The sequence below is a fragment of the Hyla sarda genome, chromosome 8 (assembly GCF_029499605.1).
Source record: "Hyla sarda isolate aHylSar1 chromosome 8, aHylSar1.hap1, whole genome shotgun sequence".
In the NCBI taxonomy this organism is placed as follows: domain Eukaryota; kingdom Metazoa; phylum Chordata; class Amphibia; order Anura; family Hylidae; genus Hyla; species Hyla sarda.
The window spans coordinates 99,842,199-100,054,599 of record NC_079196.1 but is presented as its reverse complement, the minus strand read 5'-3'; the positions used below and the strand labels follow the sequence as shown (position 1 = coordinate 100,054,599).

General features: G+C 43.9%; 1 protein-coding gene, 1 long non-coding RNA gene and 1 other non-coding gene across 6 annotated transcripts; 1 reads left to right on the top strand and 2 right to left on the bottom strand.

The window, feature by feature from the left end:
* Nucleotides 1–28,803: 28,803 nt before the first annotated feature.
* On the bottom strand, nucleotides 28,804–165,135 carry ALS2 (alsin Rho guanine nucleotide exchange factor ALS2). 3 transcript variants are annotated; one of them, XM_056536993.1, is made up of 34 exons: nucleotides 164,982–165,135; nucleotides 147,099–147,178; nucleotides 135,175–135,329; nucleotides 133,491–134,395; nucleotides 118,057–118,423; nucleotides 108,025–108,193; nucleotides 107,811–107,907; nucleotides 107,169–107,246; nucleotides 100,097–100,273; nucleotides 92,993–93,164; nucleotides 90,839–91,019; nucleotides 90,166–90,231; nucleotides 75,814–75,976; nucleotides 74,770–74,901; nucleotides 72,396–72,524; nucleotides 72,066–72,136; nucleotides 68,520–68,586; nucleotides 65,091–65,290; nucleotides 63,996–64,061; nucleotides 63,667–63,765; nucleotides 63,400–63,564; nucleotides 62,546–62,657; nucleotides 61,312–61,389; nucleotides 61,092–61,225; nucleotides 59,732–59,896; nucleotides 59,330–59,447; nucleotides 53,437–53,594; nucleotides 44,407–44,535; nucleotides 43,052–43,228; nucleotides 34,951–34,996; nucleotides 32,215–32,276; nucleotides 31,916–32,065; nucleotides 30,585–30,681; nucleotides 28,804–30,035 (listed from the first exon to the last, which is right to left on the bottom strand). In XM_056536993.1, exons 2-34 carry the CDS (start codon nucleotides 147,116–147,118, stop codon nucleotides 29,997–29,999), a joined length of 4,944 nt encoding a protein of 1,647 aa, XP_056392968.1. In that variant the 5' UTR covers nucleotides 147,119–147,178; nucleotides 164,982–165,135; the 3' UTR covers nucleotides 28,804–29,996. The 3 variants fall into 3 exon arrangements, with proteins under 3 accessions (XP_056392968.1, XP_056392967.1, XP_056392966.1); XM_056536992.1 differs by having other exon boundaries at nucleotides 165,055–165,130; XM_056536991.1 differs by having other exon boundaries at nucleotides 164,915–165,127.
* On the bottom strand, nucleotides 116,923–117,118 carry LOC130290076 (U2 spliceosomal RNA). Its single transcript, XR_008847502.1, has one exon. It is a non-coding gene; the product is annotated as a U2 spliceosomal RNA (small nuclear RNA).
* Nucleotides 165,136–165,256: 121 nt separating the features above from the next.
* LOC130285511 (uncharacterized) lies at nucleotides 165,257–211,981 on the top strand. Of its 2 annotated transcripts, none has more exons than XR_008847358.1 (5): nucleotides 165,257–165,493; nucleotides 184,512–184,660; nucleotides 190,661–190,759; nucleotides 201,148–201,323; nucleotides 211,814–211,981. It is a non-coding gene; the product is annotated as an uncharacterized LOC130285511 (long non-coding RNA). The 2 variants fall into 2 exon arrangements; XR_008847360.1 differs by lacking the exon at nucleotides 165,257–165,493 and adding an exon at nucleotides 181,060–181,139.
* The last annotated feature ends 420 nt before the right edge of the window (nucleotides 211,982–212,401 follow it).

Here is a 212,401-nt window from a genome sequence, read left to right as displayed (position 1 = left end):
GAGTAGATTAACATCCCAGGTAGAATGATACCTGGGTAAAGGAGGGCGTCTGAATTTAATACCCTTCATTAATCTACAAACTAAGGGATGTCTGCCCACAGAAATAGAATTGATAGGAGAATGATAGAACGAAATGGCAGATCTGTATACGTTAATGGTACGATACGCTTTTCCTAGATCAAAAGATGAAGACAAAAAATTTATAATGTGTTCTAGAGATGCATGAACGGGATCCAGATCCCGTTGCATGCACCAATAAGACCAAATTTTCCAGGCTGATCTGTAAGCAGATCTGGTACCTGGGGCCCAAGCGTCCGAGAGTATCTCTCTAGATTTATTAGACAGTCCGAAATCCGAGTTTGTTGACCCGAAACAAACCAAGCTATCAATTGAAGACTGTTGGAGGTTATGAGAGGATGAGGATTCCCTAAGGAATCCTGAAGTAGAAGCGGATGAGATGGTAGTAGACGAGGGAAGTCTATAATCATTTCCAAAATTTGGGGGAACCACAATTGGGTTGGCCACCAAGGGGTTATCAGAACCACAGTTGACTTCAGAGATTTGATGAGTAGGAGAACTCTCGGAATCAGAATAAAAGGAGGAAACGCGTAAAGATTGTCCGGGGGCCAATGCTGGAGAAGGGCGTCTATACCCTCCGCTTCTGGGTCCGGACGCCAGCTGTAAAAGCGATGGACCTGGCGATTCAGCCGGGATGCGAAGAGATCCAGATGTAAATGACCCCAAAGAGAGTTGATGCGGTTGAATATTTTGGGATTCAACTGCCAATCGCTGGAATCTTTGAGGAAACGAGAGTTCCAGTCCGCGATGGTGTTGGAAAGTCCAGGTAAGTATTCTGCTTTGATGGTAATGTCTCTGTGAAGACAATAATGCTAAAAATCTTTTGCGATATTGGCTAGGGGTAGAGACTTGGTACCTCCCAGTTTGTTGATATATTGAACTGCGGAGATATTGTCCATCCGTAAGAGGATGCAACAATTTGACCTGGTCTTCGCAAAACTCTTCAGGGCGAAGAAACCAGCTAATAACTCGAGACAGTTGATGTGTAACATAGTCTCCTCTGGAGACCACTTTCCTCCTGTTGACGAGGAGCCGCAGCGAGCTCCCCAACCTGTAAGACTGGCATATGATTCTATGATCAGATCCGGGACTGAATTGAAAATAGCTTTCCCATTCCAATCCTGAAGATGTTTTAGCCACCAAAGAAGTTCTTCTTTGGTATCTGGGGTTAATGCTATCTCGTCTGCATATCCAAGACCTTGTCGAAGATGTTGAGCCTTCAGACGTTGAAGGGCTCGATAGTGTAATGGAGCTGGGAAGATTGCCTGAATGGATGCAGAAAGAAGGCCCACCACTCGGGCAATTGAACAAAGGGAAACTATCTCCTTGTTCAGAATGGAATAAATCTCCCTCCGAATGGTTTTCAATCTTTTTGAGGGAAGACTGAGAAGAGCCGATTGGGTATTTATAAGAAATCCCAGGAATTCTAATTCCTTTGAGGGAGAGAGGATTGATTTCTCCATGTTGATAATGAAGCCTAGATTGGAAAATAGAGATAAGGTCCATTGAATGTGTAATTGTATCAGGGATAGAGATTGAGCCATGAGAAGGATGTCGTCCAAGTAAATAATGAGACGGACACCACGGGCTCTTAGAAGTGCTACAATCGGCCTGAGAAGTTTGGTGAAACACCAAGGGGCGGAAGAGAGGCCGAAGGGCAGGCTGGTGAACTGCCACTTCTGATCCTTCCATAAAAATTGGAGGTATGGTTGAGAAAGATGATGCATGGGTACCGTCAGGTAAGCATCTTTCAAATCTACCTTTGCTAACCAATCGTCTGGTAAGAGTAGATCTCTCAATAGATTTATGCCCTCCATCTTGAAGTGATGATAACAAACATAGTTGTTGAGGGTTTTCAAATTTATTACAGGCCTGTGACCGCCATCTTTCTTTTTTACTAAAAACAGGTTGCTCAGAAAACCCGGAGTATGAGGAGGTATTTGTGTAATTGCATTCTTGGAACTTAGTTCCTTGATTTCCATGTCTATAAGATTTTTGTTGTCTTCTGACAAATAAATTGGTTGAGGAATCAGGGTCTGATGTGGAGGACACAAGAATTCTATTTGATAACCTAGAATAGTGTTCAGGACCCAAGAATCTGTGGTTATCATCGCCCAAACATGGGAAAAATATGTAATCCTTCCTCCTAATGGAAGTGGGAAAGAAGGTATCAATTGTAGACTTACCTGCATTGGGTCTGGATCTAGGGTAGCCACGGTGTCCTCTGGCTCTCCAGGGTCTTCCTCTTGTAGGGAAGAAGGGGCTGGGTTGGTAGGAAGTGGTAGGGTTTGTAAATCTGTCTGGTTTTGGAGGGGCACGAGTATATCGTCTGTCTTGGACATGTTGGCTGGGAAAATTGCCCCTTCTTTTCCCAGCCTTGGGAAAAACACGGGGCTGGAAGACTTTTTTGAGTGAAGTCTGTGCCTTGTCCAGAGACGAAAATAGGGAGACATACTTATTTATCTCCTTAATGAAGGTGTCTCCGAAAAGTAAGCCCTCCGTAGGGGAGTCAGGCTCAGATGAGGCTAGGTTAATGAGTTGGGGGTCTAATTTTAAAAGAATAGATCTTTTGCGTTCCGTACAAATAGTGGAATTTATTCCCCCATATATGCAAAGGGCTCTTTGAGCCCACCCTTTAAGGGTGTCCAAATTCACAGGGTTGCCTGATGAACTTGCTTCTTCAGTTAGATCTAAGATCTCAGTTAATGGGCCCAATAGATCTAAAAAACGATCTTGGATAGTACGGAATGATCGATCCACCCCTTTCTTGGGATTCTTCCCAGATTTATTGAGAAATTTTACTAGGGTGGGATCGATGTCAGGAGTGACATATAATTTGTGTGGAATAATGGGTCTCGGACATTCAGCCCGTAACCTATTGCGAGTGGCCTTATCTAAAGGTTTTCTCAACCATAGGCTCAAAAATTGGGAAACATTAGAGTGAGGGGACCATTCCCCAGAACGTGGGTGCTTGAGGAGACTCGGGTCAAAATAAGGTATGCCCGAGCTGTCAGTAATGACCGTTTTAGGCTCTTCAGAGGTTAATGTAGTATCCTCATTATCAGAAACGTCCTCATAGTCAGAGTCTGACTCAGCCTCCGAAATCTCTCCCTCCTCAGAGGAGGATTGGTCAGGAGAAGTATTGTAAGAGTCTGGTTTGTTCCTATGAGAGACTCTGTGAGCCTGAATATTATCTATCTCCTCTCGGGTAGAGGGTATGGGATGCACCTTTTTGGCATCAGTATGCTTGCTTTTTGTAAAAGCTGTATGAGAGACCTGGTCCTTGGCCATCTTAGGCTTTTTATATGTTTTCTGAGGACCGGTAGGTAATTTAGGCCGTTTATGGGAGGCCTTCCCAGACTTTCTCCAGCCTTTTGCTAATTGAGAAGTAGAGTCCTCCGCGGACCAAAATTGATCCGACGGGGTAGAGGGTCCGGCTTTGGGAGACTTATGAGGACCTTGATGAGACATGACTAGGGCCATAGACTGAGCCACAATATCTGGAATAGAAGCCATGGCTTTACGGACGGATAGGTCCACCATGGACTGAATGGCATTACTCTCAGGCATGTTAAAATTAGTGGTCTCAGGAACCCTAGAGGTATCCTCATTTGCCATAATACTACACAAAAATAGGCAAATTATATGGATGGAAATATATATATATATAATACCTCAGACAAATATATAACACTAACTCTAGCCAGTTATATCTATATTCAATAGGGGACAATGGAGAAAAGACAGTACAGGAAGAAGACCAGTAGATGGTGCTGTTATACCAGTAATGTCTGAGGCTGAGGGAAGTTTCAAAACGCTCATATTGAAACAAAAGTATCAATTATCTGCCGACTGAGGTGCGGAGAGAAGGAGTGTGACTGCTGACTGACAGGATGCTGACTGACTTTACAAACGGCGGGCGGGATCAGCTGAGAGCGCGAACTGACAACCAGCTCGCGCAGTTATCGCGAGAACTCCGGCAATGCCAGAGATAGCGATAACCAGCCGAGGGGACAAAAAACACACGGCGGAGCCGCAATGAATAACAGGGAAGGTACGGGAAAAAGATTGGAAAAGGAAATATATATATATATATATATATATATATATATATATATATATATATATATACCGTATATACTCGAGTATAAGCCGACCCGAGTATAAGCCGAGACCCCTAATTTCAACCCAAAATCCCAGGAAAAGTTATTGACTCGAGTATAAGCCTAGGGTGGGAAATACCTCATCCCCCCCTGTCATCATCCAGACCCGTCATTAACATCCTCATCATCATCCCCTTGTCATCATCCCACACATCCCCCCTTCATCATCCCCTTATCATCCCACACATCCCCCCTTCATCATCCCCTTATCATCCCACACATCCCCCCTTCATCATCCCCTTGTCATCATCCCACACATCCCCCCTTCATCATCCCCTTATCATCCCGCACATCCCCCCTTCATCATCCCCTTATCATCCCACACCCCCCCCCTTCATCATCCCCACCCCCCTTCATCATCCCCACACCCCCCCTTCATCATCCTCTTCTCATCATTCGCCCTCAGTGGTCTTCAACCTGCGGACCTCCAGAGGTTTCAAAACTACAACTCCCAGCAAGCCCGGGCAGCCATCGGCTGTCCGGGCTTGCTGGGAGTTGTAGTTTTGAAACCTCCGGAGGTCCGCAGGTTGAAGACCACTGCGGCCTTCAACATCATCCAGCCCCCCTCTCACCCCCTTTAGTTCTGAGTACTCACCTCCGCTCGGCGCTGGTCCGGTCCTGCAGGGCTGTCCGGTGAGGAGGTGGTCCGGGCTGCTATCTTCACCGGGGGCGCCTCTTCTCCGCGCTTCCGGCCCGGAATAGAGGCGTTGCCTTGACAATGACGCAGAAGTACGTTGGCAATGAACGCACCTCTGCGTCGTTGTCACGGCAACGTGACTATTCTGAGGCCGGGCCCGAAGCGCTTAGAAGAGGCCTCCCCGGTGAAGATAGCAGCCCGGAACCACTATCCCACCGGACCACCTCCTCACCGGACAGTCCTGCAGGACCGGACCAGCGCCGAGCGGAGGTGAGTACTCAGAACTAAAGGGGGTGAGAGGGGGCTGGATGATGTTGAAGGCCGCAGTGGTCTTCAACCTGCGGACCTCCGGAGGTTTCAAAACTACAACTCCCAGCAAGCCCGGACAGCCGATGGCTGCCCGGGCTTGCTGGGAGTTGTAGTTTTGAAACCTCTGGAGGTCCGCAGGTTGAAGACCACTGCGGGTGGGGGAGTTCACTCGAGTATAAGCCGAGGGGGGTGTTTTCAGCACGAAAAATCGTGCTGAAAAACTCGGCCTATACTCGAGTATATACGGTGTATATATATATATATATATATATATATATATATATATATATATATATATATATACTAAGAAGAATGGTGAAAGACCAGGGGAATGAACGGTGTGGTATGAAAATAAAAGTGAGGTAAAAATATATGCGCACGGAGCAATATGAGGGAGGAGAAGGTGCTGTACTAAGCAGAAGGGAGATATGATATAATACACGGCAAAAAATATGAATATATACAATATTAGAACAAGAAAAATTATGCAAATTGAATGTGAGGAGAAAAATGTAATGGTAAACTTATCTGCAGCATGGAGCAGCAAAGAAGAGGAAGTAATGCTCCTGGTTATACCTTATATCACCTGTGCTGGCCTCTGATTGGCTACCTGTTACCTACCTATTTGCATATTTAACGTTTTTTTCTGTATTCCTTATGTTATTCATTGCTGCTATATCTTCTGAGTAGTAAAGAAGAGATGCAAAATGGAGCCTCCAGTCTTGTAATAAAATATTAGATTTTGCTAGGAGTTAAGGTATTTAGGAATTGATTGAATTTGTATGTCTATCTATATGTAGGTTGTTTGATTTAAAGTTGGCCCAGGGATCCCTAGGGGACCAATTTTGTGGTATATACACTGTATATGGCTGGAGGCTGTATGTCTGTGGGGGAACATACTGCACCTAATGTGGGGAACTATACTGCACCTAATGTGGGGGAACATACTGCACCTAATGTGGGGAAACTGTACTGCCCCTAATGTGGGGGAACTGTACTGCACATAATGTGGGGGAACTGTACTGCGTACCTAATGTGGGAGAACAGTACTGCACCTAATGTGGGCAGCTATACTGCACCTAATGTGGAGAACTAAACTGCACCTAATGTGGGGAACTATACTGCAGCTAATGTGGGGAACTAGACTGCCAACCTAATGTGGAGAGCTATACTGCACCTAATGTGGGGAACTATACTACACCTAATGTGGAGAACTAAACTGCACCTAATGTGGGGAACTATACTGCACCTAATGTGGGGAACTATACTACACCTAATGTGGAGAACTAAACTGCACCTAATGTGGGGAACTATACTGTACCTAATGTGGGGAACTATACTGCCAACCTAATGTGGAGAGCTATACTGCACCTAATGTGGAGAACTATACTGCACCTAATGTGGGGAACTATACTGCACCTAATGTGGAGAGCTATACTGCACCTAATGTGGGGAACTATACTACACCTAATGTGGAGAACTGTACTGCACCTAATGTGGGGAGCTATACTGCACCTAATGTGGAGAACTAAACTGCACCTAATGTGGGGAACTATACTGCAGCTAATGTGGGGAACTATACTGCCAACCTAATGTGGAGAGCTATACTGCACCTAATGTGGGGAACTATACTACACCTAATGTGGAGAACTAAACTGCACCTAATGTTGGGAACTATACTACACCTAATGTGGAGAACTAAACTGCACCTAATGTGGGGAACTATACTGCACCTAATGTGGGGAACTATACTGCCAACCTAATGTGGAGAGCTATACTGCACCTAATGTGGGGAACTATACTGCCAACCTAATGTGGAGAGCTATACTGCACCTAATGTGGAGAACTATACTGCATCTAATGTGGGGGAACTATTCTGCACCTAATGTGGGGGAACTATATGGCACCTAATGTGGGGGAACTATACACCTAATGTGGGGAACTATACTGCACCTAATGTGGGGGAACTATACTGCACCTAATGTGGGGGAACTATACTGCACCTAATGTGGGGAGCTATACTGCACCTAATGTGGGGGAACTATACTGCACCTAATGTGGGGAGCTATACTGCACCTAATGTGGGGGAACTATACTGCACCTAATGTGGGGGAGCTATACTGCATCTAATGTGGGAGAACTATACTGCACCTAATGTGGGGGAACTATACTGCACCTAATGTGGGGGAACTATACTGCACCTAATGTGGGGAGCTATACTGCACCTAATGTGGGGGAACTATACTGCACCTAATGTGGGGGAACTATACTGCATCTAATGTGGGAGAACTATACTGCACCTAATGTGGGGAGCTATACTGCACCTAATGTGGGGGAACTATTCTGCACCTAATGTGGGGGAACTATACTGCACCTAATGTGGGAGAACTATACTGCACCTAATGTGGGGGGGAACTATACTGCATCTGATTAAGGGGGCAGGGGACTGGTGAAGGGGGACATGGGACTGATTAAGGGGGCAGGGGACTGATTAAATATTTAAAAAAAATATTTGTTACAAAGATTTTTTTCCTCTTTGTGTATGTTTATGGGGTAATAGGGGGGGGGGGGCACAAGGTTAGCTCGCACAGGGCGCCTGAACACCTAAGGCCGGCACCTAATGTGGGGAACTATACTGCACCTAATGTGGAGAGCTATACTGCACCTAATGTGGGGAACTATACTACACCTAATGTGGAGAACTGTACTGCACCTAATGTGGGGAGCTATACTGCACCTAATGTGGAGAACTAAACTGCACCTAATGTGGGGAACTATACTGCAGCTAATGTGGGGAACTATACTGCCAACCTAATGTGGAGAGCTATACTGCACCTAATGTGGGGAACTATACTACACCTAATGTGGAGAACTAAACTGCACCTAATGTTGGGAACTATACTACACCTAATGTGGAGAACTAAACTGCACCTAATGTGGGGAACTATACTGCACCTAATGTGGGGAACTATACTGCCAACCTAATGTGGAGAGCTATACTGCACCTAATGTGGGGAACTATACTGCCAACCTAATGTGGAGAGCTATACTGCACCTAATGTGGAGAACTATACTGCATCTAATGTGGGGGAACTATTCTGCACCTAATGTGGGGGAACTATATGGCACCTAATGTGGGGGAACTATACACCTAATGTGGGGAACTATACTGCACCTAATGTGGGGGAACTATACTGCACCTAATGTGGGGGAACTATACTGCACCTAATGTGGGGAGCTATACTGCACCTAATGTGGGGGAACTATACTGCACCTAATGTGGGGGAACTATACTGCACCTAATGTGGGGAGCTATACTGCACCTAATGTGGGGGAACTATACTGCACCTAATGTGGGGGAACTATACTGCATCTAATGTGGGAGAACTATACTGCACCTAATGTGGGGAGCTATACTGCACCTAATGTGGGGGAACTATTCTGCACCTAATGTGGGGGAACTATATGGCACCTAATGTGGGGGAACTATACTGCACCTAATGTGGGGGAACTATATGGCACCTAATGTCGGGGAACTATACACCTAATGTGGGGAACTATACTGCACCTAATGTGGGGGAACTATACTGCACCTAATGTGGGGGAACTATACTGCACCTAATGTGGGGAGCTATACTGCACCTAATGTGGGGGAACTATACTGCACCTAATGTGGGGGAACTATACTGCACCTAATGTGGGGAGCTATACTGCACCTAATGTGGGGGAACTATACTGCACCTAATGTGGGGGAACTATACTGCATCTAATGTGGGAGAACTATACTGCACCTAATGTGGGGAGCTATACTGCACCTAATGTGGGGGAACTATTCTGCACCTAATGTGGGGGAACTATACTGCACCTAATGTGGGAGAACTATACTGCACCTAATGTGGGGGGGAACTATACTGCATCTGATTAAGGGGGCAGGGGACTGGTGAAGGGGGACATGGGACTGATTAAGGGGGCAGGGGACTGATTAAATATTTAAAAAAAATATTTGTTACAAAGATTTTTTTCCTCTTTGTGTATGTTTATGGGGTAATAGTGGGGGGGGCACAAGGTTAGCTCGCACAGGGCGCCTGAACACCTAAGGCCGGCCCTGTTGGCACCTAAATAACAATGCTTTATTATATGTCTATATGCACAGTATTGGGATATATCAAATTCTTTGAGATTATGTCACAAAAGTCAACTTGATATAGACTATAATATGTTGTTAGTGGTCATGGTACTCAGGACTTGGGAACATGTGCTATGGAAATAGTGTGTTATACGTGATTACCCGTTGCTAGGGGTTACGACACATAGGAACAAAGGGTGCTTTCTTCTACTATATTCACATTTGCATAATATCTTGATTGATCTACTATGGTTGCTAGAGGTTATGACACTTAAGATTAAGAAGGTACCTGACTATACATAGATTTGAGCGAATGTATTAATTCTGCACTATGATACGTTGCTAGGGGTTTTGGCACCTAAATAATAATGCTTTATTATACATCTATATGTACAGTATTGGGAATATGTCACAAAAGTCAACTTATTAGGGTTTACGGCATATAGGAATTAAGTGTGCTCTCCTTTACTATGTATCTGTATGCATATTACTTTGATATATCTAGTATGGTTGCTAGGGGTTACGACACCTAGGATTTGATGGGTTAAAAATACTTGTTATAGAAACATTTTGTAATGTATAACTACACGTTGCTAGGTGTTACGGCATATAGGAATTAAGTGTGCTTTCCTTTACTATTTATTTGTATGCATATTCTTTGATATATCTAATATGGTTGCTAAGGGTTACGACACAGGATTTGATGGGTCGAAAATACTTGTTATAGAAACCGTGTGTGATGTATAACTACACATTGCTAGGGGTTAATTAAGTGTGCTCTCCTTTACTTTGTATTTTTATGCATATCTCTGATACATCTAGTATGGTTGCAAAGGGTTACGACACCTAGGATTTGATGGGTTAAAAATACTTGTTATAGAAACATTCTGTGATGTATAACTACACGTTGCTAGGGGTTACGACATATAGGAATTAATGGTGTTCTCCTTTCCTATGTATTTGTATGCATACTACTTTGATATATCTAGTATGGTTGCTAAGGGTTATGACACCTAGGATTTGATGCAATGTTGGACAATCAGTATGTGCCTATACTGCACATGTTAAGAGCACTTAGAGACAGGAAGTGATGCAGATGACCCGGAAACACAAGAGACAGGAAGTGATGCAGATAACCCGGAAACACAAGAGACAGGAAGTGATGCAGATAACCCGGAAACACAAGCGAGTGATCGCCGCCATCATGGTGTGGAGTGTGCATGTGGTATGAGATATAACAGGTACCGTCCATCAACTAATTAGGATAACTGGATATATAATGAATGTGGTTATTCCTTTTCCATAACACCCCTGAGGAAATCACCAGTAGGTGACGGAACGTGTGGGGTTCAGGAGGACACCTGTACAGGGATTTTTTTTTACTGCACTACCTCTGGTTCTTGCATTTCCCAACTTCCTGTCATATCTGTGGATCAGGTTGTATACTATATATTTGTACTTGACAGTTTTTGTGATAATACATGCAGACTGTATAGATATACATATATATTTGTGTTATTTGGATATATATTCAGAGGTGGTGTTAGAACTTTACTATTCATACAGGTGTCCTGGGAGGAGTCCAAGGGGCTCCCCCCTGTTGTGGGAGGGCATGTTTATGCCTTTTTAAATGTTTTTATGGGGGGTTTGTTTGTTGTCTGATTAGACATATTGTAAGTGTATTGTGTATTTTCTAATAAAGATTTTCTTGTACATGTATTCGAGTGTGCGCTTTATGTTGTACTGCTCTGTTCTTTGATCTCTAACTTAAGCTCACCTTTTTGAAGGAAGCTCGGGTAAAAAAAACTTAGTTTAATTTAGTGACTTTGCTAGGACTAGCAACAGGTACCTAGAGGTCTGGTACCCTTGCACTTTCTCACGTGTCTCTGCTGAACTGATAGGGTGAGAATGTGACACATGCCCTACTATGAAAGGGAAGTTGTCAGCAGCTTTGACCCCACCAAATCACTATCACAGATATATATGGGAAAGGAAGCCCATTATGTATAAATCTATGTATCAAAACATAAGAGAAAAAGCAGTCAGCTCACCATGTGAAGTAATCAAGCATTCACATCTTGGCCTGGACGATCATTCATAGGAAGCACGGAAGAAAATGGGTAAGTGTGTAACAGGAAAAGGGGATGATCCAGCTTCCTTAACTTCAAAACTTTAATTAGTCCATTAAATATCCAAAGAAAAGGTGCAAAATGAAATGCTGACGTGTTTTGGTTTACATGTAAACCTTAATCATAGCGGTATTTCACAGGAGAAAACAAAGTAAAAGGACACACTTCTCATATATGATGTGTGTTCCGGTAGTTAGTAGAATTATTCAAGCAGCTAAATATGTAAATGCAGACATATACGCTAAATGGCAAATTGATATGCGGGAAACCAAGAAAATAGAGGAACAAAATAAAAAAGTATGTTAAATTCAGTACTGGTACATTGTTGTATAGGGGGACACATCAATAGATATACGACAAACCGTTTCTGTAGTTCAATCCCCCCACGGGTACCTGGTGTCCAGACGGAGGATCCAAAACGCCTCCCATCTGATCACCAGCTTACTCCAGTTACCACCCCGGCCGGGGGGCTTAACTCTTTCAATACCCTGAACGCTCAAACTGGTCAAATTACCCATATGTTTCTCAGCAAAGTGTCTCGTAAGTCCATACATAGACATTACAAGGTGATCAGCAATTCTTCTTTTAAATTTTGTAGTCGTACAACAAATGTACTGTAAACTGCAGAGATTGCACGTAGCAAGGTAGATCACGTGTGTAGTGCGGCAGTATATAAAATGTTTTTATATCATATGCAGTACCAGTGGATGTAGATTTGAAGTGGCTTGATATGTGAATATATTTGCATAGGTTGCACCATGTATGGCCACATTTATAGCACCCTGTACAACTGAGCCAGTTCTGTTTGTCATTGGTTTTGGCTTGGAAGTCACTAGGAGAGAGTTGGTTGTATAAAGATTTACCCCTCCGGTGGACCACTCGGACCCCTGCATTCAGTAATTTAGACAGTCTCATTGTGGTTGAGAACAGTTAAGTGTTGTAAGACAATTTGTTTCACTTGTTCAAATTTCGTACTGTATGCTGTACTAAATGTGAGGGGATCAGTAGGAGAGAAGGTTCGGTTGCTCTGGGGTCTATTTTTCAGGCAGTATCCCTTTAGGTTTGGAATTGACAATTTATAGCATGTTGTATGCATTTGTACGCATATCCTCTGTTAAGCGAGTAGTTATATCTAGACTGTTTTTTTTTATAGTCCCGTGTTTCTGAGCATGTCCTCCTTGCTCTGACATATTTTCCTATTGAAAGGTTCTTGATGACGTGTCGTGGGTGACAGCTCTTGGCATGTAATAAGCTATTGCCTGCAGTTTCTTTGTAGTATAGCTTTGTTACAATCTTGTTTGTTTGTGGTACCCCCTAGGTGACATCCAAAACGTTTGTGCTCAGATTGTCCCATTTAGTTGTAAACTGTAAATTGTACTGATTATGGTTTAGAAATTCACTAAATTCGTTAGCTTGTTACTAGTTGTTAGGGTACCAAGCCACACTAGGAGGAGGTCGTCCAGGTATCTGCCATACCATCCAATAAGGTTGAAAAATGGATTGGTATGTCATATAGGATGACCTCCTCCCAGTGGACCATTTATAGATTAGCCAGAAAGGGGGAGAATTTGGCTCCAATGGGATATCCAGTTATCTGCAAATAATATTGTTTATTAAAACAAAAAAGTTGTGTTATCAGAAGAAATGTCTAAAATGTATTGTTTGAGTTCTGTGCTGTATTTGTCAAGATGATATGCTACAGCTTGGACTGCATGAGTATGTGGGATACATGTAGAGTGCCCCTATATCGGAAGATAGCCACATTGTAACACTCACGTTTCAGAAGACAGGAACCCCGGTGGATGTGTACCAGCTGGACCTGTGTGGCAGATGACTCGGACCGTACCAGGGAGTGGAGTCTAAGGTGCTGCTGGTTTTCACCAGAGCTCGCCGCAAAGCGGGATGGACTTGCTGCGACAGACATTTCTCAGGTCGCTACCCCTGGCATGTCTCGACAACACAGGCGGCTGAGGAGATACGAGGCAAAGGAGGGATAAGGCAGCTCATAGTCAGGATAGCAGAAGGGCAGGCGGCACAGTAGCGTAGTCGGGACGTAGCAGGAGGTCAGTAGGCAGGTGGCAGAGGAGCAAGGTCAGGTCACAGAGCAAAGGATCAGATGCAAGGCAATAACAGGGATTCTTTCTTTCAGGCTCAAGGCAACAAAGATCCGGCAGGGAAGTGAGGAGGGTGGAGGAATTTATCAATGAGCCACAGGTGAATTACAGAAATGAGCGCACTGGCCCTTTAAATTTTAAAGCGCCGGCACACGTGCCCTAGGGGATGGGAGACACGCGCCGGAACAGAGAGGTGGGGGCAGGAGAAGCACCAGGAGAGTGCCGGACTGGGGCTCGCATGCGGGCGCGTCCCGCGATGCAAGTCCCAGCAGCAGCAGGTAACGGGACCATGCGCTTACTGCCAGCGTGTGCGGACGGAGTGCATAACGTAACATACGTAGTATCTTTTGGCCATGCAATATTCTGTGTGGCTTGTAAAAGTGACTTGGTGTCTTGAATATATCCTGGGGTGCGGGTAGCAAGTGGTTGTAGGAGATCATCCAACCATACACACAGTCCTTGCTCTTGGGTACGGGTTTCTGATGTTTTCTGTGTGCCCTATGTTGTCTGCGTTTCCGCCTCGATGATCTAGGGCTTTGTTCACATGAGGCGTTGCTGCGTTTTTTGTCTGGTTAGTGTGACTTGCGGTCGGATATTGGTGAGCTGACTCCATTTGGATTTCAAGTTTAGATTCAGAGCTATCACCCACGACACGACATCAAGAACCTTGCAATAGGGGAATTTGTGAGAGCAAGGACGACATGCTCAGAAACACGGGATATAACTAGTCGCTTAACAGAGGATATGCATACAATGTGCTATAAATATTGTCAATTCCAAACCTAAGGGATACTACCTGAAAAATAGACCCCAGAGCAACCAAGCTCTCTCCTACTGATCCCCTCACATTTAGTACAGCATACAGTACGGAATTTGAACAAGTGAAACAAATTGTCTTACAACACTTAACTGTTGCCCACTACAATGAGACTGTCTAAATTACTAAATGCAGGTTCAGAGTGGTCCCCCGGAGGGGTAAATCTTTATACAACCAACTCTCTCCCAGTGACTTCCAAGCCAAAACCAATGACAAACAGAACTGGCTCAGTTGTACTAGATACTACAAATGTGGCCATACACGGTGCAACCTATGCAAATATAGTCACATATCAAAGATAGACAAAGAACGGCACGGCACTGCGGTCTCTAGAAACTGGCACGATGTGGTATAACTGGATGCGACTGTGTACGTGGTGGTGCTCTGGTAATAATAGAAAACTTCTAAACCGGCAGACTCACCACTTCTCTTTTTCTTTATTGCATTATCAATGCAGTAGCATACTCACATATAGGGTGTAGGGATACAGTGGGTCCTTTTCGCACGGGTCACCGTGCTTCCTCCGGCCATGAGGTAAACCGTGCGAAACGGAATCTGTTGCCTTTTTTGTCCCCCCCCACTGTATCCCTACACCCTGTATGTGAGTATGCTACTGCATTGATAATGCAATAAAGAAAAAGAGAAGTGGTGAGTCTGCCGGTTTATTCTACACTCTACTGTACATGTATAGTCACATATAAAGCCACTTCAAATCTACATCCACTGGTACTGCATATGATATAAAAACGTTTATAAACTGCCACACTACAAACATGATCTACCTTGCAATGTGCGATATCTGTAGTTTACAGTACATTGGTTGTACAACTAGAAAATTTAAAAGAAGAATTGCTGAACACCTTGTAATGCCGAACCACCTTACAACTCTTCTCAAGATCCATGTCTGGACTGACGAGACACTTTGCTGAGAAACATATGGGTGATTTAACCGGTTTGAGCGTTCAGGGTATTGAAAAGAGTTAAGCCCCCCCCCGGCCGGAGTGGTGACTGGAGTAAGCTGGTATTCAGACGGGAGGCGTTTTGGATCCTCAGTCTGGACACCAGGTACCCGTGGGGATTGAACTGGGGATTTATCCGATATCTATTGATGTGTCCCCCTATACAACAATGTACCAGTACTTTATTATGTTCCTCTATTTTATTGGTTTCCCGCAGATCCATTTTCCATTTAGCGTACATGCCTGCATTTACATATTCAGCTGCTTGAATAATTCTACTAACTACCGGAACACACATCATATGAAAGGGGTGTCCTTTACCTGTTCATTACTTCTCTAGTAGGTGTATATGCTGGTGTTACGTTACGCGCTCCGGCCGCACACACTGGCCGTAAGCGCATGGGCCGTAACCTGCTGCGGCCGGCAGGGCTGGGACTCGCATCGCGGGACGCGCCCGCATGCAAGCTCCAGTCCGTCACTCACCTGGTGCTTCTCCTGCCCCCGCCTCTCTGCTCTGGAGCTTTAAGATTTAAAGGGCTAGTGCACTCATTAGTGTAATTCACCTGTGGCTCATTGATAAATTCCTCCACACTTCCCTGCCGGATCATTGTTGCCTTTTGCCTGAGAGAAAGCTTTCCTGAGTTTTGTCTTGCCGTGTATCTGATCCTTTATTGTGACTTGACCTTGCTCCTCTGCCGCCTGCCTACTGACCTCCTGCTACGTCCTGACTATGCTACTGTGGCGCCTGCCTTGACCTTCTGCCATCCTGACTACGAGCTGCCTTATCCCTCCTGTGCCTCGCATCTCCTCAGCCGCCTGTCTGGTCGAGCCGTGCCAGGGGTAGCGACCTGGGTGCCGCCTGCTGCAGCAAGTCAATCCCGCTTTGTGGCGGGCTCTGGTGAAAACCAGCCGTACCTTAGACTCCGCTCCCTGGTACGGTCCGAGCCATCTGCCACACAGGTCCAGTGGATCCACAGCCACCAGAGTTCCTGTCTTCTGAAACATTAGTGTTATAGCTGATGTTTTCTCTTGTGAAATACCGCTATGATTAAGGTTTACATGTAAACTGAAACGCGTTAAATTTTCATTTTGCTTTTATCTTGCACCTTTTCTTTGGATTTTTAATGGACTAATTTAAAGTTTTAAAGGAAGCTGGATCACCCCTTTCCTGCTATATAAATCTATGTATGCCATTAGCAATACAAAATACTTTAGAAAAAAAACACTGAACAACAATTCCACCCCATGCAAATGAATCCCCAATATGGGTGTTTCTGCAGTTGGTGAGAATCCTGCAATCTTGGTGGAAACCCCTGACATCTAGGCAATGACTGACATCTTTGCAGGGACCAATACATGTTGCAGGAGGCGATTTCCCCCTGGTTGTACTGCAGGCACCCAGTGCTTGTGTATACACTAAAGGAACCCTCGGCCGTTCTTACAATATTACTTTGTGACTGTAGCATGTACACAGAGTGTTTAATAGCAGCACTTAGAGAATGCATGCTAGAGAAGTATTAGCTATTAAAAGGAGTACTCCCGTGGAATTTTTTTTCTTTTTAATCAACTGGTGTCAAAATTAAACAGATGTGTAAATTACTTCTATTTCAAAAGCTTAATCCTTCCACTACTTATCAGATGCTGTATGCTCCATAAATACGTATTTCTTTCTGGAGTTCTTTTCAGTCTGACCACAGTGCTCTCTGCTGACACCTTTGTCCGTATCAGGAACTTTCCAGAGCAGGAGAGGTTTGCTATGGGGATTTGCTTGCAGTCTGGACAGTTCCTGATATGGACAGGTGTCAGCAGAGAGCCCTGTAGTCAGATTGGAAAGAATTCTAGAAAGAAATTCAACTTCCTCTGTAGTATACAGCAGCTGATAAGTACTGGAAGGATTAAGATATTTGAATAGAAGTAATTTACAAATCTGCAACTTTCCGGCACTAGTTGATTTTACAAAAAGGAGAATTTTTTTTTTAACACTTACCGTAAAATCTCTTTCTCGAAGGATCCATTGGGGGACACAGACCGTGGGTGTATGCTGCTGTCTCTATGAGGAATGACACTATGGCAACAAAGAAGTTGGCTCCTCCCAGCAGGATATACCCGCCTCCATGCCCTGGAGGTAATCAGTTTTAGTACCAGAGCAATAGGAGAGGACCGACAGGTCAAGGAAAAAACACGAACTGTCCGAGAATCAGACGAAAATATATAACTGAACACAAAAGGGCGTGAGCTGTGTCCCCCAATGGATCCTTAGAAGATTTTTTAACACTTACCGTAAAATCTCTCTCGATCGGCTCCATTGGGGGACACAGACCGTGGAACGTACCAAAGCCATCCCTTGGGTGGGCAGATAATCAGTCAGGCAGACGGCAGTTCCACTGCCGCCTGCAGCAGTCTACGGCCCAGACTAGCATCAGCCGATGCGAAGGTATGAACCCGGTAGAACCTCGAGAAAGTGTGCAAAGACGACCAAGTAGCCGCCTTTCAAATCTGCGAGGCCGAGACTTTGTTCTGGAGAACCTAGGATGCCCCAACAGAAACGGGTAGAATGAGCCACAACCCTGAAGGGAGGAATCTTCCCCCTACAGCGATAGGCTTCCGAAATGGCAGACCGGATCCACCGAGAAGTGGTAGCCTTGGAAGCAGGTTGTTCCTTACTACGACCTTCCGTAAGGACGAAAAAGGAATTGAACTGACGAAACGAAGAAGAGATAGAGAGGTAATACCTAACAGCTCAAACCACATCCAGTTTGTGGAGTAAATGCTCCCTAGAATGAGCGGGATAAAAGGACGAAAGAACAACGTCCTCATTGAGATGAAAGGCAGAAACAACCTTAGGCAAAAAGGAAGGATCTAGCCGGAAAACAACCTTGTCCTGGTGAAGCACCAGAAATGGAGAATGTCAGGAGAGAGCTGCCAATTCAGACACTCTCCGAATGGAGGAGATAACAAGAAAACGCCACTTTCCAAGAAAGGAGGCGCAGGGACACCTCCCCAAGGGGTTCAAAAGGTTCACCTTGGAGTACCCCCAGAACCAGATTCAAGTCCCAAGGGGGAGAAGGTGACCGATAAGGAGGGGCAGCATGCGCCACTCCTTGAAGGAAGGTTCGGACATGAGAATTAGAAGCCAGAGGACGCTGGAAAAAGGGCCGAAACCTGACCCTTAAGGGAACTGAGAGACAACCCCCAGTTCCAATCTCGACTACAAGAGAGAGAAGACGGGAAACCGAAAAAGGTAACAGGACACAAGACCAGAGCTACACACCAACTAAAATAAGACCGCCAGGTACGGCGGTAAATGTTTGCCGAGGAGGACTTGTGAGCCTTGAGCATGATGTGAATTATTTGGGAAGAGAAACCGCGGTTCTCAAAACCGCGGTCTCGACCGCCACGCCGTCAAAGCAGAGACGGTAATAGGGGTGGCACAGGAGACCTGAGATAGGAGGTCTGGACGATAAGGAAGGCGCAATGTTAAGTCGTCCAGGAGCCTGACCATGACTGTACCACGCCCGCCGGGCCCAGGCTGGGCGACTAGAATCTCGGAAACGTCCCACTGAGAGTTTCCTCAAGACCCTGAAAAGAGAAGAAAGGGAGGAAACAAATAAGGTAGTGCAAAGCCCGACCACCAAATAGACAAGGTAGGGCAAGGCTCGACCAAGGGAGAGGAATGCTTCGGTTGTGGCGGGACAAGCCTAGAGCGCCCCAGGGGTTGCAGATCACAGCAAACACCCCTGGATGTAGGGACCAGTGCCTTGGACCGGCCAAGAAGATCACATCCCAGGGATGGCCAGACTGAAGGTAACTGAGATGGCCGGAAACCTGAGTTCCGCCCAGGAGGGAAATTCCCAAGAAGCAAGCGAAAAAAGAATTGCCCTAGGCCCCAAAATATTGAAGGGGAAAACGTTTCTCGGGGGGCCAAGACCCCAGACCGGGCGGTCCCTGAAAACACTTCCACAGTCTGACAGACTGGCAGGGAAGGACAGAAAGGAACACCCCCGAAAAAAAAATGAGGGGGAAAACGAAGCCACCATAGAAGGGACCAACAAGACTGACGAGAGAGGACGATCTTGCGGCCGAGAGACAATGGAGACCTGTCACACCGGAAGAAAATCATCAGTTGAAGAGGTCGGTTATGAAACTGGGCAAGTAGCACGGCCTCCACGGCCGCTGCCAATCGACCCAGGACATCCATGCAAAAGCAAAAGGAAACAGGAGCAGGGAGCCAAAAGGCATCAGACTCTTGAAAAGAGTCGGCGGAGTCGAAAGCGGGTAGAGGCCTCATCGAACTGGAGCCCCTGGAGAGCGGTTGGGCTTGTCCCAAATGACCATCCAACCGAAGTGAGACAAGGTCTGGAGGGTGAGACTAAGACTCTCCAGGATCTGGGTCCTGGCTGGAGCTCAGATGAGGTGGTAGTCCAAATAAGGAATCATGGAAACAACTGTTGTCCATAAAAAGGCTATCACAGGCGCCAGGACTTTGGTAAAGGTCCGCGGAGAAGTGGCCAGACCAAAATGGAACCACAATAGAAAATTACCATCCGGAACTGTAGAGCAGAGGAACCGCTGATGACCGAGAAACAATGAAAAGTGGAGGCAGGCATCCTTGATGTCCACAGAGGAACGAAATCTCCCCTTGAACCATGGACGCCAGCACCGTCCGGAGAAACTCCATTCGGGATGGGAACACAAGACGCTGGCTGAGATACTCGAGAACCAAGACTGGGCGAACAGAAACGCCTTTCTTGGAGACCACAGAGAGGTTGGAATAAACCTCGAAAACGTTCCCCTGAAGATGCATGTCCAGGCATCCTGGAGGGTAAAAGGCGACCAACCACCCAAGAGAGGTCGGTGGGTGGGGGTGACCCTTCAGGCTGAGGAAGGCCTACAGGTGCCTGATGAGGCCGCCAAATGGCCGGAACGGATAGCCGAACTCTGGGAGGAATGAGATCGGAAAGAGGAGCCCTCTTCCCATGAAGGCGCCTGGCTGGACCCTTTGTTGGTACCCTTTGATGGTACCAAAGGTCCGCAGAACTGGAAGGAGAGCTTACGACGGAAAGCGGTTCTGTGAGTCTTACCAGAGGTAATAAAGAACTCTTTTTCCGCCAGTCGCCTCACTTCCTGAAGGTGGCGTCCGCATTCCAGGCTTAAAGCCACATGAAGGGACGGTGGCTACCAGGTAGCTTGTGGTAAAGGCAGCACAGTGGCTGCACATGGAAGCAGAACACAGAAAAATCTCCGGCTGCAGAGCATCAGAGAGCTAGATTAAATAAATCCTCCGGAGGGATCTTGAAGACTACCCTGGCGGAGTTGGAAGACCATACTAAAAGGGCCTTTGACACGCAGGCAGAAGCAAAAGCAGGAAAAGGGCAGAGATTGCCAAAATATCCACCTTCATGTCCGCTGGATTCTTGAAGGCAGCCGCATCAGCCAACGGCCGGGTAGGCACCTTAGAGAGGCGTGAGACCGGCGGATCAACAGTTGGAGAGGAGGTCCACCGAGCAATGAGGTCCTTGGCGAAGGAATACCGCGCTTGAACCTTCTTCGTTTCCTGAAACTTCTTGTCAGGGTGACTTCAGGCGGATACCCGCAGGACGTAAAATTCAGCGTGAGAGCTAAAAGTCTTGAGTGCCGGTCGGGCACAGAGAAGGAGACTTCTGGAGCCACGTCCGAAGTTCCTGGGTCCTTTTAGATGGAAGGTGTCTCTTATGGCCGCAACCACTGAGTACACCACATCAGGCACATCGGTGCGGTCCTGAGTCGGAGGCCGAATCAGAAACCTCATCCACAAGTTCTCCAGGTGAATGGGAACAAGGTGAGAGACAGCCCTGGAAGAGGTCAGGCACGATGAAAGGAAACTTCTGGATCACGTCTGAAGTTCCTGGGTCCTTTAGCTGGAAGGTGTCTCTTATGGCCGCAACCAATGAGTACACCACATTAGGCACATCTGTACGGTCGTCGGAGGCCAAATCAGAAACTTCTTCCACAAGTTCTCCAGGTGAATGGGAACGTGTGAGGCGGCCCTGGAAGAAAGAGACTGACCTGGTACGCGTGGTCTGGAGAGCCAGTGCGGCGACCCTGGGAGCATTCTCTAGAGGAGCAACACTTGCTACAGGTCGGAGTAACGGGGCGATGCCTGCGAGGGGAGCGCCCGTGCCTGCCAGAAGACTCTGGGAATGAGTCAGATGACACACCCCAATGATGCTGCGAGAGCGTCAGAATAGGGGGAGAGCGGGAACCTCCGGAGGGCCAGTGTAGGGAGGGCCTCTCCAAGGCAGTCACCACATAACGGGAGACCTGAGCCAAGTCGGATATAGACTGGCAGAGGGAGGGAACCCTGGCTGGAGGGGCGGCTGAACCCACCGGGTGGGGAAGAACAACCGGGGTAGAGTAGCAAGGGGGGTCTGGGGGAGCAGGCAGAACAAGTGGTTCAGCAGAACCAGACAGTTTAGAGTTACAGTATTGACAGAGTAAAGGAGTGGCTAACACTCCAGTTAACTGTTTAGAGGGAGGCCGTTCTGGGCCTCTCTCACCCAAGACTGTGTTCCATTTCCCTGTGTTGCTGATACAGTCTGCTTAGCTTACTGTTTCACATGCCTTGATTTCCCCATAGACCACAATGGGCCTATTTAAAAAATTAAACCACAACACTGTAACACTCTGTCCCACCCCGGGACTCGAACCGGTGGTGGCCTGCAGGTTGTCAAGGAGAAATGCCGGCCAATAGCAAGTGAGGGGCGTGTTAGGAGCAGGGGGCACCGCTGATTGGCCGCTGCCACCAATCGTGCGCACAGCGCTGATTGGTGTACAGTTCGAGCCCAGAGAAGCATTAACAAGAAGTCTGTAATGGCGCCCGCTCCTTGCTCCGAGCGCACATGCACATGCATGTTCGCTCACGGGGAACTGAGCGGACTAGACGCCGCCGGCAGCAGCCGCTGCCGAAAGTGAAAGTAAACCAGCGCTCAGAGCGCCCGCATCACACACAGTATATATGAATAAAGTGTAGAGGGTTGTGCCCCATCCAAACTGCCACTGCTCCCCCCAGTAATAAAGGACCCCCTGTCCAGGCCAGCCTCATTAGACCCATGAGAAAAGTGGGCCAAAAACAGAGGGTCTCCAGCTGTTGTAAATCTGCACCTAAGGAGAAAGGGAAATATACTCACCTCAGTCAGAAGAACTTACCTCATGAAGTCTTCCTATGAAATCTTCAGCCAGCTTTTATCACCTGCATCATGCCGGGCTACCATGTGCGAGCGAGGCGAGCAAGGAGATAGGGTGACCCGGACCCATGAGGTACAACCCCAGGTGCTGACCGTTGGCGAGAGGGGGTTAACAGCGCATATACGCAATGTCTGTGCCCCCTTACTCGCAATGGGGAAACAGTGAGCCGCAGTTCCTGAGTCCCCACCTGAAAACATGAAAGAAAATGGAATAAAAAACTAACATATTCCCTAACTAGGAAAATAATAAAACATAAGACCTGGTCTGGAGAAATCCAGACCATGTCCACCTCCTTCAGACACTAAGCTTAAACTGATTACCTCAGGGCCTGGAGGCGGGTATATCCTGCTCGGAGGAGCCGACTTCTTTGTTACCATAGTGTCATACCTCCTAGAGACAGCAGCATACACCCACGGTCTGTGTCCCCCCCAATGGAGCCGATAGAGAAAATTAGTTTTTCACCAGAGTATCCCTTTAAAGATTACTGTGCTGTGCTGAGAATAGATATGGTTCATTACTATGAGGATAGCTATATAGTGTTGCTTATGTGAATACATAGCAACAAAAGCTGATAAGGAGTGGCAACAAGATCAATTAAGTGTAACAGTGGAGCAACAAAATCCCAATTCCACAGTCAGTGATATAGGTGCGTTTTAGTATAATACATTTAGATTTAGGGTGTATTCCCACCTGGCGTATACGCAGCGTATTTCCCGCTGCGCCAAATTTATGGCAACAGCGGGAAATACGTTGCATATTCCTTGCTCACTATACACACAGGGCTTTCCGGAGGCAGCCCTATGTGTGCAGTGAGTTTTTGAGGTGGAGCCACGCGTCAGTCTCAAGGCCCCGCCTCCAAAGCTCACTGCACACATAGGGCTGCCGCCGGAAAGCCCTTTGTGTATAGTGAGCAAGGAATACTCAGCGTATTTCCCGCTGCTGCGGTAAATTTTGCGCAGCGAGAAATACGCTGCGTATACGCCAGGTGGGAACGCACCCTTAGTCCAATGTAATGAACACGTAATATCGAGTGTTTTAAAGATAGGGCTTGGGAGAATCAAAATGGGCTTTGTAACCCTTTTGGCAATGGTTTTCCTATTTTGTCAATGTGTTTGAAACAAAACAAACCCAAAAAATGTATCAAATCTCAAGACACTGGTCTGCCCCCTACAAGATTTAAAGTCCATCATTTAATTTAAGGCTTAATTCAGACCATCTTTTTGTTTATTTGAGCTTTGAAATCTCCTATTGTAAACAGCAAATGCATCCGTATTGCCTAAAGAGGCAAAAGAAATGTATTTTTGGCCTCCACTTCCATATCAGTTTGTTTTTTTTGCTGTAAGGAATAGTGGAGGCTGCTGTGCTATTCCTGTGGTATACAGCCAAAAAAGAAAAAACAGTGTAACATGGAGTCTACATTTTTACATCTGACAAATGCCATTACACTATACACTGGAGTTATACGCCAAGGAATGGCCCCGGGGTATACTTCTGACAGACACTAAGAAATACTTTGTAGTATAGACTGCAGGTAGTCTACACTAAGTTGCACCAACACTCAAGGTGAGACCTGTAGACTTTTATTTGTATTTATTCAGCGCACGATCACTGATTTTTTTTTTCTGTTATTTATAGCAGATATAACATGAAATAAACACCAGTACTCAGTAGATCAACCCTTTAAGTCCTTTGTTGGATTGCACAGTCGAATTAGGTAAAAAAAAAAAAAGCAACTTTATACAAGATGAACAATAAAATATTTTGAACACTTTATAAAATCAGTTACAATCTGGTTACAATTCATTTTAGTCCTTCACATCATTATATACATTTATTTTACAAAATGTTAATGTGTTTAGTTAAATGTCTCAATCTTTCTCCAGTTCCCAGTCTTTTAAAGCAAAGAAACGACAAAACACGACTCGACACAAACCGTAGTAGTAACTATTTATACAGTAAAGAATAGAACATCTGTTACAGCAGAGCAAAACGTCTGAAGATGGGTGCTTCACCACTTTAGAGGAGACTTGGTTTGGCTAGTATGAAATAGTTGTTTTCTTACTTCTGAAGGACAGCTAAATCGGCATGTTTTTCCTATGAAGCACTGCTTAAAGGGGTTACCAAGATTAGCCAAACAGAGATGATTTCTTCCAAAAACAGCACAACATCTGTCCCTATTCTGTATGTGGTATTGCAGATCACATTCAACCCGAGGACAGGTGTGGCACTGTTTTTGAAAAGAATTATATATATATATATATATATATATATATATATATATATATATATATTTTTTTTTTTTTTTAATTCCTGAATAACCCTTATAAAGGAGTACTGCAGAGGAAATAAAAAAAAATAAAAAATAAACTTTCAAATCAACTGTTGCCAGAAATGCAAGCAGATTTTTAAATCACTTCTATTAAAAAAATCTTAATCCTTCCAGTACTTATCAGCTACTGTATGCTCCAGATGAAGTTGTGTAGTTTTTTTCTGTCTGACCACAGTGCTCTCTGCTACCACCTCTGTATGTGCCAGGAACTGTTCAGAGCAGTAGATATTTGCTATGGGGATTTGTATGTGCTCTGTACAGTTCCCGACATGGACAGAAATTTCAGAGCACTGTGGTCAGACTGGAAAGAACTACACAACTTCCTCTGTAGTATACAGCAGCTGATAAGTACTGAAAGGCTGAAGATTTCTGGCACTAGGCGATTTGAAATTTTTTTCTCCTCTGGAGTCCCTTTTTAAAAGAGGAGCTCCATACTCCAACTGGGTCTCTTCACTGAGATTTGTTTGAACAGTAAATTGAATAAATGAAAAAAACATAATTTCCAATATAGCACAGGAAAGGTTATAAAAGTCCATTTATTAAGAGTGGACCCCACAGTCATGGTAAGGTAACCCGCCATGAAAGATACTTTGGACATCCACCCACATCCATTTATTGCTGTCCAATTCTTGTGACATTTATTATACAGTAAGGTATTGCAAACCAACATTATTGCTCAACTGGGGCAAAATCAGATTAAAAAAAAAATGTATATCTCAAAATGTTAAAGAAATTATTTTAGGAATCCCTTACTCCAGAGTTTCCCAACCAGGGCGGCTTCAGCTGTTGCAAAACTACAACTCCCAGCATCCTCGGAAAGCCTTTGGCTGTCCGGGCATGCTGGAAGCTGTAGTTTTGCAACAGCTGGAGACACCCTGGTTGGAAGACACTGCCCTTCTCCATACCCCACTTTGACAACAGGCACATTTGAGTTTACAGCATACTGCAGCTTGGATCGTGCTAGCTGAATATAGGAGGATAGAATATGTATCTGGTAGCCCGTGTTTGGAGGAAAGGGCGTCTGAACTGGATCTATTTTTACAGCGCCATTTCAGAAATAGCCTATTTTTTACAATAGAAAATGTACTGTTCACATTGCTATAATATATTAAGGAGTCTACGGCTCTCTTTATACTGTGTACATTGTATGTCGGGAAATACATTAGTTTGCATCTACTTTGGCATATAAAAAACAAAAGTATACCACCGTGTGGTATAAACTGTTTTATGGGATTCCTCAATATTGCATAGTCTAGTCAATTAAATCATTTAATATATCCATATAAATAAAATAAATCACATGTTTAGTGCAAGTGTCAGAAGCTTTGCTGATGTACTCTGCAAGAGCAGTGTGAATAGAGCTTACTGGTAACCCACAATTTACAGAGGAGGTACACCTTAAAGAAATGACAAGAAACAAGAAAAGAAGGCAACATAAAATGTGCATATAAATATTAGTTAAATACAGGACTGAAGCCACATAACCTCATCATGTATTATTCTTTGAGTGGATTTTCACCCAACTGTGTTAATAAACATCTATAAATTATATGTTACATGTCCAGTGCTTACATCTTCAAGAAATAAGCATATTGTACACACAGTTTTTACATACACAGTGCTCAAAACATGCCAGAAACAGTAAGGTAACAAAACAAAAAAAAAAAAAAACACTGGTATAAACATTTAAATTCAAAATTTTCTAGGTGTATTTCGTATGTTTGCAATGTGTAAGATTTCACTATCTGCCAAAACACATCTTATAAGTGGTTTTACAATGTAAATAATAAAAAAATAATACAGCTGGCTATAGGTGCAAACTTACAAAATTCACTTATACTCTCCTTACTTTCTCCAGTCCATGCCACTGTCTCTGTTAAATGGGCACTGTCAGATCCAAAAACATTTTATATGGTGTTACTGATGAAAATAAATTAAAGATCTTTTGTAATATGGTTGTTTAAAATTTTTTGAATATTTAATGAAGAAAACGGCTCCTGAAAATCCCACCACTAGGTGTCCCCATACCTACTGGGACACAAATAAGTCCTGCAGCAGCATCAGTTTGTCCATGGGTCATGGACAAGAGATGACTCCTGGACAAGGCTGCATGAGTAGACACACCAATCACCTCTCACCACCACAAGGAGGGACACGCCTCTTCTCCGGAGAGGATTTCTAACACTGTGAGCTAATGAAAAGAGGGATTTTTATAATAAATATAGGTGATAGAGGCATAAAGATTATATGTACATAGTCAGGATTAGGTACTGAGTAGAGATGAGCGAACTTACAGTAAATTCGATTCATCACGAACTTCTCCGCTCGGCAGTTGATGACTTTTCCTGCATAAATGAGTTCAGCTTTCAGGTGTTCCGGTGGGCTGGAAAAGGTGGATACAGTCCTAGGAAAGAGTCTCCTAGGACTGTATCCACCTTTTCCAGCCCACGGGAGCACCTGAAAGCTGAACTCATTTATGCAGGAAAAGTCATCAACTGCCGAGAAGTTCGTGACGAATCGAATTTACTGTAAGTTCACTCATCTCTAGTACTGAGTAAAATATACACTTTTTTTTCTGTGGGATCTGACAGGTATGCTTTAATCTTTACCGATAACACATCCCAACTCTCCTAATGAGGTTCCAAACCCACTGCAGAGTCAGCGATTTAGGCACCAGGGCGGACTGAAGCCCCAGTGCTCCCCCCCCCGACAAGGAGAGTATAGTATATTATATTTTACACCTCTAGCAGGCTGTATGTAGTATTTCCTTATTATGTAAATCAGAGAACTCCTTTAAATTAATACTTTTTTGCAATACTGATATAACAATTATCCATTCAATGTAACAACTGTAAATCAATGGGGTCTGTCTAATGCTGTTTGGGCCATCAAATACCACATTGTGACTTCCTTTTAAAAGGCAGCCAAGACATAACCTATAGTAGAAGTAGTCGGCACTCGTCCCGTGATGTGGTGCTCGTGGACCAGTCAGCATATGGTAGGTAGAAGAAATCCCGGCACACACGAGTAGATGCAAATCACCTGGAGTGTTTATTTACAGCATGGCATAGCATAGCATGACAATGTAGCGACACGCAGGACGCGTTTCGGCCAGCTCGTGGCCTTCATCATCTGATCTACCTGGGTATGGGTGTAAACAGGTATATATGGTGGAGAGGAAGCCCGCCCCTTCCGGGTGACAGGTGGAAACATAACCTGTCACCAGCCGGAAAGTCTCTTGCTACAACAAACAGGTGAACAAATCCCAAAACATAATAAATACATGTAAATAAAGAAATCTTATACATAATACGGTACAACCTGGTCTGAGGCTATAAAGTGATTCTAGAGGAACCATTCTGACCGTGCTCTATACTTGCAAAGATATCAGCGGTGTGTCTATAAGGAAAAACAAGAGAAAAGGACTATAAATATGCAGGAAAAAACATCATAAAATCTGGATGAGTTCATAGTCTCGATTGAGACCTCTGGATGATGTTTTTTCCTGCATATTTATAATCCTTTTCTCTTGTTTTTCCTTATAGACACACCGCTGATATCTTTGCAAGTATAGAGCATGGTCAGAATGGTTCCTCTAGAATCACTTTATAGCCTCAGACCAGGTTGTACCGTATTATGTATAAGATTTCTTTATTTACATGTATTTATTATGTTTTGGGATTTGTTCACTCCCCGTTTGTTGTGGCAAGACACTTTCCGGCTGGTGACAGGTTATGTTTTCACCTGTCACCCGGAAGGGGCGGGCTTCCTGTCTCCCATACATACCTGTTTACACCCATACCCAGGTAGATCAGTTGATGAAGGCCACGAGCTGTCCGAAAAGCATCCTGCGTGTTGCTACATTGTCATGCTATGCTATGCCATGCTGTAAATAAACACTCCAGGTGATTTGCATCTACTCGTGTGTGCTGGGATTTCTTCTACCTACCAAGACATAACCTATGACTGACTGGAGATCTCCAGATTAGTCCAGTAGTAAAGGCTTAACATCTTCACTCCTGTCCAACTGGATGGCCTTCATGTAGAAATATTCAAACAGTACATGGCACCCTTGCTGGCAGCTGTCTGTATTATAGGAGGTATAATTGGTAATTTTCTTTTTTTTTCTTATTGGATGGAAGCATATTTCATGCATTTGTGCTGCTAACAAAATCTCAGATGGCAGCACATGGTAAGTACCTGCTATATTGAAGATGAAAGCTATAGCTGTATGTATGTCCAGCTCAAAGTAATTCCTATTATTACTCTGTATGAACAAGGTAAGCTACAGCTGATCTTCATGTTCCATCATAGCAAGTCAACTTTGGATAAGTTACTCCATATTATAAATTTAATTTAACAGCCAATACTAAATGATGTCATAGAACTTTAGTGATGCAACTTATTTCATATATGCTGTCAATGGGTCTCAGACTACTTATGACTCGTTAGTCATGATTATGATCAATGGAACAGGTCTGATTTTAATGTAACTTGGATACATTCCTAAATTTCATGACATCTGTGTGGAAAAAAGGTGACAATCTGAAATATAGTCCAAAACAAGAACTAAAAGATTAAAAAAAATGAAAGAAAAAAGGCAAGCTAGAACTTATTTTTTCTGTAATATGCAGTGCTTTAACACTGTAGATGTATAAGAGGTTAATTCTGCAGCTGGGCAAGGTTGTACTATATTGTACAATATTATTTTCATTTTTTTCTTCACTATCTGTGCTGCAACCTTAATACCTGTTCCGCATCAGACATTGGCTCAAAAGAAGCAGCATTAGGAACAAGCTATATACTATCCAGTATATATCACTCCAGGTTCCAGACAGATTTCCACCAATTACTGTACTCTGTTAGCACCAATAGCCATCACTGTTTCAGAGCCCAGCAGCCATATATGTCAATCCTTTGTATTCAAATTATTAAATACCATCAGAAAACATGACCACTTCAGTAACAAATGAACTCCAAACATTTGTCCAGAACTATCTGCGCCTGCCATAGAACACCATTCTTGGCATCAGACCGCAGGTTACAGCACTGCAGATAACACTGTACTCTGTTCCATGTTTTCTTTCACTATTACTGGTTTCTTTCAACATCTAGTGAAGTTTCTCACGCTGGATTTGGTAATAGCATGCCTTAAAAAAAATAAACAAAATGGTTATATTCATGATTTAATGAACAAAAATGCAAAAACAAGCTGTCAAGGAACATTCTGCATCTAGTTTTTTTTTTTTCAGAGGTGCAGCTTATCACTACCCTGGCAAATGATTTTGCTACCCTAACCTCCTGATGGCTATACACCTCTTGTGAACATGCCGCTGCAGAGAATATGTAGTACTGTATACCTGCCATTCAAATGATTGAACATGGATGGTTCGGTGGTGGACAGGGCAAATGACGCACCCCAAAAGCCTGATGTAATGTTAGGCTGGGGACCCCTTTCAGGTCTGTCATTTATGTGATCTACATCCCAGGATCTTCCTACTGTGGTGATTTGATCACAAGGCATTAAAAAAACACTCACAGATCAAAAATATGGCTCTAAGCCACAGATTGTACAAATGTAAACACAATTCTTAGTATAATCTTAATAGAATTACTTCTCATAAGTAACGGATAATAAGATAATCGAAATCTAAGGTTTATGGACAGTGACTAAATATTTAAAAAATTTCAAAACTAACCTTTAGTGTCGTAAACATAATTCCTTGTTCCCCATGCTGTAGATATGGATCCATAAGATCTTCTATTAAATGCACTTCTGAACCCAGATTTCGTATCCTGTACAGCAATGAGAAGTAAAATGCTTGCCAACTATCTAAGCTTAGGAGACAATAACAAAGATCTGGCTTTAAAGAGTTAGTCATTTAAAGTTTTTTTTTTCTTGACATGTCGTCTAGACATGCTCAAAGTTTACAGCGCAATTGTCATGACATTTTACCTCCTTATCTTAATATCAGTATGTCAAAGGTGTTTACAATAGTAACTCAGTCCTACCTATGGCCACTTTATAGCACTTTTGATAATGCTAAAAATTGCTATTATGTTGAGTCAGGAACCTGATGGCCTGCGGTGAGTTCTCTGAGAGAGCACTTGCTCCAGATGCCTCTCGGCTCAACATGCCTGCATAATGTTTGGGCGCGCTGGTCCGGCAGGTATTCGGAGCAAGCACTCACAGAGGGAGTGAGCAGTTGCTCAAAAAACTTGCTGCGGGCATGTAGGACAAAGCGAGTGAGGGCACATGCTCTGAGGAACATCAATAGTAGTCCCAGCACTGATGTAAAGGAGATAGCTGTGGCAGCCCTGAGGTATTGCCAACCCCTGGCCACATCTATCTGACTGTACCTGACTCCATATGAAAGCAATTTTTAGCATGATCAAAAATGCTATAAAGCAGCCATTGGTATGGCTGATGTACTATTGTAACACCTGTGACATACTACTATAAAGGATAAGAGGGTTAAATGTCATGACAAATGCGCTTTAAAGGGGTTATCCAGGAATAGAAAAACAGAGCTTATTTCATTCAAAAACCATTCCTCATCTGTCTCCAGGTTGGGTGTGGTTTTGCAGCTCAGTTCCTTTGAAGGGGAGTGGAGCAAAGTTGTAAAACCACACACAACCTTGGGACAGATATGGAGCTGTTTTAGAAAGAAAATAGATGTGGATTTCTATTCCTGTTTAAACCGCACCAGGTCTTAGCCTTGAGACCTGCTGTGATCTAGAGTTATATGTCTGAAGCATGTGGCAGCACTATTTACTTCCTGGGTGGCCACATCATCCGACTCTTTCACTCTATAGACTAATGCAGTGAAAAAGTTGGGTTTGATTGACAGATGGGGAATGAAGCCTGAGCTACCGTGCATTTCACTGGCTTAAAAACTCGCAATCGCAGCTGGTTTTAGGATTGAGACCTGGTGCAATTTAAAATTCGGCATGTCTGGACGATATGTCAATAGTTTTTCTTTAAATGACTAACATTTTATGGTGCTTAAAAAATTCACATTAGACAGACCTTGCCCTCAGCACGACATATAGGAAAACAGGGAACAACTCATCCATGGACCAAAGGAAACCTTCCTTGTGTGCCTCTTGTGCTTCCTGTGTGATCTCCTCAAAAGTTTGTTGGATGACCTTAAGTTTGTCTGCTGGAGTGAATGTAGTGCTGAAAACAATAGAAAAGACAAATGTTTTAAGAATATCTTCTATGTGAGCCGAGTAAAAACATGGAACTAACTTGCTTGGCCCACTGCAAACAATATTGGTAATGAAGTTGTAATGTAATACCCCCTCTTTACTATGTGACAGACATACCTAATCTGCTGCAAGCACTCCACCGCTGATGCAAAACAGGAATCTTTTGTGCTTGGTAAAACCTGCAGAGAAACAAATTCTACAATAGTAATGAATGTTCATCAAAAACTTATGCAATAAAAAAGGTTCTGCGTGGTGGGTGGGGCCATAATTCTTTCCTTAGGGCAAAACTTTGACCATGCCTTTTTTTGTGTAGTTAGTTTTGTACATCAGGTATTAGTATTAGATAGTGCACAGGGCTGCCATCAGAAATTTTGGGGCCCCTTACACAGCTCAAGGCCTGGGCAACCCCCCCCCCCGTGGCACGCCCCCACCCCCTAGGGTCCATGCCAACTCCATCTCCTAGGAACCACCCCCAATTTAAGTTTTTTTTTTTTTTTTAAAGAACTACAAGGAAAGTAAATAAATTGTCAGACAGTCATCAATAATTTCAGTGAGGAATTATTTGTCAACCAAAGAATATGAAGCCTGCCACCACAACTAGGTAGACTCTTTTTAGGCAGGACTCTACACTAACACTAACTACATAACCTTTTCTAATCTGCCCTATCTATCTTACCCTAGCACACTTAACAAAAAAATTTATAAACGTAAAAGCACAAGGCACTGTTAACGCACGCATTTAGACACAACTTTGATCACGGCATCTAAAGGGTTAATGCCACACATCAGCCCTTTGGGGATGCCCGGCATTAACCATGGGTCCTGGCTGCTGATAGCAGTCGGGACCCACTGGGTATGAAGTGTGCTCAGCTCGTGAGCACGCTTCAAACTGGGGGAGTGGGACCAGGGAGTACAGGTACGCCCTTAGTCCATAAAGGGGTACTCCACTGGAAAACATTTTTGTTTAAATCAACTGGTGCCAGAAAGTTAAACAGATTTGTAAATGACTTCTATTAAAAAAATCTTAATCCTCCCAGTACTTTTCAGCAGCTGTATGATCCACACAAAGTTGTTTTCTTTTTGAATTTCCTTTCTGCCTGACCACAGTCCTCTCTACTGACACCTCTGTCCATTTTAGGAACTTTCCAGAGTAGGAGCAAATCCCCATAGAATATATATGCTGCTCTGGACAGTTCCTGACATGGACAGAGATGTCAGCAGAGAGCACTGTGGTCAGGCAAAAAGGAAATTTAAAAAGAAAAGAACTTACCGTGGATCATACAGCAATTGATAAGTACTGGAAGGATTAAAGGACAACTGCAGCGGTATGACACTTATCCCCTATCCACAGGATAGGGGATAAGTGTTTGATTGCGGGGGGTCCGACCGCTGGGACCCCCTGTGATCTCCTGTACAGGGCGCCGCCATTAGCGCTCATGGTGAGCGCTAAGGCGCGTAGCGTCGACCTAGAGGTCGACGGTGACGCCCCGTCTCCTCCCCGTCCCCCATACAGTTCTATGGGGGAGGCACGAACGCTGCCTCCCCACCTCTCCCATAGAGATGTATGGAGGAGGCGTGCCGGCTGCAACGTCATGCTGCGGCCGGCATGCCCCCTGCACGGGACAGCCGCGGCCCCGTACAGGAGATCACAGGGGGTCCCAGCGGTCGGACCCCCCGCGATCAAACACTTATTCCCTATCCTGTGGATAGAGGATATGTGTTAATCACGCTACAGATGTCATTTAAGTAATTTACAAATCTGTTTAACTTTCGGGCACCAGTTGATAAAAAAAAATGTTTTCCAATGGAGTACCACTTTAACAAGTTATACAATATAAGCTATATTTTAGTTGGTCGGTGTTGTTTCATATTGTTTGGGTAGGCCCCTCTGTTAATAGTTTTCCCCATTATGGAGGCAACTTTTAACAGAGGGGCCTACCCAAACTTTATGGCGACAGCTATTAGAAGAGGGGCCTACCCAAACTTTATGGGGGCCCCATATAGTTTGGGTAGGCCCCCCATGTTTAAGTTGCCCCCATATAGTTGTTGTAGGACCCTCTCAAAGGGGCCTACAACTATATGATGGGCAACTATTAGCTAAAAAGGCCTACAAAAACTAAATGGGGGCAACTTGTGCCCATATAGTTGTTGTAGACCCCTCTCTGATGCTAACTGTTCCCCCCCATATAGTTGTAGGCCTCAGTCCTTACCCCCCCAGACTGCAGGTCCCACCACATAGTTCTGCCCCAGCTCCTTACATAATTTTTTTTATATTTACCTCTGCTCTGTGCCGGCCCACCGGCCTCCTCAGGGCAGGCTCGTCCTTTGCGCTGCTCAGCTCTGTAGCCTGCAGTCAGACTGCTGCTCCACACCGCTGGCTTCCTCTTCCCGACTCTGCCACAACGCTACTGCGGTCACGTGACATCGGATCCAGCGTCAGTGTGCATAGCACAGCAGACGTACCTCCCGGTGACCACTGCTGCTGTTTTAAAGAGACAGCGGGTGCCGGCCCGGAGGTACTTGCTGTGCAGCAACAGCAGCGCTGCCTTGTGTGATCTGTGACTGATTGACTGACTGACTGTACAGAGTACAGTCATTCAATCAGTCAGCGAACAATGGGTCGGCCCCAGCAGTCAGTGAGTTGCAATCACTCACTGACATTGAAAAATATATATAAATTGCCGGAACCGGAGGGGCCCTCTTGGGGTCCAGGCCCCTTACAGTGGTATCGGTTGTACCCCCCTGATGGTGGCCCTGCATGTCAAGAGTTTATAAATCATGTCATAGTATTAGAGAATACAGATACAGGGATAGCATTAATACCGGGAATTGCTTTCTTGGTTTCTTACATACCTTTGTATTTACACCCAAGAAATTAATACTGGTTGGCCAGAATTTTCTGCAAGACAAAATGAAAAAATACAAAACAACATTTCAATGGTGTGTACAGGAAGTTAAAAGCAAAAGTTTACAGCCATATTTGGGGAGGTCAGAGAAAAAAAATATGTTTAAACACAGGCCACCACAATTGCACAGGACTGATTTATTTAGACAACGAGTTTCAGCATTCACTCGCACCTTCCTCAGGTTCAATAACGACCACACAGCACATGGAAGATAGCTCAGGACGCCAGATACTGTTTTGTTATTGGACCTCAGGAAGGCATGAGAGAGTGCTGAAACGCGTTGTTCATTTCTGTAACCTTCTGAATAAATCAGTCCTGTGCAATTGTGGTAGTCTGGAATACCTGTGTGAATTTGGCAGAAGCGCTCAGTCTAGACACATTTTTTCCTGACCTTCCTTATTGTAGTATCTGCACCCCTGGGTACATTAAGGGTCCTCAAGCTGCACACAATTACTACATGCTCTCCAGAGAGTTGTGCCTATTTCTTAGCACAACTCACTTAAGTTAGCACAGCACCATAGGTGTGGTGACGGGTTCCAATTTCCCCTAAAAATACTACACCAGGGAGTGCCCCAGTGCTCTCCCTGGTATAGTATTTTTCTCCTTCATACAGTCATAATTGTGATGTGTTGATTTCCCAGGTCCATATTAGGTCTGAGCAGTCTCTTCAGCATGCGGAAATGTGCAAGGACAACACTAAAATAGATAAACATATAGTATAATATTCAACAAGGAATTAACTGAAGAAAAGAATTATAAAAAAAAAGTAACTTTATATATTCTCAGACATGGTTCACTTGTCCCACCTTTGACCTTTCTCTATTTAGTAAAAAAAAACTACAGAAAAAGGAGATTTTTCATGCTCACTGTAAAATCTCTTTCTCAGAGGATCCATTGGGGGACACAGACCATGGGTCTGTCACTAGGAGGCTTGACACTATGGTAACAAGAAAAGTTGGCCCAGCAGGGTATACCCACCTTCAGGCACCTGAGCTAATAAGTTTTAGTCCCAGAGCAGTAGGAGAGGACCGGGAAAAAAAAAAAACTGTCCAAGAAAACCACAGAATAAAAATCAACTGAACACACACTTGGACAGGTAACCAAACCAGGAACACCAGAGAAAATAAGGGCGGGTGCTGTGTCTCCCCCAATGGATGCTCTGAGAAAGAGATTTTATGGTAAGCATAAAAAATCTCCTTTTCTCTATCGGCTCCATTGGGGGACACAGACCATGGGATGTACCAAAGCAGTCCCTAGGGTGGGCAAAGGAAAACCAAGGCAGGCTGGACCACTGCCACCTGCAATACCTTACGGCCCAGACTAGCATCAGCGGATGCAAAGGTATGAACATGGTAGAATTTCGACCTTGTGGCCGCTTTACAAACCTGGGAGGCCGAAGCCTTGTTGCGGAGAGCCCAGGTTGTCCTTTACGGTGACCTTCCGTAAGAACAAAAAAGGAGTCACACTGTCGAAAAGAAGAAGTGACAGAGGTAGGTCTGAACAGCCCTCACCACATCCAGTTTGTGGAGCAAACGTTCTTTGGGATGAGATGGAGCCAGACAAAAGGACAGGATGAAAAACAGAAACAACTTTGTCCTGGTGGATGACTAGGAAGGGAGAATGGCAGGAGAGAGCTGCCAGCTCTGAAACTCTACTAATAGAGATAATTGCAATAAGGAACAACACTTTCCAGGAAAGGAGACAAAGAGGAATGTCCCTGAGCAGTTTGAAGGGAGTACCCTGCAGGGCACCAAGAACTAAGTTCAATCCCAAGGTGGTGTAGGACACCTGTAAGGAGGGCCCGTGTGGGCCACTCCCTGAAGAAACGTCCGGATATGGGGGATCAGACGCTAGAGGACATTGAAAAAGCATAGAAAGAATTGAGAGCAAACTGTTGTCAAGGGAGAGAGAATGTAACTGGAGAAAAAGAGTGAGATTCACACCAGCGAAAATAGGACCTCCAAGTACGGTAGTAAATCTTCGCAGAAGAGGGCTTGCGCGCCCTGATCATAGTGCGAATCACTTGGGGAGAGAAACCTTGAGCCCTCAGAACCGCGGTCTCAACCGCCACGCAGTCAAATGCAGCGACAGTAAATTGGGGGTGGCAAAGGGGACCTTGAGAGAGAAGATCTGGCCGAAGAGGGAGGCGCAGTGGTACGTCGTCCAGTAGTCGGACCATGTCGGCATACCACACCCTCCTGGGCCAGTCCGGAGCCACGAGAACAGCGGGAACGCCCTTTGCCTTGAACTTCCTCAGGACCCTGGGAAGGAGAGGAAGAGGAGGGAAAAGATAGAGTAGGGCAAAGTTCGACCAAGGTATCATTAGGGCATCCACGGCCAGAGCCAAGGGATCCCGGGATTTCGCCACAAAGTGAGGAACCTTCTGGTTGTGACAGGCGTCTGGAGTGCCCCAGAGGTTGCAGATCTCTGCAAACACCTCCGGATGAAGAGAGCATTCATCAGGGTCAGCTGAGGATCAGCTTAGAAAGTCCGCTTCCCAGTTGTGCACTCCCAGAATGTGAATTGCTGAGATGGCCGTCACTCTGAGTTCCGCCCAGAGAATAATCCTGGACACCTCGGCCATCGTCGCCGAGCTGTGAGTGCCACCCTGGCTATTGATATACGCCACAGCAGTGGAGTTGTCTACTGGACACGAACAGGACGGTCCCGAAGAAGGATCTCCCAATGGCACAGGCAAAGATAGATTGCCCTCAGTTCTAAATTGTTGATGGGGAGAAAGGCTTCTAGGGGCGACCAAGGGTCTTGGACTGTCCGGTCCCTGAAAACACCTCCCCAACCCAAAAGACTGGCGTTCGTCGTGGCAACTTGCCAACGGAGGGGCAGAAAGGAGCACCCCTGTAAAAGCAGGGGGGAATGAAGCCACCATAGAAGGGACTGGCGAGAACTCTGGGGAAGAATGATCCTGCAATCGAGGGACAACGGAGATCTGTCCCACCGGGATAGAAGCGCAAGTTGAAGAGGATGGCAATGAAACTGGGCAAATGGAATGGTCTCCATGGCCGCCACCATCACACCCAGAAACTCCATGCAGAAGAGAAACTGGAACGCAGTTCTGGAGCATCAGCATCAAAAGAGTCAGACGCTTGTCCGGCGGAAGTCGAATCCGGGCGGACGCCGTTTCGAACTGATGTCCCAGGAAAATTAGAGACTGGGTGGGAGTTATGTTGGACTTGTCCAGTTTCGGCTGGTTGGTCAATCAGGACAAGGCCTGAAGGGTGAGACGGAGACTTTCCAGATTCTGGGTCCTGGTTGGAACCTTGATCAGGAAGTCGTCCAGGGACGGAATCACTGAGACACCCCTTGTCCGTAAGAGGGCGATAACAGGCGCCAGGACCTTAGTGGAGACCCTCGGAGCAGTGGCCAGACCGAGGGGAAGGGCCACAAACTGAAAATGGCCTTCCGGAACTGCAAAGCAGGGATACTGCTGATGTCCTGGAAAGATTGGAATGTGGAGGTAGGCATCCCGGAGGTCCACCGAGGAAAGAAACTCTCCTTGATCCATGGACGCTACGACCGAACGGAGAGACTCCATGCGGAATGGCGGAGGAGAAGAGGTTGGTTGAGGCGCTTCAGATCCAGGATCGGGCGAACGGAACCCCCTTTCTTGGGGACCACGAAGAAATTGGAATAAAAACCCCAAAAATTCTCCTTGGGAGGAACAGGGACAATTACTCCCTGAATGAGAATGGACTGGAGCGCGCCCCGAAAGGGCCTTGGCCAGAAAGGGGGACCGGGGGGCCCGGGAAAGAAAAAAGCGATCCCTTGGAAGGGAGGCAAACTCGATCCGGTATCCGTTGGATACCATGTCCCTGACCCAGGAGTCCTGCACATGCGCAGACTAAACATCCCGGAAGAGTAACAGACGACCTCCCACCCGAGAAAAATCAGCTTCAGGCAGAGGTAGGCTTGCGGGTGCCCGCTTTGGCCGCAAAATGACCAGAACAGTTATCCGATTTCCAGGAGGGATGGGTCTGGAAAGAAGGAGCCGCCTTGTCACGTGAGAGCGCCTGTCTGGACGCTCTACTGGAACCAAACGCCCGAAAGGACCAAAAGGAGGTCAACTTTCGACAGGAAGTAGTACTGCGAGCCCTATTTTGAGGTAACAAGGAACTTTCACCACCGGTCGCCTCTGAGATCTCATGCAGGCGCTTACCAAACAGTCGAGAACCGGTAAAAAGAAGCTCCGTCAGAGATTTCTTAGAAGCGGCATCCACGTTCCAGGCCTTGAGCCACATAGAACAACGAAGAGCCACCAGGTTGCCTGTGGCAAAAGCCGCACAATGGGCCGATTGCATGGAAGCAGAACACAGTCTCCAGCCTTAGAGATTTGGAGAGCTAAAATCAGCCAATTCTTCCACGGGGGATCAGGAAAGAATCCTCGGGCAGAGTTGAGAATCCAAGACAGAAAGGGCTTTTGACACCCAGTCAGAAGCAAACGAAGGAAGAATGGAAGAGCCTGCTGCTACAAAGGCAAATTTTGCCAGAGTCTCTACCCTCTTGTCCGCCGGATCTTTGAAGGAAGCTGTATCTGCCAATGGCAGAGTAGTTGCTTTTGATAGGCGGGAGACCGGTGGGTCCACTGTTGGAGGAGAGGTCCACCGAGCAATAAGGACTTTGGCGAAGCAAAACTGCGCTTGAACCTTCTTAGTTTCTTGAAACCACTTGTCAGGATGCTTCCAGGCAGACTCCAGCAAGGCTTCAAATTCTGCATGAGGGCTGAAAACTTTGGGTGCAGGTCGGGAACGGTAAAGGGAAACTTGAAAGGTGTCCCTTATGGCCGAGATCAAGGTGTCCAACAGGCTGGCCGTATCTGTTCGGTCCTGAGGCAGAACCAGAAGCCTCATCTTCTAGTTCTCCAGGAGAGTGGGAACGGGTGGAGGCAGCCTTGGATGAGGGTGAAACTGACCTGGTGCGCGGATCTGGAGAGCCAGAGCGGCGACCACGGGAGCGTCACTTAGAAGAGGGGCGCTTACGGGATGCTGGAGCCGAGGGGCGATACCTATGAGGGGAGCACCTATGTTTGCTATCAGATTCCGGAGAGGAGTCAGAGGAACTACCCCTTGTGAGAGCGCTTAGCATAGGGAGAGCGGGACTCTCTAGAGGGTGGGCAAAAGGAAGACCTCTCCAAGGCAGTCACCACAGAATGGGAGACCTGAGCCAAGTCGGAAATAGACAGAGAGGGAAGACACCCAATCCGGAGGGATAGCAGAGCCCACAGGGTCTGGAGGGGATCCTGAGTAGAAATACCAGTAGGGTCGGGGAGTGCAGTGGTGCAGGTGGAACAAGTGGGTTCAGAAGAACCAGACATTTTAGAATTGCAGCCCTTGCAAGTATAATAGGTGACCAGGGCCCCAGTTAGCTGTCTAGAGGGAGGGACAGTTCTGGGCTCGGACATAGCAAAAGTGAAACAGTCTCACCCAGCTTCTGTGTCCCCAGAAAAGGCAGCGACTGTGAGGAGAACTCCGGGAGGAATGCAGGACCGATGAGAAGAGAGGGGCCGGACTAGACTATGGTGCCTCTTATCGGCCCTGAGAACACCTCTGCACGCGCACAGCGCTAATTGGCAGAGAAAAAACGCCTGGATCGCGCGCCCGCACTTCCTAGGGCACGATCCCCGCCGGCCGCAAGTAGGCGGGGCTAATACCCGGCAAGAGTCCGCAGCCAAAAGATGATAACTGTCCGAGTTATAATGGCGTCTGCGAACGCATGAGGGAAGGGAGCGTGGAGAAGTGCCGCCGGCAGCACGCAGTTGCCGACAGGATGAAGTAGGAACTGTGCTCCAGATGCATCGAACAAGCGATGCTGCCGGAGTGAAGTGCCGGCGATTGCCTGTAAGTGCAGGAAAGGAGCTGTCGGCAACGCGCGGCTGCCGAATAATGAAAGTAAGCTCTGCGTTCCTGAGGTGCCAGCGCCTGTACAGGCGCCGAGGGAGGAGGGGGAAAAAAGGAAGGGCACAGTCCTACACCACTGACAATAGGAAAAGCGTTCCCCACATCCCCAGGGGTTTGGTAGGGTTTGCCTAGTAACAATGAAGAGGAGTGGGCTCAAAGTAGGGGGTCTCCAGAGGATGAAAGTCCCTAAAACCTGAAAGAAAAGGGGGGAAAACACTCCCCTTAGTCAGAAGAACTTACCTAATAAAGTCTTCAGTCAGCTTTAGTCACCTGCATCATGCCGGGCTGTAACAGCGAGATGAGCAGGGAGATAGGGGGACCCGTGAGGCACAACCCCAAGCGCTGACCATTGGCGAGAAGGGGTTGACAGTACATCCACGATGTCTGTGCCCCTTCATCGCAAATGGGGAAACAGTGAACGATATGTTCCTGAGTCCCCACCTGAAAACAAGAAAAGGGAGGAAAAAAAATCTAAACGTCCCTAATCTTGAAAATAAAAAATGTTTGACCAGGTCTGGGGAACCCCAGACCAGCATCTGCCTCCTACAGACACTAAGCTAAAACTGATTAGCTCAGATGCCTGTGGGTGGGTATACCCTGCTGGGAGGGGCAGACTTTTCTTGTTACCATAGTGTCAAGCCTCCTAGTGACAGCAGCATATACCCATGGTCTGTGTCCCCCAATGGAGCCGATAGAGAAATAACACTTCTGTACAGTGGTCCCTCAACATACAATATTAATTGATTTTGGGGGGCCACTGTATGTTGTGGGCCACTGTATGGTAAGTCCATAACTCTATTGAAGTTTAGCGTGGAGAGACGTTGTACATGATGGATGGTACCAGCAGCAGCTGTAACAATCAACACTGCTGGGTAGCTGTTCATGGCACTGACATGTCATCGCAAGTTAATACTATATTCAACTTACGATGGGCTCTGAGAGCCCATTGTAAGTTGAAATAATCTAATGTCGAGGATCACTGTAGTGTTACATTTTACCCACATTTTTCTTATTAAAAAGGAAAGACTATCCTTAAAGGGGTACTCCACTGGAAAAAAAAATTAACAGAAAAGAAAATCAACTGGTGCCAGAAAGTTAAACAGCTTTGTAAATTACTTCTATTAAAATTCAATCCTTCCAGCACTTATCAGCTGTTGTTATGATACACAAGAAGTTCTTTTCTTTTTGAATTTCCTTTCTGTCTGACCACAGTGCTCTCTGCTGACACCTCTGTCCATGTCAGAAACTGTCCAGAGCAGGATAGGTTTTCTATGAGGATTTGCTCCTACCCTGGACAGTTCCTAAAATGGACAGAGGTGTTAGCAGAGAGCACTGTGGTCAGACAGAAAAGAAATTCAAAAAGAAAAGAACTTCCTGTGGATCATAAAAGCAGCTGATAAGTACTGGAAGGATTAAGATTTTTTTAGTAGAAGTAATTTACAAACCTGTTTAACTTTCTGCCACCAGTTGATTAAAAAAATGTTTTCCAGTGGAGTACCCCTTTAAACAAATCATAAAAGACATGTATTCTAGAGCCCTGAAGGGCTTATTGAACTGTAGTCCAAGAAAGATAAAAGAAGAGTCGGGTCACTAACCGGTCTGATGCTGTGAACTTTATTGAAGACTTAATACAGCGGCTACATACGGGACGATTTTAATGGCAGGGCAGGAGGTGTTAAAGAGCCCTGTCCGGAGTGACGGCGCCGTTTCACGCCCACAGGGCGTTTCTTCAGGCCCGGAATTGACCAGGTCAATTCTGGGCCTGAAGAAACGCCCTGTGGGCGTGAAACGGTGCCGTCACTTCGGACGGGGCTCTGTAACACCTCCTGCCCTGCCATTGACATCGACCTGTATATAGCCGCTGTATTAAGTCTTCAATAAAGTTCACAGCATCAGACCAGTGAGTGATCCGACTCTTCTTGTATCTTTCTTGGACTTTGGTTTCTACATTATCTACATTAGCGTGAGCACCGCCGACTAACAGCTGTTTCTTACAAGCGCTCAGCCCTCTGACAGCAGTATAACATTGTGCTCCTAATCCCAAGGCAGTGCCAGGTGTCTTGCTTGATTTCTGGCTTATTGAACTACGGTAGTGGCTGACTTTACGTTTTTTTTGCAGGCTCTAATGCTACTTACTCTTGTACTCCCAAAAAGGCAAGCAGTGCTGTATCTGGTTGTTTGTTCAGTCTTAAAACACATTCCCAATAGGCATCATCTTCCTTCTCATGTTCCAAGGCATACAGCATAAACAAGGGAGGGTACAGTCTGGGCAATAGCACAGGTAGAAGTAGTCCTGAACTAGTCACCACATACCTAAAAAAGAAAGTTGTTTTAATAAAACATGAAAAATCAATTACCATTTCCAATACCTCACTGACCACTTAATAAAATATACATGCAGTAGTGCTGGAGTAAAAAGAGTCTGCACTTCACTGAAATAATGAACAGTACTTCTTCTTCAGATCAAAACCTCATCTGAGGCCAGAACCAAATAGTCCAGCATAGTTATTTTAGTTCTGAGCAGATCCAGGATCACATTAATTCAATTGATCATTTTTTTCAAAAATGTTTTAAACCTAAAACCATGAGTGGGAAACATCAAAAAACCTTTGATAAATAGTAGAATATTCTATATATAATATATATTTACAAAAAAAATATAAAAAGATGCTCAAAGCATACATCAAAAAGGAGGTGAAATTTTAAACATTTTTTAGTGTGCTTTTCTCCCAGTCTCTCTGCTTACTGCAGGATACGGGCTTCATGGACTTTCTATAGAATATTTTCCTATAGTGAGGAGAGAGACAGAAGGAAAAGTGCTTAACCGAGTGCTTCTCCCCATTAGTTCTAGCATATTGATGTGGGGCATCTCAGTACCCAGATCTCGACCAGTTCAGGTATGTCTTTATGACAAGTGAATTATTATAATTTTTTTAAATAACAGTGACACTTAAAAGGGGATCTGTCAGCTATATTTTCCACCAAAAGCTGTAGACACCACTGGATAGCTGTTAGCTATAAAAGCTTACTGTATCTGGAGCTGATAGTGGTTGTCAAATGTATAAAATTGCCTTTTTATTTCTCAGCCAAGTGTCAAGGAAGCGGGGCCAAGCTGCTCAAGTGCCACCGCCTGGCACACCACCTTGCTTGCTCTTACTTCCCAGTTCCAATATAATAGACATACAGGGCTTAGTACATGAGAGCTGGAGATGCTGGGAGGTGAAAGTGAATGAGGAGGTGTTCCAGGCTCTGGCACTTGAGCAGCTCGATTCCGCATCCTTGGCTGAAAAATAAAAAGGCGATTTTAGAAGTTTGGCAACCACCATCAGCTTCAGGAAAGGTGCAGTTTCCCACAGCTATCCAACAGTGTCTGCAGCTCTTAGCAGCAAATACAGATGTCAGATTCACTAAGAGTTAACTAGAAAACAAAATTACCATTGATAACATAAGTATTATCTAAAGTAAAAATTGTTAGTTTCAGATATGTTTACCCAGGTTCAGGAGATTCAGCCTCTGAGCTTGTTCGCCCATTGCAGATATGTGGCTTGTCTGGGGATTCTTTGAGGGTGGTTGATGGCTGAATTGTGCCACCTTCTTCAGGGAGGTCAGGAAACAAAAATCTGAAAAACAGAAAAACACCTGTTTTATACAGGTACTAAAATGCAGCCATTCCTTAACCCTTTAGTGACACAGCCCATTTTGGCTTTAATGACATGGCCAACTTTCATTTTTGCATTTTGTTTGTTTCCTCATCACATTTTAACATCCAAAAGCCTTTCAATTTTCCACCTACATGTCCATTTAAGGCATTGTTTCCCAGCCAGGATGCCCCCAACTGTTGCAAAACTACAACTTCCAGCAGGTATTTTTAATATTGCACGTTATATATTTTCCTTCTATTTTAATCTGTATACACTAATTAAAGCTATCTTTGAACTGGGGGCTATAAGGAGAATTTTGTGTGCCCTTTGGGCATTTGTGAATCTGGTATTACAACATATATGGGATAAAATAAAAAAATAAAAAAGAGGGTACTCAGTCCTCAGCAAACTAACCCAAAAATTAGGTAATATGATGGTTGTCAAAAATTGGAAAAAAGCTGTTTCCAAATCTATATGGAATTTATTAAAATCAATACAACAAATATATGAATAATATATATAAATCAGCTGCAGGGCCCTATGGCTGTAAGTATTATAAAAAATATATATAAACCTGGAGATAAATAAATAATAATAATAATACAGACAATTTGTAATAATGACTTGGAGGCATGGAATTGATTAGGACCGGTCCTGTAGAAGGGAAAAAAATGAATAAATAAAGAAAAAAAAGGAGAAATAAAAAAAAAATGAATAAAAAATTTAAAAAATTGTAGAACAAGTCCTAAAAACACAAAGTAACAGTTCGCCGTTGTTTCATGAAGTTGTTGCCAAGCCAGTAAAATGGCTAGTCTAACAAAAATCCTGATAATCTGTAACAAAAGTCCTAAAAGAAATAATGGGAATATATCTTGTACAGTGGTCCCTCAACATACTATGGTAATCGGTTCCAAACGGACCATCGTTTGTTGAAACCATCGTATGTTGAGAGATCCATGCAATGTAAAGTATAGGACAGTGCTCTACAACCTGCGGACCTCCAGATGTTGCAAAACTACAACACCCAGCATGCCCGGACAGCCGTTGGCTCTCCGGGCATGCTGGGAGTTGTAGTTTTGCAACATCTGGAGATCCGCAGGTTGAAGAGCATAGGAAGTTGTACTCCCCTGTCTCCGCCGCTCCGGACCGTCACCGCTGCCCTGGATGTTGCCTTCCATCGCTGTCGCTGCTTCCCCGGCATCCTCGCTCTCCGTCGCCGCCATCACGTTGTTACGCACGCCGCTCCTATTGGATGACCGGACGGCGTGCGCAGCGACGTGATGATGACGATGGAGAGCGCCGACGATGCAGGGGATCCCGAAGAGGACGCGCCGGAGCCCCGAGGACAGGTAAGTGATCGTCAGCGGACCACACGGGGCAATGTAAACGGCTATCCGGTGGCAGCTGAAGCAGTCTGCGCTGCCGGATAGCAGTTTATGGGATGGCCCCGACATACAAAAGCATCGTATGTTGATGCTGCCTTCAACATGCGATGGCCCTCGCATGTTGAAATTATCGTATGTCGGGGCCATCGTAGATCGGGGGGGGTCACTGTATAAGTGAAATAAATGGCAGCAAGCCTCATTCCATATAAACAACACCAGAGATAGAATTAACACTTTAGGAGTCTGGCAGTCTGGCTGTTGGCATCTGCCGGTGAACTTTTCCTGAAAATGAAAGTCACAGGCACCAAGTGCCACTCACCCACTCCACGTAAGTCCTGAGGGTCCCGGGGGATGTTAGCTTCTTGCTCCAGCTGGGAGCAGCGAATGCACCGGCAAGTGCGATCGCTCGCTACTGCGAGCTCCTGACGTGTGACGTGGGTGGTCACGTGACACAAATTTCAGTCGGCTGATCAGATGGATTTCTTTTAGTTTTACTTGCACAGGGTCTGAAGAGTGTCTTTGGATTGAAAATGTGTACACGCCCTGTTGTCTTCACAGGATCGGTCCTAATCAATTCCATACATCCAAGTCATTATTACAAATTGTATTATTATTTATTTCTCTCCAGGTTTATATATATTTTTTATAATACTTACAGCAGTAGGGCCCTGCGGCTGATTTATATATATTATTCATATATTTGTTGTATTGATTTTAATAAATTCCATATAGATTTGGAAATAGCTTTTTTCCAATTTTTTAACCATGCATCCATCATATTACCTAATTTTTGGGTTAGTTTGCTGAGGACTGAGTACTCTCTTTTTTTATTTTACTCCATTTTGTTCTCTTGGGTGAGAGAATTCTCAGTTAACCTCGCAAGCATGAATCAAATGGTTTTGGATGCATATTTCATGTGTTGAATAATTTCTTAATATATCCACATAATGGTCTAAACCTTGCTTTTCTGATACAGAGCCCCAAATCCCCTGCATGGACAATATAAATTATAATAATAAAAAATATAATAATTATTATTATTATTATTATATCTATCTGCAGCCATCCCTGGAGAGCTGTTATGAACTAACTGCATACTGGTATTTATTGAAGTCAACAACAGTGGTTTTTAAGAGTGGATATTTACGGTAAACAAAAGGTACATATTATTAGCATTTCATCAACCTCACTATACAACTTCTCATAGGACCCGTTAACAGTGTACTCTGTGTGATAAAGCTTCTCTATTACAGAGCTCCAAAGCTGCTTTCAGTTTCCAATAATACAGAGCCAAAATTATTGCTCAGCTTATTATTACTTCATTTAAGTCATAGACAGTGACAGATGTCTGTAAAGGTAATGTTGATCGGAACTACATACTGTAACATGTTTTCTTATAATTTGTAATTTTATTTATTTATCATTTCATATTATTCAGCATGCAGCCATATTCCCTGAGCATTTTGCACAACAGTCCAGGGGTTCACCCTACTGACTTCAATGGGAGAGTTTTTTTTTTTTAAACATGGTCTGTGCATATGTTATTGTGGAGGCGGGGAGCTGTGACCATCACCTATTGTGAATGGTCTGATCCAGGATTATTTATATACTGTGCTATACACTTTTCACTGATGATATGGAGGATATTAAAAAGTGATCTGTTTAGAACAGGAAGAATCAGTTTGCTTTGTGGTCAGAATGAAAATTGCAAGCCTTCTAGATTCATTTATAATGCAGATCATAAACAATTAGAAAAACATTGCACAATATCCTTTAAAAATAGATAGCATTCCTTAAACATCAGTTTTTCACTTCAATTAAACAGTTTTAGAAACTGATTGAGACTAGATGCCAAGTCAGAGATCTCCCCAGAAGGAAAGAATACCCATCTGCAGACAGCACTGTTTTGCTGTACAGCTAAATAGAGAGTACTATGCACTGCCCACATACACAATGGGCTATACTGATATTAAATCAGCTAGGTGAAAGTGAAGAATAATGAGTTTTATGGTGGTGCTGCACAACAGATGCTTCAGCTGAATACAGTCTTATGCCACAAAAAAAAAAAAAAAATGAAAAGATTGGAGCACTCACCATAGAACTCTTAACTGTAATCTTTATTCCAGATGGATAAACATATGTTCAACATATTTGTGCAGAGTAGATACAGCAGGAGCATGCACCTGAGCGACAGCCACTGTTTCACGCCAGTTGGTGTTTCGTCAGGCCCCTGATCAACGGCAAACTGCCACTGGCGAAAAACAGCGGCTGTTGCTGAGGTGCACGTTCCTGCTGTATGTGCTCTGCACTCTGTACGAAGGTGTTGAACGTATGTTTATCCATCTGGTATAAGGATCACCGTCAAGAGTTTTATGGCGAGTGCTCCAATCTTTTCATTCTTTTTGTCAGGCTATTTGGTACCGATATAACCAGATGTTATAATATGAAAAAGATAAAACATGGCAAAGTGTCCGCCATGTTGTATGAATTCTCAGAAGCCCCCAAGTAAGTAGGCCTAAGTGGAGTTCATTGAAAGATCACAGTATATCTAAAAATGTGTATTCCTCTGAAAGTTTGCAAAGGTATTCTCTCTCTAAGGCTGGGTCCACACTACGTTTTCTCCCATACGGGAGCGCATACGGCAGGGGGGAGCTAAAACCTTGCGCTCCCGTATGTGACCGTATGCGCTCCCGTATGCCATTCACTTCAATGAGCCGACCGGAGTGAAACGTTCGGTCCGGTCGGCTCATTTTTGCGCCGTATGCGCTTTTACAACCGGACCTAAAACCGTGGTTGACCACAGTTTTAGGTCCGGTTGTAAAAGCGCATACGGCGCAAAAATGAGCCGACCGGACCGAACGTTTCACTCCGGTCGGCTCATTGAAGTGAATGGCATACGGGAGCGCATACGGTGACATACGGGAGCGCGAGCTTTTAGCTCCCTCCTGCCGTATGCGCTCCCGTATGGGACAAAACGTAGTGTGGACCCAGCCTAAGAGACATGTATACAGAAACCAAGGGGTCTGGCAAACAAGTCAGACAATGGTCTGTTGACAATTTTACAAAAACAATGACAAAAGTCTTGAGAGAAGCAAATACTTGAGATCTTAAAATCTTAACTGTGTTAGTTGAGATGTAAACACAATAGGTTTCATATGTACTAACCTAATGATACCGGGGACTGTAAACAAAAGACCTGTCCCTAAGAGTCAGTCAACAAGGTGCAGATTCAGCCAGCAAACGGTGAAATACAGGTAAATGTCTTTTTATAAAACATTCCTATATATGATCTTATAATATGATCTCTGTAGCATTAATATGTATACAGTATTGATATATATATATATTATATATATATATATATATATATATATATATATATATAGATAGTGGCATTATAATGATTATTATTATTATGTATATAGCTATGTAGCTAAATGCTGTGTTCAATTGTCTAAATAATGTGTGGGATGTCCATTCATGTAATTTGAGTTGCCTGATAAGTTAATTCAGGAATAATATATCATAAAATGATAAATATAGTAGCCATGATACATGAAATAGATATATCTGTCACTTATGGTGAATGTAATCACACATAGAATATACAGTTATAATTAATGATTAGCTGTGATGTCATGTGACTAGACATGTGACTAGCCCGGATCTCCATACACACATATTTGTTTGGGTGGATCTTTAAGACAGAAAACAAGCTAAGAGCACTTCAAAAAGATAGCAAGAGGAAGCAACACAGATCCCAATTACTGAAGTTCCTAGAGGCTATCGGAAGGGGCAGAGCAATGAAGAGTCAGGGGAAGAGTATGTTCCATAGCCCACTCTTCTCTGCTAACCGGTTATGACTACAGGCATTCCCATGGACCCTGGGCAGCCATCTTTCTTTTAACCAGAAGAAATATGCCTGCACTCGGTAAAATACACAGGTTTCTTATTTGATTAACCCCTTAAGGACGCAGCCCTTTTTCACCTTAAGGACTGAGCCCTTTTTCGCAATTCTGACCACCGTCGCTTAACGCATTAATAACTCTAAAATGCTTTTACTGAATATTCTGATTCTGAGATTGTTTTTTCGTGACATATTCTACTTTATTTTGGTGGTAAATTTTCATCGTTACTTACATCCTTTTTTGGCAAAAAATCCCAAAATTTCATGAAAATTTAGAAAATTTAGCATTTTTCTAACGTTGAAGCTCTCTGCTTGTAAGGAAAATGGACGTTCCAAAATTATTATTTTTTTATTCACAAATACAATATGTTCACTTTATGTTGGCATCATAAAATGGACATATTTTTACTTTTTGAAAAAATTAGAGGGCTTCAAAGTAGAGCAGGTCTTTTTGAATGGATGCAGCTCATTTATGTTTCATTGGGTGGGGTGGCTGAAGTGTGTGCGGGAGGAAAATCGAATTGTGGGATTTGTAGTAAAAAACTAAAAGTCAAACAGGAAATACCAGTTCACAAAAAGCTATCCAAAGTGTTATGGTAATCACACAACATAGCCATTTAGCCCCAAGACAAGTGCAGATCCTTCCTAAGCATGTCCATTACTGTCTGCCAGGTACGTACTAAAATCACCTTATGGTGGAAAACACCTTTAAGGACTCAGGGCGTATGGGTACGAAAATTAGGGGGATCGGGGGATGTCCAAGACACCCCTGGTCCCCCTGAAGGGCTAGGAGTTAGGTGGAAGGGGTGCCACCCCTCCTGTCCCTGCTATTGGTCATTCAGAAGTGATAGACCAATAGCAGATCGGGGGCGGGGGGGGGATTAAAGTTCGGTTCCCCCGTTCTGCCCACCCACAGTAGTCCGGGCAGAACGGGGGAACCGATGGTGACCGGCGTCGGAGGTCCACTTACCATCGGCGACAATCGGCGGCGGTGATTGGCGGGCGGCAGTGACGTGTGGCTGGCTCTCTGCTGCGGTGTGCTGCAGACTACGGAAGCCGGTGATTTGACTAGCAACATCTGGAGGGCTACAGTTTGGAGACCACTATACAGTGGTCTCTAAACTGTAGCCCTCCAGATGTTGCAAAACTACAACTCCCGGCATGCCCAGACAGCTGTTTGGGCATGCTGGGATTTGTAGTTTTGCAACAGCTGGAGTGCTACAGTTTGGAGATCACTGTGCAAACTGCTGTCTCGTCATGCTGGGAGTTGTAGTTGCGTACCTCCAACTGTTGTATAACTACATCTCCCAGCATGCCCTTTGGCGATTTGAAACAGCTGGAGGCACACTGGTTGGAAAATACTGAGTTAGGTAACAGAACCTAACTGAAGGTTTTCCAACCAGTATGCCTCCAGCTGTTGCAAAAGTACAACTCCTATCATGCACGGTCTCTCAGTGCGTGCTGGGAGTTGTAGTTTTGCAACAGCTGGAGGTTTGCCCCCCATGTGAATGTACAGGGTACATTCACACGGGTGGGTTTACAGTGAGTTTCCTGCTTCAAGTTTGAGTTGCGGCAAATTGTTTACAAAGCCCCCATGGTGTCAGAACAATGGATCCCCCCCACATGTGATCCCATTTTGGAAACTACACCCCTCACGGAATGTAATATGGGGTGCAGTGAGCATTTACGCCCCACAGGTGTCTGACAGATTTTTGGAACAGTGGTCCGTGAAAATGAAAAATTTAATTTTTAATTTGCACAGCCCACTTTTCCAAAGATCTGTCAAACGCCAGTGGGGTGTAAATGCTCACTGCACCCCTTATGAAATTCTGTGAGGGGTGTAGTTTCCAAAATGGGGTCACATGTGGGCGGGGGGTGTCCACTGTTCTGGCACCACTGGGGGCTTTGTAAGTGCTCATGGCCCCCGACTTCCATTCCAAGCTAATTCTCGCTCCAAAAGCCCAATGGCGCTCCTTCTCTTCTGAGCATTGTAGTGCGCCAGCAGAGCACTTGACGTCCACACATGAGGTATTTCCATACTCAGAAGAAATGCGGTTACAAATTTTGAGTGGCATTTTCTCCTATTACCCCTTGTAAAAATGTAAAATTTTGGGGGGCAAAATAGCAAAAAAATGTTTTTTCTCATTTACACATTTTACTTTTTTTTTCTGTTCTGGCACCATAGGGGCTTCCTAAATGTAACATGCCCCCCAAAAAACATTTCAGCAAAATTCATTCTCCAAAATCCCATTGTCGCTCCTTCCCTTCTGAGCCCTCTAGTGCACCCACGGAGCACTTTACATCCACGTATGAGGTATTTTCTTATTCTAGAGAACTGGGGGTTACAAATTTTGGGGGAATTTCTCTCCTTTTACCCCTTGTAAAATTTCAAAAAATGGTTCTGCAAGAACATGCAAGTGTAAAAAATTAAGATTTAGAATTTTCTGCTTCACTTTGCTGCTATTCCTGTGAAACACGTAAAGGTTTAACAAACTTTCTGAATGTCATTTTGAATACTTTGAGGGGTGCAGTTTTTATAATGGGGTAATTTATGGGGTATTTCTAACATGAAGCCCCTCAAATCCACTGAAAAACTGAACTGGTCCCTGAAAAATTCAGATTTTAAAATTTTCGTGAAAAATTGGAAAATTGTTGCTTAATTTTGAAGCCCTCTTATGTCTTCCGAAAGTAAAAATATGTCAACTTTATGATGCCAACATAAAGTAGACATATTGTATACGTGAATCAATATATAATTTATTTGGAATATCCATTTTCCTTTCAAGCAGAGAGTTTCAAAGATAGAAAAATGCAAAATTTTCTTGAAATTTTGGGATTTTTCACCAAGAAAGGATGCAAGTAATGACGAAAATTTACCACTATGTTAAAGTAGAATATGTCACGAAAAAACACAATCTTGGAATCAGAATAATCGGTAAAAGCATCCAAGAGTTATTAATGCATCAAGTGACAGTGGTCAGAATTGCAAAAAAGGGCTCAGTCCTTAAGGGGTTAAATTAATTTAATAAAAGAAATGGCTGAAAATGCCCCCTCAGTCAGTCACTGGGTCACAGAATCCATGTTGTGATGGATTTCACCCTTTAAGCCCTTACAAGCAGGAGGCAAGGCAAAGCTGTGTGCTGATGCACTGGATTCTCATAACAGGCAAAGAAAAGAAAAGTGGCAGTATGGCTCATATACTTTATTACTGGATTTCTAATCCTTTGCATAGGGAACAAATTATATATTTTGCAGCATTCTATGCATGAAGGAACATACAAACAATGAGGGCAGGCCTTGCTGAGGAGGGGTCTGATAGCTGCCAGTAGGGATTTCATAGATGATTATAAAATACTGTAATTCACAGGAAGTAACCAACACAAGGAGAGACTGACATCTTGTCTACACTAATCAGCATGTGACGGATTGGTAATCAGTTTAAAATTATTTAACGCAGCTACCAGAAAGGGTACTAAATGTATGCACGAAACTGAACTGGGATAAAAGAGAATAAACAACAGGAATATTGCTGATGGGTAGCAGTATGTTTACAAAAGAAACAAATGATGAATTAAACTGATGCCTTACCTTACCAGCTGGAAGATCCGCTTGAGGTAAGACTTAATCTCTCTTACTGCTTCTTTTAAAAGTCTTCGGTTGGCACCTACTCCTACATAAGTCATTCTGTACACTGCCACCAAAGTTTCCAAAAGCCGTCCTAGCTGATGCATTGGGGTTTCACAAGCCTACAAGAAATAATAAAATAAGTTGTTAGCAATAAACCCTCTAATTCTAAATCAGAGCAATTTCCTAATATACTAATGAGAACAGCAATATACCGTATTTATCGGCGTATAACACGCACTTTTTAGGCTAAAATTTTTAGCCTAAAGTCTATGTGCGTGTTATACGCCGATACACCCCCAGGAAAGGCAGGGGGAGAGAGGCCGTCGCTGCCCGCTTCTCTCCCCCTGCCTTTCCTGGGGTCTAGAGCCCTGCTGCCGGCCCTTCTCTCCCCCTGGCTATCGGCGCCGCTGCCCGTTCTGTCCCCCTGACTATCGGTGCCGGCGCCCCATTGCGTCCCCTGCGTCGTTGCTATGCGCTGCACGGCGCATGACGTCAGTGCGCCGCGCCGTGCATAGCAACGACGCAGGGGACGCACGCCGGAGGCCTGCAGCAGCGTGGACCCGACCCCGGCAACAGGTAATTATGCCACCGGGGATGGGGGGAGGCAACGGGGCAGCGGCGCCGGCAATGGGTGCTGCTGCCCCTTCTCTCCCCCTGGCTGTCGGTGCCGCTTCTCTCCCCCTGGCTATCGGCGCCGGCAATGGGGCGCCGGCACCGATAGTCAGGGGGACAGAACGGGCAGCAGCGCCGTTAGCCAGGGGGAGAGAAGGGCCGGCAGCAGGGCTCTAGACCCCAGGAAAGGCAGGGGGAGAGAAGCGGTCAGCGACGGCCTCTCTCCCCCTGCCTTTCCTGGGGGTATATCGGGGTATACACGCGCACACACGCACCCTCATTTTACCATGGATATTTGGGTAAAAAACTTTTCTTACCCAAATATCCTTGGTAAAATGAGGGTGCGTGTTATAGGCCGGTGCGTGGTATACCCCGATAAATACGGTACGTTGTTATTTTACTATGTATCTAAATCAATAATAGTAACCTAATGACAATAACACTTTGATCCTCACACATGTGCTTCTTCACATCTATGCTTTCTCTTGCATTCCGAGCCCTTTGCTCAAGCTATGGAGAGTTTACTTTTAACTGCTACCTTAATTTAAAGTGTACATGTCACTTACAAAAACGTTTGATATGTCACAGGGACAAGCCAAAAGTTTTGATCATTTACTCCTCGGCTCCTAGCAATTTGTGTCTCGCTGCCCCATAAACTAATAATGGAGCAGCGAGACTTAGATTGCTACTAGCAGGGGATTGAACAGCTATGCAGCGCACTTTTCCTGGTGAAGGTCTCAGCACTAAGACCCTTAACGATCAAAACCTTTGACATGTCCTAATGACAGTACCCATTTAATCTCTTGATGCAGGAGGAGTATGCCACAAGATTATGGTAAAGCGATGTCATAGCAACTTAAGGCCTCTGTGCGTACAGTAACAGCTCTGCTTGTACAGCATGTGTACAGAAAAATTAATAGATGTACTGCAATGGGATTGAATTGAATAGGCAAACGAAAGATTGCTTATTGGGGTGACTTAGAAGGTGTACAACAAAAAGTTAAAAAAAAAATATTTAAAAAATCCCCTCCCCCCTGCATAATAAAAATTCAGTACACCCCCCTCCCCATTAAAACATATCTATCTATCTATCTACACAGTCATGGTCGTAAATGAAGGCACCCCTGAAATTTTTCAAGAAAATTAAGTATTTCTCACAGAAAAGGATTGCAGTACCACATGTTTTGCTATACACATGTTTATTCCCTTTGTGTGTATTGGAACTAAACCAAAAAAGGGAGGAAAAAAAGCAAATTTGACATAATGTCACACCAAACTCCAAAAATGGGCTGGACAAAATGATTGCCACCCTTTCAAAATAGTGGAAAAATAAGATTGTTTCAAGCATGTGATGCTCCTTTAAACTCACCCAAGTAACAGGTGTGGGCAATATAAAAATCACACCTGAAAGCAGATAAAAAGGAGAGAAGTTCACTTAGTCTTTGCATTGTGTGTCTGTGTGTGCCACACTAAGCATGGACAACAGAAAGAGGAAGCCTTGACAGAGGAATGGATGTGGATATAGTGTTTCTGGATTTTGCTAAAGCGTTTGATACTGTCCCTCATAGACGTCTGACAGGTAAGTTAAGGTCTTTGGGTTTGGAAACTTTCGTTTGTAACTGGATTGAACACTGGCTCATGGATCGTACCCAGAGAGTGGTGGTCAATGATTTGTACTCTGATTGGTCCCCGGTTATTAGTGATGTAACCCAAGGTTCAGTACTGGGCCCGCTTTTGTTGTAACTGGATTGAACACTGGCTCATGGATCGTACCCAGAGAGTGGTGGTCAATGATTCGTACTCTGATTGGTCCCCGGTTATTAGTGGTGTAACCCAAGGTTCAGTACTGGGCCCGCTGTTGTTTAATTTATTTATCAATGATATAGAGGATGGCATTAACAGCTCTGTTTCTATCTTTGTAGATGACATTAAGCTTTGTAGCACAGTACAGTCTATAGAGGATGTGTATAAGTTACAAGATGACTTGGATAGACTAAGTGTCTGGGCATCCACTTGGCAAATGAGGTTCAATGTGGATAAATGTAAAGTTATGCATCTGGGTACTAATAACCTGCATGCATCGTATGTCTTAGGGGGGATAAAACTGGCAGAGTCACTGGTAGAGAAGGATCTAGGTGTACTTGTAGATCACAGACTACAGAATAGCATGCAATGTCAGGCTGCTGCTTACAAGGCCGGCAGGATATTGTCATGTATAAAAAGAGGCATGGACTAGAGGGACAGGGACATAATACTCCCCCTTTATAAAGCATTGGTACGGCCTCACCTGAAATATGCTGTTCAAACTGTGAATTTATGGAACAGTCTACCTCAGGAACTGGTCACAGCAGGAACAATTAATAGCTTTAAAACAGGGTTAGATACATTCCTGGAACAAAATAACATTAACGCTTATGAAGAAATATAAAATCCCATCCCTTCACCTATATCGCGCCACACCCCTACCCTTCAATTCCCTGGTTGAACTTGATGGACGTATGTCTTTTTTTCAACCGTACTAAGAGAACTGTCTGAGGACTTGAGAACCAAAATTGTGAAAAAATATCAACATTCTCAAGGTTACAAGTCCATCTCCAGAGATCTAGATTTGCCTTTGTCCACAGTGCACAACAATATCAAGAAGTTTGCAACCCATGGCACTGTAGCTAACCTCCCTGGGCGTGGATGGAAGAGAAAAATTGATGAGAGGTGTCAATGCAGGATAGTCTGGATGGTGGATAAGCAGCCCCAAACACGTTCCAAAAGATATTCAAGCTGTCCTGCAGGCTCAGGGAGCATCAGTCAGCGCAAACTATCCGTTGACATTTAAATGAAATGAAACGCTATGGCAGGAGATCCAGGAGGACCCCACTGCTGAGACTACATTTTGCCAAAATGAACTTGAGTAAGCCAAAATCCTTCTGGGAAAACGTCTTGTGGACAGATGAGACCAAGATAGAGCTTTTTGGTAAAGCACATCATTCTACTGTTTACTGAAAACGGAATGAGGCCTACAAAAAAAAAGAACACAGTACCTACAGTGAAATATGATGGAGGTTCAATGATGTTTTGGGGTTGTTTTGCTGCCTCTGGCACTGGGTACCTTGAATGTGTGCAAGGCATCATTAAATCTCAGGATTAAAACGGATTTTGGGTTGTACTGTACAGCTCAGTGTCAGAAAGCTGGGTTTGCGTCCGAGATCTTGGGTCTTCCAGCAGGACAATGACCCCAAACATATGTCAAAAAGCACCTAGAAATGGATGGTAACAAAGTGCTGGAGAGTTTTGAAGTGGCCAGCAATGAGTCCAGATCTAAATCCCATTGAACACCTGTGGAGAGATCTTAAAATAGCTGTTGGGAAAAAGCGCCCTTCCAATAATAGACACCTGGAGCAGTGTGCAAAGGAAGAGTGGTCCACCATTCCGGCTAAGAGGTGTAAGAAGCTTATTGATGGTTATAGGAGGCAACCGATTTCAGTTATTGTTCAAAAAGGTGTGCAACCAAATATTAAGTTAAGAGTGCCAATAATTTTGTCCAGCCCATTTTTAGAGTTTGGTGTCCAATTTGCTTTTTTTCCTCCTTTTTTGGTTTAGTTCCAATACACACAAAGGGAATACACGTGTATTGCAAAACATGTGTTACTACAATCCTTTTCTGTGAGAAATACTTAATTTTCTTGAAAAATTTCAAGGGTGCCAATATATTTAGTATGAAATTGTCTAAGCTATTAAAATAAAAAGCAGACAAAATTTACTACAGTACAGATTAAAACCCTTTTAACAAAGCCATATACAGTGCCTTGCAAAAGTATTCACCCCCCTTGACTATTTTCATATTTTGGTACATTGTTTAGAAATAGAAAACAGAAAATTGGCATGTGTGTATGTATTCAATCCCTTTGTTAGGAAGCCCATAAAAAGCTTTGGTGCAACCAATTAACTTCAGAAGTCACACAATTTGTGAAATGATGTCCACCTGTGTGTAATCTAAGTGTCACATGATCTGTCATTACATACACACACCTTTTTTGAAAGGCCCCAGAGGCTGCAACACCTAAGCAGGAGGCATCAGTAACCAAATACTGCCATGAAGACCAATGAACTCTCCAAACAAGTAAGGGACAATGTTGATGAGAAATAAAAGTCAGGGTTAGGTTATAAAAAAAATATCCAAATATTTGATGTTCCCCAGGAGCCCTATCAAATCTATCATAACCAAATGGAAAGAACACGGCACAACAGCAAACGTGCCAAGAGACGGCCACCCACCAAAAAAGACCGGGCAAGGAGGACGTTAATCACAGAGGCAGCACAGAGACCTAAGGTAACCATGGAGGAGCTGCAGAGTTCCACAGCAGAGACTGGAGTATCTGTACATAGGACGACAATAAGCCGTATGCTCCATAAAGTTGGGCTTTATGGCAGAGTGGCCAGAAGAAAGCCATTGCTTTCAGCTAAAAACAAAAAGACTCCCAAAATGTATGGGGGAAGGTGCTCTGGTCGGATAAGACTAAAATTGAACTTTTCTGCCATCAAAGAAAAAGCTATGTCTGTCGCAAACCCATCACATCACCCAAAGAACGCCATCCCCACAGTAAAACATGGTGGTGACAGGATCATGCTGTGGGGACTGGGAAACTGGTCAGAGTTGAGGGAAAGATGGATGGTGCTAAATACAGGGATATTCTTGAGCAAAACCTGCACTAGTCTATGCATTATTTGATGCTAGGACGGAGGTTCACCTTTCAGCAAGACAATGATCCCAAACATTTGAGTGGTTTAAGGGGAAACCTGTAAATGTATTGCAATGGCCCAGATCTCAATCCAATCGAAAATCTGTAGTCAGACTTAAAAGTTGCTGTTTACAAGCGCAAACCATCCAACTTGAAGGAGCTGGAGTAGTTTTGCAAGAAGGAATGGGAAAAAATCCCAGTGGTAAGATGTGGCAAGCTCATAGAGACTTATCCAAAATGACTTGGAGCTGTGATTGCCGCAAAAGGTGGCTCTACAAAGTATTGTCTTTAGGGGGGTGAATAGTTATGCACATTTTTTGCTTCACAATAAAAAAAATTAAAAAAAAACATCTTCAAAGTTGTGGGTATGTTCTGTAGATTAAATGATCAAAATCCTCAAACAATCCATGTTAATTCCAGGTTGCGAGGCACCAAAATACGGAAAAAAAGTCAGGGGGGTGAATACTTTTGCAAGGCACTGTAACACAAAATACAAAACAGTATTTTACATTTATTAAATATGACTTGATCTTCTCATATTTCTCCATGGTGAAGGTACCACTGTGTTGCGGAATTCGCTCCAAACTCTCCAGCATTTGTGTATGTGATCGGCTTAATGGTTCTGGACTGTAACAGACAGATTGTATTAAATTAAAATAACAGCATCATAGACCACACATATACATAATACTTTTCTATAATAGAAAAATGGCCCAGTAGAAGCAGGAATTGGGTCAGGAAGCATTTAGTCTTATACATTCCTTTCCACATTTGCTCTGATACAGTGTTTAGAGGGATTGCTGACAATGTCAAAGTGTGTATGGAAACTATTTATAAGCAAATGGAAGGTCCAAATTAGATAAGAACAGCACAATACAGAATGAAAAAAGAAAAAAAAAAAAGGCACAGACCTGTCTTGTTGTTGGCGCCTCTTTGTTGTAATTGCCACAGCAATGTTATCCCAGGCCTTCAGCGGATCGCCATTCCCTGGGGCCTCACAACCCAGTTGTCTCCAGCACTCTTCAAAGATGGCCTTCCACTTTTCATCAGCTGGAACGGAAAGACAGCCCAGCTTGCTGCATACACATAATGGGAAAGTAGTATAAGTCATTTTTTACACTATGCTCAAAATGATGGAGCTTAACCCCTTAACGACGCAGGACGTAAATGTACGTCCTGGTGATGTGGTACTTAACACACCAGGACGTACATTTACGTCCTGAGCATAACCGCGGGCATCGGAGTGATGCCGGCATCATGCGTGGCAGGTCCCGGCTGTGGATCGCAGCCAGGGACCCGCCGATAATGGCGGACACCCACGATCCCGCGGATGTCCGCCATTAACCCCTCAGATGCCATGATCAATACAGATCACGGAATCTGCAGCATCGCGGTCACTTAACAGGATGATCGGATCGCCCGCTGCGCTGCCGCGGCGATCCGATCTTCCTGCACGGCAGACGGAGGTCCCCTCACCTGGCTCCGCTGCCTTCCGGGAGTCTTCTGCTCTGATCTTAATCCTTCCAGTACTTAATAGCTGCTGAATACTACAGAAGAAATTCTTTTATTTTTGGAACACAGAGCTCTCTGCTGAATCACGAGCACAGTGCTCTCTGCTGACATCTCTGTCCATTTTAAGAACTGACCAGAGCAGCATATGTTTGCTATGGGGATTTTCTCCAACTCTGGACAGTTCTTAATGGACAGAGATGTCAGCAGAGAGCTCTGTGTTCCAAAAAAAATAATTTCCTCTGTAGTATTCAGCAGCTAATAAGTACTGGAAGGATTAAGATTTTTTTATAGAAGTAATTTACAAATCTGTTTAACTTTCTAGCATCAGTTGATTTTGTAAAAAAAAAAGTTTTTCACCAGAGTACCCCATTAAATTTTAATATTGCTCGATGAAAAGTAACCCTTCAGATTTCACCCTTAGAAGACTGTATACTGTAGTTCTACATTAGTTATCTGGTGAAATGTGACAACCCAAGTCTGAAGTGAACCTAAAGCTGATCTTTTGGGGAAAAAAAATATCATGTTCCTGTTTTACCCACCCATAACTCACCTGAGGATAGGATAAAAGAAGAGAGATCGATTATGAATAAAACATTTTTTTTTATAGAAGAGGCTATGGATACTAAATTGGAAATACTATCACAGTAATAAAAAGTGCCCACTATACATTCTATACACCACACAAAGTATATTATGCTACAACAAGAAAGTAAAATAAAAAAAACAACTATGTTACACAAATCTCTTAATGGGACTTACAGTGGTTTAGTTTCCTCCTTCTCCCCTTCATACAAGCTTGGTTTTATGTAGGTGCCACTGACTTTGATACCAGATCCCCATTCACCACTGAAAACTCCCTCAATACAATCACCATTGGACAATCTGAGGACTCCCTTAAAAATCAAGCAGAAACAAAAAGTAACCAGTAGTAAATTCGGCATTTATCCATACACTAGCTACATAAAAAAATAAACCTTACTTTCCCATTCAGCGTCCAGTCATCTGAAAATTCTCCTTCATAGACCGTGTCATCTTCAGAAAGAAGAACACCAGTTCCCTAAAGCAGACATGAAGAAAGACACTGAATGTATACAATTACACAACGTTAGACAACATCTGACTACAACTGTGGAAATTAAATCATTTTCCTATTCGCAGGATAGAGGATACGTTTCTGATCGCTGATCTCCTGTACAGGGGTTGGCTATTCTCTGAGCGTGGGGGCCAGGACAGGTGAGTAGCCATTAAAGGGGTACTCCGCTGCTCAGCGTTAGGAACAAACTGTTCTGAACGCTGGAGCCGGCGCCAGGAGCTCGCTGTCACGCCATCTCCCATAGACTTGCATTGAGGGGGCGGGGCGTGACATCATGAGGGGGGCGTGACTATGACATCATGAGCTTTCGGTGCTGGCTCCAGCATTGAAACAGTTTGTTCCAAACGCTGAGCAGCGGAGTACCCCTTTAAGTGCTCACAGACACCATGAAGGAAACTGGCGCACTTCTTTATCTTTTTTTAAATCAGAAAGTTTTAATAAGTTTATTGTTTTGTGTACAACATACAAAACAGAAAAAACACACATTAACAACAACTACTCATTTCTCCTCCCCCCCCCCCCCCCCCCATGAACGACACCACTCCCAGGTCCCTATGAAAATTTGCCTCATCACTGAACAAAATCTTCTGCGTAAACTGAGGGTCCTGTTCCAATTTTTGTTTTGCCCATTCTGCAGCACCTGGATACTGGAAGCCTGTGCTAGCATTTCTCCTGCGGTGTTGCTATCAGTGTGTGAGGAGTGGGAGAAGAGGGTTGCATTGACAACACAATGGGCAGCACATTGAACACATTTTATAAGTGGTCAGAAACTTGTAAATAACTCATGAAAGAATAAAGTTATGTTAAAACCAAGAACATGATTGTTTTTCTTGTGAAATTCCCAATAATTCTGATGTGTCACATGACCCTCTTCCTATTGAAAAAACAAAAGTTGGATTCAAAATGGCCAAATTCAAAATGGCCGCCATGGTCACCACCCATCTTGAAAAGTTTCCCCCCTCACATATACTGATGTGCCACAAACAGGAAGTTAATATCACCAACCATTCCCATTTTATTAAGGTGTATCCATATAAATGGCCCACCCTGTACTTTTCTGCTCCTATGACAAGACAGAAAACTCAGAGCACAGACGTGAACACAGTCTAAGTTATCTCACCATCATTTTATTGAGGCTAAAGGCTCCTTCATGATATAAACCAAACTGAGTCACCACAAGCCCGTTGCCTTGCCGTAGATCATCTTGCCACATACCCATATATTTTTCTCCTCTGCAGGGGAAAAAAGCCATTATTATTATTATCATTAAAGTATACATGCACAGAGGCTACTATTACATTGTTCCACTCTTCCCTTTTGTGTACCCTACTGCTAGTGGCAACACTAGGCAATTAAATTTGGGGCACGTCTTTTGCATTTATTGTGAAAGTAGTGAAATGTCCATTAATTGCATGCATTATGGATCTTGTGCTCCCATTGGCATCAATGGAATCACAAAAATGCTCCTAATACTCGTGAAATGTCAACTGTCGATGTAAAAAAAAGTGCTGAAAGATTATTAGCATTAAAAAATGCATACAAATAAAAAAGCCACTAAACTATATGCATAAGCGCTGCAGAATCTGTAGGCGCTATATAAATAAAATTATTATAATTATAAGAGTTTTTACCCTGGAATACGCCTATAACTTTCTGCCATATTATGTTGTGTGAATCCAATCTGTCTGAAAACAAATGATACATTTCACAACAAAAGTTGTTACGCAGCCCAGAACTACCCAAATATTATGTTCATGTCTATATCCCTTCTTATACAAAATTTGCAAAGCTATAAAGTAATCCTCTTGCATAAAAAAGGGGGAAGCCAGATGAACATAAGTAAAAAAAATAACTAAAAAAAACACAGCCCTAAAGCATGCAGATGTATAGCTATTTAACAGACATGGTTAATCGAATGTGTGAATCCAGATTTTCAAAAATAGTCTGAAATAAATTAAGAATACGGTAAATTACCTAGTGATATCATCAAAGACTCCATAACCAGTCTTCTTATCCATCACCCACTGTCCAATAAACATACTAGGAGAAGAGGAAGTCAATTTGCCACTACGAAGAAGCCCATGCCCATGCCGGGTATTGTCCTGAAAGCATCCCTCATATACTTCTCCATTTGCATACCTGTGACACAAGGAATTGCTTTGTAAAATAACTGAAACCACAAAATCATTGTGATCATTGGGGTGGTAGAAACATTATTTAGTTAACTGTATGGGATCTTACCAGAAGGTGCCTTCACCACACATTTTGCCATCTTTCCAATTGCCAAGATAGCGGTCATTCTTTTTCAAGGCTTTGTTGGGGATTATATACTCTCCATAGCTGTATAATCAAAAGATATATTATGGTCAATAATCATTGCCTTGCAACTTGTAAATAGTAAACTTCCAATCAGGTCTAATCTTAGTAATGGAAAATGTACTTTCTTAGGAAACTACCAATTGTTACCTTTATTGTAAACCAGGGAGCAATGTTTGTCCACATTTAACAGCAACTGTCCGAAGTAAATAATCAGTAATGTTTTTCTTGTTTCTAATAACAGGATCACTTACCCATCCTCCAAGCCATTCCGAAAATCACCAGTGTATATTCTTCCATCTGGCCAGCTTAATACCCCCCTAGAAAAACCAACAGTGGTTATCAGTAACATAAGACAATATTTGATCATATGTCTGAATTCTGATTCTATTCTACAAACAAAAATCTAGAACACTGAAGCCAAATATAAAATCTGAACATAAAATCTGAAGTATATACAGGGTGTCTCTACTTTAAAGAAATTTAAAACATTAAAACAAATTTTAGCTATTGCACTCCTCATGGTAAATAAAACATCTTTCCAATATACTTTGTTTTATAAAAAAATAAAAATAAAGTTTTCTATGTTTTATTTGTGTTTAAAAAAAACTGCCACTAGGTGTCTCCCTACTTGTCCAGGGCACATTTCCCCCCCATCTCTTGCACAGACTGGCAGAAGTCCAAAAACAGGAAATGCAGTCTGGAGTGCTGAGAAGGGTGTGTGTGCAGTCTTATCCAATCATAGCTCATCTCATACACTGAACTGCTCTGGGCTGTGTGTAGCAGAGTGAGGGAAGACGTTCTCCCCTGTATGGCTTCAGATGATGTCACACCTGCTAGGTAATGCCCCTTCCCAGTCTGTGAATGTGACAGACTGAGCAGAAAATACAGAACAATATCAAGGTAGAAAACTAAAAAAAAAATAAAAAAAAAATAAAGGAAGGGGGTGGTTTATCATGATGGGGGCAGCGAACTGGGAAGATTATAAAATTGAATAAGATCATGAGAGGTACTCTTTAAGGGCACCCTGTATTTATTACAGTGTAGCCCCTGCCCAGATTGACCATCTGCTGACTAGTGGGGGTGTTACTCTGCTGGTTCGCCAAGAATTTTGCTGCAGGTAAACAGAAGAGGTGGAAATCACTAATGAAACATTAAATTACTGAAATAAGCAGCAGTGGGCAAGTAAATGCAGATGTCTATGGCTATTTTCACCCAGTGGCACTCACAATGTAATTTTCACACATTGGTGCCAGTTTCATAGGAGGCCAATAAATTTGGTAACTTTTGGTGTGTGGGAGCAAACCAATGGAAAACATATACATTTCTGATCAGAGCCACAGACATACCTGCCATGTGGCTTTCCACTTATCCAGCGGCCCTCATAGGTGGCATCTTTAAGTCGTGCATCCTTGTAGAAAGTGTATTTAGCGCTGCGTGATAGAGGAGGATCTTGTCTTACAATGCTTCCACTAGTGGTGGGTGAAGGCTCATGTACTCCCCGCAGAGCTTGATCCACTGCCTGGCTAATCGCCCTGAGCCATTTAGTCTGCATAAAAAATAAATCATAAATACAAAAGAAAAGAAGTTCACTGTTTTCCAGCATCAAACTTTTAGGCAGGTAATGGGCAAGGTGCTGGAGGGGGTGTACATCTCATAAAGGCTGCTAGGCTGGATAAGATGGTAAACGCCTAAAAAGCAGAGTTTTACAGCTATTCTTCAGAAGCACTGGGTTGGGCCTGGATTTTTATGGAATGGCAGGTGGCATTGGTAGTGGGACCTGTCATTCCCTCCGGACTCCAATGGGTTTTGACATCAGGTTTTTCCAAAATGAGGGAAAATGGGGCCATTTTACAGCGATTTGCCACAACTTGGTTTTACTGTGATTTGCATATTGGTGTAAAATAGTGGTGACATTTTTACTGTGACTTTTGAAAAATTGTGTAGTTGTATCCATCAGCATTATTATCAAAGGCATACATGCAGCCTCTAACAATACACGGTTTTGGGTTTTTGAAAAATCACAGCAGCCTGCTGTACACTGCCTGAAATGTTGTATTAGGTCATTTATTTAGAACAGTGTTTCCCAACCAGGGTGCCTACAGCTGTTGCAAAACTTCAACTCCCAGCATGCCCGGAAAGGCTTACTGGGAGTTGTAATTTTGCAACAGCTGTAGGCACCCTGGTTGGGAAACACTGATTTACAGTTTGGAGAATATCATGTACAATGAATTTGAAAAGTTTTCAGACCCTTTCACATTTTGTCATGAATTACCTGTAGCAGTTTTTTATATCCCAGATATTCATTCTGGTGTCACATTTCGTTGAATATACATAAGATGTTTTTTTTGGATACAAATGCTTTTTTTCCGCCATTGGTGGGGCAGGGGTATTGCAGGATTTTTTTTACAGGGGCAGGGGTATTGCAGGATTTTTTTTTTACTTTTAAGCTATGTGCCTGTAATGCAAAGTTATGTATGGTGTCAACTAGTATTACCTGTCTGCAGGGGGGGGGGGGGGGGGATCATACAATTTTTTGTACTTTCATTCCGCTGGGGGTTTTGTAGTCTTCTGCACTAGGGATTATGGTTATCTTGGGCCTTTCTCGGCTTGCTATGCGGCTCAAAACAAAACTTTGGCTGCTTCTCATCTTCCCTGACAAGCCAGTCCCCTAATGATGTGTGCGGCCTATCTGTATGTCCTGCCGTGCCAGCATTGAATGTGTCCCACGCCGTAAAGTGATCTCAGCATAGTCTGCAGATAGAGGGGGTGCATTCAGCGTTGACACAGTGGCATGTACAGATAGGCCACACATGTCGTCAGGGAGTTTGCTTGTTAGAAAAGGGAAGAAGCCAAGCCCCCTGGGATCAGCTGACTTGCGACGAGTTGTCTCGAGCTGCACATTAAGCTGGAAAAGGCTTTAGACACCAGTAATTCCTAGTGAAAAAGAATGCAGAACCTCTATGGGCATTAAAAACAAAAAACTTGGCAAGATCCACCCCCAGACAGGTAATACAAGTAAATTTAAAACCTACATAACTTGGCATCAGGGGTAAATCGCTAAAAAGTTCACAAAATCCTATAATACCCCTTTAACCCTGATAAGTTACACTCTCTTTTACACATACTTTCATGATATTCCTAATAACCCTGCGGACCGAGACCAGAAACCAAGACAAATTGGATTATTATTAAGAAGTTTAAATTATAAAGAAGTTTAAATTTATATTTATGATTATGTGTTGATTATATTTTGAGGTTTGTCTAAATTCTATTTTTGCTTTAGTATATCGTGGTGTATCAGTCCTTTATATGGAGTTGAAATCTGTGGTTAATCACCAGGGGTGACATGACGTGAACTAAGTGACCAGTCTAGCGTCCCATTTGTTTATTTTCAATTTCTAGTCTTGTGTGTTTGTGTCCGTGTTTTGACTATTTGCATATTCTAGCAATCACTGTGAAGGCGGAGACAGTCTTCAGGTTAAAGTCACTCTTATCAGGACCAGAGCTCCAAATACCTGTAGGTTTAAGAAAGGGGAAAAAAAAACAAAAAACGATGGAGGCGCCTCGTGTATTACCACTTAGACGCTTTAGGGAATAAGAAAAGATTCGGAGCACAATTGGCCCTTAGGTAGTGGCTGCTCACCTTGAGCAAATAGACAATTCACATACTAGCCCACCACTGTGGGTAACTGGCAAATTGGAGGAATAGCTGCTAAGCCCGGGGTCCCAGGAGAAGGTGCAGTCCAATCCTGATGCAAGCATTAGTAGAAAAAATGACCCTTGAAATGGCGCTGCTGTTTCCAGTATAAGTAAAAGCCAAACCAGAGAAATTTGTGGTGCAAAACACTGGAGCGGTTTATTAAAAATGCAAAACAATTGTGGGTCCTCCCTTGTGTTTCTGTCCTAGTCGTGTCGACCTCCCGGATAACCCGGGACTTGTTTGTCTTTACACATTCAGATCATACCAAGTTGCTCATGAGCCTTTTTGTTTTTCATTGAGGGTTACAATAAGGCTAGGTTCAGACTACGGAATCTCCAGGCAGAAAATTTCCGCCCGGAGAGTCCGAGTGTGGCTAGCACCGACTGAATCAGTTGGCGCTAGGACCACGCAGACACTGCAGCCTCCAATAGACTGCAATGTGTTCTGAGAGTATTTCTCATTCTTGCTCATTCTTCAGGCGGAAATTTCCAAGCGGATTTTCTGTTCACAAATTCCAAAGTGTAAATTTGTGAACGGAAACCCATTCACTACACTATACTTCTTAGCAAACGGAATTTCTGCCTGCAATTTCAAAGCGGAATTGCAGGCGAAAATTCCGTAGTGTGAACCTAGCCTAAGAGGGGTCCTCCATGAGATTCTGATGGTCATGGTCCTGAATGGACAGCTAGAAGTGACCCTTAGCAGCTCCCACACTGTGAAGACTCACTTGGATCTTCTGGATCTAATTGCTTCTTGTTACTATAGAGGTCTAGTCCTTACTGATTAGGCTTTTCTATACTTGATTTATGTTGGCCATCACGCCCCCTCCCATAGACTTGCATTGAGGGGGCGTGGTGTGACATGATGAGGGGGCGTGGCCGACCCCCGCCACACACACAGTGTTCGGAACTAAATGTTCCGAACACTGGCCACTGGAGTACCCCTTTAATGATTAAATAAAAGCTAAGTTTTTGCTAGGGGCACAATGTAACTTTTCATTTATTATGCATCCACAAATACAATTATCATTTGCTAATCACAAAAATATGTCATTGTCTGTAACAAATATAAATACCTTTTCTTGTGGTGACAAAGCCACCAAAGTGAGCTGTTCCTCCGGGGTTGTGATCTTTAAACCATTTCTGAAATTAACATATACCATATATATGATGAAATACATATATATACCAGCTATAGCTACACACTTAAGATTTGAAAAACACATATCATAAGTGTAATATACATGTCAGCACCAGAAAGATCCAAATAGAATAAAAGCCTGTTTTTTCAAATCGGGGATGTAAGACTTTATTAGAGAATAACTCTGGTAACATTTTGCCAATCACAATAATTCTGACATAGTTGTTTTGTCACAGGCTGTACTTCATGTACATAGTTAAAGTAAGCAGATATCATTTGTTTTTTTGCATTGTAAAAAAAAAACTACATCAAATAAAGTGCTATTTTAACACTAAATAGGTTGCATATACTTACTGAGCAAAAATTTTATAAAAACTTATACTTTCAGATGTCTACTTTATTTTAACAGCATTTTTTTAAAATTAACATTTTAAATGAATTAGAACCCTAACAATTTTACTTGAAATTTAGAAAATTCAAAAAGTACATCTATTTTTGCAAGGTTTGCAGAAACTTAGAGGTGGCAGAACATAGGAACCCCCCCCCCACCACCACCAAATTACCCCATTTTAAAAACTAGACCCCTTAAGGTATTCACTAGGGGGTACAGTGAGTATTTTAACTATTTTATATATTTTAATTATTACAAAGTCCGTGTTAAATTCCAAATTTGATTTTTTTCACAAATGCTTTATTTGTGCGACATATTTTTTGTATATTGCTTTTGATATTGAAAGAAATGCACCCTATATTTTATTGAGCTGCTTGTCCAGTCTTTGGAAATACCCCTGCTTAGGCCATATTTGGTTCCTTGGCTGTGTGGCGGGACCCAAAAGGAGGGGAGGGCCATTTGGCTTTCAGGGCATCATTTTACGCTGAATGAATTATTAACTGCACTTCATGCAAGCAAAGGGTTTTAGATGCAAGAACCATATAGAACCCCCTCAAGTGACCCCATTTTGGAAACTACAACCCAAAATGTATTCATCTAGACCAAAAAGTAGTACTTTGAGTCCTTTTTGTGTGGCTAGAATGGTTAAAAATAAGTAAGAGAACATTTAAATTAGCTTTTTTTTTTTTTTCTTCACACAAATGCATAATTTGTGGGACATATTTTGTGTACATCGCATCTAAAAAGGAGGAAATTCACCCTATATATTTTTTAGAGCTGCCCGTCTCGTGTTCATAAATACCCCTGCTTGGGCCATATTTGGTTCCTTGGCTGCAAGGTAGGATCCAGAAGGAGAGGAGTGCAATTTGACTTTTAGGGCATCATTTTAGGCTGAAAGGATTATAGGCCCCACTTCATGCCTGCAAAGGGTTTTAGCTGCCAGAACCATACAGAACCCCCACAAGTGACCCCATTTTGGAAACCCATGGCACTGTAGCTAATTTCCCTGAGCGTGGACGGAAGAGAAAATTGATGAAAGGTGTCACTGCACGATAGTCCGGGAGTGGATAAGCAGCCCCAAACAAGTTCCAAAGATATTCAATCTGTCCTGCATGCTCAGGGAGAATCAGTGTCAGCGCGAACTATCCCTCCACATTTAAATGAAATGCTATGGCAGGAGACCCAGGAGGACCCCACTGTTGACACTGGGTGCCTTGAATGTGTGCAAGGCATCATGAAATCTGAGTATTACCAACAAATTTTGGGTCGCACTGTACAGCGCAGTGTCAGAAAGCTGGGTTTGTGTCCGAGATCTTGGGTCTTCCAGCAGGACAATGACCCCAAACATATGTCAAAAAGCACCCAGAAATGGATGCCAACAAAGTGCTGGAGAGTTCTGAAGTGGCCAGCAATGAGTCCAGTTCTAAATCCCATTGAGAGATCTTAAAATTGCTGCTGGGAAAAGGCGCCCTTCCAATAAGAGAGACCTGGAGCAGTTTGCAAAGGAAGAAAGGACCAACATTCCGGCTGAGAGGTGTAAGAAGCTTATTGATGGTTATAGGAAGCAGCTGATTTCAGTTATTTTTTTTAAAGGGTGTGCAACCAAATATTAAGTTAAGGGTGCCAATAATTTTGTCTAGCCAATTTTTTAAGTTTGGAGTGACATTATGTCCAATTTGCTTTTTTTCCTTGTTTTTTGGTTTAGTTCCAAAACACACAAAGGAAATAAACATGTGTATAGCAAAACATGTGTTACTGCAATCCTTTTCTGTGAGAAATACTTTATATTCTTGAAATTTCAGGGGTGCCAATATTTACGGCCATGACTGTATGTATATAGTACTGTGCCAAGTCCTGCTTTTTCTCTCTAAAGCCTAGATATTTGTAAATTACTTCCATTTAAACATTTTTATCCTTTCAGTAATTATCAGCTGCTACGTGCTCCACAGGAAGTGTTTTTCTTTTTGAATTTCCTTTCTGTCTGACCACAGTGCTCTCTGCTGACACATCTGTCCATTTTAGGAACTGTCCAGAGTAGGAAGAAATCCCCATAGCAAACCTATCCTGCTCTGGACAGTTCCAGACATGGACAGGGGTGTCAGCAGAGAGCACTGTGGTCAGGAAGAAAATTTCAAAAAGAAAATAATTTCCTGTGGAGCATCCAGCAGTTGATAAGTACTGGAAGGATTAAGATTTTTTTTAATAGAAGTAATTTACAAATCTGTTTAAATTTCTGGCACCAGTTGATTTAAAAAAAAAATGTTTTCCAGTGGAGTACCCCTTTAAACCTGATGAATTTATAAAGTGATGGATAATATTCTTACTCAATGATAAAGCTGTAACCCCAAGCTGATGCTGAGGTTTGCCTCCCTCGTATCGCTGTTATGGGGTGGATTGTAATCTGAAATATACTGCAGCGAGTTGATGCAACTTAGTTTTTTTGGACATAATATATTGCAATACCGAAAGATTACAGTGTATTACGATTGCATGGTCAACTTCTACAGTGGTACTAACAATAAACAAAACACATTTTCCACCTACAAAGTCATGCATTATGGGGAAAATAATAAATAAAAAACTACTATGTTATTGATATCACCACATGCCTAATGGCTAGCACAAGGAAGAAACATCTTTATTTTTAAGATTTTGCTGTGACATACTTTATGTAAAGCCTCGAACATATTAGGTGCACATTCAGAAGATCAAAAGAACACCAGGGGGAACCAAAGTATATAACAGCAATATCTAGACACAGGAGTAATATTTTATATGATTCAAATTGAAAAAAAATTTAAGTTTTACAACAGAGTAAATTAATATTTGTTAGTAGGACAAAGCCTTTAAAAAGTTTTGGTTAACATTGTGAATATAGCTACAGATTTACTTTAATTACCAACGTGGGGCTTAAAATATAAAGCTTTGCATTAGAGCAGGAAATAAAACATTAAAGTAGATACATGGACAGAGTCCAAAATCGAAGCACGGCCATTTAACATCCCAGAGGACTCCTCTGCAGTAAACAAAACATACATTGTGCTCATTTTTAGAGACACAAAACAAATAGATTTGTGCAATAATACCCACATTCCGGCAATTTCTTCAGATACAGGCTCTACCCAGAGTGTACACAGTGGAAAAATGTGATGCGTAGAGAACTGTAAGAAGAATGGATAACAAAGTCAATGAAAACGGACTGCAAGTATACAGTATCTGTGAATAAATTTACAGAATGTAATTATGATTGTATTATTGTAGATATTTGTAATAATTTCAGAGAATGTCAGACTCCTTTTTAACAACAATTCGGCGATGACTTTGTGTTGGCCTCAATGTGTGCTCTTGTGGAAATCTGCATTTGTCACTCTAGGTGGTGATGGTGAACAATAATCTGCACAACAAAAGGAAATCTCTAACCTGGGCATGAACCAAGGAGTCATTGAAAAGAATGAACCAATTGACAGAAAAGCGTCCAGCATTCTGCAAACACAGTCCACGGTTGCTGCTTTCACAGATCAGACGTCTTTCTGGTTTCCTCAAAGAATCCTTCAGAACAAAAATGAAGTTTATAAAAGCAAATGAAGACAAAATTATTAGATAGTTTCACATAAAATCTACTATACTACTATATAAATTAGTTACCACAAAGTAACTAAAAAATTACAGATTATATTGGCAATTGGAAACGAGTGACAGTGCAGCGTTTAAAAGGGTTTGTCCAACCATCACAGGTTATTCTTTATACAACAAATAGGGGAGGGCATAACTGTTTGCGGGGGTCCAACTGCTGGGACCCTTGGATCAGACATTTAGCAGCCAATCCTGTGGATAGGGGATGAGTTCTAATGGTGGGACAACCTCTTTAGGGTGTATACATACACACAGTATCCTGAGCAGATTTGATGTACAGGATTTGGAGCTGTATTAAGTCATTTAGCATAAAATCTTGTGCATCAAATCCTGCGCAGGATACTGTACGTGTGAATACACCCTTAAGCAGCTCAGCCTCACCTCCTGATCACCTGCGCATCTCAGAAAAGAGGGATTTTGTAAGTCATGATTTCACAAACTGTGGCACGGATATGCCATTTATATGAAAATGTGCAGATATTTTAACTTTAGCAGCAGTTTATCAATGGGTGTCTAGTAAGTTGCCATTTTGCTGCTAAACTAGGCAGTCACCGATAACTAAAATGCTTGCAGCTAAGTCACTTTGAAAATGACACTTGTCTATGCAGTTTGAAGCTGCAGTCATTTTATCTGAACTGTGACAACCCACCCTTAAATAATAGACCAATAATGTTCCCTATTTGGGGGATAAGTCCTTAATCAAATACAATACAAGTAATCTGCCTGGTTGTTGGTGACGGCTGGAACTGAAAGAGCCCTGCATATATTACCTAAATATAAAATGGTAAGATATAAAATACAGTAAGTGGCAGTGCAGAGTATTATTACCAGTCATTATTTTACAGATCAAACAATCACATCATAACACCTTACTATATCAGAGCTAATGGGAAAAATGGTTTAAAGGTGACCCAGTCATCACTTATGTTGCCTGACATGAGGGCAGTCTCTGGTTGCTTCTCCCCACCCCACCAGCCTTGACTGGTAGACCTTTCCCTGTTTGAGTATAGGCAGTGATCTATTAATCAAGCCAAGCAGGGCAGGTATAAATCACTGGGAACCGCCCCTATGACTCATGGTTCAGGCAGCAGGAAAAAGATGACATGTTCCTCTTTAATATAGTAAAATAAGCAATCATTCTTTTAACTCCTGGCTGATCCAATGCAGATGGCGCAGAGGTTCCCTGCCAGTCTTTATTTAACCACTTAAGGTAGCAGGAATACAGGTACGCCCTCGTCCCCTGGTACTTAAAGAAGCAGGGCGTACCTGTACGCCCCGATGCGTTAAATGGGTTTGAAGTGAGCACAGGAGCTGCACTCGCTTCAGAGCAATGAGTGTCAGCTATTGCTAGCCAGACACTCACTGCTTATGGTGGGCAGTCGCGATCCTGCTGCTGCCCGTCATTTAACGCTTGAGACAAAGTGATCTATAGCAATCACGGCGTCTAAAGTGAAAGTAAGAGTTTGACGGTGTCAAGACACAAAATTTCTTATTACATCAGTAGCTCAGTGGAGCTCACGAAACCCCCGCAATCTTCCCCTTACCTGCCTCCTGCTGCTGATTCACTGATGTAGCCCGATTCATTGACTGCAAATAAAAATCCCCTATAGGGACTTAAAAAGTGCAAAATAAAAAAAATCTCTAAAATCATATAAAAGCCTCTCCCCTAATATAAAAATAAAACCATGCTTATTTTCCCATTTTACAAAAAAAATGTTTTTTTTTTGTTTTTTTGACATATGTGGTATCGCTGCATACGTAAATGTCCAAACTACTAAAATATTATGTTTATGATCCTGCGCGGTAATTGGCGTAAACATAAAAAAATACTAAACACAAAAAATAGGGGACAGAAAAGGACAATTTTAATCATACAATTTTGTTAAATAAAGTTTGCAATTTTTTTTAAAGTAGTACAATCAGGTGACATTTTAATTACATTGACCTACAGAATAAAGATAATGTATCAATTTTACCATAAAGAGAAAATGCAAAAATTTAGTCCTTATGGGGTTAAAGGCATCCAGAGACAATGTGGTGTACTGACATGACTGATGTAGTCTCAGTGGTCACATGCTGTACCTACAGGCAATGCTGGCAAACAGTGGATAAAACAAAGTTTTGTCACAGACTACGGTCCACAGAGAGGTTGCAGACATACCGTCATCTTTCCTGGGAAGGTCTTCCAGAATCCCAAGGTGTATTCAGCCTCCTTCTTCCTTCTACTTAAAGCCAAGGCCAAAGCATCATAACTAGTGCTGCAGTCTTGAAGTTTTTTGTACTCTGGTGAGGACTGGCAAACAACAGATGAAAAGACTGTCTGAGGCATGTTTCACAATGATAAACAACAAATAAAGTGTCAAACAGCTCTGTTGCAAATAAAAAGAAACATCTAAAAGCAACAGTAGAATAGACCAAGAGGCCCCATAAATCCACTTTTTTTTTTAATTGGGTGCCTATTCCAGTTATTGAAACGATCACTCCAAAGTATTTCATGAGACATATAGAAACAAATAAGTGAGTGCACTCACATTTCCTGTTCACAACTTTGTGAAAGCTGGTGAAACACCTCCTTGTGGCAATATTGGCTATTACCTAACGTCTCTAAGTAATTAACAGAGTACTTAGCTTGGTTTCTTGGTACTAAGAATGTTTCTATGTATGCACAGATTGACTCTTCTGAGAAATAACATTTATAAGATATGCAACAACTAATTGATCAGCCGGGTCTGACCTTTCATGACTATGGGGCTACACTGTGACCACCATTGCAGTGACTGAGAAGAGCATAAAAAAAGAGTATAGGCCAAGAACAAATGAGAACTCTGTCTAGGAGTTACAGAAACAGTCAAATGAGGCCCTATACAATCTGTATTAAAGAGGCAAAGCTGAGAACCCTATTAAACTACAGTATTATGATAAACAGTGTGAACTGTAATATTTATCAAATACAGACCTATTAAAAGATACTAACATAGCCTATAAATGAATGCTTTATTTCCACCCCAGCATCAGTACCTAATATACCTAGTACATCAGTACTAATACAGAGTCTTTAGAATGTACGAGGTTTCACAAACAAAATAACAATGGTTTAATCTTATGATGGAAACATAGGGTTACTCACATAATGAACACTGTCCAAGAAAAAGCAATAAAAATCTATTAAAAAAAAGGTTGCGACTAAAGAAATGAAATAACTTACCACTTCAAAGCACATGGCGAGTTTCAACAACAGTCTGGCATACTCTTGCAGTCGGGTCATTGGTGAAAAGAAGAGGGAATTGAGTGTTTCAGGAATAGGGGCACCCTCTTCTGTTCCATGGTAAAGACTCTGAACAACGCCTTGGTTCTTGCTGAAGAAGTCCCTAAAATATATGAATATATTAAATGAGAATAACAAAAGTAAATGCACACAGGGAAACAACAAAAAAGTTGTTATTGCGGTAAACTTTTTGCCCAAACAACCAGGTTTTCCCAGAATACAATAACAAATCTAACAATGCTCTCCCCTTTAAAATCACCCATGACACTTCTTGGGTTTCCTTTTGCTCCAGATGTTTATTTTCATGCAGGGTAACATATTGCAGTAGTTATAGTGATGAGACCGATATAAACACCCAAAGTGGTAAGTGGACCAAGAGACAGAACTCCTAAGGAGTGTATAGAGTAAAGTTTGAAGCAATCTCAGATAACCCTTTTGACACTAAATGCAAAATGAAAAACTCCACACTACAGGATTTGTGCTTGCTTAAAAAAGAGTTTCCCAAGAGACCACTTTTTATTTTTATTTTTTTTATTTTATTTATTAAACATTTATAAAACAAAAAAGTTACACACATATGCCCTGCCCAGAATCTGTACTCCCTGGTGTTGATTGTTGACTGTATCTAGTAGGAGATACATAGGTAGGAATTATATTGGATTTTCCATTTAACACATTTGTTTTATAGCATTGAAGAAAACCACAGTGTCCCAAAAAGAAAAAAAAAAAAAAAACAGAAACAAGCATAAGGGGATGATATTATGTCATGCAAATTTTACATTGGTTGATAGTTGATATAAAGTAGTAATCACAGAGCATACATGTTTTCCAGACTCCATAATGATCACCTTTTGAAGATTAAAGCGTTAATATCACTTTGAAAAACCTGACATGTCAGATATTTTGATTAGTGGGGGTTCCAAAGTGAAGACCCCTACCAGATACAAAAAAGAGAGTGCATACACAGTCAGCTGATAGTTGTGCTTGTTTATTTTCGCATGGCACTGCTTGGAGAGCAGTGAAAGCTGTGTACAGACTTGTGTAGAGAAAGTAAAAAAAATATGGCCTTAAAAGGGGTACACAGGTGGAATTTTTTTTTTAAATCAACTGTTTTAAAAACAGATTTGTAAATTAATTCTATTTAAAAATCTTAATCCTTCCAGTACTTATCTCCAGAGGAAGTTCTTTTCTTTTTGAATTTATTTTCTGTTTGACCACAGTGCTCTTTTCTGACACCTCTGTCCATGTCAGAAACTGTCCAGAGCAGGAGCAAATCCCCATAGCAAACCTATCCTGCTCTGGACAGTTCCTGACATGGACAGAGGTGTCAGCAGAGAGCACTGTGGTCAGACAGAAGAGAAAAAAAAAGAACTTCCTCTGGAGCATACAGCAGCTGATAAGTAGGGGAAGGATTAGGATTATTAATAGAAGTAATTTACAAATCTGTTTAACTTTCTTGCACCAGCTGATAAATTTTTTTTTTTTCCACTGGAGTACTCCTTTAAGTCTACAGACTGATTTACATGAAGTCTACAGGCTGATTTACATAAAGTCTACAAATTGTATGTAAATTTGTAGAATGCCTGCCACACTCTCGAGTGTAACGAACCCTTGAGCCCAGCAAGGATCGGAAGCCCCAAAGAGAATGAATGGAGCGATGGCCGTGCACACTTGGCGCACTCTGTTCATTCCAGACAACAATTTTCCTGCGTTTTTGAGGAATAATAAGGAGATTCTTTATGCTTACCGTAAAATCTCTTTCTCGAAGGATCCATTGGGGGACACAGACCATGGGTGTATGCTGCTGTCACTGGGAGGTTCGACACTATGGCAACAAGAAAAGTCGGCTCTTCCCAGCAGGGTATACCCGCCCACAGGCACCTGAGGTAATCAGTTTTAGTCCCAGAGCAATAGGAGACGACCGACAGGTCAAGAGAAAACCACAAACTGTCCGAGCAATCAGAAGAAAAGACAACTGAACACACCTTCGGGCAGATAACTTAAGTAGGAACACCAGAAAAAAGGGTGGGAGCTGTGTCCCCCAATGGATCCTTCGAGAAAGAGATTTTACGGTAAGCATAAAAAAATCTCCTTTTCTCTATCGGCTCCATTGGGGGACACAGACCATGGGACGTACCAAAGCCGTCCCTTGGGTGGGTAAGGAATCAGACAGGTGGACAGTGGGACCACCACCGTCTGCAACATCTTACAGCCCAGAGTAGCATCAACCGATGCGAAGGTATGAATCTGGTAGCACCTTGAGAAAGAGTGCAAAGACGACCACGCGGACATCTTACTGAACTGCAAGGCCAAAGCCACATAGCGGAGGGCCCAGGATGCCCCGAAAAACGGGTGGAATGAGCCAAAACCCTGAAGGGTGGGATCTTCCTCTTGCAGCGGTAAGCTCCCGAAATAGTAGACCGGATCCACCAAAAAATAGTGGCTGTAGAAGCAGGTTGTCCTGTCCGACAACCTTCTGGAGAAACAAAAAAAGGGGGAGTCACACTGCCAAAAGGAAAGAGTGACAGAGATAAGTACGAACAGCCCTCACCACAACCAGATTTGGAACAAACACTTCCAGGATGAGAAGGGGCCGGACAAAGGGACTGTAGGACGATGTCCTCATTGAGATGAAAATGAGTGTCCTTATTTGACTGAAAACAACTTGTCCTGGTATACAACCAGGACGGGAGAACGGCATGAGAGAGCTACCAGCTCTGACACCCTCCTAACAGAGGTAAGCGCAATAAGGAACGCGACCTTCCGGGGAAGGAGGCAAAGAGAAATGTCCCTGAGAGGTTCAAAAGAGGGCGCCTTGCAGGGCACCTAAGACCAAGTGTAAGTCCCAAGGGAAAGAAAGGGACCGATAAGGAGGGGCAGCTTGTGCCACTCCCTGAACCAGGTTCGGACATGATAATTGAACGCCAGAGGACGTTGAAAACAGAATGGAAAGAGCCAAATCTTGACCCTTAAGGGAGCTGAAAACCCACCGTTGGGCAAGCCCAGACTGGAAAGGGGTCAGGAATGGAAAACAACGACCGGAGAAAAAGGCAGAGTTTCACACCAACAAAAATAAGACCGCCAGATATGGTGGTAAATCTTGCAGAGGAATGCTAGTGAGCCCTCAGCATGGTGTGAACCATTTGGGAGAGAAACTGCGGGTCCTCAGAACCGCCACGCCGTCAAAAGCAGAGACGGTAAATAGGGGTGGCACAGGAGACCTGAGATAAGAGGCCTGGACGATAGGGATGGCGCAGCGTTAAGTCGTTCAGGAGCCTGACCACGACGAAGTACCACGCCCGCCGGAGCCAGGCTGTCCACCAGAATGGCAGAAACGCCCCACTGCTAGTTTCCTCAGGACCCCGAAAAGAGATGAAGGGGAGGAAACCGATAAGGTAAGGCAAAGCCTGACCCCTAAACAGATAATGTAGGGCAAAACTCGAACAATAGAGAGGAATGCTTCGGTTGCAAGCAGAGGCCCACGCCTGGAGCGCCCCAGGGGTTGCAGATCACTGCAAACACCCCTGGATGTAGGGACCATATGCCTTGGACGACTGAGGACCGGCTGAGAAGACCACATCACAGGGACGGCGGGATTGAATATAGCTGAGATGGCCGGAAACCTGAGTTCCGCCCAGAAGGGAATTTCCCAAGAAGCAAGCAAAGAAAGAATTGCCCTAGGCCCCAAAATGTTGAAGGGTAAAAGGGCTTCTTGGGGGACCAAGACCCCAGACTGGCCGGTCCCTGAAATCACCTCCCCAGCCTGACTGACTGGCAGGGAGGGGCAGGAAGTAGCGTTCCCGAAAAAAAGCAGGGGGGAACTAAGCCACCATAGAAGGGACCGAGAAGACTGACGAAAGAGAACGATCTTGCGGTCGAGAGATAATGGAGACCTGTCCCACCGGAAGAGAATCACCAGTTGAAGAGGTCGGTGATGAAACTGGGTAAATGGCACGACTTCCACGGCCGCCGCCAACCAACCCAGGAGATCCATGCAAAAGCGAATGGAAACTGGAGCAGGGTGCCGAAGTCATCGGACTCTTGATAAGAGAGTCAGCTGATCGGTCGGTGGAGTCGAAAGCGGGCAGAGGCCGCGTCGAAGTGGAGCCCCATGAGAGCGGATGGACTTGTCCCAATTGACCATCCAATCAAAGTGAGACAAGGTCTTGAGGTTGAGACTAAGACTCTCCAGGATCTGGGCCCTGGCTGGGGTTCTGATCAGGAGGTTGTCCAAGTAAGGAATCCCGGAAACAACTGTTGTCCGTAAAAGGGCGATCACAGGCGCCAGGACTTTGGTAAAGGTCCGCGGAGAAGTGGCCAGACCGAAACGGAGAGCCACAATAGAAAATGACCATCTGGAAATGCAAAGCGGAGGTACTGCTGATGACATGGAAACAATAAGATGTGGAGGCAGACATCCTTGAAGTCCACCAAGGAACGAAAACTCCCCTTGAACCATGGATGCCAGCACAAAATGGAGGGACTCCATTCGGGATGGGAAAGCAAGACGCTGGCTGAGATACCCGAGAACCAAGACTGGGCGAACAGAAACGCCTTTCTTGGGGACCACAAAGAGGTTGGAACAAACCTCGAAAACATTCCCCTGAAGGAACCGGGACAATTACTCCCCGGATAAAAAAAGAGGAGCTGCATGGTCCAGGTATCCCGGAGAGTAAGAGGTGACCAACCACCCGAGAAAGGTTGGCGGGTGCCTGTTTTCGGCCGCAAAATGGCCGGAACGGATAGCCGACCTCCGGGAGGAACGGGATCGGAAGGAGGGAGCCCTCTTCCTGAGAAACCGGAAGGAGAACTTACGAAGGAAAGCGGTCCTGTGAGCCTTATCCAGAGGTAATAAAGAACTCCTTTCCGCCCATCACCTCACTTCCTGAAGGTGGTGTCCGCATGCCAGGCTTTAAGCCACATGGAGGGATGGTGGCTACCAGGTAGCTTGTGGCAAAGGCAGCACAGTGGCTGCGCATGGAAGCAGAACACAGAAAATCTCCATCTGCGGACCATCGGAGAGCCAGATTAAAGAAATCCCCCGGAGGGATCTTGAAGACTACCCTGGCGGAGTTGGAAGACCATACTAAAAGGGCCTTTGACACCCAGGCAGAAGCAAAAGCAGGAAGAACCTGCTGCCTCAAAGGCAGAGATTGCCAAAGTATCCACCTTCATGTCCGCTGGATCCTTGAAAGCAGCCGCAACAGCCAAAGGCCGGGCAGGCGCCTTAGAGAGGTGGGAGACCGGCGGATCCACAGTTGGAAAGGAGGTCCACAGAGCAATGAGGTCCTTGGCGAAGGAATACCGCGCTTGAACCTTCTTTGCTTCCTAAAACTTCTTGTCAGGGTGACTTCAGGCGGATACCAGCAGGGCGTAAAATTCAGCGTGAGAGCTGAAAGTCTTGAGTGCCGGTTGGGCACAAAGAAAGGAGACTTCTGGAGTCACGTCCGAAGTTCTTGGGTCCTTTAGATGGAAGGTGTCTCTATGGCCGCAACCGCTGAGTACACCACATCAGGCACATCCGTGTGGTCCTCTGAGTCGGATGCCAAATCAGAAACCTCATCCACAAGTTCTCCAGGTGAGTGGGAACGAGGTGAGGCAGCACTGGAAGAGGTCGGGCACGATGAAAGGAAACTTCTGGACCACGTCCGAAGTTCCTGGGTCCTTTAGCTGGAAGATGTCTCTTATGGCTGCAACCATTGAGTACACCACATAAGGCACATCCGTGCGGTCCTCTGAGTCGGAGGCCGAATCAGAAACTTCTTCCACAAGTTCTCCAGGTGAATGGGAACGTGTGAGGCGGCCCTGGAAGAGAGAGAGACAGAGCTGGTACGCGGGTCTGGAGAGCCAGAGCGGCGACCCTGGGAGCATTCCCTAGAGGAGCGACGCTTGCCTGCGAGGGGACTTGGGAGAGGAGTCAGATGACATACCCCTATGATGCTGCGAGAGCATCAGAATAGGGGGAGAGTGGGACCCTCCGGAGGGACGTTGTAGGGAGGGCCTCTCCAAGGCAGTCACCACATAACGGGAGACCTGAGCCATGTCGGATATAGACTGGGAGAATGAGGGAACGCCGGCTGGAGGGGCAGCCGAACCCACCGGGTCTGGAAGAATAACCGAGGTAGAGTAGCAGGGTGGTCTGGGGGAGCAGTGGAGCAGGCAGAACAAGTGGTTCAGCAGAACCAAACAGTTTAGAAATACAGTGTTAACAGATTAAAGGAGTGGCTAACACTCCAGTTAACTGTTTAGAGGGAGGCCGTTCTGGGCCTCTCTCATCCAAGACTGTGTTCCATTCCACTGTGTTGCTGATACAGTCTGCTTATCTTACTGTTTCACATGCCTTGAGATCCCCATAGACCACAATGGGCCTATTTTAAAATTAAACCACAACACTGTAACACTCTGTCCCACCTTGGGACTCGAACCCGTGGATGTCTCCAGGCTGTCAGAGAGGAGAAATGCCGGCCAATAGCAAGGGAGGGGCGTGTTAGGAGCAGAGGGCACCGCTGATTGGCCCCTGCCACCATAATCGCGCACACAGCGCTGATTGGTGGTCTGTTCGCGCCCTGAGAAGCTTCGGCGGCCCTGGGTGGGCAGAGCTAAAGCGCACGGGGCCACCAAATTATTAACAAGAAGTCCCGTAATGGCGCCCGCTCCTTGCCCCGAGTGCACATGGGAATGCATGTGCGCTTGCGGGGAACTGAGCGGACTAGCCGCCGCCAGCAGCAGCCGCTGCTGAAAGTGAAAGTAAGCCAGTGCTAAGAGCGCCCGCATAGAAGAACGCCGCGGCTGTCAGCCGCTTCAATGTAAAAAACACACAGTCGTTTCCACACACACACACACACACACACATATGTGTATATATATATATATATATATATATATATATATATATATATATACACAGGGGTGTGGAAATTTTAAAAAAAACTACTTGTCCAAGGGACTAAAGCGGAACACAATCTACTTGTCCCTCAAGAAAATCCACTTGTCCTGGTTGATGAAATAATTTCAACCAAAATAGTCTGATCCCCCCCCCCACTAGACCACCAGGGATGGATATAAGATTCCTTTAGACACTGCTGACAGCGGTGATCTAATGGTTTAATAGGTGATCGCAGTATGCCAGGCTATTAGCGGCCGGAGAGCTGTAGCTCCTCTTAACTAAACAACAAAACCCCAAAGGGGGATACTAGGGTCAATTTATTCACAACAATTTTAGGGGAACCCCCCTAGGGGAACCCTAAACTAAATACCCCCCAATTAAAATATACCTTTTATTATTCCATCTAAAATGTAGATTGTGATGCACATAATTATGTGATTCTGCAAGTGGATGTAATGACACCACCACTAACTTTTAAAACCACAGTTGCCACCGTACTCCTTGACTCCTGTACTTGTCTTTTGTAAGCTCCTGAGTGCTACAGAGTGAGCGTGGGTAGCTCAATCTCCTATCTATTGGGAGCCGGTGGCTACTGCTTGTTAAAATCACCAAAATTTAGCCCTCCCTTCCAACGTTTCACTGGCTCCCCAACTTCGTCAGGAAAGTATGGCGGCTAATGGCCAGCGGGCGTCTCATACTGCCTTTTATATCATCGCGTCTGACGTTGAATATGACGGCCGCGGCATGTCATCCAATCAACGGCCGGCTTCAGATAGTTCTGCGTTTCGTTATGATGGCCGTTCGTCCTATCATAGTCTCGATCATTGGTTATGTGAGTAAACATACTAGACGTCACTAATGGGCGCCCGCATGTGATTGGATATAGTAGTATTCCTAAGGGAAGGTCCATGGCACATGCGCCAATCTCGCGCATGTCCGTGAACTTAGACGTGTCTTATGTTCTTTGCATCTCATGCGCAGGCGCCGGTTCCTGCGCATGTCATTGCACTTAGAAAATATCCTCTACTATGTGTTACTGACTGCGCATGTCAGTGGACTTAGACATATTATCAAATTGTATCCTCCAATTCAATTATTAAGCTGGTTCCATCCTGGGTAAGTATCCTTTAACTAGATAGGGTTTGTATCCAATCTTATGGCAGGTGATATTTACATATGCCACTATTCTGTTGGAATATTTTCGGCCAGAAAAATCTGTAATGCAACAGGGGGGGAGGGGGTTTATGACACTACGATTGGCTATGATTAATGCACTGTCTGGAACAGATAGTTATTATACTGTTTGGAGGACAGCTCTATACCTCAGTTTTATATGTGTATAGGCGGACGGGAGGCTGATTAATTATTGTTAACTGTAGGTATACTCCTGCCTGCCAATTGTTCTATGATTTTTAATGCTCATTGTATACATCTTATATTGGGTTTTACCAGTTTAATATTAATGATTTATTTTTCTTCCTTCATTGATAGCATTTTGACATTATTCACAATGGAGGAGATGTTCCCATATAACTCTGGCCCAATTAGTTGTATAGGCTATACTGGTCATTGCACATTACTTCTAGTAGAATAGTATAACTGTCCCCTTCAGTATTATAGTTCATAACTTGCCTATTATGTCATCTCCACTCACTCCCCCTACAAGATACTGTCTTAGATGGACCATGTCAATCTTGATATCCATTAGTTTGCCATGACGTCCGTATCGTGTCGTCAGAAACTATATAATAAAGTTCCCAAATATACATTGTTGTTAATGTACATTTATGTATGCACTTATTGTAGTCAAAATGGCAGATATAAATGAGACGCCCTATCGGGTGGTGTAATTATTTTATGTATAATCTTGATACTTATTCTAAAAACGCGTGATATGAAAATCCCTCATTTAACCCATGAGGGTGCCTGCAATTAAGTCGGTAGATCCATCTCGCTTCCTCTCTCAACAGGATACCATCAATGTCTCCTTTCCTTGGTCCCAATTTCATCTGGCGAATACCCCAGAAGGTAAGTTCTTTTAAATTATTTTGATGTTTATCTCTCATATGTCTGGCTACAGGTGTGTCCGTAAATGTTCTTATAGTACTCACATGTTTGCCAATGCAACGCCGTAATTCCTGAGTAGTTTTGCCTATGTAGATGAGTGAACATGTACATTGAATCGCATAAATCACGTTTCTGCTAGAACAATTGATGAAGTAAAAAATTGTGTAATTTTTCCCATTTTGAGGATCACTGAAACTTTTAGTCTTGCGTGTATATTGACACATGGTACAGTGACCACAGGGAAAGGATCCTTCTGGTTTATTTGGTAGCCAACTGTTAGTACTAACAGTCTGTTGTGTCAGATGGCTATGAACCAGGATATCCTTTCTTGAAGGTCCGGGTCTGATCTAAGTATATGCCAATGACGTTCTAATATACTTTTGATCTGTGTGGTATATGCATCAAAAGTGCCAATACATCTGATAGCATTATCCGGTGTAGGAAAAATAGGTTTGGAGGATAGTAAATCTGTCCTATTGCTCCGCAGTGCCCTATTATAGGCAATTCTAAGGTGTCTTTTTGGATAACCCCGATTGGTGAATCTTGACATGAGTTTACTGCTTTCTTGTTGAAATTGATGTTCTTCTGAGCAATTACACTTGGCCCGTAAATATTGCCCTATTGGTATACTTTTTTTCAATGAAACGGGATGGTGGCTGTTCCAGAGAAGTAAGCTATTTGTAGCTGTGGGTTTACGGTAGATGTTAGTTTGGATATGATTGTTACAATCTATATATATAGTGAGATCAAGAAAATGTAATCTCTTGCCACCAATTTCTGAGGTAAATTTCATACCTATTGAATTGGAATTGAGTTTGTGTACAAAATCCAAAAATAAAGAAACATCTCCATCCCAAAAAATCAAAATGTCGTCAATTTACCTCCCCCAATAAAGAATGTGCTCTGTGTAGAAAGAAAATTCATCACCAAAAACAAAATTGTGCTCCCACCACCCCAAAAATAAATTAGCGTAAGAAGGTGCACAAGAAGTCCCCATAGCGGTTCCCTTCATCTGCTGATAGAGGGCACCGCCAAAGAGAAAGAAATTGTGAGTGAGTACAAAAAGTAATAGTTGTGTTACAAAGGAATTGTGTCTCGTGAATAAACTACTTTTAGTGTCCAAAAAGCTTGAAATAGCTGTGATACCAAATTGGTGCTGGATGTTACTATATAGATTTTCGACATCCAAACTCATCAATAGAGTGCTGTCAGTGACAGTGAGATCCGTGATTTTAAGAACTGTGTCCTTAGTGTCCTTTAAGAAAGAGGGGAGGGTAGAGACGAATGGTGCTAGAATTTTGTCAACATAGATACTTGCGCCTTGGGTCAGGTTGTTATTTCCAGACACTATTGGGCGTCCTTTCAGCGGATTAAGCCCTTTATGGGTCTTAGGTAAGATATAGAACGTTGAGATGGTGGGATCTGGGTTGTAGATGGTTTTAAACTCATCTTCTGACAGTAAACCCTCGTGTTTTGCGTCCAGACAGTGCATTAATCATAGCCAATCGTAGTGTCATAAACCCCCTCCCCCCCTGTTGCATTACAGATTTTTCTGGCAGAAAATATTCCAACAGAATAGTGGCATATGTAAATATCACCTGCCATAAGATTGGATACAAACCCTATCTAGTTAAAGGATACTTACCCAGGATGGAACCAGCTTAATAATTGAATTGGAGGATACAATTTGATAATATGTCTAAGTCCACTGACATGCGCAGTCAGTAACACATAGTAGAGGATATTTTCTAAGTGCAATGACATGCGCAGGAACCGGCGCCTGCGCATGAGATGCAAAGAACATAAGACACGTCTAAGTTCACGGACATGCGCGAGATTGGCGCATGTGCCATGGACCTTCCCTTAGGAATACTACTATATCCAATCACATGCGGGCGCCCATTAGTGACGTCTAGTATGTTTACTCACATGACCAACGATCGAGACTATGATAGGACGAGCAGCCATCATAACGAAACGCAGAACTATCTGAAGCCGGCCGTTGATTGGATGACATGCCGCGGCCGTCACATTCAACGTCAGACGCGATGATATAAAAGGCAGTATGAGACGCCCGCTGGCCATTAGCCGCCATACTTTCCTGACGAAGCTGGGGAGCCAGTGAAACGTTGGAAGGGAGGGCTACATTTTGGTGATTTTAACAAGCAGTAGCCACCGGCTCCCAATAGATAGGAGATTGAGCTACCCACGCTCACTCTGTAGCACTCAGGAGCTTACAAAAGACAAGTACAGGAGTCAAGGAGTACGGTGGCAACTGTGGTTTTAAAAGTTAGTGGTGGTGTCATTACATCCACTTGCAGAATCACATAATTATGTGCATCCCAATCTAAATTTTAGATGGAATAATAAAAGGTATATTTTAATTGGGGGGTATTTAGTTTAGGGTTCCCCTAGGGGGGTTCCCCTAAAATTGTTGTGAAGAAGTAGCTCCTCTTACACCCGAGGGAAGCCCAGAAAAGTCTAGATGTAACTTTTATATCACCTTATAAAAAAATTTCTCATATGAAGTGACCAAAAATGAGCAATTCTGGACTATTCTTTACATTTACACCGTTCACCGTACGGTTTAATTAACATTATATTTTAATAGTCTGGACATTTCCACATGCAGCGATACCACTTATGTTTATTTTTGTACATTATTTTTATTTAAAGAAAATTGGAAACTTTTATTAGGAAAGGGGCTTATTCACATGTATACGCACTTTTCAAAATATTTTAATCACTATTTTTCAGTCTCAATAGGGACTTATGTGTTACTGGGGGGGGGGGGTTCTGCTTCTCCAGTTTATGTGCTGCATTTTGTGTCAGAAAATGCTGGAAGTTGCATTTAGTTACTAGATAACTACAACTCCCAGCATGCCCTGATACAGCCTATGGTTGTGTGGGTGTTGCAGCATGTTGCACTGTATAGTAGGGCAGTTAAGGTTATTGTAGGACATGCTGGGAGTTGTAGTTTTGGTTTGTGTCAGCTGCAGAGCCATAGGCTGTGTCAGGGAATACTGGGAATTACAGTTAGTAACTACAACATCCAGCATGCCCTGATGCAGCCTATAGCTCTGCAGCTGACCCGAACCAAAACTACAACTCCCAGCATGTTGCACTTTATAGTTCTACAGTTTAGGTTATGGTGTAACATGCTGGGAGTTGTAGTTTTGGTTCGGGTGTGTTTGTGTGCATCCGTGGGGCTCTTGGTTGGCGGGTGAGTATGAAGGGGGGGATTCTGGGGGTGCAATTTAGTGCGGGTGCCACTAAAAATTAATAAAATTAGATGGCACAACTGCCCTAATACCCGACATGACAGTCCGCTCCTATACAAAACATTCATGCATACACATCATACATGCACCAGCCACTGCCCCCATATCATACATACACACACCCCCGCCACTGCCCCCCCACATCATACATTACATACACACATACATATACACCATACATATGCACACATCATACATACACCTGCCGCTGCCCACCCCACATCATACATCACATACACACATCACACTTAGACATTATACACACATCATACATTACATACACATCACACACAGACATCATACACACATCACACATGCACTCACACCATACATATACACCATACATATACACCAGTGTTTCCCATCCAGGGTTCCTCATCATACATTACATACATACACACATCACACACACATCATACATTACATACACATCACACACAGACATCATACACACACATCATACATTACATACACATCACACACAGACATCATACATACATCATACATTACATACACATCACACAGACAGACATCATACACACATCACACATACACTCACACCATACATATCCACCAGTGTTTCCCAACCAGGGTGCCTCCAGCTGTTGCAAAACTACAACTCCCAGCATGCCCATATAATTTGCTGGGAATTATAGTTTTGCAACAGCTGGAGGCAGCCTGGTTGGGAAACACTGATATACACCATACATATGCACACATCATACATACACCTGCCGCTGCCCCCCCCATCATACATTACATACACACATCACACATACACTCACACCATACATATACAACCAACCTTCCTGCCGCTGCCTGTATTCTCGGCCTCCTCACCTGAGCCGCCATGAGTGGACATCAGAGCTGTAGTCACCGCCGGTGTGAGGTGAGATTTCCGTCCTCACCCCCCCTGCTCTGTGTTTTCCCCGTGCAAACAAGCAACCGCCCCGTGGTGGATTAGGTCCTGTGAAGAAAGAGCAGGGGCAGGGGGAGGGATAGAGCTGAGTGCGGGGGATGGAGCTGTGCACGGAGCTGTCTACATCCTTTCTCTCACCCTGCTGTGTCTTCTGAGCTCCGTCCATCCTCCGGGAGGGGAGATAAGGGGACTCTGCAGTCAGCTGGAGGCCGCCGCCCCCTCCATACACTCTGAGCGCCGGTGTGAGGTGTAGACTTCCATCAGCTCCTGAGCCTCACACCGACATTAAAGAAAAATAAGGGGGATGTCTATCTGTCCCTGCTAGCCCGATACAGGGCTAAATCTATAACCAATTCACCTGCCCGGCACCCAAAACTACTTGTCCCGGGCGTCGGGCTATAGGATTTCCACATCCCTGTATATATATGAATAAAGTGAATTAAGCTGTGCCCCATCCAAACTGCCACTGCTCACCCCAGTAATAAAGGACCCCCTGTCCAGGCCAGCCCCATTAGACCCATGAGAAAGGTGGGTCAAAAACTGATGTTCTCCAGATGCTGCAAATCTGCACCTAAGGGAGAAAGGGAAATATACTCACCTCAGTCAGAAGAACTTACCTCATGAAGTCTTCCTATGAAGTCTTCAGCCAGCTTTTATCACCTGCATCATGCCGGGCTACCATGTGCAAGCGAGGCGAGCAGGGAGATAGGGTGACCCGGACCCACGAGGTACAAACCCAGGCGCTGACCGTTGGCAAGAGGGGGTGAACAGCGCATATACGCAATGTCTGTGCCCCCTTACTCGCAATGGGGAAACAGTGAGCCGCAGTTCCTGAGTCCCCACCTGAAAACAGGAAACAAAATGGAATAAAAAAATCTAACACATTCCCTAACTAGGAAAATAATAAAACATAAGACCTGGTCTGGAGAGAACTCCAGACCATGTCCACCTCCTTAGACACTAAGCTTAAACTGATTACCTCAGGTGCCTGTGGGCGGGTATACCCTGCTGGGAGGAGCCGACTTTTCTTGTTGCCATAGTGTCGAACCTCCTAGTGACAGCAGCATACACCCATGGTCTGTGTCCCCCAATGGAGCCGATAGAGAAAAAGGAGGATGAACTCTGACCACAACACTTACACTGCTGATTTGGAGAGAAGTGAAAATCCTCCCATAACGAGAAAGTTGGACAGAGTAGTACAATACCTAAAACAGAAAATGATACAAAACTATTAAAATTTATTTATAAAGGGAATATATGTCAGCTGCATTTGCTGCTAAGAGCTGCAGATAGCTGGGTAGCTTTTTTTGAGATATAAAAGCAAACTTTTCCTTTCCTGGAGCTGATTGTGGTTGCCAAACTTACAAAAATGTCATTGCATTTCTAAGTCAAGAGTCAAGGAGATGGAGCTGACCTGCTCAAGTGCCACAGCCAGTCTTTGGTTGATCCTGGTACATCAGTAAAGGAGAGGCTGGGAGGTGAGGGTGAGCGGGGAGGTGTGCCAGGCAGTGGCACTTGAGCTGCTTGGCTCAGGCTCCTTGACACATGCGTGAGAAATAAAAAGTACTTTTTATCAATTTGGTAACCACTCTAGGAAAGGAAGGTATAGTGTGCTGTTCTACCGTAACAGCCATCCTATGGTGTTTGCAGCTCTTAGCTGTACTTTCTTAGTAAAGAGCTACTAAGCAATACAAAAAATAGAACCAAGTATTAATGGGGTATTCACACCACAGAGAGTTACCCCATATTGCTACAATATGCCTTCACACATTGTGAAAATAAATTATTTTGAAATAAAAGCAGCACACTGACTCTGTATAACTATCCAAGAAGATATTTGAATGCTCCAAAATGGAAAGGCTTAGTGCATCCTTGGCGCCCCGGAGGAAGTTGCTGAGTGATGTTCCGTGCTGGCCAATCAGGTAGCAGAGTTTGCAGAACTTTGTGGCCATGTCCTGCAGAAGCTGAACAGCCGTCATAGAGCCCAAGTTGTCTTAAACAAGAAATAATAAGATTTCAATAAATAATAATAAACAGAAAAAAAAAAGTTGGATGAAGGAAAAAATCTTTAGACCATGTTCATGCACCATAACAATGCTTAGTAGCGGATTTTTAACCATTAACAGATGAAAAAAATTATGTAAAGCAAAACAACAAAAAAAAGCTATTTTTTTGACATTTACAGCTAAAAAAAAAAGTTGAAATTACAGTGTGTGAAAATGGCCTTATAATGTCACTGTAGAGAACCCTATTGATAAATGTCTGGCTGTGCATTTAAACACATACTTTTCACATTGCTTGACAAATAAGATATTGTGTAATATTTTCTTCTATGCATGTAACAAAGTGATTTTTCCTCTATAGCCAATATAAATTGGCCATGAGCTGCTTGCTGGCTTCTTACTGTAACTCCTATAGAATTCAATTTTCAAAGCCACAGGCAAGTGTATTCAGTATTTCACTGATTTCAATGGGGTCACATGCCACCTGTTTTCTCAATTGGTGTCACAGAGTTGGCAGGCATTTATGGAACATCCTATTGAAAGCCCATTCTCATAATGCTGGAAGTCCCATGCAAAGTCTATAGGACTTCCAACATTTTGACTCCTGTTCGTGTAATATCGGGCCAAGTCTCAGGCTACAAGAATACATGGCGGTTTAAACATATTCTGCCGTCGGATTCTCATGACAGATACATTTTAAGTATTTTATATTTCTAAAGTAGTTCTAATGATGTTTAAAAGGGGTACTCCGGTGAAAACCTTTTTTCGGAAATGTCCGAATTATAAAAATATATCATTAATTAAACCGCTCGGTCAATGGCGTGCGCGCAAAAAAATTCCAAAGTCCAAAATAGTGCATTTTTGGTCACTTTTTATATCATTTGATCAATAAGTCCTATCAATGCAAAAATGGTACCGTTAAAAACTTCAGATCACGGCGCAAAAAATGAGCCCTCATACCGCCCCATACACGGAAAAATAAAAAAGTTATAGGGGTCAGAAGATTACAATTTTAAACGTATTAATTTTCCTGCATGTAGTTGTGATTTTTTCCAGAAGTCCGACAAAATCAAACCTATATAAGTAGGGTATCATTTTAATCGTATGGACCTACAGAATACATATCGGGTGTCATTTTTACCGAAAAATGTACTACGTAGAAACGGAAGCCCCCAAAAGTTACAAAACAGCGTTTTTTTTTCAATTTTGTCGCACAATGATTTTTTTTCCCGCTTCACCATAGATTTTTGGGCAAAATGACTGACGTCATTACAAAGTAGAATTGGTGTCGCAAAAAATAAGCCATCATATGGATTTTTAGGTGTAAATTTGAAAGAGTTATGATTTTTTAAAGGCAAGGAGCAAAAAACGAAAATGCAAAAACGGAAAAACCTCCGGTCCTTAAGGGGTTAAATCAACTGGTGGCAGAAAGTTAAACATATTTGTAAATTACTTCTATTAAAAAATCTTTATCCTTCCTGTACTTATTAGCTGCTGAATACTACAGAGGAAATTCTTTTCTTTTTGGAATGCTCTCTGATTACATCACGAGCACAGTTCTCTCTGCTGACGATATTATAATAATAATAACGCTTTATTTATTGTTGTCCTTAGTGGGATTTGAACCCAAGTCCCCAGCACTGCAAGGCAACAGGGCTAACCACTGAGCCACCATGCTGCCCTTAGCATACATCTGCTATGCATCTGCTATGCATGGTTGCTAAAATGGAGAGAGATATCAGCAGAGAGCACTGTGCTCGTGATGTCATCAGTGTTCCAAAAAGAAAGGAATTTCCTCTGTAGCATTCAGCAGCTAATAAGTACTGGAAGGATTAAGATTTTTTAATAGAAGTAATTTACAAATATGTTTAACTTTCTGCCACCAGTTGATTTAAAAGAAAAAAGGTTTTCACCGGAGTACCCCTTTAACAAGTTATTACTATAAAGTATTACATGCACTTACCTAGTCCTAAAAGAGGCCTAAGTATTTGAGACTTCACATCACTCAGGTGACAATAAAAGCTCCTCTCAGTGGATGCCAGCTCATGGAGGTTTCCAATATAACCCATCATGTTTTGGTCTACAAGTGCCAAGCAGCTTTTGGATCCAGCAAAAACACTACAGATGTATCCCAGCTAAAACCAAAAGATTTGTGTTAAGTAAATACACAGGAAGAATAAGACAACAATGTATAGCCAAAACAAATCTGCTATGAATTGTAATACAGTAAAATTGTAAAGTGCTCTAAAATTACAACAACTACATTTAAGGTACATGGGCAAAAAGCAATGTCATGCAGCAGAATTCTCTAAGCTACGGTTAGTTTGGGGCACCTTCCTTAACACTCAATATTTCAGAGCCAAATTGCACAGAAAAAAGTGACATCACTTTCTTTTCATGCAGTTTACCATCTATCATTAAAGTCAAGGGGAGATGCTTATTTTGTTAGAAGTGAAACAGTTTGGTTTTAGACATGGAAATCGACAGGTTTCAGTCATCATTGACCTTAATCATAGAGATCTATGATTAAGGTAATTGACAACTGAAACCTGTCAGATCAAACAGTGTTGTGTGGATTTTACATCGACGGTAATAAAGATTAAGTTTTAAGAAACTCTACTCAGCTGTACCTTTGATTTTGTGAAGGATATTCCACCAGGTTGCAAAGTTAAAATATAACTTTTTATGTATTTTTTTTATTTTGTGGCTGTGCTAATGCTAAAATTCTCTATTTTTGTTTAACCACTTAGGGACCCAGGGTGTACAGGTATGCCCCAACGCCCTGGTACTTAAAAGAGGTACTCTGGCCCTAGACATCTTATCCCCTATCCAAAGGATAGGGGTTAAGATGTCTGATCGCGGAGGTTAAACTCGCTCTGTGCGTAATGACGGGCGATACAGGGGCCGGAGCATCGTGACTTCACAGCTCTGCCCCTCGTGACGTCACGACCATGCCCACGAGGGGGCGGGTGTGACGTCATGAGGGGTGGCCCTAAACACGGAAGCACGCACACAGCGTTCAGAACAATAAACTTCCGGATGCTGGGGAGCGGAGCTCCGGAAGGAGGGTAGCGGAGTACCCCTTTAATGCAAGTGTATGGGAGGGGGCGTGATGGCCGCCATGCCCCCTCCCATAGACTTGTAATGAGGGGGAGGGCCGGGACATCACGAGGGGCGGAGCCGTGACGTCACGATGCTCCGGCTCCTGTATTGCCCCGTCATTATGCACAGTGCAAGTTTGCTCTGTGCAGTAATGACAGCAGGGTGCTGAAGCCGAGATCCCGTGGGTCCCACTGAAGCAGCGGGACCCCCGCAATCAGACATCTTATCCCCTTGGATAGGGGATAAGATGTCTAAGGGTGGAGTACCCCTTTAAGGACCCAAGGTCTACCTGTACAGGGATGTCTGCTGATGTCTATCAGCAGGCACCCCGTGCAAACTCCTGGGGGGGTCCTGAGACCGGCGATCTGCGGCGATTCCGGGTCATACAGGTCTCCAGTGAATTGCAAAATAAGGGGGGGGATCAGGGTTGTCCAAGACACCCCCCCCGATTCACATGAAAGGATAGGAGTGAGGTGGCAGGGGTGCCACCCCTCCTATTGGTCAGTCAGAACCGACCAACCAATAGCAGATCAGGGGCAGGGCGGTTAAAGTTCGGTTCCCCCTTTCTGCCCACGGACTGCTGTCCGAGCAGAACGGGGAAACTGTCCTGTGACCGGTGGCGGCGGTGGAGGTCTCTTACCAGCGGTGGTCGGCGGCTGTGGGCGGCGATCCTCTCCCTGGTGCGGCGATCCTGCGGCTACAGAAGCTGGTGAGTTGTTGCCTATCAACATCTGGAGGGCTACAGTTTGGAGACCACTAAACAGTGGTCTCTAAACTGTAGCCCTCCAGATGTTGCAAAACTAAAACTCCCAGCATGCCCAGATAGCTGTTTGGGCATGCTGGGATTTGTAGTTTTCAACATCTGGAGGGCCACAGTTTGGAGATCCCTGTGCGGTGGTTTCTAAATCGTGGCCCTCTATTTCTTGAAAAACTACAACTCCCAGCATGCACAAACAGCAAACGGCTGTCTCGCCATGCTGGGAGTTGTAGTTATGCATCTCCAACTGTTGTATAACTACATCTCCCAGCATTCCCTTTGGCGATCAGTACATGCTGGGAGATGTAGTTTTGCAACAGCTGGAGGCACACTGGTTGGAAAATACTGAGTTAGATAACAGAACCTAACTGAAGGTTTGCCAACCAGTGTGCCTCCAGCTGTTGCAAAAGTACAACTCCCAGCATGCACGGTCTGTCAGTGCATGTTGGGAGTTGTAGTTCTGCAACAGCTGAAGGTTTGCCCCCCCATGTGAATGTACAGGGTACATTCACACGGGCGGGTTTACAATGAGTTTCCTGCTTCAAGTTTGAGCGGCAGCAAATTTTCCGCCGCAGCACAAACTCCTAGTGGGAAATGAAAACACTACACTACACCAACACGTAATAAAGGGTAAAACACTACATATACACCCCCTTACACTGTCCACCCCCCCCCCAATAAAAATGAAAAACGTATTGTACCGCAGTGTCTCCAAAATGGAGCCTCCAACTGTTGCAAAACAACATCTCCCAGCATTTCCAAACAGCCACTGACTGTCCAGGCATGCTGGGAGTTTAGCAACAGCTGGAGGCACCCTGTTTTGGAATCACTGGCATAGAATACCCCTATGTCCACCCCTATGCAATCCCTAATTCAGTCCTCAAATGCGCATGGCACTCTCTCACTTCAGAGCCTTGTCGTCTTTCAAAGGAAACAGTTTAGGGTCACATATGGGGTATTTCCGTACTCGGGAGCAATTGCGTTACAAATTTTGGTAGCTTTTTCTCTTTTTACCCCTTATGAAAAGGAAAAGTTGGGGTCTACACAAGCCAGTTAGTGTTTTTTTTTTTTTACACTAACATGCTGGTGTCACCCCATTCTTTTTATTTTAACAAGAGGTAAATGGAAAAAAAAGACCCCCAAAATGTGTAACGCAATTTCGCCTGAGACGGAAATACCCCATATGTGGGAGTAAAATGCTCTGCGGATGCAAAACAAGAGCGCACTATGTACATTTGAGGCCTAAATTGGTGATTTGCACAGGGGTGGCTGATTTTACAGTGGTTCTGACAAATGCAAAAAAAATAAATACCCACATGTGACCCCCTTCTGCAAACTACACCCCTCACGGAACGTAACAAGGGGTATAGTGTGCCCACTGGTGTTTGACAAATTTTCGTTAAAGTTGGATGGGAAAGTGAAAAAAAAAAAAAATATTTACTAAAATGCTGGTGTTACCAAAAATGTTTCATTTTCACAAGGGAAAATAGGAAAAAAAAAGCCCCCCAAAATTTGTAACCCCATTTCTTCTGAGTAAGAACATACCCCAAATGTGGAGTGCTCTGCAGGCAAACTACAATGCTCAGAAGAAAAGGAGCGCCATAGGGCTTTTGGAGAGAAAATTCGGAATTGAAGGCCACGTGTGTTTACAAAGCTCCCCGTGGTGCCAGAAGAATGGACCCCCCCCCCCCCACATGTTACCCCATTTTGGAAACTACACCCCTCACGTAATGTAATAAGGGGTACAGCAATGTACGCCCCACAGGTGTCTGACAGGTTTTTGGAACAGTGGTCCGTGAAAATGAAAAATGTACTTTTGCCATCTGCACAGCCCACTGTTCCAAAGATCTGTCAAACGCCAGTGGGGTGTAAATGTTCACTGCACCCCTTATTAAATTCTTTGAGGGGTGTAGTTTCCAAAATGGGGTCACATGTGGGGGGGTTCCACTGTTCTGGCACCACGGGGGGCTTTGTAAACGCACAAGGCCCCCGTTTTCTATTCCAACCAAATTTTCTCTCCAAAAGCTCAATGTGACTCCTTTTCTTCTGAGCATTGTAGTGCGCCAGCAGAGCACTTGACGTCCACACATGGGGTATTTCCATACTCAGAAGAGATGGGGTTACACATTTTGGGGGGCATTTTCTCCTTGTAAAAATAAAACATTTGGGGGAAAACTAGCATTTTAGTGGAAAAAAAAAAACATTTACACATCCATCTTTAACAAAAAGTGGTCAAACACCTGTGGGGTGTTAAGAGTCACTGTACCCCTTGTTACGTTCCTTGAGGGGTGTAGTTTCCAAAATAGTATGCCATGTGTTTTATTTCATTTTTTTGCAGTTCTGACACCATTGGGGCTTCCTAAATGTGACATGCCCCCCCAAAAGCCATTTCAGAAAGACTCACTCTCCAAAATTCCATTGTCACTCCTTCCCTTCTGAGCCCTCTAGTGCACCCACAGAGCACTTGACATACGCATATGAGATATTTCCTTACTCAAGAGAAATTGGGTTACAAATTTTAGGGTTATTTCTCTCCTTTTACAGCTTGTAAAAATTCAAAAACTGGCTCTACAAGAACATGCGAGTGCAAAAAATGAAGATTTGGAATTTCCTCCTTCACTTTGCGGCTTTTCCTGTGAAACCCCTAAAGGGTTAACACACTTACTGAATGTCATTTTGAATACTTTGAGGGGTTCAGTTTTTATAATGAGGTCATTTATGGGGTATTTCTAATATGAAGGCCCCTCAAATTAAGTTCAAAACTGAACTGGTACGTGAAAAATTCAGATTTTGAAACTTTTGTGCTGCTGAACTTTGAAGTCCTCTGATGTCTTCCAAAAGTTAAAACATGTCAACTTCATGATGCATAGGTAAAGTAGACATATTGTACATGGGAATCAATATATCATTTATTTGGGATGTCAATTTTCCTTATAAGCAAAGAGTTTCAAAGTAAAAAAAGAATGCAACATTTTCTAATTTTTCATCAAATTTTGGAATTTTTCACCAAGAAATTATGCAAGTATCGACACAAATATACCACTAAGATATCACGAAAAAACAATCTTGGAATCAGAATGAAAAGTAAAAGCATCCCAGAGTTATTAATGCTTAAAGTGCAAAGTGGTCAGATGTGCAAAAAAATGCCAGGGTCCTTAACCCCTTAAGGACGCAGGACGTAAATGTACGTCCTGGTGCGGTGGTACTTAACGCACCAGGACGTACATTTACGTCCTAAGCATAACCGCGGGCATCGGAGCGATGCCCGTGTCATGCGCGGCTGATCCCGGCTGCTGATCACAGCCAGGGACCCGCCGGCAATGGCCGACGCCCGCGATCTCGCGGGCGTCCGCCATTAACCCCTCAGGTGCCGGGATCAATACAGATCCCGGCATCTGTGGCAGTGCGCGATTTGAATGAATGATCGGATCGCCCGCAGCGCTGCTGCGGGGATCCGATCATTCATAACGCCGCACGGAGGTCCCCTCTCCTTCCTCCGTGCGGCTCCCGCCGTCTCCTGCTCTGGTCTGTGATCGAGCAGACCAGAGCAGAAGATGACCGATAATACTGATCTGTTCTATGTCCTATACATAGAACAGATCAGTATTAGCAATCATGGTATTGCGATGAATAGTCCCCTATGGGGACTATTCAAGTGTAAAAAAAAATGTAAAAAAATGTAAAAGTAAAAGTAAAAAAGAAGTGAAAAATCCCCTCCCCCAATAAAAAAGTAAAACGTCCGTTTTTTCCTATTTTACCCCCAAAAAAGCGTAAATTTTTTTTTTTATAGACATATTTGGTATCGCCGCGTGCGTAAATGTCCGAACTATTAAAATAAAATGTTAATGATCCCGTACGGTTAACGACGTGAACGAAAAAAATAAAAAAGTCCAAAATTCCTACTTTTTAAATACATTTTATTAAAAAAAAAATTATAAAAAATGTATTAAAAGTTTTTTATATGCAAATGTGGTATCAAAAAAAAGTACAGATCATGGCGCAAAAAATGAGCCCCATACCGCCGCTTATACGGAAAAATAAAAAAAGTTATAGGTCATCAAAATAAAGGGATTATAAACGTACTAATTTGGTTAAAAAGTTTGTGATTTTTTTTAAGCGCAACAATAATAGAAAAGTATGTAATAATGGGTATCATTTTAAATCGTATTGACCCTCAGAATAAAGGACACATGTCATTTTTACCGTAAATTGTACGGCGTGAAAACGAAACCTTCCAAAATTAGCAAAATTGCGTTTTTCGTTTTAATTTCCCCACAAAAATAGTGTTTTTTGGTTGCGCCATACATTTTATGGCATAATGAGTTATGTCATTACAAAGGACAACTGGTCGCGCAAAAAAACAAGCCCTCATACTAGTCTGTGGATGAAAATATAAAAGAGTTATGATTTTTAGAAGGCGAGGAGGAAAAAATGAAAACGTAAAAATTAAATTGTCTGAGTCCTTAAGGCCAAAATGGGCTGAGTCCTTAAGGGGTTAAAGGGGTACTTCGGTGAAAAACTTTTTTCTTTTAAATCAACTGGTGGCAGAAAGTTAAACATATTTGTAAATTACTTCTATTGAAAAATCTTAATCCTTCCAGTACTTATTAGCTGCTGAATGCTACAGAGGAAATTCCTTTCTTTTTGGAAAACTGATGACATCACGAACACAGTGCTCTCTGCTGACATCTCTGTCCATTTTAGCAACCATGCATAGCAGATGTATGCTAAGGGCAGCATGGTGGCTCAGTGGTGAGCACTGCTGCCTTGCAGTGCTGGGAACTTGGGTTCAAATCCCACTAAGGACAACAATAAATAAAGCGTTATTATTATTATAATAACGTCAGCAGAGAGAACTGTGGCTGTGATGTCATCAGAGAGCATTCCAAAAAGAAAATAATTTCCTCTGTAGTATTTAATAGAAGTAAATTTACAAATATGTTTAACTTTCTGCCACCAGTTGATTTAAAAGAAAAAAGGTTTTCACCAAAGTACCCCTTTAAGGTGAAAATGGGCTGGGTCCTTAAGGGGTTAAAGTGGCTGTTTTGGTCATTTGTTTGTTTATTTTGTTATACAAATTTATAAGTATTATAAGTACTATACTGCACTTCTATAATATTCAGTGTGTTGTTCACACTAATCCCCCTATTACATACCCTAGATATTTTCCTAAATTAACTTAAAAGCCTTCTTAATGTGTGCGCTCACCTGGGTGCACTCTGTTAGCTGAACTGGTTCCTGCACCGTCTCTACATCACTGGTAACATTAGCTGCTCCAGGTCCACTATAGCAAACAACAGGCTGGTATTCATTTTTTCTATGTGCTAAAAAGAGGGAATAATCCTGCCCAGCAGCCACACTCCACACAGTGCCATCATCACATACCTATTGAAAAAGATATACATCAGAAAAACTAATTGTAACACATAAGTCAGTAATTCAACATATAAAAAAATCTGGCCAGTATATGGCATTTTATTGTGTGGTCTATAGTAAAGAAAAGAAATGTATACCATGAACTAATGAACTATCCCACTGTATGCTTACACAGTGAGATACATTCATGGCTTCCCTTGGAGGGTTATATAAAGATGATATCATGATGTAAACAGGACCAAAGAAGTAAAAAAGCCATTTATTCAGCTGTCTGTGGTAAAATGTGGAAGAGAAAGCCACAGATGCTACAGCTCCAAAATCTGTGTTTCCATATATAGGCCTGCAGGATATATCGCAATCCCAATCGAATCACGATTATTCGGGATTACGATATTTCGATTTGGCCTATAGCAAAATCTGGCTATTACCTGCTTGAACGGCTCCCGGCTCATGCAGCAGCTCAGCCCGGCTTCTCAAGGCCCCGCAGCGGCTCTGCCCGGCATCACGCGCACAGCATTCCACAGCCCTGCCACAGCTTAGCCGGTTCCTGTACTCTACGCCAGGCTGTGGCTTTCTCCCAGCTGTGCTTAGTGCCGCAGCATGAGCCGCGTGGGAGAAAGTAACAGAGTGCAGGCCTGGTACACGAAATGGGGACAAGGAATTACATTTATTCCTTCCCATTTCATATTCAAATATTTAATAATGACATGGAGGGGATTAGTTGTATGAAGGGAATGGGCTGTATGAGGGGAACGTGGGCTATATGAGGGGGGGGAACGTGGGCTATATGAGGGGGGGGAACGTGGGCTATGTGAGGGGGAACATGGGATGGATATATGAATTTCTCGGTCGGCTCCACTGGGGGACACAGAGACCGTGGGCATATCTTGAAGCCACTAGGAGGCTGACACTATTTATTTTATAGCTAGGGCCTGTTAATGGTTCTTTTCTCTTTTTTATTTCCTTGTTTTTAGGTGGGGGTTCAGGAGAATGACACTACCTGTTCCCCCATATGCAGCTAAGGGGCACGGAGTATGCTCCGTCAACCCCTTCCCGCCAACGGCCAACGCCTGGGTTTGCACCTTGGGTCCGGGTCCCCCTACCTTCCCTGCCCGTCTCGCTGTCTCAGCCTGATATGACGCAGGTGAGAAATAGCTGGCTGAAGACATCTTGGGTGAATATGTGCTGGTCACTGGGTGAGTATCCTCCCTCTTCCCCGCCCCCTCCATCTCCATCTTATACCTGGGGCAACAGGGCGATTTTTCATTCATTTTTCTTTCCTTTTATTGTTATAGGGGACAGGGATGCGGGCTCCAGTCTTTATATCTGCAGGAACTCCAGGGATCGTGGGACAGCTCTCCTCCCCCTCCCCAACACTGTTTATTTCATTTACATTCTGTTCAGTCTCCAGCGTGCCAAACGCTGCGCCTGTCAGCTGGGCTGAGGTCGCGCGTCCGGCTCGGCAGTTTACTTTAATTTTCGCCCGCTTCTCGGGCATGTCATGCGGCAGCCAGGAAACTAATTGAGGCCATGGCTGTGGCCTTGTCCAGAACTTAACTCCGCCCATTCCACGGCTTCTGTAATCCTCCCTCTCCTCCTCCAATGGGGTCCATCTGGGTGCAGAGACCACCCCCCCTGGTCGGTGCAGCTTGCTTCTCTCCTCCTTCCTGCTCTGCAGGCCATATCACCTCAGCGGCTGCATGCCTCTTCATCTCTGGACACAGAACAGTTAGAGCCTGCTTCTCAGCTCCAGCTGCGGGACACAGGACCTGGGTAAGATTGCTCTATTTTATTTGCTGACCGCTTCCTTACCATCACCGATCCGACCCCAGACCCGAACCTCCCCCCCAGAGAGGCGGCCACAGCCTTAGTCACCTACTACTCTTGCGTGGGCTGCAAGACTAAAATGCCTGGTGATGCCACCGAATCCACCTGCTCCACCACTTGCACCATCCCTCCTGTGCTTGCTTCTCCGGATGTCCCTTTGGGCATGTGGTGTCCGCCCCTCTCCCAGAGTCGGTTTCTTCCCTATCTCAGTCGATCTCTGACCTGGCTAGGGTCTCCAGATCAGCGGCATCTACCTTGGAGCGGTCTTCCCTGCTCACGACCCCCAGGAAGTCCCGCTCAGCCTTTCCTAACCCCCACTTCCAGCACTCTCACAAGCGCCCTAAAGTGATTTCGTCAGACTCTGGTTAGACAGTCTTTCCGTAGATCTCACTACTCTTCCCCAGCAGCACCCCCACTCTAGGGGCCGCTCCCCCGGTGACCATCCAAGGTCTCCGACTCCTAGTTCCAAGTCTAATACACCTCAGTACAAGGCTACCTCTGCACGCTCCCACTCTCCAGGGGAAGTAGTGGATGACAAGTCAGAATCCACCTCGGATCATGAGGACCACTCTGCTGTGTCTGATATGGTGGACAGCTTGGTGTGAGCCATAAGGGACACTTTACATCTGGGAGGACCTAAGAACTTCCGATCCTGATCCAGAAGTTTCTTTTTACCGCTCTCGGCGTTCCACCAAGGTTTTTCAGTTCTCATGCTGAATTTGACACGTTGCTAGATGGGGCTTGGAAGCATCCAGATAGACGGTTTCAAGGGACCAAGAAGATCCAAGCTCAGTTTCCCTTCCCTCAGGATCTGATTTCCAAGTTGACACCACCGCCAGCAGTTGATCCTCCAGTTTTGCCTCTGTCCAATTCGATTACTCTGCCTCTGGCGGATGCAGCGTCCTTTAAGGATCCAGCAGACAAGAAGATTAAGAACTTGGCGAAGTTTGCCTTTGAAGCGTCAGGTTTGTCCTTGTTACCTACCTTCGCTTCCGCCTGGGTATCCAAGGCAGTCTCGGTTTGGGTTTCTCAGCTGCACCAAGGCATCCTGTCTGGCGCTCCTAGGGAGGACTTGGCGGATCTCGCCCGTCAACTCTCTCAGGCTGGGGACTTCCTCTGTTCGGCTGCTTTGGAGTCCACTCGATGTATGGCCTTTGCCTCATTTAACTTGATTGCGATTTGTCGCTCCATGTGGCTGAAGGCGTGGGATGCAGATGCTGCTTCGAAGAAATCTCTAACTGAGTTGCCCATCTCAGGTTCTCAGCTTTTTGGGAAATGGCAAGATGAGATCATATCCGAAGCTACAGGAGGTAAAAGCTCTCTGCTGCCGCAGAACAAACCCCGCCGCTCCAACCCCCGTCGGAAGGCTGCTTCCTTTCGGTTCTTTGCAGCGGGTCGTCCTCCCAAGCAGACGCACTCCCAAAGCCCCTTCCTTTAAAGCACGTCCTTCCTGGAAGCAAGACAATCGTGTTGACTGTTTCTCAGCCAAGCCTGGTAACCGTAAACCTTCCCCCACCCGTATCTTCTTCTCGGGTGGGAGGACGTCTGTCTCTTTTCCGGGACATTTGGCTAGCGCAGGTTCAGGACTCCTGGGTTCCGATGGTTACCAGATAGAGTTCGCTTCTTTTCCCCGGGACCGGTTCTTCCCATTCAGTCCTCCCCGTTCCCCTTCTTTGGTGGCTGCCTTTCAGGTCGCTTTGAGTACCCTCCTTGCTCAGTTCCTCCAGGGGAACGTTTTTTGGGGTTCTACTCAAATCTGTTTGTATTCCCCAAGAAAGGGGGCTCTGCTCGCCCCATTCTGGACCTCAGGTTGCTCAACCGCCACTTGCGGCTACGCCACTTTCGCATGGGGTCCCTCCGTATGGTGGTCGTGTCCATGGATCAAGGGGAGTTTCTTTCCTCAGTAGATATCCGGGACACCTATCTTCACATTCCCCTTTTTCCTGCCCATCAGCTATTCCTCCACCTTGCTGTTCCGGCAGGTCACTTCCAGTTCGTGGTTCTTCCCTTTGGCCTGGCCACGGCTCCCAGGGTTTTCACCAAAGTCATGGTGGAGGTGATTGCCATTCTTTGGGCTCGAGGGATCTCTATCCTCCCTTACCTGGACGACCTTTTGATCAAAGCTCCATCCCGGTCCCAAAACTTAGAGAGCCTTCACTTCACTGTGCAGACTCTTTCCGCCTTCGGTTGGGTGATCAACAAGGAAAAGTCCCACCTTTCTCACACTCAGTCCCTTGTCTTTCTGGGTCTCCATTTCGGCATGGCGGCTGCCCGTGTTAATCTTCCGCAGGACAAGCGGCACTCCCTGTCGGAGGCTGTCCGTCAACTACGGCTTTCCTTTCATGTTCCGATTCACTTCTGCAAGGAGGTGCTGAGCTGGATGGTGGCGGCCATGGAGGCAGTTCCTTTCGCCCAATTCCACTCTCGCCCTCTCCAGCTGGCCATCTTGATCGTCCACTCTGGATCACCGGATTATTCTGCCCCCCTTTATTCATCTGTCTTATGTGGTGGCTCCACTCTCCCCGCCTTCTCCAGGAGCGGTTGTTTCTACCCCTCCACTGTCAGGTCGTCACGATGCGAGTCTCCTGGGATGGGGAGGTGTGTTTCGGGACCTGACAGTCCAGGGTCGCTGGTCTTTTCAGGGGGCTCGCCTCCCCATCAATCTTCAAGAGATCAGTGCCATTTTCTTTGCCTCCTTCATTGGGAGATCCTCCTTCAGGGTCGTCCCGTTCTAGTCCAATCGGACAACGCCACAGTGGTGGCTTACATCAATCGCCAGGGTGGCATGTGCAGCCACTCAGCAATGGAGGAGATCTCCAAGATTCTGCTCTGGGCCGAGACTTGAGTGCCTGCTCTCTCTGCGATTCACTTCCCGGGTGTGGAGAATTGGGAAGCAGACCTTCTCAGCTGCACCTCCGCGGATCCGAGGGAATGGTCTGTCCATCCGGAGGTGTTCGCCCAGATGTGCGCTCTTTGGGGGACCCCGGATGTGGATCTCTTCTCGTCTCGTCACAACAGACAGGTTCCCTGCATTGTAGCAAAGTCACGTGGCCCCCTGGCTCTGGCGGTGGATGCACTCGTAATTCTATGATCATCCTTCAGTGTTCCCTACCTCTTTCCCCCCCTCTGGCTCTCCTGCCCAGGGTTCTGAGTAAACTCATGGCAGAAGGCAATCCCCGCCATTCTGGTGGCCCCAGACTGGCCCAGACGCGCGTGGTACACCAACGTAATTCGTCTGGTTGCCGACGTTCCTCTGCATCTTCCGGTTCGCCCTGATCTGCTTTCCCAGGGTCCTCTCTGCCACCCCAATTTGCTGTCACTACATTTGAAGGCATAGTGGTTGAAATCGCGGTTCTGAGGGCTTGGGGGGTTTTCATCCAGGGTGATTCGCACCATGCTGCGGGCTCGTAAGCCTTCCTCCGCTAGGATTTACCACCGCACTTGGCGGGCCTACTTCAGAGCGTGTGCGGCTCAGTCCGTCTCTCGGGTTATCTTTTCCTTTCCACGCCTCCTTGCAATCCGGTCTGGATCAGAGTTTGGCGCTCAGCTCCCAAGTTTAGTCTCTTAATTCTCTTTCAATGGCCGTTGGCTACTAACCCTCACGTCAGCACCTTCATGCAGGGCGTGGCTCATGCGGCTCATCCGTACAGGTCTCCCACCCCTCCTTGAGATCTCAACCTGGTACTCAGTGCTTTGAGTGAAGCTCCGTTTGAACCTCTTCGGGATGCTTCCCTTTTCATTCTTTCCAGGAAGGTCGCCTTCCTTATCGCCATTACCTCCAATAAGAGGGTCTCTGAGCTGGCGGCTCTCTTGTTGCTCTTGCTTCTTGGTCCTTCAGCAGGACAAGGTTGTTTTTTGGCAGTCTCCCTCCTTCTTGCCCAATGTGGTCTCCTCTTTTCATGTGAACGAGGAGATCGTTCTTCCTTCCTTCTGTCCGGCTCCATCCAATGCCAAGAAGCGTTCCCTCCATTGTCTGGATGTGGTTCGTGCTGTCCGGAACTATCTTTTCATCACCTCCTCTTTCCGGCAGGGTGACACTTTCTTTGTGATTCTGGAGGGTCGTCGCAAGGGCCTTCCGGCTTCCAAGGTGACCATTTCCCAGTGGATCTGTTATGCCATCTCGGAATCGTACTGTTGTAAGGGGAAGGTCCCACCCTTTAGAGTGACATAGCATTCCACACGTTCTGTTGGGGCTTCTTGGGCGCTATAAAATAGGGCTTCAGCCTTGCAAGACTGCAAGGCGGCCACTTGGACGTCTTTGCACACCGTCTCCAGATTCTACCAGGTGCACGCTTTTGTGTCCGCTGACGCCGGTTTGGGTTGCAAGGTTTTGCAGGCAGCAGTGACTCAGTCCTCTGCCTGATTCTGTTTTGGGTACTTTTCCCACCCCGGGGACTGCTCTGGTACGTGTCCCCCAATGGAGCCGACCGAGAAAAGTAGATTTTTTATGCTTACCGTAAAATCTCTTTCTCAGAGGATCCATTGGGAGACACAGCACCCACCCCTTTGTTCTGGTTACTATGGTTCGGTTTTTCTGTCCGAGGGCTTGTGTTCGGTTCCTTTTTTTGTCTGGTTCCCACGGACACCTTCTGGGTTCCTTTTCGGTCAGTCCTCTCCTACTACTTTGGGACTAAACTTTTTCGCTCAGAGTCAGTGGGCGGTGTATATCCTGCCAGGAGGGGACGACTTCTTTTTGTATGCTTAGTGTCAGCCTCCTAGTGGCAGCAAGATATACACACGGTCTCTGTGTCCCCCAATGGATCCTCCGAGAATGGATCCCCCACAAAGACATCCCCCCCCTCATATATTCATTCCCCCATATAGCTGATCCACCTCATATAGCCACTGTCCCCCTTAATATAGCCATTCCCTTCCCTATTGCCTATGTTCCCCCTCATATAGACATTCTCCTTATATGGGCATTCCACCTCAAAGCTGTTCCCCCTCATTTTCTATAGCCAATTCCCCTCATACCCATTCCACTCATTTCATATTATGAAATTAGACATTTATAACCTACTCTGTGGATAGGCAATAAATTTTGTTTTTGGGTAAACCCCTTTAACATGAGTCATACCTTAGCAAGTCGTGGCATCGTTGTTGGTGACTGCAAGTGGCCAAGCTGTCCAGAAACATTACTTCCCCAAGAATAAACCTGTAATTCAAAAACCATTACAAGAAACAAAAAGATTAACACTTCTGCCAGTGGCTTAACTCCCTTGAGAATAAAAACACACCACTATATATATTATATATATCTATATGATAGTCTGCAAGTCCAGACTTTGCTCTTATATGCCATTATTCCTGTATAGGTGCCCATACACATGACTAACCTTTCCACACAGTAACACAGGCATATAATAGGAAGCACATCTTTGCCACAATCGTAGCAGCACTTCTTACAAAAAATATTGTAGGAAAGGTTCCTGGAACTGCCTAAAAATGCTATTGTGGTAGTGCGATCATTGTTTGTAGTGCTAAATATCATCATATAGACCTTTCATTTTGCTTACAATAAAAATAATATACATATATATACATGCATATATATACATGCAAAATAATAGAATGTTGCAGAATCTTGTAATAGTATATTGTTCTGTTAGGCTAATAAAAAAAGGTATTACACGATTCCGCACCATTTTTTTGTTTTGCATCCGCATAACTGGACTAATACGGCTACTCCAAACTACTATAAGAAGAACATAAATGCTACCTGAGCCTTGGCAGTAAGGGCAACAGAATGGTGGCTACCAGCTGCCAGTTGCACCACCTCTTTGCCATCCATGCTGCGGACACACAATGGCTGCAGCCTACATGATGAAATAAAATGTAAAAGAAAAAAAAACACAAGACAATTCATGAAAACTCAAATTAAGCCACTTATTATGCTTGGTGTCTGATAAATATAAGTTAACCTGGTCACTTACCTTGGCAAAACATCTCCATGCCCTAGCTGCCCCTCTTTGCCTCTTCCCCAACTCCAAACTTCAGTCCTTAAACATGGCAGCAATACGTCAGCTTCCCCACTATTTGTGGGGGTCAAGGCAACAGTCCTCATCTTTGCCCTCCCAACTTTCCTTAGTAACCGTGGGGAAACTGTACAGAAATATAGTTATGATGGTTATGGTTTTATAGACCATAATTGTATATTCTGAATTACATTGCTCTATGATAGAAAAATAATATCAGTAACTTATAATACAGTTTTCCAGTTCAAGGAGCAGTATGAAATGTATCTGATGACTCCAAATGGTACTCTTTCCTGACACACTGTCATTTATCCACTCAACACTTTATTTCCATACATCGGAATACATGAGTCATACAGTGGCGGATCCAGGGGGGGGGGGGGCAACGGGGCAATTGCCCCCCCCCGAGATTGCTGCCCCCCGCTCCCTAGCATGGTGGAGCTGAAGCTGTAAGCTCCGGCTCCACCATTCACTAACCTTACACACACGCTGTGCGTACACAGCGTGTGAGCTGCGGGGACGAGATCCACTAAAGGCCGGCGCGATGACGTCACATCATCGCGCCGGCGCCTGGAGGACCCGTCCCCGCGGCCTGCATACTGGAAGTAAAGGTATGCTCAGGGATTAGGGATATGCGCCATTGTTAGGAGGGGGGGGGTCAGAGAAAAGGGAATATTTCATGAGGGTCTTCAGGGCAAAGCATAGGGGGCATTATATGTGAAGAGCACATGACAGGGGGGCCCCCTGTCCTGTGCCCTTCACATATAATGTCCCCTGTGCTGTGCCCCTCACATAATGCCCCCTGTGTTGTGCCACACATATAAATTATATGTGTGGGGCACACAGCACAGGGGGCATTATATGTTTGGGGCACAACACTGGGGGGCATTATATGATATAATACCCCCCTGTCCTGTGCCCCTCACATATAATGCCCCCTGTGCTGTTCCCCTCACATATAATGCCCCCTGTGCTGTGCCACACATATATATATTATATGTGTGGGGCACAGCACAGGGGGCATTATATGTGTGGGGCACAGGACAGGGGGGCATTATATCATATAATGCCCCCTGTTCTGTGCCCCACACTTAAAATGCCCCCTGTGCTGTGCCCCTCACATATATTGCCCCCTGTGCTGTTCCCCTCACATATATTGCCCCCTGTGCTGTGTCCCACACATATAATGCCCCCTGTGCTGTGCCCCTCACATATAATTCCCCATCATGCGCCCCTCATATATAATGCCCCCATCATGCGCCCCTCACATATAATGCTCCCTGTGCTGTGCCCCTCACATATAATGCCCCCATCATGTGCCCCTCACATATAATGCCCCCATTCTTCGCCCCTCACATATAATGCCATCATGCGCCCCTCATATAGAATGCCCCCTGTGCTGTGCCCTTCACATATAATGCCCCCATCATGCGCCCCTCACATATAATGCCCCCTGTGCTGTGCCCCTCACATATAATGCCCCCATCATGCGCCCCTCACATATAATGCCCCCTGTGCTGTGCCCCTCACATATAATGCCCCCTGAGGGGACAGGACATGGGGCTTTATATGTGAAGGGCACAGCACAGGGGGCATTATATGTGAGGGGCGCATGATGGGGGCTTTATATGTGAGGGGCACAGCACAGGGGGCGTTATATGTGCGGGACGCATGATGGGGGCATTCTATGTGCGGGACGCATGATGGGGGGTTTATATATGAGGGGCACATGATGGAGGCATTATATGTGAGGAGCAAAGAATGGGGGCATTATATGTGAAGGGCACAGGGGGCATTAAATGTGTGGGGCACATGACAGGAGCATTATATGTGAGGGGCACAGCACAGAGGGCATTATTATGTGGGGGGAACAGGACGGGTCATAATTATTATATGTAGGGGTACAAGATGGGGCATTATTACTATATGTGAAGGCACAGAGTGTTTTGCCTTTCAGAAGTATAGTGTATATTATGAGGAATTTCTGGGGTGGTACATTTTTTAGGGGCCACAATACATTACAGTATTTTACTCAGAGGGTGCACTGCACAGCAAGTTATATTCAGAGAGTGCAGTGTGTGGTAGTATTAGATTTAGAGGGCACAGTATGTGTTAGTATTATATTCAGTGGGTACAGTGTGTGATAGTATTATATTTAGAGGGTGCAGTGTGTGATAGTATTATATTTAGAGGGTGCAGTGTGTGATAGTATTATATTTAGAGGGTGCAGTGTGTGATAGTATTATATTTAGAGGGTGCAGTGTGTGATAGTATTATATTTAGAGGGTGCAGTGTGTGATAGTATTATATTTAGAGGGTGCAGTGTTTGGTAGTATTAAATTTAGAGGGCACAGTGTGTGGTAGTATTATATTCAGAGGGTGCAGTGTGTGGTAGTATTATATTCAGAGAGTGCAGTGTGTGGTAGTATATTTAGAGGGCACAGTGTGTGATAGTATTATATTCAGAGGGTGCAGTGTGTGATAGTATTATATTCAGAGGGTACAGTGTATGGCGGTATTATATTCAGAGGGTACAGTGTGTTGTATATTCAGGGGGTACAGTGTGTCAGAATTATATTCAGAGGGTGTGTGCCAGTATTATATTCAAAGAATACAGTGTTTGGCAGTATTATAATAATTATTGTTTTCATATAGAGGATCAGAATGTGCTGACATAGTGAGGAGACGTCTGGGCATCAAGTTCTGCAGAGAGAAGATTTAGCTGGAACAAATCCTGGTGGTATGTACCAGCTGAATTAGATAAGGAAAGACTATAGAGAAGACGTCACCTGTAATCACTGATATCATTGTGTATTCTCCTCACTATAGAGAAGACGTCACCTGTAATCACTCATCTCTATAGTGAGGAGAATACACAATGATATCAGTGATTACAGGTGACGTCTTCTCTATAGTGAGGAGAATACACAATGATATCAGTGACTACAGGTGACGTCTTCTCTATAGTGAGAATACACAATGATATCAGTGATTACAGGTGACGTCTTCTCTATAGTGAGGAGAATACACAATGATATCAGTGACTACAGGTGACGTCTTCTCTATAGTGAGAATGCATAATGATATCAGTGATTACAGGTGACGTCTTCTCTATAGTGAGGAGAATACACAATGATAAGACGTCACCTGTAGTCACTGATATCATTGTGTATTCTCCTCACTATAGAGAAGAGGTCATCTGTAATCACTGATATCATTGTGTATTCTCCTCACTATAGAGAAGAGGTCATCTGTAATCACTGATATCATTGTGTATTCTCCTCACTATGTCCCATCAGAGCTGGAGTTACTTGTAAGTTCTGCAGTTATGATGGGTGAAACAACAACTCCCAGCATAACCTTACCACTGCTTAGGTCATACTGGGAGCTGTAGTTTTAAATGGTAAAAATTTCTTTAGCTCTTTCCCATTCTGTGGCAATTGGTATATTTGATTATTATTCTGACATATGAGCATGGCCAAAAAGTCTTAAACAAGGTTAGGACTGTATGATACATTTAATAATATTGTAAGTTCTGTAATCTTTTTTTCTGTCCGCCAACACAAAATACTCTAATAGTGACCGAGACTCGACTCTGGATCCGCCCCTGGAGTCATATGCAGCTCTATCTGTATGTCCTTATTTTAGTATGTCAAGAAAATGATGATGATGATGATGATGATTAAAAAATAAAAAATAAATACAAATTTTAAATCAGTGTTTCCCAACCAGGGTATCTCCAGCTGTTGCAGAACTAGAACTCTCAGTATGCCCGGACAGCATTCTGGGAGTTGTAGTTTTGCAACAGATGGAAGCACCCTGGTTGGGAAACACTGATCTAACAGGGGGTGTGGAAATTTTATAAAAAACTACTTGTCCAAGGGACTAAAACAGAGCAAAATCTACTTGCTCCTCATGACGATCCACTTGTCCTGGTACACAATACTTTTTTACCAAAATAGTCTGTAAAAAAAGGTCTTTATTAGTTTATTTAATTTTTGCACTTTTGTATTTTCCTCCTCGCCTTATAATAGCCATACTTCCTATTGTTCCATCTACAGAGCCATATGAGGGCTTTTTTTGCGTGACCAATTGTACTTTGTAATGACACCTTTTACCGTATATGCCGGTGTATAAGACGACTGGGCGTATAAGACTACCCCCAACTTTTACAGTTAAAATATAGAGTTTGGGATATACTTGCCGTATAAGACTACCCCTCCTACCGCTATGTACAGTACCTTATAGTTCCCCCACATTAGGTCGCCAGCATGTTCCCCCACATTAGGTCGGCAGCTCCCCCACATTAGGTCGGCAGCTCCCCCCCCCCCACAATAGTAGGCAGCTCCCCCCACATTAGTAGGCAGTTCCCCCACAATAGTAGGCAGCTCCCTCCCCCACAATAGTAGGCAGTTCCCCCACATTAGTAGGCAGCTCCCTCCCCCACAATAGTAGGCAGCTCCCTCCCCCACAATAGTAGGCAGCTCCCTCCCCCACAATAGTAGGCAGCTCCCTCCCCCACAATAGTAGGCAGCTCCCCCCACAGACATACAACTTCCAGCCATATAGAGTGTATGGCTGGAGGCTGTATGTCTGTGTACTGCCCCCCACAGTGTTCCAGTCAGCCCTTCTCCGACCCGGGGTCACAATCTACTGCTATGGCCTATGGACCATAGCAGCAGTCCCGGGACCGGAGGAGCGGTGATCGGAACACTGTAGATGACGCGCCGCCGGTCACTCACCAGGCCCGGCCGCGCTCGTCCTCCTCCGGTCCTCCTGCGCCTCTATGGTTATACGCACGGGACGTCACAGACGTCCCGTGCGTACAACCATAGAGCGGTGGAGAAGCGCAGAAGGGCCGCAGGAGGACCGGAGGAGGACGCGCGGCGGGCAGGGAATGGTAAGTGACCTGCGGACATCCTTATGTCCCGAAAAGATTTTTCGGGACACAGGGATGTCCGGCATAGTAATGCTTATGATTATCGTGCCGGCTCCTGTGTGCGGCTGCAGGCGGGGGCCGGCCAGAGCATGTAAAAACGAATTCATGTATACTAAAAACCAGGGTGCCTCCAGCTGTTGTGAAACTACAACTACCAGCATGCCCGGACAGCCTTTGCCGGTCCGGGCATGCTGGGAGTTGTAGTTTCACAACAGCTGGAGGCAGCCTGGTTTTTAAGTATACAGTTATTAGTTTGTACATGCTCTGGCTGGCCCCCGCCTGCAGCCGCACACAGCAGCCGGCACGATAATCATAAGCATTCCTATGCCGGACCCCTATACCCGGCGTATAAGACGACCCCCGACTTTTCAGAAGAAAATTTGGGTTTAAAAAGTCGTCTTATACGCCGGGATATACGGTATTTTTCTATAACATATGTTCTGAAACAAATAAAAAAAATTGTGAGGTGAAATTACAAATTTGGGGTTTTTATATTTTTACGCCATTCACCTTGTGGTCAAATTTGGAATTTTGATACTTTAGGACGCCCTGATTATAGCAATACCAAATGTTTTAGTTTCCGTCAGGTTTTACTAATTTAAAATTTGTTTTTTTAATTGCCATTCTCTGACCCCTATAAAAAAAAATTTTTTCTGCAAACTGGGCTGTTTGGGGGCAAATTTTTTTGCGCTGTAATCTGCTGTTTATATCGGTACAATTTTGGTATTGATCAGACATTTTGATTGCTTTTTACTTTATTTTTTCTGGATATGATCCTATAAAAAAAAAAAATATATGAAATTCTGTGGTTTGGCATTTTTTTTTATGTTAATGCTATTGACCGTGCAGGATAAGGAGATTTTTTTGTGATTACCGTAAAATCTCTTTCTCGTAGCCTTCATTGGGGGACACCTAACTGATGGGTACATGCTCCTGCCACTAGGAAGCGCTGACACTAGAAAGAAAAAGTAGGCTCCTCCATGGCAGGATATACCCGCCCACTGGAAGTGAGGTAATCAGTTTTATCACAAAGCAGTAGGAGAAGTCAGCCAAGACAGAAGTCCGAAGGACCCCGTAAAAGAATCCAGGAAAATGACCCTGAAAAAGAGCGTCCGGACAAAAAAAAATGAATATATGGGTGGATGCGGTGTCCCCCAATGAAGGCTACGAGAAAGAGATTTTACGGTAAGCACAAAAAAAATCTCCTTTTCTCGGTTGCTCTTCATTGGGGGACACCTAACTGATGGGCCGTACCAAAGCAGTCCCCTAGGGTGGGAATAACAACCACTAGAAACAAGAGGAAACAGTAGACCGAACCCACTCGTCTTTAAGGCTCAGGGACAAGACCCAAGGCCAGAGAAAACCGAGGCCCAGAAACTAAGCTCTTGGAAGATCCTCCATCCCTGGAGATGAGCAAGGATGACAAGGAAGGGACCGTCACATGCTGAGACTAAATCTACGGTCCATAAAAATAGATAAGTAAAAAGGTAGACTAGGAAGCCAACCAGGCCAGAGCAATCCCTGGAGAGGGTAGAAGAAAACCCCCAAGGAACACAGAACCAGTCAAAGGGCTAGCCCGGCTGGAAAACAAAAATGGAAAAAGAAAGAAAGGGAAACCGGCTCTAGAGAGGGCTGCAGCATAAAAGCAATGACCCAAACATCTGGAGACCCAAAACCCCTGTCTCAGGGGCCCACCATGAGCACCTTGAAGGCAAAGGCAGCTCAAAAGGTGTAATCCGGATGACCCGAACACCCCCCATCCCAGGAGTACATGGGCCCCGAAGGAGACAGACATGGGAACTGGGGGTTCCTGAGTCACCTGGAAGACACACACGGAAGTAAAAAAGGCCAAGAAGGAGCGGAAGACCCTGAAAAGAAGCCTCCCAGAACACCAAAGCGGCCAACATGGGAAGCTGGAGGTGCCTGCAGCACCTGGAAGACATGTACCTGAAGGGGAAGAAAACCCAACGGCCACGACACGCTCCGGGAGGGAAACCTCCGTGTCGGGAAGAGCAGAAGTGTAGTACAGAAGGACTGTGTGCCCAAAGAAACAGGAGGGCCAAACAAAAAAAAAAAAAGGCATGCCACAGCAGTCTAGGAGAGGGGAACCAAACAGCAGACACAAAGGAAACCGCAGACATCCTAAAGTCTGACAGAATGGAAAAACCCACAGCACTCAATGGTGTGTCCCCACCACGTCCCTAGCAGACCAATGTGGCACTCCTGAAAAAGGAGAACAGAGAGAGAGCCGCTGTTGCAAGAGATGAGGGATGCATGTGGGGCAGGAAACATGCAGACCCAGAAGAGGTTCCATGAACCCATGGGCCCCGCATGTTAAACATTCCATGGAAGGAGACACTGGACTGTAGCCACGGAAGTGGCAGGCATGGGGGAAGAGACCTGGCGGATTCAAAAGTCCAGCAGACACAGTCTGGCTACCTGGCAGAGATCATGGCCACACCGGGTCCTGCATCCAGAATCCTTGAGCCATGAGAGCGGCACGCATGTTGAGAGGGTCCTGGTAAATTAGGAAACCCCATGAATAAGCATATGGTGCATTGCAGAGGGCTCAAAGTAACATGGGGAGGCCCACTCAGAACAATACCTAAGCAGTGGGTTAGAGAACTTCCACCACACAGTGGGAAGTGTATGGCAGTTCACCAGATGTAGCAGGAAACTAAGGAGATAGCCGCCCGGCTGACAGGTGGAAGATTCCTGAGTACACAGGAACACTTCTTCAAAACCTCCCACAAACAGTGGGGCACAGGAGTGCGGTCAAACTCATGGGCGACCCAGTGGTGTAGGAGACCCTGCAGACGAAGACTGGCTGACTGACAGCAGACCCTTGCCTGCAGGAACCCTCAGACCATTGCACGCAGCAGCCCAGAGATGGGAGACCGATAGCGGAGGACACTGTGTAGACAACAGGCTGGCGTAATGAGTGCCCCTCCAGGCGCTGGTGATAAGGGAACACAGTCAGATAGCAAAAACTGGGCAACTTGATGCCTGTGGAAGGGCAGTGAAGCCGAGATGCAATGAATAGAATCCCAGTCACCCTGGGAGATCGGGGGAGGCTTAGGAGCTGTGGATGGTATCCCCTTCGCCCAGCATATGGTCCACAGGACACGCCAGGTCACTCCAATAGACACCACGCACTAGTAGTAGGGCACCGGAACTTCAGCCGCAGATACTTCAGCCCTTGGAGAAACAACATGCGGCAGAGAAAACCATGCAGACCACTGTCTGGCTTACTGGTATGGGTCCATGTAGATAACGGTGCACCCCAGCGGTCACCTCGCACTAGTAGTGGGGTACCGGAACTTTAGCCGCAGATACTTCAGCCCTTGGAGAAATGACATGCGGCAGAGAAAACCATGCAGACCACTGTCTGGCTTATTGATATGGGTCCATGTAGACAACGGTGCACTCCGACGGTCGCCTCAGACTGATAGTGGGGTACCGAAATCCAGCTGCGGATGCGACAGTTGTGAGATGAGTGACAGATGACACTACTGTCTGGCCCAATGAGATCAGGTGCCATCCATGGGCACTGGGCATGGGGATCTGGGACAGCAGCCGCAGATGTGGCATCCTGTGGAGGAGGGAATAATGTATGTACACGACAAGAACACCTGCAGACATGGCAAACATGTCCTGGTGACCGGTGGTAGAGGAGAAACAGTCCTGACCGTAACCCTGGTATACTTCCAAGGGCACGACCCTCGAAAGGTGGCACGACCCGCTACAGCGAGTCACGTATGTTTCCAACAGAGTGAGAAACCTGGAGAAAGCAGGAATGCCAGAGGCATAGCTCCACTGACTCAATGAAGTGTGTCATATCAGGACCCATACAGGGTGATAAAGACAGGAAGGGGGGCCCCCATATACTCCAGAAAAAAGGAGGCCCCACAGATATTGTTTGGTGTACTGTACCCAAAGATACCACCATAGCGGGTCAATGCATGGGTCGAAGGAAGCAAGCTTCCGCAACTGCCCAAGAACTGAAAAATCCATGTACGATATGGTCTCCGGATAGGGGGAAGTATCAGATTAAACTGATAAGATCCTACACTGCATTTGATCTTAGTCAATTTTTGTGTCCCCAGAGGACACAAAGGTGCCAGGAAAAGAAGGGGGGGGGGGGGGGGGGAGAGGAAGATGGGGTTATGCCCACTCCCCACCTCAAAAAAAAAACCAAAAAAAAAAAAAACGACCAGCCAGGATGGGGAACATAACCTCACTACACTAATGTAAGGGGGGAGATATATATACCAAGACCCTATCAGAAACAATGCCCGCCGGCACCTGTGAGGGGAAGGATGGCGGAGCCATGTCCTCCCCTCACCAGAAGGCTGCAAGAGAGAGACGGGTCCCGCTATGAGGGAGACAGGACAGGGGCGGTGCTAGACTCCGAGTCCGTGTCTCTCCGGCGGCGGGAGAGGGAAAGTGTTGCCCGGCTGGAAGGAGCCCACGGACTACGGTCCAAAAAATCAGGGAGTCAGGGGAAAAAGCCTCTGACATCTCTGGTAACACAATAACCCCTGCAGCGCGCTGGGCCAGAGGGCTCGCTGCGGGGAGGAGATGGGCGGAGCTAAGAAAAGAACCTGACTAAACAGCCCTTACTAGAAAATAATAAAAAAAGACAAGGTCTGGGGAGCTCCCAGACCTGTGTCTTGCCTCCTAGCTGACAAGAGCTAAAACTGATTACCTCACTTCCAGTGGGCGGGTATATCCTGCCATGGAGGAGCTGACTTTTTTTCTTTCTAGTGTCAGCGCCTCCTAGTGGCAGGAGCATATACCCATCAGTTAGGTGTCCCCCAATGAAGAGCGACCGTGAAATATAATGTTATATTTTAATAGGATGGACAATTACGCATGCACCAATACCAAATAAGTTTATTTTTTATTATGTTTACATGTTTTTTTGTATGGAAAATGCGCCGCCGGGTTTTTGGTCCAGTTCTGCTAGTCATGCGATAGGATTTCCACCATCCCTGTATAAATAAAGAATGTGACATAAATAAAAGCAAGACTATAGTGCAATTCCTCACCTTGGGAAAGGAGTCCTGGTAAGGAGAGTCTTCGACAGCCTGCTTCGGCCTCTTCCTCTCTTATATCTACAAGACTGGAACTTTTCTTGCCTTGCATAGACTCTAACTTCACTTGCTCTTCCCTGCTGTCCCTCAGTCCTTCTTGTACAGGGGGCCCTAAAGGATTCTGGACTCCTGCATCACACAGAGATCCAGAATAAAAGTTCATCACTTTCTTGAGTGACAACGCTCCAGCTTCACATGTAGCTGCTACTCGGACGCCGACTGCTGACGCACAGGACACCACCAGGCTGTTGAGAGCAGATGTGGTAGTGGTTGCAGGACTCAAAAGACAGTCAACTACATCTGTTAACTTGTGCTCTTTAGTCTAGATTAAAAGAAAAAGAACATTTATGTGTCAGTATTTGAGAAAACAGGGTAGGATAAAGACAACCGTGTGACCCATGAATAAAAACCCAAATTGGAATTTTGCTACAGATGCACAGCACACCAGCCAACAAGGATTTTCATTGCAGCCCATAGAGAAGACACAGTGCAACAGTCATATAGACAAATGCTAATATTAGCTTTTGCAAAGGGATATTTACCCTTTGAAGAAAGAAATTTCTCATACAGGCAAAATATTGTTTTTCCCAAAAGAAATTCCAAGGAAGATATAATACAGTGCAGACAGGTCGCCCGTTTCTGCATAAACTTGAAAATGTCCATTTAGCAATCATGGTGTATCAGCATTCAACTGCCTACGCTGCACGTGAAGAGTTCACTGGCTGGGGGGGACCAAAGTTGTACCACACATCTCAGAGGACACGCTACCTTCATCAGACATGCGTGTTGCACGGAAGTCCAGCTATTTATAGTCCCTATGAACTTAATTATCCATATTTCTAAAATGAAAAAAAATCCACCACATATAAAAACAATATACACGCTGTGATGGGGAATCGCGGAATATAATAAATATAAAGTAAATTTGATACCCTGTGATCTCCTTCATAAAAATGTCTCGCCACCATACTCTCAACAAACTTCTATTCTGATTCATTCCCCCCCCCCTTTTTCTGTCTTTATTTTGTACCGCCAAAAGTACATCAATCGTACCTTGACCTGTCGTGATGTTTGACCTACATATGCCAACCCGCACTTATGCATATAGATGACCTGAGAAGAAGTACATGAAAAATTACTTTCTATTGCTATTTTAATACACTGTTGGATAACCCACGCTGTCCCCTTTTATTGCCGCCAAACAATTTTGGCAACTTAAAAACAGTACTGTATCATTTTAACACAATTTTTGCCTTTCTTATGTCTGATCCCTGCTGGCCTGTAGACATTATTTTACATTACAGCATATAGGGTGTGTTTTAAATATCTTCCAAGATGTTGGCTTCTGTTGTAGGATTTTTTTAAAATTGGTTTTAATGATTATTCTGGTGGAGATGAAAACTATTGTTTCATCTATTTTTGCTCCCACTTCTAGCCGTATTTCTAGGGACTAACTTTACTTCCTCTCCCACTCTGCTAGCTTGATCTCGATCATAATCCTTCTGTAAAAACCTGTCTTTTTTTTATATCCTTTCGCCTTGCTACATATTAGGGATCTACCGATTATCGGTTTGGCCGATATTCACGGTTTTGGACATTATCTGTATCGGCAATTACCTTTCCGATATGCCGATAATGCAACGCCCATACCCCCCCCCCCCCCCCCCGGATAATGCCACGCCCAGGAATATACGTATAAGTTATCGGCTATCGGTCTGAAAGGTCACAGACTATCGGTATCGGCCCTAAAAAAAATCGATATCGGTCGATCCCTACTACATATAAGTCTCTCTCTTTAAAACAGGTTGTCTCTTCTTAGTAGGCTGTTGCAGTTGGTGGGCTTTGTAATTAACCTGGTTCTCAACTGTGTCTTAACCGGTTCTTTAGTTAACATCATATTTAAAATGTATATTGCTTTCATCAATTTCAGGGGTAAATCTGATTGAATTGTGCTGATTATTTAGATATTTAAAAAAAAAAAAATCCTTCCAATATTTCCCTGGATACTGTCCAAAACAGAACAACATCCTCCACATATCTTGTCCATAAATGAATGTAATAATTGTTCTCTTCAAAATAATTCATGAAAATATTCTCAAGACTTGTAGCCCCAGGAGACCCCATTGAGACCTCATGTAACAGAAAGTAGCGTTCCCCAAATATAAAGTAGTTTTTCCAACACAAATTCCAGCAACTCAATTTCAAATGCAATTGTGAGATTCGACAATCAGAGATCTTATACCAATCTGTTTTTTTTCACCTCTAGGGCTTCTTTTACTGGAATATTAGTATCCAAACTCTATACGCCGAGAGTACAGGGCCACATTACATTAGATACATCTGTCTGTAGTACTAAGTTTAAAAACTCTGTAGTGTCTCTGAAGGAACCATCTAATTCTTTGTGTGCTGAATCCACATGCATCGTCAGTGATTCTAACACAGAATGAATCCCCCGAGACTATAGGACATCCTGGTGATTTTTCCTTATATTTGTGCACTTTAGATTCTGTATAAAATATTGGTACACGTGGACTTTCACTTTCTCGGGCCTTACCTACATTTTTATCAGTAGTCCTCATCATGACTGCTTCATTCGCATACGCATCTTTTGTGCTTTTAATGTTTTTAGTAAGATGTTCCTCCAACCTTTTATATACTAGTGTGTCATTTAATTGTTTCTCTATCTCACTGCTGTAGTCTGTCCTATTCATAACCACCATATCAGCCTATATCAGCCTTCTTGACAATGATATTGTCATCCTTTATTTCCCAATCACTCTGTTCCTCTTTCGTCAGATTGTAACTAGGACCGTATTCACATTTGCCCCACTCCTCTAACCTCTGTAACCATGCCTTTAAATGATTTGAGTCACTTCTGGATGTACTTTCAGATCTTAGCCTAGGAGGAAATGTTCTCTCATTTTTCTCTCCCCTTGCTCAACTATTTAAAAAAAAAAAAAAAAAATTTCATCCTGATGCTACAGAACATTTTGTAAGAATACATTAAAAAGTCACATTTTAACGGTTAGATTGACTGTTTTAGATTCAATCTCCAGAGTCACTAGTGAAAATCTCGGCTAAACATATCCTTTTTCTCTCTTTTTCTTTATCCTCTCAGGTATATACCCTGTTGTATAGATAAAGGGTGTCTCTCAAAAATTGTATTAAATTAAACTTGTACAATGGATGACTTCAGTTTCTTTAGGTTTTCTTTGATCTTTTTTATGTACTTGATCTTATTCATAAACTAAGCTGTTATTTTAAAGGTTCTCTCTACTTTCTGAGCTTAAACAATTTCTATTTGTAGATGATGGACCATCAATAGTAGGAGGTTAAAAGAGTGTCTACTACAAAATGCATGCCAACTTTGCAAATACAGTCATATGCAAAAGTTTAAGCACCCCTGACAATTTCCAAGATTTTTCATTTATAAAGAATTGGGTGTTTGGATCAGCACATACGCAAATGCACATTTGGACAAGCCAGCTTCATTTTGGAAGAAAGTCTAGTGGAATGATAAAGTTGGAGTTGTTTCATCATAACAAGGGGCGTTATTTATGGCGGCAAATGAAGACCGTGTTCCAAGACAAACACTTGTCAAACTTGGTGTAGGTTCCATCATGCTGTGGGGCCGTGTGGTCACTCAATATGAGATACTTGAAAATAATGTAAAGGAATCAGTCACAAAGTTGTAATTACGCCGGGGCTGGATATTTCAACAAGACAATGACCCAAAACACTGCTCAAATTCTCCTCTGGCATTTATGCAGAACAACAAGTCCAATGTTCTGGAATGGGATTCCCAGTCCCCAGACCTGAATATCATTGAAAATCTGTGGTGTGATTTGAAGTGGGTTGTCCATGCTCAGCAACCATCAAACCTAACTGAAATGGATATTGAAGGAGGAATGGTTCCAAATCCCTTACACATTACAGGCTATAGGTAGAATCTAGAGGCTGTTCATTTCTGCTAAAGGATTTCTGCTGAATATTAATGGGATAGGTCTGTTAGGGTGCTCACATTTATACACCCGTCTACTTCTGTTTTGATGCAGATTAGACATTTTCTATTCATCCAATAAACCTCATTTCACTACTGAAATATTTATGTGTCTTTCAGATATATGATAGCTCAAAATTAAATTGCGGATCCACACACCCAGTTATTTATAAATAAAAATCATGGAAATTGTCAGGGGTGCCTAAACTTTTGCATATGATTGTGTAGTCCATCCTCCTGTAAAAAAGTGACAACGCCTTTAAAAAGCAAAACAAATTTATTTTCTGTAGGTCCAAACAATTACAATGATACCCAATTAATATACCGTAGGTTTTATTTTCATTCACTACTTAGATCTTGTAAAAATTTGTATGTTTAAAACTTTCATCTACTGACCCTAAAATTTTTTATTTTTCAGTATACGGAATGCATGAGGGCTCATTTCTTGCTCTGTGATCTGTGGTTTTTATAGGTACCAATTTTCTTTTGATTGGACTTTATTTTTATTTTTTTCTGGTATATGAAGTGACCAAAAATCAGCAATTTCTAATTGTTTACACCATTAATCGGATGGTTTAATTAACATGTTATTTTAATATTTCACACACGTGTGGAGATAACACAAGTTTATTTTTGTTTACACTTTTTTTTTTTAAATGGGGAAAAGTGGGATGATTTAACATTTTATTAGGGAAGGGGATTATTCACATTTATTTAGATTTTTTCAAATTTTTTTTAGTCCCAATAGGGGACTATTACATGCAATCTTTTGATTGTCGATCCATTAATGCAGGCTGCCTGCACTATTGGGTCGTTGATCGGAAGTGAACGAGGCAGCTAGAACCCTCCGCCAATCCTATCAGTGATCAGTACCCTGTGATTTTTCTGCAGGTGTCCTGATCAGCTTCACTGAGCGACTGAAACTTTTGCATTTTAGACACTGCAATCAATTTTGATTGCTGCGTGACGTCAGGCATTTGCAATGGAACCAAACTGGTACGAAGCTTCATAGACATGCCACACGGCTGGGCCATATATATATGCAGCGGCCAGTTGTTGAGGGGTTATGTCATCTCCTCCCAGCACTAGGCACTGCTGGTGGAAGCAACACGCTGGAGATGCTGGGCCACAATGAATGGGAGTCGGCAATCACCTGATTGTCGGCTCCTGTGCAGCACGGCCTGGCCCCTCCAGCATGCGTCCCACTGTTGCTCCTCCAAGCAGTGCCAAGGGTATACATTTTCGGGGCTTGAGGGTCATTACTTTAAACTGTGTAGGGGGTAGGGATCGACCGATATCGGTTTTTAGGGCCAATACCGATAATCGGTGGAGGTTAGGGCCGATAGCCGATAACTTATACCAATATTCCTGTATAAGTTATCGGCTATTTATCCCCCCGCGACACCGCTGCAGATCATTGATTTAAAGCGGGCGCTTTAAATCAATGAACTGCAGTGGCATTTGCGGTGCCATAGACCGCTGCCACAACCCGCTTCTCTCCCCCTGCCTGTCCGGGGGTCCTGAGTCCTATCACCGCCACCGGCCCCCCCATCGCCGCACCGCTCCCCCCACCGATTTGCGCCCCCCTACCGCCCCACCGTACCGCCCCGGCCCCATTGCCTCCCCCATCCCCGGTTTTATAGTTACCTGTTCCCGGGGTCCACTCTACATCTGGCTCCGATGGCGTCCTCCTGAGCTGTCACTGTGCGCACTGACGGCGACGTCATGTCGCGTCACTCGTCATTGCGCACAGCGTAACGCAGGACGCAGCAGGAGCCAAAAGTAGCCAAAAGTAGCATGGACCCTGGGCCCTGGGAACAAGTAATTATAAAACCGGGGATAGGGGAGGCAATGGGGCCGGGGCCGGGCGGTGCGGTGGGGGGTGCGACGCGGTGCGGCGTGGTTCGGTCGTGGTGCGGTGTGGGGCATTATCGGCTTATCGGCAAGGTAATTGCCGATACCGGTAATGCCCAAAATCGGGATTATCGGCCGATATTATCGGCCAAACCGATAATCGGTCGATCCCTAGTAGGGGGCCCCAAAATTTTTAACGGTTGCCCAATGTAAGTTTTCCCTGTGTCAATAGGGAGTGTCCTTGTACACTTGACATTGTTTAATCAGTATTACGGGCAGACTCTATAGAAAAGGGTAATGGTAACATTCAATTTTCAATTTATTTATACATTTATTTAAAACAAAGATCAAAAAATTAGAAGTGCCTAAAATGTATCTTTATTGTAATCCCACAAAAAATCACCAAGAAGATCTGTAATTCCCAAGTAGACAGTAAGTAGTGAGTTAAAGGGGTATTCTGCCCCTAGACATCTTATCCCCTATCCAAAGGATAGGGGATAAGATGTCAGATCGCTGCGGTCCCGCTGCTGCGAGTTCGCTCTGTGCGTAATGACGGGCGATACGGGGGACGGAGCAGCGTGACGTCATGGCGCCGCCCCTCGTGACATTACGGCCCGTCCCGTAAAACGCAAGTCTATGGGAGGGGGCGTGACGATCGCCACGCCCCCTCCCATGGACTTGTATTGAAAGGGGTGGGCCGTGACATCACAAGGGGCGGGGCCGTGATGTAACGATGCTCCGGTCCCTGTACCGCCCATCATTACGTGCAGAGCGAACTCGCTATGTGCTGTAATGAGAGCGCGGTGCCGCAGCGGGTATCCCGGGGGTCCCCAGCAGCGGGACCGCAGCAATCTGACATCTTATCCCCTATCCTTTGGATAGGGGATAAGATGTCTAGGGGCGGAATACCCCTTTAAAAGCTCCAAAACGCATAAGCAAAAAGGTAACAATGCCAAATTTGCCCACAGTTAAGTACCACTATAAATAACACAAAGAAAAAGGTCCCTGGAGGTTTGAGGGCAAATTAGTCAATAACAACCTTCAACCCCTTGAGGACTCAGCCCATTTGGGCCTTAAGGACTAAGACAATTTTATTTTTACGTTTTCGTTTTTTTCCTCCTCGCCTTCAAAAAATCATAACTCTTTTATATTTTCATCCACAGAATAGTATGAGGGCTTGTTTTTTGCACAACCAGTTGTCCCTTATAATGCCATCACTCACTTTACCATAAAATGTATGGCGCAACCAAAAAAATACTATTTGTGTGGAGAGATTAAAAAGAAAACTGCAATTTTGCTAATTTTGGAAGGTTTTGTTTTCACGCCGTACATTTTATAGTAAAAATGAGATTTGTTCTTTATTCTTTGGGTCAATACGATTACAATGATACCCATGATAAAACATACTTTTCTATTACTGTTGCACTTAAAAACAATCGCAAACTTTTTAACCAAATTAGTACGTTTAAAATCCCCCTATTTTGAAGACCTATAACTTTTTAATTTTTCCCATATAAGCGGCGGTATGAGGGCTCATTTTTTGCGCCATCATCTGTACTTTTTATTGATACCATATTTGCTTATATAAAACTTAATACATTTTTTATAAATTTTTTGGGAATAAAATGTTTTTTTACGTTCACCGTACGGTATCATTAACATTATATTTAAATAGTTCGGATATTTACGCACGCGATGATACCAAATATGTACCGTATATACTCGAGTATAAGCCGAGTTTTTCAGCACGATTTTTCATGCTGAAAACACCCCCCTCGGCTTATACTCGAGTGAACTCTCCACCCGCAGTGGTCTTCAACCTGCGGACCTCCAGAGGTTTCAAAACTACAACTCCCAGTTTTGAAAACCTCCGGAGGTCCGCAGGTTGAAGACCACTGCGGCCTTCGACATCATCCAGCCCCCTCTCACCCCCCTTTAGTTCTGTACAGTACTCACCTCCGCTCGGCGCTGGTCCGGTGCTGCAGGGCTGTCCGGAGAGGAGGTGGTCCGTTGGGATAGTGGTTCCGGGCTGCTATCTTCACCGGGGAGGCCTCTTCTAAGCGCTTCGGGCCCGGCCCCAGAATAGTCACGTTGCCTTGACAACGACGCAGAGGTATGTTCATTGCCAACGTACTTCTGCGTCATTGTCAAGGCAACGCCTCTATTCCGGGCCGGAAGCGCGGAGAAGAGGCGCCCCCGGTGAAGATAGCAGCCCGGAACCACTATCCCACCGGACCACCTCCTCTCCGGACAGCCCTGCAGGACCGGACCAGCGCCGAGCGGAGGTGAGTACTGTACAGAACTAAAGGGGGGTGAGAGGGGGCTGGATGATGTCGAAGGCCGCAGTGGTCTTCAACCTGCGGACCTCCGGAGGTTTCAAAACTACAACTCCCAGCAAGCCCGGACAGCCGATGGCTGCCCGGGCTTGCTGGGAGTTGTAGTTTTGAAACCTCTGGAGGTCCGCAGGTTGAAGACCACTGAGGGCGGATGATGAGAAGAGGATGATGAAGGGGGGGTGTGGGATGATGACAAGAGGATGATGAAGGGGGGGGGGTGGGATGATGAAGGGGGGTGTGTGGGATGATGAAGGGGGGTGTGTCGTATGATGACAAGGGGATGATGAAGGGGGGATGTGTGGGATGATGACAAGGGGATGATGACAGGTGATGATGATGAGGGTCTGGATGATGACAGGCGGTGATGATGATGAGGATGTTAATGACGGGTCTGGATGATGACAGGGGGGGGATGATGTATTTCCCACCCTACGCTTATACTCGAGTCAATAACTTTTCCTGGGATTTTGGGTTGAAATTAGGGGTCTCGGCTTATACTCGGGTCGGCTTATACTCGAGTATATATGGTATATCATTTTTTTTACATTTATATATTTTTTTTTATTTATTTTTTTATACATTTGGGGGGTGAAATAGGGAAAATGGGACAATTTACGTTTTTATTGGGGAGAGGGGGTTTTCAAATTTTTTTTCCTTTTTTATTTAAAATTTTTCATTTTTTTACACTTTAATAGTCCCCATAGGGGACTATTTATAGCAATCATTCGATTGCTAATACTGTTCAGTGCTATGCATAGGACATAGCACTGATCAGTATTATCGGTCATCTTCTGCTCTGGTCTGCTCGATCGCAGACCAGAGCAGAAGACCCGTGGAAGGCAGCGGAGGCAGGTGAAGGGAACTCTGTCTGCCGTACTGGATGATCGGATCACCACGGCAGCGCTGTGGGCGATCCGATCATCCATTTTAGTGACCGCGATGCTGCACATGCCGTGATCTGTATTGATCACGGCATCTGAGTGGTTAACCGCCATTACCGGCGGGTCCCTGGCTGCTATCAGCAGCCGGGACCTGCCGCGCATGACCCGAGCATCGCTCTGATGCTTGCGGTTATGTATATGATGTAAATGTACATCCTGGTGCGTTATGTACCACCTCACCAGGATGTACATTTACATCCTGCGTCGTTAAAAGGGGTACTCCGGTGGAAAACTTTTTTTTTTTTTTAAATCAACTGGTGCCAGAAAGATAAAAAGATTTGTAAATTACTTCTATTATAAAATCTTAATCCTTCAAGAACTTATTAGCTGCTGAATACTACAGAGCAAATTATTTTCTTTTTGGAACACAGCAGCTAATAAGTACTGGAAGGATTAAGATTTTTTAATAGAAGTAATTCACAAATCTGTTTAACTTTCTGGCACCAGTTGATTTAAAAAAAATAAATAAAAAAAGTTTTTCCACCAGAGTACCCCTTTAACCCCTTAAGGACCCAGCCCAAATATACCTTAACCCCTTAAGGACGCAGGGTTTTTCAGTTTTTGCACTTTCGTTTTTTCCTCCTACAAAATCGAAGAAAAAAAACGCGATTTTGTAACTTTTGGGGGCTTCCGTTTCTACGCAGTGCATATTTCGGTAAAAATGACACCTTATTATTCTGTAGGTCCATACGGTTAAAATGATACCCTACTTATATAGGTTTGATTTTGTCTTACTTCTGGAAAAAATCATAACTACATGCAGGAAAATTTATACGTTTAAAATTGTCATCTTCTGACCCATATAACTTTTATTTTTCCACGTACAGGGCGGAATGAGGACTCATTTTTTGTGCCGTGATTTGAAGTTTTTATCGATACCATTTTTGTTTTGATCAGACTTTTTGATCACTTTTTATTCATTTTTTAATGGTATAAAAAGTGACCAAAAATACGCTTTTTTGGACTTTGGAATTGTTTTGCGCGTACGCCATCGACCGTGCGGTTTAACGATATATTTTTATGGTTCGGACATATACGCACACGGCGATACCACATATGTTTTATTTTCAAACTTTTATTAGGGAAGGGGTTAAATGACCTTTATTAACACTTTTTTTAACTTTTTTTTTGCAGTGTTATAGGTCCCATAGGGACCTATAACACTGCACACACTGATCTCTCATCCTGATCACAGGCATGTATTAACACGCCTGTGATCAGTGTTATCGGCGCTTGACTGCTCCTGCCTGGATCTCAGGCACGGAGCAGTCATTCGTCGATCGGACACCAAGGAGGCAGGTAAGGGCCCTCTCGGTGTTCTGTAAGCTGTTCGGGATGCCGCCGCGGTCCCGAACAGCCCGACTGAGCAGCCGAGATACTTTCACTTTAGACGCGGCGGTCAGCTTTGATTGCCGCGTCTGAAGGGTTAATACAGGGCATCACCGCGATCGGTGATGTCCTGTATTAGCCACGGGTCCCGGCCGTTGATAGCCGCCGGGACCGACCCAATATGACGCGGGGACACCCCGTGACCCCGCGGGAGTCGGCGGAGGACGTAAATATACGTCCTTCGTCGTTAAGGGGTTAAGAATTCGGCCATTTTTTGAACATCTGACCACGGTCACTTCAAGCATTAATAACTCTGGGATGCTTTTACCTTTCATTCTGATTCCCAGATTGTTTTTTCGTGACATATTCTACTTTATGTTAGTGGTAAAATTTTGTCGATACTTGTATCATTTCTTGGTGAAAAATTCCAAAATTTGATGAAAAATTTTTAAAATTTGGCATTTTTTTTTTACTTTGAAGCTCTCTGCTTATTAGGAAAATGGATATTCCAAATAAATTATACATTGATTCACATACACAATATGTCTACTTTATGTTTGCATCATAAAATTGACATGTTTTTACTTTTGGAAGACATCACAGGGCTTCAAAGTTCAGCAGCAATTTTTCACAAAATTTTCAAAATCGGAATTTTTCAGGGACCAGTTCAGTTTTGAAGTGGATTTGAAGGGCCTTCACAAATGACCCAATTATAAAAACTGCACCCCTCATCCAAAATGACATTCAGTAAGTGTGTTAACCCTTTAGGTGTTTCACAGGAATAGCAGCAAAGCGAAGGAGAAAATTCAAAATCTTCATTTTTTTACACTCGCATGTTCTTGTAGACCCAGTTTTTGAATTTTTACAAGTGGTAATAGGAGAAAAAGCCCCCCAAAATTTGTAACCCAATTTCTCTCGAGTAAGGAAATACCTCATATGTGTATGTAAAGTGTTCAGTGGGCACAGTAGAGGGCTCAGAAGGGAAGGAGCAACAATGGGATTTTGGAGAGTGAATTTTGCTGAAATGGTTTTTGGGGGGCATGTCCCATTTAGAAAGCCCCTAAGGTGCCAGAACAGCAGAAAACCCCACATGGCATACCATTTTGGAAATTACACCCCTCAAGGCACGTAACAAGGGGTCCAGTTAGCCTTAACACCTCACAACTTTTCATTAAAATCGGATGTGTAAATGGAAAAAAAAAACTTTTCACTAAAGTGCAGTTTTTTCCCCAAATTTACAATTTTAACAAAGGGTAATGGGAGAAAATGCCCCCCAAGAAAATGCCCCCCAAAATTTGTAACACCATCTCTTCTGAGTATAGAAATACCCCATGTTAGGACGTAAAATGCTCTGTGGGCAAACTACAATGCTCAGAAGAGGAAGGAGTCACATTTGGCTTTTTGAAAGCAAATTTTGCTGAAATGGTTTTTGGGGGGCATGTCACATTTAGGAAGCCCCTGTGGTGCCAGAACAGCAAAAAAAAAAAAAAAAAAACACATGGCATACCATTTTGGAAACTACACCCATTAAGGAACGTAACAAGGGGTACAGTGAGCCTTAACTACCCACAGGTGTTTGACGACTTTTTGTTAAAGTTGGATGTGTAAATGAAAAAAAAAATATATAGTTTTTACTAAAATGCAGTTTTTTCCCTAAACTTTACATTTTTACAAGGGGTAATAGGAGAAAATGACCCCCAAAATTTGTAACCCCATTTCTTCCGAGTATGGAAATACCCCAATGCGTGGACGTCAAGTGCTCTGCTGGCGAACTACAATGCTCAGAAGAGGAGGAGCGCCATTGAGCTTTTGGGAAGAGAATTTGTTTGGAATGGAAGTCAGGGGCCATGTGAGTTTACAAAGCCCCCCGTGGTGCCAGAACAGTGGACCCTCCCCACATGTGACCCCATTTTGGAAACTACACCCCTCACAGAATTTACTAAGGGGTGCAGTGAGTATTTACACCCCACTGGCATTTGACAGATCTTTGTAATGTAATTTTTCATTTTCACGGAGCACTGTTCCAAAGATCCGACACCTGTGGGGCAGAAATGCTCACTGTACCCCTTATTACATTACATGAGGGGTGTAGTTTCCAAAATGGGGTCACATGTGGGGGGGGGGTCTATTTTTCTGGCACTATGGGGGCTTTGTAAACACACGTGGCCTTCAATTCCGGACAAATTTTCTCTTCAAAATCCCAATGGCGCTCCCTCTCTTCTGAGCATTGTAGTTCGCTCTCAGAGCACTTTACATCCACATATGGGGTATGTTCTTACTCAGAAGAAATGGGGTTACAAATTTTAGGGGGATTTTCCCCTATTTTCACTTGTGAAAATGAAAAATTTAGGGTAACACCAGCATTTTATTTAAAAAAAAAATATTTTTCTTCATTTTCCCATCCAACTTTAATGTAAATTCGTCAAACACCTGTGGGGTGTTAAGGCTCACTATACCCCTTGTCGCATTCCATGAGGGGTGTAGTTTCCAAAATGGTGTCACATGTATTTATTTTTTTGCGTTTATGTCAGAACCGCTGTAAAATCAGCCACCCCTGTGCAAATAACAATTTAGGCCTCAAATGAATGTACATAGTGCGCTCTCACTCCTGAGCCTTGTTGTGCGTCCGCAGAGCATTTTACGCCCACATATGGGATATTTCCGTACTCAGGAGAAATTGCATTTCAAATTTTGGGGGTCTTTTTTTCCTTTTACCACTTGTGAAAATAAAAAGTATGGGGCAACACCAGCATGTTAGTGTAAAACTTTTTATTTTTTTACACTAACAGGCTGGTATAGCCCCCCAACTTTTCCTTTTCATAAGGGGTAAAAGGAGAAAAAGCCCCCCAAAAATGTGTAGTGCAATTTCTCCCAAGTACGGAAATACCCCATATGTCAAATTCAAAATCTTCATTTTTTTACACTCGCATGTTCTTGTAGACCCAGTTTTTGAATTTTTACAAGGGGTAAAAGAAGAGAAATCTTCGTAAAATGGGTAACCCAATTTCTCTCAAGTAAGGAAATACCTCATATGTGTATGTCAAGTGTTCTGTGGGTGCACTAGAGGGCTCAGAAAGGAAGGAGTGATAGTGGGATTTTGGAGAGTGAGTTTTTCTGAAATGGATTTTGGGGGCATGTTGCATTTAGGAAGCCCCAAGGGGGCCAGAACAAATATAAAAAAAAAAAAAAAAAAAACACATGGCATTCTATTTTGGAAACTACACCCCTCAAGGCACATAGCAAGGGGTACAGTGAGCCTTAACACCCCACAGGTGTTTGACGACTTTTTGTTAAAGTTGGATGTGTAAATGATTTTTTTTTTTCCACTAAAATGCTAGTTTTCCCCCCCAAATTTTAAATATATGGGAAAAGGAGAAAATGCCCCCCAAAATTTGTAACCCCATCTCTTCTGAGTATGGAAATACCTCATGTGTGGACGTCAAGTACTCTGTTGGCGCACTACAATGCTCAGAAGAGAAGGAGTCACATTTGGCTTTTGCAAAGCAAATTTTGCTGAAATCGTTTTAGGGGGGCATGTCCCATTCAGGAAGCCCCTATGGTGCCAGGACAGCAAACAAACAAAAAAAAAAAAACACATGGCATACTATTTTGCAAACTACACACCTCAAGGAACGTAACAAGGGGTACAGTGAGCCTTAACTACCCCCCAGGTGTTCGACGACTTTGGATATGTAAATTATTTTTTATTCTTATTTTCCACTAAAATGCAGTTTTTTCCCCAAATTTTACATTTTACAAGGGGTAATAGGAGAAATGCCCCCCCAAAATGTGTAACTCTTTTCTGAGTATGGAAATACCCCATGTGTGGACATCAAGTGCACTGCGGGCACACTACAATGCTCAGAAGAGAAGGAGCCACATTTGCAAATTTAGCTGAAATGGTTTTTGGGGGGAATGTCCCATTTAGGAAGCCCCTATGGTACCAGGACAGCAAAAAAAAAAAAAAAACACATGGCATACTATTTTAGAAACTAAACCCCTCAAGGAATGTAACAAGGGGTACAGTGAGCCTTAATACCCCACAGGTGTTTGATAAATGTTCATTAAGTGGGATGTGAAAAGGAAAAATTTTGCCCCACAAATAATTTTTTGGGGCTTTGCTGCAGATTTTGTGGTGCAATGATTGATTTCTGTTTACCTGCATACTGAGGCTTGGAGGATGTGGATACCGGTGGAACCACCCTAATGGGTAGAGACATCTCTCTCCCTTCCCTATATAGGATTAATTTGTACCTGTAGAATTTGTATGACTAAGGCCCAGTTGTAGGGCCGAAATGCATCACCTGTGTCCATGCTGTCTGGGCACCTTGGTGAATATTAATAAACTGCACAGTTTGGAAGAGAGTTTCCACTGGACATTTCTCTTTGTTCTAAATGATTGATTTCATTACAAAGTAAAATTGGTGGTGCAAAAAAACAAGCCCTTATATGGTTCTGTAAGTGGAAAATTAAAAAGGAGTTATGATTTTTAGAAGGGGAGGAGGAAAAAAAACGAAAGTGAGTTAACAAACTGACAGAGCAGGATAGTTTTGCTCTAGGGATTTGCTTGTACTCAGGACAGCTCCTAAAATGTAGAGAGGTGTCAGCAGAGAGCACTGTGGTCAGACAAAGGAAATTCAAAACAAAATGAACTTCCTTTTTAGTATACAGCAGCTGATAAGTAGTGGAAGGATTAAGATTTTTTTTAAATAGAAGTCATTTACAAATCTGTTTAACTTTCTGGCACCAGTTGATAAAAAAAATGTTTTTTCCAGTGGAGTACCACTTTAAGGTGTTCGGTTACAAAAAACAGAAGGAAACTTAAGTTTTTATCCTGGTAACTCAGTAGTCACTGCCCAATGGGCATTGAACAGTACTTATTTTTTGTTTTATGACAATAAGGTGATCATTTGTTATTCAATATCTTACCTTTGAGTGATCTAAAGCTGCAGTGTGCAGAGAGGATTCCTCTGTGGATTGAGTAATGTCAGATTGTAGATCTGTGTCACATCCTGGCTTGTCAGCATTGCCATCAATATCGCTTTCGCACATGCTCACCACATCTGTGCCCACTTCTGTCTCAGAGTCTGTAAGTTTTGAGCCACAACTGACCCTGTCCTCTTGTGTATCAGAAGGAATTGTAACTTCCTCCACTCTTGAACTTTTATTTTTTGAGGACAGGGGAGACTTACTAGTCCTTGTGTCAGGTTGGGATTCTGCTAACATTACCCCAAGGGGGCAACAGTGAGCATCAGAAATAATGACATGGTCCTCCTTCTCAGTCATAGTTATCAGCAGCTCTCTGCAGTGATTACATCTCTCCGGAACAGGCTTTACATCTTGTGCAAGAGGGCACTGCACCAGAGCCAGGCTGTGAAATGCACCACATACGACCTGAACGACAACACGACCTGCAAGATGTTCCACCTTCTGGGGCTTAGTCACAGGGAAGGTTGAAGTTATTAATCCAAGCTGACAGCCACTGCCCCAGGCCCAGATTTCCCTGCTGACGGACAAAGCAAGTGTGTGCTCTTCTCCACATGACAGCTGTATAACCCTCACCCACAGGGGAGGTGTGCTTTCCTGGTCAGTTATGGTGATTGGTACAGGTTCTGGTAAAAATGGGCGGTTGGCAATTGCACATTGCCCAGCAGTGTTCTCACCCCACATGTACACCACTCCATTTTCAGTCACTGCTCCACTGTGATAACTTCCTGCAGCAACACACATCACATGGTGGCCAGTCAATGTTTTCTCCAATAAAGGGACATCGCAGGGAATGTCATTTGCATTCTCCTTCCATGGCTGTTTTCCAAAGCTAAAGACTTCACCATCTAAAAGGAAAGAAAAAGGCCACATTAAACTTAATACTATTCCATTAAATGGGCACTGTCACCAACTTTATTTTTTGATATGTTGTAGTACTTATGTACTACAACATATCTCTAATATACTTTTATTATATTTTTTTTTCATTAAAAAGGTTTAATTTACATTTAAAAACCGGCCACTGAAAAAGGACTGATTTTGGAGTGGCAATCAGTCCTTTTTCAGTTAGGCTGCACTCGCTCCCTGCCTGTCAATCAGACAGCGGGAGCGAGTGCATTGGCTCCACGGCCACTGGCTGGGAGGCCACTCCTCCCGCACATCGCCGCCTCGTTGCCGCCGCTGTCCCTGCACGCCCGCTGCCGGACTCTGCAGTAACTGCAAGTGTAATGAGGGAGCGGGGCATGTGGGGCGGGGGGGGAGGAGGGAACGGGCTAGCAAAAAATAAATAAAAAAATAGGATGGTGGGAGCTACTCTTTAAGCAACTGAAATGAATAACTAATCTGTGAGACCCCAGAAGACAATGTTCCTGCAGAGCAAAGCATAAAAGACATCAGAACAAGAAGCAGATACAAAAAAAAAAAGACCATAAAGAAAAAAATTAAGTAATGACCAAACGTAAAACATAAATGAGGATATTATGTACAAATATATTAATATCACCCAATCTTTACCATCATGTTGTGCAAATTATGAATACTAGTCATTCTATATATTACATACAATAGTAAGGACATATTTCTATTGACCATCAGAATATAAGTAGTTAAAACTGAGTCCACATACCACTAGTAAGCAACAGTCCATGATTTCTTCCAAGGCTGGCTTGTAGCACAGCTCGTGCTCCCAGTCCATGAAATCTTACTGGAGAAACATGGGAAGACCCCACCTGCCATACATACGCAGAACCTCTCTCTTGAGCTCCTTCAGATTCTTCAGAACTAAAAAAAAAAAAAAAAAAAAAAAAAAATTTAAAGGGTCTTCTAAATCACAAATAACTTTGTGTAAAAGCGAATCCGTACACAGCAAATCTGTACCAATTCTTATAAGGAGTTTGCTATACAGTGATAGGCGTGTACAAGAGAGACACAGGATGCGCTCCCCTTGGAATCCGATGTAATTGAAGGCTAGTATAGAACCCGATCAAAATGCACTCACCTGTGTGCTTTGTGCAATGGAGGCAAAGCACTTGATTCAGGTTCCTAAGGCGGCTGCTGCGGCTCCCAGCGTCTCTGCGCACAGTACAGATTCAGAAGTATCCAAGAAAGGGGAGATAGATCACACTGCCACAAGGCATAAACTTGAAGATTAAGGTCATTTTATTGTACAACAAGGATCCATGCAACGCGTTTCAAAGCTGCTCTGGCTTTATCATTGCGCCTGATCGTTGTTGTACAATAAAATTACCTTAACCTTCAAGTTTTTGCCTGGTGGCAGTGTGATCTATCTCCCCTTTCTTGGATACTTCTTAATCTGTAGTGATAGGCGTGTGACAGACATTCCGCAGTATCATATCATATGCAAGACACATGTTGCTTGTGTGAATGCACACACACAAAAGTAGCACTCTTCAAACATGCGGACACTAAATACATGGAATATTGTAGCTGCATTACTGCTAAACTTTCTAGACATGTAATGATAAGACTCCTAGCGCACATTTTGATCAGATTGTGTCACCAATCCCAATCGATATGGAGGCCTCCCATCGAATGCAGACTCTCTCAGGCTCTAAAGGCCGTGTACCTTTAGGAAGTGGACATCGATGGCGTGAGTGATCCGGCGGGATCATACTATATACTTATAAATATTCGCTGTTTGCCTCTGTTACTGCTTGATTATCTATGTTTAATGTACTATTTATCTCTGTATAGCCAAACTGCATAGCTAGTAGGGGTATTTATAAGCACATTGTTTTTGCTCAGGCACCATAGATATGTTTTGTCCTGTCTGCAATATCTTTACCCTATAATTTTGCCCGAGATTGATGCTTTTTACAAGTTGATTATACACAGACCCTATGTGTATATGGCCAATAACGGCATACCTGAGTGTATTATCTGGCCTTCACATTGAAGACTTGGTGAAGCGTGTATTTTCATATTTATGGAGAATTGATATACAGTGGGGCAAAAAAGTGTTTAGTCAGCCACCAATTGTGCAAGTTCTCCAACTTAAATAGATGAGAGGCCTGTAATTGTCATCATAGGTATACCTCAACTATGACAGACATAATGAGAAAAAAAAATCCATAAAGTCACATTGTCTGATTTTTAAATAGACATCATCTTTTTATTTTTTTTTTATGTTGTAGTACTTATGTACTACAACATATCTCTAATATACTTCTATATAGCCAATAGATGTCAGGGCAAGCTGGGAGTTGTAGTTGTGAAACAGCTGCAGGTACACTGTTAGGAAAACAATCATGGCCTGTATAGATGAGCAAAGGGTGTAAAGATGAGCTAAGGGCGGAAGTCGGCCCTCAGCAGATATCAGTGACGTCACGCCTGCTGGGGAAGTCTGCCTGGTAAGTGAGCACACTACCAGGTAAACAAAAAGCCATTTCTAAGATAGTAAAAAAATAAATAAAAGGCAGAGAGGGGGTTAGAAATAGATGGGCAATAGGCAGGTACAGAAAAAAAAAATTTATTTGCAAATTATGGTGGAAAATAAGTATTTGGTCACCTACAAGCAAGCAAGATTTCTGACTCTCGCAGACCTGTAACAACTTCTATAAGAGTCTCCTCTGTCTTCCACTCGTTACCTGTATTAATGGCACCTGTTTGAACTTATCAATATAAAAGACACCTGTCCACAACCTCAAACAGTCACACTCCAAACTCTACTATGGCCAAGACCAAAGAGCTGTGGAAGGACACCAGAAACAAAATTGTAGACCTGCACCAGGCTGGGAAGACTGAATCTGCAATAGGCAAGCAGCTTTGTGTGGAAAAATCAACTGTGGGAGCAATTATTAGAAAATGGAAGACATACAAGACCACTGATAATCTCCCTTGACCTGGGGCTCCACGCAAGATCTCACTCCGCAGTGTCAAAATGATCACAAGAGCGGTGAACAAAAATCCCAGAACCACACGGGGGGACCTAGTGAATGACCTGCAGAGAGCTGGGACCAAAGTAACAAAGGCTGCCATCAGTAACACACTACGCTGTCAGGGACTCAAATCATGCAGTGCCAGATGTGTCCCCCTGCTTAAGCCAGTACATGTCCGGGCCCATCTGAAGTTTGCTAGAGAGCATCTGGATGATCCAGAAGAGGATTTGGAGAATGTCAAATGGTTAGATGAAACCAAAGTAGAACTTTTTTGTAAAAACTCAACTTGTCGTGTTTGGAGGAGAGAGAATGCTGAGTTGCATCCAAAGAACACCATACCTTTCCTTTGGGTAGAATAGGTATGATTAAAACCATGTATTCTGGTGCACGGGCCAGAATTAAGATAAATCAGGGGATGGCAGATGGATTTTGCCTCGAGAGAGGAACAAGGCAAGGCTGCCCCCTTTCTCCATTTTTGTTTATTATGTTTTTGGAACCTCTTGCTGCTTATATCAATGAATTTGGCCACTTTGAAGGCTTTGGATAAAATTGGGAGAGCTATATACTATGTAGATGATATTTTGTTATTTATTAATAGTCCTCATAAATATATTGATCAAATTATGCAGATCATTAAAGAATTTGGTACCTTGTCTATTGCCATTAGATAGAGAAGTTAAAATAGACATCAGTGAGTTGCAAGTGATTAGATAGCCGGATTTGTTCAAATATTTAGGAATAGAAATCAATGCTAGACTCCAAGACTATCTTAAAATAAATTTAAACCAGTTATTGAGAAACCTAAAAATAAAAATTAAAAAAATTAAATAGAAAGTTGGTTAAAAATTGTATCATCAATGACTGACCGTATAGCTCTGGTTAACATGATGGTTCTGCCGCAAATACTATATTTTTTGCAGGAATTACCCATTTACATAGGTGATAAGTGGTTTAAAGAAATTGATAGTATGGTGAATAAATTAGTTTGGACTGCACGAATAAAATTAAAATATATGACAATGCCTAAACAAGCAGGAGGACTGGCTATTTCAAATTTTAGGGTATATTATTGGTCTTCCCAATTTACACAAATAACATAGGGGTGCATTGTTATGGGAGTTCTACAAGGAAAATTTTGTCCACAGATTGCACTACTCACCTAAAACGGTAAATAGATTTAGAGGTAATAAAATAGCATGATGCACTAAAAGTGAAATGTTAGAAGCAGACACTTATCATTTGCTTTGGGATTGTAGAGAAATTAAAAAATTCTGGTTAAGTATAGTTACTAAGATTGAGAAGTGTATGAATGCCACATTGCCATCTGATCCAAAGTTTGTCTTGTTGGGTTGCTACGAATATTCAAATTCCCATAAGGGCACCTTTCTATAAAAAGTATTGTTTATTGGAAGTCTATTGATTTTGAAAAACTGGATGTCCGCAACAGGTCCCACCTTAAAAATGTGGGAAGCCGAAGTAGATAAATCTAAAAATATGGAAAAATATAGAAGTACATCAGCTAAATTATTAGTACAATGGGGGAAAGTATGGAGTTTCTGGCAAGATTAACAGGGTTAAGGGAGAAATTTTTTTAAGAGAGAAAAAAATTATATATTTATTAATAATATTATTATTTTATATATATATGTGTGTGTATATATATATTTTATTTAGTTGTAAAACTGTTTATTCATATTACGGTTATATTCGTATTGAGTCTAATATCTGTGGAGAAGGTAGTAATTGCAACTGTTTAACTGTAATCAATGCCTATTTTTCGAATAAAGAATATTAAAATAAATAAAAATAAATAAATAAAAAGAAATTCATTAGTGGGGTTATTCAGGAATAGAAAGACAGGGCTTATTTCATTCGTGAGCGGCATCACACCTGTCCTCAGGTTTTGTGTGGTATGAAATCTTGTCTCAATTAACTCCAATGGTTTGCAGTACTGAATACAGCCTGAGGACAGGTGTGGTGCTGTTTTTTGAAGAAAAAATTGCTTGTTTTTCTGATCCTGGATAACCCCTTTAAGATGTACTGTTATGTAGGGGAACAGACTATATAATGCAATCCAATAAATGTGGTATGTGAGATTTTGAGTGAAAACCTCCTTCCATCAGCAAGGGCATTGAAAATGAAATGTGTCTGGGTCTTTCAGCATGCCAATGATCCCAAATACAGCACTCGGATAACAAAGGAGTGGCTTCGTAAGAAGCATTTCAAGGTCCTGGAGTGGCCTAGCCAGTCTCCAGATCTCAACCCCATAGAAAACCTTTGAAGGGAGTTGAAAGTTCATGTTACTCAGTGACACCCCAAAAACATCACTGCTCTAGAGGAGATCTGCATGGAGGACTTCTGCCTGAGGCTCTGGGAGATACCCAGGTGGTGCGCATAACTAGTGCACCATAGTTGGTACATGATAATCTTTGGATTATTTTTTATCTAAGGGGGTTTGTGTTGTGCACTTTGCTTTGTTTTAATGGATCTAATAAATGTTAAAGGGGTACTCTGATGAAAACCTTTTTTGTTTTAAATCAACTGGTGGCAGAAAGTTAAACATATTTGTAAATTACTTCTATTAAAAAATCTTAATCCTTCCAGTACTTATTAGCTGCTGAATGCTACTGAGGAAATTCCTTTCTTTTTGGAACACTGATGACATCACGAACACAGTGCTCTCCGCTGACATCTCTGTCCATTTTAGCAACAATGCATAGCAGATGTATGCTAAGGGCAGCATGGTGGCTCAGTGGTTAGCACTGCTGCCTTGCAGTGCTGGGGACTTGGGTTCAAATCCCACTAAGGACAACAATAAATAAAGCGTTGTTATAATAACGTCAGCAGAGAGAACTGTGGTCGTGATGTCATCAGAGAGCATTCCAAAAAGAAAAGAATTTCCTCTGTAGTATTCAGCAGCTAATAAGTACAGGAAGGATTAAGATTTTTTAATAGAAGTAATTTACAAATATGTTTAACTTTCTGCCACCAGTTGATTTAAAAGAAAAAAGGTTTTCACCGGAGTACCCCTTTAAGTTTTAGCAACTGTTTTTTCATTACATATCTCAAGCGCTAGACCTAACCATGATTTACTCAGAGTAAGTAGAATCCAGCTGTCCTTTGCGCTTGTTAAAAAACCAACCTAGGGTGGAGGTGCTGACCACTGTAGGTACGAAGGAGTTGTTGCCTTTAGGTCTTACACTCCTATTTGCCTTGCATTTTTTTCAATTAGAGCACAGTATAGATAGAACATACATACACCCAGAGTAAAGTTTTTAGGCCTAAGGCCCAAGAGAGGAAACTTTGACTCCAATGAGGTCAACATACCGTGGTGTACAGATAAGAGCCTCATCTTTACATGTAAAGACAGCAGTAAGGCAGTGTCTTTGTGTTTGAAGTGAGCTGCTGTAATGTTTAGTGTGTTCACATTTGCTTTAAAACGATGGCTGTAAGCACCTGTGCATTCATTTTTAGTTTTTTTTGGAGGTGCTGCTGACCACACCTGTTTTATGTTGCTTGTGTTAAGTATTATACATTAAAGTTAGTTGCATGATTATTGATTTTTTAATACAATCTTGGACAAAAAACTTGTGCAAAAGTCACACACGTTGCACTATGCAGCAGGAACAGCAAATTTTATGATACCCTAAGCATGGGGGGGAGCTGGAGACATGTGGCTGCATTTTTTCATAAATGGCAAATTATACAGGACTGCAAATGTTCACATGTACACACTTTATGTACCAAATATGAAAAACTGTGATGCTGCACCCAAAAAATATGTCCAGTGGTTTGAAAATGTCAAAGCAACTTCCTTTTATAATCTCATTTTCAGAACATGCCCAATTACAATGGTGGTCACATGGCATCAGAAGTTCAGTATAATAAAGATGAGCAGAGTTAGACAGCCCCTTCATAGATGGCAGTGATCAGGTTCCAACACATACGAAGGGTGAAGACACTCCACACCACGTCAGCATCACAGCTCAAAGAAAAACTTTTAGGCCTACGTGACCGCCATTGTAATCAGACGACCTCTAAAGTTCACAACATTGAAGTAAAAGTTGCTTTGTTTTACATTTACACATGAACAAATAGTTTTTTGTGAGCTAATAAACCAATTAAAGGGGTACTAACAGCATTTAAAAACTCATCCCCTATTAACAGAAAAGGACATAAGTGTTGGATCACAGAGATCCGATCTCTGAGACCCCATGTCATCTAGAGAACAGGGCACCGTCAGAGAAACCCAAGTACAGCGCCCATGTATGTCCATCGCTCTCACAGAAGACACATGGAGTGCATGCCAACCCTACAGTCTATGCAGCAGGGAAATTTAGGGCCCTGTTTTAAGGATAGAGGGGTCACAGAGGTCAGAGCTAAATCAATCAAACACAGGATAGGGGAACTTTTTGGAATGCTGAAATACCCCTTACGGTCACATGTACGCAGATTTGATGTGCAGGATTTTCTGCTGCAGATTTCAATGTAAACTAAATGACTGAGCACAGCTTCTAATCTGCAGTTACAAATCCTGTGCATCAAATCTGTGCATGACCCTGTATGTGTGAACGTATCCTTAATGCAATATAAAAGTTCCTATTGGTACATGAGCAGCTATGCCAAGAGGTCTCAGCCTTTGACCTCACATACATATGGAAGCAATAGTAATACAGTTTATTTGCCGTTTACGTCAAGATACTAGTAGAGAAGAAATTGTTAATGGTAAATATAAAGGTTTGACAATAAATAAATAACTAAGTAACTAAAGTACCTTTCACTATTTCTTCTAGAGAAAAATATGACTAATAATCAATTCACTCTTCAGCTGACCATACGCTACAGATTTTGGTTTCTGAACAAAACCAATGTGAAGGTCATCTTTCTCAATAGGTTTAACAATAAATTTCCAGATTGTTCTCTGCCTTGCTCTGTGACCTGTGTTTCTATTAAAGAAGTGAAGAAGCTGATTGTAGACCCTGTATTTCAGCAAGCTCTGTGGTACACCTCTGTCATGAGCAACTATCCAGTTACACCAAGGTTTGCACCTGGCAATAACCCAAAAAAAATCCCAAATCCTAGAAAATCATTTCCATTCAGCATCTGTCATACTCTTGTTTCACATAAAATGTGCCAACATGGACTTTGAAGTGTTATTTCATGAAAAATTTGACATGTCCGCCACCGAGCTTCAGATACAGCACATCTGCTTCAAGGAGTCAGAGCCAAGAGTCAAGCATGTTGCCGTATGCTTCACCCAGGTACATATATAGAGATCAGTGGGGGTCTCAATAGACACCCCGACCAAACAAAACTTTTGCCTTGTCTGCAAGACTAGACAAACATTTTTTTCTTTACTTTTTATGACATTTATGCTTTACAGTTGTATAAAATCTCAGATGTATGACCAGCTTAACAAACATGAATTCTACAGAATAAAATCAGAGGATGTGTTTTCTTGCTCTCCCCATATGCAGGGTAAATGGTAGACTGCCAAAAGATACTTAAATTGTAGGCAAACAAAGCTTTATCTGCCTGTGTACTGTGATATACCATGCCCATCCATCCCACTCTCAGCATAGTTAAAGGGGGTAATCCAGACACTAAAAAAAAAAATAAATAAAAAAAAAAAAAAAAAAAAAACTCCAGCAACTTATAAAGCATTTTTTTGTATCTAGATAAACCCTGTAAAGTAAAGTCTGCCATCCCAAAGGTTAAAAAAGCTCTCCAAGTTAAAGGAGATATCCAGTGCTGAAAAACGTATCCCCTATCCTAAGGATAAGGGATAAGTTTCAGATCACAGGGGGTTTCCAACTGCTGGGGCCCCCCGCGATCTCCTGTATGGGGCCCCGGTAGCCAGTGGGAAGGGAGCATGTTGACCACTGCACAAAGCGGCGGCTGATAAGTCCCCTTAATACAACTCTATGGCAGAGCTGGAGCACTGCCTTCGCCAATCTCCGGCTCTGCCATAGCGATGTATTCACACGTCTGCAGGAGATAATTAAGCCACGCCCCCTCACCCCCCCTCCCGGAGGATGGAGAGCGCAGCTCTGCATAATACTTGAGGACAGGGGGAGAATGAGGACGTACACAGCTCCTCCCCTCCACTGCTCTGTCTACACAGGACCTAACTTATAGCGGGGAGGTTTCAAGTTCTCATGAGGGAAACACAGAGCAGTGGGAAGGGAGGATCATCCCCAGCCCGTGCAGTGCAGTATGTCTCCTTTACACACACGTCCTCCCCTCCCCCCGCTCTGTGTTTCCCCCATGAAAACTTGAAACCTCCCCGCGACAAATTAGGTCCTGTGTAGACAGAGCAGGGGAGGGGAGGAGCTGTGTACATCCTCATTCTCCCCCTGTCCTCTAGTATTATGCAGAGCTGCGCTCTCCATCCTCCAGGTGGGGGGATAAGGGGGCGTGGCTTAATTTTCTCCTGCAGACGTGCGACCTCGGGCTCTGTCCTCGGCGGTCCGAATTTTTCATAGGTTTGATTTTGCAGACTTGCATGGGACCCAAGTCTGCACCTCACACCGGCGCTCAGGGTGTACAGAGCAGGCTCCTGACTCGAGGCCGCTCCATACCCGGTGGCCCCCGGCTGGCCGGAGGGCTTACCTCTGCATCCATGGCTGCCCCCATAGATCTGCATTTGATTGAGCCTGCCTTGAGCAGGTTCAATCAAATGAACACAGATCAAACGGAGTTCAATAGAACTGCATGGATGTATGAGGAATCTAAATGATTCCTCCTAAAATAGTGTATTAAAAAAAAAAAGTTTAGTAAAAGGTTAAAAACACCCATTAACCCCTTCCATATTAGAGGTACGTTCACACGGGCGGATTTATTTGGAGGTTTCCCACTGCGTATTTGAAAGGGGACGGTCTCTTCTCTGCTGTCCACAGCAGATTTTCCGTGGCGGAATTTACGCTGCGGAAAATCTGCCGCAGACCCTTCTGACTTCGATGGGGCTTGCGGCGGATTTTCCGAAGCGTAAATTCTGCCTCGGAAAATATGCTGCGGACAGCTGAGAAGAGCCTGCCCACTTTCAAATACGTAGCATGAAACCCGCAATTAAATCCGCCTGTGTGAACGTACCCTAAAAGTTCATATCACCCCCCTTTTCCATATAAAAATATGTGAACATAATAAAAATAAACATATTTGGTATTGGCGCATGCATAATTGACTGAACTATGAAAATATAACATTTTATATCCCGTACGGTAAATGGCGTTAACGTAAAAAAAAAAATCACAGAATTGCTTTTTTTATGTTTATAACATCATATCCCGGAAAAAATGAAGTAAAAAAGTGTTCAAAGAGTCCGATCAAAACCAAAATGGTACCGACACAAACAGCATATTACGGCCCAAAAAATTAGCCCTCATACAGCCCAGTATACGGAAAAATAAAAATATTATAGGGGTCAGAGATTTTCTTTTTTAAATTAAAATTTGGTATTGGTGTAATCAGGACGACATAAAGTATCAAAATAATATGTAAATTTGACCACAAGGTGAATGGCGAAAAAAAGAAAACCTCAAAATTAGCAGTTTTTTCAAGTTCACCTCACAAAAATAAATTTTTGTTTCAGAGCATAAGTTATGGAAAAATGAAAGGTGTCATTACAAAGTATACTTCCCCGCAAAAAACAGGCCTCATATGAGTCTGTAAATGGAAAAATTATAGTTAGGGCTATTATAGGATGAGGAGGAGAAAACGAAAGTGCAGAAACTAATAAAGACCTTATTTTCGTACTATTTTGGTTGAAATTATTTTATCTACCAGGACAAGTGGATTTTCTTGAGGGACAAGTAGATTGTGTTCTGCTTTAGTCCCTTGGCCAAGTATTTTTTTTTATTTTTTTTATTTCCACACCCCTGATTGGGATAAGTTTTTCAGCACTGGACTACCCCTTTACATTTTTGTTTTCTTTTTGAAGAAAAAACTAAACAAAAAAAGTTGTAAATGTTCACATTAGCATTGTGGAGCTCTGCTGCAACAGCTGATAATGGAGCTGGGACAAAGGTTAAGATAACAGACATCAACAGAATCTGACAGGTCCCGTACAATTTGAATGGGGTCCGTCAGATGCCGTTATTTATATGATCTTACCAGAGAAAAAACCTCACATGCAGAGTATTTTTCTCAGTTAAAGTCCTGTCATTATATTGCAATCAGCGACAGAGCTCCGTAATGGAGCTCCAAACATCTCACCCAACCTTATGCTAACAAAAAGTTTTTCTGTAGTTTCACCTGTGTCATTCTAGCTAAACACCATTCATACATTTCTGTACTGCAGCTGGATCATGTGACCACCAGTTTGGCAACCAGACAATGATACAGTCTAATGTGCAGGCATGATGTCAGTCTCTCTTATGTAGCTGACTTCCTGCGAATTACAGGATTACATCATCACCAATCAGTTTCCTCCTGGGAGCTTCAAGACCACTTCCCTCCCCTTTTAGCTCCTCTCTCCTTGTTTATCTGTATGTTCCTCATGCAGAATGCTAACTGAAGAGATAAGGTTTTCCCTCTCTAAGAGACCAGGAGAGCAGTGATGTAATAGGCGAGTCCATAAAAAGATTAGCTGCAGAGTTATAACACTCCTCTGAATCTCTCTGCTATGTGCAGTCTGCAAATGATTTAATGTGTATTATGTGGAACAGTCTGACACCGGTCTCCTGTGTATAAGAACTACAGTAACAGAGAAAAGGAGACAGACAAAAACTATATTTCATATGATAATCTATAGTATCCACTTAGACAGGACCGAATCTGTCAACTTCACTTAAAAAAAAAAAAAAAAAAAATGACTGTACACATCTAGTCACTTAAGTCCAGAAGTTCTGGTGGTATATAACAGAGTAAACTGCATTTTGCAATAGGGGCATCTGTCACTAAACAAGAACACATAGTATGACAGACATAGTAAGCAATTCAAGCAACGGGCACAAACAGGAAACAATCATAATACAGACTAAATATATTCTCTGATCAATAATTACAATTTACCAGTAGAAAAAAGTACATTACTGACTTGTCTAGTAAACATGGGAATAATTTTAGTACATGCAGCAGAGTGAAGTAAAATAGGGCCAGACACTACCTTATCCGAGACTTGCAAAGCAAGTGTTAATGCAAGATCTTAAGCCCTATGAAGGTATGAACGTGTTTGCATCTATAATTTGTGAAGGTGCCATAGCTAAGCTGCTTACAAATAAATAGGAAAGAAAAAAAAATGCTAAGATCCTACGGCAAAAGAACATTAATAGTAGGTGTCAGTAGTAGCATAAAACAAATGCACAGCTGCAAAGTCCAGGATCGGCGTTATAGTGACATAGGTGATTAGAAAGAGTGGACTCCATCCATCTCCTTACTGGAATGTCCATGATGTGTCTGTGAGTGCCGGCGAGTTGTCATGAGAGCAAAAGGCCCAATAAACACCCCGGGTCTACTATATGTGATCCTATTAGACCTTATGGCCCATCGGAGTATGCATTGGAAACACTCTAGGCAGAGCTAAACCATGTCCTGTACAGCTGCCTATTGCCAGATAAAATCTAATAATTCAGATACACCATACTCAATGGAAAGTTTATTCTATATTTGTGTTATAGATGTAGGGAGGCTGAACATTTCACAGAAAACATACCTTCCTGCCTGGGTGTCCATGGGTTAGCAGTTCACATCCATTACAGTCTTGTTTACATTGAGGTCATGGAAATAATATGTCTAGGAAAGGAAAATAAACAAACAGTAAATACATTGATACAATCCAAAGTATTTCACAGCCCTGAAGAAATCACTGGGCAGCCTGTGTCCCATGACAGATCACACAGTAACCAGACCCTGCCAGCTGTGTACACCCGAATGGAAACATCACTGGCAGCAGTAACAGACCTGGCGGGGTGAGAACATACTGGACATCCAAACAGTGGGCAGAAAAGGCTTCTGATAGGAGGAGCAGGTACACACGTCTCTCACAAAGAATGGAAAGATTTGCTGAACAATATGGGCACCCCCTAGCAGTGAAATAGTGTGATGCCACAGTATACATGAGCAAAGTGTGAGCACAGGGAATTCTGAGGGGTTACGGGACTCTGGGATAAGAAATAAAAACTTAAGGGTACAGCTCTGCGGACAATGTCATACACATAGGTCCCTGGAGCTGGAGAATCAGTACAATGAAGGCAACGTATACACAATCTAATGTTACTAATACAGCCCTACTATGAATCATTACTGGATATTCTTATATGGCTCCATATCAAGAAAGGGGCACAACTACATATCAGCTAAAGTTACAAAAGGTACTTTCAGGATGAAGTGACTATACACAGAACTCTAAGGCTGGCCATACACATAAGATTTAATTCAGCCAAACCTGATGACTTTGTTAAGATCAGTCAAATATCTAATTCCAGGGCATCTTAGCATGTGGCCTGCTGGAGATCTCCAGTGGTAACCACACCTCCCTCTATTCAATTGTAAAGGACTCCTTTAGATACTGACGACAGGAACAAGAGAGCGCTCGGCTCACTGCCCTGCCTCTCAGCTCTGCTGTGCGATTAACACTGCCTGCATCCAAATCAGTCAGACCTTACCAGAGGAAGCCAGAGCAGTGCAGGACAGGAGGGTATTACCAGAGAAAATATTATTTAGAGTCAGTGTTCCCCTGTAATCGCAGGCACTGCAGTAACATCATTGTCAGCAGAAGTCCAGAAGACTTGAGTACACTAAATAAATAGGCTTTATTCACATATAAAAGATGATATCCAATTATGCATACCATTATTTAGGGCTTGAAAATAGTGCCAGAATAAATAAAGTGAGGAGGAAGGGGGGTGGGGGCACATACAACCAGAACAATACATGCCATTTTCAAGCCAAGAATGGATATGGGATGAGTTTCATTAAAAGGGGTTATGTGGCTTTACAACCAGTGTAGATATAAAGTGGAAGACATTGCTTATAGGAGTTTACTGTAAAATAAAATAAAAAACAGGCAACACTGGATTTAACACTGTCAGTACTGAGCACAGTACTTTTGCAACATTTTGAGGTAGCCTGGTTGGGAAAAAGTGGTTTGGTGGTCCATCGTGGCACTGTTAAGCTCAGGCTGCACTATTTATCAGATTTCTTTCAAAGAATAAATATGGATAGAGATCCCCTTTAACCCCTTAAGGACGCAGCCCATTTGGGCCTTAACCCCTTAAGGACCGGGGGGTTTTCCGTTTTTGCATTTTCGTTTTTTGCTCCTTGCCTGAAAAAAATAACTCTAAATTTTGCACCTAAAAATCCATATGATGGCTTATTTTTTGCGCCACCAATTCTACTTTGTAATGACGTCAGTCATTTTGCCCAAAAATCTACGGTGAAACAGAAAAAAAAATCCTTGTGTGACAAAATTGAAAAAAAAACGCTGTTTTGTAACTTTTGGGGGCTTCCGTTTCTTCCGTTTTGGTAAAAATGACACCTTATCTTTATTCTGTAGGTCCATACGATTAAAATGATATCCTACTTATATAGGTTTGATTTTGTCGGACTTCTGGAAAAAATCATAACTACATGCAGGAAAATTAATACGTTTAAAATTGTCATCTTCTGACCCCTATAACTTTTTTATTTTTCCGTGTATGGGGCGGTATGAGGGCTCATTTTTTGCGCCGTGATCTAAAGTTTTTAACGGTACAATTTTTGCATTGATAGGACTTATTGATTTTTAAATGATATAAAAAGTGACCAAAAAGGCACTATTTTGGACTTTGGAATTTTTTTTGCGCGCACGCCATTGACCGAGCGGTTTAATTAATGATATATTTTTATAATTCGGACATTTCCGCACGCGGTGATACCATATATGTTTATTTTTATTTACACTGTTTTTTTTTTTTATTGAAAAAGGGGGGTGATTCAAACTTAATAGGGGAGGAGTTAAATGATCTTCATTCACTTTTTTTTTCCACTTTTTTTTGCAGTGTTATAGGTCCCATATGGACCTATAACACTGCACACACTGATCTTTATCATTGATCACTGGTTTCTCATAGGAAACCAGTGATTGATGATTCTGCCGCTTGACTGCTCATGCCTGGATCTCAGGCACTGAGCAGTCATTCGGCGATCGGACAGCGAGGAGGCAGGTAGGGGCCCTCCCACTGTCCTGTAAGCTGTTCGGGATGCCGCGATTAGCCGCAGCTATCCCGAACAGCCCGACTGAGCTAGCTGGCAACTTTCACTTTCGCTTTTAGCCGCGCGGCTCAGCTCTGAGCGCACGGCTAAAGGGTTAATAGCTATTAGAGGCAGGTCCCGGGTTCACTATGACGCCGGGCCCGCCGTGATATGACGCGGGGTTACTGTGTAACCCCGCGTTATATCAGGAGAGCAGGACCAAGGACGTACCGGTACGTCCTTGGTCCTTAAGGGGTTAAGGACGCAGACAATTACATTTTAACGTTTTCGTTTTTTCCTCCTCGCTTTCAAAAAATCATAACTCTTTTTATATTTTCATCCAGAGCCTAGTATGAGGGCTTGTTTTTTGCGCGACCAGTTGTCTGTTGTAATGCCATCACTCACTTTACCATAAAATGTATGGCGCAACCAAAAAAATACTATTTGTGTGGTGAAAATGACATGTGTTCTTTATTCTTTGGGTCAATACGATTAAAATGATACCCATGATAACATACTTTTCTATTACTGTTGCGCTTAAAAAAAAAAAAAAAAAATCGAAAACTTTTTAACCAAATAAGTATGTTTAAAATCCCCCTATTTAGAAGACCTATAACTTTTTCATTTTTCCGTATAAGCGACGGTATGAGGGCTCATTTTTTGCGCCGTGATCTGTACTTTTTATTGATACCATATTTGCTTATATCCATTTTTTATACATTTTTTGGGGAATAAAATGTTATAAAAAGCATCTATTTTGGATTTTTTTTTATTTTTACGTTCACCGTACGGTATCATTAATATTTTATTTTAATAGTTCAGATATTTACGCACGGGGCGATACCAAATATGTATATAAAATATTTTTTTTAACACTTTTTGGGGGTGAAATAGGGAAAATTGGACAATTTACGTTTTTATTGGGGGGGGGGGGGGGGGTTCACATTTTTTTACTTTTATTTTTACACTTTAATAGTCCCCATAGGGTACAATCACTCAATTGCTAATACTGTTCAGTGCTATGTATAGGACATAGCACTAGGGATGTAAGAAAAAAACGATTTGCGCGATTATCGCGATTTTTCACTTGGCGATACTGAATCGATTCAAAATATTTTTGAATCGATCCTTTTAGAGATGTGGAATTTGTATCTCCTGACGCCCGGAACAGCATGTCCCGGGCATCAGGAGATACAAGTTCCACATTTGTGGAGCCGGGCAGGCCGGGTCTGAAGCGGCGGCGCTCTGGGTGTATGGAGCAGGCTCCGACTCGTGCCCGCTCCGTACTCTGCGACCCCCGGCTGATTTCAGTAGCCGGGGGCCGCTGATGCATCACCGCCGCTAATATCCAGCATGCGGTACTCTGCAGTGTGTATGGAGCAGGCTCCGGACTCCTGCCTGCTCCATACTCTGCAGCCCCCGGCTGTTCTCAGTAGCCGGGGGCCGCCGATAACAGCCAGCATGCGGCGATCGCCGCGGCTGGCTATTAACCCTTTAGATCGCCGCTGTCAAAGCTGACAGCGGCGTCTAAAGGGATCTGTGAATGATCCCTGGTGGGCTAGTGGTTTGGATCGCCCCCACCCCCCCCCCCCCCCCCGCAGCGCGATCGCGGGCAGGCAATCCACTGTGGAGGTAGCCGGAGGGCTTACCTCTGCTTCCCTGCTCTCCGTGGCTCTGTCATTGATAGAGCCTGGCTGGACCAGGCTCTATCAATGGATCGCAGATCAATGGAGTTCAAGAGAACTCTATTCATCTGTCTAAGGAATCTAATGATTCCTAAAAGTGTAATAAAGTGTAAAAAATAAATAAATAAAGTTTTAATAAAAGTGTAAAAGACATTATTTTTTAGACAGAATCGGGATGTATCGTCACCTAGACGGTATCGCGATATATTGGGATATATCGCGATTCGAATCGTATCGCCAAATTCTTGGCGATTCACACCCCTACATAGTATTACATACATAATATTATCATTTTTGTTTATTATTTTTGTTTCTTTTCCAGGACACAGATATAAATAGGAGATTGCTTTCCACTTCTTTATAGATGTCTACATACTCAAGATTTTGGACCGTGGACTCATAGATGCCATTCCACTATGTTAATATATATTTTTTCCTTATTATGTTTGGATGTGGGCTGGTGTGTTATAATTTTTGTTTATTTACCTCCACTAGTTGATCTATTCACAATGTATGGGTTGGATATAGTATACGGGTTCATATATTTTGGTCAGGTGAGGTGGTATGGGGATTATGTGTATTATATACACTTTTTACTTTATTTGCACCAATATTCAGTTTTTGTTCATTATTTTTTAACCTCCCCCTCTTTCACTTCATTTCACGTGTGTAATTTTAATTTGACACTTTTTTATACCTCCCCTTTTTATACCTCCCCAATTCCTCCCCTTTCCTTTGGTAACTATTATCACGTAATCAATTACCACTGGTTCCCTCACATATAATATAATATTTTTCATCACATCATTCTATTAATCATTATTTCCCATCTTCCAATAGATTTTTATATATTTATATATACTTTTTCATCCCATCACTCACTTGTCCTGTCACCCTTTCATATTCTAATTTCCACTGGCTCACATTCCTTACTACACTCAGATATCCCCATTCCATATATAATCCCACTTGACCCCAGGAGATCTCCTTTATTGTCTTACATTAGTTTATATACACTCCCTACATATAGGTCACTACATCCACCCCTCTCATACACACACACAAAATCACATTCAATTTATGTATTCACACTTTACTCTAATCCAAATCTCAATTTATTGTGCGGCACTCAGTATACTTTTTATTATTTATTGCAATCTCGTATATTATATTATGTTATGTTATTGTAAATATGTATGGATATGCTTGATCTATCAGTGTTCTGCTGATCACAGATACTGCAACTGTCGCTGGTGCGCCGTCTCTGCGCTGCCGGGGTTCCGGGTAAGTCGCGTCTACGTCATGGCACGGTCATGTGACGCGGCTCCTTCTGGTTTCCGGGCGGCGGCGGGGCCGGCGTTCGCGTGCATCGTAACAGCCACAGGTGAGGATTATATTATTAGTCTTACAATACAATCTGATTGATGTTCCTGGATATAAATAGACAGTCGGACTGGGATAGAGCCACTCCCAGACGAAGGTTGCGTACCGAAACGTACGTTGGAGTGGTGCTGTCCCGGTCTCTGCCATTTGCTGCTGTACTCTGGTATACTTTTATATTGATCTGTATCCCTGCAATGTTATGTTTGTTTACATGCACACTGCACTTTATTTGGCATGCAATACTTCTGCTCTCACTGTGAGATTTGTATTTTTTACATGCTGCTAACCACTTGGATTGTGCAATTCTGTGTGCAAGACTATTGTACTATTACTATTTCATTGTGGTGGATCCAGTAATATATACACTATATATACCCCAGCCTTTATTGCAGAGCCGGTGACACCACCTTTTAGCCTCATTCCTCTTTGAAAAATAGCACTTTTAATTATTAGTTTATGTATTTACATTCTACGGAATTAATAAAATTATGTATGCTTCATAAGTGACTCCGTTTTCTCTTTCTTGTTGTTTGCTACACCCCTACATAGCACTGATCAGGGTTATCGGTCATCTTCTGGCGGAGCGTGACGTCACTAGGGGGGCGGATCCGTGACCTCACTATGCTCCATCCCCGTGATCGCCAGTAATCAGACCCGGAACGAGCACGCTCCGAGGGCTGATTCTAACGGGGTGCGGCGTGGAAGATCATGGGGGACCCCATCGGCGGGACCCCCGCGATCAGGCATCTTATCCCCTATCCTTTGTATAGGGGATATGATGTCTTAGCGCCAGAGTACCCCTTTAATGGCACCTGTTTAAACTTGTTATTAGTATAAAAGACACCTGTCCACAACCTCAAACAGTCACATTCCAAACTCCACTATGGCCAAGACCAAAGAGCTGTCAAAGGACACCAGAAACAAAATTGTAGACCTGCACCAGGCTGGGAAGACTGAATCTGCAATAGAAAAGCAGCTTGGTGTGAAAAAAAATCAACTTTGGGAGCAATTATTAGAAAATGGAAGCCACCGATAATCTCCCTCGATCTGGGGCTCAACTGCAAGATCTCTCCCCTTGGTGTCAAAATGATCACAAGAACGGTAACAAACGTAACAAAGCTACCATCAGTAATACACTACACCACCAGGGACTCAAATCATGCAGTGCCAGACTTGTCCCCCTGCTTAAGCCAGTACATGTCCTGGCCCGTCTGAAGTTTACTAGAAAGCATTTGAATGATCCAGAAGAGGATTGGGAGAATGTCATATGGTCAGATGAAACCAAAGTAGAACTTTTTGGTAAAAACTCAACTCGTTGTGTTTGGAGGAGAAACAATGCTGAGTTGCATCCAAAGAACACCATAACTACTGTGAAGCATGGGGTGGTAACATCATGCTTTGGGGCTGTTTTTGAGCTAAGGGACCAGGTTGACTGATCCATGTAAAGGAAAGAATCAATGGGGCCATGTATCAAGAGATTTTGAGTAAAAAACCTCCCTCCATCAGCAAGGGCATTGAAGATGAAATTGGCTGGGTCTTTCAGCATGACAATGATCCCAAACACACTGCCCGGGCAACGAAGGAGTGGCTTTGTAAGAAGCATTTCAAGGTCCTGGAGTGGCCTAGTCAGTTTCCAGATCTCAACCATAGAAAACCTTTGGAGGGAGTTGAAAGTCCATGTTGCCAAGTGACAGCCCCAAAACATCGCTGCTCTAGAGGAGATCTGCATGGAGGAATGGGCCAAAATACCAGCAACAGTGTGTGAAAACCTTGTGAAGACTTACAGAAAACATTTGACCTTTGTCATTGCCAACAAAGGGTATATAACAAAGTATTGAGATGCACTTTTGTTATTGACCAAAATACTTATTTAAAAAAATGCATACTTTTAAAATTGTGATCTTCTGACCCTTATAACTTTTTTTTTTTTTGTGTACAGGGCAGTATGAGGGCTCATTTTTTGCTTCGTGATCTGAAGTTTTTAGTGGTACCATTTTTTTTATTGATCGGACTTTTTGATTGCTTTTTATACATTTTTCATTATATAAAAAGTGACCAAAAATACTCTATTTTGGACTTTGGAATTTTTTTTTGCAATACCACATATGTTTATTTACACAGGTTTTTTTTATGGGAAAAAGGGGGTGATTCAAACTTTTATTAGGGAAAAGGTTTAACCCCTTGGGGACGGAGCCCATTATGATCCTAAGGACGGGAGCATTTTTTGCAAATCTGACCACTGTCACTTTAAGCATTAATAACTCTGGGATGCTTTTACTTATAAATGTAATTCTGAGATAGTTTTTTCGTGACATATTCTACTTTATGTTAGTGGTAAATTTTCGTCGATACTTGGTGAAAAATGCAAAAATTTTATGAAAAATGAGAAAATTTTTACATTTTTCTAACTTTTAAGCTCTCTGCTTTGTAAGGAAAATAGACATTCCAAATAAATTATATATTGATTCACATATACAATATGTCTACTTTATGTTTGCATCATAAAGGTGACATGTTTTTACTTTTGGAAGACATCAGAGGGCGTCAAAGTTCAGCAGCAATTTTTCGCAAAATTTTCAAAATCGGAATTTTTCAGGGACCGGTTCAGGTTTGAAGTGGATTTGCAGGGCCTTCATATTAGAAATACCCCAAAAATGACCCCATTATAAAAACTGCACCTCTCAAAGTATACAAAATGACATTCAGTAAGTGTGTTAACCCTTTAGGTGTTTCACAGGAATAGCAGCAAAGTGAAGGAGAAATTTAAAATCTTCATTTTTTACACTTGCATGTTCTTGTAGACCCAGTTTTTGAATTTTTACAAGGGGTAAAAGGAGAAAAATCCTCTCAAAATGTGTAACTCAATTTCTCTCGAGTAAGAAAATACCTCATATGTGTATGTGAAGTGTTCGGCGGGCGCAGTAGAGGGCTCAGAATGGAAGGAGCGCCAGTGCGATTTTGGAGAGTGAGTTTTTCTGAAATGGTTTTTGGGGGGCATGTCACATTTAGGAAGCCCCTATGGTGCCAGGACAGCAAACCCCCCCACATCGCACACTATTATGGAAACTACACCCCTCAAGGAACGTAACAAGGGGTACGGTGAGCCTTAACACCCCACAGGTGTTTGACAACTTTTTGTTAAAGTTGGATGTGTAAATGAAAAAAAAAATTTTTTCACTAAAATGCTGGTTTTTCCCCAAATTTTACTTTTTTTTTTACAAGGGATAATAGGAGAAAATGCCTCCCAAAATGTGGGCGTACTACAATGCTCAGAAGATAAGGAGCGCCATTGAGCTTTTAGAGAGATAATTTGTTTGGAATGGAGGTCGGGGGCCATGTGCATTTACAAAGCCCCCCGTGGTGCCAGAACAGTAGACCCCCCCACATGTGACCTCATTTTGGAAACTACACACCTGACGGAATGTAATAAGGGGTACAGTGAGCATTTACACCCTACTGGCGTTTGACAGATCTTTGGAACAGTGGGCTGTGCAAACAAAAAAATGAAATTTTTCATTTTCACTGACCACTGTTCCAAAAATCTGTCAGACACCTATGGAGTATTAAGGCGCGCTGTACCCCTTGTTACATTCCCTGAGGGGTGTAGTTTCCAAAATGGGGTCAAATGTGGGTATTTATTTTTTTGCGTTTATGTCAGAACCGCTGTAAAATCAGCCACCCCTGTGCAAAGCACTAATTTAGGCCTCAAATGTACATGGTGCGCTCTCTCTCCTGAGCCTTGTTGTGCGCCCGCAGAGCATTTTACGCCCACATATGGGGTATTTCCGTACTCAGGAGAAATTGCGTTACAAATTTTGGGGGTCTGTTTTTCCCTTTTACCTCTTGTGAAAATAAAAAGTAAAGGGCAACACCAGCATGTAAGTGTAAAAAAGTTTATTTATTTTTTTTACACTAACAGGCTGGTGTAGACCCCAACTTTTCCTTTTCATAAGGGGTAAAAGCCCCCCAAAATTTGTAGTGCAATTTCTCCCGATTACGGAAATACCCCATATGTGGCCCTAAACAGTTTCCTTGAAATACGACAGGGCTCCAAAGTGAGAGAGCGCCGTGCGCATTTGAGGACTAAATTAGGGATTGCATAGGGGTGGACATAGGGGTATTCTACGCCAGTGATTCCCAAACAGGGTGCCTCCAGCTGTTGCTAAACTCCCAGCATGCCTGGACAGTCAGTGGCTGTCCAGAAATGCGTGGAGTTGTTGTTTTGCAACAGCTGGAGGCTCCGTTTTGGAAACACTACCATACAATACGTTTTTTATTTTTATTGGGGGGGGGGGGGCAGTGTAAGGGGGTGTTTATGTAGTGTTTTACTCTTTATTATGTGTTAGTATAGTGTAGTGTATTTAGGGTATATTCACACTGGCAGAGGTTTACAGTAAGCTTACCGCTAGAAATTTGCGCTGCGGCGAAAAATTTGCCGCAGCTCATACTTGAAGCAGGAAACTTACTGTAAACCTGCCTGTGTGAATGTACCCTGTACATTCACATGGGGGGGCAAACCTCCAGCTGTTTCAAAACTACAACTCCCAGCATGTACTGACAGACCGTGCATGCTGGGAGTTGTAGTTTTGCAACAGCTGGAGGCACACTGGTAGGTAACAGAACCTAACTGAAGGTTTCCCAAACTCAGTATTTTCCAACCAGTGTGCCTCCAGCTGTTGCAAAACTACAATTCCCAGCATGTACTGATCACAGAAGGGCATGCTGGGAGATGTAGTTATGCAACAGCTGGAGGTACGAAACTACAACTCCCAGCATGCCGAGACAGCCGTTTGCTGTGTGGGCATGCTGGTATTTGCAGTTTTGCAACATCTGGAGTGCTACAATTTAGAGACCACTGAACAGTGATCTCCAAACTGTGGACCTCCAGATGTTGCAAAACTACAACTCCCAGCATGCCCAGACAGCAAACAGCTGTGTTGGCATGCTAGGAGTTGTAGTTTTGCAAGATCTAGAGGACAGTATAGAGATCTTTGTGCAGTAGTCTCTAAACTGTGGACCTCCAGACCACAAACAGCTGTCTGGGCATGCTGGGAGTTGTAGTTTTGCAACATCTGGAGGGCTACAGTCTAGAGACCACTATAGTGGTCTCAGACTGTAGCCCTCTAAATGTTGCTAGGCAACTTACCGGCTTCCGTCGCATCCAGGGAGCCGTCCTCTTCTGCCGCACGCCGCCCGCAGATCCCCGTCGCCGCCCGCCGATCACCGTTGCTCCGGAGCCTCTGGACGGGTAAGTGGACGTCGGCGCCCGGTCCTCTTCGGTTTTCCCGTCCTGCCCCGCCTATTGTGGGTGGGCAGGACGGGGAAAGAGAAAGTAAAGCCCCCCCCCCCGATCTGCTATTGGTGGTCGCGTGTAGACCACCAATAGCAGGGATAGGAGGGGTGGCACCCATGCCACCTCACTCCTATCGCTTCAGGGGGATCGTAGGTGTCTTAGACAACCGCGATCCCCCTTTATATTCACCATAGATCCGTAATGACCCGGAATCGGCGCAAATCGCAAGTGTGAATTCACTTGCGATTTGCACCGATCGCCGACATGGGGGGGTCTAATGACCCCCCTGGGCATTTGCACAGGCACCCCGGTCCGGTCCCAAAATTCCCACGGGCATATGGATACGCCCTTCGTCCGTAAGTACCAGGACGCAAGGGCGTATGCATACACCCTTCGTCCCCAACAGGTTAAAGATCTATATTCACTTTTTTTTTTTTCACAATTTTATAGCCCCCATAGGGATCTCAGGAACTGAGCAGTCATTCGGCGATTGGACACCAGAAGTTTCACTTTAGACGCGGCAGTCAACTTTGAATGCCGCGTCTAAAGGGTTGATCGCGGTGCCGCGCGCTATTAGCCACGGGTCCTGGCTGTTGTTAGAGGCTGGGACCGACCTGCTATGACACGGGGCCATGCCGTGGCCCCGCGTTATAGAAAGGGAAAGGACCCAGGACGTACAGGTATGCTCTTCGTCTTTAACAGGTTAAAAATCAGACAATGTGAGTTTATGGATTTTTTTTTTCTCATTATGTCTCTCATAGTTGAGGTATACCTATGATGAAAATTACAGGCCTCTCTGGGAGAACTTTCACAATTGGTGGCTAACTAAATACTTTTTTGCCCCACTGTTTGTTTTCATGTAGAGAACAATTAAAGGAACCTGATTTTACCATATCCAACGGTGTGACAACACGTTATATATAGCATATTATTCTCTCACCATCCCCGGTAGACATTCCTGCCTGCAGGCATAGTGTGGATATATAGTTTAAAAGTGTCCCCCTACGGCCCCGTAAGTAGTCCCCTGGACGACGAGTCCCGCTGCTCCGGCTGTAATCACGACCACTCAGCATGATTGACAGCCCTCGTCACCACTCTGCTCCCTATAAAGACGGAACAGAGCGATGACATGGGCGGTACCTGGGTTGTCAATCTGTCAATCACACTGAGGGGATATGATTATAGCCGGAGCAGCGGGACTAGGTGAGCATATCTCCCCGCCCAGGGGACTTCTTACGGGTCGGCGGGGGAGACTTGTAAACTATTTATCCTCACCATCCCTGCAGGAACATCTCCCAAGGATAATGTGGAAGATGGTTTGGCCATATAGAAATGCGTTATACATGGTCAAATCTGATGACGTAATGTAATGGAAACAGGTAAACAAACAGAAACACAGTGTGAACCCAAGGACTCCGCACGCTGACCACACTAAGTAGAATTACTATTACTCTCCCCCCTGTCCTTGCAGCTGTTCTCTATATAATTTCATAATATATTAGGATTTAAAATACAACCACAAAGATCAACATGTTAAATGTGAAACTCTGGCTGTCAAGCGGGCAGGAGCGATGATGTGTTTTCATTGCTCTGTACTTGTAGCATTGATGTTTCCTACCAGATCAATAGATACAGCAGCTGCAGAGAAGCTCGATCACAAGATGCATCTCTGCCCTATACACATCCAGCACTGCTGACCTTATAGAGCACAACACAGCCACCGCAGATTAATCAGATTTATTACAGGGAAACCAGTCAATCCCACCCGCGCTGCATGTGTTAGTCAGCAAATTAAATATTTATACACAGCATGTAGCCCGGGGGGGGGGGGGGGGGGGGGGGAGGCACGCAGTTACAGACTACGTGGAGCTATCAGATCCTTTACATATAGATCCGGACAGAGAGCTTCAGTATAGTGTTTTCCAAACAGTGTGCCTCCAGCTGTTGCAAAACTACAACTCCCAGCATGCCCGGACAGCCTTCGGCTGTCCGGGCATGCTGGGAGTTGTAGTTTTGCAATTGCTGGAGGCACACTGTTTGGAAAACACTGCTTAAAGGGGAATTCCAGGAATTTTGTTTTATTTGACTATGCTACAGGGGCTGTAAAGTTAGTGTAGTTCATAATATAGTGTCTGTACCTGTGTGTGACGGTTTTCTCACAATTCTTATGTGATTTTCACCCCAATATTTATTTTTAACAGCATCCAAAATTACTCATGTCTCGGATTTTTCCCAGGTTGCAATGCGGCCGAGACCTGACATCACTAGTCAGCTGATGACAGGGAGCCTGTCTGCTTCAATGGATAGAGGGATCGCTTGGTGGGAGAGAGATCAATCTGCAACTAATGCAACAGCTGTAGGCACCCTGATTGAAAACCACAGGTCTTTTGAATGGATGCAGCTCAATTATTTTTCAATGGGTGGGGTGGCTGATGTGTGGGAGGGAGAAAAATGGAATTATGGGATTTGTAGTCAAAAAAAGAAAAAATCGAACAGGAAATACCAGTTCAGAAAAAGCTAGCCACAGTGTTATGGTAATCTCACAACATAGCCATTTAGCCCCAAGACAAGTGCAGATCGTTCCAAAGCATGTCCATTACTGTCTGCCAGGTACGTACTAAAATCACCTTATGGTGGAGAACCCCTTTAAAGGGGTATTCCAGGCAAAACCTTTTTTATATATATCAACTGGCTCCGGAAAGTTAAACAGATTTGTAAATTACTTCTATTAAAAAATCTTAATCCTTCCAATAGTTATTAGCTTCTGAAGTTGAGTTGTTGTTTTCTGTCTAACTGCTCTCTGATGACTCACATCCCGGGAGCTGTTCAGTTCCTATGGGGATATTCTCCCATCATGCACAGCTCCCAGGACGTGACATCATCATTGAGCAGTTAGACAGAAAACTTCAGAAGCTAATAACTATTGGAAGGATTAAGATTTTTTAATAGAAGTAATTTACAAATCTGTTTAACTTTCCGGAGCCAGTTGATATATATAAAAAAGGTTTTGCCTGGAATACCCCTTTAACTCAACTGTTACATTAGGAACTGTTCAGACGTAGCAGTAATTTTTCAATATTAAAAAGGTTTTTAAAAAAAAACGAGTGAGCCCAGAATAACCTACAAAGGAAAACCCCTGCGGACTGTCACACCTCCCACAGACAGAAATTAAAGGGGTATTCCCATTTCAGTATGTTATGTTATCTGATAGGTCAGGGTCCAACCACTGGGACCGCCACAGATCTGTAGAAAGGAGGTAAAATGTCACAGGGAATGAATGGACCGCATGCGTGGCCAACACTACATGTGGCTTCTGAGCATTGCAGAGAGCCGATAAAGGCATCACAAAACTTCAGCCACGGATTGCGTGTCGTCACTTTCATGCTGCCTGTGGTTCAGGCAGCATAAAAGTGATGCAGGTTACCTTAGGGTCTATTCACCCGGTAGAATTTTCGCCCCCAATTCCACTTCCTTGGGTGGTTTCTGGCTTTGGAATTGGTGCGAAATCCGGGCGGAAATTCAGAAGTATGAATGGGAGTGCGGAATCTCAATGACGTCTATTGGGCTTTCATTTGAGGCGGAATTTCTTCCTTGTAAATAGACCCTTAGGCTGGTTCCTCACACTCTGGATGCAAGCCTCGGCCTAACAGTAGGTCTGATGACCTGAACTGACACCTGTCAATTGGGGACATTAAACCCATGGTCAGGAAGGAACTTAAAGGGGTACTCCACTGGAAAACATTATTATTATTATTATTATTTTTCAACTGGTGCCATAAAGTTAAACATTTGTAAATTACTTCTATTTAAAAATCTTAATCCTTCCAGTACTTATCAGCTGCTGTATGCTTCAGATGAAGTTATTTTCTTTTTGAATTTCATTTCTACCTGTCCACAGTGCTCTCTGCTGACACCTCTGTCCATGTCAGGAACTGTCCAGAGCAGGAACAAATGCCCCTAGCAAACCTCTCCTGGTCTGGACAGTTCCTGACATGGACAGATGTGTCAGCCAAGAGCAGTGTGGTCAGACAGAAAGGAAATTCAAAAAGAGAAGACCTTCCTGTGAGCATACAGCAGCTGATAAGTACTGGAAGGATTAATATTTTTAAATATAAATAATTTACAAATCTGTTTACCTTTCTACCAGTTGATTAAAAAAAAAAATGTTTTCTAGGGGAGTACCCCTTTAAGGCTGTAATACAGAGACCAGCCTCAAGCTCAGCGATATAATGGAGGGGATTTGTAATGAGAGGACTCTACATCATGCTGCATGTAACCTTCCTGCAACCATACAGTGGAATAAACTTATGGCGGTTCCACGGTATATAACGGTATTTCCCCCCCCCCCCAATTAATTATTAGCCCAGCGCTGCGCTGTCCCCATTGGGGTAAATATCACACGCAAGCTCACATATCACACGCAAGCGCTTCCCTCCTCGTCCTCCTGTTTGTTGCGGCCGCCAGCGCTGACACTCTATACTGTACGCTGTATCCCTATGCCCGGGCTGCAAAAGATAAACAAAATAAACTTTTTAACGCACCTTCCTACGTTGGCCTCATGCTCTTCCTGGGGACGGGAACATCGGAGAGCCGTCAGCCTATCACTGGCCGCAACCGGCTTCTTACATGACAGTGGGCTCAACCTATCACCGGCCGAGGCAGAACATCGCTGCGGCCGGTGATAGGCTGACAGCTGTCCGACGTTCCCGTCCCCAGGAAGCTTCCCGACGGGGAAGGTGAGTTTAAGTTTATTTTGTTTATCTTTTGCAGCCCGGGCATAGGGATACAGCGTACAGTATAGTGTCAGGGCTGGCGGCCGCAACAAACAGGAGGAAGAGGAGGGCAGCGCTTGTGGGTGATATAGTGCAGCTCTGGGCTGATAATTAATTGGGGGGGGGGGGGGGGGGTCAGATATGATTAGTTGATTAGTTCCCCGATGTGGGGACAGCGCAGCGCTGGGTTGACAACTCATTCATTCCCAAGGGGGAGGGGCCCAACCGGTATTGCGGTATGGGGAAAAATTCATATCGTGCAGCACAAAAAAATTCGGTATGAACTGGTATACCGCCCAGCCCTAGTAGAAAGACCAACATTACAATCAGCTTACATATTCTCCTGGGGAAAATCCACTGCTACCCATTGACTTAATTTGGTCTGCAGCAAATTGTCCACTATTGCAGATTTGCTGCAGAGCCATTGAAGTCAATAGTTCCAAAATTAGCTGCGGATTATGTATGTGTGACATACTCTTAAAGGGGTATGCTTCTGGGTCATGTAAAAAAATATATATATATATACTATACTTACCTCCCCTACAGCTCCCACTCAGCGCCATCCAGTCCCACAATCTTCAGTCTTCTTCCTGCTTCTGAGATAAGTGCTAGGTGCAGGACCTACAGGCTCAACCAATCACTGGCAGCAGCAGTATTCCATCTCGGCCAGTGATTGGTCCTGCTCCAAGTGTTCGTCTCTGAAGCAGAAAGAAGACTAAAGATCGGGGGACTGAATGGAGCCAAACAGGATTATGTACGTGTGACATACTCTTATAGGAGTTTGCTTCTGGGTCATGTAAAAAAAAAAAAAATATATATATATATATATACTATACTTACCTCCCCTACAGCTCCCACTCAGCGCCATCCAGTCCCACAATCTTCAGTCTTCTTCCTGCTTCTGAGATAAGTGCTAGGTGCAGGACCTGCCGGCTCAGCCAATCACTGGCAGCAGCAATATCCCATCTCGGGAAGTGATTGGTCCTGCTCCGAGTGTTCGTCTCAGAGGCAGGAAGAAGACTAAAGATCGGGGGACTGAATGGAGTCAGACAGGAGCTGCAGTTAAGGGCTCGTTCACATGGCCGTTGTGCTTCAGTAAAGAAAGCTCCGTCAGTCAGTTCTTTGGAAGGACAGGAGTGAAGCAGAGAAAAAAAAAATTGCTGATATAATATTTTTTTGTTGTCTGCTCAACTCCTGTAAAATACCAGACACCTGACAGACCCTATTCAAGTCAATGGGATCTGTCAGGTCTTGGTGATGTCAGTTGTGCTCCAGCACGTTCAGGGTCAAATCAGCGCATTAAAAAAAATAAACAAATAAAAAAAAGCTAAATGGACCCAGAGAACAACAACTTAGCCTTAGACTAATATAGTTTTTTTTTTTTTACATGTATTTGTACAACCCCAGCAACATATGATTTTCTTTTAAACAACGGAATGTGCCTTAAAGCTGTTTACCGTACTTTAGGGAAGGAAGGGGGAGGGTTGTTGAAAGTAACAGGCGCTCTCTCTGCATTGGTTTTCCAGGATTTGTTTACCTTTTCTACCCCCCCAAAAAAAAAAAAAATCCTGGAAACCCCCGTCAGAGATATTTAGTCATCTCCAATAATCCCCATACAGTCCAGCGACCTGTAACACACACTGTCCGCTGCATCATGTCACTAGAGTAGAGTTCCCCAACCAAGGCGCCTCCGGCTGTTGCAAAACTACAACTCCCAGCATGCCCGGACAGCCAACGGCTGTCCGGGCATGCTGGGAGTTGTAGTTTTGCAAGAACCGGAGGCGCACTGATTGGGAATCACCGCAGGGGTGTTGGTTCATTGTTATGGAGGGGAGCGTCACATCTGATCAGTAAAGGAATCTAAACACTAAAGTACATGGAAAAGTCCCATTGATAGTGAAAGTGGGTAACGTGGTGACCTTGGTGACAATGAGAGCGGATGATACAGAGCTACAGTAGAGTGTTGTTATTGTTGATCAGGACTGTAGGAAAGTTGTGTGATGACACCTGTAGAATCTGTATAATGAATGTCTCCTGATATACCCGCAGGCAGCAGTGGTGGGCACTATATATACACCTGTGGTGATGTCACTACAAGTCAGCGCCTGTATAAGGATCACATCTATGTATATAACAGTGCAGCCAGCAGCAGGGCCCGGCTCACCTGTGTGCACCGGACCGGACCGGACTCAGGTGACACCGCTCAGCAAGGCTCAGCACTCCATACTCACACAGCGGCAGCGCCAGACATTCCCGTCGGCCTGTGACTCCCCGGACTCTCCTGTCTCCCCACACCCGCCTCACCTCACACAGCTCCCGGCTGCGATCCTTGTTGTTAGCCGCACTGACAGCCTGCTCTGGGTCAGCTGACCGTGGGGGCGTGCCTCGGGGGGGGGGAACATATTAGGGGAGTGTTTCTACAGAGGGGGCGGGGCCGGGGAGATGTGAAGCATGTAGAGGCGGGTAATGGTATGAACTACGTCATGGGAAAGGAGAGGGACGGACAGCGAAGAGGGACAAATGGGAGATGGAGATGACGTTTTGCGTTTTTTGTAGCTTCGTGTTGTGTTCCGACTACTGTGCTGCCTATAGACAGGGCCGGCCCAAGATATTTGGGAACATTTATCATTGTCTTTAGAGCTGTTTTTGTGTGTAGATTTATCTCTATTTTGCAGTGTTGCACCTCAGGCTATTTTTTGCGCCTTTTTTATTTTTTTAAATTGTGTACTGGCCAGCTGTTGAGGTTAGTCTTATGCAGTGGTAATGAATTGATAAACTGAGACTTTTTGTGAAAAAGGTGCAAACCACTGAAAAGTCTCTAAAGTACACCAGCCCAGACTTAGCATAGCTTTTTGGTGTATGTGAAGAGTGAAATTTCAGAAAATGTGTACCCTCCGCAAAATTTATCAAAAGCCCTACGACAATATAATAAATTTGTCAGTCACGCAATAAAAAAAGAATTAAAAAATTAACTACATCACACATATCTTAACAAATGCCCCCCCATTGTGCTGCCTGGGTCGACCCAGAAGTGAAATGCTGCAAACACAACCCCCCCCCCCCCCCCAAAAAAAAAAATATGCCATAATATATCAGGAGGACATGATCAGAATACCACAATCCTGGGGTTTTGTATTCTTTTATGCCGTTTACCGTACAGGATTAATAATGTTATATTTTAATAGTTTGCACAATTACGCATGTGGCAATACCTAAAATGTTTATCTTTATTATGTTTACATGTCTTTTATATGGAAAATGGGAAAAGAGGGGTCATGTGAACTTTTAATATGGAAGGGTGGATTTTTTACTTTATTAAACTTTGTTATTTACACTTTATTATATTCCTCCTACTGATCAATGAAGTTCCATAGAACCTCACTGATCTGTGTGCTCTGCGATAATTTGGTAGAGCCTGGTGCAGCCAAGCTCTATCAAATGAAGAGCCATGAACCAAAAGGAGGGAGAGGTAAGCCCTCCAGCTACCTCTTCAGTGGATTGCCCCCCCCCCCCCCCCCGCGATCGTGCTGTGTGGGGGGGCGGTCCACCAGGGATGGTTTAAAGCTCCCGTTAGACACAACTGTCAGCTTTGACAGTGGCAATCTAAAGGGTTAATAGCCGATTAATCCGATTAAGCCGAGCAATCGATTAATGCCCCCTGCTACAGGAATCAGCTACGGGCCGCCGGGTATGGGGCGGGCTCGAGTCAGGAGCCCGCTCCATACACCCTGAGCGGACTAGGTCCGTCATGGGTCGTGAAGGGGTCAAAAATCTTCTCAGGGCAGCAATTTGCCGCTCCTGTGAAGGTGCCGCCTGGGTCCCATGGATCCAATGGCCCTGCCTATAGACTCAATGAGGAGGGGGGAAGGGACATATATATAAACAATCTAAAAGAAAATCTGTCTTTGTTGCCCATAGTAACTATTCACAATACATCTTTTTTTCCAAAGCATTTTCAGATATCTGAGCTGTTATTGGTTGTTAAGAGGCAACTAGGACAGTTATTCTTTTAGGTCATTTTTATTAATGTTAATATGAGAGATAAGTAAAACTATTAGAGGGATGAGAGGAGAGCTGGCCATGGTGACAAGCTGGGTGTCAGCCACCACTGGAAAAGGGAAACAGAGGGGGAGATTGATCAAAACCTGTCTAGAGGAAAAGTTGCTGAGTTCCCTTTATCCGCGCAAAGAATGAACATGTTCTTTCTTTGCGCGGAACAATTTCAGCGGCAGAATTGTCCACCGCGGAAATTCCGCAGTGTGAACTGGTCTCACGGAGACCCATTCACACTAATGTTAAGTTCACACCGCGGAATTCCGCTCGCGGAGTTCCACTCGTGGAATTCCGCAAGAATTCCATAGTGTGAACATGGCCTTAGGAAGCCAGACCCTTAAGCCAGAAGTGTAGAAAGAATCAGTACAGAGATGTAAAACACATCTGAGGCCTGAGAGGACGTCATGCCTGATCGTCTTGCACTGTTAATGAGAGTGCATGACATAAGCAATTACAAGAGAGGCTTTAGCAGACCCTGGGCCCCACCCCTGGGACCATTTAGGATCAATTCCTAAGGCTAAGTTTCTACTTGTTTTTTATTTATTTTTAAACGCCAAGAAAAAAGCCAATTCTGCCGCATGGCGTTTTTTTGGGCAAAAGACGCTGTGGCCAAATGTTAGCTTTAATTCAATGAGAAATCGCAAAATTTCTCATTGTCGTTTTTTTTATCCCTTTTGGCATTTTTTCATTCTTTTTTGGCATTTTTCAGCTCCTTGGTGGTTTTGCAAAATTTCAGTATGTTGAGCCACTGGCGTTTTTTTCCCTGAAAACGCCATGTGGGTTTTAACTTTGGCATTTTTTCAGGTGGTTTTTATTCTTTTTTGGACTTTAGCGATCCCAAAAAAATGATGGAGTTACCTTTTTTAATAAAATTTCGTAGGGTACCATTAAAAAAATTATAAAAAAGATACAGTAGTTATGGAAAAAATTGTATTTAATGAAATTTATCTTTTTATAACAACATTTTTATTTTATTTTTAAACAGGGATCCTTTTATGTGGGCGAACAGGGCACTAAAAATATAGCCGACAATAATAAAAATGTAGTGTGTGTGTTTTTCACTTTTTATTCTTATTTTTTAGGTGGTACTACTACTCCCAGCATGGAACACACACTGTTCCATAAGTAGTAGTATCTGTACTAATTGACAGATCGCCAGGGGTCCGTTGCGATCCTCCTGTATAATGTATGGATGCGGCCGGCCGCTCTTCTATGGTCCCTTGCACTGCAGTATATATACATCTATTCATATTTCCCGCAGAGAGCTGTGATTGGCCAGATGGTTCCAGCCATTCACAACTCTCTGTGGGAAATATGAATATGTGTATATATACGTCAGTGCAGGGGACCATAGAAGAGCGGCCGCCCGCATCTATACATTATACAGGAGGATCACAGCGAGTGTCGGTAGTGACATCCACTGTGATCTTTCCTTAACTGCAAGTACTACTACTCCCAACATGGAGCACACTCTGCTCAATGCTGGGAGCTGTAGTACCTGCATTAATGGACAGATCACAACAGGTGTCAGAAGTTACACTCGCTGCGATCTGTCTATTAATGTAGAGTGTGCTCCATGTTGGGAGTAGTAGTACCTGCAGTTAAGGACAGATCACAGCAGGTTTCATTCCTGACGCCCGATGCGATCGTCCCTACTGCTGTAGGGTATTTGTGGTGGTGGAGGCAATTGTAACACTTGCATCCGGGTCCACCCCTATGCAAATCCCTAATTTAGGCCTCAAATGTGCATGGCACTCTCTCACTTCTGAGCCCTGTCGTATTTCAAGGCAACAGTTTAGGGCCATCAATTTACACCCACATATGGGGTATTTCCATACTCAGGAGAAATTGCATTACAAATTTTGGGGCACTTTTTCTCCTTTTACCCCTTATGCAAAGGTTATTTGGGCTCTACACCAGTATGTTAGTGTAAAAAAATAAAGAACATGCTGGTGTTGCCACGTACTTTTCATTTTCACAAGAGGTAAAAGGAAAAAACGACCCCCAAAATTTGTATCACAATTTCTCCTGAGTATGGAAATACCCCATATGTGGGTGTAAATTGATCTGGGGATGCACAACAGGGCTCATGTACCATGTACATTTGAGGCCTAAATTGGTGATTTGCACAGAGATGACGTTTCTGATATAAACTCAAAAAAAAAAAAAAAAACATGTGACCCCATTTTGGAAACTACACCCCTCACGGAACGTAACAAGGGGTATAGTGAGCCTAAACACCCCACAGGTGTTTTACAAATTTTCATTAAAGTTGGACGTGAAAATTTGAAATTTTATTTTTTTCACTAAAATGCTGGTGTTACCCCAAATTTTTTATTTTCACACGCGGTAATAGGAGAAAAAGCCCCCCAAAATTTGTGGATGTAAAGTTCTCTGCAGGTGCACTACAGGGTTCAGAAGAAAAGGAGTGCCATTGGGCTTTTGGAGAGAGAATTTTGTTGGAGTTGAAGGCTGTGTGCGTTTACAAAGCCCCCATGGTGCCAGAACAGTGGGCCTCCCCCCACATGTGACCCCATTTTGAATATACACCCCTCACAGAATGTAATACGGGGTACAGTGAGAATTTGTGCCCCACAGGTGTCTAACAGATTCTTTTTAACGGTGGTCTATGAAAAATTTCCTTTTTCATTTGCACAGCACACTGTTCCAAAGATCTGACAAATGCCAGTGGGGTGTAAATGCTCACTGCACCACTTATTACATTCCGTGAGGGGTGTAGTTTCCAAAATAGAGTCACATGTGTGTGTGTGGGGGGGTCCATTTACAAAGCACCATGGGGGCTTTGTAAACGCTCATGGCCCCCGACTTCTATTCCAACCAAATCCTCTCTCCAAAAGCCCAATGGTGCTCCTTCTGTTCTGTGACCTGTAGTGCGCCAGCAGAGCACTTTACATCCACATATGGGGTATTTCCTTACTCGGAAGAAATTGGGCTTCAAATTTTGGGGTCCATTTTCTCCTATTATCCTATTATATTATGTGAAAATGAAGTAATACCATAATTTTAGTGTTAAAAATCACATTTTTCATTTTCACATCCAACTTCAATGCAAACCTGTCAAACACCTGTGAGGTGTTAAGGCTCACTATACCCCTTGGGTTAGGTGTTGGTTACCCAGGTATACTCTGTCCCACTGTGGTCTTTTATATGTTGTTTTATATTTTGCTATAATCTATTCAGCATCAGAGTAACCTTTTTTTATCATACTATATCCCTGTATGTGGTCTTAGTCCCAATAATAAGGATTTGTTTACATACATCCCTGTGTATTATATTTCTACTATTGGTAGCCACCATTTCTTCAGTCTGGTCCATTGCGGCCATTATCATAATGTTCATTGTATTTTCTCTAATCCCTTTCATGGGTTTTTAAAGGGGTTATCCAGGAAAAAACTTTTTTTTTATAAATCAAATGGCTGCAAAATTTTTAGCCCAATTTCTCTCGAGTAAGGAAATACCTCATATGTTGACGTAAAGTGCTCTGCGGGCTCGCAACATGGCTTAAGAGGGAAAGAGCAACTGTGGGATTTTGTGCTCTGCTGGCACACTACAGGTCTCAGAACAGAAGAAGCGCCATTGGGCTTTTGGAGAGAGAATATTGCTGAAATGGTTTTTGGGGGGCATGTCGCATTTAGGAAGCCCCATGGTGCCAGAACAGCAAAAAAAAAAAAAAAAAAACACATGGCACACTATTAGGGAATCTACACCCCTCAAGGAACGTAACAAGGGGTATAGTGAAAACAAAAAAAACTACCCCAATAAGTAACTGATCCCACGCTACGAGCATAACAAAAGAAAAGAAATGCGTTGTAGAGATCAAGCAATACTTTATTGAGTACACAAAATACATTAAAGGGGTATTCCAGGAAAAAACTTTTTTTATATATATCAACTGGTTCCAGAAAGTTAAACAGATTTGTAAATGACTTCTATTAAAAAATCTTAATCCTTTCAGTACTTATGAGCTTCTGAAGTTTAGGTTGTTCTTTTCTGTCTAAGTAATCTCTGATGACACGTGTCTCGGGAACCGCCCAGTTTAGAAGAGGTTTGCTATGGGAATTTGCTTCTAAACTGGGCGTTTCCCGAGACACGTGTCATCAGAGATTACTCAGACGGAAAAGAATAACCTTAACTTCAGAAGCTCATAAGTACTGAAAGGATTAAGATTTTTTAATAGAAGTCATTTACAAATCTGTTTAACTTTCTGGAACCAGTTGATATATAAAAAAAAAGTTTTTTCCTGGAATACCCCTTTAATGCATTTTGTGTACTCAATAAAGTATTGCTTGATCTCTACAACGCATTACTTTTCTTTTGTTATGCTCGTAGCGTGGGATCAGTTACTTATTGGGGTAGTTTTTTTGGTTTTCACTATACCCCTTGTTACGTTCCTTGAGGGGTGTAGATTCCCTAATAGTGTGCCATGTGTTTTTTTTTTTGCTGTTCTGGCACCATGGGGGCTTCCCAAATGCGACATGCCCCCCAAAAACCATTTCAGCAATATTCTCTCTCCAAAAGCCCAATGGCGCTTCTTCTGTTCTGAGACCTGTAGTGTGCCAGCAGAGCACAAAATACCACAGTTGCTCTTTCCCTCTTAAGCCATGTTGCGAGCCCGCAGAGCACTTTACGTCAACATATGAGGTATTTCCTTACTCGAGAGAAATTGGGCTAAAAATTTTGCAGGCTTTTTCTCCTTATAACCCTTGTAAAAATGAAAAAAATTAGGCTACATGAACATGTTAGTGTAAAAAATGGAGATTTAGATTTTACTTCTCCACTTTGCTGCTGTTCTGTGAAACACCTAAAGGGTTAACAAACTTTCTGAATGTCATTTTGAATACTGTGAGAGGTGCAGTTTCTATAATGGGGTCATTTGGGGGGTATTTCTCACAGAAAGGCCCCTCAAATCCACTTCAAACTTAACTGGTCCCTGAAAAATTCAGATTAGAAAATTTTTGCTATACTTTGAAGCACTCTAATGTCTTCAAAAAGTTAAAACATGTCAACTTTATGATGCCAACATAAAGTGGACATATTGTATTTGTGAATCAATATATAATTTATATGGAATGTCCATTTTCCTTACAAGCAGAGAGTTTAAAAGTTAAAAAAATGCAAAGTTTTCATGAAATTTGGGGATTTTTCACCAAGAAAGGATGCAAATAACAATGAAAATTTACCACTATGTTAAAGTAGAATATGTCACAAAAAAACAATCTCTGAATCAGAATGAAAGGTAAAAGCATCCCAGAGTTATTAATATATAAAGTGACAGTGGTCAGATTTGCAAAAAAGGGTTGTGTCCTTAAAGGGGTACTCCGGTGCTTACACATCTTATGCCCTATCCAAAGGATAGGGGATAAGATGCCTGATCGCGGGGGGCCCGCAGCTGGGGACGCCCGGGATCATGCACGCGGCACCCCGTTTTTAATCAGTGCCCCGAGCGTGTTCGCCTCCGCCCCCGTGTGATGTCACGCTCCGCCCCTCAATGCAAGCCTATGGGTGGGGGCGTGATAGCTGTCATGCCCCCTCCCATAGGCTTGCATTGAGGGGCGGAGCATGACGTCACACGGGGGCGGGGGCGTGACGTCACACCTCATAACCCTTTCAATTTTCCACCTAAAAATCCATATTATGGCTTATTTTTTGCATCACCAATTCTACTTTGCAGGGACATTAGTCAGTTTACCCAAAAATTCAAGGCGAAACGGAAAAAAAATCATTGTGCAACAAAATCGAAGAAAAAACACCATTTTATAATTTTGGGGGCTTCCGTTTCTACGCAGTGCATATTTCAGTAAAAATGACACCTTACCATTATTCTGTAGGTCCATACAGTTATAATGGTACCCTACTTATATAGGTTTCATTTTGTCGTACTTCTGGAAAGAATCATAACTACATGCAGGAAAATTTATACGTTTAAAAATGTCCTCTTCTGACCCCTATAACTTTTAAATTTTTCCACGTACAGGGCGGTATGAGGGCTCATTTTTTGCGCTGTGAACTGAAGTTTTTATCACTTTTTATTTGTTTTTTAATGGTATAAAAAGTGACCAAAAATTTGGACTTGGCTTTTTTGGACTTTGGAATTTTTTTACGTGTACGCCATTGACCGTGCGGTTTAATTAACGATATATTTTTATAGTTCGGATATTTACACACGTGGCGATACCACATATGTTTATTTTTATTTTTATTTACACTGTTTTATTTTTTTTTTATGGGAAAAGGGGGTTGATTCAAACTTTTATTAGGGAAGGGGTTAAATGACCTTTATTAACACTTTTTTTCACTTTTTTTTTGCAGTGTTATAGGTCCCATAGGGACCTATAACACTGCACACACTGATCTCTCATGCTGATCACTGTCGTGTATTAACACGCCTGTGATCAGTGTTATCGGCGCTTGACTGCTCCTGCCTAGCACGGAGCAGTCATTCGTCGATTGGACACCAAGGAGGAAGGTAAGGGCCCTCCCGGTGTCCTGTAAGCTGTTCGGGATGCCGCGATTTCACCGCGGCGGTCCCGAACAGCCCGACTGAGCAGCCGGGTCACTTTCACTTCAGACGCGGCGGTCAGCTTTGATCGCCACGTCTGAAGGGTTAAAACAGGGCATCACCGCGATCGGTGATGTCCTGTATTAGCCGCGGGTCCCAGCCGTTGATAGCCGCCGTGACCGACACGACACTGCGTGACCCCGCAGCATATCGCGGGAGCTGGCAGAGGATGTAAATATATGTCCTTCCTTGTTAAGGGGTTAAAGGGGTACTCTGGTGGGAAACTTTTTTTTTTTTTTTTGAAGGAACTGAAAGTTAAACAGATTTGTAAATTACTTCTATTAAAAAATCTTTACCCTTCTAGTACTTTTTAGCAGCTGTATGTTACAGAGGAAATTCTTTTGTTTTTGAATTTCTTTCTTGTATTGTCCACAGTGCTCTCTGCTTACACCTCTGTCCGTGTCAGGAACTGTCCAGAGCAGCATAGGTTTGCAATGGGGATTTTCTCCTGCTCTGAACAGTTCCGGCTATGGGCATCAGGTGTCAGCAGAGAGCACTGTGGACAAGACAAAAAGGAAATTCAAAAAGAAAATAATTTCCTCTGTAGCATATAGCTACTAAAAAGTACTGGAAGGGTAAACATTTTTTTTAATAGAAGTAATTTACAAATCTGTTTAACTTTCTGGCATCAGTTGATTTAAAAAAAAAATTTGGAGCACCCCTTTAAGGTGAAAATGAGCTGCATCTTTAAGGGGTTAAGGGTACATTCAGAAGTGATGTATAAGCTGCAGATTTTCCCCAGCATTTACAGTAGCAACAAGTGGATCATATTTTAAAAATAGTATCCATACACTGCAGAAAAAATACAGAATAAAATGTGGATTTGGGCTGGAATAGAAGTCGGGGGGCCATGTCAAATTTACAAAGCCCCTATGGTTCCTGGACAGTGGAAACCCCCCTCATGTGACCCAATTTTGAAAACTACAACCCTCAAGTAATGTAAAAAGGAGTGCAGTAAACATTTACACCCCACAGGAATCTGACACATTTTTGAAACAGTAAAAATGAAAGCTTTAATTTTTCATATTCACGACCCACTGTTCCAAAAATCACCTATGGGGTGTAAATGCTTACTGCAACCCTTATTATATTCCTTGAGGGTTGTATTATTTTGGGGGGCTTTGAAAATTAAAAATATGCGACAACACCAGCATGTTAGTAACATAGTAACATAGTTCATAAGGTTGAAAAAAGACCAGAGTCCATCAAGTTCAACCTATAACCCTAATAAGTCCCTATTGAGTTGAGTTGATCCAGAGGAAGGCAAAAAAAAAAACTCATACTGGTTGGTAAAAATTCCTTTGTATACATAACCAGTAATGTTATTACTCTCCAAAAATGCATCCAGACCCTTTTTGAACTCTATTACAGAGTTCCCCATGACCACCTCCTCCGGGAGAGAGAGAATTCCACAGTCTCACTGTAAAGAACCACCGTCTGTGCTGGTGTAGGAACCTTCTTTCCTCTAGACGTAGAGGATGCCCCCTTGTTATTGATACAGTCTTGGGTGTAAATAGATCATGGGAGAGATCTCTGTACTGTCCCCTGCTATATTTATATATAGTTATTAGGTCTCCCCTAAGCCTTCTTTTTTCTAAACTAAATAACCCTAATTCTGATAATCTTTCTGGGTACTGTAGTCCTCCCATTCCCCGTATTACTCTGGTTGCCCGTCTTTGAACCCTCTCCAGCTCCACTATATCTTTCTTGTACACTGGTGCCCAGTACTGTACACAGTATTCTATGTGTGGTCTGACTAGTGATTTGTACAGCGGTAGAATTATTTCCTTGTCGTGGGCATCTATGCCCCTATTGATGCACCCCATGATTTTATTAGCCTTGGCAGCAGCTGCCCGACACTGGTCACTACAGCTAAATTTACTGTTAACTAAGACTCCTAAGTCCTTTTCCATATCAGTCGTACCAAGTGTTCCCCCATTTAATCCCAGCCCGGATTTTTCTTCCCCATGTGCATTACCTTACATTTATCAGTGTTGAACCTCATCTGCCACTTCTCAGCCCAAACCTCCAACCTATCCAGATCCTTTTGTAACAGTGCACTGTCCTCTATAATGTTTACCGCTTTACAGAGTTTAGTGTCATCTGCAAAGATTGCTACTTTACTATTCAACCTCTCTACAAGGTCATTAATGAATATATTAAATAGGACAGGACCCAAGACTGACCCCTGTGGTACCCCACTAGTAACAGTCACCCAATCAGAATAAGTACCATTAATAATCACCCTCTGTTTCCTATCACTTTTGTACACTAACATGCTGGTGTAGCCCCAAATATTTCATTTTCACATATGGTAAATGGAGAAAAAGCCCCCCAAAATAAGTAACACAATTTCTCCAGAGTACGGAAATACCCCATATGTGGACGTTAAACGATCTTTGGGTGCACAACATGGCTCAGGAGTGAGAGAGCACCATGTACACCCTGTTCCAAATTATTATGCAAATGATAAGTGTCACAAAGATTAAATATTTTGTTTTTCAGTTTAACTCATGGATGGCATTGTGTCTCAGGGCTCTTTTGATGACTGAAACCAATCTCGGACACCTGTGACAATTAGATTGCCAGGTGAGCCAAATTTAAGGAAAAACTACTAAAGGTGGGTGTTCCACATTATTAAGCAGAGCACCATTTTCAAGCAATATAGGGAAGAAAAAGGATCTCTCTGCTACCGAAAAGAGTGAAATAGTTCAATGCCTTGAACGAGGTATGAAAACATTAGAAATTTCATGAAAATTTAAGTGTGATCTTTGCACTATTAACAGATTTGTGGCTGATTCAGAGCACAGAAGGGTTCATGCAGATAAAGTTACATAGCAGCAAACATATTTGAAGCTGCCGTTGCCTCTGAAGTCCCACAGACATCAAGGTGTAGAGTCCTCCAAAGTCTTGCAATCATGCATAAACCTTCTATTTGGCTACCACTAACCAATGCTCACAAGCAGAAATGGCTGCATTGGGCAGAAAAATACATGAAGACTATCAATCAGTCCTGTTCACAGATGAGTGCCGTGCAACCCTAGATGGTCCACATGGATGGAGTAGTGAATGGATGGTGGACGTCTACCCTGTTCCAACAAGGCTGTGACGTCAGCAAGTCGATGGTAGAGTCATGTTTTGGGCCGGAATCATGGGAAAAGAGCTGGTCAGCCCCTTTAGGATCCACAAAAGTGTAAAGAGGACCTCTGCAAAGTATGTGGACTTTCTGACCGACCACTTTCTTCCCTGCTACAGAAGGAAGAACTATGCTTTCCTTAATAAAATCATCTTCATGCATGACAATGCACCATCTCATGCTGCAAAGAATACCTCTGCATCAATGGCTGCTATGGGGTTGAAAAGAGAGAAAGTCATGGTGTGGCATTCATCCTTCCCTGACCTCAATCCTACTGAGAACCTTTGGAGCATCCTCAAGCAAAAGATCTGAGGGTGGAAGGCAGTTTACATCCAAAGAGCAGCTCTGGGAGGCTATTCTGTCATCTTGCAAACAAACTCACAAGTTCAATGGATGCAAGACTTGTGAAGCTGCTATCAAATAAGGGGCAAACACAACAAATGACAATTTCCAGTTCTTTACAACCTATAAAGTGTTTTGAAACTTCCGGTGCATAATAATTGGATTGTATGTTTTTTATGTTTTAAAAAAAATACTGTTATCATTAGGAGGTTTGTTCAATACAATTTGAATTGTACTCTTAACCCCTTAAGGACCGACCAGTTTTTTATTTATTTAAAGGGGTACTCCGGCCCTAATACAGCTTATCCCGTATCCAAAGGATAGGGGATTAGATGTCTGATCGAGGGAGTCCCGCCGCTGGGGACCCCCGCAATCTGTCATTCAGCACCCACCTTTGCAAGCTTTCCGCAGTGCTGGAGGCGCCGAGTGTGCAGCGTGACGACCACGGGTCCGGAGTATTGTGACATCATGACTCCGCCCCCGTGTGACATCACACCCTGCCCCCTCAATGCAAGTCCGCCTCCCATAGACTTGCATTGAGGGGGCGAGGCGTGACGTTACACAGGGGCGGAGTCATGACCCCTTTAATGACCAGGCTCTTTTTTATTTTTTTATTTAACTGGGTCTCTTTAAATGGTAACTTTAGAATGCTTTTTCTGAGCGGAACGATTTTAAGATTTTTTCATGACATATTGTACTTTATATAAGTGGTGCATTTTTGTTGACAGATGCAGCATTTTTTGTGAAAAACTCCAAAATATTGTGAAAAACTGGAAAATTTCTGCCGTTTTTTTTTTATTTTATTATTTGTTTATGGTCTTCACTGTGTGGTAAAAGTGATGTTATATTTATTCTGTGGGTCAATACGATTATGGCTATACCCATTTTATATAGCTTTTTATGTTCTTTTTCCTTTTCTGAGCAAAATTCTTTTTCTGCCATTCATTTTCCAACAGCCATACATTTTTTTATTTTTCATCTGACACTATTGAGTGAGGGCTTATTTTTTGCAGGATGAGCTGTACTTTTTATTGGTATAATTTCTGCGATACATGCTACCTTTTGATCTTTTTTATTCCGCTGGCTGGATCTCACAGGCTGCCTGCCGTAGCTGGCAGACAGGAGGCTACCAGCTGACCTCCTGCTGCCATAGCAACCAATGGTGACCCGTGATGGTATCATGGCTCCGCTGTTGGTGAACAGGGGGAGCGCGCTTCCCCTGTCAAAACCACAGATGCCGTGATCAGGATTGATCATGGCATCTATGGGGTTAATGCTGCCGGGACCGGTGCGATTGCAGCCCCGGCAGCTGCAGCGGGACCCTGGCTGTGATTGCCCCCAGCACTGCAGGAGATCGCTAGGACGTATGCATACGTCCCAGCACGTGAACATGTCGGGTGCTGGGACGTATGCATATGTCTTATAGTGGGAAGGGGTTAATAGTTGATAACATGAGAATTGTGCTGACTGTTATTTACATCAAATATTTAGGTGAATGAGAAAAATATCATTTGCATAATAATTTAGAACAGGGTGTACATTTGAGGCCTAAATTGGTGATTTGCAAAGGGGTGGCTGATCATTGCAGAGGTTCTGACATAAATGCTAAAACACCCACATTTTGGAAACTACATCCCTCAAGGAATGTAACAGGGGGCACAGTTAGCATTTACACTCCACAGGTGTCTGACAGATTTTTGGAACAGTGGGTCACAATTTCTCCTGACTACAGAAATACCCCATATGCAGTGGCGTACCAAGGTGGGGGTGGGGGTGGGGGGGGGGGGTTACTCGCCCCGGGTGGCACTCTCAAGGGGGGTGCCAGGGGCAGACTGACCCGCCGCCGCCGCTGCTGAGGTCCCAGATCCCCAGCAGACAGCGCTACATTCTCCTGTATGCGCGATACATGCACATACAGGAGAAGGCGTCCCCTCTGTGTGAGCCGCATCTGCAGCTACACAGAGGAGACGTCACCTCCGCCCCCACGCAGCACGCAGTACAGGCGCCGGTGACGTCACTCATCCGGCACCTGTACTGTGGAGGGGAGAAGACGCAGGCCCCTGCTGAGGAGATCACTGCGTGGGATATCAGGTGAGCATCCTTTTTTTTTGTTTGTTTTTTTGCTCTGCATACACCTATGGGGAAGGGGGGGAGAGGGGGGGTGGTGCTCTGCATTTACCTATAGGGAAGGGGGGGGGAGAGGGAGGGGGGTGCTCTGCATTTACCTATAGGGAAGGGGGGGAGAGGGGGGGTGCTCTGCATTTACCATAGGGAAGGGGGAGAGGGGGGGGTGCTCTGCATTTACCTATAGGGAAGGGGGGGAGAGAGGGGGGTGCTCTGCATTTACCAATAGGGAAGGGGGGGAGAGGGAGAGGGGGTGCTCTGAATTTACCTATAGGGAAGGGGGGGGGGAGAGGGAGGGGGGTGCTCTGCATTTACCTATAGGGAGAGGGGGGGGGGTGCTCTGCATTTACCTATAGGGAAGGGGGGGAGGGGGGGTGCTCTGCATTTACCTATAGGGAAGGGTGGGAGAGGGGGGTGCTCTGCATTTACCTATAGGGAAGGGGGGGAGAGGGGGGTGCTCTGCATTTACCTATAGGGAGGGGGGGTGCTCTGCATTTACCAATAGGGAAGGGGGGGGGGTGAGGGAGAGGGGGTGCTCTGCATTTACCTATAGGGAAGGGGGGGTGCTCTGCTTATACCTATAGGGAAGGGGGGAGAGAGGGGGTGCTTTGCATATACCTACAGGGGAGGGGGGGTGCTCTGCATATACCTATAGGGAATGGGGGAGAGGGGGGGTGCTCTGCATTTACCTATAAGGGAGGGGGTGCTCTGCATATACCTAGGGCTGGGCGGTATGACCATATATGTGTATCACGGTATTTTTTTAACTTACGGCGGTTCCACGGTATATAACGGTATTCCCCCCCCAAAATCATGTGACCCGCCAACGCTGTTCTGCCCCCCCCAAAATCATGTGACCCGCCAGCACTGTTCGGCTCCCCCCAATTAATGATCAGCCCAGCGGGGTACTACTCACATATGTCAAGCACTGCCCTCCTCCTCTTTGTTGGGGGCCGCCGGTGATGGAACTCACTGTACGCCTGTGTTCTCCAACCTGCGGACCTCCAGTTGTTGCAAAACTACAACTCACAGCATGCCCGGACAGCCGTTGGCTGTAGTTTTGCAACAGCTGGAGGTCCGCAGGTTTGAGACCACTGCGATGCCCCGCCCCTGCCAGTGATAGGCTGAGCCCACTGTCATGCAAGAAGCCGGCTTCATACATGACAGTGGGCTCAGCCTATCACTGGCCAAGGCGGGGCATCGCTCTGGCCGGTGATAGACTGACGGCTGTCCGGCGTTACCGTCCCCAGCGTGCGGCCGACGTGGGTGGGTTAAGTTTATTTTCTGTATCTTTTGCAGCCCGTTGGCTGTCCGGGCATGCTGGGAGTTTTAGTTTTGCAACAACTGGAGGTCCGCAGGTTGGAGACCACTGGCGTACAGAGAGTTCCATCGCCGGCTGCCCGGGCATGCTGGGAGTTATCGTTTTGCAACATCTGGAGGTCTGCAGGTTGGAGACCACTGGCGTACAATATAGAGTTCCAGCGCCCGGCGGCCCCCAACAAAGAGGAGGAGGGCAGTGCTTGACATATGTGAGTAGTACCCAGCTGGGCTGATCATTAATTGGGGGGGAGCAGAACAGTGCTGGCGGGTAACATAGGATTAGTTCCCCGATGTGGGGACAGCGCTGTGCTAGGCTGATAATACATTCCCGAGGGGGAGGGGCCCAACCGGTATTGCGGTATGGGGGAAAATTCATATTGTGCAGCCCAAAAAATTTGGTATTCGGTATGAACCGGTATACCGCCCAGCCCTAGATATACCTATGGGAAAGAGGGGGTGGGGGGTTTAGCTCTGCATATACCTATGGAAAAGAGGGCGGTGTAACTCTGCATATACCTGTGGGAAAGAGGGGGGTGTAGCATAGCTCTGCATATACCTATGGGAAAGAGAGGGGGGTGTAATCCTGCATATACCTATGGGAAAGAGGGGGTTACCTGGCTACCTACCTACCTGCCCTTTTACTGTGCAGGACACCAAGGAGGGCATTATTACAGTTTGTGGGCCTATAGATGGAAAGATTGTGTAGAGGAGGGCACTGAATATATGCAAAGTCTGACATGTTTTTCCTGCAGATGTTAAGAGATCCACATGGCGGTCTTATCCGGACGGAGAAGAAAAGGAAAGAGGACGCCGCTGATCAAAAAAGACGTAATTGTGAGTCCCAAAATGTAACTGTAATCACTTATATGGTATACACATCCTGTGTACAGCTGATATCTACCGCCATATGGTCCTGTATATAATCACTTATATTGTAAACAGATTCTTTAAAGTATACTGGTCTGTATATAGTGGTTTTATTCAGTACAGTATGGCGGTATTATTCAGTTATTGTGTAGTGGTATATATTTACTCCTTGTATACCAGTATTATTGGTCATAGAAATTTACCTACGTTAAAGTGTTTCTTACATATATAAATTTTAGTTTATTGTGTGTGGGATTTGGGTGGAATAGGAGTGTGGCAGAAGATTGACGAGCTGCAGGGGCCCTTGCTTTTTTTTTGGTCCGGGGGCCCCGAGTGTTGTCAGTCCGCTCCTGGGGGGAGGGGAGGGAGGGGGTGTAATTAAGGGGGGGTGCGTGTGTGTGTGTGTGTGTGGGGGGGGTGCCAAACAAAGGTTCCGCCCCGGGTGCCAAATGCTCTAGGTACGCCCCTGCCTATATGTTGATGTAAACTGTTGCCTTGAAATAGGACAGGGCTCCGGAGTGAGAGAGAACCATGCACATTTGAGGCCTAAATTGGGGATTTGCAAAGGGGCAGCTGATTGTGAGAGTCTCGCATGGTGGGGGCATGCTGGCGGTGCGTCCTCCTTACATGCGACTTTAAAGCCAACTTACGACACGTAACGTTGCAGAAATATACATTATCTCCTCTATAGGTGGTGTATATTTCTACACCTGGTGCAAAGGCAGCCACAAAGCTATTGGATTTACTAAGAGGATGAGGCCCCAATATGTCCTCATCTTGGCTGCATTAATGGGGGTCTAGTAAGTGGGCCTAGCCAAAAAAGCATCGGGGCGGGGGGCTGGGTCACAAACGGTTAGGCATACAAGTTTGTTTGAGCCACCATCAAAGTGACAAAGTCCTCACTGGAAAAAAAAAAAAAAAAACGTAAAGTCCATTTCAGTGAGGACTGTGCGGTCAATTTTGATTCCTGGGCAGCAAACAAACCCAGAATTCAGTGGCTCAAAATCATCTGGAACCGGGGTTCATACGGGGTCACCTATATGGGGGGACAGGGGGAATCATACAGGGGGAAGGGGGGGGGGATTGGGCAGGTTACTATTATGGAGGGGGTCTCTAATGGCATTGCCCTGTATTGCCGCCTTCTAGGGGGCTCATCATCACTGGATGATGACGAGGGGGAGAAGGAAGAAACGTGGGGTCTTTCTCCCTTCCCTCATTGGTGGTCTTGGTGTTGGAGGCAAGCGCATGGCGTATGCTTCCACCACCGAAAACAGCCTCTGGGGAAAGGTATAAGTGTGTGTGTGTAAATGTAGTGTTTACACTGTATTTCAGTGTATAGTGTAGGTGTAGTGTAGTGCTTTTTTACGTTTACTGTACTCTTTTTTGGGGGTGCTTTTATTTTTTTTAACTTTCTGGGGAAGGGGGAGGGGGACGTTTGTGGTCCGTGCCACCAGCGACTGTTCTGCGCTGTGTGGCTGGACTGTACCCCGTGTGCAGATTGCGCTGATTGCTGACCAGTGAAATATTACTAATCAACTTTTTTTGGGGTGCGGGGATTTTTTTCACGTATTTTTGTGTGTGCTTGTGGTCTGTGCCACCAGTGACTATTTTGCGTTGTGTGGTCGGAACACAAACTCCCCCCAAAAAAGAGCAAAGAAAAAAAAACCTGTACCCAAAAAATAAGTCACTAATCAGCGCAATCTGCACATGGGGTACAGTCCACCACACCGGGCAGAACAGTCGCTGGTGGCATGGACTGCAAAATGCCCCCCCCCCAGTGCAAAAACAAAAGTGCATCTCATAAAAAAGCTAGGGGAAGGCAGCAGAAGTACTGATGGGTCACTTAGACCAGTGATTGCCAAACTGGGACCCTCCAGATGCAAAACTAAAACTCCCAGCATGCCCAGACAGCCAACAGCTGAGGCTTGTAGTTTTGCAACGTCTGGATGACTAATGTTTGGAAACCATTGGTCTAAGTGACACACAGCAGTACAAGGTGCTGCCAAAAAAAAAAAAAAAAAGGGTCTCTTAGTTCAGTGATCTCCAGACTGTGGCCCTCCAAATGTTGCAAAACTACAACTTCCAGCATGCCCAGACAGTTGTTGGCTGTCTGGGCATGCTGTAAGTTTTAGTTTTTGCAATTGCTAGAGGGCTACAGTTTGCAGAGTCTGCCGAATCACACCACCCACAGGTAGGAGCCACTGCCTCCACTGTTCCCCTGTTCTACCCGGACTAACATGGGTGGGCAGAGTAGGGGAACTGAACTTTGAACCCCCCCCCCCGCCCAGATCTGCGATTGATCGGTTGCTCTTGACCGACCAGTTGCAGGGATAGGAGGGGTGGCACCCCTGCCACCTCACTCTTATCCTTCAGGGTAATTGGTGCTGTCTTGGACAGCACCAATTACCTTTATTTTCCGGGCAATCGGGTCACCAGAAACCCGATTGGCCTGGAAAAGCCGCGATTTGCTGGTCAGAATTGACCTGCCAATTGCGGCGATCTAAGGACCCCCCTGGGCGATATGCAGGGATGGCTGCTGTTAGGAAAGGGAAACCCTGCACTGTAAATTTATGGCCCTGCGCGCTAAGTTTGTCTTAACAGCGAGGTACATTTACGGTGCGTGTCATTAAGGGGTTAAAAACCTCAAACCTTTTAGTACTTAGCTACTGTACGATCTCAAAAAAAAAATTTTGAATATTGGGTAGGAAATTGTGTAGTTGTTTCAACTCCAACACAATGTTCTCTGCTGCCAACTCTGTCAATGCCAGGGACTGTCTGGAGCTGCAGAACAAAGAGGTTTGCCTGTTGATTTGTTCCTGCATGATCACTGGGTCAGATTGGAAAAAACTACAAGAATTGCCCCTGGGCACACAGCAACTGATAAGTACTGGAAATCTAAAGATTTTTAAATAGTAAATAGTAATTTACAAATCTGTATATATTTGTGGCACCAGTTGATTTAAAAATATTTAACTGCTGTCCATGTAATCCAAGCGTGGCTTGAATCCACCAAACTATGCATAGAAAGCCAGGGTATCTCCCAAAGTAGGGAAGATCATTTAACAATGCAGAGTAAGTTTTCAGTTCTGCTTTGCTGAATAAGAGCGACAGATTGAGTTAGAACAGAGTCATATTTGGCAGCTAGTTAAAAGGAATACTTACACTGTATATATAGCCAAGATATATTTGTTAGATTGTATGAATCAGGATAAATGTAGACAAACAGTTGGACAAAACACTTGTTGCTTCATTTAGCACAGAACACTGTGTGCACCATTATTAGGCAAGGGAGTATTTTGACCATATCATCATTTTTATGCATATTTTACTTCTCCAAAGAGCAAAAATTAACTGCCAAAGCTTTAAGAAGAATCAAATATGAAGCTACCAGGAACCCACTGTCCTTCAATGCTGTCCTATTCCTGAAATGCAACCCACCTGGAATCGCCAGAAGTGCAAGGTGTTCAGTCCTCACAGACATGGGCAAGGTAAGGAAGGTTTTAACCCGACCACCACTGAACAAGACACATAAGTTGAAACGCCAATACTGGGCCAAGAAATATCTGAAGACACATTTTTCAAAGGTTTTATAGACTAATGAGATGAGAGTCACTGTGGCTGGATCAGTAATGGGTAAATAAAGAGCTCCAGTTTGGAGTTGGGGTACTGGTATGGGCTGTCATTATCAAAGATGAGCTAGTTGGACCTTTTAAAGAAAAACATTCAACATCAACTCCCAAACCCTCTGCCAGTTTTTAGAAGACATTACTTATAAGTAATGCCCCCTCACTTTGCCCCCATATGAGTAATGCCCCCCCCCCACATGGCCCCCATATAAGTAATGCCCCCTCACATTGCCCTCATATAAGTGATGCCCCCCTCACTTTGCCCCTTATAAGTAATGCCCCGTCACTTTGCCCCCATATAAGTAATGCCCCCGTCACTTTGCCCCATATAAGTAATGCCCCCTTCACTTTGCCCCATATAAGTAATGCCCCCGTCACTTTGCCCCCATATAAGTAATGCCCCTGTCACATAATAATGCCCCCCAACAAAAAACAAAACAAAAAAAACTCACCTTTGCCTCATTCCCCCGCAGCTCCAAAAATAAAATAATTTCCTCTGTAATATTCAGCAGCTAATAAGTACTGGAAGGATTAAGATTTTATAATAGAAGTAAGTTACAAATCGATATATATGTAGCAGAGAAATAGAAAAACGGAGCAACTCACCACACCGACCCAGGTAATCTTTGCAAGTGGTTTCTTTATTCCATGTCTTCAAACATAGAAAACAAGCAGGGGAGAGTGAACGTTGGAAGCGGGGGTATCCTCTCGGTGACGGGACCGTTTGGCGCCGAGGCGCTTCGTCAGACCGGGATAGTGAGGTCACGGGAAGGGGTGTGCTTTAAAATAGTTAAGGCCCAGTGACGCTGCAGGTAAACTGCAGGTCATTGGCTCCTTACTCAAGTACAAGAACATATTACAAAATTTGTTGTACAAACATTAAAAGCAGCTTCCTAACATGCGAATAAATAGTACAATATAATTACATCTTATAATAGCGCACCATATTCCTGTTTCTCATTGAGCCTGAGCGGGCCAGTGGCATCCGTCCGGATAATCCATCTGGCCTCGCTTTTCAGGAGTTGTTGGTGTCTATTCATACCTCTAGGGGCATTGTCAACACGTTCTATCCCTGCAAATTTGATATCATCGGGGTTATTATTATGGTATGTGCGCAGGTGGGCGATATCGGTGGATAATGACTTAAGATGCTCTATAACTCTATGGTAGAGGGGCCGGATAGTTTTCCCCACATAGAATCGCCCACATGTGCAGATTAAACAATAGACTACATAGCTTGTCTTACAGGTAAAAAAATAATTTTTCTGAATATCACACCCACCTAACTTTATCACATTACCCTTCAGATTATTTCTGCATTGCTTACAGGAACCGCAAGAAAAATTACCTACAGGTCTAGAATCTGTTAGCCAATTAGTGTTAGTTTTTTTTAATTTTTGTTATAAAAATCCTGAATAGTTGTATTTTTACGATGTGTAACTATTGGATTTAATGCTGTTATGGATTGGAGATCCTCATCTTGCTGTAACATGTACCAATGTTTGCGGATTGATTTCTTGATTATCTCATTCATGTTGGTATTTTTGAAAGTGAATGTGAACTTATTATTGTCATTTTTGTTTTTATGTGAATTAACAACAATCCAGATAAATATAAGGAACAAGCAGATGCCCTACAGGACAGACTATCAAGAAGAGGATATCCAGAGAGAGTACTTAAGGATGCTAGACAGACCGTAGATCAAATCCCTAGACATACCCTTATAAATTCACATAAAAACTAAAATGACAATAATAGGTTCACATTCACTTTCAAAAATACCAACATGAATGTAAGCAATGCAGAAATAATCTGAAGGGTAATGTGATAAAGTTAGGTGGGTGTGATATTCAGCAAATTTTTTTTTTACCTGTAAGACAAGTTATGTAGTCTATTGTTTAATCTGCACATGTGGGCGATTCTATGTGGGGAAAACTATCCGGCCCCTCTACCATAGAGTTAGAGAGCATCTTAAGTCATTATCCACCGGAGTAGGGGCCTTATCGCCCATATGCGCACATACCATAATAATAACCCCGATGATATCAAATTTGCAGCCATAGAACGTGTTGACAATGCCCCTAGAGGTATGAATAGACACCAACAACTCCTGAAAAGCGAGGCCAGATGGATTATCTGGACGGATGCCACTGGCCCGCTCGGGCTCAATGAGAAACAGGAATATGGTGCGCTATTATAAGATGTAATTATATTGTACTATTTATTCGCATGTTAGGAAGCTGCTTTTACTGTTTGTACAACAAATTTTGTAATATGTTTTTGTACTTGAGTAAGGAGCCAATGACCTGCAGTTTACCTGCAGCGTCACTGGGCCTTACCTGTTTTAAAGCACACCCCTTCACGTGACCTCACTATCCCGATCTGACGAAGCGCCTCGGCACCAAACGGTCCCGTCACCGAGAGGATACCCCCGCGTCCTACGTTCACTCTCCCCTGCTTGTTTTCTATGTTTGAAGACATGGAATAAAGAAACCACTTGCAAAGATTACCTGGGTCGGTGTGGTGAGTTGTTCCGTTTTTCTATTTCTCTGCTACATATATATTGATTGGACTTGCCTTGACGTAGAGCACCACTGAAGTCCCTCCAGCAGTTGCAAGGAATATACAGGGAAACCGAATATATAGCTATATCCTAAGTGCTTACAGAGGTGGTTCAGGGTCTTCCTTTATTTGAGTGTTTTTTGCTGATCTGTTCCTTGACTCAAGTGCACACCTGATACTGTCCAGTGGCCTATAGCACACACACAGTATGGATATGGATACTGCAGATTCGGATCAAACCTGTACCATCACAGCAGGGAGAGCTGACACGGGGGTATTTTTCACAACATGCAAAACTAAAGACATCATTAAAGTCTATAGTACTAAGACTTTAGAATATAAAGTCACCTCTATGGCAGAACGTGAAACACGTCTTTTCTGGACGATAAGCTCATTACAAGCTTATGCAGATAACAACAGGACCCCGAGAGGGTTAAGAGTCTACAAGTCTCCTACACAGTTTCTGCAAGATGCAGACTTTGTGAAACAATGGAATGATCAACACCTACAACATGCATTAAACCTTCAACAGCTGGTCTTAATCAAAAATAGAAGCAAATACACTGAGGTAACAGAACAACTTTGCAAAATGAAAAGTGAATTATCTCAAGAAGCATATAAGAAATGTATTACTGCATTGAATAAAAAAAATTCTATATTACAATCTAATATCAAAGATGTGAAAAGGGACAAGTTCCTCAGAGATAAACTGGATTTCGAATCTCAACAGCAATTCACATGGAATAAGGGACGTCAACAGAAGAACGCGTCCGAGAAAAAAACATATATAAATAGAAAGAAAAACTTCAATCGACAAAGAAAGAAAATCCCTAAAAAATCTCACTACTGAGTCCGATTCAAGCCTGTCCGATGAGGCTACTACCTCCGGCCAAGATGGCACTATGCAGAAATCCCCTTTAGATCTCGTACCAGGAGAGGAGGTAGAAGAAGAAAGAGGAAAGGCAATAAAGAGAAAGACTGCGACCTGGAGGCGATAAAAAACGAGAATATAATAGTCAACCTAACGGACATGACTTTGAGTGAAGATCTTATATTAGTGTTAAATAAAGGGTTGAATTTCGGTTTGCAGGACCATTTGAATATTGTGAATTTGAGGAAAATATGGCTAAAGCCATTCGCAGATTATCTTTGAAAAAATTATTTTCTTTGCAGGATAAAAGCGGTAGAAAACCAGACAACGCAAGAAAAAAAGAGGGGGAGGCACAATGTATGATAGGTCCATTAGGGTTCAGAGTAATCTCAGGACATTCAGTACAAGATGAAAATGTTATACATACTTTGTTGTCACTAACTGAGGAAAACAAAGAGGTGGGTGGTATTGATATGGGAGAGGAAGACCCCTTTCGTGGGGGAAACCCCTCCCATTTCAATCCACCAGTGTTCCCAGGTAGCTCTGTGGACCTTTTTCACAGAGCGGTATGCCAAGATGTTAAATCTCTGATATACCCCCAGATTAAACATAACATCTCCAAAAAAGAGAGAGAAGCCCTAAATATGTTAGCTGAAAGAGAGGACATAGTTCTGTCCCGAGCCGACAAAGGGGGCTCTGTTGTCCTCTGGTATAAAAAAGATTATGATTCCGAGGCTGAGTTGCAGCTTGGAAACATAACGGTTTATGAAAAGTTAAAGAGTGATCCCACTCGTAAAATCATGGATAATCTGCGCACCGTACTGCATAAATTTGTTAACCTCAATGTTCTAACAGAAAATACAGCAGAAAAACTTTTACCAGAAACTCCATCTAAACCCAAATGGTATATTCTACCTAAAACCCCATAAAGCTGTAACACCCCCCCCCCCCCGACCGCCCAATAGTAGCCGGAATAGGATATCCCACTTCATATTTGTCTGGTTATATTGTTTGGCTCATATCTCCACTTCTCCCCCATATTCCATCATACCTAAAAGATACTGGGGAATTCGTCTCAGCATTGGAGACCTTTCACTGGCAAGAAACTTATACCTTGGCATCAATTGACGTAGAGAGCCTGTACACCCGCATTCCACAGGGTGCGGGTGTGCAGGCTCTCAGTCAATTCCTGGCCATCTCTGATAAACCTCCAGCCCTTATAGATTTTGTTACAGAAGCTACCATATTTATTTTAAATAATAATTGCTTCCAATATCGACAACAGTGGTATAAACAAAGGATCGGAACAGCCATGGGTACGCCCATCTCTTGTTCCTCTGCGAACATATATCTTGCCATTTTGGAATTAAGATATGTGTTCACTATTAATAACCCTTATGTGAAATACATTAAACTTTTTCTTCGTTTTGTTGACGATTTTTTTGTAGTATGGGATGGGACAGTTGGGAAAGTTTTTCACCAGAGTACCCTTTTAACCATAACCTTGCGTTGGAGTGATTATTTGCCCCATGCCTGGCACAGGTGAAGCTGGTCTACCTCGGGTGGTGTATAGGTCAACCACGCCCTGGCATCACAAAGAGGTTAATATACACATTACCCCATCCGACACCACATATAGCTGTATAAGGCTGGGTTCACATCACGTTTTCAGCCATACGGGACCGCATACGGCTGGGGGGAGCTAAAACCGGGTGCTCCCGTATCCCTGCCGTATGCCGCCCGTGGATCATGGTTGTAGGTCCGGTGGAAAACCGCATACGGGGCACTCCGGTTGGCTCATTGAAATTAATTACATATGGGCGGCATATGGCAGGGATACGAGAGCGCCCGTTTGTAGCTCCCCTCAGCCATATGCAGTCCCGTATGGCTGAAAACGTGATGTGAACCCAGCCTTAGTGGTTTTGCCTGATCAGTAACAAAGCAGTAAGTGCATTCTGGCACTGCTGGATCATCCTGATTGTGGACAATGAGGCAAAGTCACATGTAAGCAATATATTTTTTTAAACATGGTAATCATACACTATAGATGAAACGTGTGAACTGTTATTTTAAATTCTCTTCTTTCTTTATGCTTTCACCGCCCTCCTGTTTTTATTCAACACCCCCTAGCTGCCTCCAAGGTTACTACTGCCCCCCTGGATTAATATTATTAAAGTCTTTGGTAGAAGTATCCAACTATATGCCATAGTATATGTCGCTAACATTTAACATTTTTGTTGTATACAGCTGAGTATACATATTTTCTTAGGGATAAAAAAATTGAATGCAAATTGCAGTAAAAATGTATAATGACAGAACGAAAATTATGTCCAGCACCAGGATGTGGATAAAAACGGGTTTCTTAATTTAATTCTTGAAGACAGCTACATACATGAAATCTCTGACGCGTTTCACGCTTTCACGCTTAGTCATAGAGTCTACTCTACTCTACGAGAGTTCGTTTTGTCTACTATTGGAGCTGGAGGCGGGACTGGTGGATCCGCGCACAGAAGGTGTGTGATTACTGGGTGAGCGGTCAATGATCTTCTCTTTCTCTTTGTAAAAATGTATAATTTCCACATTAATTTGAATATTTATGGAAAAATGGCAATTATTCAGTAAAAACGCTATAAAAATGCGGTACAACCACAATTTGTGACTACAGCCTAACAAATTTTATCACTGTGGCAGGTCACTACAGGTGTAGGCAAAAATGTCAGTACTGTTCAGAATTGCTTGTCCCAGTGCCTCTGAGACCAACAATATACTGGAATGAGAGTAAGAGGTGCACAGAGGCGACCTTCTCCATGGACAAATGATCAGATTAATCTTCGATATTGGCACCTAGCCTCTGCCACACTGCACTTCATGGAGCTGTAGATGGTACCAAACATTGCCACTTAGCCAGTTCGCTGCAGAGGTACCCTGCCATAGGCAGTGAATGGCTAATCTGTGATGTGCATTTTGCAGCTCCATCAAGTGCAGCACGGCAGAAACAGGGTGCCGATACGGGCACTACAAGGGAGAAAGAGAAGTAAATCTTTCTTTTTGGATTTGGATTTTTTGGATGTAATGTGAATATCTGGACTAAAATACTGTGTGTGATAAGTACATGCTCACAATGTTTACATGTTTTGTATATTTTATATGAGCATTTGGAAAAAATAGCGAATTAACTGTAGACAGTGTTTATTTATTTTTTATCAGATCTTTTTATTAATGTTTAACAGTTTTATACAGAAAACCACATAAGCCTAATTTCCCAACCCCAACCCACCCTCCTCCCCAGTAATTACAGCCGCCCCCTCCCTCTACAAAACAGTCCCAAGTCCACCAAAAGTCCAAGTAAACGTACCTTTCCCTCCAATAACCACTATTTACCACTATTCGTTAAATAGTTGGTCTCCTGATATATTGAAGACAATAAACAATGCAGCACAATGGCCCTGATATACTATGAGTGGAGTTTAGTTCTCTTTGTGCATTTTAGTTCCCCACAAATTTTTCCCACGGTATTTACTAAGGTTTCCCTACATTTTGCTCTTTTTTTATTTTTTTAAATATTTTTTTACACATGCTCTGATCTGTGGGTTTTTTCTCAGCTCCAATCCATCACATTTTCTGTGAAACCTTAGTGAATACGTTCAGTTTTTGTGAAAATGTATGGGACATGCCCCCTATCTGGTTGCCACTAGAGATGAGCGAATCGAAGTTGACGAACCTGAATTCCTTACAAATTTCATGAAAAATTCGATTCGCAACAAATACGAATATCGCCGCGATTCTATTGCACGAATCGCTTCATTAAACTCCATTTTACATCGTTCCAGGCTATTGGAGACCTAAGATGGCGGATCCTCATGTGAGTACATGGGGCAGGGGATTATGGGAGGGGGGGAAACAGCGGCGGGAATGAAGGAAGCCGGCTGACCCTGAACCACATGTGAGATGCAGCCTATCAGAGTTCACTGACCCCTGTGATGTCACAGCCCCTATATAATCGGCGGCCATCTTGCCTCTCTTCATTTCATCTATGCACTCAGATGGAGAGGACGGGACTGCGTGTGTGTGAATAGCTCATACCACAGCGTTACACTGCAACTGCTAGTCACATCAGCATTAGGGAAAGGCAGGAGTGCAGAGTGCTGTGCTGTTACTCTGAGAAGGATCATTGATAGCTAAACCTCCTATTCACGTTATTGAGCATTGCAGCAGAGAGGGGCAGATAGCTGTCAGCTGCCTCATGCAGATCTCCAAGCTGCCTGAACTTTCTGAAGCATCTCATCTCCTCATTTTTCGGCCCAATTGATTATTTTTTTTTTGCTCCACAAATCTTCTGCTGCTCAGAATTGTGTGACAGAGTGCAATTAAGGGTTTAATCCCTGGATTTTTTTTTGTGGTGCTGCACTGTTGGGTCCTGCTGCTGTTCAGAAATAAGTCATATTAGTGTGGACTTTAGTGCCTTTTTACCATTTTTCACCTGTTACTCTGTCTCTGTGCTAAATTCAGTGTTATACCACACGTTATACACCTGCCAGTGTATTAAAGAAAAAAAAAGTTTTCCTGCGTACAAATACGCTTTTTCAGTGGCCTTATCATTGCAAAGGGCCTACATACAAGCAAATAGCGTACCATATACTACCTTTTTTTCTGTCTCTGTGCTAAATTAAGTGTTATACCACACGTTATACACCTGCCAGTGTATTAAAGAAAAAAAAGGTTTTCCTGCGTACAAATACGCTTAACAGTGGCCTTATCATTGCAAAGGGCCTACATACAAGCAAATAGCGTACCATATACCACCTTTTTTTCTGACTCTGTGCTAAATTCAGTGTTATACCACACGTTATACACCTGCCGATGTATTAAAGAATTTTTTTTTTCCTGAGTACAAATACGCTTAACAGTGGCCTTATCATTGCAAAGGGCCTACATAAAAGCAAATAGCGTACCATATACCACCTTTTTTTCTGTCTCTGTGCTAAATTCAGTGTTATACCACACGTTATACACCTGCCGGTGTATTAAAGAATTTTTTTTTTTTCCTGAGTACAAATACGCTTAACAGTGGCCTTATCATTGCAAAGGGCCTAAATACAAGCAAATAGCGTACCATATACTACCTTTTTTCTGTCTGTGTGCTAAATTCAGTGTTATACCACACGTTATACACCTGCCGGTGTATTAAAGAACATTTTTTTTTTCCTGAGTACAAATACGCTTAACAGTGGCCTTATCATTGCAAAGGGCCTACATAAAAGCAAATAGCATACCATATACTACCTTTTTTTCTGTCTCTGTGCAAAATTCAGTGTTATACCACACGTTATACACCTGCCAGTGTATTTAAGAAAAAAAAGTTTTTCCTGAGTACAAATACGCTTAACAGTGGCCTTATCATTGCAAAGGGCCTAAATACAAGCAAATAGCGTACCATATACTACCTTTTTTTCTGTCTCTGTGCTAAATTAAGTGTTATACCACACGTTATACACCTGCCGGTGTATTAAAGAAAAAAAAAAGGTTTTCCTGCGTACAAATACGCTTAACAGTGCGCTCATCATTGCAAAGGGCATACATGGAACCAAGTAGTGTACTTTTTACTACCTGTTATTCTGTCTCTGTGCTAAATTCAGTGCTATTCCACACATTAGTATACACCTGCTGGTGTAATAAAAAAAAAAAAGTTTTTTTTTGCGTAGAAATACGCATACCAGTGCACTCATCATTGCAAAGGGCATAAATACAACAAAGGAGTGTACTATTTAGTAACTGTTATTCTGTCTAGGGCCTATATACTTTGAAAGGACAGCTGTAAGTAATCGCCTGCTGCTGTTCTATACCCTCATAAACGCACTAAGTATGTCAGGCAGGGAAGTGCCAGGGCATGCACAGAGAAGGGGCAGAGGCCTACATACGTCAGGCAGAGTTGTCAGCAGACTTGGGGCGAGTGGCAGCAGGTGTCGCAGCAATAGGCCTGAGCTCCCGTTAACACCCAGCGGTCGTGTCGTCGACCCATCTCTCCTCTTCAATTGGTTTGCACACTCATCCCCATCATCACAAGCGACATCTGACAACCCCAGTCAAGAGTCGGTGGGTTCCTCAGACACAACCCTCAGTTGGCATGGCCCGGGAGCAGTCACCGTAATCCCATTACCTTTGTCCTATGCTGTTCCCTCTCCCAAAGAAGTATTTCATGCTTTGGATTCAGCTCCACTATTTAGTGAGGACGATGTAATAGAGGACAGTCAGCATCTAATGGGCAGCAAAGAATGTGAGGAGACATGCGTCCCTTGCTCCGCAAGGTGGGCAAGTATTGATGCGGAGAGTGACGTGGGAGGCGGTGTTTCAATTGTTCGTGGTCCTGAGGCAGACACTGTTGTGGAACACGAGGAGGACATCAGTGACGTGCACACATCTTTTGATGATGATGAAGCGGATCGCAATTTGGACCCGGGTGCAGAAGCCGGGGCTTCATCATCATCAGGAGAAGAGATTTGCTCTTTGTCTATGAGGCAGCAAGGCGGTAGCTCGGTTAGCAATCAGCGTGATGGTGGCAGTAGTGGAATTTCAGGAGCCAAACGTGCCAGGGGGAGACCACCTGCTTTGCGGCAAGCTACCATACAGGGAGGTAGTGGAACAGGGGTTCCTGGAGACGGTGCCAATAGCAGTGAAATAGTGCGAACTGCGGGTGGGAAAATCAGCTACTCTGCGGTGTGGTTGTTCTTCATAAAGAATCTGGAGGACCTTAGCGTAGTCACATGCAAAATCTGTCGGCAGAAAGTGAAGCGTGGCCAGGGTCCCAATCTCGGCACCACGGCCCTGCGTCAACACATGATTCGCCACCATAAAGCGGCCTGGGATAACCATGGCTCCAAGGTAGTGGTCCAGCCTGCCGCATCACCCAGTGGCCATCCGCTCCCTCCGTCATCTAGCCAAGGCTCCACCACCTCAGCCGAAGGGAGCTGTGTGTCAAACCCTCCTTCTTGCGCTCCTGCTTCTTCCGCTCGTAGTCAGCCATTCCGCCAACAATCGATCAGCGAAGCCATGTCCAGGAGACAACAGTATGCGCCCACTCATCCAACGGCGCAGAAGTTGAATGTGCTCCTGTCCAAGTTGCTGGTGTTGCAGTCCCTCCCTTTCCAACTGGTGGACTCTGCAGCTTTCAGGGAATTGATGGCTTGTGCCGAGCCGAGGTGGAGAGTCCCAAGCCGTCATTTCTTTGCGAAGAAGGCAGTACCAGCCCTGCATAAGTTTGTACAAGAGAAGGTGGGCCAGTCCTTGAGCCTGTGGGTGTGTTCAAAAGTGCACGGCAGCGCCGACGTGTGGAGCTGTAACTACGGGCAGGGACAATACATGTCTTTTACGGCCCACTGGGTAAATGTTGTTCCTGCACAGCCACAACAGCAACTTGGACAGGTCACACCGCTTCCTCCTCCACGCTATGGCTCCCAGGCAGTTGGTTCTTTTACATTGTGCGCCTCCTCCTCCTCCTCCTCCATGTCCTCGGCCTCCTCTGCACGTCCAAATCTCGGTGGCCCTTCATCGTACCACGTGTGTAGGGCACAGCGGTGTCAAGCCGTCCCTCACATGGTTTGCCTTGGCGAACGGAGTCACACAGGGGAGGAACTGCTAAAGTTCATTCGTGAAGAAATCTATGGCTTACTCCACGAAATCTGGAAATGGGAACCATGGTGACCAACAATGGGAAGAACATTGTGGCCGCGCTGCGACAAGGAAGTGTGAACCATTCGCCCTGCATGGCACACGTGTTGAATCTGGTTGTCAAGAAGTTCATCAAGTCTTCACCCCATTTGCAAGACATCTGTTACGCCGAGCGCTCCGGGTCTCCGTTCCTCCCCGGAGCGCTCGCCTCATCTTCGTTGTTGCAGCGCCCCGGTCAGATCCACTGACCGGGTGCGCTGCGGTCCCGCCTTCAGCCGGGATGCGATCCGCGATGCGGATAGCGCCCGCTCGCGATGCGCACCCCGGCCCCCGTACCTGACTCGCTCTCCCTCGGTCCTGTCCCGGCGCGCGCGGCCCCGCTCCCTAGGGCGCGCGCGCGCCGGGTCTCTGCGATTTAAAGGGCCAGTGCACCAATGATGGTGCCTGGCCCAATCTTCCCAATTAGCTTAATTGGCTCCCACCTGTGCACTCCCCTATATCTAGTCTCCTCCCTTGCACTCCCTTGCCGGATCTTGTTGCCCTTGTGCCTAGTGAAAGCGTTTTGTGTGTTTATAGCCAGTGTACCAGATCTCCTGCTATCTCCCCTGACTACGAATCTTGCCGCCTGCCCCCGACCTTCTGCTACGTCCGACCTTGCTTCTGCCTACTCCCTTGTACCTCGCCTATCTTCAGCATCTTCAGCAGCCAGAGAGGTAAGCCGTTGCTAGTGGATACGACCTGGTCACTACCGCCGCAGCAAGACCATCCCGCTTTGCGGCGGGCTCTGGTGAAAACCTGTAGTGGCTTAGAACCGGTCCACTAGCGCGGTCCTCTCCATCCCTCTCTGGCACAGAGGATCCACTACCTGCCAGCCGGCATCGTGACAGTAGATCCGGCCATGGATCCCGCTGAAGTTCCTCTGTCAGTTGTCGCTGACCTAACCACGGTGGCCGCCCAGCAAGCCCGACAGATCGCCCTTCTAACCCGTCAGCTGTCGGAAATGTCCACCATTTCGCACCAACTTCAGTCGCAACTTCTCCAGCAATCTTCTCCTCCGCCAGCTCCTGCACCTCCTCCGCAGCGAGTGGCCACTCCTAGCCTCTGCCTGTCCTTGCCGGACAAATTTGATGGGGACTCTAAGTATTGCCGTGGCTTTCTTTCGCAATGTTCCCAGCACTTGGAGATGATGTCGGACCAGTTTCCTACTGAAAGGTCTAAGGTGGCTTTCGTGTTCTGCCTTCTGTCTGGAAAAGCCCTGTCATGGGCCGCACCGCTCTGGGACCGCAATGACCCCGTCACTGCCTCTGTACACTCCTTCTTCTCGGAAATTCGAAGTGTCTTTGAGGAACCTGCCCGAGCTTCTTCAGCCGAGATTGCCCTGCTGAACCTGGCCCAGGGTGTTTCTTCCGTTGGCGAGTACGCCATTCAGTTCCGTGCTCTTGCTTACGAGTTGTCCTGGAATAGTGAGGTTCTCTGCGCGACCTTTAAAAAAGGCCTATCCAGCAACATTAAAGATGTTCTGGCCGCACGAGAGACTCCTGCTGACCTACATGAACTCATTCATCTTGCCACTCGCATTGACATGCGTTCTTCCGGATGGCGTCTGGAGCTTCGCCTGGATATGGACTTTGTTCGCACAAAGCGTTTTTTCTCCCCGGCTCCTCTCTCCTCTGGTCCTCTGCAATCTGTTCCTGTGCTTCCCGCCGCGGAGGCTATGCAAGTTGACCGGTCTCGCTTGACACCTCAAGAGAGGACACGACGCCGCATGGAGAATCTTTGCCTGTACTATGCCGGTACCGAACACTTCCTGAAGGATTGTCCTATCCGTCCTCCCCGCCTGGAAAGACGTACGCTGACTCCGCACAAAGGTGACACAGTTCTTGATGTCAACTCTGCTTCTCCACGTCTTACTGTGCCTGTGCGGATATCAGCCTCTACCTTCTCCTTCTCTACTATGCTCTTCTTGGATTCCGGATCTGCAGGAAAAATTTTTTTGGCCTCTCTCATCAACAGGTTCTACGTTCCTGTGACCAGTCTCGCCAGACCCCTCTACATCTATTGTTTTTACAATAAAAGATTGGACTGTCTCGTACGTTTCCACACAGAACCCCTCCTAATGTGCATCGGACCTCATCACGGAAAAATTGAGTTTTTTTTCCTCAGGTTCTTTGGCCCCAAGAAGAGGGGGAGACCCAAGGGGGGGGGGTACTGTTACGCCGAGCGCTCCGGGTCTCCGTTCCTCCCCGGAGCGCTCGCCTCATCTTCGTTGTTGCAGCGCCCCGGTCAGATCCACTGACCGGGTGCGCTGCGGTCCCGCCTTCAGCCGGGATGCGATCCGCGATGCGGATAGCGCCCGCTCGCGATGCGCACCCCGGCCCCCGTACCTGACTCACTCTCCCTCGGTCCTGTCCCGGCGCGCGCGGCCCCGCTCCCTAGGGCGCGCGCGCGCCGGGTCTCTGCGATTTAAAGGGCCAGTGCACCAATGATGGTGCCTGGCCCAATCTTCCCAATTAGCTTAATTGGCTCCCACCTGTGCACTCCCCTATATCTAGTCTCCTCCCTTGCACTCCCTTGCCGGATCTTGTTGCCCTTGTGCCTAGTGAAAGCGTTTTGTGTGTTTATAGCCAGTGTACCAGATCTCCTGCTATCTCCCCTGACTACGAATCTTGCCGCCTGCCCCCGACCTTCTGCTACGTCCGACCTTGCTTCTGCCTACTCCCTTGTACCTCGCCTATCTTCAGCATCTTCAGCAGCCAGAGAGGTAAGCCGTTGCTAGTGGATACGACCTGGTCACTACCGCCGCAGCAAGACCATCCCGCTTTGCGGCGGGCTCTGGTGAAAACCTGTAGTGGCTTAGAACCGGTCCACTAGCGCGGTCCTCTCCATCCCTCTCTGGCACAGAGGATCCACTACCTGCCAGCCGGCATCGTGACAACATCCTGACAATGGCAAGGAAACTGTGAATGCACTTCAGCCACTCGTACACCGCCAAGCACACTTTGCTTGAGCTGCAGTGTCAGAACGGTATCCCACAACATAGTCTCATTTGTGACGTTGCCACACGTTGGAATTCCACCCTCCATATGTTGGACAGACTATATGAACAAAGAAAAGCCATCACAGATTTTTGGATAATACAAGCAGATAGGAGTACTCCCCTGTGTAACTTCAATGTGAACAAGTGGCAGCTCATACGTGACACCTGCCGTTTGCTGAGGCCTCTTTGAGGAAGCCACATTTTTTGTTAGTCGCTCGAATTACGCCATGTACGACGTAATTCCACTTCTACATTTACTCCAAAAAATGATTGACAACATGGCTGGTCATGGCAATGGAGACGTTGCGCCTACATCAGAAGGCTACATGAGTCCTGTGGGGGATGAACTGGAGGAGGATGATGAGGGGCAGAGCGGAGCACAGTTTACGGTGGATGAGATGGCCGGTGTTTCTGATCATTGGACAGGAGAGGAGGAGCAGGAGCAGCCAGAGGAGCTGGAGGGTTATTACGAGGGAGGCGAGACAGAGGACCCAGACACACCATGGCAGTATGCAGTGGAGATGGAGGCAGGTAGTCCCAGCGAGTCACTGTCACAAACGGCACGATGCATGCTGAGTTGCTTGCGTAGTGACCCCCGAATTGTCAAAATTCGTCAGTGCGATGACTTCTGGATCTCCACCTTATTAGACCCTCGCTACCGGCCCAGAATGGGGGCCTTTTTTTACACCCACTTAGAGGGAGGACAAACTGACCTACTTCAGGGAGCTTCTACGTAGTCGGTTGGCCGATGCCTATCGGCCACATGGTCCATCCACTCGCAGGTCTGACTCGGGGGGCCCTCTGCACTCACCTTCCACTGCCACGGCTGCTGGGGAGGGGTGGCAGGAGCAGTACCGGCTCAATCAGCAGCATCCTGAGTCTACAGTTGCTGATGAGTAGCTTCCTTCAGCCGCATAGTGAAGCTACTCATCAGCAGCAGGTGGACATGGAGCAGGACCTGAACCAGCAGGTGGTGGCTTACCTCGACATGACCCTGCCAACAACCGTTGAAGATCCGCTGGACTTCTGGGCAGCCAAACTCGATTTATGTCTGCAACTAGCGGAGTTTGCCCTGGAAAAGCTGTCCTGCCCGGCCAGTAGTGTGCCATCAGAGCGGGTGTTTAGTGCGGCCGGGGCCATAGTCACCCCAAGGCGAACTCGTCTGTCCACTAAAAATGTGGAGAGACTGACGTTTGTCAAGATGAATCAGGGATGGATCAGCCAGGATTTCCAGCCACCAATGACAGATGTGTCTGAGTAGATTGACCACGCTCCTACAACAAAATTTTCTCTATTGTGGTTGGTTATGAAACTCTCTGGGGCAGACCTGGGCATTGTACGGCCCGCTTGCCACATACGGCCCTTTGATTGGCTCTGACTGGCCCGCGCTGATTGAGGGACAACTATGCTGCCTAATCTGGGGGACAACTATGCTCCTAATCTGGTGGACATCTATGCTGCCTAATCTAATTTCAAATTATTGGATAGCGGGTGCTACCAATGAGAAATCTTTGTCAAAAATTTAATATATTGTGTTGTTTTTTTGGGGGGGATTGTGAAGCCCTGGTGTGTAGTGTACTAGTGCATCAGCCAACTCCACGCTGTGCCATTCAGCCACTAAATGGTCTCCTCTTGCTGCCAACATGTCCACGCTATGTCATTCAGTCACTATATGGTCTCCTGACACTGATGCCACCACCAGGCTCTGTCATTGTGCTGCTGTGCGGCAGTGATTCTAAGAGCGATGCCGGTAATCTGCATGCTATTCTGAATAACAGTATTATTTCACTACCCCAGCACACTCCATATGCGTTTTAGGACACAGCAAAGTGTTCTATACCCCTATAGAGGCTGTATGTAGGCTAGAAATAGCCTTTTTTTAATATCTATTCGCCGCAAACAAATTCGTATCGAAACAAACTTTTCGGGAAAATTCGGCTAATTCAGCCGAATCGAATTTTTGAAAAGTTCGCTCATCTCTAGTTGCCACGCCCCCTTTCACAGACAGCCATGTCTGGTTTATAATAGTAAATCAGGGCCTATGAGGTATGTAGTTTATGTAACTTTGGGGATAAGTTTACTCCACTATTTGTCACCTTAAAGTGCTCCATCTGTAAGTTGGAGATTATAGTTAATGGCCCATATATATGTGCTATATAGCCCCAATAAATAGTTGCCAATGTATAATACTAACATTTTCTTTGTTTCCACAAGGCATCCTTCAGCACTTCCTCTGCAGCTGAAAGGCACTTCCTCTGATGCTGGTGTTCCTAGCTTAACCTTGTGGGAGAGGAAAAGCAACAATGACGCTCATATCCCAAGCTCATATCCAGTCCGCATATGCCGTCCTTATGGAACTTCAGACAAAAAAAACATCCTTGCAAAAGGGGGTGAGTTAGTGTTGATTTTACTTTATTCCTACCCATTTCATGATACCTATATAAATTCCATATCACTTTAATCCTACTGACCCACAAAATAAAGCTATAATGTTATTTAAGATGCAAAAAAATCAATGACTCACAATTTTTTCCATTTGATTAGCAAAAGGAGTTAATAAAAATTAGTCGACCAAGGGCTTCGTCGACTGAAAATAAATAAGTTACATCACTTGGAAGGTGACAATGGAAAAACTAAAAAACTAAAAAAAAAAACAATCATTAGATTTTACCCCTAGGGATGGTGAAGATATGAAGTTATCAGGTCCTTTTCGGCCACCTGGGCGGGAATGTATACCTACCAGCACCTGTTGCTCCGCGTGGCTCCAGCAGTGGCACCACCCCGTTGGCTTCATTGGCAGCTCGCGTCACTGCTCTGTTCCATCTGTTTAGGGAGCAGAGCATGGCGGCCGGGGGAGACTTTATAACTTCATATCTTCACCATCCCTGGGGGCAAATATGGTAGAAGCTGATGAATGGTTCCTTTTAAGCAAAAGGCTAAACCAATTCTTTGTTCATAAAGCTTGTGTCCAAGCAATTCTACACTCACTGCTGTGCAGACCATGATATCTTCCAGGATGTGGACTTAGTGATGACATCATGTCTTGTTTGGAAGGCTTATATATAGAGCTGTGAGATGTGTGCTTTGATTTCTGTGTATTGTACTTTCCCATGTATGCATTGTAATTTCCATTTCATTTTAACAGCTTAATCATCAGACCTGAAAAGGCTTTAATGACAAGCTAGTTTTTTTTTCCGTTTTTGCTTCTTTGCATTTGAGCAGCCAAAATTTTAATTGATGTGGCTGTACTTTTTTTTTGGCATAGTTTGGAAATACATATAATTTACTATATAATTTTGTAATGTCCCAGTACAGAACATAGTCCTGTACTACACTTAGGCCCTGTCAGGTTGAGTCCCTCAGTGTCCTGGGGGCTCTCCTCAAGTGTCTCCCCCATAATGAAGTTAGTGTTACTAGGTCTAGCCAGTACAAGGTTATGTATTATGTGTATATAAAGTATAAAGAACCTTTGGAGGACCAATGTAAATGTCGAAAGGACCTTTGGAGTTATCCCATGTTATGTTATCACATGTTACCCAGAGAGTACCAGTTAAACACATGACCTGCAGCTTGACCTATGGGCTTCTGGCTCAGCCCCATTTATAAGAGGGGGAGACATTACAATCTCTCTCTTCTTCCACATCTCTCTCTTACACCAGACCTTTGCTGAGGGACAGCCAAGCACAGACACCTCAGATCCAGCATCTAGTACACGTGGAGGCCTCAAGCCTGCATATGTCAGTAAGTCCAGCCATCTATGTCTACTGTCTCTACCTACAACCAAGTCAAGTTACCAGTCAAGTCAATTATAGTCAGAGTGGCTGCATGGAAGTCTGATCCAAAAGTATTGCAACCCCAAGTAAGCTGCAGGGCCCTTTCCGTGTTACTGGCTGACTCTCTGGGATTCTGGCCTAGCTGTAAAGACTGTAACAACTGTCTGACCTCAGTAAACCTGGTTGTGAACTCTTCTTGCCCTGCCTAATCATGGGATAATGGGGATATCGTTTGGGTGGTTACCGATCCCCAAAAACCATTCTGGTGTCACGCACATTAGGGGTTAATACCATCTGCTCCATCCACCTACACCCTTCACGCCCCGTGGTCATCCCACAACTGGGGGTCACCCCAACATCTATACATTTTATCTTTAATATAGTTTCACTGGTGCTGGAAGAGGGCTCCAATGTTTCAGTTCCGGCAGGAAAAAGAGGTCTTCTGAATTCTTACTCCAGCATCCTGTGATTGGGATACAAAGATTCTCGCTCCCAGGCGCCCAGTCTAGCATATTCTTTTTCCTGCCGGAACGGAAACATTGGTGCCCAGCACCAGTGAAACTACCGACCTGACCAACATCGCAGATGATCGGATTTGACACACGGCGGCCACAGAGAGTCCTATGAGTGTATGACACACTCTTCCATGCGAATACCAGTGTTGTGCCTGATGCGCAACAATAAAAGGGCCCATTTGTTCCACAATTTTTCTTATTTCGCTTTATCTTTAGACATTTTTAGTTTACTTTATATATGATTATGTTTCACCTTTAAAGGGGTACTCCGCCCCTAGACATCTTACCCCCTATCCAAAGGATGCCCCCTCCCAGACTTACATTGAGGGGCCATGGTATGACATCACAAGTGGGCGTGGCCATGACATTACAACGCCTGCTCCAAGCGTTCGGAGTAAAATGTTCCGAAAGTTCGTGCAGCAGAGTACCCCTTTAAAGGAGTATTCCAGTGCAGTAAAACCTATCCCCTATCCAAAGGATAGGGGATAAGTTTTAGAATGCTGGGGTCTGACCACTGAGACCCCCAGCAATCTCCTACATGGCCCCCCGGCAGTGCCCAGGAAGGGAGCGCGTCGACAACCGCACGATGTAGCACCCGACACACTCCATGTATCTCTATAGGAGAGCCAGACATACCCAAATGCTGTATCTTTGTCTCTCCCATAGAAATGCATGGAGGGGGTGTATTACTTTGTGTGAAGGTTAACACGCCCTGTTCCTGGGGACTGCCTTTGGATAGGAGGTAAGCTTTACTGCACTGGAGTATTCCTTTAATAACATATTAAACTAATTCTTCTTGTTATTACAGATGAGTGGCAACCCAATATATGCAGTTTTTTTTTAAATGTAATGTATCCACTATCAAATGTTTCCTTTTATCCAAAATTACTTTTATTTTTATTTTTTTTATTTGTATTTTTATTTTTTACTTCATTTTTTTCTTACATTATTTTCTTTATTTATTCTTATATTAGAATTTATTATTATACTTCTAGTGTGCAAGCATTGTGTTACGCTATGCGCTCCTGCCTCACACGTGAGCCGTGAGCGCATGGTCCCCTTATCTTCTGCTGCTGACGGGAGTGGGACTCGCATTGCGGGACGCACCCGCATGCGACCCCCAGTCCGTCACTCTCCGGGTGTTTCCCCTGCCTTTGCTTCTGCCTCTCTGCTTCGGCGCGAGTGTCCCCATCCCTTAGGGCGTGCACGTGCCGGAGCTTTAAGAAAGGGCCAGTACGCTCATTAGTGTAACCACCTGTGTCTTGTTGATAAATTCCTCCACCCTCCTCAGTTCTCTGCCGGATCTTTGTTGGCTTGTGCCCTAGAGAAAGTGATCATTTGTATTGCCTTGCCGTGTACCAGATCTCCTGCTCTTGTGACCTTGACCTTGCTTCTCTGCCGCCTGCCTACTGAACTTCTGCTACGTCCCGACTACGCTACTGTGCCGCCTGCCCTGACCTACAGCTATCCTGACTACGAGTTCTCTCATCCCTTTTGTGCTTCGCATCGCCTCAGCCACCTGTGTGGTCGAGCCGTTGCTGGGGGTTACGACCTGGGTGTCGCCTGCAGCAGCAAGCCCATCCTGCTTTGCAGCGGGCTCTGGTGAAGACCAGCGGCACCTTAGACTCCGTTCCCTGGCACGGTCCGAGTCATCTGCCACACTGGTCCAGCGGATCCACATCCACCGGAGTTCCTGTCTTCAGAAACGTGAGTGTTACACATTGTCTTTAATGTTAATACATGATACCCTGTTTGACACTGGCCACTACTAGGGCTACATTTACTGTGCCCTATCAGCAGCAGGCACATCAAAGAGACAGCCCTGGGGTCCTTTCTAGACTCCCAGGGCTTATGCAGAGCATTTCCCTCAGTGTCTGATCAGGTCACTGAGAAACCCAGTGAACTCTTTAGAGCAGGGAAACCCCTTTGGTCTTGCTGCTGTCATTGACCAAGCGTTTAAATGTGCCTTTAGTCAGATGCATCAGTGAAAAATAAAAATGTCATTCTTGGAATCAAAATAACCTGTAGTGTATGTTGTAATGTTATTGATACTTGGTGCATTCTGTTAAAGAAGAATTATCATGTACAAAAAACTTATCTCCTATTCAAAGGACAGGGGGTAAGTGTTAGATCTCCTGCACCCTGGCTCTCCTCGGGAACGAAGCGTGTTGACCCACGGACGAAGCGACCCCTGACACACCCTCTCCATGTATCTCTATGGGAGAGCTGGAGATAGCCAAACACTAGAGATGCATGGAGGGGGTGTGTTGGCCGCCTCTTCGTGCGGGGTCGACACTCTTCATTCTCGGTGGGAGCTGGAGTCCTGTGCAGGAGATCGAGGGGGTTCCAGCAATTGGACCCCCAGCAATCTAAAACATATCCCCTATCATTTGGCTAGGGGACAAGTTTTTGTGCATGATACTTCTCCATTAAATAAAAATAATATAATATAAATGATAATAATAATGATACTAAATAGTAGAATTACTTCCCCCCAACCGTCCCAAAAAATGAATCAATAAATAAGCCTCCAACTTTCTTTTTGTACATATGATATTAGCCACAGTGGCATGTCTCATGTATTTGGTAGTTGTGCAGGCTATTTTTTTGTGTGTTTTTTACATTGCAATTGCAAGTGAGGGGAGTGGCAACCTCTCTTAGCCAAGCACCCCACCTTTTCCACAGGTGGTTTTTAGTCTGATAGTGGATCCTGCATGTCGCTCAATATGAGGCTATATGCCCAGCAGAAGTGAGTAGAGTGAGCGTATTAGGGTCTCATCCGAAGTAAGACCACCTCCATGTGATGGATGGGGGACACATGTTAATCAAAAAGTGCACTAAGTGCCTCAATTTCTTTTACCAAGAGTGCTGCTGCAACCATCTATTTGTATACTTTGTGTTTGCAAGGGGAGTAATTACAGGGGGTGCAGATGGGGCCCCAAGGCGTATCTGCCCCATAAGAGGCCAGTATTATAAATGGCGCATGAAGCCCTGTTGCAGATCTTGTGTAGTGGCCCAGTCCAGGAGTTGCACCCCTTTACCATTGCTGCCCTGTCAGGTGGACTCTATTTCAGTGACCCATGGGCCCCCCTTTCATCTATGTTTCCTAAATAGTTAATAAGCACCTATGTTATCCAATGTAATGTGTATATATTATTATGTGCCTTTAAATACTGTTGTCATGTGTTGTAACCAAGGAAGGTACCAGTGACCATGTGAACTATAGAGTGACCTATGGGACCTCTCCATAGTCTCCCCATATAAACCCTGGGTGGAGCTAGTTCAGTCTCTTGTGTAGTTGCTGCTGAGGAACAGTGAGGTCAAGTCCAGAGCAGTGGCGTAGCTATAGAGGTCGCAAGGGTCAAGGAAGCTATAGAGGTCGCAAAGGCCATTGCGACCAGGCCCCATAGCACGGGGGGCTCGCTGCTAACACCAGGCCCGGTGCTAGCCTGAAACCCCCCCTCAGCGCTAGCCTGAAACCCCACCCCTCAGTGCTAGCCTGAAACCCCACTCCCCAGTGCTAGCCTGAAACCCCACCCCCCAGCGCTAGCCTGAAATCCCCCCCCAAGCACATGCAGGCACGCACCGTGGGCTCCCTCGCTGCCAGCGCAGTGCTACCTCCGCCAGGACCCGATCACCAGCAGACCTCAGCGCTGATCTTCATGGTGGCCACAGGTGTGGAGGCGGGGGAGCGGCGGCAAAGGGGTGAATTTGTGGTCCGGAGGGGTGGGGGGTTGATGAGCGTGGAGGCGGGGGTGGAGATTGTTATTGAATTTGTGGTCTGGAGGAGGGGGGGGGGAGGGTTGGAGGCAGTTATTGAATCTGTGGTCCGAGGGGGGGGGGGGGGATTTGTGGGCTGCACACGTTCAGCCATGCTAAATAATGGCATCTGCCTGTTCATGAGGTGATCATAGAATTTGGGGTCCGGAGGCGGCATGTGTATGTACTGTTTGTATGATGTATGAATGATCTGTGTGTGTATGTACTGTTTGTATGATGTATGAATGATAGACTCCAAGTGGGAGAGGAGAGAGGGGGATGGGCAATACAATACGTATACAGCAGCCTTAATTCTGCACAGATAGTAAAAGACCCGGGGAGCAAAAATAAAGCATGGGGTGCTAGACAATAGCAGAACAAGCAATTCCACAAAAATATCCAATAAAGGAAAAAAGGTCTGCACTCACCATGTAGTATGAATAAAATTCGGACTTTATTGAGGCAGTGTCCATGTACAAATCTTGTTTGGACTTTAATGAAGCATAGTCCATATTCAAAGCATGTTCACCCAGGTGCAGGGAGGGAAGGCAGCTACCAGCAGGCAGCCGGAGCGTATCAGCAGAACGACAGCGCAGTTTTGCATCAGTGACGCATCATCCGGTTCCTGATCCATTGGATTACTATCCAGGTATATATGGGGAAGAGGGAGGAGTGACCCTTCACCAAAGGAATACATAGTATATAAAATCACACATGTATAGTAAAACCAAAGAAGATCACAACAATTATCCTACTGATTCATAGAAAAGAGCTAAAATCGTTTCTTCCATTCAGACCTAAAGGGTCCAGCGCTTTTAATCTCATAATCCACTTTGCTTCGCATTCTAGCAATTTTATATGTCTGTCCATACCTTGCGGTTGTTGTGGAATATGTTGCAGACATGCAAATCAAATTTCTTTGATTTTTCCATTGTGGGGATCATCTATGTGGGCAATGAAACAAGTAGCACCTACATTTGTACGTAGAGAATATAGGTGTTTTCGAAATCTGATATTAAGATTTATTTTTGTCTTCCCCACATAGAACATACCACAAGTACAGGTCAAACAAAAAACTACAAAGTTCGACCTACAGGAGATAAATTGATTGACTTTTACTGTATAACCGCCTAGTTGGATATATTTTTTTTATAAGAATGTGTTTGCAATAGTTACAATGCCCACAGGGAAAATTGCCAAGAGTATATTTTTAACGAGCCAGTTTGAGTCAGCATTAGTTTTTTATGTTTTTTTTTTTATATTTAATATTATCATGGATGGTTTTATTTTTTTGAAAAGTTACTATAGGTTTATTTTTTGCTATATCATTAATTAACGGGTCATGTTCCAACATAAACCAATTTGAAAAAATTGCATTTTTTTATTATTCTATTAATGTGACTATTATCAAAAGAGAAAATAACTTTTTTATCTCTCTTTTCTTTTTTTCTTTTAACCCGATAACGACCATGGACGTCTATACTCGTCCAATGGCCGTTACCGGGGTATGACGCGGGCTCCCGACTCGAGCCCGCGTCATACCGGCCAGCCCCCAGCTGATTCCTGTAGCTGGGGGCCGGCGTTAATAGCCGACATGCGGCGATCGCCACGGCCGGCTATTAACCCTTTAGATCGCCGCTGTCAAAGTTGACAGCGGCGTCTAAAGGTGCCTGTATACAGTCCCTGGTGGTCCAGTGGGGTGGATCGCTCCCCCGCAGCGCGATCGCGGGGGAGTGATCCACTGCTGAGGTAGCCTGAGGGCTTACCTCTTCTCCTGTGTCGGCTCCGGCTCTCTGAATGATAAAGCCTGGCAGGGCCAGGCTTTATCAATCGAGCGCAGAGCACACAGATGAATGGGATTGTATGCAATCCCATTCATCTGTATGAGGAATCAAATGATTCCTCCTAAAAGTCCCCTAAGGGGACTAAAAGTGTAAAAAAAAAAAGTTTTAAAAAAGTTTTAAAACACACACATTAACCCCTTCTTTATTAAAAGTTTAAATCACCCCCCTTTTCCCAAATTCCATATTAAAAATATGTAACCATAATAAAAATAAACATATGTAGTATCGTCGCATGCGTAAATGTCTGAACTATAAAAATATATCATTAATTAAACCGCACGGTCAATGGCGTACACGCAAAAAAATTCCAAAATAGCGTATTTTTGGTCACTTTTCATACCATAAAAAAAGGAATAAAAAGCGATCAAGAAGTCCAATCAAAATAAAAATGGTACCGATTAAAACTTCAGATCACAGCGCAAAAAATGAGCCCTCAAACCGCCCTGTACGTGGAAAAATAAAAAAGTTATAGGGGTCAGAAAAGGACAATTTTAAATGTATAAATTTTCCTGCATGTAGTTATGATTTTTTCCAGAAGTGCGACAAAATCAAACCTATATAAGTAGGGTATCATTTTAATCGTATGGACCTACAGAATAAAGATAAAGTGTAATTTTTACCGAAAAATGTAGTGCCTAGAAACAGAAGCTCCCAAAATTTACAAAATGGTGTTTTTTCTTCAATTTTGTCGCACAATGATTTTTTTTTCTGTTTCTCCATAAATGTTTGTGTAAAATGACTCATGTCATTCCAAAGTAGAATTGGTGGTGCAAATTCATATGGATTTTTAGGTGCAAAACTGAAAGGGTTATGATTTTTAAAAGGTGAGGAGGAAAAAACGAAAGTGTAAAAACAGAAAAATGCTTGGTCCTTAAGGGGTTAAGCTTGTTTGGAATAAGGAGTTCTTTCCTTTCTCTCTGTTCTGCTCTTAAAAAAGTTTTATTAATTATTGAATTTGGATACTTTCTTTCTTTTAATCAATGTTTTAATTCTTCTGCTTGTTTGTAATATTGGGTATTGTCATTATTCCTTCTTTTTAGCCTGATAAATTGTGAGTAAGGAATATTATTCTTGATGTAAAATGGATGTGAACTTTGATAGTGTAATAGCAAATTTTTTGCTATATTTTTTCTATTGCCAATAGCTTTTACATTTAGTTAATCAATACTGAGTGTAACATCCAAAAAATGTAAAGATCGTCGTCGTCGTGATCGGCCTTAAGCCATACCACCACTGCGCCGCCCTTATCAGCCCTAGTGACCAGCACATCATCTCTCGATGCTAGCCAATATAATGCCTTCAATTCCTCCAATGGAAGATTGAATGGGCCATAACATCTTTTTTTAACAGCCTGACTTAATAAATCGATACTACTGCCCTGGGGGATTGGGGGACAAAACTTTGATTTATTACCACCTGTGAACGGTGTATTATGGACAGAAAGTTCTAAATTGTCATTCCCAGGAATCTCCCCGGACAACAAATCGACAAGCATAGTGACGCATTTATCATCTGTTTCATCAAACTCCTTTACTATAGGAAAACCCAGTTTGCTTAATTTACAAGGGTTTTCACCCTCTTTTTTTTTATTCTCAACCAAAATATCGGTGCTGTTATTTTTAAAATTTTCATGTTTGCTGTGTGAAATTTTGAAGAACCTTTTGAGTCCGATCTTCCGCAAAGGCTTGAAGAGATCGACCTCGAAACGCTCGTCTTTAAAAGAATATTTCAAACCAAAATTAAAGGGGTTATCCAGGAAAAAAACTTTTTTTATGTATATATATATATCAACTGGCTCCAGAAAGTTAAACAGATTTGTAAATGACTTCTTTTAAAAAATATTAATCCTTTCAGTACTTATGAGCTTCTGAAGTTAAGTTTGTTCTTTTCAGTCTAAATCTTCTCTGATGATACCTGTCTCGGGAAATGCCCAGTTTAGAAGCAAATCCCCATAGCAAACCTCTGCTAAACTGGGCATTTCCCGAGACAGGTGTCATCAGAGAGCACTTAGACAGAAAAGAACAACCTTAACTTCAGAAGCTCATAAGTACTGAAAGGATTATGATTTTTTAATAGAAGTAATTTACAAATCTGTTTAACTTTTTGGAGCCAGTTGATATATATAAAAAAGTTTTTTCCTGGAAAACCCCTTTAAGCCCGTTTTCTAGAGCCCCTATACAAGTATCAGGCAATTCAATATCTGTTAAATTAAACACATTTGTGGAACAAGTCACTGGCCTCTTCTTTTTTTTGAGTCAACACACTGCGGCTTTCTCTTTTTCCCTCTTCTGATTTTTCTCCTAAAGGGGCAGCAGCTGAAAGTTGTTTATAATTGCTGGGTCCAGGTTCGTCTGAAGTGTCTGATTCGGTGGTAAAGAAATCTGTACTTTTCTTTGGTTTTGTTTTTTTATTATAATTATTAGACGTTGAATAGTTAGTTTTTTTTTATTGTCGTTAGACTTTTTATTATCTCAAAATATAAAAAATGTTTTCCCATCTCAAAATCTTTTCTGTCTCTTAACTGTAACTATATCAGATATATCCAACTAGGCGGCTATACGGTTAAAGTCAATCAATTTATCTCCTGTAGGTCGAATTTTTTAGTTTACTGTTTGACCTGTACTTGTGGCATGTTCTATGTGGGCAAGACAAAAAGAAATCTTAATAAAACCTATATTTTCTACGTACAAAAGTAGGTGCTACTCGTTTCATTGCCCACATAGTTGATCACCACAATTAAAAAATAGAAGAAATTCGATTTGCAGGTCTGCAACATATTCCACAACAACCGCAAGGTGTGGACAGACATATAAAATTGCTACAATGCGAAGTAAAGTGGATTATGAAATTAAAAGTGCTAAATCCTTTAGGTCTGCATGAAAAAAACGATTTTAGCTCTTTTCTATAAATCAGTAGGATAATTGTTGTGATCTTCTTTGGTTTTACTATATATGTGTGATTTTATATACTATGTATTCCTTTGTTGAAGGGTCACTCCTCCCTCTTCCCCATATATACCTGAATAGTAATCCAATGGATCAGGAACCGGATGATGCGTCACTGATGCGAAACTGCGCTGTCGTTCTGCTGATTACGCTCATGCTTCATTAAAGTCCGAACAAGATTTGTATATGGACACTGCCTCAATAAAGTCCAAATTTTATTCATACTACATGCTGAGTGCAGACATGCTTTTTTCCTTTATTGGATATTGATGTATGAATGATATGTGTGTATGTACTGTATGTATGATGTATTAATGATGTGTGTATGTACTGTATGTATGATGTATGAATGATGTGTGTGTATGTACTGTATGTATGATGTATGAATGATGTGTGTGTATGAATGATAGATGTGTGTAAACAAGATGTATGTATGTATGATGTGTGGAGATGTATTATTCGGGGGGGATCTGGAGGCGGCGGGTGTATGTATGATATGTGTATGCATGATGTGTATGTATGATGTGTGTGTATGTATGTATTATACATGTGTGTGGGGGCGGAGGCGGCGTGTGTATGATGTATGATTTGTGTGTATGTACTATATGTATGAATCATGTGTGTGTATGTAC

Bases quoted from the DNA above. Each gene is read 5' to 3' on its own strand.
- ALS2 (XM_056536993.1), bottom strand. From the start codon at position 147,118: ATGGACACCCAGGCAGGAAG. The intron at 134,396-135,174 runs GTATGTGGACTC...CTTTCCTTTTAG, and splicing joins TGGACTGTTGCTTACTAGTG to ATGGTGAAGTCTTTAGCTTT. The intron at 72,137-72,395 runs GTTAGAGATTTC...TTCTTCTTACAG, and splicing joins ACTCCTTGGTTCATGCCCAG to TTCTCTACGCATCACATTTT.